Source organism: Amblyomma mixtum, chromosome 2 (assembly GCF_055824585.1).
Source record: "Amblyomma mixtum isolate Tamu chromosome 2, ASM5582458v1, whole genome shotgun sequence".
Taxonomy (NCBI): Eukaryota; Metazoa; Arthropoda; class Arachnida; order Ixodida; family Ixodidae; genus Amblyomma; species Amblyomma mixtum.
In genome coordinates, this window is record NC_143013.1 from 310,475,753 (window position 1) to 310,764,110 (window position 288,358).

Consider the following 288,358-nt stretch of genomic DNA (forward strand, 5'->3'; position numbering starts at 1 on the left):
AGCGCAAGGTCAAAAATGAGCAAAACTCAATAAGCCTGCCATATATGTCGCGAAACGACCCGTGCTACTCGCTCGTGCTGTTTCAATGAAAAACGAATGGATGAAGAAAGCAGTGTAACAGACATGCCCACCAATTGAAGGTGTTGCACATACCGAATCATCCACAGACAACACGCTTTGAAGGAGTCACTTCCGCCGGCTACCCGCCGTTACAAAGAAGTGCTCCAAGAGCAGATATCGCGCTCCGTTATCACCTCGTGCTTTCTCGGACAGGAAATGACTCCGAGGAGGCAGCGACAAGGGTCCGCGCCTTTCTGAAGGCAAAGGGTTTCTTAACTCGTGACTCACAGGGCTCTTTTTACACTGGCAGCGCCCGCTGAAATCGATCGAGTGCACTCTTATGCCGGAGTGCGTAGCGTGCAGTTACGCGCTTTCAATGACGCAGTACGACTGCCGCGCCTGTTCATTTCCGTTTCCACAGGACCCAACAAGCGCTGGGTGGCTTCTATATTTTTTTGCTCGCTTTTCTTTAACTTTCTACATGCTTTTTTTTCTTTCTTTCATTTGGTGTGTGCGCAGAAAGAGTACCGAACCCTTTCCTTTCCGGAAGGTTCATGGCTCAGATATGAGCATGAAAGGAAACTCTATGTTTGCCCTCAGGAACCAAACTTATTTTTGCTTCCATGCAGGGAACTGGTAAGATAACTCCGCAGAAGAACATTCGAAAGAACAGAAAGATGTCGAGCCTGCAGTCTTCTCTTCACACGTCCGTCTCGCTCCGATTCGCGAAACATAATCGTGTTCAACGTCCTCTCGTAGCTGGTGTCTCTTCGCCGACCCCGTTTCAGTCAAGCTGCAGTGCCCTGCGTTAGACTTCGTCGCCTGGCCTCGCTGAGTAATAAACGGAGTGAAGACAGGAACAGGCGCAGACAAACGAGTTCTGTGTGAACAAGACGAACTCCGGGGTTGTTGTTCGGGACAAACAAGAAGTTAACTGTCGCCCGCAAAAGCAGGCAGAGAGTGAGAAGGAACACACGAGGAGGAGAGAAGGGGAGACTCTGGAAACCAGGACTAAACGTTCGGAGTTAATATACGAGGGGCGGCGGCACCGAGTCGCTTCCGGGGCCGTGACCAAGAATGCGCTCTCATGCTGTGTCCTGCTGAATACACAAGAAGCCGGGTGTGTGCGCTCTGAGCCGCTTTCACTCCTGCACTGTGGTCCGCAGTTCACGCTTTTACGCGCGCCAAGCAGGGTGGTCTAAATATGCACGCACGCATGTCAGTGGCTGTCCGTCTTCTTTTTCTTGCTCGTGTTCACCTCAGTGTTAACTGGCACACGCCCGCTGAGGAGCATTTACCCTGACTCGGAGGCCACAACTGAGGAGGCCGCGGGTCTTGCCAAGATTTAACTGTTTGCGCCCTCGGTTTGTGCGCATGTTTTTGAGACTGCGCGTCAAGAGCGAGGACGAAAACGAGAAGCTCCCTTCTTTTGCTGCCTGCAATAAATGGACCTGGGGAGCGTGTTCTGTAAAAAAAAAAAAAAAAAAAAAAACGTAGTAAACATTACCTAGCTTTCTGGGGTAGAACGGCAAATGGGAATGTGCTGTCTCCTAAAGCCCACGCGTGCGCTTGTATAAGCGAGACAGTCTGGTTCGAGCCCAAGTATAGAAGTTTTGACCAATATCATATTGGTGACTTGATTGGGTTTACGGCACCATTAACTCTAAATAGAATACTGGAAATTGCCTCCATTCACCTTTCGCGACTGACAACCGCCGAAGCTGTGTTATGTATTATGTTGTCAGGCTGTTGTGTTTATTTACACTCTGAGAAAAGGACGAGCCAGAGCCACTCTCAGGCGTCCACCTTTCGCTGCATATTTAAAGTTATACGTAAAAAAAAAAAAAAGATCGTGTAGGTAGTCACCTGGTGTAAGCTTGTTCATCTCGACCCAGATTCCAGCGGGCGCGGTTTCCTGGCGCAGGTCTGGAAGACGAGGTATGCGGGGTGCAGCTACGTCGTTACTAGTCATTCACTTCCAGGTGCGCCGGCACGCTCGTACGGAACGTGGCCCGGCATACCGAACAGGTACCTTGACTACGCGTATACGTCCTGTGACCGCCGGAAGTGGATACGTGACGTCAGAGCCCTTGCTCGTCTCATTTTAAGGCGAAAGCCTTTAATGTCTCATACTGTTGGCCAAAATTCTGTCACACTATAGCTGTCATTCAAACTGAGGACGTCATCGGTGGTTCCTACTGCGTATGCGCTTGGCGTCTGACAACTTCGAGCCACACATTATGGAATTCAACGAAGGTACATCAGTAGAATGATTCAGCCAAATGCATCAGTAGAATGATAAGAATGGGCAACAGAAACGTCGTCTTTCATTCTCAAACAGCGTGCAATCCGCAACAGAGTCGGTCAAATCGGCGCGAAAAGGCTTTCGCCTCGCGACCTATAAATCGTCAAAGTGTCCCCCTAATTTTTCATTCCTGTCTCCCTCTCTGTTTCAGCTGTCCTCATTGACGTATGAAATAAAGATACAGGACATCTGCTCTGCCTACAGGACCGAGCGATCAGCCAGAGCCGATGTCCTGTATCTTTATTTCATGCACTACAGAACCGAGCGATCAACCAACAGCTTGCAGTTTCCCTGGTCTTTAGAAAGAACATAACGCGTGGATAAACCTAGAACGAATAGTGTAGGCGCTGCTACGGCTATAGACCTCCTCCATGTTTGCAAACAAGCGAGGTGGCGCTGCAGTCGCGAACGGGCTCGCGGTAGGCAAGAGGCCAGGGAGTAGCGTCGAGTTGAGGTGGTGCAGCGCCGGTTTTCAAGGCTTGTATGCGCGTTTTGAGTTTCTGAGAATCATAACAATGGTTGATGCTTTCAACTTAGTATTCCTCGAAGTACACGGGCTCGCGTTGGCCATGTACGGCGTATTTCGACACGGTGTGTATTGTATTACGGCTAGAAAGCGCTGCAGTTGGTTTCTACCCCAGGCATTCAATAAAATGATAAGTTTTTGACACTGAACTAGCAAGAATGATTTTACCTCGGGACAGTGCTGAGGGAAGCACTGGCGTTTTTTCGGCAGAGCCGACGTGCGCTCACCGTCTGTTGACACACGTGTCGCACAGTGCGAAAAGTGGGGACAGCGTCGATCGTGTCCCGATCTCATCTGTCTCGCGTAGCCGCTCTTTTTAGCCGTCAGATCAGGCACCACCAGGCTGACTTCTCCCCTTCTTAAACTGGTCGATTTGGTGAAAAGTTTGGATTCCTGAAATTATATTTCTTCCAGCCCTGGGTCTTCTGTTTGGTTACTAAAAATTATAGCAAAATATTCAGTAGAAATTCATAAAATTACGGTTTTTAGATCTGTGGTCGTCAAAAATTGTGAGGTAATGGCGTTTCTGATGGTCCTGGCACGTCGCGAATCCTGTGGGTTTCCGACGACGGAGCACCACAATGGTAGCATCACTACGAAGAACAGGGATCAGAGGTTTCGTTGATTTCAGTGCAGCATTTCTTTGACCAAAGCGAAAGCGAAGAGGCCATAAACGAGGGAACAAAACTTAAAGGTTTGTTTTCTGATCTACCACATTTTCTGATTGGCATCACTCACCCCTTCGTAAATTTGTAACGAATGGAAATAGAATGATTCTATTTGTCGCGAACGATTCCAGAGACATTGAGGAGTGCAATAAATCTCTCGACTTTTTTTTGCTACAGGAGCAGTAGTATGCTAGTTATTTTTGATAAGAAAGGTACTGCGAATCTAAAAAAAAAGAAGTAATACCGCCATCATAGAGAATAGGGCGTTGGCAACGTGCTGGCATAAAAAATTTCCGCATTTTCTACTTAATTATTCAAGACCCGTGGTGACTTGACGAGGGTGTTAATTATAATTATCCAAGAACTTTACCAGGTATAGCTGAAAATTAAACGCATTGCTGAAATTAGCAGAGCAATTTCCTATTTGCATCAAATTTGGTTACATATCTCAAACATCAATAAAGAAAACACTATTCATTGCCTCATTCCCTGTCAATCTCGCTACGTGCCTCTGTTGGTAGCCCGCCTGCGGTTGCTTCTTTCCAAACAGGCTTCGCGATCATGTACTACTTCATGAAGAAGCTTATGACACATGCATGATGCAATGAAAGTACGCTGTTCGAAGCATGCCAACGCGACCGCGCAAGATTGTCACAACTTACCAGACTTTTCTACTACAATCAAATAATTATGTCGTTCATGTTAAGAAACATTTTGAAGTATATATTAAATGCCCTAAAATGCGTCATTACACGTTCGCATAACTTCTGCACACGTTAAAACATGCTGTGCTATCAACAAAATAACGCACTCCTCGATGGAGAGTGACCCTGCCGGCGCACGTGCACACCAGCTCAGGGTGACAAATACGTTCGCAGCTACATACATGCTTTTTCTTTTCCTTGCGAAATTTTAAGCGTACCATGCGGTTGGTCAGGTGAATGAGCGCGGCAATTTCCGTGCTATGAAGTACGTTGACTGGCAGCGCCGGTCTACACCCAGACTTCGCGATTTTACTACCGCGGCTCATTTCCTAATGCGGCATTTATTTCCGAGAAACCTATTAAAGCTAATCTAATTTTTCGTTTTATGATACTACGCGGATCCAACAGCGACGCAGCTGGTCAGTACATGCTGCTTCTGCAGTGCGCAGCCACGATATGCAGCCGCCGGTAGCTGCAGCAGCTGCGGTAGGCACGGCCAGGCGGAACCTGTTTTGCCTACCACGCGAAAGTCGCTACTGACATCAGCGCCACCGCATCTCCGTGACGTCGCGGGGTGGAGGAGGTCTATAGGATTCACATCTGGCCGTTGTTCAAGGCAGCAGGCCCAGTACCCGCCCGGGGATGAATGCAAACAAAGAGCAAACAAGAATACGGCACTACGTATGCGCGATAATAACACCCCATAGCCACAGAGCGATCGCTCAAATCTGCCCGCCCTTCAGCGCATCCTTGCACCCTTCCAGGCCACTGGCCGTCACCACTGAAGATCGCTCAAGCAGACGACTCAATTTTTCGGAGAGGCAAGCGCTTGGTGCATCCGAACACAGCACAAAGCGCTGTGGCCGCAGCTCGCGCCTTTTAAGTCATTAACTCTGAGCGGTGTGCCGTTGTTTCCTTGAAGGGGCGTGTAACCGCTTGGCTGGGCCTTGTGGATACCGGGAAGAAGCTGCCAGAATGAGTGATCGCTCTTCACGCGGATCTTGTGCGCTGGGCGGTACACATGCGTGTATCCGCTGTATCCGCGTAATGCAGGAAAAAGAGAACAATTTCTTAAGACTAGGAACAATATACGAGTGCGAATAGGCGTGCTACTCTAAGCCCCCCCCCCCCCCCCCTTTTTTTTTTCGGCGCTCGCCGTTTAGTGATGACGCTGGCCGTTTAGCAATCGTCTTTTAGTGGCTGCAACAGCCGTTAAGAGCCTTATCCGCGTTCGTTTTAGAAAGCGATGAAGATGGGAAGAAAAAAGCAGCTTGAGAACTAAGTATAGCCTTTCCTAATTTAGAACCTGGGTAATGCGCACTTCGGTTTACACTTCGTTCAGTGCCTCAGCAATGCTTCGGCGGCTCCGAGACCATCTGCTCGTGCAGTGAGAGTTTCCAACCACCGACGTGTGGAATGCGGAGTTTTTTGTTTGCTTGTTTGTTTGTTTCCTCTGAGAGGAAGGGGAGGGGGGGGGGGGTTATACGCTCAGAAATACCCGTATGCTGCATAGGTCAGCGGGGCCAGAGCACCCTCACGTGCTTACATGTGCGCGTACACCTAACTTTCTACAAAAATTAAATAGGGATCGACACTGCTAGTCACATGCACAGAATATCAGCACAGCAAGAGAAGAACACCATTACTGTCACTTGCTTGTTGCCGTTGCTTCTGAAGGAATGGCGGTTGCTCGTGTTGCCAGCACGGACGAAGACGTTGGCGGCAAACAAAAATACTTGCGTGACACTATGAATTCTTATTGGATTAACGTGCGCCCACAAATGGACTGGAGTGAAGTCAGCGGCTACAACAGCAAACGTGCTCGGAGGTCGTCGAAGACCAGAATCACCGTTGCTCTCGGCAGCGGTAAATTTAAAGGTGTCAAAGAACTTAAGCGATGAAGAGCTGGAGCACCGATAACAATCGTGTAGCGACAGTCGCCGCAGCTCCAATCTTTCCAGGGGAATCTGGTCGCCTCTGGCGTGACCAAAATAAAAGGCACGTGCCGGCGGCATTGAACAAAGAACGCAAAAAAAAAAATTCAGAAAGCTTCACAGCAGTAAAAAACAGTTTGATGATCAACACTTTTACACGTACAACAGGCGCAAACTTTTTAAATGGATTCAACCGGCACCGTTCATTTCTCACCGTCGTGGTCATCAACAAAAGGTCACAGTGCCTCATTGTAACGCAATCCTATTTTCCGCTAACCTCTAAAGAATGGAATTCCCTACCCGCATCATTAACTAGCATCACTGATACAATTCAATTTAGAAGAATACTTACCACTCTGACTACATAACGATCACTTTTGTATTTTATTGTTGTGTTGTGTTCTCCACCTACTCGTATTGTTCTTAAACTACTTTATTAATCTGTTCCGAATTAATTTTGCTCACTTCTTTTTATCTTGCCTAAGATGTTCTATAGTTTTGTATGAATTGTGCTTTGTTTACTTTTTTTCTTGTTATCAACTGCCCTTCCCTTCTGAAATCTACTTTGTACCCTGAGGGTATCACAAACAAATAAATAAATAAGTCACTCCGGCCTCCCAAAACACGCCGCACCGAAAGGCAGGCAACTCGTATTGAGCTGCTGTGTACGAGAGAGCGAGATAATAAATTTTATTGAGCGTTTAGCCTCCAGTTCGACGCTCTTGAGTGCTGCGTCCGTCTACCAGAGTGCGCTTGCTCCGGTTGGCCCAAAACGGTGGCACCGCGCGAAGACGTGCGGACGAGCAGCGTCCCCACGGGGGTCGCTCGCGGGGGCGGCCCCTGCCCTCGGAAGCCGACGTAATTGAGCCTTTCTGAGCAGAGCCACTTTCACCACGTGTCCTCGTCGTTCCCACGCGGGTCAGGTGGGTACACGGGTCGCATGCGCTTCGGCGCACACGGAGGCCGCCTCCGGCGCCACTGCATAATGCGCCAGTCGAGATCGCCAAGGTTGACGCCGACCCGCAGCCTCAAGCCCGCGAAGACGCGACAGAAGGTAAATAAAATACTGAAACGCTTCCAATATTCCTCTTTACAATACCATGAGCCCTCTGGTTCGCCCTGAGAAATTTGCACACACTGGCCCACTCAGCTAACAAGGGCACCATATTTAGCGCGCTTTCTGTTGTCTTGAAGACGGAGCGCGGGCTGTGCCATGCTAACGAAGTAGCCGGTGTTCTTAAAACCATTCGCTTGCGAACTTTTTCTGGAGTGCCAATGCAGCACAGCGGGCTGTGATGTACGCCGTAGTGGAGAGGTCTAGTTACTAATTTGGAACACCTGTGATTCTTCAGCGTACACTGTCACTGCATACCGCACAGGCGTCATCTGCATTTCGCCTCCACCGAAATGTGGTCAATGCGGCCGGTACCGCACCGACCAACTCGGCCTGAGCAGCCGAACACCACGTCCACTTAGCCACCGCGGTGGCAGGTTCCTTAGTGCGCCATCGCTTGCATAAATTAAGTTGTTCGAAGGGTGTCACACATGTGCACGGTAAAACGTATACCGGTGAGTGCATGTATACGCAGGAAGTGTAGCGAATGCGTTCTCATTAGTCAGCTGTGCGCTGAATCAACTGTGACGGTAGCCTCACTTTTATGAATTGTCGAGTACAACCTGGTGGCTTCGATGGATGCTTCAGTTTGTGGGGTTTATTGATGATGATGATGATGATGATGATGATGATGTCCTCGAGCTGAATGGCACATACCCGGGGGTTATTGAGCTCCGTAGCAGACGAGCATTTCAGTCCTTTTTTCGTCTTCTTCAGCGCGCAGCCTGAACGCCGTCAAAAGTTGCTCTGTAAGAAAAGTATTTGCCTATTTGCCTGCTCCTGTAGAAAAAACAGCAGCAGTATCAACACGAAAGTTGCAAGTCCACTTTATAGGAGGAAGGCAGTTATACGGATTGGAATAGACACTAAATTATTAATAAATTTTCCGCGCAAATCTATCTTCATATTTCTAACAGCTTGACAAAAAAAATGGCAGCGCCGTTACGAGTTTGTAACGCGAAGCCTGTGATAGCGAATAAATGGAGGCTTATTACAGTTGCTTTATATTAAAGAGGATGCGCTAACCGCTATAAGCCACCGCAACAGTGGCCTAGTGGTTAAGCATATCCGCCTCGTATTTGGATGGTGCTGGTATCTGCGGGAGCTGTTCCAGCATTTTTAGCGGTGAGTGCCTGGAGTTGGGCTCGCGGTCACCGACGCCAACACCAACGCTGCAAAACTGAGGAAATAACAGCTAACGCTGTAAAGATAATTAAGATGGAGGCCGCCGCGGTGGCTCAGTCGTTATGGTGCTCGGCTGCTGACCCGAAAGACGCGGGTTCGATCCCGGCCGCGGCGGCTGGAATTTCTTTGGAGGAGAAATTCTAGAGGCCCGTGTACTGTGCGATGTCAGTGCACGTTAAAGAACCCCACGTGGTCGAAATTTCCGGAGCCCTCCACTACGGCGTCTCTCATAGCCTCAGTCGCTTTGGGACGTTAAACCCCATAAACCAAACCAAACCTAATTAAGATGGGAACGGTCGTCCTGGCCCCTAACTTCCGATAGTAATTGCAAAATGGAAAGGGATGTGATTTGCAAAAGTAGCTTCGCGCTTCGACGCCTTCAAGACGCCTTCGAGATAAATGTTTACGGAATGCGAGATTACAGAAAAAAAAAAAGGAAACTATTTCACTCTGCGGTTGGACAGAGCAATTCAACGAAATGCATTGAAGCACGAGTAGGTGTGCGTGCTACATCCTCCGCACGGACTAGCAAAACAACAGAGGAATTTTTTTTCTTTTTCTTCGTGAGTCGGCATCCTGCGAACACTGTGATCCGCGACAGTACATATGCTAACGCACGATGACCCACAGCCTGTTCTGCAACCCACATGGCATACTCATCATCATCATCATGATCAGCCTGACTACACCCACTGCAGGGCAAAGGCCTCTCCCATGTCTCTCCTAACCCTGTCCTTTGCCAGTTGCGGCCACTGTATCCCCGCAAACTTCTTAATCTCGTCCACCCACCTAACTTTCTGCCGTCCCCTGCTACGTTTGCCCTCTCTTGGAATCCACTCCGTTACCCTTAAGGACCAGCGGTTATCTTGCTTTCGCATTAGATGCTCTGCCCAAGCCCACTTCTTCCTCTTGATTTCAACTAGGATGTCATTAACCCGCGTTTGTTCTCTCACCCACTCCGCCCTCTTCCATGGCATACTATTATCCCTTTACCACCCAAAGGCCGCACAGAAGTAAGAGAGTCGAATAGTACGATAAACGGCGCCATTTTATTCTCCTTCATTCTGTGAAGACGCAAATTATGTATTTCATCGTGACCCTGCGCAAAGGTTAATGCGCAAGTTTAGTACAAGATATTCCGCGTGGTCGAAGTGCATGCCATATCTTTACGACGCACAACAAGGCCGCTGCGAAACCATTCGTCTATGCCACAACTGTTAAACCTGACCGCACATGCACACTGGTTGGAGGGCGTTAAAGAATGCAGTTAACGACTGAACCGCGCGGACACAGTGAGAGCTAAGTAATTAGAGCGTATATCGTTCATCGAAGGTCAAGCGCATGAAAGCTCGCGCACTTATCCCCCGTATATCTCGTCCCGAAACCTCTCCTATCTCCTACCACCATCGGAACGAGGAAAAGTTGTCCAACCGATTCGCCTCGCCAACGTAACGGCTTCATCGCGTTCCACAACGAAGCGATTCGCGGCAAGTGCGGCACGCGGCCTTTTCATCGCCGCAAGGCCTTTGATATCGACGCCGAGATTACTTTTCCATTGGCGCGAGCAACCACGCATTCAGCGCTCGCGCCAGACACGGCGCGGTGACAAGAATTTCGTCGTCCGCGCACGCTGAACAGGCGAGCTGCCCTTAATCAAGAACATTTCCATGCAAGCAGCTGTTACCCGGCCTACATTTTTCTCTCCAGCCTATCCATTCCTTCCTTCTTGTTTACTGCTCCAACTGGCCCTCTAGAGACAGCGCAGCATTTGCAACGCGCTTGCACGAGAGCAGATACTTACACAGGCAAAGCATTGGCTATCAGGCCTGTAAACCTTGCCGAAGAATGTCTACCACATCGGCTTCGCAAAGCTAGGTGCAGTGCAGTAAATCTTTCCCTTATAGCCACCCTATGTCGATCGCGCTGTCGTGGATACGTTCAGCGGCATGCGCAACACTGAAACAACGGTCAACGCCGAGGCGTGTTTTTCACCCGCGGAGCACAAGTTGCCACGACCACTGATCACTGCGAGCATGCACTTTCGCTTTCGCCATTCCAGCGCTCTCGAAGGCTTCCTCGGAAAGCACCGATGCACTATATCCTGCGCGATTTCAAACCGGCCGGCACATTCTTTCTGTCGTTCGCTGAGACAGGCGTCAGCGAGGTTCGAGAGGCGTTTAAGAGCCTGGACGCTTTATTCTGCCTTCGCGTAATTCGTATAAAGCGCTCAGTGGTACAAACACTTTACCAGCGCTGGACAGATGCAGGCATGTGACATCGTGCGGAAACGAGGCGCTAAATGCGAAAGGACGGGTCTTTGCTGTGGTATATGCGCACACCTTTGGTTTTAATTGTGTGTAGTGTAGAGGAGGAGGTGCCCCTTGCCGTTCGAACTGCAAATTAAGTTGAAGTTGAAGACTTGGCACAGCAGGTTTAACTGATTGATTGCTGTGTTGATGTGAACACTCCCGGACACAATCGATGACACTCCCGCGAACAATGGGTAACGAATGTTAGAAGATCGCGGCGGTTGCCATAGTGAAAAAAAGACTGAGTTCTCGAGAGAGTGGGAAAGAAAGGAAGAAAGAGAGAAAGAAAGAAAGAAGGAAAGAAAGAAAGAAGGAAAGGAGGAAATAAAGAAAGAGAGAAAGGAGGAAAGAAAGTAAGGAAGAAAGAAAGAGCGAGAAAGAAAGAGAGAAAGGAAGAAAGAAATAAAGAAAGAAAGAATGAAAGAAAGAAAGAGCGAGAAAGAAAGAAAGAAAGGGAGAAAGGAAGAAAGAAAGAAAAAAAGAAAGAAAGAAGGAAAGAAAGAAAAAAGAAAGAAAGAAAGAAGGAAAGAAAGAAAGAAAGAAAGAAAGAGAGAAAGAAAGGAAGGAAGGAAGGAAGGAAGGAAGGAAGGAAGGAAGGAAGGAAGGAAGGAAGGAAGGAAGGAAGGAAGGAAGGAAGGAAGGAAGGAAACTAATACAGTGTTGGAAATTCTTTCATCGTGGAGAGAACAAGAAAAAATGACGGTCACTTAGGCCAAACGCGAATTGGGTGTGCTAGAAATGGTTTGGTTTACGGGGGTTTAACGTCCCAAAGCGACTCAGGCTATGAGGGACGCCGTAGTGGAGAGCTCCGGTCATTTCGAACACCAGGGGTTCTTTAACGCGCACTTACATCGCACAGTGCACGGGTCTCTTGCATTTCACCTCCATCGAAATGCCCGGAGGGTGGGTGGCCGGGTATGCACCCACCGCAGTGTGCTCCGGAGGAGGCACTTCCGAGCCCGGAGGGTGCCCGGAAGTTGCCCCGATCCGCTAGGGTCGCTCAGGGGCGGAGGCTTCACACATAAAAGTTTGAGGGGCTTTATTCACACAGAAACACAGATCAGGACTTTTTCGTGGAAAAAGGACTGTATTGTTAGCGCGGTAAAATAACGAAAGGATGGACAGAAGGAAGTCCCTATTCATTCTCTTCTGTTTCCCCTATTTCCCCATTTACACATTCACTACTTCTTTCACGGCGCCGTTGGGGTGTCACCTTCCAGCCAGACCAAAACAGCGACCGCTTCTTTCCTCTATCCAGAACCTCCTCCTCCTCTCCTTCGTTGTCTCGTCTAAACAGCGGAAAAGGTCCACGCTCCCTGCACGTCATCACTGTGCAGACGCATCACAGCAGCGGAATATTCCGGCGCTCGTGGCAAAAACATCATCCCTTGCATCGCTTCATCGCGCGGGCTGACGACATGCAGGCTCTCTCGATGTTTACTATCTCAAGCCGCGACGCTACCCCGTAGGTCTAATTTCCTGAGCGCGCCGCTAGTTAGAGAGTTACACGGTCACAAAGCATCTCCTTGTGCGTACGATGTGGTATCACTAACCTGGTATGAAAGCTAATCTCGTAAGTTGCGCGGATAAATGCGATCTTTTGTGTTACAAAGATGATTCCGTAGGAGGCATCTGGTCGCCGTCATAAATGACGCGCATTCCACAGCCCGTAGGCGCCGTCCGCTAGACAATCGGCCGCATACACGCGGTGGAGGAGTGAGGCTAAATAAGGGCGTAGAATGTTTTTCGTAAGGCAAAAACAGGAAGTAAAAAGCCAACCATGCCAGCTTCGTTGGTGGACGAGTAATTAGAGATGCAGAGTCCTCTGCCCTCAAGGAAGCGAGGAACGTTATATAGGCCGTGCGCTGAACTTCCAGACGCCTAGCTAGCATGCCTCGGGGAGAACTTCTCAAAGGCCTTGATACTTCATCATATTACAATGTCCGCCAAACACTGGTTTGGGGACAGCGCTTTATAAAGTGTCCAGGGTGGAAAAAAATGATATCTATGTAATTAATTCTGAATTCAGCATTACATATACTGTAAAAAAATACCGCATACGAGCGTCAATGGCGATCAATAACGGTAAGTACGTGGTTTCTATGAAAGTTTTCGGTTACTTAGCTTTCACACGAAGTGGCGTGTGTCAAGCTACAGTGTTAAAAGGAAAAGTCAGTTTGCACGCAAGAGCAAATTATTTTGTTACTTCGGCAGTCAAGTTCAAAATATGTCATGGGCGTTATCAGGCCAGAGCTAAAATACTTAGAACAAAGCAAAAAATGCATAGTAATCGTTGCTTGAATGAGCATAACGCGTTCCCTGTCATGTCCGAGCTAACTGTACACTGTCGTCTTCTTAGTACTCAAGTGTGTACGCAAAAAATATCAACCTGCAGCGCTCCCCGCCTCCCCCCCCCCCCCCCCCATTTTTTTTTTTCGGCTCCAGGGGTCCCCCATATATTATGGACGGATCTCGGGCGCACCATCATCCCACATCCGACCTGATTTCCCTGGTGTATCCGAAAGACGGGATGAGATATATTCGAGTACTCAGACGCTAAACGACAACGGCGTGGTGCAGTTGATATACGAGCGACGAGGAAACCCGAAGGAAATAAAGATCCCCCTTCGCCTCTCAGATGTCTTACTTCGCAAATACAGTGGAACTGAAGATAATGTTCCTCGTAAACGGATAGAATTCAGTCGCATTCAATCCAACTTGTTTACACACCTCTGCACACACGCTTGACTGCTCAGACATTCTCGTCCACAAAGAAAAAAAATTAAATTAGAAAAGAAACTATCCACTACAAGAAAAATTTGACCCCGTACAAATAAGCGCTAATTATGCAGAGATTCTACTCATTAGAGTGTTCCGTGCAACGAAACACGTTTCGTGGTGTTTTGGTATACGATGTTAAGAAGTGCACAACCGTACACGTGGTCGGTCAGAAGCGTTTCCGAAGCACCGAACACACAGCGCAGCCTTCGCGCACGCAGGGAAGGCACGTACGGAGGCGTTTCCCGGTGTACGCTGTCGGAAACAAAAATTAACAAAAATAATATCGCGCTAAGTAGCAGTGCCTCAGTGCAGCCGCAGGGCGTGTAGTTACGTTCCTGCGAGCCAAAAAGCGAAAGGAAAGTGCGTCGTCATTTATTATTCACGGGATTCGCGCCGAAGCTGGACGAACTACGCTCCATCAATCACTGCCCCGCTGAGGATCCACTGGGACGGGAGCAGGCATTGCGGGAGATCGCGCCTCTCCGGCCCACAACGGCGGACCACAATCGTTAAACCGCAAGGGGAACACGCGGACTGAAACAGAAGCGCAGTTCTTCCTGCATGCACTAGCGGGTGGTTTTTTTTTTTACTGACTCAGCTGCGAGCACGTATGAGGCATTGCGTCCAATACCCTCCTCTCCTCCCACCTTCAGATACGCCGGTGCATCGGCTGAACAGACATATAGTTTAAGCGCAACGCTACTCTGGGCCCCCGTTTACAGCTCCCTGTAAGACATGTGGTTTCTAGAAGTCTCGTGCGGAGGCAGACGCAAGTCGAAATGTACAGACATGGATTTCCTTGCTGATCGCATTACTTCGACGTTATTTGTTTTTTAAAGCTGCCAACCCCTTCGTTCCGCTTGTATTCTATGTTCGAATCCTGCTGACGTGTACGCTTGTCTATGTTGTGCGCACGCTTCAGTCAATACAAGACGTGCGCTTACAGAAAAAAAAATAAAAACAACAAAAAGAATGCATGTCGACTTTCAATAGACCCCTCTCATAATAAATTAAGTTGACTTCCCCATGTTGCACGGTGCCCTAATCATGGCGTCACTGGCCGTCTGTAAAAACAAGCGAAACGAGGGTAAAGTGCTCAATTTGCAGGTTACTGCTGGACCGTGGACTTTGCAGTGTTTTTTTCTTATAAAAACTGGAAGATGATTTTCGGCGTTTATTCCTCTTTTGAAAAATTGGTGTTTTCCGGCTAGTTGTACGATGCAAACGCCGCAATCAGAGATTATCGGCGGAAGATATTCGAACGATTACAAACGGCGTGATGGAAACAAAGAGCACCATTTTTTTTTTTTACCTCACTGGCACACACGCTGCCAGACTTGGTACTACAAGCCTTCTGCACAGCGTTATCCAAGCCAACGAATGCAGCGCGCATCTTTCTGTTACTACTTCCACATAGTTCAAAACGGGAAACATTTATTTGGTAGTAGTATTAGTTGATGCGGAAGACGATGTGCAGTGCCCAGCGCAAGAGTGCGTTGCAGTTTAACACGAGGCACGGTAGGTTGAGGCGATAGCATATATTGCTTTGCCGCAGTGGCCAGCGACGCTGATCTGTTCGCGATGCTGAGGATAAACCCAGTCGCGGCAATATTTATTTTATACAGCCAGGTATATCGGAGGCTTCACATCCACCTTTGGATTTGGCGGTGGAGGAGGCTAATAGTTCTTTCGTGCTAAAATAAACTAAGCTAAAAAGGGTCAAAGGGTCAAATTCAGCCGCATAAAACACACAAACTACGGTTATAATATTACAATAGCCCATATAAAAATGGGCTGCTCTTCTATTAGTAAAGGAGGCAGCGCTGAGGTGAAGCTCACTTAACATCTATGAGAGGGGTGCATCCAACTTCAGCAAATACCTTGAGTAGAAGCTTACTAAACATTTATGAAAGGGGCCCATTCAACGTCAGCACAGACCTGAGCAAACGATCTTCCAGAATAGCCTTTCGCTAATGCTATCGTAAAAAACGCTCTATTTCAAAAAATAAATAACCTGCACCGTCATAGTGCAATGCGCTTGCAATGTCCATATGACTACCGCACAAAACGAATGCCACATTTTATCGCAGCACACCGCGGAGCACATGCCATATGCTAATGAACTACAGCGCGTGCGAGCGTTCGCCTTCGCACGTGCAGGCACGCGGAGAGGTCGGCCGCGAGACCGTGTCCTCGGCGAACCCACCTCCTGCGCGGAAGTGTGAGGCAATGCGCACGGCCTCACCCTCCCGCCTTCTCCCCGTCCTCTGAAAACGAATGTAATTGTCTCCGGAAAAGTGCAGTGTTGTAACGGCATTGTTAACCTCACATGCAGAAGCCTTCTTGTGACTTACATTTCAGTAGTAGTAAGATTAGCTTCAGTCCGGATAAACCGCCAGTTTCCCTAAACGTCTGCAGGTTTAGGGCTGCTGGTTAGCGGCAGATGGCGAGAACGTAACGAAGCAAGCGAAAAGGGGGCACGAAAGAGGTAAACGAACGTGCAGTGTGTACTGCCCTGCGCAGCGCAGAGCCCTTTTGACGTCGAGCTGCCCTCTCAATATCGCGCTAGCACGCATGACGCGGCAGAGTTCGCTTTGAGACGCAAATGTCAGCAGCATCATCACCACTGGTTACTACATCATTCGATCTTTGCAGTGCTGAACAGACAACTACGCCTCCATGACTTTGGAAACCGTATTCAAAACAGAGCAGGTTACAAGGGTGGTGAGTGCCCCTTTAGCGAAATCCAGTATGTTGTGACTGCATGAAATGCTGGTAATAGATGAAACCTGGTAAAATAAATACTTTGAAACGTCCCACTGTCCCTAACAGCATGCAGAATTCAAAGGGACGCTGAGGACAAACAGAATTTGTATCGACAGGGTACGGCGTTCTAACACAGAGACCACTCTCACCTATGGAGGAAACAGAACTCACGAGAGGCCCATCGTTTTCCCAATGCATTGGCGAAAGTGTGGCGGAAGTCACGTCAAAATTTAGGCTTAAAAAGTCAGGCCACTAGCAACGTTGTCGTTCAGTGGTCTCATCGAAAACGTAAAAGTTATCTGTTATCGAAGAAAAAAAAATGCGATACAGGTGTCGCCATCACCGGCCGGTTTCGTAAGTAAAATTCGAGCGCCGACATCGCCTTTGAATCGCGGATCTCAGAGGCTACGTTACACCGCCATCCAAAACGATGGCAACGCGTCCTTTTCGGTAAGGGCGTCACAAGTTTGAATCGACAGGTGGGAATATTTTTCAATGCAATTTGCTCGGCGATAAATGCGTCTTTTGCTGCCGAACAAGCCTCAACAGAGCCAGAAAGAGGCAGAGTATCAATTTTTGCTGAGAACAACAACTCGAAGGAGTTGCCCTCAAGGAGTTGTCCGTCAAAGCCTCAAGCGCAACTCGCAGGCGCCAGCGAACGGTCATGATAGGGAGGCAGGGATACCAGAAGGAGAGCTTATCGTTTGTAGCATGCGTCGGAGACCAAAATAAATAGACAGGAAGAAGCCGCGCTGCACTACTTTTTCCCACGGTGCGATGTTTTGACAGCATGTAGGCCTCCGCGCCGGGACTCCGTTGTAAGCGGACGAACTTGCCGAGCACGCCGTGGTACTATAGCTCAACAAGGGTCGCTCTCAAAACGAGGTCCCATTTGCAAGCTGCTGCTCGCTCTTCTGTTGTTTCCCCTCTGTGCAGCTGGTTCATGTGCAGCGTACGACAGAAGCGCACGCATGCATATATGAGGGAGATAGGTGCGTCTTGCATTCGCCACATATTACGTGCGATGCCTGCATGCAGAGCGCAGCTGGTAACATGGCCTGCGCGTCATACTGCATGGAAACCGGCGAGAATTCATGACGCAAAGTGATGAGTCACCTCGACGCTTGTGATTCGACGCGTGTGATGTGTGTTCATGCATCGGGGCTCTGATTTTCTAGGTGTTTCTGGCAATATTATAAAAATGAAATGCGCAACAAGATAAAAAAAAAACATGCCAAAACACCGGTCCTGATGGCGACAGAAACGCTAGTGTGGCGATCGCTGGGGTAGCAAAAATATATATATATTTTTTTACTGATCTTTAATTCATTTTTCATTAGCATTTGGCACATCTAAACACGAAGGTAAAGTAAGATCTCATAATACGTTGCACGTTGTGTCAATACAGTGATTTCGGTGATTGTAGCCTCTTCACCATGTTTTCGCTCGTGTTTGTTTGCCGGTGCTTCAATATATAATAGACTCTCCAATCGAGAACCATCGCAGATACTCTGCCGCGTCTGCCCTCATCGCAAATGGTACGTAGCCCGTCGAAAGGGCTGTTCGTGTGAAGCGCTTGGGGCATCGCACAGGCCGAACGGGTATTTCTTCGTTAACAAAGCCGCTCCTAACCGGTGCTCTAAGCAATGCATCAGAAAAAGCTGCTTACAACTTCGATGCTGACTTTGAGTGCACAGCAAACGCTTGAACTCCTGCATGCTATAAAGCAACATATATGCATTCACGATAGCTCTTGCTTGTTGGCCTGACAACGAGTAGCTGCGCGTAGTTCGCTCCAGCACTAACATTACATGCACCGTACGGTCGACAACTTTTTCAAAACGCACTAACACAAATTACTTTCCCATCTCACCTAATTCGTACTTCCGGTTTATTCGAACCGACTCTTCTATCTCGTCAACGTCAAGTGTATTAAAAAGGCTTACCTTAAATCGAACCTCGCATAATTCTAACAAATTTTCGGTCTCCCCTTGAGTCCGAATTATCGCGAGTCGATGGTACGCGCAGGTTTCTAGCGCGGCCGTACAAAACTATTTCAGGGTCGGCGCATCACTCACAATTCAGAAAGCCGGAAAAGGTAAGAAGGCCTTTGGCCTACGGACGCTTTCGCTGTTTACAACTGGGTTAAGCGCACATGTATTTTGAATTATGCCTCGCATGTCCGGTAAGCTGCCTCTGTGAATTCCGCCACTTAGAATGCCGCTGCCACAGCCCAGTAGTTGCAGTATGGCTGGGCCCATGCAGATGGACAAATTTGTAACGGTGTACAAAGTAGGCACTACAGCTTCTCGCGGCACGCGCACACGGTGCGACTGCATGTGTGTCACTGCGACGGCGAGCCCGCGGCCCCGCTGTCCCGCATACGCACACGTCTAGGATATGCGGAGCGTGGCTGTAGCCCCGATACCTGCACTCTATTGGCGTGATAAGTGGCCCGGCCCGCTTTGAGGCCCGCGCCCGACATTCCAGCCGATTAATGGCGGTGGCGCGCCAAACAGCCGCCAAGCACGGGACAGCGTGGAACCGCTCTCCGATACACTGTTGCAATGATGCAGGCGCCGATTGACACTTTCTCACAGCCATGCATCACGGGCCCCGTTGCTCAACGATGATCCTTGAGATTTCGCATGCGACGGAGAGCACATACCGGCTCGCGAGTGAGACGTAAATTATCAATCTTTCTCCTAAGGAGACCAGGGGAGAGGCTGGTATGAGGCCGACGCGCTGGACCACTACTCTCACTTGAACCATGCAGTGTCGTAAAAGATAAAGCAGGCGCCACATAATCGAGGGCCGAGTTAGCGAAGCTTTCTGCGCGTAAGATTAGTATTTTTGTGACGGGATAGAGGTCGCAAGTTGACCGATTAATAAGCTTGCGATACGAGGCGAAAAGGGAAATGGTTTGGTTTATTGGGGTTTAACGTCCCAAAGCAACTCAGGCTATAATGTACGCCGTAGTGAAGGGCTGCGGAAATTTCGATCACCTGGGGTTCTTTAACGTGCACTGACATCGCACAGCACACGGGCCCCTAGAATTTCGCCTTCATCGAAATTCGGCCGCCGCGGCCTGGATCGAACCCGCATCTTTCGGATCAGCAGCCGAGCACCATAACCACTGAGCCACCGCGGCGGGGCAAAAGGGAAATGATTTGTTCGATGTATACGCCAAGTCCATAAATTCGGCTCCTAATGAGCTGACACCGGCTCGAACTGCCACACTACCACAACACTGCATTATCTTTTTGAGAAAGAATGTAGATATTATCACACCGTCGAGCATAAGGGGGGGGGGGGGGGGGGGGAATCGAGAGTTTAAAAAAGAAAAGAGAATGGGCGGTTTAATTTGTTAAGCGAAGTTGATGCGGCGGCTCCCCTTATATGTTCCAGATTCTTCGACCACGTCCGCTGGCTCGACCGTGCATAGACTATAAGTATGCAAATCAGTGTGGTGAATTTTGTTCATTGGGGGGGGGGGGGGGGGGGGGGTATATTATTGTTGTTTTATTTTGCGTTCAATGGTTTCCAATGTCCGAACCGACCAGGGTTGCTGCAGGCGATGTATAGTGCAATACTGTTATCTGTTTACCGCAGTGTATGTGATGCTTTGCAACATATACACTGCTTACGATTCTTTGGGATGTGGCGGTACGCACGGCGTTTCCTTTTGATGGTACGAATTATTGCTCTTTATGTGATAGTACTGGAGCTGTCGTCACACCGAAACTCCACCAATTTCCGGTGTCACGCTGCACACCGAGACAGGTGGCAACCTGACAGTTGGATTGCGAGCAACCTGCCCACCGTGGCAGGTGACATTTAAATTAATGATTGATCGAGAGATGTCACGTGACATTGTTAGGTCATGACAATCTGCCCATAGGGTTGTGAGCAACCTAGTTTCCAGACAGCAGCCTAGAGAGATAATGTAAATAGAAAGTGAGAATATAAAATGACATATGCAAATGCCGGCACCAACGCACCATAGCGGCCGGGTACCTGCTACTGCAGCTAGCAGTCCGAAAATGGCGGCCGATGGACCGACAATAGCAAAGAAAATGATGCAAACACAGAGAAAAGTTGCGACAGAAGCTGCGGCAAATGCGAATATAATGCTTCGCTTTTCACACTTAAGGTAGTTTAAAGGTCCCTGTAGTGTGTTTTTTTTTTTTTCACTGAGCGACCATTCATCTAGATCACTTGACCAAACAACGCTCCACCGCGAGGTTCAGAGATGATTTTTTCTTACACGAGTTAGCCTACAGGAGCTTTTCTGAAGCAATGTCCATACACACAAGTTTTGTAAATGTGTTCCTTTATTGACTGCCATCAAAACTTTCTAAATGAATGTTTATGCGTCTATATTTTGTTAAAACGGTGAGCCTCAGCACACTGCGGTGATGATTTCCCAAATTCATCCTCACTGTAATATTCAAACACAGAGTTTGCACATTTCTCTCCATTTCAATCTATGTTGCAGTGTGGGTGTGTTAAGAGGGGCCTGTGTGTTACGAAGGGCTCGTTACGACATATACTACGTATGAAAGAAGCCAACGGTCATTGAAACTATATTACTGAAAGCAGAGGGAAAAGTTCTTACACGACAAATTTACTACTACTACTAACTAAGCTATTAATTTTTCTTTGATAAACACCATAATAATTTTAAACAAGCATTATCCTATGCTTTCCTCGGTTTCATTGACTGTCGGCTTCCTTGGTAGTACTTCAGACCGCGAGTTACGAGCGGTGACTTCATGCATTATACACCAGAGGAGCTATAAGCAGCTTGCTTCAAATATTTCGTAAATGTGATATATGTAACGGCGCCAAGAGTAGAGCTATATATAGTTTATGCATGATCAGTGAAATAACAAGTGATAGCGGCAAACAGCGCAGGAGAAGAAAGGCTAAAAAAAGGGAGGACACATATACGAGCGCTCACTCTAAACTAGCTTGCGTCTAAACAGAAGAAATATTGGAAGATACAAGGCATGACAAGGGATTGCCCATAATAAAAATGCTTTTATAATTTATGATCAATTGTCATGCCTGTAATATCATCTCTGTTTTTTTTTTTTATGTTACACACAAGGTTTTGCGAATAAATCTTAGCGCAGTGCCCGTCCTGTGCGCTCCTTTTTTCTAGCCTTTCGTCGTCTGCACTATCTGCACCTATGAATCATTACTAACTCGTCCAATTGACTGCACTGCTAAGAAATATCAATTAATTAGAAATAAATCACGATAGAAAGGGCAAGTTAGTGTGAGGGAAAGTTGATGAAAAATACACGCTAACAACGTTGCAATACGCGGCAAGTACTGGTGCGGATAAAGTGCGGTAGAAATAAAGGCACGATATCCATAGCAGCTATTTGAGCCCACCACCCATAAGCCATGGTCAGATGCTATGGCTCAAGGATATGCGCCTCGTATGCAGCAATTATATCCGTACACAGACGATTTCCGTTTCCCAGCAGTCGCACGGGGACGGGCTGAAGGTGCACGGTTACAAAAAAAAAAAAACGCCGCGATTCTTGGCACGGAGCAGCGGTCCCTAATGAGCGCGAAAGCCATAAAGAAGCTCTATTAGGAGAAGCGGCCCGGTATTCAAAGGCGCTGCAAATGTTCCCCAGAATGCGTCAGACAAAGCAAAGCCACAAACGGAGCCAAGCTTGACCGGAAGCGGCGCGTCCTCAATTTCTTCTTCCCAGCTTGGTTTGTGAAGCTTTTTACATTTAGATCATAGAAGTGCACGTGTTCATTACAGGCGAAGCTCCCATGTTCAAGCCGCGTGAACACAGTGGCGCTGGAAGGCGTGGATACTGCGTACGCATGAGTAGGGGTGCTTTTTTTTTTTTACTTTCTACAAACGGGTGCCGACCCGTCAATAAACATCACTTGGTCTCCAACACTTGTCCCGTTTCTCCAATCGAATGCTAGCGAGTTTCGCTGAATTATTACCCAAGACACTCGGAACGCACTTGGGGTTATTGCCGAACTATTATGAATTTTCAGATGAATTTTCCTCAGCATGTTTTTGTTTTATTTCTTCTTTTTGTTTTTTGCTTCTCTACCGTACAGTATATCCGGTGTCTAGCGCTACATGATGTACCATTTTGTGCACTCGAAAGTTCCTTTCGTAGTTGACCGCTGCCGCTTGTCAAGCGAGCGAGAAGCTTGCCATATATGCAAAAACAAATAGTAATCTGTATGGCTTTTTCTTGTATCTCCAACCTTTGTGTACAGAGCAGTATACTTTTACGTATACTTCTACTTGTACTTATACTATAAGTACAGCCGTATAAAAAAGGTGCACTTGCATGGCAGCTTAATTGTCTGCTTGGGTGAACGCGGGTATAAGGTTTTGTTGGTGTTGCTGTCCGGTCGGTCGGCCGTAGGAGAAACAGGCTTCACTATTGTTTCCGTATGTCCTCCCGCACAGTCACGTTCACTGCAGGAACAAGTCCAGAATAGACAAAGTCAGACGTGCGCTGCCCAGCGATGCTCAGTGCGCTGCAGCAGACGAGCACAAAGGAGCTAGAGAAGAAACAAAAATAAAGAAAAGCAACTATAGCACGCTGGAATATGCGCTACGAACGCACTGCCGGCGTGCGCGCAGAGCAGAAATGTCGCATTTGCACAGGGAAGAAAGGACAGAGCGATTCAGAACAGGAGCGGGCCGTACAGAGAAAAACAAATTCAGATGTGGCTCGACAGAAAGAATAATAATTCAGATGTTATTTTTAAAGGTAGCTGTGCCAAAGAACGCTGTTGTACACAACGTAAACAGAAGGCATTTGACAAAAGCAGAGCGGGTCCCGGCAAGGCTGCACACAGCAGACAGGAGGATAAAACCAGCCACGCGTTGCATATTTCAAACTGGCCAACTTTCGTCGGTACGCTGAACCGCTGCTGTGCATATGCTAGGCGCGTATGCGCTCTGCGAGGATCACAGAGACGGACGGGCCTTGTACCCACGGAGCCAGATTTGGCAGCCTTAATGGGAACAACGAGCGAGTCCCTCCGAAAACAGACGACACTGCCGCCTTTTAACGGAAGGCGTGACTGGAACCTATAATTATTAAATATCCCGTAGAAACAACAACAAAAAATACAACAGCCATAAAAGAGAATACTGCGAAAGATGACAAAAAGCGAAGGCGTCCGCCCGTGTGCGCTCCTTCGTTTTTCGTGAAGACACATAGCATCGACAGGCGGCGATATAAAGCTGGCCGTCCGCATTGCGTTATACAAGAAAGTGTTATTTGGTCGTGCGCGCAGCTTAGGAGAAAACAATGCTCAATGAGTGGTTCGCGGTGCGTACTGCGTAAAGGGCGGGGTCAACCTTACGACGAAAGCTTGCCTGCTTTACGGCTTTTGCGTGCAGGCAATTGATTTAGATCAGACCGGCGTTGCAGGTGAGCCGCCTACTTTCTATCAGAGCAATCATCTTGTGTGGGCGAGACACGGAGCTCAGTTCTCGCAACCGCTGCTGATTTACACCCTGGCGGTTAATCAGCGCGAAACTATAGTTCTCTTTTTTATTGATTCTTGCTCTCTGCAGCGATAATCCATGCTGTAATCGGCAATTTCCTCAAGCTGAAAATTTCGTATTTCAGGCCCTTTTCTTTCATTTCATTTTTTTTCATTTCATTTATTTACCTTAAAGGCCCCTTTCGGGGTATTACATAAGGGGTGGGTTAATCAAAAATTGGTACATTTTTTCACGATGACATATGAAGTTCAATGTTGGCGTTGAAGAGTGACGGGCAGGTGATAGCAGCAGCGGAGTGGGAGAGGCCGTTCCAGTCTGACGCGGCTCGTGGAAAGAAGGAGGTGGAAAAGGTTACTGTACGGGCACGTGGACGAGTAACTTGAAGGGGGTGACCAGTGCGATGTGATATGCGCGGCGGAGGTGCGCAGATGTATGGTTCATGGCCGAGTGAGCTGTAATAAAATTTATGAAAAAGAGATAGGGTTGCGACGCGACGACGGCAAGAAAGACTTCGTAAGTTGGACAGTGATTTCAGGGATGACACACTGACTTCGTATGAATATTGGGAGTGAATGAAACGGGCGGCGCGATTTTGCACGGCTTCAAGTGCATCGATTAGATATGCTTGATGGGGGCTCCAAATGGGGGATGCGTATTCTAGTTTTGGTCTTACCAAAGATGTGTAAGCGAGTAATTTTACCTCTTTTGTTGCGTGACGTAAATGGCGCTTCAGATATCCAAGGGTTCTGTTTGCAGATGAAATAACATTAGTAACATGTTCCCGCCAAGTTAGATCATGACAAACAGTGATACCTAAGTATTTATATGAATGAATGTGCTCTATTGGATTGTTAGAAATTCTATAGGAAAAGGACAACGGATTAAGCCTGCGGTGAAACGAAATAAGCTTGCATTTGTTAGGGTTAAGTGTCATTAGCCAATCATCGCACCATTTTTCAATGCGGTTAAGATCATCCTGAAGGGCTTTTTGGTCGGAAGTGTTAGTTATTGAGTGGTAGATAACGCAGTCGTCGGCGAATAAACGGATATTGCATGATATATGTTCTGGCAAGTCATTTATGTATATTAAGAAGAAAAGAGGACCTAGGACCGATCCCTGAGGTACGCCTGAGGTTACGGGGGCAGAAGGAGATGACTGGTTGTTAACAGCAACTGACTGAAAGCGACACGTTAGAAATGCTTCAATCCATTTTAAGATGTTAGGATGCAAGTTCAGCTGCGAAAGTTTTAGCATCAAACGTCGGTGGGAAACTTTGTCGAATGCTTTAGCAAAGTCTAAAAAAATTGCGTCAGTCTGGATATTCAAGTCGAGGTTCGCATGCAGATCGTGAAGAAAGAGTGCTAATTGTGTGTTACAGGAATAGTTTTTACGAAATCCATGTTGTGCAGGGTGAAAGAATTTGTTACCATCCAGGAACTGCATGATTTCTGAGTAGATGATATGCTCCATGATTTTACACGGTACACTTGTGAGCGAGATAGGACGATAATTTAAAGGTGAATTTTTGTTACCGGATTTGTAGACTGGAACGACCTTTCCCTTCTTCCAATTATCAGGTATGGTGCCTGTGGAAAGTGACTGAGCAAACAGTAACAATAAATATTCGGCAGAAATGCACTTTGTGTTCTTTAAAAGTTTAGAATTTATTTCGTCAATGCCTGCTGCAGATGAAAGTTTAATTTTATCTATTAAAGACATTATTCCATTAGCAGAAACATTGGTTACAGGCATGGTGTGCGGAATGGTTGTAGGCAGAATAGGTAAGGGCTCATCAGGCTCGCTTGTGAAGACAGAGGAAAAAGCAACTGAAAAGATATTAGCACATTCAGTATCGCTAAATGGCTCTCCTGAATCTTTATTCAGGGTAACTGAATACGTATTGGTAGGGTTTATAATTTGCCAGAACTTTTTTGTGTTACTTTTTAGGATTCTCGACAAGTCGTCGTGATAAAAGTGTTGCTTAGCGTTTTTGACAGCTGATAAATACGAGCTCTCGGCGGCATAATATTTGTCCCATGAGCAGGTGCTGCGATCGGCTTTAGCTGCGCGGAATAGGCGTTTCTTTTTATTTTCGAGTTTTTTCAGGGACTTCGTGAACCAAGGCTGGTTTCGAGTGTCATGAAAAGTAGTCTTCGGGATGTATTTATCTGCCAGAGAGTTAAGCTTTTGTTTAAATATTGACCAGTTTTCCTGTATAGATCTGCTTTGAAAATTTGCGTTAAAAGATGGAAAGAAGGCGTGCAGCTCGTTATTTATTGCTTCATAGTTGCCTTTATCGTACAGCCGGATTGTCTTTCCCGGACTGTGGCGAGGAATTGGTTTGAAATTAAAGACTGTGTGGATGACTTTATGGTCACTAATTTCCCGCAAGTAAGTCATGGAAGAGAAACTTTCAGGATGGCTTGTTAATACTAAATCTAAAATATTTGCAGTGTCGTTTACTACACGCGTAGGTTCTAGTACAAGTTGGGCAAGATTAAAATTCGAACAGATATCAAGAAATTCTCTTGTATCCGCTCGATTATCTATGGAGTGCACCGGGTTATGCCAGTTAATAGTCGGGTAATTAAAATCCCCGAAGAGGAGAATGTGAGCGTTGGGATACCGCGAGGTTAATTTAGACAAGGTTGCGTTCAGCTGGCGGCAAAAATGGGGAGTGTTGTGTGGCGGCCTGTAGCAGACACCCAGCAGCACGGAATGTGGTGCGGATCGACAGATAAGCCAAATTAATTCAAGGTCGGATGAAATGTTTAGAGCAGTGCATGATAAGTGGTTACTTGCCGCAATCAGAACACCACCACCACGTGCGTTTTTACGATCTGAACGAAAGAGAGAAAAATTTGGCAGATCAGCAAGTACCTCGCCATCACTAATGTCATTTGTTAGCCACGTTTCTGTTAATATCAGCAAGTTGCTATCAGATGATAACACCAGGTTTGACACGAGCTCTCGCTTCGGGATGAAACTGCGTATATTAGTAAAGATTGCCGAAAACGTAAGATTAGGACGAGGACATGTTTGGGAACGGTGTAGTGCCGACTTGCGTCGCCGTGGTGGCTAGAAGATTTCTTTTACTGTTTGCTCAGTCTCATCAAAAAAATAGCGTTTGGGGCCTATATGGAGGGTTTTGTACCGCAAAGAAAATTTAGTTGTCTTTGATTTGGCAAACGCGACAAGTTGCTTTCTTATATTTTGAACTCGGCGGGAGAAATCCTCACCAATGCTGAAATCCGTATCTTTTAGTTTGGGGCCATTTGAGAGGATCATTTGTTTTGTCTTAAAAGACGCAAACTTTACAATTATGGGACGCTGGCGTTCTGTGTTGTGACGCCCAAGACGGTGTGCACGTTCGATATCTTTACTATCTAACGTCAAATCGAGCTGATCGGAGCAGTGGCGAATTATGACTTCTTCGGAATCGGCAAATGTCTCGGATGGTGTAGGATCGGAAAGGCCGTAAAAAATCAAATTGCATCTTCGTGAGCGGTTTTCGGCGTCATCAAATCGGGCTTCCAGATCCCGCACCAGCTGAGTAGTCTTTTCCGTGTTGCATTGCACACATTCGACATCTGTTTTCAAAGTAGCCAGGTTCTGGTAGTGGCTCTCTAAATCGGCAATCCTCTGAATTAGATCTGTAATGGTTTTCTCTGTAGCGGTTAACTTGTTTTTGATGTCTTGGACGTCACTGATTATTGTAGCCTGACCTGAAGACAACTTTTTCAATTCAGCAAGCACTGCCTCTGCACTGGCAGGTCCCGGATTCGTTTCTATGTCCCCGGACAATAGTAGCAAGATGCGAATCGTTTCTAAACATTCAATAGCAACATCGACACAACACTGTGGGCTCGGAAGCTGCACCAGGCAGTAATTACTAGTTTTCTTAGCAAATAAGGCGTATGGTTTACTGACCTGCATTATGAACAGAAGCGGATTAGTGGTCTGCTTCATGGTACAGCCACCAAGCCCACAGAGCGCGGCCGGTGATTGCCGCTCTTTTATACACGGTGTGCCAGGTGCCGTCGATGACGATGGGTGTGTCCAAGGTTCCGGAAGTGTCCAGGGTTCCAGCGATGACGCTGGCAGGTTTGAAGCGCTGATGGCGTTGAGGCAACGGACATGCGTATCACTGTAGGGGTATCCAGGCAGGTCTGACGGCGCGCATTCCACCCCAGCCGAAACCAGGGCGGGAAGCAGCGCGTGTGTAACGACTGCTGCGAGCACCTGCATTATGAACAGAAGCGGATTAGTGGTCTGCTTCATGGTACAGCCACCAAGCCCACGACATTGTCTCTCTAAATAGAGAGACAATGTCGGTTTATAAAATTCCCTGAAACTCCGCAAAAATTTCATTTTCGTCAAATTTCGCTTCCCCTACTGGAAAATCACTGGCTCCCTAGACCGTGTTTGTGAGCCACTGAGTGAAAAACTTAAAGGCTATATAGATGCGTTGTAGGCTTACGCGTAAAAAAAAAATGCTTACATAAACCGCGTTTGTTTCGATCGAGTTACTAGTTCTGTAGGAGAAATCCGTGCACGACAGCGATATGAGCTACAAATGACAGTAATAATAACTTTTATTGTCACCAAAAAAGAGCACTACAGCACAAACAGGCCGGTCTAAGCCATTAGTTGACTTGTATGACACATACGACTAATTAATTCGGGGTGGTTCCTGCGGCCTGTTTTAGAGAGGTCAAGACATCTTGCCTGGTGAATCATTCTCAGCGCCACATATCTTTCTCGTTTTTTGTCCGCAGTGCCGACGGCGATGTGTGCCAGTGCCTTCATCGCCACCCCGCTCGCTGTGCAAAAATTTGATTGTAGAAACAAAGCTACAGTAATGGATTTATTTTCACTAAAAAGCCTGCTCGCAGCGAACGGAGATAAAATCGCATATAAACACAGCCTTTTGGGTGCAACGTATATTGCCATTCTCGTTTCTGTCTACCACCTTCCCCCAACTATTGAGTTTTCTAACCCTCTATCCTCACACCTTTACTCAGTCCTCTCGCTCCCTAAGTGCAGATGCAGAGGCGCTCCCTAAGCGCAGAGTATTCCAGTCGGCTATCCGGAGCAGCTCTCCGAATCCGCGAAAGGGGAAGATGTCTAGGGAGTCTAAAGGGATGATACCATCGTGGTCCATTCAGAACTCACGATCTGAATCTAAATCGCCCATTTAAACATCCTCTTCAGTTTCGTGGAGCAAGGAAAGTGGCCCAGGGTCATCGATTGCGATAACGCTATCGTTGATTCCGGTCTGCATGCTCTTCCTAATTCCATGAGACTACGTCCGGTGGAAAAGCAGATCTATGACAGCCAAAAGTTCAGCTTTGTGGTTTTATCTTTGCAATGAAATCTCTGCTATTTCACAAAGCGCCCTTACCTAAAGGAGCACAAAATACGTCCATGCAAGTGTAGATGAGATAATATTCAATGTACATTCAGTGCTTTGCGCAATCTCACTGAAACGCGCCGGACGCTCTTACTATTAGCCCAGACAACATAGGGATTCAAGAAAAATGCTGAATACGGTGTTTCGGAAAAGAACGGATGGAGCAGTTCCTTATTATTATCTTCGTATTATTATCTTGGTATAGCGATAGATCCGTTAGGTAAATGTGTTTATTTTTGCGCCCAGTCTTTCGGCAAAAGTGATTTCACTTTAGTCCCGTTTATGTATTTCTACGATTTGACAGCCTGGAGCGCTCAGGTGAAGCGGTACAGCAATGATTTATTTATTTTTTCAAAGCTAATTTCCTAGCCTAAGACCAAATTGAAGTCAAGAAGACCGTGGAGCACAGCCGCCGAGGCAAGCAACTCGCGTTGCACTTTCTCTGAATACGCGCGACGGTTGGCCGACAGACGGTCGACATTTTTCATTCCCCGCGACAGCGACTTCACCGGGCCCTCATAAAAAGAAAGAAATGCTGAAAGACGAGAAAGGGAGCGCTCGGAATAACGGGGAACAGACGATCGAGCAAAGAGAGATCCGGACGCGGCAATAGTTCTTTTTTTCTCACAGCACAAGTGAAATCCCCCTCATTATACACCAGTCCCCCTCCTGTCAAGTGTGAAATCTATGACGTGCACGCTTCAGACACAGGCGCGAAGACAAAAAGGTACATTGCGCAGGAACCTTAAGCGGTGCTGTAGGCCCAACGGAGGAATCGACTCGTGATTGAAAACAGCGTTTTTCCGGGTCCGTCCAACAATGAATCCTCTCCAACAGCACACCCCCTCGCACACCAACCCCCCCCCCTCCCCCCCACCGCCGGACCATCACACACACACACCACTTCCCTGTGCTTCTTCGCATTAAACTGTCCACTGAATTCTGTTTTGGAGAGCAGCGTTGGCAGCGAAAGCAAGAGTAGGTACTCGCCTAGTGTGTTTCTCTTTTCTTTTCGTTGCTGCTGTAAGCTTCCAGAATATACAACCTCCATTCTTGACTTGAGACTTGAAGTGCAAGCAAGCGGTGGTGCTCCATCTTGCTCTTGTCCACCCCGGTTCTTTTGCGTAATGATTCTGCGAGCTTTTTTCTTTTTTTTTATTCGAGATGTTTGCCATTCGGCATAATGAGAAAGCTAACTTTCTGTTGTTCACTTATTGGTTTCCTTTTCTTTTTCTTTCTGGCCTGCTCTGATTTACTGGCGTTTTCTGCAGAAAAGCCGCGAGTAGCCCTGCATCAATCTCCAGAACACCGTAACCAGTCTCGCAGCCGTTCGCGCATGCATAACTTTTCGCTGTCTGCACGAATGAACGCAGCGAGACGAAAGTGTAGACCTCACATTCTTCTGTGTTCTGTCCCTGTATCTCCGAGTTATATAATAACTTTTATTCGGTGTGAAATTAAGTGCCGATCAATTTAACGGCCTCCTGTTGGATACAACTCAATGCCAAAGCGGTAAATACCCCTCAAAGGGCCGCCGCGGTGGCTCAGTGGCTATGGTGCTCAGCTGCTGGCCCGAAAGACGCGGGTTCGATCCCGGTCGCGGCGGCTGAATTTCTTTGGAGGAGAAATTCGAGGCCCGTGTACTGTGCGATGTCAGTGCACGTTAAAGAACCCCAGGTGGTCGAAATTTCCGGAGCCCTCCACTAAGGCGTCTCTCATAGCCTTAGTCGCTTTGGGACGTTAAACCCCATAAACCAACCAAACTAACCAACCCCTCAAAGGAACCAGTGGATGCCTGCAAACCAACAACGTCGACCTGTTTTTATGACATAGCCGTTAACCTCCTTGGTACCACTGCCTCACAATACATCGACGTTATTGGATGCAGACTTGCAGTGCCTCTTTCGAGCGGCATTTGCCGCTTTGGTATTGAGTTGCATCGACTGTATATTTAGTCAGTCAATTAAGCCTATACCTTAGCCAGACACGCTCCAGGAGGGAAGATTGAGGCTCAACAGCGCGGAAAGTAGGGCTAGTTGGTAGTTGGTCATCATGTAATGCATCGAAGCAACAAGGTGGGACACTGGTGGGTGATAAAATATTGGAGGGTGATGGGGCAGCGCAAGAGTGTCCAAAGTTAGTTAAATGCCGGGTCAGTTAGGATCCATCTTTAAGGCCCTGCACCTGTCGCGGTGGCTCAGTGGCTCTGGTGGGAGAAACTACTGTAGACGCTAAATGAAAAATAGCTGATACGTATGCTCGAATTTTAGTGTGGCTAGCCAAGCCGCGCCGTGATGATAGATAAATACAATTAGATTTAGACCGTAGGACGAACTTCAGACACATTCTATCACTGAGCTTTCGTTCATAAGCCTTCAGCTAACCTGCACAGAGAAGTTCACTCAGGGAGCCACCATTTCTCAGCGACTATTCTCGCTCTGTCGCTGGCACGTCTTCCGAGTCTGGCTGCAAGCGCAATTTTTCTGCACTGTCTGAAGAAGAAAAACTCCTCGACTTTAGGGCTGCAACTCTCGCAGGACGCTCAGTGCTGCCCTTGGAATGCGGGGAAAAAAAAGAGAGACTGCTGGCCAAGACTGGAAAACTTGCGCCGACCTCACTGATCCTCCCAATTGCGCTTCCGGCACACGAAACTGCGAAAACTGCAAGATGTTGAGAAACAAATGTACAAAACAAGGGTGGCTCGAGTGAGCTGTCATTTAAGAGACGGGCCCATCATTCAAGGTGAGTGGCGGCGGCGGACGCTGCTTTCTAAAGAGTGCTTTTACGACCGACAGAGCAGGAGCAGCGTTATGCCCCCTGGTGGTGAACGCCACGCGACGCCCATCATGATGCAGTCATAAGACACAACAAGCAAGACAAAGAGAACAACCTCATCAACAGAGCACAGGACTTTGGAAGGTTCAAAGCACTCTCGAGCTCGGAATCGCACTGCTGTGCTGTTCCGGCTAACAAACAAACAAATAAAAACAACGTGACAGAACAACAAGAACAATCATATATAAAAAGCGAAAAGAAACCCAGCGGTCCTCACCCTTCTCCCCATCAAGGTATGCGCTTGTCACTCCTTTCGCTGCTACGCAGCAAGAAAACGAACTTGTTGCCCGAAGCTCCTCACGGTTCAAAAGGTCAGAAGCTCGGCTAACGGCAACGCTGATTGGATATGCATTTCTACCCGCAAAAGAGCCTGCTGCAAATCATATACCAACATGGACCGCAATGCTGGGGTTGCGGTGTATTCTTGCGAGACATGCTGTGCAAAAAAGAAACGGAAACGGAAAACAAACTACGAGTACAGTCTGTCGTGCTGATCTACACCCAGGGAAAGCAAGAGCATGTGGAGCAGGAAACGCCAGCTATCTCTTTATTAATAGAGCTGTCCGCCCTTGACAACATAAGTAGGATGTAAGGCCTGAAAAGAAGACATCAAAATTAGATACGGAGGTGAGGGAGGCCGAGCACTGCATGTACCTTCCTCATTTTTGATGCCTATATATGAAAGACGCATTTGATTCATTTACTTTCTGGTAGAGGGAGAACAGAAATATAAAAGGACGTAGATTTGCATAGTTCGACCACATGAGAATTAGGTTCGCTATAGCACTTCGGTTTTCACTTCGAGGCCCGTGTACTGTGCGATGTCATTGCACGTTAAGGCCGATTCACACGACGGTCCGTTCGCCCGCGCCCCGCGCACTATACGTATTCATGCGTCAGCACATTGAGGCGCGCTGTCGGCCCGCGGCCTGGTCAGCGCGCCTCTCAATGTGCTGACGCACGAACACGTGATGCGCGGGCCGCGGGCGAATGGACCATCGTGTGAATCAGCCTTTAAAGAACCCCAGGTGGTTGAAATTTCTGGAGCCCTTCACTACGGTGTCCCTCATAGCCTGAGTCCCGTTGGGACGTTAAACCCCAATAAACCCACTTCGGTTCCGGTCTTCGGATCCATTGTTCACGGATGGAGGTTGTTCGCATATCTATAACGGGTTAATGCTCATACATGCGGAATTGGCAGTTCTTTTCCTCAAAATCATCCATTCCTCAAAATTCACTAAAAAAAGCTGCAATAGCTAAGTACAAGTCATTTAGTAGAAGCTATTTATGAGGTACAATGGCAGTCGTGTATAACGCGATAGGCGGACACCACACCCACGTACCTGAAAGCGCGATTGAGGTGTCCGCTTACCCAGAGAGCCAGTTAATAGCCTCCTCAAAACCAATGGAGGGTTTAGATTGCGAATAAGACAACACTGGGAACGAGACTATTTGCTTCGTGAAAGCGGGCCCCGGAGTCCGTGAAGTGTGCCCGGAACGCGACTGAACTGAAGACCGCAGGCGGAAGAAGGCAGTGTATGCACGCGAGCGTATAGACGCCGAAACGGGCCTGTGTGGCGCTCAACCGCCTAGCCGCCTGTGAAACGTCAAAACGGGCCTACTAATCAGCTTTCGCTGATTAACGAGCCAAGCCGGTAAGCTTATATCCAATAATTTTTTGCGCGCTGCTATCATTTTTCAAAAGTATGTACCAACACTCCCAATTCGCAGAATTAATCGGGACTGAATTTATTCACTTTGAAACTCTAAATGACTATGTTCGTGGTTCATTACTCGGTACAGTCAGGCATCGGCTTACTCAGGATCCAAGCAGGCGCATAACAGCCCGGAGACTGAGCCTGTACACACGCGGTCTATTTTACGATTCTGCAAACGAGCAGAAGAGAACGTGAATGTTCTCTGGCTCGAAAGTAGCATTCGCTCCAAAGCACTTTATTCCCTTGTCCTCCTAACGTACACCTGAGACGCTTCCTGTTCTATTTCACCAGGAAGACAGAACGCGTCCGGTTAATAGTTTCCGCGGCGTTACGGCTCTTCCGGGCGGAAGACAAGCTCCCAGGGTGGTCGTTCGCGTGGAGAGAGCAGATAATCAACAGGCACGCAGTCTGATGGAACCGCACACTGTCCGCAGAGACTCGGACAAAACAAAGCCGCGAGAATGCATCTCGCCATTTGAGTGTATAACGCACGCGCTTGCACTTTTCTCCTCATTCTCAGCTTACGAGGAACCAGGAAAAAAAATGGTGTGCGCGCGAGTTGGCGCTAGCAGTAGACGAAAAACATTCGCGGCTGTGCTCACAGCACGCGGGCGTAATCGCGCGCAAGCTTACGTGTTTGCACAACGCGTGCAGGAGCCTTACTCAAAGACGCCTTTTTCCGTAAACGCTTCCGTATTGGTTTGTATTTTGACCATTGTGCAGCTAAACCAGGCGCGTTATTGCGCCCCGGGTTACATACTATGCACCCCTGGATCTTTGAGGCCATCAGCGCTGCGCAAATGGCCTAGCGGGGTCTCGCCACTTGGAAGTCGTGACTCCGCGGTTAGCTGACATGCCTCGCTTTTCTCACTCCGTGTTGACCCTTCTGCTCCTTGCGCGCTGGGATCCTTTATAGATGCTTATTCTGAAGACGTACTACGCGAGGTGCACGCTGCCTTCCTGATTACCGATTATCTAACGCCTCTAAAAGCTGCAGTCGCTGCCACCCGTTGAAGCAGTGGTCGACAAGGCATGCGAAGGAAAACTTAAGCATTTGTGACTCGAAAGCAGCAAGCTCACACTTGACTAATGTTGCCCTATGCCTACTTCGTGCGACTGGAGTATGAATCAGTGGTGACACGTGCAAGGCCGTCCCGAACTGCCTCCAGTGAGCACAGCACAAAGCGAAGAACGTACAGAAGCCTCCTGTACTCCCCTAATACACTGTCGGCCAAAAACGCACACCTGTTATACAACATCCAAAGTAGATGAAGTGCGAAAAAAATAGAAATGAAGAAGGCATTTAATTAATACAGGTATGTTGTGCAAGGTGCCAACAACGCACGTTCAAGGAGCACGACTTCTGCATCACACTAGTATTTTTGTGCTTACGCTCGAATTTTTTTTTTGTTGTTTTCTTTCTTTTCTTGCTCGTGCTTGCGCTTAGTTTTTCCTCGCCCTTAGCAAGGCACGGCAGGACGAAGCCTCTTGGTAGCAGAGTTTCGTGGTTATCCCTCCATTAATCTCCCTCTGCACCTCTAATGAGCGCGCGAACGTTCGGGAGGTCAGCTTTTATGGACGATCCGTGCTGTAGAGGGCGCTTCCGAGCGCAGCACGAATTGTAAGGTCCCCAGGGTTATCCAATACACTTGTAAAAGCTTAATACAAGATCTGGTCAGAAAAAAGACGAACTTCACTGGCACCTTGCCACAGACGAGCGCCAGCATAGTGCGAAACGAATTAGCTACACGTGGCCAGGAATGTCGAGGCGCTCAGCGTCAAGTTACCAGCACTTGGCACAGTCCCAAAGGCTAGCTTTTTTTGTTGCACCTCAAGCACATTATATCCACTTTCTGTTAGTATCATATTTCGATTCGTGAAGAGCTCGTCAGTTGCACTCTATCTGTGCACTTGCACTCATTCGGGTAGACGCTGAATTGAGAACGTTGCAGTGAAGACGGAAACTAAAAAACGCGAATTAGACGCGCTAGCATTTCGGTGTTCTCTTAGGTTTCGGTTTCGGGTCGAGGTTCGGTTTTCAAGGTCAAGCGAGCGTCAGGCAAAGCTCCGCGAAATCTTAGCGTGAGGGTCTCCCCGCCGCGGTGGCTCAGTGGTTAATGGTTGTAGAGCCACTGAGCTTAAGACCGCCACGCACAGCCGAAATATTTGTGTTCCCGCCGGCCTGCAAGCTGTTAGTCGACGCGGTTGACACGGTCGCGCCGACGAGCGCCCGCGCCGAAGAGCTAGCCGGGTACGCGTTACGTGAGTTACGGCGCGCCGGCAGTCTCGTCTCGGTCCCTTTGAAGGATCCCCGCCGCGAGAAACCCTAAACGGCACTTGCACCCGCACTGCTTTTCGGGGGAGCGCTCCTTTTTCTTTTGCTTGTGCGTGTGTGCGCTGACTCCGCGTATTCACCGTGAGGGAAACGGCGCCGCTTCTGGGCGGCGCGCGGGAAGCCGGGAGCACGGACTGTGTTTGGTCGGTGTCAGTGGCGCGCTTTCCGAACGCTGGCATTTAGTTTTCTTTTTCTTTAAGGCAACGGGTGGCTTCGGCGGCGGCATGCCTTAGTTCTTGAGCTGCGCGGACAGATGTGCGCTTCAGCTACGCACATTGCCTGAACTTGCGGCCTAACAGCGGCGCCGAGACGATTTTTCTTTTAGCCGTGTGCTTCTGTTACCGCTGGCTGGCGCCGCTTCGAGGAACAGGGCAAATGACGGTTCTGTTTGTGTTGTTGTGTGTATTCCTGCCTCTTTACGTGAGCGCAGTCCGACTTCCCGAGGGGAAGATGCTCTGTTACGGTTTCGTTGCGTTTTGCTTGTGTTGTATCTTATATCAGTCACGTGCACAGTGGCCCCGCCTAAATACACGGCCACAGACAACTGTTACGTCACGAAAGAGCCGGCCCAATCAGCGATGAGCTGAGGGGGTTAAGAGCAGACGTTGGCGGGAATCTGGGGGTTCTCGCCAGTAGCTTTTGACCGGGAGAGCTCTGGCGGCTCCACTCTGTTGTTGCTCTCCCTTTGTTTGATTCTGTATTCACTGTACCATCATGTTAATCTTATATGTATAAAGTTTTTGTTTGTTTCTACAACGAAAAGCGTCGTCATCGTCCTTCGCGCTAATTAATGCCAATCACAAGACCGGGCCGTAACGGCAACGAGACGGCCTGTCCTCGCTAAGCAACAGCAAGCGAGGGGAAGAACAGTGGAAAAGAACCCCAACTGTGGTTAAGGCGCTCGTCTACCGAGCCGGGGTACCCGGGTTCGAACCCGACCGCGGCGGCGGCGTTTCGATGGAGGCGAAACGCAAAAGGCGCCCGTGTGCTCTGCAATGTCAGTGCACATTAAAGATCCTCAGGTGGTCGAAATTATTCCAGAGACCTCCAATACGGCACCTCTTTCTTTCTTTCTTCTTTCATTCCAACCTTCACCCCTCCCCTTACGACGCGGTTCAGGTGCCCGCCGAGATATGGGAGACAGATACTGCGCCCTTTCCTTTCCTCAAAAACCAATTTACCTTCGTGCTGGAACATTAAAATTTGAGGGAATACCTAAGCTCCGTCTTAAAGGGCAACTGACCAGGGTCAGGACATTTTAGAAAACAAGCCCACTGCATAGATGAGGCATCGAAGATAACCTCTACAAAATACTAGAGCCATACGCGCCCCGAAAAGCTGTCAAAACTGAAATCAAAGCCCGTTCGTTCTTTCCTTCCAGAAGCAAACGTCCTCATCCTCTGCAGCCTTCGGGTTGACGTCATACTGCAAACTTTCACTAAAGGCACTCCATTGGTGCGTCGTTCTAACTGACGGGCGAAGGGTGGGCGTAGCCGATTCGTCGCGTCGTCTGCGCGTGGCGCGTACGCCTACAAGCCCGCATGGAGCAAAAAAAAAAAAAAAAACTGAGGAGGGAGCGTCCGGCGACAGCCTTGAAGCCTAGTCATAAAAAGTAAAAATATAGTAAAACGGAGAGAGTCGGCACAGATTTCCAGGAGATAATGAGTTGAGTCGTGTCTGGCTCCAACGGATCGGCCCTCCAGACACAACAGTAAAGAATGTGGTGGTTTGGGGAAGACACCTCACTCCGGACGAATACGTTTGTGTAGCCGTACGGGTCCATTTGTAGGGCCAAACCTTCCAGCCGTTCACGCACGGCAGGGTCCATTTCAGTGCGAGGACGATCACGAACTTTCGAATCCAAATGACAAAAAAGAGTCCGCTGACGACTTCGAACAACAGCGCGGGAAAGACAGGACACAATGACAGACATGGCCGGCGCTGGCCTTCAATTGGACATTTATTTCGTAGATCGAGGAGCGGAAACAGAGAGCCCGACGAAGGGCAAGAATGCACAGGGTGCCAGAAGCAGTAAAAACTAGCTAGAAAAACAAAAACATCAAAAGCGCAGGGAGAAACCATGCACGTGTTGACTTCTCAAAGGTCTGCTGCGAAAAAAGAAAACGTCGCCAAGGACAAGCAGCCTCAGCAAAGCCTCCTAGAACACGGAAGGCAATGCACAATGACGAAGGAGAAGCGGGGGACGAACACAGGCCGGTAAAAGACAGGGGTCAAGCAGATTTGCTGCATACACAACCAGTAAGGGCAGGAAAGGGAATGGAGAACGTGAGAAAAAAAAAAGCTTCAAACAAACGAACAAAAACAGCTACTGGGGAGAGGAAGAAAAAATAAAAAATGGCGGCGGGGGGGGGGGGGGGGACACCGCGAGGAGACCCAAAGAGCAAAATAGAGAGGGTCTTCGGAAACCCGCCGCTACCCCTCCCCCCCCCCCGCGCATACACACACACACACGCACGCGCACACACACACGCGCGCACACGCACACACGCACAACTAAATAGACCAGGCAGCAAAACGCAAGAATTCTTTTCAAGGCGGTGCCATGGCGTAGACATGTGACGCACTCGACCAGACACCACGCCTCCGGCTAACATCGGAGAAGGAAGGGCGATTTTTCCTTGCGGAGCCTACTCGACGAGGCCGGAGAGAGAAAAATCTCGAGGAGGGAACGGAAGGAGAGGAGCATGGCGAGGTAGCTTGATTGCGATAGCTGTAATTACGCTATTAGTGAGTCTTTCCAAAAATTATTTGCAGCCGTGGCTTCCGGGGACGATGCCGCGATACCAGAGAGGCAGAAAATATTTTCGACCAGGAGAGGGGCGGTTGCCCCTTAACAGTACGACGCGATAGCGTTATGGCTTAATGCCCATATATGCGGAATTGGTCATTCTCTATTCTGCATTAATTGATCCCTGGGAGTCCTCGTACCACTCTTGGCGCAGTGCATAGCCCTTCGATGGCAGGTGCTGCCACATGGTGGGGCTTGCGAGACCAAGGTTGCTCTTCCCGAGCAACCTCTCACGACTAATATTAACTGAACTGCTACCTACCACGGTGGGCTGTTTGCTCGCAATCCGATGGGCAGGTTGTGATGACGTCAAAAGTTCTACCTGCCACCCGTGCGGGTGGCACACAGCTCTTCATGGTCCTAGAGGGACCGCACAGACAACGGCTAATTAGCACACTAATTAGCACTAGCGCACTACATGCCCAATTCATTCAGGCGTGGTAATTCGAATGCTTGTCACAGCGCACCACCCACCAAGGTGCTTCAGTGACTATATGGCATTAGGCTGCTGAGGCCAAGAACGTGGGATCGAATCCCGGCCGTGGGGGGCCGCATTTTCGATGGAGGCGAAATGCAACGGTCTACATGATACCACGTACGCGACTGGCATGGGAAGCTTATGGACAAGCATTGACTAGTCGATTCCGTGATTTCTTAAAAGCAAGGCCCCGGCCGTCTCTTCAGGTCTATTTGGTTTCGAAACTCTAGTTTAGGCATAGAAAAAATATATTCGACATGCCACATCACTTGGACTCACATGTATTTTTTGCCGCCACATTTTATATCTATATGGTCTAATCAAGGGTAGAAAATTCGTGACGTCATATGTCGTACAATTATGTTTTCTTTTTCAACCAAGATTAGTGAATGGAACCGATTACAAGCTGACGTTGTACAGTGCAGTTCTGAGTCTACCTTCTTATCTAAAGGTTAGTATGCGATTTTGTAGCGAAAGCTACATTGGCCAGGAACTTGAGATTTCGCTGTGGCGGTGCTCCGAGGAGGCACAGAGACCCACCTTGAGCCGTTGCCTAGCAACCGCCGGGCGCTCGCTGCGCCATCTGGCATGACGTCACACCGCGCTTCGCCGCCGTTTGGTATGACGTCACACCGCTTGCCTCGTCGTTGCGCTCGCCTCCGCTCGCTTCGCCCAAGGCTATATAACCAAGCTATGCTTTAGCTTTCGCTATGTATATCCTGGCATAGCCAAGCTAGGCCACTGCCAATTTCTATCAGACATTGCGGCTGCTGGCATCGATCACGTCACTGCGCCAGTTCATTCGGCCTTATTTGTTGGCAAGTTCGTCATCATCCTCTTCTCGCATGACTTGCGTTAGGTTGGCAAGCTGCCTCGCGGATCATCAGCCACACCCACACTTTTCTTCAGATGTCTTGCAAAGGTTCATTGTGCATTTCACTTTTCTACTCGCTCCTCCCAGCAGCCATCGTTTCGTTTTCTTTCTGAAAACTGTAATATAGCCTTCAACGTGGGTTAGTCGACGGCGAGGAACCTATGCCTTGTGAAGGTCACCTTTTCCCTGAGAGGGGAACCGAACAAAGGACGCGACGGGTTTGAAAACTTGGGAGTGCACATCATGACATTTCGGCAGCGTACGTACCGCATGAGCAAAACCAGATGCCGCACAGACGGCCTACGAAGGAGGAAGCTCGTCCAGGGCGGGTCGCGTGGTCGCGCCCTTGCGTTCGTGTCTTTTCCGTTGTCGCTGTCCCTTTCATGTGAATGCGCATACCATGACCATAACGGTGTCAACGGCTTCGCAGAATGCCCGCGAGGCTCGCGGGTAAACAACGTTGTGGATGCCGGTGTGAAATTGGCTGAATCAATTGTGAAGGAAAACAAGAGAAAACAACTCCATGAACCTCGTCTCAGATTTGTTGAAGACATGGTCTCCAAAATATGTGTAAACACAAGCTGCTTCCGCTTCCGCTACTTCAGCCAATCGGTGAAGCGCTCGGCGGGGTTAATAAGTCGAGGTTGAAGTAGGAAGGCGCCCACAAGCTACGGCGCCAGCAAGACTTCGATTACGCGCTGCGCCCACTTTCGTTTGATGTGACGTCACCAGTCGCTTCGCCATATCCCCTCAATCCCTGCCTACTGACTTTCTCGACTTCCCAGCCGAGCATTCCTCGCGTTACGCCAGCTCTGCCGTCACGGATTGGATGAGGGGGGGGGGGTGGTACTGCGAGGCCTCGCGCAAGAAGCGCGTGAGCGATAAATTAACGCTCCCGCATAGGTGGACACGCATAACCCGACGCTGAATCACGACGCGTCAGCGGCACCATTGGAGACGTCGCAATAATTCGTTGTTTCGCGGCGTGGTTTATTTCACGTCTTGCCGTTATATTTTTCGCCTGTTTTACGTGCGGTTCATCAGTGACAAAAGCAGCAGTCGTGTCATCCCAAGAACTGAGTTGCTGTCACCCCAATAAAACTACTGCTCTTCCCTCTTGATTTCTTTATTTGGTTTTCTTCCCTTAAGTGCCCTTGGAAAAATCTCTCTCTTGCTCCTATCACCCCTTCTCCCTCGGCGGCGTTCAGTTGTCCATCGTGAATGAGGCAATAATTTCTGGGTCCTTTCTTTCCCAAGAAACACAAAAAATGAATGCCTTTTGAAAGTACCAGTGCGGAAGCTTGGACAAGTCAGTAGTTCACTGCCGAAGTAAACCCAGCACAATGTTTAGCTGCCGTCTGTTTCGTCCTTGCTTTGCCCTCTGCACTTTGCAGCCCAATAAAGCTTGCCTTTTCTTTCCTTCTTTTTTATTGAGCAGAGAAAGTACAGCGGCACACAAGGATGACACAAACATAAAAATGGCTAGTGGCACGTGGCTGCTTGCTGCCAGGCCGAGGTGTATGTAAAATGGCTGTGCAAGATCCGTAAAAGCCCATATGTCCAAAACAAGGCAACACATGGGGCAAGTGAGCATCCCTTAACGAGATGAGGAGCCAGTTAGCTTCGCCCCAAGATACGTAAAAATGTTCCACCACGAATATGTACATTTCAGCAAGAATTACTGAGTTTTTTCGAGTCTGTGATGTTCACGTTTAGCTGCTCTTTAAACTTATGTCACCTTTTCGCACTTTCAGTTAAAACAGCTGGCTGTGAATTGCTATACGCCTCTCAACTGGGAGCTTCTACCAGTTGCAGTGATAACAGAAACTATTTGCAGGGTTGCAGTGGAAAACATCTGAGACCAGAGTACAGTGCAGAAAGACAAACAGTGTAAAAGCTACCAGATGGCTATGGCATAGAAGAGATGAAAACTTAAGACCAGAATATTTTGCATGCTTCTCTCAAGTAACATGTGCAGGCAAGCGCTGCAAGACCACGACCATGAAAGGAACAAACCCTGAAAACAGATACTAACAGTGCAAAGGACTTTGCTCAAAGAGGCACCCGGTGCGAAAGATAAGTTGAAATCAAATTACTAAAAGCAATATTATTAAAACAAAATACTGTTTCAATGCGATAGTACTAGAAGCCCCATGGAGCCAACATGTGTTGTCGGTCATAAAATTCACCCATCAGCTGGAAGGAAGTGAAATTGCGAGACCGAACGTGACGTACTTCCAGTAAAGGCATCAGCAGCTGCTAACACACTGCGAGCACATAATGGAATTAGGTGTCCCTGTGAATGTTCTTAATCAGTATGGTTAGTATGTGGGGTGGGGGTATGAGGTACACCCAAGTGGAGGAATCCAGATTAATTTCAACCGCCTGCGGTTCCTGAACACGCACCGTTAACACATAGAACATGGGTGCCTTTGCCTCCATCAAAACAAGGCTGCTGTGGCCAGGATTTGGTCTCTAACACTTGGGCTCAGCAGCCAAATACCAAAGCCACCAAAACACAGCCAGAGTACCCCTCCCCCCAACCCCCCACCCCCCAGAAATGCAGGAATGCATTTAACGATTGCATTTTTGCCACTCTTTATCCGGTTTCGAATCGTCTAAAGCAGCACTTTTGGGATCTGCAAAGTGCAAGGTGCTGCCTAAAAAAGATTCAGAAATTTTCATTTCCGTTTCGTGTATTAGTTCACGATAGCGTTGATTTCAGCTGGATCATTTAAGCAGAGTTTTAAATTACCACCTATAAAAATTTAGGCTACCAGTGTAATCGATGCAGCATAATGCTTTCACATGTACCAAGCGGCTTGAGCGTTTCTTGTTGGTGGACACAATCAGCATCCAAGTGTCCACTCACTGAGAAATGAAATGAAGACTAGGACAGAGCCTTATTGTAAATCCTTATGCATCACCACATATGCTCACCCATGCATAGGTTTGTTGACGGTGCGACTCGCAATCAATGGACGGAGCAAGTTGTGATCAGAAATTCTGTGATAGGTGTCACACACATTCAAAAGCAACCAGTCCTGCACTAGTGCGGTATTTTGGATTTGATGAGGCGGAATGCATTTGCATGCGCTTTGTGGCGTGAGTGTTCCCTGTTGGTGAATGAGATCCTGTGTTCCTATGACCTAACACAATGGCGACATCAGCAAAACCTTCAAGTACTGCTGCCAATTGCTGAGAAGGCAATAGACTTTGGAAGCGACAGGAGAGATCTTTACCACGGAAGAAAACTGGAAATTGGTTTTGAGGAAATGAAGGGCCCAGTAACAGTATCAGTTCTCGGTGGAAACCTCAACTGTGCCGTGAGGGAAGGGAGGAAGGTGGGAGTGAAAGAACGAAAAAGTGGGACCGTAGTGGAAGGTTGTGGAATAATTTTGAACACCTGGGGATCTTTAACGCACACCGACATTGAACAGTGCACACCAAGACCTCCAGGTGGTCGAAATTATTCTGGAGCCCTCCCCTACAGAAGAGGATGGACAGTACAAACGCCTAAGGAAGCATCAGGCGAGATCTTCGACCACAAAAGAGAAGCAAGAATGAGAACACCTTCAGAAGCGGAAACACGGATCGCCACACATGCATTCCTGAAGAGGGTAGTCTAGGCACAGCACTGATTACATCGTTACTTTTTTTTTTTTTAATCAACGCGTATTTTGTTATTGCAAACCAAGCATCTGAAGGTTTTATTTTCCTTAAATGTAAAGTAATAAAATTTGTTGTTCAGTATTTTTACACGACAATCCGGTGCCTCCACTTGCTTGTCATGCTTCTGCACAGGCTCCATCAATTGGTTGTAGACAGCATTTGGGCCTAGGCTTCCCCACCTATCTGAATCCATAATGACCATGCAGGAGGCAGGTCACATGCATCAATCCTGAGCACGAGAACTACTAAACAGTTTCAGTAAAACACATGATTTTGATGTCACCAAAGCGGCAGTTTGAATTAATGAGATTACATAGTAGTTTGGCATCGTTTACTAAGCGGCTGAAGCAAAAAAAAAAGCAAGGAAATATAGGCATTTCACCGCTGCGGTGGCATTTCACAGCTGTGTGTGGTGCCTACGCTGGAACACTCTGGCAGAAACTGGAGGACACGAGTTTCATTCAGTGCCGCAATGTCTCAGGCATACGATTACAGCTGTCAATTAACAAAAGCAATTGTGTTTATTCCACTTTCGCATAAATTACAAAGGTCACATAAGACAAGTATTAATGTGAGCTCACTTCCTGTGAATGCGCTCTGTACAACAGAATGCCTTACGAATGAGCAGTGAGAGACATGCAAGTACCCGAGTGTTCGAAATGAGGCTTTATATACACGATGAGTGGCAGCTATACAATACGACAAACTCTGTAAGTCTTGCACAGAGCAGAAAACAGGGCTAACTGTGCCCAAAAGCACTTGCAATTACAGAGAGAGGGTGATTAAAAAAACAAGCAGACATAAAAAGATCAACAACACACAAGTGTAGAGGCCAGTGTTTTTCATCAATCACAATCTAGTTACAGCGTTGCACTCAATGTGCCCCAGTCATTGAAATTGCATTGACAGTTGATGTGCGTTGTCACAGTTCTCGTGTGTGGTTTTGTGGAATGAAGCTCCTAAACACGCATCCTAAATTGTCTCCAGCCACCGGGGTCAGGAAAAGACACACGGAAGCAGTACCAACATGGGAAGCAAAAAGTGTCTTCAGACACCCAACAATTAAAAAAAAAAAAGTCCACTTCCGAAGCTGTGACTTGGCTGACGAAAACACTCACCATCAGTCACTTGTAACCAAATGATGCTCCTAAGTTCTGCACCTGCTTACCCACTATCACGACGAGCACATGCACACACTGAAGAAGTGAAGAAATTTACACGCTGTGTACTGGCCGGAACAGAGGTCTACACGCACAGTACATGGGAGCTCTAAGCGGGCTTCGGGGGGTTGTTGCGCAGTCGCATGGTGTACGGCAGCGACCCCTGCTGGCGAGCCGCTTCAATGGCTGCCTGCACTGCTTGCACTGTGGCTGCGCTCACATCTACACTGACAGCACGGGTGATGGTTTCCGAGGACGAAGGTGCCGTCACATTCGGCGGCACGATGGCGCTGTCCCCTGCTGCTGTGGTCACAGCCACAGCTATGGCTTTGGGCAGCGCCCCCCCTTCCACTGGTTTGAGCGTCGCTGCATCGGCAACAATGCTGGCAACCAAGGGAGTTGCCGCAGATCCTTCAACTGTGTATGATGATGCCTGCGCTGTGCCTGCTGAAGCTGTGATCACCTGGTGGAAGTGGCAGGGAGGAAGAGGAGGAGGAGGAGTGGCAGCAGTAGGCAGGGGAGGAGGAGGAGGAGGGAGCAAGGATTAGAGCCGCCCCGAGTCTGGGGCATTGCCAGACTGGGGTGGTGCGCCACCCCTTTTGCCTGGCTGCTGCTGTTCAGACTGAGAAGAAGGCTGTGCGTGTGAGATGCAAGGGGGGGGTCGAAGAGCAGGCAGCCATGCGGTGGGAATGGAGAAGAGGGCAGGTAGTGGGGGGAAGAGGAAAAGAAACAAGACAACAAACAATGCTCAAAATCAAAATAACGAAAACAAAAGAACACAGGGCAGGCATAAAAGCACAACAACGCTAACCACAGCTGTCACAAAGTGACTAAACAGAAAAGAGAGAGAAAACATACAAAAACCATTTTAACAAAAAAAAAAAGTGGGTGCATGTTGCATGCTCTGGTGCTACCAGTTCAATAAAGCATCATACTACAGCAACAACCTTAGGAAGAACACCACCATAAACGCCAAGAAAAGGGAAGTAAAAAAAATCAAAGTGTTGCAATGCATGCTTTTGGATAACTGTAAGGTCATGCAAAACATGAGAATACCGTAGGACAACACTTCCACAAAACAAAACGTACAGGTGCTGATGTTATTACAACACCAATAAGGCAAATGTCAAAATTACTGCAAACCTGCCGAAGTAACTAACTAGTACTTGGCCTGAAGAGACTGCGGAACCTTCTCCAACCTTAACCACAACATGAGTGACACGGCTTCTTTGTCTTGCATGACTGATGGACACATTACAGGAGCAGGGCACTACTGCAGTGGTAGGTTCATAACTTGACCCTTTATAAGGTGTGAACCGTGTGCATGTCTCACATGCATAAAAATAGTAAAACTGCACTCAGAATGCCCCTAGGAATTGAATGACACCACTTTCAAGCCACTTTGACTGCTGATTTTCTAGAAAAATGGGGTACACAGTTGTACCAATGACTCCATAAAGAGACCTCATATCGTATTTACTTTCATAATGAACCCACTATTTTCTAGAAAAGTTGATGTCAATTTGGGGGAGGGTTCATCCCCCCCCCCCCCTTCCGAGTCAAAATTTCATACACGTGGGCCTGCCCCCCTTCTGTCCGTCCATCCGCCCATCCATCAGCGACAAAAGTATGAGGCTAGCTAAATTCATGATGCCTGTGTTCAGTGTCTCCTCTCCCAATGCATCACGGCACCATCTGATGATTTTGTGACAGTCAACAGCACCAATAGCGGTGAGATGAAGCAAACATACTGAACACTGGCCCAAGGTCAGGTAGTACATGTTTTTTACACGAGGTTGAAATTGAAAATACTCGCGCGATGGTCACAAGTGCACAATGTGAATGTTTAAGCGTTAGCCATGGTATGAAAGGAGTTGCATGCCGACAGCCATAAGCTGTAGATGCCGTTGACCTGCTGAGTTGCAGTAATATTTTGTTACTATAAGGGAGTCATTACTCCCATATTACAAATATACTCCACCTAGGGGGATTCCCGTAAAAATCTGACCAGCACAGCTCCCTCTTCGAGTTACTGATCAATTCGCTCTCTCCCTACTATAAGCTTGCCATCCTGGCTAGCTGAGTTGATAGAGCGACTGCTCCGGTGAAGCGGTGGCCTTGGGTTCAAACCCCGGACCAGGAAGAATTTTTTTTTTCACTACGAAGTTTCTGAGAAAGCTGTATACCTTTCCTTTGTAGCCGTATGGCTGCGCTCGGGTGAATGTCAATGAGTAATTACTCCCTTATTGATTTCACTCACAATGCACTATTGGCATTATTCGCACCTTCCAAAAATTCAGAAATGCCTCACTTTCATGTTCATTTCAATTTGTAGACAAACATTACATTGCTTCCAAATGTCGCTCAGTTAACTTGTTTTTCCCTCATAGAATCGACTGCCAGCATGTGACAAAAATGCAAGTGCAGTCTTGCATAAAACCAATGTGTTGATGGGCATCGAGAGCCTGCATGCGCCCGTGAATTGGAAAGCAAGATGTGCGCAGTCAACAGTTAGCTATGTGCCAGCAAAGCGATTGGGGAACAACCTTCCTCTCATTTTCGATCACTCCAGTAAAAAAAAACTTGCCGCGCACTAAGTGTAATTTGCAGAGGACAGCAACGGCAGGCGAGGCTGCAGAACGCATGCAATCCTGCAGCTCTTCTGAGGCAACTACTTTCACATTTCATCCTAAACCATTCTCAGCAATTAGAATTTAGAAAATGCGAATTCTAAGCGACAGGGGTCAGGAAAAAAGCACATGACACAAACCAATAACAAAGAAAAAGCCTTGGAGGCAGGCTGTGTGGCTGAATCGCGTGCAGCGCAGCCCAGACGCCATGTCTCACAGTGCAATTACGTTAAGCATTTAACGTATTTACTCACATAATAGGCGCACTTTTTTTTCCAGAAAATCGGGCTCAAAGTTCAGGGTGCACCTATTACGCGGGGTAAAATTTCTGGAAATTTTTTCGACTCGCAAAATTGAACATACCGCATAAACACACCCGTGTACGGGCCGCACCTTGTTAATTTAAAAAAAGATCCGTGTAAGGGCCACACCGAAACTTTCTACGACCCGCGCGAGAATAGCCTTCGGAATGCACGCGCCGAGGCCTCCGCGATCGGCTTCGGCTGCGCACAACGGACGCTTCATCGCGGAGGCCACACACACACACAGGAGCTTCCAGGTGCCGCCCATGGAGGGTGCCCAAGGCCAAGCTCATCATCATCATACATCATAAACTTTTTCCTCCACCGCGAGCTTTTGCTATCCATATCAGCATGAGCATCACCAGCTACAGTTTTTTTTGTGGCAGTCAAAGTGCCGGGATCTGTGGTAGCGTGTTAGTTCATCGTAGTTGTGGCTTTGCCGCCGAGCGTTGCTGTTTTAGCCCGAAGGGCAATCCCCTTAATTGCTACACGGCTGGGAGTTTGTTCTCGAACACGGCAAGCATGCGGCAGGCCGGAAATTCAACGTGGTCAAGAAGTGCGGCAGTTGCGACTGCGGCGTGCCTAAATATTCGTACGCGACTCCAAGCGCCGAGGTTTTCGCGGGCATAAGTCAGGAAGGTTTCCGGCTGGTGATGAAGCTTTCCAAACAGACGTTTAAAGTGAGCATCCCTGAAAACTGTGTACGGCTGTTCCACGCGACGTCGTTGTACGTGCTGTGGGTCCGCAGCAGCTGCAACGGCAGCAGCACTAGTGAGGGCTAGTAGTAAGTTTAGCAAAAACTGTTAAAATAAAGATTTGGAAGTGGGGGGAGGCGTCGGCTTGCAAGCATGTAAATACAGTGCTGATCTCAGGGCCAAGTTCGGGGTGCGCCTATTATGCATGGAAATGATTTTTTGCGACCAAACTGGGGGTGTGCCTATTATGTGAGTGTGCCTATTATGCGAGTAAATACGGTACAGGCCATCGCAGGGCTTGCTGACTGAGTGCCAACTGGGAATTCCTCCCTATCTCCTACCTGCAGGCCTTGCTTGAGGGCCACAGTGGGCTGTCCGGGTGGCTGCTGCAGCGTCATGATGCGGGTGGGCACCAGGGTGGCCGCGGTGGCCGCGCCTCCGGAGGAGGCCGTGGGCGCAGCCAGGGCTACTGTGCTCACGGCCGGCTTATGCAGCATAGCATGCAGCTGCACTTGCGTCGCGGGGCTCACCGTCGTCGCACCGGCCGAGCTGCCTGCCACTGCGGCGGCCGCCGACTGCACCGCACCAGACACCTGTCGTGGGGACGAGGCTCGCTTGCAAGACCAAAGAGCACACAGACTGGTTCAAAACGACCACATGCACACACCCCTCACCAACAACTAGTAGTACATGCGTTGTTACATCAACACAACTCACAGCCTACACGGCCGCACACAGGTGCCCCTCTAAACCAGCCCCCCAGCATTCCCAACACAGTAATCAGCCTCTCTCATTCCAAGCAACATTATCCCATGCAGGAGAGGGGAGACATCATCCCCACTGCTCCGGTGCACCAAATGCTCTTGTGCCCACAATTCATACAGCTCGTATGCAGCATGATGAATGACAGAGATGCATTCACATCTGCACAGGCCAACACAAAGAACTTGGAACAACGCAAAGTTTCTCATTTAAATGCAGTTTTCTCTCTGCTTCTCTCACAAGATGTACTTAGCATATGTCCAGGCTTCAATAAGGGGCCCCTGTAGCCTATCCAAAAGAATAGACAAAGATGTCACAGCCTAACATTGAGTAAGGAAAGTCAAGTTACTAGCTGGTCCTGACTACATTTTTAATCCTGCAGGTGTTTAATATTACACAGCTTTTGGAGGTGCGCTTCACAAAACTCTATGATGCAGCATAAGCATTTAAAGTACTGCGAATACAAAAACTATGAAGCCGCCACGGTGGCTCAGTGGTTATGGAGCTCAGCTGCTGATCCGAAAGATGCGGGTTCGATCCCGGCAGTGGCGTTGGAGTTTTGATAGAGGCCAAATCAGATGTGAGTGCGTGTTAAAGGTCCCCAGGTGGTCGAAATTTCTGGAGCCCTTCACTACGGCGTCTTTCATAGCCCGAGTCGCTTTGGGACATTAAACCCCCATAAACCAAACCAAACCCCGAAAACTATGAGCACATTTGTTGTCCACTTTTTATTCACACTTGCTTAGTTACCGTATATATCCATGTAAGGGTCACACTTTTTTTTTCGCGGTTTTGACGGGGCACAGCCCTTACAAGGGACTGGCATTTTTCCAGAAAATTTTTCAGGCCATAGTGAAGCCCGATTATATGTGCCTTTTTTATGCTGCAACGTGCATTTTCATGATGAATTAGTGTAGTCCTGGCAAATCCTTAAAATAGATCATGCATTCAAAGTATGGATGATGGGACACGAACTACCCGCATAAAATAAAACAGGTTGCTAGATCAGTTTACTGGAAAACGTCATGCTTTCTAAGTTAAGATCAAGATCCTCCGAAGATCCGGCACTTGACTGACAGGAATGATGCCTTTGGCTGATGGTTCGGAGCGGCACACTATGCATGCGACCCGCGGCCATCAATGTGAGGTGGCGTTCACCTGGCCTGCTTTTCTGTGCGCTTCACTTTCGAAGGCCTTGCGAAAATCAGCTACGCGGTCATTTTAATGCGAGGTTATTGTGAGATAGTAATCTGGTAACAATGATAGACATTTTACAATCAGCTGTGACTAGAATCAAAGCACCTTTACTGCAGCTTCAATGCAGAGCACGCAAGGCCTAGCAAAATAGGGTAATGCGTTGTAGCCTGGCGAGCAGCGCGTCCTCACAAGGAAACGCAACGTTAGTGTGGGTACTCCCCAATCTTTTTCGAGCAGCATAATATTTTGTCCTGTCTGGTGCGAACGGCGAGAGCACAAGCTGAGTTAGCAACACTAAGGCACACACATATTCACAATTCCTAGTGGAGTCTGGCACTCGGGGCAATGCGTGCGTGGTCGTAGCGAGCATTACAGGTAGTTATCGTCTATCAGCTCCCAGCGTAACGTACCATGTGGGTAAAAGCATGCACACATGAAGCATTTCTTTTTGCTGATTGTTTTTTTTTGTTTCGAATTACCTGCTGCCAAGTTGGGGGTGTGGCCCATACACGAGTATACACAGTAAAATGCTACATACATAACTACTCATTACGGATCGCCTTGCTGAGTTCAAAATGAATAATAATTTCAATTAAAAATTCTGTACAATGCCACTCTTTTCTAAACTATCAAACCTAGTGGAACTAACAAGAGTTCAATGTTAAGAGAGAGATACAGAAATCCCCGATGAGGCGTGCAAAACGAGTCATCATGACAAGCAGACTGTGGCATACAGAGCAGTAGGAATAATGCAGAAAGATATCTCTCTCTCCCTTGAGAGAGATCAAATAACCACGAGCCCGAAAAACCGGCGATATCCAACAAATGTCAAGACAAAACCCAAGTATATCGCCTTAGCAGATATCCATTTCCGACATTCACAAGTCTTCATATCCATACTGAGACGTCATATGTACAACACCCAAGAAAAGATATTCTCAACATTTAATGCAATATTTTTTTAGGGATGGACAGAGAACTAGACAATTAGATATATGTGTGGACTGGATATCAAGCATTTGCAACCAACTTCTTATGGTTCTCTCTTTTTGTGTCCTTGTGAAATTATTTGCGCCTGGGTGGTTTTTTCCAAGTTTCAAGATGCAAAACCAACTAGCCCGTCAACATGCCTTCTGAAGTATATTTCTTATGGTTACTTTCACAGCAAACAAAACAAAGCATACTAACTTACTAAACCTTCAGCCCTCATCAGAAGAGAACTATTCAGAGGACAAGGGAATGGAAAGAGGTGCTCGTTATGACATAAATGACGGAAGCCAACAGTCATCGAAACCAAGGAGCATAGGAGGATGTTTTTTTTTTTAACTTTGTTGTTTTTATTAATGAGATATTAATAAAAGCCGAAGAAAAAACAACCACATGCCACCAGTGGGATCCAAACTCACAACCTCCGAGTTTCAAGTCCGCCACTCTACCAACCAAGCTACAGCGGCGGCTTTCCAATCTTCTGTTTTATTTGCGTGTAGTGTAACCGAGCAGTAAGAGTGTTCACCAGCGCCACCCTCATCCATAGCGGCGGACATAGTACGTCCTGCATTACAGTGAGTGCCACGTAGGAACGCGGTCGAACAGTGAGGGCGCAAGCTACACGAGAACTCTCTTACGCTACCTACGGCATGATACTGAACTTTTGGAGAACATGCAACCTACGGCATCATGCCTTAGGTTGCATGTTCTCCAAAAGTTCAGTATCATATACAAAGGGCAGATATAAGTGCAGTTTCTGTGAGTCAGGCGAAGCATCGCAAGATAGCTCCTGCCCAGATTGAGACAGTGCTCATTCCTCTGGTGGACGCAAGATGTCGCTAGTGGTAGCCTTTCTGCGAAGTGTTGCTTTTTGGTTCGCTGTCGCTGCAGACGATGCGAATTTATAAGGCAAGTGGCCGCCTAAGGTATACAACCACGAGATGCTGGCAAAGAATCTTGAGGTGTGAACTGAATAAAATGGACTACAATGAAGGAAAAGCACGTCAAACGTCCACTTTTGTGCGGTCCATGTTGGTAATAGCTTGCAACGAGTGGGGTTCATGTCACATTCTGTACTCTTGGAGTGTTCACAGGCAGCCGCTAGATACAGCGATTTGAGAAATATTCATAAAAATTATTCCTTTCCGCTCATTTCTGTTTCAAAACAGTGTTGTTTTGATCACTCACAGTGCCACAGCTATCATTTCGGCCAGAAATCTCGGTGGCACATTTTTTTGTTCACTATCCCTTTAAAAGATAGTTCATATAATATACATTCCAAGGTGAGCACAATGCACTTTCTAGCCTCTGACATGGATCTTCTTACAAAACTCCCACTTGTTTCTGAGCAACCAACTCTAATGGAGCATTGAATTTTCACTCGCGAGGCTACAGCTACACCTACCAGATCAAGCACGGTGCTACGCAGCACTTGTGCTCAAGAATCTAATAGTGCCCCCACAAGGCAAGTAATCAATGACAATCCCACACAATCAAGCAGACATAAACAAGCAGGGGTCATTAATTTTGCTACAGGAAACAAATACATATTATCCTCGCAGGTCCAGTTGCAGATATGCAATGAACCCTTGTCGACTGGGGGATATATATGGATAGAGTAGTCTGAAATGATGTCCAGTGGACGTCTCGTAGATACCTGTAGTTGCTGAAGATTACGCATGCTACCACTAGCTTGTGACGTCACACTCAGCACCTGCCCGGCGAAACTACAGCACATTCTGGAATTACGCCTCATGCTTGCCATTAACGAGGATTTCCTTCATCGCACCAGCTCGTCCTTAGCACTGAAGAGGGTTGTGCTGAAAGTGGTGCCTGGGACGAGGCACTACTCACCAGGAAGTTCTGGTTGACGGGCAGCACCTGCTTGATGATCTGCTGCACGGTGATGGCGGTGGCCGAAGGCAAGGTTGTGCCCTTGGCCCCTTGGCCAGACCCCTGCTGCACTATCTGCACCGTGCCCAGCTGGGTGGCCACCGTTGGAGCCTTGCCTGGAAGCTGGCCCTGTAACCCACCGTCACACAAATGTTGTCACCTATTTCCTGAACAAGCAAGCAAACCACGGGGCCTCGCACTCTGCTTACGTAGCTCTATTTATTGTCAGTTATTACAGTCGCCGACCGATTTTTCATACTCGGCGGGACCCGAAAAATGGTCCAAATAATTGAACAGTCCGAAAAATCCGTGAACTTAAAAAAATAAACTTTTCTGCGAGAAATCAGCTTTCAAAATCGCGAAAATCGTCGCTCCCCATGTTCCGCCTACAAGCGATAATATTAGACTCTACCTGAGTCATAGCTATACTTTCTTCTTCTCTGCACCCTATCACATCATGATACCGGATAGTGCAATGCAGCCACAGTCATGCTGCGAATGAATGCACTTGCTGCGTGAAGCAAGAACAGTCAGTTTGCATGGGGCAATGACGTTCGCGAAGACCCGAGAGGTAACCCATGGGTAATCCACGGGACCCTGCGAGCGCCTCCGTATGCAGTCCCCCTCCCATCTGCCGTGTTTGCTGATCCGCACCGTGGGGTGCGTCATCCAACCTGCGGTGGATGCTGCAGCTGTCCCGCTGCACTGTTTTCAATGCGATTGTGCGCCCTTTGTAGGCCATCTCGATGGAAATGGAGAGCATCTCATTATCTCGAATGGCAACGATAGAGAACAAATATCCAAGCCAGTCCAATTGCGCCCGCCGAGCCGATTGTATTTAAATCCAAGATGGTGCCTTTCACGGTGGCGGCAAACGGGTTGGTAGTGACAACGATGCCCGCTCGCATCTATATTAGGCCAAAATAACAAACTTTCAGTTGAAAAACGATCATCACAATATTGTTGGCATCTATTTTGGTCCGAAAATTTGAAGTCAGAAATATCGATCGTGAAAATGTACACGTTCCTATGAGGTGTGCGACGGTTCCTCGGCGAAGTCCGAAATACTGCGTTAGTCCGAATTACTGGAGTCCAAAATACCAGCCGAATATTGTGTTATAATCACTGTGACCATATGAAAGAAGACAAAGCTACTATAAAATAGGAAGGCTGACAACTGCCTCTTGTGATGGTGACATACTGGCATGCAATGCCAGAAAGTTTCATGGTGAAAAAAACATTTCCTTCATTATGGGAGCATACTAAGGCTCTCAGTGACCTAACTTTTATTTTGGAGCAAAAAAGCAGTGTACCTGGGAGAGGCCAGCTACTTTCTGTTGTGTCTGAAGTGTGACCTTCCGCTGCTGCTGCTGTTGCATGAGCTGCTGCTGAATATGGAGCTGTCTCAGCTGCATCTGCTGTGAGGTCACAGTTGTTGTCGTTGGTTTGGATGCTGTGTTCACTTTACCCGGCTGGAAAGAATAGACAGACAAAAAAAAAAAAAAAGCAGTGAAACCAATGAAGCCACAGCACAAGACTACGCATCAGAGCGAGCAAGAGCCATCCGAGCTGCACAAAAAATGCCACAGAAGGCAGTTCTGGCAAGTACTTTACCTGTGATAGGTTGACGTTGAGGTTGACGCCTCCCATGGCGACAGCCGACACAGGGATAGCGACTGCAGTTTGGCTAGTGCCCAGCGCTGAGGGTGCGGACACTGTCTTGACGAGGGTAGCAACGGGTGTCTGCACTGTGCAAGCTAGGGCCTGTTGTTGCTGCTGTGAGACGGCCACTACTTGCTGTGCTTGCTGCCCTGCCTGCTGCTGCTGCTGTTGTGCTTGCTGCTGCTGCTGCTGCAGTTGGGCTTGCGCCAGAAGCTGTGCAGCCATCTGAAGCAAGGCCAAGAAATAAAAGGCACAGTGCAAGTTTATGCCGCTGCTACACAGCAAACTGAAATGCAATTTCCAGTGAACAACACTTGCCCGATTCACTACCTTGCTCTTAGCCCAACATGAAGGCATCACAGTGACGTGATTGGCTGAAGAGACTTTGGAGCAGCTTTTGGAGCAGCCAAAAGTGCCTTTTGGCGCTTTACCAAGCTTTGGGCATCCGTAAACATGATAATCACGGTGCGCACCTTTGAGCACAAGCAGTGCGTCGCATTCAACGCCAATTCTGGGTGAGATAGGGAGAACCGTTGGCAGGCCTAGCATGCTGCCATGGATGCACAGACCGTCATGCCAGCCTCGCCTGTACCTACCCAGATGGTTTGGTTTGGTTTGGTTTGGTTTATGGGGTTTAACATCATGGCCAGCAACGCGCTAGCTACTGTGATCATCGTCATAGTGCGCCTGCCTATGCACTCTGTATGTGAAAGCTGGGCAATGCCCATAATACATACGCACTCCAATGCGCACTTTGGCAAGCACTCCACTCAGCAGCAATACACTTTTCCATTAGGTTCGTTTCCAGCCAGGAATGAAATTTCGCTACATTGAAAGGGCGATAAAATCTACTTAGTTATAATGCAGTTAAAAATACACTGTGTTCTATAGACCGCAAAGCTATGAAAAAAGGAATACTTCGTTACATTGAAGATTTCACTGCATTGAAGTTTGCTATATCAAGGTTTAACTGTAAAAGCCATCTCTTCTTGGTTATTGACACCTTTAGCTGTTCTCAGGCCACCAAATCTTTGCTTCTTTCAAGTCTCTCAATTTATTTCAGCAAGCTACCTGTCGCAGGCAACTGAGAACTTCAGCTCTTCCTACAATGAATGTATGCGCCCACCTGCTTTTGCTGGAGATCACGACGTTTGAGCAGCTGTGCCATTTCTGCCTCTGTGATTGAGCGCGTGATGGCCGTCTGCTGCTTTGCAGTGCCCAAGGGTGCAGCTTTGACGGCCGCCACAGCTGCTGCCACAGCCTGCTGCTGCTGCTGCTGAGCAGATGGGGCCTGCTGCTGCTGCTGCTGTTGCTGCTGTGACTGGGACTGCTGCTGCTGCTGTGACAGTGGCCGTGCCTGTTGAACTGCAGCCGACACAGCCACCTTAGCTGTGCCTGCCAGGCTGACGGGCACCGCGACGGTGGCCTGGGTGGCACCGGCTGCCGCCAGCTGCTGCTGCTGCTGCTGCTGCTGCAGGCGCTTGAGCTGCTGCTGCTTCAATTGCTGCTCCTGTGGCGCACACGGGCGACACTCATGCAGAACACCACCACCACCACACAAACGACACTGACATGGAAAGCACTTCCTACTGAGCAACCCTGGTGCAGCCAGCTTGGTAAAGAATACATCACAACTGAACTGGAACCAAACATCTGAAGTGATCGCTCCATAATCTGTATTTAGGCCATCTCTTAAGCCAAGCTAAGTCTCAATATCAAACATGCCAGTTCCTCCCTTGTATAGCACCAGTCAAACGTGGCATCCCATAACAATTTCAAACTTGAGCAATGGAGCATGACGAAGTTTTTTCTCGAAGAAGAAAGTTCCACAAAAAAAAAAAAATTTGCAGCAGAATGGTAAATATTCCAGTAATATGCGCTGTGAGGCTAGTTGGTTCATTCTCAGAATTCTTTTTTGCGAACACAAAGATGACACAATAAGACAAGGGAGACAGGACGGAGCGCAAACTTTCAAATATGTTTGGCAGTGAATGTCTTTCATATGCTACAGTAACTGGTTGGTTCAAAGAGTTTAAATGTGTCTGTATGTACATGCAAGATGACCCAAGGTCAGGCCGACTGAGCACTTCATCTAAATTGGATCATTCAGCCTCAGCCGAGAGCCTCATCAGAAAGAACCTCCGAATTATGGCGTCTGCAGTTTCGAGAGCAATGCACACTTCATATGACAATGTTTTGACATTCATCCATGATCGTTTGGGTGTGTCGATGGTATCGGCACAATGGATGTCACAGAACCTCTCTAAGCAAGAGCGACAAATTAACACCACCACGTGCAATCATCAATGTAGTTTTTTCACCTCTATTCAAGCAGCTCAAAAGATTTCCTCTCCCGCCACTTGAGTGGGTATGAGATGTGCCTGTACCACAAGAACCCAGAAACAAAACAAGCCTGTCTCCTCCCCCCCTCCACGTCGTGCTTACGTGCACCTCAAATCTCTAAAAAATCAAACACAGTAAAATCTTGTCAATTTGACCCCCACCAATCCGGGAATCAGGATAATTCAAACCAGCTTGGCCCTGGCCAACCCAAAGTAAGTTTATGGCATCAGATGCTCGCTAATTCGGACACTATGGGTCTTGCACTGGTTAATTCCAACGACCTCCCGAAGAGATGCTGTGTCCAGGCATGATTGTCGCAGCAAGTGATCGCAGAAATAGTCCTACTCGAACCTGTGTTCTAAGTACCATGCTTCAAAGTCGCTCGCACACCTCTAAGGTGTGTGCGCGGTGCACACTACAGCAGACATCACGACCAACAGACGTCCCCACCTCCGAGAACAGTCCGACCGCTTTGCGCCCGCCCACAGCCATGGAGGCTCGAGCAACCAGCATCTGCCAAACAACCCGACCCAGCTTAGCACTGCTTCAGACATTGATTCTCCTCTAACAGCACCCCCCCCCCCCCCCCCCCCCCCTTCTTACTGGCCCCCACCCCTTTTTCTTTCTCGCTGTTTTGGTGCTGCTGTGCCGCATCCTTCGTTTCCATCCGCATGGTTCTGTTCTTCCAGTGTGCCAAAACTGCACGGTCATCACATGCTGGCCACGGTTTGTGCAGTGAAGCCTCCTCACACACGACGGTGCTGCTTATCATGGGTGTGATGCGGTTAGTGGTGCAGCTCCACAGCATCGCACGATTTCAGTGGATTCACATAACAGATCAGTTATCAGACGAATCTGTGACGTCACGCCAAGTCAGGGGACAAAGCATACACACGATGGATAAAACAGTAAACCCAAAGCAAAAATGCACTCTTCCTTTTCCGTCTATGTCGTCTGCGGAACAAGAATTTGTCAGCCTGCATCCGTGACATGAAGCCATGTGATGCGCGGTTCGTCCTCAAGTTTTGCTGCAGTGGTCCCAATAATGTAACACAATAAATCATTGATGAAAATTGAAAAATAGTGATTACCACACGTTTCTCATCTTAACTAAAGTGACCATTTCCCAGTTTTTGACCAAATAAATTTACCGTGATGCAAGCAGTTCTCGACAGTTTTTTCGAGGTCATTTGATAATTCGAACATTTTTTTTATGTACCTTGAAGTTTAAATTAACGGGCTTTTACTTTATGTGACATTGAGCAAGCTTGAAGGTCAACTACACATGAAATAAAGACATGGGTGGCCAAAATGGCCTGGAACAAGCTGCACAAAGCATTACCTGCATCCTCTGTTGCTGCTGCTGTTGCCGGAGAAAGTTGCCTTGACGCATGGCTTGCAGCTGGGATGCTGTGAGGCTCCGCCCCCCTTGAACACTGGCTACTCCCTGTGCTGTAGTCACCTGACTCACTGCAGAAAGGCCCGCCACAATAGAATGCCGTGAGAAAACTCATTTTGCCTGTCGTCCATATTTTTCACTGTGAACAATGCCAGAAATTGAGATGAATTTTTAGTTTCTAGTGATTCAGCACACAGGCGGGAGAGTCAAACTTGATTACAATGAGGTCCCATCCAAAGGAAAGGTGGCTTCTTTTTATTCGATGTTTGTTTGTTTAAAAAGGTGATTTTCAGGGCTGAAATCTGGGCTAGTCGGGAAGTACATTTTTACAATTAGACAGAGTTTGTGATCAGTGCTCATCTCGTGTTTCTCCCCGTTGAACTATCTTCCACACTGTGGTGACAAAATGTCATGAAAAAGGCACTAACATGAACAATGCTGCGACCTTTGAACATGCTAATGCAGAACTTGCGAGCGGAAAAGCTATTGAGCTCTCCCTCCTACCAAGACATAGGGGCGTCAGCAATAGGGCCATGGACAAGCACTGTATAAGCTCTCAAAGTGACCAAACTCCACACACACCACCACACATGCACACACATGCACAGCTAGTGTGCATGTGTGACAAGTGCACAGACATCTTCCTTACCAGCCGCAACAGCAGAGATCCTCTGCGGAGCAGGCTGTAGCTGGGCAGAGGTGAGGTTGGTGACAGAGACAACAGCGGGGGTGCTGCCACCAGCAGTGGTGATGGAGCTGCTCACAGGCAAGCCACGGACCTGCCCCGCTGCCACAGCAACCATCTCTTGGACTGTCATGGTGGTGGCGGCCGTGGCCACTGGTGGCTGTGGCCGCTGCTGGGGCCTCAGGGCAGCAGTGCTCAACGTTGCCACTGCTGTCACCTGGTTTGAGATTCAAGAGCAACACCTATTTCAAAAACTCACGGGGTGCCCTGCAGAGCAGAGCCAGGTCCAAATAAAACTTAAGCTAGTGACTGCAGGTTGAAACACCCTTTACACTTACACGTAAATAGTTCCTGACATGACACAGGTGCGCAGCTAGTTGCTTACTTTGTTTACAGCGTCAGAACCCTTTGTATCGAGACCCATCCCAGTGGCTTCATAGACATGACATGACAAACTGCCGAGCCCAAGGTCACGAGACTAAACCCGAGAATTATACGCAGAAACATAGGGTAGATGTGATATCACATGCACTGAAGCAATCTACTAGTCTGCTTGTTCAAATGCCCTTTCCCATTCACAATGGTGGTCTAGCCAATTTGAGTTCTGCAGCAATTTTTGGAGCAGAAAAAGAGTAATTTTGGAACGGTTTTGTGTCAGCAAAAGCGCCATTCTGGAGGAACTTTGTATCAAAATTAAAATTTTGTAGCGACTCTGGGGAAGGTCAAATGGAATAACGGAGCAATTCAGATTTCAAAGAGTTCGTTCGTAATGGCATCAGAGTTCACTCCTGTGTATCTATGAAAGAGCACACAATAAGACGCTATCCAAAACAAACATTTATTGATGCTGACAGTGTCTAGGTGTAAGTTCGGCCAAATGCACTGCACTAAAACCTGCAAAACAAACATGTTCCCAAGAACCATTTTTTTGAAGCTAGCAAGTCTATCAAACTTGGAGAGTGCACGGGCAAAGTCCATATTTCCATCTAACAAAGTCTGTACTTGTTGTGTCCGCCCTAAGCTTCTGCTCTTGGAGACAGAAGATATGATTTCTTCTACCCTCTTTGCCAGTGACTAAATGTGTACATTTCGACAGGCTGTATGGGGAAGCCATTCGGGCATGAAACCATGCTCACACAAAATTTGTCTGGCTGTGCACAAAAAGACTGCCACATCTCAAAAACAGCCAGCACTGAAAGTGCAATATGTTGACATATGGCACTTTGTGACGATCACTAAAAGTTAAAATTCTACCAACAATGTGTGTTGCACAACACGCTTCCTGCATTTTACTTCCATGTAGTTTGACAGTACCATGATCAGTAAGAGCCTGATGAACCTTGGTAGCGTACATACACAACTTCAAAACTTGAAGAAGCCACTACACATCAGTGAAAGATGCAAATAGACATGACCTAAAATCGAGCTAAAACTATGATGGTAATAATATCAATAATAATCTCAGCCTATGCAAAGCACACTGAGCCAGGTGTAATCAAGAAAGTAGTAGTTTTTGGTAAGAGCACACAGATAATGGAACCGGAAACCAAGAACATTGGCGAAGCAGAAATTATGCTTGCATACGTGCAATAGCTAAATGCATTAAAAAACTCTTTTTTTTTTACCACACACATGCAGAAAACAAGTTATTAATGCTTGTCCATCATGAGTGCTCCCATGACATGCAGAGCAACTAAGGCCGCTACATATTTACAGCAAGCTTCACATGCACATACAGCCGCAAACACAGTGGCACAAAGCGTGAAGTTTTGTTGGTTAATGCATTGGTTACACCCATGTGGCGGCATGTACTGGCTATTACATTCCACTGCCAGCCACAGGTGCTCAGGGTTACCAGCCACAAAAAAAAGTTTCAGTAAGTTGCCAGCTGATAATTTTCATTGCTCTTTACGATCAGTGCTTTCCTACGGCACATTTTTGACAGATGCGACACTTAGGAAGAAAAAGGCACAGACGAACGCAAATTGATCAAAATGGCACAAATGAAGCAACTGGGCCCCCACAGCTTACACCCCCATGGGTGGGTGTTTTTTTTTTTTTTTTTCTACACCCCCCTCCCCTGCCCTTCATGGCATAAAAATAAACGTGGGCCACTTACAGGAACTTTGGTAAGGGCAAAGGTTGGGGCAGCGCTTACAACGCCACCTGCAGCAGCTGTTGTGGCTGTCACCGCAGTGCTGACCAGAATCCCGCCAGATTTGGCCAGTGCCACCGTGGTAACACCCTGAAACGTGGAAGGGAGTCAGTGTAGCAACACAGTACTGAAGAAGATTGAAGGGCCTGAAACTGAAAAATGGATGTATCGTGAAGAATAAGTCAGGAATGCCACACATATACAGTAGAACCTCGTTAATTCGAAGTCCGTCGGACCGCGAAAAATCATCGAATTAACTGCGTTTTCGAATTATCAAAAATCGACGAAAAACGAGAAATAAACGTACGAAACATGGCTGCATCAACACTGCACCTTTATTTTGCCTGAAAAACGGTCACTTGAAGTAGTCATCGATACGCGATTGCTTGGCGTGGTAGTTGGCCGCACCATAGGCCACGTCCTCCAGTCTACTTACAGTGCGCAGCAATTCGCTGTTACCGCCGCTACACTGTACAAAACTGCGCACAACGTTAAGTGACTCAACGACTGCAGCTAAAGCTGGTGCTCGGGCGGGCTCAACATCGCCTTCGCCTTCGTTGGAAGGCCCACTGCCACATATTTCTCCTTCTAAGTCGGCATAAGACGTTTGCACATCAAGTTCGGCGCTCAAATAGTCCGCAAAGGTCAATCCGTTGCTCCCGCCGCTGTTTTCTTCATTGAGGTCGGTCATACGCTGACACAATATCAGAGTCAGAGTTCTGTACTTCGGCATTGAGGCCTTTATACTCCGACGTTCTCGGCGCGCAGGCGAGAGCCGGTTGTGGTCGGATACGTCAGATCGGCGACGCTACGTCAGGCGCAGTTCGGGAGCTCTATAGTTCAGCTGCTCCGACGCGAGGCAGTGCCGTGCGACCGCCGTAGCTCATGTGCAGAACGTTCTTCGTTCGACACGTCCCCTGGGAGAGGAGGCGAGTGGCGTGGGAGGCTTGTGCAGTGCATTCTGGGTGGGCAGCTTCGGCGCGCTCCGCCGGTGCGGTCAGAGTGCGCCGAAGCCGCCGAACACATCCGCGGTCATCGCCATGCCGCGCTAGCAGAACACAGAACACGTTTGGTCACGGCACCGAACAATCAAAGCACTACGAGCAGTGCCTGCCACGAGCTAGACAAACAACGGAAACGGAGCCAGAAAAATTGTGACCTAGCGGCACCTGGTTGTTTCTTTGTCAACTAAAGCTAGCCTCCAAGACTAGTAGTCGACTGTGCAGATCGCTGAGACACAACAAAGCACCGGAAACCGAAAATTGATTTACATTGCTGCCTGGCTGCCACTCCGGCAACTCAACTATACTGGCCTAAGACTAGCAAATCATTTTTCTTTACGCGAATCACGAAGGCCACGGTTTAAACCTACGTATTATCCGGATAGGGGCGCACTGGCTGTTCAAATTATCCGGCAAATTTTGCATGGAAACTGTTGGGACCGCCGAAAACCTTCGAATTACATGGGATTTCGAATAAATCGAGTTCGAATTAGTAACGAGGTTTTACTGTAGTTGTGGGTACACAGTCCTCACTTCAAAGAACACCACTTGTCCCCACTCGAGGTCTTGGAATAGCCAAGACCTTGCTGGTTCCGCTTTGTGTACTTAGGACCGAGCACAGAAAAGTTCAGCGTAGTGAGGCTACTATTCATGCTTGCACACAGGAAGACATCAAGCAATGATTCAAGCTTGCAATCGTGTGTGCGCAATGCGATTAATGCATGCCAACCCACAGAGAATGCCAGCCCCTGCTTCACAGAAACCAGCTTTTGATTCTCCTTTGAAATTTGCATTAACGGGGTTCCACTGTACAAATTAAACAGCAGCTTGGCCACTGATGGTGCTGCTGCAGCAAGCAGAAAAAAGGTAAAAAAAAAACAAAAAAAAAACAAGCATCACTTTCGACCTGTGCAAAATTTCAACTGCCATCATACACTGGTTTCAGAGGGCGTCCAGCAAAAGTGCAACCAATCAAGCATGTCAGAAAAACCGTCGATCCAAATTTGTGGCTGGTGCCCACTTCACACACACTGAAGCTTGGCACTCAGGTTTAATATGGCCCCTGCAAGCCAATTGTAATGTGTTTTTCACGCATTCGATGAGCACCAATAGGAGAGTATGGGCTGCAGCAAGTGATGGAGTGAGCCACTCTGCCCCCGAATTTGTGCAACAGAAACACACAGACAAGAGGGCAGACTGAATGTGGAAACTGACATAGAGTGCTTCGTAGAGAAACGCCTTCCACGCAGGGTCCTTTCTCACTGAAGCTAGGAAAGCAGGTTGAAAGTGAAGCACCCCGAGAGAGGTGGTGAGTACCTTGGACAGCTGGGCGGCCATGGGCTGCAGCTGCTGTGCCTGGCCCAGGGTGGCAAGCACAGCCTGAGTGGCAGCCACTTGCTGCTGCTGCTGCTGCTGCTGCTGGGCGAGCAGCGCGGCCGCAGTGGCCGGGCTGGCGGCGGCGGCCACCACCCCTGCAGCCGTGGGATTTGGCGCAGCCACCACTGCCTGGCCGGCCACTGCCTGCTGCGGCGACTGGGCGACGGGAGGTGCCGGCTGCCCCACCTGCTGCTGCTGCTGTTGTTGCTGGCTCTGTTGCTGCTGTTGCTGCACCTGCTGCTGACGTTGGGCATCGGCGGCCATCTGCAGACATCATGTGCCATCAAGGCTGTAATCACTCAACGACTCCAGAGGCAAAGCCATTTAACAAGCTTCTGATAACAGCCTGTAGTCTGGTCATTTGTATCGCCGCCAGGTCAAGCCAGATGTGGACGGCTCATTCACTCATGGCACCACAAGTGGTGACCGTGGTATTTAAAGCAGTAATCACACGTCCCGATGGAATCCCTCTCTAAGCGTGGGCGACTGCGTACACGTCACGCCAAGAAGCCCCATCCCTACTTATAACAGACCGTCTCAGTACACAGCACGCCCAGCCAGTCATTCATAGAGTTCGGGAATGTTTTGAAGGGCCGTGAAACTAGGTGTGCCTTCTCACAAGCGAAACTAGGTGCTCCCTCTCACAAACATGTCAGGCAGGCAGGGATGGAACCCAGGACAAGCAGGATCCCTCAGCACTTTAGGGCTCCCCCAGGCGTTACGGTTTTCCCGACTCGTTACAGCTGAACGAGAGAGGTGCGTAGCTCAGGATACAAGGCAGAGGACACTCACAGCGGCAACCTGGTTCTTTTGCTTCTCCCGGGCAATGCGTTCAGCTCGCAGGGCAGCCAGCTTGATTGGGTTCAAGGGCTGCTCGTAGCAGATGCCGTTCTCTGCCAGCACAGCGGCATGCTTGGGATTCTTAGCCGTTGGGTTGGTGAAGTGAGGCTTCAGGGTGGGCGTGCGCTTGCTGGCCACCGCACGGATGGTGTCAAAGCGTGTGTTGTAGAGCAGGGTGAATGCCTGGTTGCAGTCCTGGGAGAACAGCTGCCCTGTCCTCATAGGCTTGTTGTTCTTGGTCTGAAATAGAGCACGACGACTAATCACACGCATGTTGCAGCCTCCTCTGATGTCACAGGCTGACCCTTAAAGGGATAATGCGGAAAACTCAAGTGAATTTTTGTTCTTTGTAAGGTTCAAATGTTTTGCTTTTTGATGCTCTGTTGTCATTCATTTCGCAGCAAAAGATGTATTTACTGCTGAGAACTTTGGAGTTGAAAATGGCACAATTTTTCATACCACTTGATTAGAACTCATGATGACTATGCCACCGAAAGAACTATAAAAAAACCTCTTTAATTCAAATTCACTGGGAGTGTAAAAAATATCGAAATTAACAGAGCACAGCAAATAAAAACGGAACCCAGGCAAAAAATTTCGTTGTGAGAACACACTACCTTTATTGGACAAACTCTGCTGTCATCGTATATAGTCATGCAAAAGTTGAACCCCCAAATAAAGTTTACTGCAACGCATGCATATACCCTCCCCCACTTCATCATGCCGCCGCTCTCTGTTTTGCAGTTTGCCGTGAGACGGCATCAAGGCGCACATTCAGCTGAACGCAATAAACGCGCAACAATGTGATCACAAGGACAGTAGTCAGAAACCAATGAAGATAAAAAGTGGAAAAAAAAAAATAGTATTCCATCCTGCCTTCTACACTCACATGCAGCCCGCCTGACTAGCAGCAAAGCATACTGTAAAAGGTTCTGCAGTTTCGGATTCCGGTGCGGCACATGCCCCCAAGGTTATCAGAAGCTGCTCTCAGCTGCCTACCGTTCATCTGAGGAAGCCACCGCCGCACGAACGAGCCAGGTAAATGAAGCACAACTCAATTTTCTGCAGCACAACCGATTTCTGTACGAATTAAACACTTTTTTGATAAATGGAGCCCCATGCATCCTGCTGGCAACAGGTATTGGCACAGGGTGCGTACTACTCGCCGCTCATCCTTAGACATCGCGAATAGGTAGGCTGCATGTACATGTCAACCCCCATTTCAGATGGTCATTTTTCTTAAAGGGCAACTGACCACCCTCGGGTCGCAAACACTCTCTACTGCTCTTGGAGCGAGCCTCCTCTCCTTCCATTCCCTCCTCGACATTTTTCTCTCCCGCTTCTCGTCGAGTAGGCTCGGCAAGGCAATATCACCCCTTCCTTCTCCGGTGTAAGCCGGAGGCGTGGTGTCTGTGGAGTGCGTCACAGGGCGACGTCATGGCCCCGCCTTCAATAGAATTCTTTTCTTGGTTTTTGCATTTTCTCCGCACACTGAGCGATCGAGAGGCGCGATCGGCTCGACCACCTAGACTTGTTAGCGAGCGCATCCTTTCATACATCTGTTTGTCATTCCCAGTTTACGAGCCACCTTTCCATTTTTTTTTTAGGCCTTCCCACAGTTTCACGAGCGGAGGAGCGGAAGTCGGTTGTGTTCGAAACACATGGTGAAGCGAGGACCCAGCGACCGCCCGTTTGCTTTTCTCCATGCGTGTTTGTGTCTATTCTCCGCTCCAAAGCCCATGTCATTCATTGGAGTCAAGGCGTACGCAAGATGCACGAAGGATAAGCTGTGTGTGTGCGGAGCGGTCAAGTGGGCGAGTGAGGGAAAGGCTCTGCTGCACTGCTGTAATTAAAACCTTGTTTTGGGGGGCTTGCATGGAAGAAAAAAACAACTGAGAAGGGAGCGCGCACGCAGAGCGTCTCGTGACGTGATCACGGCGAGGGGGCGAACCAACTCACTCAGTTTTACTATTTTTTAATTTTTATGGCTAGGGTTCAAGGCTGTCGCCGTACGCCCCCTCCGCAGTTTTTTTGTTGTTGTTCCTTCATGCCGGTTTGTAGGCATGTGCCAGAACAGAGGGCGCTGCGGAAAGCATTGTGCAGACGACGCGACGCCAAGGCTACGCCCAACCTTCTCCCGTCAGTCAGAACGATGCACCAATGGAGTGCCTTTAGCGAAAGTAACCCCCCATGACGTCAACGGGGTTCAGAGTAGTGGGGCGGGGCCATTTTTGTTGAAGGAAAGAACGAGCGGGATTTGATTTGAATTTTCGCAGCTTTTCGGGGCGCGCATGGCTCTAGTATTTTGCAGAGGTTATCTTCGATGCCTCATCTATGCAGTGGGCTTGTTTTTCAAAAAATGTCCGGACTGTGGTCAGTGGCCCTTTAAGAAAGGACAACTTCTATGCGATGGTGCTTAAAGTAATTAGAGATGCCAGTAACCTAACCCTCTAACCATGGCACACCGCTCAAGAAAACAGTGCAAGCCATTACTGCTAGCAGTCAACCCATCGCGGGCACAGAGCAAGAATGGTTGCATCACAGTACACGCGCTGATGCTCTGATGCTGCTAAGGGTGAGAGGTGCATAGATGGCACAGCTTCTGCTAGAGGCTGCCTTGACCATGACCGAGCTGGAGAGGAGCGACGAGTTACTCTGAAACCGGCATCCGTGGCTGTGTTGCAGTGAAGCACATCTTTTTCTCTGCAGGCGTGTGCTTTGGCAGTCCGCAAGCCACACTGTAGACTGCTTTTGCGCTGGGAGTATTGGCACTCGGCTACTTCGTATATCAAACATCGGCATTGCTCTGCAGCGCCGCCTCGTGGCTCCGAGGGGCCGTTGCATCAACAGTTTGTGGAAAAATAGGGAACAGGCATTCCCGCATGGCACACCAGATCTTCGAATTAGACAGGCTGGTGCATGTCGGTGCTTCAATATATCCAGTAAAATTTACGTTAGAAATTATGGGACTGCAGAAATTCTTTTAATTATCCGGGATTTCGAACGAACCAAATTTGAATTATTGCGGCATTACTGTACGGACTCCTTGATTGCCGGCTTAAGCGCATTGCGGCGTGGTCTACACTTAGCTCTCAGTGTCCAAAAAAAAAAGTTACCACAATTAGCTGGCAAAAATGGTTGATGACAGAGGTACCAGTATTTAATTTTTTGGCATTTTATTACTTCAAAACCCCTCTGCCACCATTGACAGTAGCCTTTTTGGCATTAGAATGCTGTGTTCAATTGTTATACACCAACTTCAATTTGTCCTCAGTGGCTGTTCAACACCGAAGTACAGTAAAACCTCTTTAATTAGAAGTCACTGCACCGACGAAAATATTCTAAATAACTGACCTTTCGAATTAACCAACCACAGTGAAAAAAAAAAAAAAAGACTAAGATAAAAAATTTCATTGTGAAAATGCACTACCTTTACTGGACGAACTTCTTGATTACCGTATATTGCTGCGTAAAATTCTATTATCCAGCACGCAGCCCATGCTGGCCAAAAAGAAAGCCGACTACAAATATAAGTTGATGCACAGTTGATGCATAAGTTGATGCATCTCCCAGTCTGGCCAGGTGAGACCTTGGAGAAGACGCTGAAGATACACCCTCACCTTGTAAATTCCCTTGGTTTTCTTCTGCTTCTTGGGATTGGTGTCGTAGAGTATCTTGCCTTCCTCGCGGGGCACAATGACTGACTCATAACGATCCTTGCACTGCTTTGGGGAACGGTAGATGCGGCTGACCGTGTTCACCACGTCCGACACAAGGTCCCAGTTCGGCGTATGACCTGGCGTAAGCACGGTGAGGTTCAGGGGGATGTCCTGGAGCTGCTGTATCACCTGGAGAGCATGCACAAGAGCATAAATAAATAAACGAGAAAGAATGCACACAGACAGGTTCGATGCAATGTACATGGCAAAATTATAAGCAGCACACAAAAGCTGGCAAAAGCAATACAGAAGTATTAACAACATAATGTCATTGCTAATAAATATTTTTTAACAGCCGTGCCCGCACAACTTTTGCTCTGACCAACTAGGGTGCCTTTGCAAAAGCCTGGTGCCAGAAACTTAGAAATGTAGTTGCCAGTGCGAAGATGGCTAAGGACAAAAACAAAGAGGCAGCCATACAAGGGTTTCCAGTGGCTGAAAAATCCTTTGATCAGGTTCTCTACTGGCAGAATGATTGGTTTATTGGTTTATTGGGGTTTAACGTCCCAAAGCAACTCAGGCTATGAGGGACACCGTAGTGGAGGGCTCCGGAAATTTCGGCCACCTGGGGTTCTTTTAACGTGCACTGACATCGCACAGTACACGGGCCTCTAGAATTTCGCCTTCATCGAAATTCAGCCGCCGCAGCCGGGATCGAACCCGCGTCTTTCGGGTCAGCAGCCGAGTGCCGTAACCACTGAGCCACCGCGGCGGGGCTACTGGCAGAATGGGTGCCAGCTCCTTTAGGTGATTCTTTAAGTGCAGCAATGCCCCTAGAGAGTTCCCAACAACTGTACCTGTTCCAAATGAATTCTGCCCTAGTATTTTCCCTTCGCTCTCCTTTAACAACCTCTAATCAAAAGACAGACTCACAAACCCACTACGGACAAATGGCAAGGTGGCAGCAGCATGAATAAAAGGGAAGGCAGGCGGTATTTTGTGATGCACAGATGTTGCCACCCATGTCGTGATGGTGTCTTGAGTTCTCACCTGAAGAATGGCCCAGTCTTCGTGAATAAGCCACTCGGGTGTGTCGGGCGAGAGGTCCAGGAGTGGGCGGGCAGCCAGGAAGCCACCTTGCTGCGCCAGCGGCCGTGGGGGCAGTGAAGCCAGGGCCTTGGGTGGCAACGTACCACCTCCGCACACCATCAGGTTCTTCACCTTCTGCAGCTTGGCCTCACGCCGCATCTTGAGGATGGCCGCTGTCGGGCGGTCGAACAGAGACTTGGGGATGTGCACGGCATCCTCCTTGCGGCTCTTCTGCTTGCGTGCTGCTGTCACTAAGGGAAGAGGCAGTGTGCACTTTCCTCCCAGTCCCCTATCAAGTTTGGCAACCCTGGTGCACACTAATTATTGCCACATCAGATTACACTGCACACGAGACTTGCACCAGTTATGCATTTTGTAGGAGCCTTCTATGGCAGAACAAACAGTTAAATTTAAGATGCCAGTTTTGTGCTTTAAGCCCTCTAACAATTGTTGATCACAAAAAGTTTAATATCTTTCATTTTCGTTACGGGCCAATACATTACTAAAGTTGATGACCTAAATCAATATTCTTTTGACCAGTCACAGATTGCTGTTTTTACATTTACAAGTTTTCATACATGTTGGCCAAGTGGCTGGCAAGAAATGCCCATTTATTTGCTCTAGTGTACTCGGATAGGAGCCCTACATGTAAAGGATCTCCTCTCACTAAGCTGAACCGTTCTTTTTTTACTCTGAGCTGGTATTTTAGAGTTACTCACTTCAAAGTAAAGGGTAGGAAAACAATGGCCAGGTAAGCTTGAAGACATATTTTCACACTAGCTATCTTAGATGTCCACTGTGATGCGGCTCACCTGTAGAGAGTGGGTCCACCTTAAGCCTCTTGGCCTCCTTCTTGATATACACAGCGGGCAGGCTGGATTCCGACATGACGGATGGCTCGTAGAGAAAACCAACACTGTAGTCAATGTACAGGTCATTCTCATCCTGAGGTGGTGTAGGTGGCGCCCAGATCTGGTTCACATTGAAAGCAAGAACAGCAGGAAACATCACCAACATGACTTGGAAATTGGGAGAGGGAAGGAAATGCTGTTCAAATTCATGCACAGTATCAAACACATGCCTTTGTATCTTGGCAGTTTTAAAAACGGGGCTACTAGTTACGGTGCTTTGTATATATTGTACAGGTCGCTCTAAAATTGTTCTTTAAATGCACTGCACTTGTTACTGTCGCCAAATGTGTCACTGTAATCATTGTTGCCAATTTTCTGATACTAGTGAAGATGGCGATAAGTCACCGCAAGCCAAGGCATGTCGTGCTCGAGGAACGTCATATTTTTGCCACCTCAGCAAGCGTACTTTACACAGGCTTTCAAAGTTTTTCACTATCACTAAACACGACAACGGCCACTAAACCAAAGCAGCTGCAAGCAAGACAAACAAAAAATGACCTCTCTCTTTACACCTGTGCTTTAAGGATGAACCGCGGCATGCCACTTCCAGCCAGAAGCAGCACAACCGACTAAACACAAAGCATGTTTGGTTATCCACAAAAAATTTCTTACCGGCATCTGTTCATGTCCGTTCATAGAGATGTATATCTGGTGGAAGGAGAAGAAAACAAGTCGTGAGTCGCAGCTACCAATTTCGTGACACATACCTAAAAGGCTCTGGATTATTTTTTCTTCTGCTTTTCAATGCCATAAGCTAGAGCCGGCTTAAAGACAAATTCCTGATGGATACATGTAATATAGCCATTGACATCTACTTGTTTGGGGTATTAGTTTGTGAACGTTTCCACAGGTAAAGGAATAGCCCATAGCCCATTTTGAAAACGAAAAATGGTTTGGTTTGGTTTATGGGGTTTAACGTCCCAAAGCGACTCAGGCTATGAGAGACGCCGTAGTGAAGGGCTCCGGAAATTTCGACCACCTGGGGTTCTTTAACATGCACTGACATCGCACAGTACACGGGCCTCTAGAATTTCTCCTCCAAAGAAATTCAGCCGCCGCGGCCAGGATCGAACCCGCGTCTTTTGGGTCAGCAGCCGAGCACCAAAACCGCTGAGCCACCGCGGCGGCTAAAACGAAAAATCAGTTTTTTTCATCAGTGCCATCACAACAAGCCCAGTATTAATGAAAAGGGCAAATATATATATGGCTAAGCAGTTCCGATTAGCCGCTGTGTCAAAACAGGACACCACGCTTTCAGGTGCCCAGAGGTCTCCTTGCAGTGTAGGATACAATACTGAGGGATGCACAAGCTGCTGGGTAATTGGGACAGTGCTCACTCTGAATTAGGCACTTCAGCTATTCAATACGCTTTCACTGTCACTCAGCAGGAGAGTAGCTTCAGTTACATCTTGCACACTGGGACCAAGTTAAAAGCCAACTCAAGCACAGTATCACTTCACATTACGGTTCTTTAACCATTTTTGTGCATTCCTTACTCCTTTCTAAACGTGTTCAGCAGAGAAATCAAATGTGAGATCAGTTTCGGCAAAAATTGGTGCTTCGCACTGCTCCTTCTTATGCAACGCATGGCCATGCAACTGGCCCACAGAAGTTCCTGGAACCTAAAAAATGTAATGTGCTCTTGACTGTGCAGTTACTAAGCTCTGCTTCTCAATTCCAGGTTGCATGTTCAAACTGTGATGATATTCGTTTACATCTCTCATGTTCAGTGTATACTTTTACGGCAGACAGCACACACAAACTTGCATGTGCATTCAGAAAATAGTCTGGATTGCTATCCGTCAAACAACTATGGCAAACCAGAATGAATGGATTTACTTCGGGGGTGAGGCAACTTAATGTCAAAATGCACCAGAACCAAGATGTTTATGGTTAGCACTGAACTATTTTGCTGAAGAGCAAAGAAATCAACATCACAGTGGAGAAATGAGCGCACTGGTAGCTATCGAAAAGGAAGAGGATCCTGAGAGTCGTCAAGTGGACTCAGTGCAGTTTATTTTTATTTCATTAACTTTTGCCAAGATGCTCAAAACAGCAATAGAATCCAAGCAGTGATCGCAGCGATTAGCTGATTTGCCTTAATGACGTCATTTTCTTCCTCAACATGATCTCAAGCTGTGGAACCACACAATGTTGTCTTTAAAATTCCTTTAGTGCTAATGCTTAAACTCAAACTTCTAAAACCTCAATTACTGGAAGACAGGCAAGTGCTACCTGATAATTCAGATGCAAGGGCTGCACACTGAAGCAAGAGTCCTGCAGCTCATACTACAGCTAGGACACAGCTACCGATTAGGATTATGTTAAGACTGATCCAGATAAGTCATACCATATGAAAAGACTCCAAGTGGCAGGCTCCTAGCATTTAGACTACCTGCACCATAACTGTAGCTTTGCATTAATAATGTGTAGTGGACTTCACCCTCACAAGTACGCTAACTCCAAGGCAAGCTCATGGTGAAGCTATGTCTAACCTCTACGAGAAGCAAGTACAGTTGACTCTCAATAACTTGAACTAGAAGGGTGCAGAAAAATTCATTCGAGAGCCAAAAATTTGTCCAAGTTAAGAGGAGTTTGTAATAAGCGGAACTATTCTAATGACCTTCATGCTGACAGGACCAGACTTCAGACTATCAGTAGAAATAAAAAGGAAATTTCAACTGAGTAAGAACTGTCGAGATTCAGTAGCAGCACACAACTCAGTTAGCACCTTAAGAAGTTGCCCCCCTTTGCAATAGCAAAACTAAGACTGGCATCTTTGTGCAGCTTCTCCAGGTCTGCCACTTTACACAGCAGTGTTCAAGCGGTGGTGTAGCAGGTTAGCAGTAGAATGCTGCAGCTCCCCAACAAAATTGCCCTAGATTAGGCCGTACTCCCAAACAGAAAGCCTTTTGTACAACGTTTTAGAAGCACCTTAACCCCCAAAAGGAGGAGCAAGATTTGAAATAAGGGACTAATTACTCATCAACACAGACATTTCTTGTAGAAGTTTGCTGCATTATGGTGTACGCTGAAGAGTAATCATTCCCTTATTTAGAAAGCATTTCTGCATTGCTTGATGAAACACACTGCTTTACAACTACTGCATAACACCGTCTCTGATACTGGTTTCTGATCTGGAAGCATGTGTCGTGCAACAACATATCTGTACTGTGGAAAAGTGGTGCATTTCAAACGGCCTTATTTTGAGCCCAACCAAGATGACAGTTATTTCTTCCACTAAGTAGTGTGTCGCTACTGATATCTGCTGCTCCCTCGGCAGTGACAGCTTGAAGAAAGCAGAGCTCAGGATCTTGGATGTTTACAAGGACTGTTCAAGATTTCGTCATCATGTTAAAACAATACTAACAGGTCTGCTCTTCTATACATGGTTTTAGTGCAAGGATCACACATGGATTCAGTGATCTTGTTCGAGAAAACTATTTTGTTCACTTGTGTGCTCCAAGCTTCAATTTGCATTGGTTGCTTGAAACTGTACCGGTACTGTCCTTAAAGCTTGAATTGAATATATTCAAAGTGGTTTGCTTTGCATGTATTATAATTAAGCCGGTAGTTTTCCACCATTCCCCCCAAAAATTGCGGATTTGAGCATCTTTCCTTGAATTGTGTTAGCAGCCACATTTTTCCCTCTTGATGCTATTGCTGTTTTCAACACCAGCAGCAATAACTGAACAATTAGAAAATTACTATTTTCCTTATTTGTAAGAACAAAATGCAAAAGCGGAGTTTGAAAGCTTAGGGGAATCTGAAAAATATTATGATTTATAATGCAATCTCAAACTGTCCAGGTCAGCCATCAACAAGTGCCCCCCCCTCTTTCACCCAAAATTCAGACAGCACCGTTAAAGATATGGAAGCAGCAGATATATCAACGTTTCTTAAGAGGCAGTACTTCAGATGTGCACCACGATTGAGCAAAGCAAAGCCTTAGTTGCATTTAACCACACAGCCTCCCATCATGCAGCAGCTGCCTTATCCTCCAAGCTGCCGCTACTCGGTGCGTGTTTTGTGTTGCCCAGTCCTGTGTACATTTGCCTTTCCTTTCTCTACTCCAACTACTTCAATGCCTTCTCTTTCTCAGCGACCTGCACAGCCTCCTTCCCACATCCATATCCACCACCTTGACCTTTGCCCTTGCACTCTACAGGCTTTGCCTCCCCAAGGTTATCGAAAGACTGGCATTCTCCTAGTGGCTTGTAAGCCAGGTGGTGAAGGTCATGTTAACTACCTTGAGGGGTGCAGGGAAAAATAAAAAATCGACACTACATCCACATTTTCGTTCTAAATATGATACAAGGTGCAATCTGAAGCAATACTTGATGTCTCAGACGGAATATAGCAGATTGTTTGTTAGTTTTTCAGCGCAGATTCCAATAGTACACAAGAATGCTGAGAAAGTGACAACTTCTAGATTTGTCAACTAACAGAAAAAAAAAAAGAAAAACAGCATGTAATCTTTCTTTACAAAAGTCAGCATGCCTAGACTAACTGCTCTCTAACACTAGCATAGTTTTTCCAGTGAAAAGTTTTGTCATATTAAGCCTGCAATATTCGCGCAGTTGTTATCTGATACTAATCCCATTGGTGGTCATATTGTGGTCCCTTAATGCATGATGTAAAAATAGCGCACAAGGAACACAAGGTGACGGATTTGCGTGCTATTTTTACATCATGAATGTTATCCAACTTGCCCAACTTTCGGCTTCCCTTAATGCATTCAAGCTTTCCTTGCATCTGTGACTGGTGTATGTATAACCAAGGCTGTTGCTGTTCACACGCACAGTAAATAAAATACTGACCAACCAAAAGCTTGAAAACAAATGGCTCCATATTCTGCCACGATTAGCCCTTTCAAAAAGTGAGCTCTGTTGTGTAAGGCAGTGCACAAGGCCTACATAATTTTTCAGTCAAGTAGATCGCTGCTGCCACCTCTTCCATTCGCCGGTTTTCCTTTCAGCAGTCCAGCAGGAAGTGTCCATGGCAGCATCTATTCACTTATGCTATCCAATGCATCAACCTCTTTTTGTCCCAAGCACGGGCAGACACCACGTACATTAATATGTTATCAGGAACCGCACAGGCAAAAGCTTCACATATCACCACGCTGGCTAATTATGCCTGCTATGGTAACCTCTGCCCTACCTACTGTACGAAAGTTTGGTTCCTTCACAACTAAATTTAAAAATACCTTTGAAAACCTAGTTTAAAAAAAGTGTGCTTGTCACACGTAATCATGGAGTAATGATTAAATGTATGCTCAAACTTCGTTTCCTTTCACAGTCCTTGAAGGAACCTGTGCTCTCTGCATGTTCAAATTCAATGTTTCCGTATGAATACTTCTACCTGTATAACATTAACAAAAAAAAAAAAAAGGGTGGGGAAGCACTGGTGTTTTCTGCACCTCTTCAATCTGTTTATTCAAGCTATTTTTATATGTTATGGACCAACAGCCCATCTTCACGATGCGCTGAATCCTGCTTTAAAAGGTTACCAAAAGTAGACTATTTATCCCCTGTGCTACCTGTCTTGCATCTTCAAAAGCACATTACTGAAAACATTCATATGCACATGCAAATTCAGGTGCATACGAATGCATCAGTCTTTATTACGTGCCATTTCAATTGTGCACAACTGTCAACTACATTGTCTCTGTACTAATTATGCAGCTAATTATAATTATGCATAATTATAATTATGCAGCTAATTATACATGTGAAATGCCACTTTTGCCACGTATACAAGACACAGCAGCAAACCAAGCCTAAGTTTTTGAACAGAGCTGCCCCTAACGATATTAAGGTCCAAAGTGCGTCCCAAAATGAGGTTGATGCAATAGAAGCACGCGCACATCTTGCTCTTCGCACCCAAATGCATCTCATCTCTTGGTAGAGGTGGACTAACCAATGGCCCGGCCATCTTTTCAAGTTTTGGTGCCAGACAATAAAAGAAAGGAGGAGGGGAATAAACTTCTACAAAGTTGAGGCTAATTCAATTTCAGAAAGAAAAAAAAAGGAAAGACCTTGCTCTTTCCCAGCAAGGCAGTGTGGGAGGCCCAATCAAAAACCAAACAAATTTGGCTTCAATTCAGAGCTGGCCCATGGGAGAAAAAAAAAAAGAAAACCAAGAGTGAAAATGTCACCGGAAAAGCTAGGCCGAATGACACTGGCAGCAGACAAGATTAATAGCATTGGTACCAAGAAAAAAAAATTAACTACAGAAAAGGGGCGTGAAAAAAAGCAGAACGTGCACTATTTTAAAGAAATAACTGGGAAAGAGAAAATGAAAACCTGGTGGCCAACTCTACCAAAAGAAATGTGCTGCATTTAGGAGCAAGAGTGGCACAGTGCGACACCAAAACCTGAGAAGGGTGCTCCACACCTCTCTCCCTCTCTCCCAAGAATTGAGACACACCAGAGGCGAAGAGGAAAGTGTGCTTCACTTGTCTTTTATTAGCACAATTCTGCGCTCGAGTTTATTTTTGTTTTTTAAAGTTGCTGTCACAGCAACACTTCTCAGCCCTGCCACATAACGAAAAGAGGGGGGAAGACGACAAGCAGGAAAACATAAAGGTGGTGACTTTGTGTGCCCTTTGCTCATAAATACCGAAAGCAAATGAAGGTGGCGATGGTGACAATATCTTGGCTTATAACAAATACACACAGGCTGCACGTGAGGGGAGGGGGGGAGAAGAAAAACAAACAATCGACACTGGAAACGATGCATGTCAACTCTCTGATGCAGCACCGGCTGCACAGGAGACACAGATCTGTACACGATCATCAGCCAAGTACACACGGCAATTCGTTCCGCACTACACGGCAGGTACTAGACAAAGGGATGGAAGAGTTCAGCTCTCAAGCACAATTAACTGAGTGAACTTAAAAAGCACAATTAAGCGAACGTGGCAGGAAGGAGCAGAGCGAGAGCACACAAATTATGCCGCCGCCTTTCCACTTTATTTCTTGTTTTACCCCTAAAGCTCTGTGTCCCAGTGCACGCGCACACCCTCCTCCCAACCCAGTAAGGCAAGCTCCACGGTCACCTAAACCGATGCTTGCTTTCGCCACAAAAGATATTTTACTGCTGCCACCCCTCATCTTGAAATTTTCATAAAAGATCCTAGAGTTCTTTGCACTTTCACCACACAGCTCAGTCACACGTGCCACAAGATTTCTGCACTGTCCCTCACACGTGTAACGTACACACACACAACCACACTATATTTACACTTCTCTCACAGAATGAACAAACAATAATAAAAAAAGAATGAGCTAATGGAACTTTACAGAGTCTCTGTGATGCTATGCCCATCCCTCCTCCTTTGAACAACCCCTCCCTAGGCCCCAATTCTTAAACTACTTACAATAAAAATATCAACAAATGCGCAATGAAGAATGGAGTCCTGAAAAACTGGCATCCTGCACAAGTCCTTCACTCCCTGCTACGTCTGGAGCTCCTGGTGTGGCGCCGCCGAGAACGGGTGGTCACCCTTGCCTTGGGTGAGGGCACTTCGTCCTCTGTCGTTGCCACCACCACTGTGGTTTCGGCTGGGGGCGGGACTAGCTCCGGGCCCAGGGCATTCATGACTACCTCGCCCAGTACAGGCACAGGCACGGGCTCCAAGTCGGGCAGGAGATCTACAACAAACTGCTCCACCTCCTCCTCAATCGGAACTTCCGCAGTGCCTTCTACTGTCTCTACCGGAATTTCCGCACTGCTTTCCACACCCTCTAACGAAACTTCTGTAGTGCCTTCCACTTCCCCTGCACTGCCTTCCACCTCTTCTATCGGCATTTCCACAGGGCCTTCCACTTCCCCCAATGCCGTTTCTTCAACTCTTTCCACCACATCTACTGGAACTTCCGCAGCAGTTTCGAAAGCCTCCTCTGTCAGAACTTCCAACGTGTTTCCCTCCTCCTCTTGCTCTGCTTGGGCATCTGAGTCCTCGACAAAGTTGAGACGTGAAAAGAGCTCAGGTGTCAGCTTGGACACAAATTCTGTCAAGAGGTCAGGCCCTATCTCATCAACGAGCTCTGGGTCCAGCACAAACTCAAACACCTGCTCTTTCTCAAGCTCGGCTGCCTCAACAGGTGCTTCTTCCTCCTCTCCACTCACCAGCACCAGCTCCTCCACAGTCATTTCCTCCGCACCTTCCACCACCGTCAATTCCTCAGTGCCCTCTTCCACAGTCATCTCTTCAACATTCTCCCCTACTGTCGCCTCTTCACCACCCTCTCCTAGCGTTGCCATCTCAATGCTCTCCTGCACCGTCATTTCCTCAACACTCTCTGCCACAGTCATTTCCTCAACACTCTCCTCAACTACTTCCTCTATTGTTTCCTCATCTTCAAACAGAGCTATTGGCTCTGTGACAACTTCTTCTAACACATTTTGTTCTTCTAACAAAGCTCCCGGCTCAGCCAACTCCTCAAACACAGGTGTCGACTCATGCACTGGCATTAGCTGCGCTACCCGTTTTGGCAACTGCTTTGGTTCTGGTTTCACTTCTAGCCTCTCTTGAGCCTTGGGTGCAGGCTCCATTTCAGCAGCTCGAGCCCTTCTCGTTCGAATGACCAGATTGGGATTTGAAAATGGCTTTAGCACCGCAGAAGATCCCTCGGTCTGGTTGGTCATGCGAGGCTTAATTCTGCTCTGGCTGTTGGCAGTAGGCTTCTCTGTGGCCCGTGGGCTGCCAACGTGATTGCCAACAGGTTCAGAGACGGGGGCTTTCGTTGCCAATGCCAAGCCCCTGTTCCCTGCACGCGACACTTTCTCCAACAGCTGTGGCTTTCCAGGAGGGCGAGAGACCTCTGCCAAGACACTGGCTTTCTCCGTCTGGTCTGCTAGAGAAGAAACTTTCACGACTGGCAATGTGTGCCGAACAGACAGGTCTTCCCTCAACGGAACCTTGGTCCCGCCTAATGAGAAAGCTTGTTTGACAGCCAATGGGTTCTTATCTGTGACCTTTGTCTTATCTACTGCAGGAGGAGGCATTGGTTTGACTGTGACTGGGTCCCTGTTATTAACGGCCTTTGGCTTATCTGGAACAGAAAGTGATGGTGGAGGTGGTGACCTGACAGGCAACACAGTCTTATCAACAGCCTTTGCTCTATCGGCAGCAGTAGGAGGAGGAGCCAGTGGTTTGACAGCCAACAGGTTTTTATCCACGACCTTGGTCTTGTCAGCAATCTGGTTCCTATGCTCAGGCACAAGCTTATTGGCTAGGGAGTGGTGCTGCTCCTTCTTCTGTTCCGTCACTTTGCCGGGGCCCACAGCCTGCTTAGGGTGGGCACGTTGGTGGGCCACTTCCGGAGCTGCTGCTACCACTGCTGGCACCGGCTGGCGGTGGCGGTGGTTATGCACCGGCGACAGGGACCGCTTTTTCTTCGGAGGTGCCACCACCTCTTCCCGCACAACCGGCTCACCTGCAGAGGCAGCAGCTGCCGCGGCAGCTGCCGCCCGCCTCTTACTCGTGCGCTTGGGCACAGCTGGCGCCCCATTCACTTGGCACGTGGTGGCGGCACCCTTTGCCCCCCGTGACGATCTGCGTACACGACCACTCTTAGGCACCTGCGTGTAGGCATCCTCGCGCGAGTACACCAGGGCAGGGGCCTCCTCGTCGTCCCGGTAGCCAGCGCGCCGCTCTTCCTCCTCTTTGATGGCCTTGAGGCGACCCAGCTCCCAGTCTTTCTTCTGAGCCTCAATCTCCTCCTGCAACGTTGCAAAAGGGGGACGAAAAAGATCTTGCAGCTTCCGCTTACTTTCATGTCCCACATTCCCAGTACTTTGCATTTTGAGTGAGCGAAAGAGGGGGGGGGGGGGGGGGGGGGGGGGCTGATACATGCAAGAGCCCTCGGATAAGGCATACCCTGTACAGTCGAACCTCGATGTAACGAACCTCAATGTAACGAAATTCGCGATGTAACGCATTTTTTTCATTTCCCAATCACTTCCCCATTGAAAACCATGTATTTTTTTTCGCGATTTAACGAAGTAATTTTGCTCCGCACTTTCGATGTAACGAAGTCCTTGCGCATCGCATGCATGTGCCAGGAGCTACCTTGACAATCGAATGAGAGCTAAAAGTTTAGCCGAGACGAAACGCAGTTTGTATTTGCCCTTTTACGCGCCAATTTTGCCGGCAGTGTGCGAGAACGTACCGCCGCGCCATCTGTCGTGCGCATACAAAGCCCGCGGCATGGAAGTTTCAAGACGCGCCGCGCCATGACGCCACTGGCGAGCTGTAGACTCTGAACGTGAAAGCGCAAACCGGAATTTTCTTGCAGCGTCCGTTCTGTTTTTTTTTTTTTTTTTTGCGTGCGATGTCCTCGTAGGCGAGTGGCGAAGGGGGTAGAGGGGAGGCGTGGCGTGGGAAGCGCGCGCGGTGCATTCTGGGTGGGCGGCTTCGGCGCGCTCTCGGCGCGGCCCGTGCGAAATGCAGCCTTATATGCAGTCGTGCGAAATGCAGTCGTTATATCGAGGTTCAACTGTACTACATACAGAGAGCAGCCAATGCCACTCTGGATGAATCAGACAGCGTGTTCCATCATTATCTACATCTGAAGGCTCAAACAAAATCCCCAAGCAAGCAGGTGCTGCTCATCCGATATGGCCCAAGCCAAGGAGGCGCGACCATGCGTGCACACTGACCTCTGCTTGTTTGAGCTGTTCAAGAGTCAGTGGTTCTTGAAGGGATTCCAGGAATTGCATGGCATACTTCTCCACAGGCGTCAGCTATTACGAGGAAATGGAGCAAAAAAGAAAATACACACTCACGGTTAATCCGCTGAAATGGAACAGACATGCACTATCGATACTGTTTGCACTAAGAGAAAAGCTACAAGCACGCACATGCAAATCATGCAAGTAATACTGTCTGGTGCACTTCAATATCAAAAAATCAGCGCAAAACAAGTTACAGGACAGAAAAGAAGCGGTCAAACACAGCACTGCCCTGCGTTTCTTGAGGTGCTGCTTTTACTTGGCCAGTCAGCCATTCTACCGGAATATGTCTGATGAGTGAAGCATTTCAAGTGCAGCTTGGTACTTTTAACCCTTTTCTTATTAAACGGATTCTAGATCTGGGGGCACCAAAAAGTCCGGGGTGCCATATTGCACATGTGCAGTACCTAAAGCGTACCTTGCACCTTGGAGGGGAAGAGGGTCTTGGAAATAAATTTTTATTAATGAAGTCATAACTATGAAATCTTCAGGAAACATGCACTTTTGCGTGCTGATTCCAAATATGTAATTCAATTGTATGTACAACAAGTCCTTGTGTACTTATGCAATATGTTAGTTAACTTTTTGCCGAGAGTTTGAAAGAAATTCTACACCAGGGAACTTGTTAGACTGCATGCCATTGGTTTCTCTTGACATCAAGCTATGCAGTAAGGGTAAAATTATCATCCTGTGTGTCACAAAAGTTGAGTTAATGAAGTTTGAAATCATCAGTTTCTTCCCATTTGTGAAGTGGAAAATTCAAAATCCTCAACTTCTATGATAGGCAGGATAATAATTTTGCCTTTATTGCATAATTTGATGTCAAGACAAGCCAATGGCATGCGTCCTAGCATGTTTCCTGCAGCAAAATTGATTGAAATCTCTTGGCAAACATAACATATTATATAAGCGCACAAGCACGTGTGGCCCATGGCCTGCGCACAACTGACGTCACAAGTGAGCATGGGTGCATGGCACACACATTGCCGATGTCGCAATCACCAGACGCACAGTATGCACGTGAGTAGTGAGCTGTGGCCCTGCAGCCGTAAGTAAATGCCGTCAGCCATAAACAGATCTGTGTGAATGCATTTCTCATGCTGCGCCATACTGATTTCGTTTGTTTTCGATGATACGAATTTTCTCATGATCCCGTAAGATTCGTATCAACAAGATACTGCTGCATTCAACATGCCTAGTCCCAAGCTGCAGCACAGAAAACACAGCCCCGCCTTAGCAGTAAGATGCACCCCCCGGGAACCAACACTGATGGAAATGAGCCAAACATTTGGCCATAACATTCCTCTGGGCAGCACTGCCCTACAAGTTGCCAGCCCCACCCAGAACCAGGAAGAACTGCTAGTCTGCAGACGTGTTCAGAGCAGAGAGTATGAGTCGGAGAAACCAGGAGATGGACAGAGTTGGAGCCACTCTTCGCAATCTTAACGATGCTGCCTTGAAGCTTCTGCACTCTGGGCAGATGGCACAAAGGGTTTGCACTTGCCTGGTCCATGAGCTTGTCGAGCTCCTCTTCAGCTTGAGATTTGTCCTCATCCCTGCTGTCGGTGTCCAAGGGGATGGATTCGTCGAACTCAGCCAGTTCAGCAGCTGCTTCGGCACGGGCCGTGTGCGCTGCCTGGACATCCAGCTCTTCCTCTGCCATGCCAAGTGCCTGCACCCACACACACACAGACACAGGTATCAGGCACGGCCACATCGAAAAAGGTGTCAGGTTAGTGGTGTTACGTCTCGCCTTCGTCGTGGGGAAGACAACGACATGGCAGCAGCGAAACGCCGACAAACCCCGAGACGCGCGTTGGGTGAGCGCCTGGATTGCCACGGAAGCCGCGTCCGTCTGCCCGGTTGAGCGAGCGTTTCCCGTACACCGAGTGTGAACGCGCGTTCGAAATGCGCGCGAACGCCGCTCATGGACATTCCGGCGTCTGCGCTACGTGGATGGCATCGTTCCCCTCTCCCAGCGCGTGACGACGGCGTGATCTCTCGGGAGTGAGTGAGTGCGTGTGTGTCTGTGATTGGTGCCAGTGAAACCCAGCCCCCATCTAGGGACCCTAGGGAAGGGAACTCTTAAAAAGCCGGCAGCGGCATGGCCGAAGAGCTTTTTTGTCATCATGGTCTTCTGATGAGCTGTCATGATGCAGCGTTCCTGCAGCTCACTTGTAAATATGAAAATTGCTGTATAAAGTCCTCTTTCATTGTCTTTTTCCAGCAGCCTCGTCTCAGGCGTCCCTCGTTCTCTCTCCGGCACACGACCATGCTACCTCGTCTGTAACAAACTGGTGGCAGCGGTGGGATGCTGCTACCTCGTCCTTAACAGTGGGTGCCATTTAGGAAACTTGTAGACTTGGAATGCGAAAAAAATTGTGCAAAAGTTGGTTTTCTAAAAATTATATTTTCGCTATGTTTACGCATTCACCCTTCTCCGTTAAATATATCAACTCCTACTTCATCTAGAAATAAAAAAAAAATTGAAGCTTTACGTGCCCGCGCGATAAAAAAACAATTTAGAATGGTGCGACGAAGCCGAAGTTCGCGCCACGTGCTCTGCTCGTCCAATTGAGGTCAGTTTGGAGTCATTCAAAAGCTTCGTTCCTCCGCTGCGTTTCCCTCCTCCATAGAGACACAGGATGCACAGTGCGCGCCCGTCACCGACAGCCCTTGCACATTGGCAGAGGGGACGCAAGGAGAGTGTCGGCAATGCAAAGCAAACAGTCCATTTCCTTGGGCAATGGTGACGGGCAGAGCCGCCAGAGGGAACATGTTGGTTTGGTTTGGTTTATGGGATTTAACGTACCAAAGCGACTAAGGCTATGAGAGATGCCTTAGTGAAGGGATTCAGAAATTTTGACCACCTGGGGTTCTTTAACGTGCACAGACATCGCACAGTACTAAGGCCTCTAGAATTTCTCCTCCAAAGAAATTCTAGCCGCCACAGCCAGGATCGAGAGGGAACATGTGGGCAGAAGCAGGTGCCTCTGGGAACAGCACCGGCCTATATGACTTCGACCACTGGGGATTTACTCTAAGCATTTCCAAGGTGATTTCACCTAAATTTATTTCTTAATTTAGGTTCTGTTGTGCACTGCCATTTCAGAGTCCTCACACGAAAGCTGCATGCAACAAAAGCCTGGATGTAACAAAAATGCTGACTTTTTTTATTGTCCTCATATCGAGGTGAAACTGTACCAATAAAGTATTGCCACAGCCTTGGCTTGGTTTGAAGTCAACAAAATTTGCTGAATTCTTAATGACATACACCATCTTGGTCTCAGGTAGTTTGTGATACCTTGCTTTAGTTGCCATATTCAGAATGCAAAGACAGCCTTGAAAATGGGAAGGAGATGTCAACATTACTGGGAAATATCACAGTGAGACTACTGACCATTCATCTTGGTCAAACTTCATATGGTCATTCATATGGTCAAACTTCAAATACAATTGTCTCAGCTTTCCTCCATTTTTTTTGGCCAAATGCCTTTTCCTTACGGAAGTTTCAATAATATTTGCATGAACGAATTTTAGTGAAATTGGTATCGATGTTTCAAGCAGCACCTCAAATTACATCCTAAAGCTTTCCTTTTTTCCATTAAAACTGATAGACTAGCAATTACATCAAATATAAGCTAATTACTACCACCTTGTTTTTTTCCCCCTAACTTTGCTATTCATTCATGATCTATATAATAACCTTCTAAGCACTTCCTTAGCTTTAGGATGTGCAGTGGACCTTCGGAAATGACTGCACATTTTAAAAACTAGCTTTCTTAATTTGGTCCATAAGAAAGGACTTCTTTGGGATATATTGTTTTGCCATACTATGAGTTCCAGATGAGATATTAAAAACCTAAATGTATCTTTGGAACCAGTATTCAAAGATTTACCATTATGTCAAGCTTCAGCTAGATACAATGAAATAAAAAAAGAAAAATGTTTTTAAGACCCTCATCCCCCCCTAAACTTCAGTGCAACCCAAACGCAACCCAAGAGGTGGGAAGCTCTAGCTAGCCATCACAACACAGTACCGTAAAAACCCGCTTATAATGCGAACCCGAATATAATACGAGGTGAAGTTTTAGAGGCACGAAATGGGAAAAAAAAGTTTTACCCGCGTATAATACGGGTGACGCAAGCTGATAGAAGACATTTATTCAAAACGCATCCCACACTCCACTTCAATCACTTTCTTCAGTAGGGCTTTCTTCGGACATTTCACTGTCCGACAAATCATCCCAAATGTACTCATCTTCAGTGCCATCGGGGGCGTTCCGAGATGCCGCGCTTCTTAAGCCCGCTTCAGCCACCCGGTTGGCGTCACTGCAGGCTCACCTGAGCAACCTGAGCGCATCCACTCTGCGTAGCACCGCTTGACTGCGTCCTTGAACGGTTTGTTTACACAACCATCAAGCGGTCGCGAAAGCTTTGTCGCGTTCCGCTGCACGCGAAAAGGGCTTCTTTCTGTCGTGGCGGTCGTGGCCACCCACGAATGCTTCCTTCGACGACACCAAACTGCCTCCCGGCCACACCATTACCGATGTTCTCCACAGCTAAAATCACTTTTCGCTTGAAAGCAGCTGAGTACTGTTTTTGAGACCCTGACATCATGCTCCCCAAAACAATATCCACTTCACAAAGCGTGCCTTACATGCTAGCACGTGCGTTGTCAACAGGCACACGGCACACCGCGACCCCCCGGCGCACCCAACGAATCAACAAAGAAACGACATCGTGACGTCTTTTGCCGAGAGTAACAAAGCCAAGCCGTAGCCACGCCGCAAAAAAGAAACCAAAACTTCGAGCAACTTTTAAAATTTTTCTTCGGATCCGCAAATAGTACGAGGCGGAAATTTAAGACGCTAATTATGGGAAAAAAAACCTCATATTATACGCGGGTTTTTACTTCTGCAACACGATACAAGGCAGCCAATTTTGAGGATACATTGTTTACATTTTTAACATTTTTCCCATCTTTGAAACAAAACAAAATGTTGTGCTTCTGTGAGAAAGACAGCCAGAAAGCTGTGCTTTCAAATGAGACTGATGGGTTCATCATGGCAGGCAGTTTTGAAATATGAAGGCATGCAAAATGAGCATATACGAGCATAAAAGTATCATCCAACACAACCAATGCAATGGTAAGACAATCAGTACAGCAGGTGTTAACACTTCACCTTTTCAAATTCAACTGAAGAAAACTTTTCAGGTTTCTCCACTTCAACCGGTTTGTCCTCTTTCTGAGACTCTTCACTTCTTTCCACTACTGCCAGGTCAAAGTCAGTTCCAAAGAGGTCCTTCAGCGTGTTCTGAAACGAGGAAGTAAGGGTCAGACAGCTTCAGTGCTCATAGAAAAAGCACAAGGCTACACAACAGCAGACAACTGTACTACATATGCAGTGCATTTGGCAAAGCTCTCTCTCATTACCTCAACAGTCTTCAGATTGGCTCTGGTATAATCTTCTGGTACAATGCAACACAACACAAGCAAACATTCATGTCAGAAAGCCTTTCCAAACGTACTTCCCAAGTACCCTGAAAATTTTGCTAGATGTGCAGCACTTAGTGCACTGATAAGCAGCATACACCAACGTGGTCACCTTGAGCCTACCTGAAGAGAATATCAACCCAAAAATTTAATGTTGTGTCCCTCAAGTTCAAACTTTGCTTTATTAAAAATCACTTTCACTTCCCTTAAAGTCTGAACTAGCAAGGTGCCTCAGCACCAAGAAAAAGAAAGAAGGAAAGGCAGCTTGGCCAGAGACAGCAGTGCTATGGGGTCCAGAAAACTGAGTGATCCGTTCCAACACGTATAAAATTTAACCTGCAGTTACACATCGGCTCTGCAGGAGTCGAGGCAGTGAAAATCAAGCCCATCCAAAATTTCAGTTTGTAGAAAATCAATCCGTGACTGCATTTACCTTAACTAAGGTTGCCTGTGGTTCTTTTATCATACTGAATTAGGTACAGCTTGCCAGTAAGTACTAATAATAAGCCACGTCTACATACCTGCTTGAAGAAAGCCGTAGTAAAATTGCCTCCTTCAATGGCAAGGTCTCCGAGCATCCTCTTCTGGTTTGCCTTCTTCAGGATGTTTTCTTCAACTGTTTTCTCACTTATTAGCCTGAATAAACAAGCCAAGGAAAACAGAGATCATCTGGCATTACTTCCAACTGGGCATAAACATAGTTAGAACTACCAACCCCCCCCCCCCCCCCCCCCCCCATGAGAGACCGAAATTACACTGCCATCGTGACAGTCAGGGGGGGCCAAACAATTTATACATTGTCACCTAGCGTAAGGCAGAAGTGGTGCAGTAGCCTTCAAGAAGCACAGTTTAGAAGGCTCACATTGATGCTGATGATCATTATTAAATTTTTAATTGCACAACGGCAGCTTGGCCAAACTGCATCATGGCTAATGTGCATGCTCTGCGCAAGGAGGGGTCAGAGGCCTATTCTGCCAAGCATTTCATCACAGAGAAGCTGAACACCAGGCCAAAGAGAAAGCCTGCATCCATTAGAAAACCAATGGGTGGGCGCTTCGCAGCACTGGGGACCAACCCATCAAGCATCAAGCACCCACCTGTAAATATGGACGTCCCTAGTCTGGCCAATGCGGTGGCACCGGTCCTGGGCCTGGGCGTCCATGGTGGGGTTCCAGTCCGAGTCGTAGAAGACCACAGTGTCCGCCCCTGTGAGGTTGACACCTATGCCGCCCGAGCGGGTGGACAGGATGAAGCAGAAGATGCGCCGGTCGGCATTGAAGCGCTCCATGAGGGCCTGGCGCTGGTCCACCCGAGTGCTGCCATCTAGCCGGAGGTACGTGTGCCCGTGGTAGTTGAGGAACTGCTCCAGGACGTCCAGCATGCGCGTCATCTGTGTGAAGATCAGCACCCGGTGCTGGCCGCCACGCAGCTGCCACAGCAGCTTGTCCAGGACCTGGAGCTTGCCTGCAACAAGCACAACACGTGGCACGGATTAGGATGCATGTGCACCAGGCAACACTGGCGACAAACCAAATTCACTTCTCGCACTACTGACAGCTGACAGCAACAAGGTGAGACAGACATTAACGAACAGGCAGGATGAGAAAGCCATCTCTTCATTCCAATGAATGCAACAGAAAACGAGCGACTTCCGGTTCACCTTACGTTGTACACTTGCAGCCGAAAAATTCAACAACTTGCTAATTTCGTTAAGTCAAGATTCCTATGCTTCAACATTATATACAAATAAAGTTATGGATTCTAGAACACTCCTCGTAGATGGCGCTTTGTAAATATGGTAGTATCTCACGATACGAATTTTAAATTGTCCTGGCCAGAGAGCATTATAGTTAAACCTCGATCTAACTAAGTTGGTAAAATCAGCAGTTTACTTCGTAATACTGGTTGGTTGGTTGGTTTATGGGGTTTAACGTCCCAAAGCGACTAAGGCTATGAGAGACGCTGTAGTGGAGGGCTCGAAGTTGCGCTACATTAAGAGGGGAGACTGGTCTTGAAACCATTTTCCTTATTTACCGACCAAACTTGATGAAACTTAATGTGCTTGTGCAGTTTATTGAGTGTATTTCAAAACTGCAATTACTTTTTTTGTAAACCAATTATTTTTAAGATAATTACCCTAATTGTTCCAATTCTTGCAAGAACAATTGAAAAATAATGACTGAAGAAAAACTTCAGGTTAACACATTGCTAGACACAGGAAAGAATAAGGAACACAATGTTGGAAGCAGTATTTTGATTAAGCAATTATTTTTTATTTTATTGCATAATGAAGTCCAAAGGTAAAAAAAAACAGCAATGTAGTGGTCACAAAAAAAGCTATTTAAACAAATTCTGAAGAAGAAATTTAAAAATCTGCTCCCAACATTGCGTGCTTCTCATATTTGGCTTCATGCTGAAAAAATAATTATTCTATCTGCAATAGGTGCCGAAATATTGAGTTTGCAGACTTGCCGAGACCCCAAAATTCTGATTTTGAGAAAACAGCAAAAACAAATAGAGGTCATTTTTTAATCAAGAAAAGTAGAAAATATCAATACATTCACAGTGACACATCATTGATATGCCCCAGGAGCATAGTCTCTCTGATTATTGCAATCTTTGTGGCGCTTCTTCATGGTGTGCTGCACCTTTTCAGCAGATGCACGCTTGGTTGCAGATGCAGCTGAACCACGTCCGTCTTCCTCAGCCATGCGCTGGGCACTTCTCACGCCAGGATTCATGCTTAGCTCGCTTAGAATGCCCGCTGAACTCCTCTCATAGCCCATATTTAACTTCAAGACTGCTTTTGCTACAGCTGTCTGGACACCAAAGAGAGATAGATGCATCTCTCTCTTTTGGTGCCAGTGCCCATAGGAGGGAATGCAAGCACTCGTTTTGCGTTTTTCCTCATGCACAACGCTCAAGGAGTTTTTTATCGGACAGGCACTTGTAAATATTCATTGCTCGGAAAATGCCACTGAGCGCAGTTTGTCTCTTTTCGGTGCTCACCATCGCGCGCGCAGTCAGAATGTTCACTGCAAAGGGGTTGACGTTTCGGGGTTGACGTTTCGCGTACCATTCACGCGCGGTGAACTCCGCTACGATCCCGTGTCGCCACAGTTACAACACGAGAGGATGAGTTTCACAGCAACACCGTAATCCCGATCACCACGGTCGATTCTAACGCTGCCGCCGCACGTCTAGCATTTAGTTTCACCAAGAAGGCCGTTCAGCGAGTCCAGTCAAATCACAGCGAAACTGGTCTGATCAAGCAGGTTGATTGCGGCATCGCTGGTGGTCAAATCAGTCATACGTTTTGTTGCTGCAGTTAACGACAGCTCGTGCAGTATTGAGTATACGTTCTTCTTCGCTTCCGCAGCACCGCAAGGCGTCAGCACTGCTGTATCCCGACGAACACGGCCGATCTCGGGAGCGCTTCCACCCGGTGGGCCCGCTAGGCCTACTTGTTTACAATGGGCACCGCAGGCTCGCCGACTCCGGCACTTGACGCTGAACTTCGCTCGTCGTCGATGTCTTGCAACGCCGGAGAACGTTTCTTGACATTTGCGATCAACGACTTCCTTTTTTTTTTTGCCGTATCTGTGCTTTGAGGCAGCGGCGTCGGCATCACAGCGAAATTTCCGAGGCCGGCAGCACTTGTCAAAATGGCATCAGGGCACGTCTCCGAAGTGCGCAGCAGACGATGGAAAGCGAGCTCAGCCAATCAGGCGAGCCCTTTTCGTCACGTGCACAGACTAGCGAATAGGAACGCGCGTGGGTACCTTTTTTTATTTTTTACTTAACCAATCGGCGGAACAGGGAGCTGGCGCGCGCAATTTGAAGAGGAAAGACCGCTCTTTCAAACGATACCAAGATCGCCATGAGCGCGGGCGTGAGACGGAAGCTGTACTTTTTTGAAAGTTTTGGCATGAACGCTGGCTCGAAATTAGCCCCGAGGCTTGTTATAAATTGATATTACGGCTCAAATATTAATCGAGGACATGAGAAACTTGACAAATCGGTAGAATATTTGTTGTAGATTCGAAAAATGCAGTTTTCCAAAAATCGATTTTTTGGCGATTTTTTCGCGTCCAAGACCCGTCTCCCCCTTAAAATTTGTCCCTTAACATGCAAGAATCCGCTAAAAACGCACTGCAGATAACTTATGAGAAAAACCTTCACTTGCCCTTTCTTCGCCAGCGGCAACAGCGTTACGCATGTCTTGCTTATGTCGCAAGCTCGCAAGCCGCCTCGGTGTGTCTATTGCACCAACCACTTCAAGGGTGATGGGAATGACGCACTGGTCTAGTTTTGCTTTCGCTGTCATCATCCTCCTGCAAGTGCCTCGAGCACATAGCCGACACAACAGCGCATTCCGCCACTGCCACCGTTGTGACCCAACTGCGGGCTGCGCCATCTGACCCCCTCCTTGCTGGTAACGCAAGCTGTATTACCTGGCACCTCTCACCAGTGCTAGGGCAGCATACAATAAAACGGCACTCCAAAAGTAATCAAGTACGCTTCCTCACCGCAGTCGTACTGGATTAGCCGCAGTTCAGGGAACTGTGTCTGCAGGTTGCACATGACGGGGTGCAGAAAGGCACACCGTGGACCCAACTCCTCTGCAAGCCGTTCCTCCAGAACCCTTTCCGCGTTGAGCGAGGATGGTGATGGGTGGGACACTCGCATCTCTATTCGTGGGGCAGTCACCTTGGGCACCGAAAACACAAACCTGCACACAATGATACACAGGTGGTCGCTTCCCCACGGCTAACACACGGCTTCCACACACCACACAACACAACACACGTCTACACTCCCACCTGACAAGATGGATTTTCGCAGCCTAGAGCAGCACTGTCTACAATGAAGAACAGAGTGGGTTCTTCCCATGAACCATCTTGGGTTCTTCCAACAAGCACCAAAACTTGGCACAAGGGTGTTTTTGCATTTCACCTCCAGCAAAATGCAACCAACTGCTGCAGCTATGACACTGATCCCAGTATTTGTAAATGTAAAACCAGCCCACAAAAAGACAGAGGAACACGAAATAGATACAGACAAGCGCTTTTCTGTGTCTGTCTCATGCCTCTGTGTTTTCTGGTGCACTGTTTCTTCAGTAAAAAATAGCCACCAAACAAGCCCAAAATGCAGTACTGCTGCATTCAGCAGCCAAACTCCCCATCCAATGAGCAACTGTGGAGGATAGGTCCATATCCCCCTCAAGCTGGTCAGAGCTAGTGCTGTTTTTATGCTCCCATTCTAAAATGAGCACCGTTCCCGTAACCAATAACAAAGCAGAAATTCTTTGCCAGCCTTTCATGCACACACCTGAAGGTAACAGCACACTTACTGCTGCTGTAATTACTCACTGGGCTCATTTTGATTGCAAAACCAAGAAAGTCATTCAAATGCAGCAGAGCTGAATGTACCATGCACTTAATCTGATTGTGCAGCTTACAGCTAGACTTATTAAGGGGGGACACTGGTCTTGAAAAGAAAATTTTATTAATTTAGTCATAGTTATGAAATTATCAGGGCACATGTATTTTTGTGCACTGATTCTAGATATGTCATTTAATTTGATGTAAAACTATTCCTTGAGCACTTATGCACTTTTTATGCAAGTATTTTGCGGAGAGTTTTGAAGAAAATTTGCTGCGGGAAACTCGCTGAAATGTATGCCATTGGGTTCTCTTGACACCAAGGAATACAATAAGGGTAAAATTATCATCCTGGCTCTCATAGAATTTGAGTAATAGGGTACTGAAGCTGCCACTTCAGAAACGGGAATACACACACTTTCCTTCTCATTTCTGAAGCGACAACTTCAAAACCCTATAAGTTAAGTTTTATGATAGGCGGGAAGACAATTTTACCCTTATTGTATTCCTTGGTGTCAAGAGAACCCAATGGCATACATTTCAGCTAGTTTCCCGCACCAAATTTTCTTCAAAACTCTCCACAAAATACTAGCATAAAAAGTGCATAAGTGCTCAAGGAATTGTTTTACCTGAAATTAAATGACATATTTAGAATCAGCACACAAAAATACATGCTCCCTGAAGATTTCGTAGCTGTGACTTCATTAATAAAATTTTTTTTTTTCAAGACCAGTGTCCCCCCTTAATACGTGTTGAATTACGCAGCTTAAGAGACAATCCCCGCGGCATTTTTGAGAGAACGCTGAACTCTGGGAATCAAACAACTCATCAAGCACCACTTGCCCAGTTTGCAGCCTCTCTAAAAGCAAGAACAGTAAGTGAGCTACAGCGCACCTGGCGATCATGTCCCTGAGCTCGTCGAGCAGCTGCGGGGGCGTGCGCACCAGCGAGCGCAGTGTGCGCGTATACCGCCACAGCTGCGTCTCTCCCTGGGCTGGTGCATTGAGGCAGGCCACGTATCCCGTGCCACCCCAGGGGCAGCGCGCTACGGGGCGTGCGTCGTGCACTACCGTCACAGCCTCCACCAGGTCCCTGCCGTACGTCGGGCAGGCTGCACAGCGCAGCGCATTTGTGTGCCCCAGAAGGCGAAGCTTCTCGCGCCGCTGCTGCCGTCGACGGCTTTCCAGTGAATCCTGCATTCCAAACAGAAGCGAGAAATGTGCAGGTAGGCCGAAAACGGTGGCCGCAAGTTGCAATGTCACACCTTCTTCCAAGAGGCTTCTTCACGGAAACGACATTCCCAACAGACTACACCGATCAATTTGGATGGCACAGACCACAATGCAGTTTTCTGTAAGGCATCATTCTGGTCTTATTTTTCAAGCAGGCTATGACGGACACCGTAGCCCTTCATTACGGCGTCCCTCATAGCCCGAGTTGCTTTGGGACGTTAAACCCCAATAAACCAAACCAAACCAAGGGCAATGAGCACAAACTTCATGTGACCGGACATCCCAATTTCAGCGGGACAGTCCCTCTCACTTTAAGGCTGTGGTCCTGATGCCCCACCCACCTGGCTGTGGCGTGGTGTTTTGTGCCACTTAGGATCCCCAACTAAAGACCGAATGGAGAAAAGGGGCTGTTGTCAATGCACGGTCAAAGGCCAAGCGCGCTTTCAAAGGATGCAACTATGTTGCAGAAAGAATACACAGCAGAGACCATCCCCCCTCTTAGGCAAAGCCGCAGTATCAAAAGACAGGCCAGTTGGTTTGGACTCACGATAAAAATAACAGCGCCAAATGACGATGGAAAAGGAACAGAGCAACACAAGGTAGTGCAGAGATGGGTTAGTTGGTATCGATCACTATTCATAACTGAAAGCGTACAGAAACAAGGACAAGTGAAGAAAAAATGGAAAATTGGAGGGAACACTTCAGCTCTGCCTTAAGGATATGACGCAATAGCATTAATAGGTTAATGCCCATATATGCAGAACTGGTCATTCTCTAAAAATGTTCTAGCTCCCAAGGAGTACTCATACAGCACTACAGCACCAACAGATATGTGCTACAGTGAAAGCTCGTTAATTCAGCACCAACAGATATGTGCTACAGTGAAAGCTCGTTAATTCGACCCCCGTTAATTTGGAAAATCGGATAATTCAACGCGCACGCGAGGTCCCTACAATTATTCATAGGAGTCTATGGGGCGAAACTCTCGTTAATTCGAACAAATTTTGCCGTGCGTCGGTTAATTCGACTTCACTCCGCAGCCCGCCAGGCCGGCGCGCCGAGAGCAAAAAGAAAACACTGCCACGAGCGGCGCTACTGTACGGCTGATAGGCCATTCGTATGCTCATCGTCATCAGCAGCGTGAGAGAGGGCGAGAGAAGCGAGGTTAACGGCGGCCGAAGCGGTTGGCGTCTTCGTCTTGGCGTGTGTCGTTTCCACGTGTTCTTGCTGCTAGGATCATGGTTATTTAACCTTATGGTTATTTAACCATAAGGAGGCGCCTTTTTTGGTGATTGCGCGCTTTGTCAGCGTGTTTTCTGCGCTGTTTGTTCTGCTTGTTGTTGTTGCGACTGAGAGAAGGATGAAAAGGAAGTGCACGGGCCTGCCAACTGGCTCCAGCTGAGCCACCACTGCTGCCACATGCAGATAGAGGAGAGTTAAAAGATCAGAGGAAAGATAAAAAGAAAAGATAAGACAGGCCTCCCAGCAACAACCACGGCGGACGCCTCACCTCCTCCCCGCGCTGCTTTCAAGTGGGTAGCGCGCAGGGCCTGCGCGCCTCGCCTTCGTGTCCTATCAGCTGACCGAGGATGAAATAATTGAAGTGACAGGCGCTGACTACAACGATTCGTCAGAAGGTGGCGATTGTGAGCAGTTGTCCCAAGTGCCGAAGCGCACGGTGAAAGAAGCCGCAGAAGCCTTGTCCGTGCGGGAGGACTTCTGCGAACAAATCCCTGACGGTGCGTGTGCTGCGGAGCACCTGGCAGCTGTTAGAGCTATCGTAGTCGCTCAAATTCGCTCGAAAAAGCAGACGACGATAACAGATTTCTTTGCCAAATAAAGGTACGTCCTGTTGCGGCAAACATCGTTTTTTGTTGTTCATTCGATATTTCGACATTCGGATAATTCGTCAATTTTTTGCGGTCCCGTCAGTGTCGAATTAACGAGCTTTTACTGCAGTTATAAATGGAATATTGCTGAAATACGCAAAATGATGCCAGGAATCAACTGTCGGTCCCAAAGAGCTGCGTCTCCCCTAACTTGCTTCACAACATACACACACAGAGCTGGCGATAAGCCAAAGGATAGAAAAAGAGCAGACTAGTGAAAAAAAAGGTGACTAAAAGAATTCCCACACCTACAGATTTTCCATAAATTTCCATAAATTTGCCACAGGCTAACAGAGAAGTTCTGAAGCTGCTGAGAGGACTTTTCATTTTTTTTCCCCTGTGCCAGTGAACTCACCAAGTAGTAGGGGCTTCTTTGGATGGAAGACTCGGCTGATGACGTAGCACCAGAGGACTTCACAGGAGCAATCACAGTGGTCTTGGCATTTACTGCAGCAGCAGCAGCAAAAAAAAAATATGGGTGTATTTTTCAACGCAACTTAAGCACGGTGAAATGTATTTAGGAGAATCTGCAATTAGGGAGTAATTACTCATTAGCATCCACTCTAGCATAGCCATAGAGCAACGAAGGGAAAGCTATACAGCTTTCTCACAGACTTCACAGTTGACGGAAAAATTCATGCTGGTCGGGGCCTCGAACCCAGTGGGATTCTCTTGTGTAGTTCGGACTAACACTGTTTCTGCGTAAAGTTGTTCATCGATCTGGCCTTGCTCTGCTATTTGCTAGCTGCCCTGGTCTACCACGTTTGAACAAGAGAGCATGCACAGACGCACCACCACTGCTAGACCAGCCATAAAGGCTTGCCACCTGTCCTTGCTCTCAGTGTGCCTGGCCACCGTTTCCCTCGAAAACGGACTCCTCAACCCTCCTCGAAAGGGTGCAATCTAGGCATACATGTGAACGGTCAGACAAAATCTTTCAAGCAGCTCAGTCTCCAGCTATGGATACCGAGGTCCACTAGGCCCCCAAGAATCCCAAACATCCAGGAGATATCATAACCCTTTCCCATGTAAAAAAAATACTGCCAGACATGGTTGGTTGGTTTATGGAGTTTAACGTCCCAAAGCAACTCAGGCTATGAGAGACGCCGTAGTGGAGGGCTCCGGAAATTTCGACCACCTGGGGTTCTTTAACGTGCAGTGACATCACACAGTACACGGGCCTCTAGAAATTCGCCTCCATAGAAATTCAACCGCCACGGCCGGGATCGAACCCGCGTCTTTTGGGTCAGCAGCCGAGTGCCATAACCACTGAGCCACCGCGGCGGCCATACTGCCAAACACTGTCTGGCAGTATTGTACACAAACAATACTGCCAGACAGTGTTGTTTGTGTACACACTTCACGGGCTGTGTTTTCAAGGCAAACGGGATGGTTTTTTAAAACATGCTTTTTGTAAACCCACATAAGTGAATGTCCTGTTGTACTCTTTTTCGTTGTCCTTTCGTTTAGCGCTGTTTTTTCCAAGAAACATGTACCAACTAGCTCAACTCTCCGTTTTATTGAAATAAGTGAATGTCAAGAAGTTCGCACGATTCAAGGATAAATATTAATATTTAGCACAATTTCAAAACATTTTAGCGCAAAGGGAGGCCCGCCCACTAGAGGGACGGCGGATGAACAACACAAGAATGTGAGGCAAAGCAGCAGTGACAGATGGCAGGCTCAAAATCACTGTGCACCGAATGGCCGAACGAGAGAGAAAGCAGAGTGGTAACAATAGAAACAGCACAGCAAGGAAAGGAATCGTGTCAGGAAGCTTGCATCACAGCCCATTTGCAGTAAGGAGGGCCCTTCACTTGTTTCCCAGAGATGGACAAAGCTCAACACTTACCAGTTTTGGTCACTCCAGTTGGTGTCGCCTGACTGTTCGCGTTGAGAGGGGAGACGCGCATGACTGGCTTTGCACCCAACGCAGCTGAGACTGGAGTTGAAGCAGGGCTGCCCGCAGCACTGGTCACAACTCGTCCCATTTGGCTCAGCGCTGCATGAACAGCATGCCGCTTGCCTCAGTCTACCTCACTGGTGTTGCCATTATAACATCATCATCATCCCAACAACACCAACTGCCACAACAAAGGCCTCTCCTGCTTATCTCCCATTAACCTTGTCCTGCGCCAGCTGTAGTCGCCATATTCCAATAATCAATCATCCAAGGACAGCCCTTCGGTCATTTAGCAGAAAAGTTGATAGCTTCCAAATAAAAAAAAAGTAAGCCAAATTTAGGAGCGCTCTCTCGTGGTGACACTGGCAACAGCAGTGCACAGCAGTGGCTTCAGCTGCAGGTGGCCCATTCTTGAAGAGAGAATGGCCGCAAGTGCGCCCTCCTCCCCGACAAGAACCCCTGTGGCTGAGCAGCAACCCTCACCCGTCGTGGTCCTGACCACGGCCTGGCCCGCAGACGTGGCCAGCATGACTGTCTGATGCTGCTGCACCTGCGCGGCCGTGGTGCCGTCGGGCACACCCTGTGGAGACTGCTGGGCGGCGGCCGGTGTCAGCAGCAAGTGCTGGCCGCTGGTCGTCTGCACAATGCGCCCAATGCCAAAGGGCACTGCCACTCGTGCAGGACCAGCCCCGTGCGCAGATGGCTGGATCTGCAGCGTGATGGGCGAACCCATCACCTGCTGGCCACCGGAGCCGCCCACTGCACGAGAAGAGAGCGGCCATTTTCTCGAGCAGAACGGGAAGCCAATTCTGAAATGACTAACCTGCCCAAGACGATAACAAAAGCTAGGGGTTGGCAAATATCATATGGGTCAATTGCAAACCAAATGGTTTATAGGATTAGGTTTATGGGGGTTTAACGTCCCAAAGTGGCTATGAGGGACGCCGTAATGAAGGGCTCCGGAAATTTTGACCACCTGGGGTTCTTTAACGTGCACTGACATCGCACAGTACATGGACCTCTAGAATTTCACCTCTATCAAAATTTGACCTCCGCAGCCGGGATCGAACCCACGTCTTTCAGGCTAGCAGCCGAGCGCAATAACCACTGAGCCACCGCAGCGGATCCTTTATAGGTTTAACGTCCCAAAGCAACTCAGGCTATGAGGGACACCAGAGTGAAGGGCTCCGGAAATTTCGACCACCTGGGGTTCTTCGCACTGACATTGCACAATGCACGGGCCTCTAGGATTTCACCTCCATCGAAATTTGACAGACGCGGCGAACCAAATGAGAATGATAACTATTTATGGCAAACCAAGTAGAATATTTCCAAATGCAAAAGATTTAGCACCATGCAGGTACAAGGCCTAGCAGTACAGTAAAAGCTCGTTAATTCGAACTTCGAGGGACCCGGAAAAAAGTTCGAATTATCGAATGGCCGCGAAACAACTGACAAGAACCATTTGCATTACAGTACATGTACCTATATGTACCGTATTTACTCGGGTAACGAGCCCACTTGCATATGACCCCCCCCCCCATTTTTGCCTATGAATTTGAAGAAAAAAAAAAAAGCATCAGTCGTTAAGGCTTCCCTCCGCACCATCACAGTCCACAACGCATTTCTTGGCGGCGCGCCAAGATGCTGCGATAACGTCCTGGTGTGTTTACTTTTGACATTAGCTCTAGCAAGGGGGGAAGCGAACTTTGGCAGACTGCCAGCACTTGTCCTGTTGTGCAAGCCTCGTTTTCAGTACGTTCACCTTATCCTGCCATGGGCGATTGGGGCGAACACCGTGTACTGCCACTCAAAAGCCGGTGTCATAATCGCGGCTGAGCGCGTGCTTCCGTTGGGGACCGATGGGTGGAAGCATGGACGACAATCCCAAAGAAAAAAAAAAAAAAATTTCGCACGTAATTTGTAGCGCCTGTCTGATGTCATAGCCTTCACTGGTGTTGGCTGAGACCGCGCTGACAGTACTTATCCGTATTTTCGAATTAACAGGGCTAGAATTAACGACTATTCAGCTGCAAGTTTCGGAGGTTGCGCGGAAAAAAGGGTTGGCAGCTGCGCTCCCTCCGGTGCCGCCAGCCGGGTGGTGGCACTATCTAAGCTTTACCCACTCTTCCGTTATCTATTTCCAGCTTCTGTAACCATGCGGTGGTGCTTTTTTCTTTTTTTTTTGAGCCACACGCTGTGTGCCAAGCCGTCCAGACGCGGCGGCGCGTAGTTCGAATGTAGCGGTACCGGCTCGCTTTCGAATTAACGGGCTTTTTTATACACAGATCTCTATGGAGCTCGGCCAGACCAAGTAGTGTAGTTCGAATTATCCGAAAATTCAAATTATCGAGTTTCGAATTATCGAGCTTTCACTGTACAATGCATTTATGCCATGTGCTGGCAATTGACCTTATGTGGAGAAATGGCAAGTGCTAGTGGCAATCAGAAACACGATGATGTTTGGCAAGTTCTGGTGAGCCGAAAATTTTGAAGTTTTACAATATTCGTTTGGACACTTCGAATAGCAGAACCCTTGCACGAACTGACTCTAACAGCAAACACAATGCACAAGCTACTTAAAATTTCAAATGTTTTGCTTAGACTCTGGGTGGCAGCAATCAAAGCAGGAGCACATCTGTAAACAATGAAACCATGGAACCCTGCTTGTAAGAGACTCCTTACCAAAGAAACGAAAACTGCTGCCACTATGCGTCTGTTATAAGAGGTTCAACTGTCCTATTCCACTGAAACCATCTGTTAAAATGTGGCCATTGCTGCTAGGAATCCAAAATCTGGACCTACCGACAATGCTCCCCAACAAGGCTATTTAGGGCAAACACGGGTGTTAAAATGTGAAAAAAAAAAAAGTGGGTTTTCTAAGAATCACTTTTCGGCATATCTATGCATTCACCCTTCTCTGCAAAAAATGTCACACTCCTACTTTACCTAGAAATAAAAAAAAAAAAACAAGTTTTATGTGCCGTGCAACTAAAAAATGATCGAGACTGGCAAGACAAAGCCGTACTTCATGCTGCTCGCTCAGCCCCTGCCATCAGGATCGTTTTGGTACCACCCAAAAGCTCACTTTCTCCGTTACGTTTCCGCTCCAAAAAGACACTGGCAGACGACAGGCAGAAAGAGCAGTGCACGCCCGTCGTTGCAGCGCAGCTGCTTGCATCATTCCGACGCCGACAGCTCTCGGGCTCCGGGAGAGGGCACACATGGAGAGTGCCACAGACGCAATGCGAAAAGCCCATTTCCTGGGGAGTGGGTACGCCGAGAGAGGGAACACGCCAGAACAAGCAGGTGCCTCCACAGCCGGTCTACCAGCAACAGCGCGACCGCATGCGTTCTCCTCTAGCCCAGCTGGGTTGCCTCCGACTCCCAGACTCTCCCCAACCCACTCGTAGTGGCACTGTGCAAGGTGGTGATGGTTGCCGCCACAGTCGCACTATCAGCCAGCGCATAACGCTCTCCGCGTTCTTCATGACTTCGAGCAATGATGATTCACTGTACACATTTCCGAGGTGATTTCACCTATATTTGTTTCCTATTTTGGTTTGTGTTGTGCGTCGCCATTTCAAGTCATCATGCGAAACTGGAGGTAACGAAAACTTGCAGACTTCTTTGGTTTGGTTTATTGAGGTTTAACGTCCCAAAGCGACTCAGGCTATGAGGGACACCGTAGTGAAGGGCTCCGGAAATTTTGACCACCCGAGGTTCTTTAACATGCACTGACATCACACAGTACACAGGCCTCTAGAATTATGCCTCCATCGAAATCTGACCATTCATTATATCCAGGTCAAACTGTAATAAAGTACTGCCATCGCCCTAGCTAGATTTGGAGTCCACAAATTTTGTTGAGTTCCTAAAGACATGTACTATCTTGCCCTCCGGTAGTTTGCAACATATCCAGTTTTGAAAATGGGAAGGATATGTCATATTTCCTTGGAAATATCAGTGAGGTTACCAACCGTTCATCTTACAACATATGGTCAAACTTCAAATGGAGTTTTCTCAGTTTACTATTTCTGGTTGATTTCCTCAACCTTATGCAGCTTTTTAATAACTTCTTTGTTTCAAAAAAACAACTCTTGTACCACTTTCTTTTAGACAGAATTAAGACACTTAATGACATTCTTACTTTTTCTACATAGGCCATATGTAAATAATAAATTGCAATTAGCTTAATGAGTTGCAGAGTCAAATACTGACACCCTTCTCCTTAAATTTTCGGGATGGCACGTCTTTAGAGAAAAACTAAGAATGCCATCGGTTAAGGGGGCTCTCTGCCTATCATCTCATGTCATCAAAAGCTGCAAAATGCAGTAAGAGAATTTATTAAGGGGGGACACTGGTCTTGAAAAAAAAATTTTTATTAATGAAGTCACAGTTAGGAAATCTTCAGGGAATATGTATTTTGTGTGCTGATTCTAAATATGTCATTTAATTTCATGTAAAACAATTCCTTGAGCACTTATGCACTTTTTATGCTAGTATTTTGCGGAGAGTTTTGAAGAAAATTTGCTGCGGGAAACTCGCTGAAATGTATGCCATCGGGTTCTCTTGACACCAAGGAATACAATAAGGGTGAAATTGTCTTCCTGCCTGTCATAGAACTAAAGTTTGAAGTTTTGAAGTTGTCGCTTCAGAAATGAGAAGGAAAGTGTGTATTCCTGTTTCTGAAGTGGCAGCTTCAGTACCCTATTACTCAAGTTCTATGAGAGCCAGGATGATAATTTTACCCTTATTGTATTCCTTGGTGTCAAGAGAACCCAATGGCATACATTTCAGCGAGTTTCCTGCAGCAAATTTTCTTCAAAACTCTCCGCAAAATACTTGCATAAAAAGTGCATAAGTGCTCAAGGAATTGTTTTACATGAAATTAAATGACATATCTAGAATCAGCGCACAAAAATACATGTGCCCTGGAAATTTCATAACTATGACTAAATTAATAAAATTTTCTTTTCAAGACCAGTGTCCCCCCTTAAAGCTACGCAAGAAATTACCTAAATATGGTCTAGGCTTTGTAAGATAACCTTTTATCTAAAACCATCAGCTCAAGTGTAATTGCATATTTGAAATCCACAGAAAAAAAAAAAAACGCATTTGAGTGCAAAGTTTCATCAGACTCTAGCCATAAATAAAAAGTTAGTTTTAAGATCCTCGTCTCCCCATAAGGGCAAGAAGTGAAAGTGATGCAGCTGGGGAAAAAGAGCTAAGGAAGACACACGGATAAACTGACGCCACTGCCACACACAAGCACCAGAAGAGAGGCACCTTTGCAGGGAGGAGATTTGACAGTAGTGACGTATAATAGGGGAGAGGTCAAACACAGGTCAGAGACTCACAGGCACCGGACTTTTGGACCAGCTGCAGCATGTACTCGGCCCCTCCTCCGCCTGCAGAGGATGGGGCCTGGCCCCCAGCAGTCACCACGGTGCCCTGCGCACGTGGTGTGACAGCCCCCGGCGTCGAGACCATGACCAGGCGCTGCTGCTGCTGCTGCAGGCCTGGGTGGTGCCCCTGAGAAAGCACCGCCCCATGACGCGCCGTCATGGCGAAGGTGGTTCCGGCAGGCACACCCTGGTGACCGGGGCGCACCACCATGCCAGCTGCTCCTCCGTGGTGGGCCCCGGGGGTGGCCGCCACCAACCGCTGGTGGTGTGGGCCATGGTGGCCCGCCGCAACCATCGGCGAAGCTGCACGGGCTGCTCCCGACTGCTCGTGTAAAAAAAGAAGAGGGAAAACATCAGTCCAGAACTTCAATTTCAGAAAAAGCTCATTCCGCACTTTCATTAAAACGAACTTCTGATAAAATTAACACTAATCCCTTCAAGTTAGTCATAAAAAGAGCCTACTGTATTCACTGTTCGATTTGATCTCAATGTTTCATAGTCAAAATGTCAAAGTATTCATCTCAGGCAAACAACACTCTTGGAACTGTTGTTTTGTGCGACTCCAGTGTCCAGTATTACGGTATTTACCGTATTTACTCGCGTAATAGGCGCACTCGCATAATAGGCGCACCCCTAGTTAGAGCGCGAAAAATCAATTTTTTTATTTCCGCGCATAATAGGCGCACCCCGAACTTGGCACTGTGATCAATACTGTATTTACACGATTGCAAGCCAACGCCTCGCCACCCCCCGCTTCCCAATCTTTATTTTAACAAAGTTTTTGCTGAACTGACTACTGGTCCTCACTAGTGCTGCTGCGGACCCACAGCACGTACAACGACATCGCGTAGAACAGCCGCACACAGTTTCAGGGATGCTCACTTTAAACGTCTGTTTGGAAAGCTTCATCTCCAGCCAGAAACGTTCCCGACTTAGGCCCACAAAAACCTCGGCGCTTGGAGTCGCAAGCGTGTACGAAAATTTAGGGACGCCGCAGTCGCAACTGCTGCGTCGTATTTTCCGACCTGCCGCATCAAGAGCAAACTCCCCAGCCGTGTAGCTGTGAAGTTGCTTGCCCATCTAGCTAAAACAGCAACGCTCTGGGGCAAAGCCATAAACCACGAGCGGCAAAGCCATAAACCACGATAACTATGGCGCTACCGCAAATCCCTTGACAGCAACAACAACAACAAAAAAAAACGAGCTGGAGATGCTGATGGCGATATAGATAGCAAACGCTCGCGGCGGAAGAAAACGATGATGATGATGATGATGAGCTTGGCCTTGGGCGCCCTCCGTGGGCTGCCTCTGGAAGCTCCTGTGCACGTGCGTGGCCTCCGCGATCAAGCGCCCGTTGCGCGCAGCCGGAGCTGATCGCGGAGGCCTCGGCGCGTTCATTCCAAAGGCTATTCCCGCGTGTGTCGTGGAAAGTTTCGGTGCGGCCCTTACACGGATCTTTTTTTTTTTTAACACTTTCTTCGCGGAAACGGGGTGCGGCCCGTACACGAGTGCGTTTACGCGGTGTGTTCAATTTTGCGAGGCGAAAAATTTCCGGAAATTTTACCCCGCGTAATAGGCGCACCCCGAACTTTTAGCCGGATTTTCTGGAAAAAAAGTGCGCCTATTATGCGAGTAAATACGGTATACTCTCATGCTTTATTTTTTTTTTTTAAACTCGCGCTCTCCAAGCACGAATCACGGCCAGGGCAAGGCATGAACCCAGCTACCAATGCAGAATGGAGAATGATGCTACTGCAGAAAAACCTTTCCATTTCGGCTGCCAAGTCTTCATAGACTACGGAAATTGCTATCGCCTTTACTGCGCCAAAAGTTTCATAGATCACTTCTTTTTCAAGAAACCCATGCAAAGTATTCTCCAATAAAACCGTGCAAAGATCAACACAAAGCATCACAAAGCCATCACAGCACCAATCACACACTTTAGAGACCTCATAATGAAATGAAACTTTTCTCGGCATGTGGAGGTGGACTCTATTTTTTGGCATAGGGACTACACAGAGTCCATAACATTGGCCGTGGATACGTTCCTATGAAGTGTGTGATGGTTCCTTGGTAAAGTAAAAATATTGCACAAGTCTGAATTAATGGGGTCTGAAAAATCTGCCCGCTACTGTAGACTTCGTTTTCCATTTCATTTGTTTGTGTTCAAGTTACAAAATAAGGCCCAAGAATTACAACAACACATTTGGGGCCTTAGCAACACAGAAAAACTGGGAGGAGTAAGTTAAAAAGAAATAGTTCAAAAACAAGCCATGAAAAAAAGCAAAAAAAAAATCCAACAAGAAACCAACGAAAAGGAAACAGCAAGCTTAAAAAAATAAACACTGCACCTGGGCGGAAGGAGCTGATGTTCGTATGTGCAGCCTGATCTTGCCCGGTGGACACCTGGGCGGTGGAGGCGGGTGGCTCTCAATGGTTTCAACAAAGTGGCACGTCGTCTGGAACTTCTTGATGCGGTGCGCAGCGAAGGCTGTCAGACACAGCTCCACATCGGCAAGCAGCAAGTTCAGGGCCGAGAAACTAACATGCTGTTGAAGCAAACAAAAAGATAAAAATTCGAGCTTAGAAAAACACTGCAAATGCACTGCTGGTTGCGAGTCCACTGAGGTTCTTGCATTTTTCCATAACCGCATGTATGTTTTGACAGTAACAGTTAAATTAGACTACATCACACGTCTAAGCTGAAATCAAATCTTCATCATCACAAACTGCGCCTACCTTATATTTTGCGACACCTGCACTTAGTATGCACTAGGAACAAAAAAAAATGGCCCGACTTCTACACGACTCCATTCCGGTAGTCTCACAGCTTTCAGTTATGAAGCGGCCCCTAAAGGAAAATAGGAGCCATTTCATCAGAACAGATGACAGCATAATGAAAAATGCCAACGTTCATCTGTTCTGTGGCAAAATGGATTAGTGACACATATTTCAACGCATAAAAGAGCGATTCGAATCTCCTTGCTCGAAATAACATTTGCTGGCCTTTTCCTTTTTAAGCCAAAAATTAGCAATCCACAATCAATTTCTTTTGGTTTTGTGCTTCACAGATTTTTTGATCCAAAATCACCCCTTCAAACACTTTTGAGAGGACCTGGGCGGCAAAATCAGAATGCGGGTCATAGCAAGAACAAGCAGCCCAGATGATTACCTGCACACAAAAGGCTAACTACATCAGCAGTGAGAGGTAGCCAGGTTCAGAAAAGTTCTTCCATAATGTGACTTGTAAGAAAATCCGGCAACCTCATATCTGCCATCAAAACACACGTCCCCTAACTCTTTCCTTACCGCGCCCACTGAGCACTGTTAGCCCGTTAACGATTTTGCACTCAGATTTCAGAACCTTCCCAGTTGTTTGCGAGCATGCTGCAAGTTTAGCTTGTAGTCGAAGACACGAAGTGTCATTTCCGATGTAGGTTTCTTTTTTTCCCATGAGGCAGCATTTTTATTGAGAGGCGGCATGCCAACGAAAACTGCATCCCAAAAATTATAACCAAAAATTTGTGCCATGCAAAGAAAAAATTATAGGAACATCCTGACCTGTACAATGGCAGCAGGAATGCAATGAATGCTGAACCAGCCTTCTGCTACATTTCGTTAACTCTGCAGCCTTTTCACAAGATTTGGCGGAAAAATATATGTTAGAAAACAATTCTGTGCAGATATAAGAGTGAAATTTTGCGACAGTAGTCAAAATTATTTCTATTATTCTCATAAAATTTCATGTAAATACATCACAAAATAAAATAAATTTGCTGAAAGCTGCACCTCAAACCCCCTACACTTGAAAGCACTAACTACATGAGCTGCGCTGGGGCTGCTCCTGTTCTTCCGGACTGGCAGCAATGCTCCTAAGAGCCTCAGAAACAGAAGAAGCCATCAATGTCAAAAGCTGCTTCGAGAATAAAGTGTGAAATAGCCTCCACACTGGCTGCTCACCTTGAATGGATCATATTTACAGATGTCATATACAAGGGAGGCGGTATAATACACGAGCCCTTCCATACGGTAGGGCGACACGATGGGTCTCGGCTCGAACATGTTGGGGTGATTGCACACTTTGCGGAGCTGCATCAGCACATTAATAACGCTCATGAAGTTGCCAGTGGCCAGCGTCTCCTTTGTCCTGCACACATGCAAAGACACATACCACAACTATGCAACAACACCCAACCAGACTCCATGGCTCAAAAAACACATCAGTTTCTGCACGAGCAGTTTGCATGGACCAAACACACCTCGGCGTCAAGGAAACTGAAGAAAATGCTACTGGTCAAAAGAAGAGACAATGTACAGCTCTCAAATTAACTAGAAAGGTGCATTTCAATCAGACGCAAATAAATCGCAGCACCCCTCATTTGTATCGCTAACTGATCACGACAAAAGAAGTAGTCCTCTAAGCTTGTGCATACACCTGCTGACATACTCATGGTACATGGAAGTCATTAAAAAGGATGAAATCGTTTATGTTCTCAACAAGCAACCTCACAACTGCACGCAACCTGGATCACAAACACAAATCTTTGATAGCGAAGTTTTTTCTTCTTTGTCTTCAATCTTTCACAAAGGTCTGTATAAGTGCACTAAAACACATCTAGCCTACAGTAATACAATGTCCATCGTCGCTGCTCCCAAAAATAAGTGTAAGCATGAATTGTTTTGCAACTGGCAACTTTGCGCTTCTGTTGCATCACATCTGCTCTTTGAAGCCTTCATTCAGTACACTACCCCATAGGGCTTCATGCTTGACATTAAAAAAAATATCGCAGAACACCTACTTTGTCTGGGCCATGAAATCATCGTAGAGAAACCGCTGTCGCTTGGACAGCCGACAAAGCACCACGTGTTCGTACTTCTTGGGCAACTGCTTCTCCACCTCACATTTTAACCTCCGCAGAAGAAACGGCCGAAGCACCTGCAAGGGTCGTAGAAAGCCAAACACCGCAGTTTTGGGCAAACACATATTTGGCAGCTTCAGGTTAAAGCACACATACCCGGGAATTTATTTGGCCTCTATTTTAAACACAGCATGACATAACCTATATGCCACCCACAGGTTTACTTTCACAAAATGACACACTATCCATTCACAAGAGAATGTGTTCCACCCTTCTGAAATTGTAAATTGTGGGGTTCAACACATCGGCTATGAGGGACACCGTAGTGGAAGGCTCCGGATTACTTCACACCACCTGGGGTAGTTTAACGTAAGCTTACACCACACAGCACATAGGTGCCTTTACCTCCGGCCGGCTCCGTAGCCAGAGCACCCGGGTTCAATCCCAACTCAAGTCCTCCATATACTGAGCCTGAGGACCCAGGTTTAATTAAGCAACAATTTCATTAATGGGATGAAACAGACCAGAAACATCGACTGTCATTTCCAATACAGCAACACCTATTGCTCCACAAGGAAACACAAATTGCGTTGAGTGTGAGGAGGCTTCACTCCATGAGCTACGAATGGCACATGGCAAGCGCGCAATTTCAGCACACTGGAAGAACCCTTTCATGCGAAACCTTCATGCTGTAACAGTGACAGCAAAAACCACCGCAAGGCTTTCCATACAAGCATCTTTGTGTTGATGGCAGCAGAGGCAGCAATGATGAGAATAAAGACAAGACATATGAACACCAATGCTTGAGGTATTTCGTTCATAAACTTCTGCTTCTGCAGTTTTGTCCTTCGTATAACATTCGTGTATGTCCCTTTTCTGTTTCGTGTCATTTAAGGGGGGATGAGGGTCTTGAAAACTTTTTTTTTATTTGTTAACTTATCTTTCTGAAACTTAGCACCTGGGTGTAGCATTGAATGCTGATTTCGAATATGCATTTAGATTTCAAATATCTCACTTGGAAGAAAATATATGGCAAAATAAAATATCCTAATTGGGTCATTTCTTACGGGCCTTTTTAGTAATTTATCAGTTAAATAAACATTTTTAAAGAATAAGCAGACATTTGCAAAGGCCCAAAGCACATCCTAAAGCTAACAGAATGTCTACAAACCAATTTTGTTGATCATAAATAAACAACAAAGTTGGAAAGAAAAAATGACGTGGCAGTAATTAGCTCACACTTTGCCTAATTGCTCATATATCATGTTTAAAGGAAAAAAGAAAGCTTTAGCATGTGCTTTGGGCCTTTGCAAATGTCTACTTATTCTTAAAAAATCATTCTTTAACTGATAGATCAATATAAAGGCCCGTAAGCAATTGCCTAATTTGAATGTTATTTTGCGATAAATTTTCTTCCAGGTGAGATATTTGAAATCTAAATGCATATTTGAAATCAGCATTCTATGATACACCTGCGTGCCAAGTTTCAACAAGTTATGTCGAAAAATAAAAAACAAGTTTTCAAGACCCTCATCCCCCCTTAAAGCCGACCTCATATTACAACCATTCTCAGCACTACATTCAGGTAAATATGGTATCTGACCTTGAGCTATCATTTTTGCAGCGGCAGTCTCAAGGGCCTCGCGAACAATGTTTGAGTGATTGCATATTTTCCTCAGAACACAAATGAGGCATAAACAAAAATACCTTATGCAGGCGTTTGATCAGGCTCTCGTTGTAGTCGCTGCTGCCCTCGATCATGCCTGTGACGGGATTGGCAAACCACTCGCGGAACTCCCGGTGGGACTGGAACACACTGGGCATGAGGAAGTGCATGAGCGACCACAGCTCCATGAGGCTGTTCTGCAATGGCGTGCCAGTCAGGAGCAGCCGCCGTGAGCTCTGGAAGTTGAGCAGCATTTGCCACCGCTGCGACTTGAAGTTCTTGATGTGTTGTGCTTCGTCGAGAATGAGGTATTTCCATTTCTTGCGCCTAAAGGCCTGGTGGTCTTGCACAACCAACTTGTACGAGGTGATGCACACGTGAAAGGCGTTGGGCTTGGTCCAACCCTGCACAGAGCCAGCGGCACAGCTCCTTGAGCAATTTTTTTCTAATGCAGTGATTCCGAACAACACCAGGCACACCTTCAAAGGAGCGCAAAAAAGGCTAACCAGCTACCAAAACTGCCAAGCAGGAGCCTGAGAAAATATGACTGCTAGCAAAGGACAACCAGAGGCAAAAGCACCTGCAGGGCACCTCTGCAGTGACCACAGAAGCAGATGGCAGGATGCCAAAGGCAACCAAATTCATACAGCACTTACTGAAGAAAGAGTTCCGCTGCAACCCTCACTCTGAATCATTTTCAGAAACCCCAGAATAAGGGGCAGTCGCCAGCTACAAATGCCTTCAATTTCTCAGCAAAAACAATGCTGCAAGTTAGCCCTAGTGTCACAGGCAAATTGGCACACACTCTGCACTGGTGCAGAAAAAGAATACAGTCGAATGCCATTTCAAAGAAATTCATGGGACCCGAGAAAAATTCCGCTGAAGCAAAAGCTTTGCTGTCGTGGAATCGGGCCTGAACATCTGACTCACTGGACCGGACAGTTCATGAACAGTGTTCATTTTCCAGAAATCTGCCTGCTTCAGTCCACCTTTCGAAATCAGCGCCGTGGTACCATTTTCTTGGTACATCGGAAACCTCAGAAGATTGACGTGCTCACATAATTAACGGACCCGCTACATTTGCTGCCAAAACTATTTTTTCCGCACACATTTTAAAACCATGCCTGCTACACTGGGCATTTCTGTTGGTTCTTATGCAGTCTTCATTTTTTTTTTTTTTTTTTTAAGAGCAGTAGTGGTAAGTCAGAGAAGAACGTGGAATGGTCAGATTTCAGTTTCAATTGCGGGACCATCTCAGAGAACCAGGACATCAGCAGATACTCGCATGTGTTTTGCTTTACTGTTCAGATTGTATTTTATGTAGTGCGCTTATTTCATGAATGATGAGAGTGGTTTTATTTGGTGCCTTAGGGTCTTTGGAACATAATGCCAACATATTTTATCAAATGCACCAGCAGATTTTTTAGTATGATGATGTCAAGGAAGGCCATGCAGCCTTTTCCGCGCCATAGGCCATCGATCATTTTATGACCGACGTTTTGAAACTGCCACCAAAAATTACAAAGTTGGCACTACTGGACAAGCAACACCATCTAGTTTGCTTCTATAACAACATCTCTTTGGTTTCAGTTCTGTGTTTTAATTTTCTAACGCGAGGAGGCAACATGAAAAATGAAACTTTGACCGGACATAGTCCGCCGGTCGGCTATCGTGGAGTCTGTTGCACAGCAGGACAGCTGCTACAACAGCAGCTTGCCCGGCAACGAGTGAAGCAGACTGCTCCTTCTATGCTAGACTACAAATCACAAAGTGTAGACTTTCGTTTGAGTTTTGGGTCTTGTCTCGATGGCACCTCTGGAGCAGGGTCCTTCCAGATAGGCGGATGTACAAGGGCAGCATTGCTTCTGCCATGTCTTTTGCAAATTGCAGTGGTGCCTGGGTTCTGGTGCACGCTCAGCTCTTGCAGCATTGGGGCGACACCCCAAATTTTCTCCAGTGGGGCATAGGCTGAGATCAGAACATTCGTCAGTGGACGTGACATGCCTGCATGTTCCATTACGGCCTTCTACATTGCGTCCATGTCACCATCATTAGATTTTAGAGCCCAGCCGTAATATGTGCTCAGACTCGGGATGAGCTCATTTTACAGCCAGCTCTCCCACTAAGGCTTCGTTTCCCCTCTCCTTCTTGCTTCTGCCCTGAATTCCACATTGCCATCCCCATGCGCTCTTAAACATGGTTCACACAGTCTTCCTTTTGCACATTGATGAACCCACAGGCTTTCGCTCCTTGGACTGCAGTGCATGCATGGCTGTCAATATCCCACAAGATGGCTGCATACCGCAAACCATGCAACTCTAGAGATCTTCGGAAAAGTATAAGCCCGGCTTCGACCTCCGCGCGGCCAGCTTTGCTCTCACTATATCCCTGGCACCGGTGTGTTGTCTTCCAAATTGTATAGCCCTCAGAATCAAGCTTCGGTCAACCCACACCCTAAATGAAAGTTCGAGACCACAGTGTAGTCTAGTTCATACCCTGTAAAGAGCTCAAATCACTGCACGAACGCCTCTGTGTGAGGAGTGACCATAGGTCCTCCAAGTGCCATCATAACTAACTGCTATGTTGCCTCTACGACCAAAACATAGGTCTTCGTAGAGTGTGGCCACTTACTGTGCACACTGGCTAATAGCGACTTCAACCACTTGCATGGTAGCAAGTGCCAATGTCAAGATATTACGATTGGCGAGACATTACTAATCCTGCAAATATATCATTCATAGCTACCTGGCCATTTCCTGTCAATATCATCGCTCGCATAACCGGGAGGTTGATGTCGAATGGGCTGCATGTCTTAACTATCAACTCGAGGCGTGCTCCATTCGGCCGTAATGTCTCCACAGTTTTTGCACACAACAGTCAACTTCACCGCGAGGCCGTGGTCACAATCACCTCTCACTACTACATGCACAGGCTCGTTGCATGTTTCACATGGCAGAACTTGAAGGAGCAAGTAGTTCACTATCACGTAAGGAGAGGCACAGTGATCGGACACCTGAGCCATTGCTGCCCTGCTCGCCTCAGCGGAAGGCTCAAGCTTCTGTGCAGTAGCTAATATCGATAAAAGTCGCTGAAGTGCCACCTTTTCACGGACGTGAGCCTTGCGCACTTCTCTATCTCCCATTACATGGGTGACTATCCTCACATGGCCAGAGTCGACGTTGCGCACGCTGAGGGGGGGGATGGCGACCTCACACACCTCCCTGTGCCCATGCAGCTGAAGTCAACACTGCGCTATCTGACAGGGGAAGCGATCTCGCATACTTCTCTGTCCTCGATCAGGATAACATCAGTGTTTATCATCGAGTGGCCGGAGTCCACACCTTGCATGCCGTCAAGGGAAGCGTACAATTTAAAGGTCCGCGTGCCATATGAAATAAATGTAATTTTGAAGCCAAAATATGCTGATCGGTGCAGAAGGGTCTCGGGAACAAGAAAATGAAGACTGAAAATGCAATTTCTGGGCAGATTTTTGGCTTTCAAGTGCCACGTTCCTGATCCTAAACCATCCCCACCTCAAGAGACTGATGCTCCACTTTAAACATATGATCATTTCGCAGCACCTTGGCAAAACGTTCGACACGAAGGTTTCCAAACTGCACAATCATCGATTAAAGCATTTTGTAGAGTCCAAGAAATCTAAACTTCCAGATTTCACTCCATGTCAGAAATTGGCCCTGAACATGCGTCAGTGCTACAACAGAGTTGGGAACTCATGACGAAAGCACAAAATACATAAAGGCCAAATTTTGGATTCCCAGAACACGAGAATTTCAATGGAAAGAGTTTCTCGGTATCCGGTATCACATCAGAGGTAATGAACATTGAGGAGTCAACAGCAGCTGAGTGTAAACTGTTTATTTCCAGCAGAGAGTTGGGGTTCGAAAGAAGAGAAAGTGGTGCTGACAGAGATAGTGCAGTGCAGAGAGAAAAGCTGAAATGAAGTATAACAGGATAAAACACATACCTGCCGCTTTTGCTTGCGCTCCTTAGGGATGCCATAGTAGGTAAGGATCTTGAAGGCAGGGCACCACTTCTTGAACTCCATTTCCCAGTTGAGCATCACACTGGTAGGCACCACAATGAGGTGTGGACCCCAAATTCCTGCACAACCGAGGGCAATCACCCATTCTTAGTAATAACCTAACAGGATGCACGAACAACATAAGGACTTCGTCGCAGTTATTGATAAGTTAATTCTGGCCTCTAGTGCCTATGGAACTGGGAGAGCTGATACAACACAGAGCAGTGCTCCTTCAGCGACCCAAAGTCAGTACCAAGTCACCATGCATCAAGTGCAAGTAGCCCGAAACACAAAGACCCACTTACCCTTATCACAGGCCATGTGTGCAAGCAAGGAGATTGTCTGGATGGTTTTGCCCAAGCCCATCTCATCAGCCAGGATGCCATTCAGCTTCTTGTCGTGCATAGTCACCAACCAATCAAGACCAATGTGCTGGTACTCTCGTAAGCTGTGTTTCAGCAACCAGGGCACTTTTGTCTGGACCTGTCAACCACACACACAGGGAACAAAGGAGGCATTCACAATAAGCCGAAAGTTCCAGCAGCTTCAAAAAACGATGACGTAATACAGTATAACATCGTTAAAATAGATCCAGTTTCAATGGATACTAGGGACGAAACATAGCATACTGCCATGCTCGGTTGCTCTTCCTACCTCCGCCATTGGCTTAACTATGTTTATTGCAGATCAGGTTACTATGTACATTCAAACAGACGGGGCTCAATAAAGAGGACAATAAGCTGGTTCACACTTTGCTACAGTGAACTTTGAGGGCAGTGAACAGTGCTCAATTTCGATCACAGTTGCCAACCAATTGGCGTGCCTGGCGAGACTTAGTGGGAAAGAAAAAAATGACTCAAATAACCAAACGGCCGAAAAAACCTGTGAACTTAAAATGACTCAAAAAACCGGCTTCAGAAATCGCAAGCGATATTATTAGATTGTATTCAAGCCAGAGTCTAGCTTTCGTCATGTCCATACAATATCTCAACATCAACACAACACTGCGACACGATCGCGGGTCATGCAGTGAACAAGCCACGCGAAGTGAGAACACAGTGTATCCTGGGGCAGCGATGGCTGCAAAGACCGAGGAAGGGAACCCACTGGAAGCAGCGAGATGAAGCAAGAGCCTTAAAAAACTTGAATTACTTAAAAAAAAAATGTTTCGCTAACTGCAGCAGCTGTGCACTGCGAGGAAACGCTCGACCAAAGGCCGTTTTTTTCCTGTTATGGATTTCTGCCTAAATATTCACCTTTGCGGGGTGGATTTCTTCAAAAGCTTTTGATCTATTGACCCTGTTTGATTTGCTGCACTCCTAGCATCATAGTTCGGATGAAGACTTTCTCTGTTTTTCGATTTTATGCATTTTAAAATTCTTGTATGAAATTTTCTTTTCAGTGTGGATATGTTAACAAACACTGCATCGCAAAAAATTCAAAAACAAAGTTTCCGCTTTGCGGTTAAAAAATTCTAAGAATGTGTTGACCTGTAGCACGCACATCAGAAGGAACGCAATGAATGTTGAGCCAGTCTTTTGCCACATGTTCTCCTGCAGCCGCTCCACTTGTGTGTGCGAACAGTCACTTTTTCATCAGCCTCCTGTTTTTCATGCGCCACTAAGGATAGCAACAGCCTTACCGAGCACACTGTCGCCATCATCATCCTATCAACAGTTGTCGAAAATTAAACCAGTCACCTATGTAGGCTGCAGAACGCATTCAATGAAATGAAAGCTCACCTGTGTTGTGGACAGGGTGTTCCCTTTAGGCTGGAAGCTCTGGGCAGTGGCGGCTATGTCGGTAATCTCTTTGGTGGGGCCCTTGCTTATGTCCTCAGTCGCATTCTCTGTCTGTAACACACAATGGGAAAGACCCTACAACACGGACCACCACAACAGTGGAAAACAAGCAGCAATGCCACTCTCAACACTGTTATGCTTCTGTGGGCAAGCCGTAAAATTTTACACCTTTCTCTCATTTGTCACTTCCTTGAAAGTGAAAAATTACTGCGTACAACTAGAATTTTTTCTCTTGCACTCAAACCTCGTTGGTGAACAGACAAAAAATCATAAAGTACCGTGTAAACGTGTGTAAGGGCCACACTTTTTTTTTAGCAGATTCAAGGAGCAGTTTTCAGGGTGCGGTCCAAACATGCGAGTTTCAAGTTTCAATCAAGTTTCGCTGGTTGCACGGTAGTCATGTTTTCTCACTGAAGGAGAGCGCGCCTAGTTTCAGCTAAACGTTTTGTATTAGTCGGCATAAAACACAGATAAGATGACAAAGTGGAGATCGTCAACATATATCTGCAAAAGTCCGCCGTGCAAGCAGAACGGTACACAATCGTCACCAGCCTCCAGGATGTTTTTAGCACTGTGATGATTGCAAGCACCTACTTGAAAGCTAAAACTGTTCGCAATGGTTCGCAAGCATCGTGTGCTCGAATTTCAATCATTTAATCCAGCAAGCTGAACCCCAGCAGCATTTCCATGTGGCCATCAGTTCAGTCGAGCAAGAAACACCCTTGTATGTACGTTCATGAGCAGACTCATCTAGACACTGCAATGGTGTGCAGTGGAACAAATCGCAAAGCGCTAGTGCTGTGTTAAGGGCACTGTACTCGTTCCTTGCTTTTATTTCTACGCAGCTTCACTTCAGCGCAAGTACCTGCTATTAACTTTCACTTTGTTTTCTCTGAGAGGACCACACGAGCGCTCCGATACAAGAGACTTTCGGAATAGTGGTTTGGTTTGGTGTATGGGGTTTAACGTCCCAAAGCGACTAAGGCTATGAGAGACGCCGTAGTGGAGGGCTCCGGAAATTTCGACCACCTGGGGTTCTTTAACGTGCACTGACATCGCACAGTACACGGGCCTCTAGAATTTCTCCTCCAAAGAAATTCTAGCCGCCGCGGCCGGGATCGAACCCGCGTCTTTTGGGTCAGCAGCCGAGCACCATAACCACTGAGCCACCGCGGCGGCAGACTTTCGGAATAGGGGGACCCTATAGGTTAGGAGGATAGGGGAATAGCGGGGCACCAGTGCAGTGACGCAGACCTCAGAGGCACGACAGTGCGGGTAGTAGACACAAGCTCTCCTGTTACTGCTTTCACTTTCCTGTACTAAAAATTCCTAGGCGTGAAACGGATAAAGTGCAGTTTACTGATCACGTCTAATGTGCAAGTCCACTTGACCTGCCTCGCCACTTTTTAGTGCAAAAGCGCTTACTTCACTAGTAAAGCTGAAAAACCCAGGGTATTCGGGAAGCCTCAACCTCTGACATTTGACAGAGTGCCAGTGGGGGGAGGCCTTGCAAAGCTGCTCCGTCAACATGCAGAACCGCAAATCGCCAACATGCAGGTGCAAGAGGCGCAAACGGGTGCAGGCAGCCTAGCTTCCAATTGTTCATGCCTCTTTATCTTCCATGGCGCTGTTGGCATGAGCAATATAATGCATGAACCGTGTCGCGAACGCTTGCCACAGTACCACTAGTAACTCATTTTGTGAGAGTAGGCCTGCTACCAGCCACCTGAGCGGGCACAACATAGCACTCGGCAGTTCAATACAGTCAAACCCGAATATAACGAACTCAGATAGAGCGAATTATTCCTTATAACGAACACTCGAAGTTGTGATATCGTTATCCATATGAAATGTATTTTTTATAACGAATTACACATTGGATACAGCGAACTCTCAGCGCGCGCGATCGCTCACCAAACGCCCGCCAACGCGCCTTTGTGCCCGCATCCAGTATCTCTAGGCAGCCATTTCCGGGCCGCACTCGGTGCCGCAATCGGTGCCGCAATCGCCGCGATCGCCGCTATCGCGTGCAATCGGTCGTCAAAGGACCGCCAACGCGGTACTGCGCCGGTTCCATGTCGCGACGCCCCGCTGCCTGCCCCCGCGCCGCGCTTTCGTGAAATGCAGGACAAACGGGCCGGGAGGCTCTTTCTGCAGTAGCTTAGGGCTCCCTCCACTGCGCATGCGCGGCCCCGCGACGCTTTCCCGCGTCTTCTCAGCTTTCTTTGCTCGCGTTTGCAAGTCGTGCTGCTCGCTTCCGGACGTCCCTACTTTGCTGCCGACACATTCCGCCGCTACATCCTGCAAGATTACGACGAAGCAGCGGCGTGCCGTGCCGCTTTCCTACAAACTTGAGATGATTAAAGGCTGACGTTGCCGCGCACTTCAAGATTCCGTGGAGCACGTTAAGCACCATCTTGAAAAACAATTCGGCCATCAGAGAAAATGCGCAGGAGCACCCAAACGCTGACGGCTGTCGTCTTCGCAAGCCGGCTTACGAACTCGTGTATAACGAATTTGGTACTGAGGTTTGTTAAAGGTTCGTTAAAAGCGGGTTCGGTTATAACGAAATACTTCATATAACGAACTATTCGCGTTGAATCATGCTATTCGTTATAAACGGGTTTGACTGTATATCCACTTTATAGCAAGCCACATTCGATATACAAGGTAAGAATTGCACGTTTGCTAAAAATATTTAGACACAGTTTGATAGAGCCGATAATTCGTATTATTCATGTTTGTTTATAGACATTCAACTGTAATAACGTCAGGAAGTCCTGCCCATGATCATAAAAGCTTAACTCAGGGAATCAGATATCAGCAAACCAAGACAAAAGCCACCAACAACATTTTGCATGCTATAATATTGCTTACGCTCGGCCCGTTTGAGCCGATAACACATACAAACCAGAAGTCAAGAATTCAGGACAAAAGCAGGCCTTAGTGCAGCAGTTATCACCAGATAGCTGACAAAAGAAAATAAACTGCTACCACAATCTGGTACCACAAACTGCTGCCCCCCCCCCCTTTTCAGAGTTCTTACAGCTCTTCCATTCACGCACACAAAAGCATGGCAGAAGCGCAAACAAAAAACACACCTTTCCTTCCGAAACAACTTCATCCGACATAGGGTTGATCAGGTACTCCATGCCAATGTCCTCTTGCACCTCTCCCTCACTCGATGTCTCCATGTCTTCTTCCTCTTCATCTTCATCCATCTCTTCATCAGAATTGTCAGTATCTGCGACAACAAGACATTGCAATGAGAATGCGCACCGCACAAGCATTCACACCTCACACCTGGACCAGTTTAAAAGCAAAGGTGTTTCTAGACCACAGGCTACCACGAGATGATGCACAACCAACCTAGGCCAGCACGGATACTACATCTTAGCCAATAACGATGCGTTGGCTGCAAAGATACTGTGGCATGTAGCTGAGAGCTGTTGGGAATGGCTGGCAAGATAAACTCAAAAACGAACAGCCAAGTGGGCAAATCTGTGAGGCAAATCTGTGACAGCAAGAAAAAAAAAAAAGGCTGCAACAGTGGAGTCTGACAAGCGTGGTCACAGAATGACAATATGAAGGGCAAATGCTTGCAGCTAGTGTCGATTTCTACCTGTAATCAAGAGATCTGAGCTAACTCTACACTTACTGGGGTGATTAAGATGTGACAAGCACCGCAGTAAGTGGAACATTTGGTACAAAACGCAACCTTGGGCTCGAAAAAAAGGACGCAACATCATGCACTGGCAGTGAATAATTACGAAGAAAGACATATAGATATACACTTCAAATTTCAAATTTCAAATATTTATTCCAACATTACACCATACAGATATAATGTCGAGGATGGCAGGCAAAAAGCGTGGTCACAGAATGGCCAAGGCTTCGCAGGCCAAGGCAGCCAGCGCACACTAATCAAGAACAGCAACAGCAATTCTGCTTTCAACCAACAAACCATAGCCCAGAACACCTGTCCAAACAGGCGACTTGCCTTTCTCGTTGTCAGCCGTGTCATCTTCCTCGTCGTCCTCACCGGAGCTCCCAGCGGCATTTGGCACCTCAGCATCACTGGCATATGCGCCGCTATACTTTTCACACAAGGCATCCAGTGACATCTCACCTAAAGATGACGATGCCAAGGGACCCAAGGTAAGCTAGACCTCATTAACTGTTCTCAATGCCACAGCTCAAATGCAGATCAAATCCGAAGAAACCACCTTCACATCGGCACAAACCTCCCCCTTTATGTAAGAGCATCTAGGAGAGCTCTGAGCTAGGGGCATGCATTCTGAAATAACCAATTGAACATAACTGGAGCCCTAGTTGGAGACTAGACGAAACTATCCAGTCACCCACCGCTGTAAGACTGTGCACACTACAACCACAAAGAGTGAAGGAGCATTCTGCACACTAATGCAAAGTGGGCAGGCACAGGTTACCACATCTGTTAGAATTTACGCATGCTACCAAATTCAGCGAGTTCGCACAAGACACAATCAGAGTTTTTCGAGTTCCACAGTATACACTGTTAGCAAGCCAGATGCCACAGCACTTGCCTTCAGCCTTTAGTTCGTTCAGCTCCTCCTTGTGGTCAACACTTTTATCATGTTCCTCCTGCTCCTCCAGGGTCTCATCATCCTCCGCATCTTCCACCATGAAATCGTCATCTGCATCATCTACTTCATCGACCTTGGTCGACTCCACCTGCAAGAGGCAAGGAGCTCTCACCCTAAGCAAGTACGAGCAAGTGCCCACTCCCTAGCTCGACTGTCCCCGTCACGCAATCACACGAGGCTATCCATCTTAATGGAGGAATGAACGAAACACACATGCTACTACGTATTCCTCAATGAGCATTCCGTCCACTATGTGTGCTCCTTGCTTCATTCCCAATTGCCACCCTCACAACCATTCTGCTTTGTTTTACTTTTCCCAGGTAACATCGCAGATCAGGCAGATTAGAAGCATGCATCTTCACAAAGTGCCGACTTCTGTCTTAGTGCAGCTATCCAAAAGACAAGCAATAAGCAAACATTACCCCTCAATCTTGCCAAGGCACGTACGTACCCAGCAGCACTTTCAGAGCTAAGTGCAGTTAATGCAGCGCTTCAGTGTGCCTAGAAGCACACTGTGGCAGGAAGAGAAAAAGAAAGGATATCAGTGATTCACTCTACCAAAGCTCTTAAGGCTAAATTCGCAGCAAGGCCCTCCCACTGTCCATTCCTTGGGCTTTCAATGTCGTGCCACAAAACGTTGCAAGTAAGGTTTAAAAGGTTGACTACAGTATAGAAACGCAATGCGCTACTCGGCTAAAATGCAAAGGAATGCAGGTACATCTGCTCCCACGAGTCAGCTGTAAAGAAGCTTTTGGTTTCATTTCACCGCAACCCAACCACATCACAGTTACTTTCTGTAGTACCATATGGCAGTAGACTACATGTTTCCAAGGTTCTCACACTAACGAGCTAAACAGACTAGCACTTTCTAAAATGAAATATTTGCAGGTGGCTACCAGCTTTCAGCCAATATACACAAAACTCCCACACTTCATATGCATTCTCACAGTTCTCAGAAAATGTTTCAATCCTCAGTCTTCCCCGAAAACAATCCATCACCAATCCTTAGAGAACACCTAAACAGAATTTCATAATCAGTTTCCAGAGCGTTTTCCGATACTGTCCGTCAATACTCATCAGGAACGGAAACAAAGGGAAACAAACCATGTAGGGACCAACTGCCAAGGCAGAAATCCAATCACCCACCTCTCCACTTCAAGGCAAGCACTCTACTAAGCCACAACACACTAGTATCTGTTAGCGTTAATGCATGTACTATGTGTCAAAAAAGGAATTAAAATACTAGACATCACTGTTGGAGGCAATGATGATGGCGATGAACCTTAATAAAAAGCACTCCTAACCACATCATGTGCAATTCTATTTAACTACAACAAAGGTAGCCTTCACATTATTAAAACAACAAATGGCGCAAGGCACTCACATCAATGGGGCTCCCTGAGCGCTCAGAGCTGCCGTCCTCGTCATCCTCCTCGGCCTTGTGGCTACCATTGGTGTGAGGCGGCAGGGGCGATGCTGGCCTCTCCAGGATCTCAGGCGGCAGCGAGTCTAGCAGCTGCTCAATGGGCAGCTCGCCCTCTTTCTGGAGTAGCTCCAGCTCTAGACTCTGCTCCTCCTGGTCTGTGGGTGCTGTTGTCTCCTCACAATCTATCGTCTCTTCATCATCAGAGTCACTCACATTGGGTTGGAAGTCTTCATCTGACCACAAAAAAAAGAAATGCAAGAGATCCCAAGTCAGCACACTGGTTCCTCCTTGATTTGAACTCAGCCCACAGAATAACACAATCTATGGATGACACCTTGTTCCAAAGCAATCACAAGAAATTGAAAATTGAGGCGTACTTAGAGTGTCAAAAAAAGTGAAAACCTGCCGAATGCTACCTACACTGCCGACTCCTCTATATCAGTAAAGGAGCATGCTGCAGGACAGCCGTTCACAAGGGCACATTTGGTTTGGTTTGGTTTATGGGGTTTAACGTCCCAAAGCGACTAAGGATATGAGAGACGCCGTAGTGAAGGGCTCCGGAAATTTCGACCACCTGGGGTTCTTTAACGTGCACTGACATCGCACAGTACACGGGCCTCTAGAATTTCTCCTCCAAAGAAATTCTAGCCGCCGCGGCCGGGATCGAACCCGCGTCTTTCGGGTCAGCAGCCGAGCACCATAGCCACTGAGCCACCGCGGCAGCACAAGGGCACATTTACAGAAACCCTACCTAAAACTTTCAGTAGCTAATATGTGCAAATAAAGACTTGCAACAAAGAAGGTGTTTCACAAACCATTACCCTAAACATGCAAATTTTTTTGCAACATCACTTGCTATACCACATCAGCAAGCTACCACAGGCTGCAATGTGGGCAGCATTTCCTTTCTGCCCATGAAAGTGGCATGACTTCAACCACCACCAACTAAGTATGCTTTAACCTATGCTCCAGTTTTCATAAAAAATCAAGCACAGGGTTCATGCTGGCTTTGAGCGCAAAAATTCATGGGTTTTCAAGAACACTCAAGGCCTTACCAATATTGTTTTCAAGTACTAACTAGCATAGTGACTTATCCAAGCAGACTAAAAATCTGGTGATGACCCTATTTGCAGGTACCCTAGCAATACCTTTGACTAATGGCGTTGAACACCTTTCTAGCAATATTTTAGTAGAACCCAGCTTTGTTTGTAGAAACAGTGCAAAAGACAATGGACAAGCAAGTAGATGAGACAAGCACTGTCCCAGCTTAACCCAGCTTAGACCAGCAGCCAAAACCAGCTGTACCAACTAGCACGAGTCATGACATATAAGGCATCATTAGGATGCCAATTAGCAAGTAGCCGAGTCAATGCAAAACTCATGATCTGCAAATATAGGCCACTACTGAATTAAAAATAAAAAAAACCACACCAGAGTGTAAGACACTGACCATTTCTGGCGCAAAGTGAACAATCGCGGAAGAATGTTTCACACAGCATGGTCATAATATCGCAACCACTCTAATGATTTGCACTTATAATTTTAATTACCTTAACTGCTACTAAGCACCACATAAAGCTGTCTGTCCTGCTGAGCTTACTTTTCTGCACACCTCAAATTGGAACACCCTGCACACTGATGCTAAGATATACTCTGCTGTGGAGTGTATAGAGTCAATCATCAAAGAACTATTAAACGGTGCACTGGCCCATCCTTAATGTAATGATCCTAGGCACTCATAAACTACTCACGTGTGATAGAGCTCAAGTTATGTTCTATGGTCAACGTAGAATAACTAAAGGACCAAATTCCTGTGATCACTCACCATTTGAGGATCCCGACCGTGCAGGGCTAGCAGGTGCCTGGGCCGGTGTGGTGGCCTCAGAGGCCTCTGCGCTGCCCTTGCTGGCCGCCATGCCCTCACGCAGCCACGACGAGTACTTCTCTGTCTGGTCCATGATGAAATTGAGGTGCAGGTCAAGGGCCTTCTTCCGCTTCTCCTCGAGGCGCGTCTGCTGCTTGAATTCCACCAGCTTCTCGATGTTGGCCCAGAACTGCTTGATCTCCTTGGCCACCTGAGCAGCAACGCGCCGCAAACGTTGCAACTCCTCTCGTTCCGCCCGTTCAGCCCGCAGTTCCCGATCCTGATGGTAGCGCAGGACCATGCGGGCACACTTCTTGGCTGCCGCTTTCTTCCACTTGCGCTCCTGGGCAAAGTCGGTGGCCAGCCAGACCATCTCCTCAAGCAGGTAGTCCCAGTGGGCTTTAGCTCGCGGGGGCTCCTGCACCTTCGGCAACCGCCGTGCTGACCACATGCCATCCTTGCGCAGCTCGGCGATCCGTTGCATTACATACGCTTCCTGCTTGGCTCGCTCGACAATTTCCTCCTGGGAGCCAATGGACGAGTCGTACACGGCCGAGATGGAATGCTGGCGCGTGGTGAGCCGCGACCCGGGCCCGAGCAGCGCAGGATTTGCAGCACCAGCAGCCCCTGATGCAGAAGGCGCTGCAGGAGTTGCGGGTGCCGCCGCAGCGGCAGACTGGGGTTGTCGTGAGGCACCTCCTTTGGACGGAGAGCTTCCACTCGAAGCGGGGGTTGCGATGGCGGGTGCACGCAGCGGCGAGCTCGGCGGCCGCAACTGGTGTTGCAGTGTTTGTTGACTAGAAGAGGGAGAGGATGAAGGTGGGTCGGCCAGACCCCTAGGGCCAGAGGAAGGCACAGAGGAAGGTGATGTGGCAGGAACCAAAGCTTGACCTGTGCAGAGAGGGCCAGAGTAAGGCAGACAATCCGTGTGCAACACAGTTGCACTAAAGTGAACCAGTCAGCAATAGCAAGTAGTGGGCAGATAAATAACAGCTGGCTTGTAACAGCTAATACAAGCTTAAATAAGCCAGCCAAAGTACTATGCGCTGTACCCAGCAGTATCACATTCTAGATACTGCTCACAGTGTGCCTTTCAGGTTTCACCAAACCCCTTGGCATTTTCTTAACTGCTATGCTAATAATTCCATTCGCTATCATCATCCATACGTGTACTGGCACAAATGGCCGACTCGGCAATTTTAAAGGTCTTGTAAATGTAAATGCACAGTACGCACTGAAAGAATGGCCCGGTACAGCCAAACCTCTTAATAACGAACACTTACACAACCAATTACCCCCCCCCCCCCCCCCCCAAAAAAAAAATCTAAAAACAAGGTTTGGTTGGTCTAGGATCTATTTCAATGAAAACTGAATTCATATAAAGAAACAGAAAATGCAAAATTCGACGCAGTGCTACAGAAAAAGTTTTCTGTATTCGTGAAGTTCTAAATAAGTGAACGAGCACAGATAATCTACAAGAAACACAATCTTCCAATCGTCTGAATCACCTACCACAAAAAAAAAAAAAAAAAAAAATTGCAGACAATTACGTTACTTCCATATGCGAAATTTGAGCGCAGCTCATCAGCTGTTTCAGCTTTTCTATAGATTGAGGCAAAGAATTCGAGCAAGACATGTATGTACCATTAAAGACAATTTGTTAATATTCTTTCTTCAAGAAGCACTCCACTAACAGTTCTTGATCGCCATGAAGGAAGCTTTGTGGACGGAGACATAAATGGATATATACTCCATTAACACCTCTTTCTTTTTTTTAGCGCTTTTGTAGCACTTGTGTCCCGTCCTCGTTCCTTTCTAGTGGTGTGCATGGTTTGGCGCTATTTTTTTTTCTCTAATTCAAGGATATATACTCGACTTGCTGCACCAATACCTGGTTCTCAAATACGAGGTCTGCGCAAATATTTCGCGAGGTTGTCACAGCTGTGGGAGCCCTTACGAGCGAGAGGAACAGGGCGTTTCCAGCATAAGTGGTAAGAAATTCCCGCTTGTCTTTATACCTACATTAAAGTCCTCATCCACCCTGCCACTCCCGCAGGTGGCAGGTTTCTGGCACAACCTTTCTGGCAGAACAACGTTGTCACTACCACCACATAGCTTAAAGCACGATTGAGGTGTCCACTGTTCCAAGAGGGTAGTTATGGCCTTCCCTCTGGTTCAGGTGTCCACCAAGATGCCTGAGACAGATACTGCACATTTACTTTCCTCAAAAACAAATTTACAAATTTTACCCTCTGCTTTCCAAGCCCCCACTCTATTGGTTTCACAACTGTGGGAGACAGATACAGCGCATTTGCTTTCCTCAAAAAAATGCCGCAGAAACTTTGGAAATTCTAAAGTGTGCTTGGCGAAAGCCTTGTGGTCAACCCATTGCTGCTTCCTCGAACCGCTTGGCGCGGAATCAATGAGCCACTTCGGAGCCATATGTCTCACCCACTCGACTGCAACGAGACGTCTGGCGAAGGAGCGGCGGTGCAGCTGCCACCGCCGACGTGCGCGCTCGTTCTACCGCTACTGTGTGACGTCGCGGTTGCTAGGTGCAGCTGCGCCCCCCACTGGCGCACTGGTTGCTAAGGAGGGTTCACTTTTACTTTCTCCTCTTCAAGCTCCCGCTCCATTGCTTTCGCAGCTCAAAGGGTGTCCACTGCTGGTTACAAGGGACAACAGCGACGCCGCGAAATGCAAAAACGGGCACCTAAGAGCTGCGCTCTAAAAAAAATTGAATTGCCCATGTTTGTTGCATGCTAGTGCCATCTACAGCCAACAAAGAAACTGCCGCCACCACCTGAGTCCCGTGTGCGATCCGTCATCATGTCACTTTCGCATGCTGTTGAACAAAGGAGCCACTCCATTCAAATTTTGGACGGATCTTGAGGCAGTTCTTGTAACACTGACAATGTGGAACCACTCGATGCGACTTTACAAGGAGAACTGTCACTCATATCTGCTACTCACAGCAGCGCCCCATAGAAGCACACTTGGCACCTGTGGCCATGCTTATTTGTTCAGAGGCTCAGCACCCCAGCTTAGCAAACAACCTCGTAATTTTATACCAAGGCAAACACATTAGCATGGCGTTGTAAGCCTTTGCACCACAAGCAACAGCTTGTTGCACTGACTGTATGGAAAAGTCCATACTTTATAATGCCCCGAGGTGCCACCAAACCAAGATATCACTTAGAAGCGAAAAGCTTCACTACGCTAGTCCACACCACGCTTCGCGTGAGCCGGCGTATGTTTGAGTGACGTCACGCACGGCGCAGGCTACTGCACATGTGCGCCACCGCTTCTCCTCCTCGCCACCATTTGACCTTTCGCCACAGCCGTGCGCAGTAAGCATTTGAAAGGAGGGGTATATAAGGCGCGCTTGCCCATAGAACAGGCGCATGCTGCCGCGCGCTATGCGTCATCGTTTGACGTTCGCCGCAAGCGCATGTTTATCACGAATCACCGCAGCTTTTCGCTACAAGATATCCAGGCTTAACCTTAGCTAAGCCCCAGCCAATTTTTTTAAATAAACTGCATAGTGCACATGGCCACATTTTTCTTTTATCTTAACAGTTTGCAAGCTAAGGTTTCATGCATTTATTAGAGAATAGCGCTTTTCTGTAGAATGCTTGAGTGCCCTTTGCTCAGGCTTACCCGCAAATTTGTTTATCAGCCTACATGGTTGCGTTCTCTTCTCACTAATCGTTCACAATTTGTCACAGTAAATAACACTTGCTCTTTCACTTCACCTGCTGAATCAGGCATGTCACAAGGCTCTGTGCTGGGACCTTTGCTTTTTCTCATATATATCAACGACTTACCTAATTGCTTATGTTCATCAGTTAACCTTTTTGCAGATGACTGCATCATATACCACGAAATTAATAGCGACTCTGATGTAACGCTTCTTCAGCCTGATATTGACAATGTTCTTGACTGGGCTGATGTATGGAACATGGAACTAAACCCTAAGAAATGCAAGTGCATGCGTGTTTCTCGCTGTAATACTACACTGCCCTCATATCATCTTAATAGCAGTAACATCAAATCTGAGTCCTGTTACAAATACCTAGGCATATGCATGTCTTCTAATCTCTCTTGGAAGACGCAAGTAGATTATATAAGCAACAACGCGAATCGCACGCTGGGCTACATAAGCTGCAATTTTTATCTTTCTTCTAGTCCTGTAAAATTACTTTGTTATGAATTGTTAGTTCATACTAAACTGGAATATACTGCATCTGTCTAGGACCGCGGCCAAGAGATACTCATCTATCAAGTGGAATCTGTCCAGAACTGGGCAGCTTGTTTCATTCTTTCAAACTATCATCACAACTCCAGCATCATTACTATGAAAGCAAGCTTATCACTACCCCTGCTGTCATAACGTAGAAAAATATTCCATCTTTGCCTATTCCATAAGATTTATCACGACAACCCCATTCTTAAGAATAAAATGATAGTACCGGTTTGGTTTGGTTTGGTTTACTGGGTTTAACGTCCCAAAGCGACTAAGGCTATGAGAGACGCCGTAGTGGAGGGCTCCGGAAATTTCGACCACCTGGGGTTCTTTAACGTGCACTGACATCGCACAGTACACGGGCCTCGAATTTCTCCTCCAAAGAAATTCAGCCGCCGCGGCCGGGATCGAACCCGTGTCTTTCGGGCCAGCAGCCGAGCACCATAGCCACTGAGCCACCGCGGCGGCAAAATGATAGTACCACCTTGTTATGTTTCACATTGCATCGATTATCGTCATAAGGTCGGTATTCCTTCATGCCAAACCAACCATTTTTAAAATTCATTCATCAATGGAACGCAAGCATGAACGCAATGGAAATTCATTCATCGGGAACGCAATGGAACTGAAAACCGCAAGCAGAAGATGGCAGAGTACGCATATGCACGTATAGATGCCAAAACGGGCCAATGAGGCACCCAACCGGGCAGTCACCTGTGAAGCATCAAAATTGTCCTGCCACTCCAGACCGCAGCCGATAATGCCACACACCAAGCCAGTAAACTTAGATCTAATAATTAAAAAAAAAAGTGCAGTACAGCACTTTATGCCTAAAGTGATCATCTCCATACTGATTGTCCATACAGTGATTTTTCTACATCTGTTACAAGTGATGTGGAAAGGACTATGCTACATAAATTTATGGTTGAAGCCATGGTTAAATTTATAGCAATGAATAAGACAACACAGATTATCATGTGGCTATGAATAAATTGATCCCTTTCCCTGAACAAAGCAACAACATATTTGTCTTTCAAAAGACTTGGCCCTTGACTTGTGCTGTAAGAAGCCCCCACAAACTGTTAGCCAGAAAATAATTTTGCCACTTTCAGTTCACAGTAATGTACCACTCACATGACAACCCTCCCTGGCCTGCACATGTGAGTTGGATGGCACATTGGGCGCTCGAAAGGGATGCCATCAGAAATAAGCAGCTTCGTCGCAGAAGCGCACCTTTGACAGAGCACAAAATGGGACCTCAGCACCGTTTTTAGTTTCCGTTTTTCACTTGGCATTTCGCGTTTTCGTCGTCGTCGTCTTTTTCTGTGACAACCAGTTGCACAGCCAAGTGAATAAGGAGACCAGCAAAGTTATTTGGAAAAAAATTTGAAGAAAAAAAAGGGTGCTTTGCCTCTCAATGGGACGACACTAGCAGACAAACTAATTATGGTATGCAGCACATTGATTACTTAATTCCTGATTTACTTAATAAACACCCACGTATTATGGAACTTCTGCAGCAGCCTCGTTCCCCCCGTAACTTCAAGAACAATGTTAAAATGTACCTTCTGTCTCTGTCTCCTCCATAAAGTGTCCAGTTTCTAGTTTTTTTGTGTTTTTTTTTTACTCGCTGAGTGTATGTCCAGGTTCGCTATTTTTGGTTTTGTTGTCTTAAAGACGTAGGAGGCATGCAATGCGGTTTTCATTGTTTTTGGTTTGCGTGCTATTTATCCCCTTGCCTGTATGTTAATTCTGTGTATCTCATTGTTTGCTATTTCAATTTTTTTGTTTTGTCCTAGAGACATTTTAGCTATGCGTTGTTGTTTCCTTCCTTTTTCATTGCATCTGTGTTAATTATGTGTAACTCATTGATCTTTACATATAATTCATGTAGTATGTATGCGATGTTGTTACTTTTCTTTTTTTTCCTTTGTGTACTTTACTGTGTAATTTGCCACCCCCCTGAGCAATGTAACGGGTGACGGGGCCACGTCAGGCAAAAAATGAATTACCTTTTGTCCCGTGACCTCTGACAAATCGATGTCAAAATAAACTTCACTTCACTTCACTTCACTTCACAAAAGGATGTCGCTACATGCAACAAGTACGGAGTAGTTTTTGAGGTGAAAGCCTTTAATGCCTCATTGTTGTTGACAGAAGGTTGTCAGCAGAGGTGTCACGCTTTTTCTAGTCAGACCAGAAAAAAAAATTTGAGCACGATGGAATTCAAACCACCATCCTTCCACTCCACAGCCGAGCGTGCTAATGGTGACGCTACTTCCTGCCAACGCATATGTAGCTCTCCTTGTCTAGGACGCTGCAGAGTGTTTGCAGAAAGGCGTCGAATCAGATGGATGCCTCCCAAATGCCCTCCAGTGTCTCCAGCATTTAAGATTCACAAACAATTGTGTACTTAACATCTTAACCACACATCAGTGACACAAGCAGCAACACCGCGCTTAAAGCCTTTCGCCTCACCGCACTTTAGGTCAACAAAGTGCCCCCCTGAATTTTTTGCTAAGCTCTGTGTCGTCCCGCTGCGCTATCGATGGAAACGCTGTGCTTTACTGTGATGCAATGCCCATGCAATGGACATGTGATGCACGTTCCTGCGCTCCAGGCCCAAGTTATACCATCTCTTTGGGATATATTTAAGAAGGGATAGGTGAAAACATTCTCCAGGCAGCCAACTTTGCAATGACCAATTTAGTAAGTTACGCTTTAATCAAACCAGAGTGAGGGTGCAATTGCTACCTGATGGGGAGCCGACTGTGTTATGGCCCACATGAGCACCTCCAAAGGTATGGTACTGCCTTTCCAATGAAGTGTATCAATTACTGTTTTGTATTGTACCAAATAGAGTGCTATACCTGAATAGGCTTATCACCTGCCTGCTACTAGAAACAACTACAGCTATCGAAAGAGCACCCATTCGAGGGACGAGTGTCTGGATTTTCGTCATAATTTGCCTTTTCTTTGTTACACAAAAATTCAATTTTAAGATGCCCTTAGCCTCCCTGTCATTTCACCAGTGCTCATTGCCATTCGAAAGACAAGAGCGTACAGTATTATGCACATGCCCCTTTACGGCAGTGGAACGAAACTTGCCTGTCTGTTCTGAAAATGTCAATGGAAATAACACACATTTCGCACCACCGGAGACATGCTTTTTGTCACTAGATGGCACAACAATGTTATGAATTTCTTGGATGAAGCAGCAACCCCGGTCACTAAAACGTTTGTCGTAACAGCTTTGGGTGTGGAAACTGAAATGGATGCTACTCGATATTAAAAATGACTAATTACCGTTTTGGGGGTAAGATTTATATTAGTGTTTGGTACATCACTTCTGGCAATGTGCAATCGCCATCAATTTCACTGATCATGGCTTCAAGCATTGGCCTACATAAAAATGGGTGCACAAACTGATAAAAAATTCTCGGTTAAATAAAGCATTTCTAACAAGACCGCTGCAGAATTGAGCACCTTAGATGTCAAGTTCTGTTGTAGAGGAAAAATTTAGGTGCTTAAAACTCAGTGTAATGTCCCTTTAAGGGGTTACAAGGAAATGCTAAAACAGTAACATAATGCGGTAGAGAGGATCCCGCAGCAAAATGGGCTGCAATTCAGCCATGTAAAGGCAGCCTACAGTACAGGACCAAAAACACGATTTTTCCATCTTGATTTTCCATCGGCACTCACCAGGAGAGGCAGCAAGTTGACTGGCAATGGCAGAAGCTGAAGCTGTTGCTGCCACCATGGCAGCCTCAGCTGTCGACAATGTCGTGGTGACGGTAGCTGCAGACGCTGCCGTTAGGGGCGCAGGCGACTGCGCAGCAGAAGCAATGGCGGTGGTGACCACAGTGGTGGTCACAACTGCCGCAGTTGTCGCGGCTGCAGCTGTTGCTGCCAGCAGTGCACTCGGAGGCCGCGTATCCAACAACCGGGCAGGGTCCTCCTCATCCTCACTGTCCAGCGCATGCGCACGGAGTAATGCCAGCAGCTGGGGCGTGGGCCGCCGCTTCCACGCAAAGTAGTCCATCATGTTGCCCCCATTTTGTAGGAAGAAGAGCTCTGTTAAGTGTTCCACGTAGCGCTCCTTGTTGCGCTGCAGCTCCTGCTGCCGGTGATCAAGCACTCGCTGCCGCATGGCAGCCACCTCCTCACTGGCCGGAGGCCGCTCTTCCAGCTTAATGCGCTTGGCTGGCCGTGGACACTCAACACCCACCAGCTGGAGGAGGCCACCCGACCTCGCAGGAGCTGGTGGGGCTGTCACTCCACCTGTCGACGTAGATGGGGACGTAGGCGGGGGGGGCACAGGGGGGACCACATGAGTCTGTTTTGGGGGCATCACAAACTGTGGGGGCAATGCAGTCGCCATCGTCGGAGACCGCTGGGGGGTACGCGGGGGAGAGGGGCTGGTCATGAAGCTGTAAGAGGTGTGCAGGCGTTGTTCATCCTGTGTCAGGGTATCCATGACGATGGCCTGTTGCTGTGCGGGGGGCTGCGTGGTGGCCAGCAGGGCAGCGGGGCTGGTGGCGGCCAACCGGCCAGACCCCAGCAGTCCCCCCGCAGTCGTCCTGGCCACGGAGGCAGGAGGTGAGCTGTAACCCTGCTGGCTGGCCGCTGCCAGTATACGCGCCAGGTTTTGTGATGGGGTGGCTGCCGCCACAGCTACACCAGGGCTCGTCACTGCACGGGACAGGAAGCAAGAGGTGGCGCTAGGCAGCCCAACCAAGAACAATACATAAGCAATCAGCTCCACATGCACACTCCACAGCCATGCTTCAGCAAGCCACACCACAAAACAGCCACACTTCTTAGGTGATGCATGCATGACATAAAAATTGGCAACTGCAGAGCACTTGACTTGCACGTCCTGAGTGCACTAATGCTACAGAGTTCAGGAGACCTGCTCACAAGCCTTCAAGCAAGAGCTCAATAAACATGGAAAGCACAAGCACTGTATGAAATATGTCACTAACAAAGTCCTCTTGAAACCCCATATCTACAGCCAGAACAGAGAGCAGAGAACATTAAGTTCCTCTCTGATTCAGCACATACAACCAATAGCGACATCTGTGGCAGGGAGACGGCAACCTCTGCATCCCTTCAACAAGAAGAGGCCTACCAGAAACCTGCGCCGGAATGGTGATGTTCTGGATGTGGCCTCCGATGGACACTGCTGGGGCCAGGTAATGCTGGTAAGAGGCGGACGACCCGGTCAGGGACACATCTGAGCTGGCCACCACCGTGGTGGCCACCTCGTGGGCCGAGGCCTCCGCAGGTGAGACCATGCTGCGCACCTGCATCAACCCACAGCTTCCATTAGAAGTGCATATGCTCAACAGCACAGTTCCAACTTCTGTCCATGACAAATATTTTACTGAAAATTATGACTGCACAATGTACAGTGAGCCTCCAATAACACACACACACTTTCAGTGTACTACAGAATCTGTCATGTTCAACAGACAATTACCACACATTCCTTGCACCAGTGCCTCCAATTTGGCTCAGCATGGCCAGCACCACAGTTGTTTGCTACCAGACTGTAGTCACCACTGTGAGTCACAAGCACTGCTCCTAGATTGCAAGACTGCTTAGAAAGCTGGAGCCTTTTGTAGACATCTTTGTACAGCAAACAGCAAGCAGTATATCAAAACAACCGCTCGAAAGCTCACTGGCAAGCCAAGCCCATGGAACTATGAAAGTAGTGTGCAACTTTTAAGTTTTCATCCGACCAATCAGACAGCATCAACACATGGCACACAAAGTTAAAATCGTGGTTCACACCTGATTGACCCTGCACCACTCTACGAGTTCACAGACTGCACAATGAAATATATTTCTCTCATATTCTTTGCACAAGAAAAATTTAAATAGCCCTTTATATATCAATGAGCAGTTAATGTACTACGAACACAATTACCTTCAAGAACAACGTAATTTACCTAGCTTCCCTGGGAACACCGGTACACTTTCAGTTTTTTTCCAATTTTATTTGCACCAATTCTCAGCTCATGAACAATTATTTGCATAGTATATATATCCAAATCCTTTGCCGAAAGAAAAAAAGAGCCTAGGGGATTTCCTTCTGGGCCATGCTGTGTGGTTTAGTTATGCATCGTCAATGTTCCAAATCTCTCAAGATATGGACTCTCATCCTCAACCCTCCGAAAGTTCAGACTTCCACACATGCTACGAGAGCCAGACTACACAGCCCCAAAGCAACATATATGTAGCTGTCCCAAGATCTGCATGAATTCCAAAGTTGTGTGTCACTCAACTGTGCAACCAACCAGGAAACAAGAAGTAGCATGTAAATATCATCGCTAGTTTACTGCACATGTGTGACAGCTTGAGAAGCCCTGCCCCTTACTTCCTCCAATCCTTTCCCAGTACCTGAGGGGCCCGGGAGTGAGCGAGGAGGTCCCCCGAAGCCTGGGTGGCCTGCAGGAGACTGGCGACGGCGGGGGTAGTCGACTGTAAGGATTCATGGTCAGTGCCCTGCTGCTCTCCATTGGACTCCCCGCCCACTTCGATCATGGCCCCGACCCGCAGGGAGGCGCCACTTGAGTTCCACTGCACATACAACACGGACGACGGGAAATGTAGCGCAAACGTGTGAAGCACACAAGCAGGCTGCTCCTCGCTCGGCACAGCCGCCATCCAAGGGCACCAAAATGTCATAGCACCAGCATGAATCTGCACAGGAAATCTCCTGTGCAGCCAAGGATCTTGGAAGTGAAGGCTTGCAAATGAACTCGCATACATCCACCTCCCTTACCCATCTACCTCTAATAGTGTGTATTGGTCTGGGGACACTGCTACCTGGCCACATCTCTCCAAACAAGGGCCTACTTATTGTGGCTTCAATCCTTGGCTCCTTCTTTGGGAAGAATAAGTACTCCTGTTCCATTCACACCATGCCATTCAACACTGAAACTGTGTTCATACCACCGTTCAGCACCGCTGCCTGCCATCAGCCTAACGAAACCTGCCTGCACCAGCCAGGCTCTGCCCAAACACTGAAGCAAGGAATGAGGCACGCACAAGCTGCCTCAAGCAATCAGGAATCATTCACTTTCGAAGCAAGCCCAGTACAGCACACACAGCATGGTTCGGGCTATATGTTGCTTTACTTCCTTAATAACCTACCTAATCTGTACTTATATCATAAGGCTGCAGTCAAAAGCATGTACTTAGTACTTCACTACCTTACACTACTACAATCTGTTATCAGTCTAGCAAATGCCATGCTAGTAAAACTTAATTTTTCCTCTGAAACAATCTCATTCAATATTGTTCTTCTGGCTGCACAAGTTTTAAGAGGCCACAATGGGGGTTTCTTGAACATTTTGAGTATCACATTCCTTAGAGACCCCTTGCTCCGGTACAGAAAAGAAAAAAAAAAAATTTAAGCGACTGAGCAGAAGTACTGAAAAAGATCAAAAACCAGGAAACCGAAACTCAAATTGGGTTTCGACCAAACAATGGCGCCACGACGACCGTTCTCTGGCGTCACGGATACTGTCACATAACCTCTTGTGTGCACAATGACTGGCTAAACTGGCCACTGTAAGTGAGAGCTTGGGTCATCATTTGTTGAAATGACCAAGAGCCAGCTTGATATTTTACCCTTCAGTAAACACACAGCGAACATCAACAGACGTGCGTCCAGTGATGTCACACATACACGGTTGCCCGTAGAGATCTCCCGACTAAGGCCATGAAATGAAATGAATTTTAAAATACATTTGTGCTGCAACAAAACACCACTCAGCTGCAAAACTCAGCACAAAGGACAAGATAAATGTAGAGAACGACACACCGTGAAAGTTTCAGTAAAATCAGAGAAGGCAGAAAAAACTCCAGAGTTGACCTTAATAAGAGTAGAGGCACAAAATTTTTTGGAGTGTGTTTCTGCTCTGGTCTCATCATGCCCACGATATTACTAAACAAGGATCACTATGTAGAATTCATGAGCGCTTAATAAATATTGGCAACTGAATTTTTTTTTCCCTCAGTAGTTTCGGTTTCATTTGCCAGACGGTGGTGGCGACATCACAGGCGAGTAAGGTATAAAAAATCCGCAATATAACCGCTGATTCATCATTATAATTAATTCAATATCTTCCATTAAGCTGTTCATGAACCCCGAAAGGCAGCAAATGAACAAAAAGCTATTGCATAGCTCTTTTTGTATGCTTCATGCGATCTGGTGCTCACCTGAGATATCGCAACAGTCTTTCGACTGCTGAAACTGATACTAAAGTAGCGTGGATGAATAAATTCAATTGCACGTTAAGTACAAAGCACAGAAAAATTTCACTTTATGATTCATGTTTACCTATGTCTAATGCATCATTCTAAAGTAAAAATACGCTACAAAAATTTTGGCGCCTCTAACTCTTTAAAAATCCCGTCCACTCAAGTCATGTTTTGTCATTCCCAACTAAAGATACCCGAAGCTTAAACAAGCATTTTCTCTCATGGTCAATGCAATGGCATTAAACAGACAAGGCCATCGGCTTCAGCATCAAATGAACAAAAGCCATTTAAAGGCATCATATGGCACCTGTCAGCAAGTATTCTATTAAAAAATCACACTTCCCTGTCATGTGCTCTTAACATCCTATCTGACACTCTCTATTCTGTAACTTCATATATCCACATTTGTTATTAACAAGTATGATTAACGGGGCTCCATTTAATAACACTAAAGCCTGAACATGTGGCAACAGCTCAGAATGATGGCATTAAAGAATCAATCAACCTACCTGTGAGTCATGGGTATGCCCCATCTGATAGGCAAACCTCAACAGGACCACAAATGCTAACAGCCATCATATTTTAGTAAGTCATCCAAACACTCTGTTGCCACGTGGCATTTACAAGGGTGGGAACACCAAAGTAGGTTTTGGAGCAGCTTTTGGAGAAGAAAAATATGCATCCTGAACCAGCTATGAAGCAGAAAATGTGCATTCTGGAGCGGCTGCAGACAACAAATACAACCATTTTGGAGCAGTAAGCATTTTGGAGCAATTTCAAGCACAAAGATATAAATCTAGATTAATGTGAACTCTCATGTCTCGAAATATAAGTGACGTAGCATTTTTTTACCCCACACAATATCAATAATCGCTGCCACCGCTCATCTCAAATGGTTTTTGCCATCAGCCAGCAATGAGTATGGTCTGCAGGCCACGCTGTGTACCATTCCACAAACCAAAACTGCGCTTGTCAGCCACAAAGCGCGCGCCTCGCCACCGCTCTGTATTGGAACAACAAGGCATCAACGGCGCACCACACTGCTGGCAAAACACAACAAGACACCTTGGAAAAAGCAGAGAGGTCCGTATATCACCAACTGCAGTGCACAATGCTGTCGCTAATACACTGATCTCAATGGGGCGTAAAATGCTTATCCCTTGGGAACCAGTTTCACAGCACGGCAAGCCGTGGGAGGGTCCCAGATGCACTTGTAAAACAAAGGTGCAAAAACGAAACTACGCCGCGAGACATTGCAAGGATCATACTGCATGACACACAGCTGCATAAGCTGGCTCTGAGACTTTTGTTCCTGTCATTCACTTCCTTCTGATAACTGTGAAGACTAGGATTGGTTTCCATGAAGCACCCGCAGGAAAAACCCCATGCCACAGCTTTGTCCATTCCGCTATGCTGCCAAGACCCGTTTCCGCACGCAACATATCTGTTATGGCAGTGATCAGAAGTGATGACAGCACTGGAGCTTGTTTGCCTTCTTTGCAGGTAGACACTTGTCGACTGTGTCATGGCCCAACGCGATGGTGTGTCACGCGTAGTGTTGCACCTCATGAACTAAACCTGCAAGCAAGCAGGGGCCTTGCCAGCTGATAGTGGTAAACGCACTGGTTCTTAAGCAAGACTTCACATCATCGCGCATGCGCTTTGGGGCCTTGCCAGCTGATAGTGGTAAACGCACTGGTTCTTAAGCAAGACTTCACATCATCGCGCATGCGCTTTTGTAACGTTCTGGCAGTCGATTCTGCGAGGAATGAGGTTAATTGATGCGGAAATTAAGTGCAAGATGCTGCAACTAGTAAGTGACACTAAGAAGTGCCGAAAATTTAAATATATATTTCCTGGACCCAGATGAATCCCACATGGTTCCACGTTTACTATGCCTTGCACGTCATTCGAAACCAAGAACACGTGCAATAAAAATTTGGTGTCCCTACTCCAGGCGAAACAACAATAGAACTTTAAAAACCACATTTTGAAGCCCTATTTCTAATTATATATGGAATGGAAAAGGCATCACAATGACTTCACTGCTTCGCAATGTTACAATGACTTCAATGATGAGCTGATGTTAGAAGACACTTCACATAAAAAACATCTGCTTTCAGCTGGCAAAGCTGCAACAAAATAGAGACCTATGCCCACGCTACAGTGTCAACACTGCTTACAACTAGAGAATGTAATATGAAAATGTAATTTACAATTAATGCTGCAAGGCAAATATTCATATCTGTTATTACAATAACAAGCCCCTCCCAATGGCCTTAGGAATCTCAATGGTCAAGTTAAAGTACACTTACAGGGAGAGCGTATCAGCATCCCGCTTGATACACAGTGCTAAATGAGAAAGCAAAGTGCACTCATAGTAAAAAAATGGCGACAGAAAATATGCGAAATTTTTGAAAGAGGTCGATAAAAAAGAACTCTTAAGGTATGTCACCACCTTTTTCAAAATTTTTTTTAATTTTGAGTATTAAATTTTTATTTCACATTTACGTTATAAAGCACCGTTTTATATGATATTCAAAAGGAAGAAAGAGTGAAAAAAGCCATGCTGGTATTAATAATTCACAAAAAAATGCCCAAACTTGGTTGTTATGCAAACATTCATAACTAGCGAATGGAGAGCAGGAATTTTAAACTTTTTGGCGCAGACTTAGCCAACTAACCATACTGTGCAACCAACTAGGATCTTTGCCATCTGATAATTGGGAAAAAGTTATAGCAAAAATGCCAAAGAAAACAAAAAAATGTGTCATTTTTGCCTGCATTCCTTGACATAAAACATGATTATATCAAAACTCACCATTCGATTTAATTTACCCTAGTTCATTGCACAGGCTAATAACAAAGGAAAGAGCGTGCAAAGTTTCATTGAAAAATATTTGTTTCGAAGTTATGACTGTTTGCGCAACACGAAAGTGCAAGAAATAAAGTTTTGAGAAAAACAAGATTAAAGTTTTTCAATCCTTGTAGAAAGAAGATCATCATGCCCTAGGAAGTTAAAATCCTTCAGGTTCATAGCTAGGGCCCTCCTTAGCTGATGTGAGCTCTCTTTTGGCATTTGTTGCTGCCCGTCCTTTTTTTGCGGAGATGTTTTGCCTCACCCGTTGATTGACGTTGGGCCTTCATCACATGGTAATGGTCACTGGTGCAACATGGTAGGAGAGAGTGGCGGCCAGATTCGATGCCTGCTTCCCTCAAAATATCTGCTGTACTTCTGTTGCCATTACTGAAGGACGAATTCGGTAGCATTCAAAGCGATAGCGCGAAGCAAACAACTCAGACGCTTGTAGCCTCATGCATCCCCCTTGCGGAAATTTAAAGCAATGTTTAAAAAACAAAATAAGCCTTAAAAATTGCCTTTGAGTAATCTTTTACATAACAGACTAAAACAAAACAAAAAATTTTCAATATACGCCGCTGATTATTGCCGAGTTATCATTTTCTGTTACCAAACCACATTAGTTTCGGTTTCAGAACTGTTCACCACCTGTTCGAAAGTTGGCTATAACTTTTTAACAAAATAAGATACGAACATTATTCTTGCTGCAGAACATTTTTGAATGTTTTGGGATTCCCAAAATATAAAAAAGAAAAAATGTCATTTTTCCAAAAAAAGCGCTTTTTCAAAGGTGGTGACATACCTTAAAAATCGATCGTTTGACGTGATAGTGCACACAAAACGAGCTTAAACAGTCTTTAAAAATGCAAATGAAAGGAACAGAAGAAAAGCCAAGACTATCCAGAATTTCGACAAAAAACAAGATGGTAGCATGCAGCAGAGTTGAATCTGATCGCATTCCTGTGTTGTGTTGCTTCGCTTATAGCTACGACGAAGCAATATTATCTTCAAGAACAGTGTTATATCAGGTAAAATAAACTGGTGAGTGCTCTTCTATGCACTATACATGTTACGTCTTCCAAGTCGCTGCTGGCGAGGCTACCCATTCGGCCTTCAAAGTGCGTTCTGTGAACGCACTCCCGCCTGAGTGCACACTTTGGCAAGTGCACTTATGTTAAGCGGCTTAGCTGGGCTAGAGTGCACTTTATCAAGTGACACTCTTCGTAAGTGCACTTTATTTTCTACGCTTGACAGGGGTATTCGATGTCAATGAGCCCATGAGCAACGGCGCATAAGATGGCACTGAAGAAACCATATTCACACCCTTAGCTCAACTAGGGTGCTTTAGAAAGAAAGTTCAGGCCCTTTTATCTTTACGGGTAGGACAAAGTGAAATTGGCCTGAATCAACAGATTAACCGTGGTCTGACGGCAGAGTGGCTAGTGTCACTGAAAATGGCAATTAAATAGCTGGAAAAGGTGAAAAATTGGAACACAGGTATTGCTGCAGCACCCCATTTTCACAAACAAAAATGATGCCAAATACTTCCCTGTTTGTGGATGTCCCGAGATTGGACCACACCACAGCCCACTGCCCTTCAGCAATCACAGAGGCCATAATACTCTCAATGTACGATGGTCATGAATTTGAACTGAGGAGTGGTGAAAATATTCCATCGTCAGGTCCAAACTTCTCAGCAACAAATATGTCTTTTGCAGCCAAACAAACTGCCAACAGAGCCACAAAAGGCCAAAATCGAAATAGACTAAGAACAAAAAATTGGATGGAACTGCTCTTGAAACACTGGCTCTGCCACGTACGCCAGAAACTAAACAAGCACCCAGACATACGACCTCACGTCTCAGATAGAACCATAAGTGTGGCCTAGATAGCCATGGTCGCATTGACAAGCTTTCAGACTGCAGTTCCCAAACTGACCACACCAATAAGAAGATCACCAGTTGCACCAGTTGTGCTCCTCCCTCCCACGATAGTCTTCTGCACTCAACATTGCAATGAACCACCTATCTGCACGGGCTCGGGGCCTGATTCACTGACAACAGAGCGTAACTTACTCCCATTTTATTATTTGTTCTTAAAATGTTAAACCTGATAAAGTACTAGCCACTTCAAATTCCAAAAAATCTCAACTTAAGCAAGCATCCAAACATAAAACAACAACGTAAATTGCAAACTGAGGGGTTTAGTCCAGGAGTGACACAAGGACGCCGTTATGGAGGGCTCCAGATTAAAATTAGCCCACCTAGTGTTCTTCATTGTGCACCGACATCACACAGTATACACTGTAGAGAGAGGTAGGGAAGATGGGGTTTTGACAACCCAAAACAAAGTGAACAAGGATGCCTCAGCGTGCCTAGCCAACGTTTTGACAAGAGGTCACGTATAGACAGGGGCATTTTGAGTGCTGACCTTGACATTGCAATCACTTAAGCCCAGTGAAACGTGTTGAAGCTGAATTTCAAAACAAACTAAGTTGGGCACTATATTCTTCAAACTGTAAGGGTCATCCCCAAAAGCAACATTTCCCAATTTACTTTACTGATCCAACTTAGGCTACATGAAGCAGAAAACAACAATAATCATCAAGGAAGAAGCTTGAGAGGAATATTGTGGCCACTGTTTCAGAGAAACAGTCAAGAGGATCAAGAAACTCACGAAAACCCACGAACACTTCTCAAGGATATCGCAGTTGCATGTAGAGTGTCGGTCAAAACTTTCCAGGGCACAGGGTCTGCTTTTCAGCAGTTAGTTGGGAAGTTACGACACCTCTGAAGCTCAAGATATCGGCAGAAGGTAGTAGTAGTATCGTTCTAATCTCTAAGATACTTGATAGCTTTATCGGCATCTCAAGTGCTAGGATATGCTGACCAAAAGTAGACCCTGCGGCCTGGAAGCTTTTGACCAACCCTGTACATCAGTGTGAACCTTGAAGGAAATTTACAAAGTATGTACATTTGCAAAGGACCATATTAAGCAAACATTTTTTATATATGTTTAAATGAATATGTAATGGTTGTAAAAGATTTCAAAGTATTTAAAATGGCATTGGCTATGAAGCAATTTTGCAAAGTAATATCAAGAAGCCTACACCAAATGAGTCTGAACGCTCCCACACAAGCAGATAAGGAGTACTGTGTGCATGTTTACAGGACCTACTTAACCAACAGGAAGCTAAAGTTGAAACCTTCCCACACAATATAACTGCCTCAGAAAAAATTCATCACTATGTGCCCGAGTCGCAATATCAAAAAACAAGAGTCCAGGCAGGAGTGACATGAGCGTTCACCATCAGAGAATAAATTCAAAATCTAACCACTCAGCGGGTAAAGTGGTGTGTACAGTTTTTGAGAAATGAAATCGGTGACCTTTCCATGTAACCTCAAGAGACCACCACTGCACTGTTTCTATGTACATTTTATATATTGCCCCCCACCATACAATACACTCCGTGCCTTTGGGGCACTGTGAATAAATAAATCACAACCCTAAGCTAAACACCCAATTTTACAGAACCAGGCAAAGAGGGAAACCTTTAACTGAAAGAAAGATTTCAAATCCACAGTGGTAAACAGTGCGAGAAAACAGCGAACCATACAGTAAGTACACGGAACAGGTGCTGTTGCTGACTGCACCTCTTAAATCTGCCACACAGACAGATTTAATGCCATTAAGTGCTTACTGCCTTAAGTTTTAATGGCATTCGTGCGGTGCCACACGCATAAATTTAATGGCATTAGCCTTACTGTCATTCGCGACCTACTGAGTTCGCCACAACTCATTCGCCCGTGCAATGCGTACTCTCGTTCCCATTCCACACGCAGAAAAGCATGCAGCTTTGTTCGTAGCAACTTCCTAACCAGTAGGAAATAGTTAATTCTTAGCTTTCAGTCAGATGAGGCAACTATACTGCATTTTCGATGCGAAGAGCGCCATTTTAATCAGCCTTATTGACAGGTACTCTCGACTTGGGTGCTGACATGCGAGTCTATGGCTACTTTTTTGACTTGTAAAGCAGGAACAGCCGTATTTTCTCAAAAATCGATTTTATATTACATTTGAACAACATTTCCCATATATTGTGCTCATTAGCAATGTCTATATTCAGATGAAACTTTTAACTACCTTGCAAGCGTTATCGTCATCGTCACTTTCAATAATGGCATTAAATGTGGACGTGTAGCACCAACTCTAAAAATAATGGCATTAACAAACTTAAGGCCTTAAGCATTTACTGCCATTTCTTGTGAGCGTGTGGCACGGGTATTAGTCTCTGGTTCAGTCTTTTGCCCTCTATATGAGTATGAATCAATACTTGCTCACCCAACAGATTCTCATATGGACTAGAAAGGGGAAATTTTTTCCCAACAGTGCCATCATGAGCTTTATAAAGCAGTGGGCCATCTCCACTAGAGCAGACAGCACGGAGGCACTTGTCTGTTGTTGAGAGAGACGTGCAGCCAAAGATAACGGCATCAAAAGAAAGAATGGCCTGCTGTAGCTGTTCGCAGAAGTGATGTGATGTTTGTTATCTGTAGCAGTCAGCATGAAAATAAATCTGCACATGCCACATGTAACTGATTGCAAAAGCCATCACACAGAAAACGAAGGCCCTAGACCTAGAATACAATTCTGCAATTCTGGTTTATGGGCTACAATTCGGCTATGAAGAGCTGCACGCCTGCAATAACAGGTTCACGGCCTTAAGGAGCACCTAAGTAGCTGAAATTCCCAAGACTTCCATGACCCCCAGTCAACACATTAGGCAGCACACCTGAAGAGTTAATAACCTTGTCAGGCCACTTATTTCAGGTCATAGTTCGAAAACGATACACCTTCTTAGCTCACATCGTTGAGCTTCTGATGTCGCAACAAGGGAAGCACTCAACACTGATAGTGCTGGATAACAAACTCCAATACACGGTAAACCTGTAAAACTGCAATACCTGCATGCTTAAGAAACATGAAATGACCAGAATAGATAGCGTGACCTATACAGCTGAAGTTTTAGCATTTTCACTACACTTGTTGGCTGCCAACCCACTGATCACACGTCCTGTAATACAATAGCCCACCAGGACATCCCAAGCAAACTAGAAGCTATTCTCAAGCATGCCCGTGTCCTCAGGACAGCCCCGATTTTTTTATGCTAGTTTTTGTTGTTTATTTTTGTCAATTTTTCCTTGATTTTCTATATAACTTTTTAATGAACATCCATACACATGTACATTGTAATATTTTGTCCTGCATGCCATACTGTGCTTGTATCAAATCTCCCATATTAACAGTAGAAACTCCCACAAGATTTCGGTGTACACTGCAGAGGCAGCGTTACCCAGCGGCTGAACACAACTTTTAAACAGACTGTCAATGTGTTCCCATGCTGCCGCAAGTAATGACATGGGTTCAGAGGAAAATACTTCAAGGAGACACAAGTAGCTTAACAGACTGGACTCGGGATTTGGAGAAGATTCAGTACTTCGAATGCAAAACACTCTGAAACCTCAACCACAATTGCTCATACTTAAAGCACCTAAAAGAAATGGCAAATGATGACAGCTAAAAAACTTGTCCACAGCATGCAAGCTGAGACTAAAGCACACTACAATTAAAAAATAAAACTCTCTAACTAAACAATATTTGCAATGAACTAAAAATACACTCCTGCTTTTCAGTGAAGGCCTCACTTAGCTCAAGCAAGAACTGCCTCTCCAAAAATAGGCGTTCTATCTCCACACACGTGTGAATTAAAAACACTGACTGACTGACACTAGTTCATTATGCTCCCCCTGCTGCAGTTGCTGCTGAGTGCATAAAAGTAGCTATCAGCAAAATTTTACTACTCTTAAAATAGATCCATTCTCTGTACTTGAAATTTCTTCCCATTTTCAGCCCTCTCCACATTGCTTCACAACTACTATAAAAATTACACCAGCACTCAGCCACTTTCTTCAGCCAGTAACCATTTTCATTGCAAAAGCATTCTGAAGCAGCTTCAGCATATATGCTTTCTGAGCAGCAGGTCACACAAAGGACCTCTCTATAAAAACAGTGGAAACATCTCCGAAACCTTTTACTGCATGAGGCAAGGACAAACTACAGATATGCCAAGCTTGCAAGTTTACAGTGACCCATGCTCCAGTAATTTACACACTAAAAACTTATCCCCAAATAAACCTTTACATAATGCAACTGGAGAATCCATCAGCTGTTTCACACAGCAAGAAAAAATGCAAACACAACAAGGCAAGGCCTATCAGTAGGCTCTAAAGACGAAGCAGGAAGAGACGAACCTTAAAGGGAATTCCCGAGCAGGATGCAATGCCTGCAACTTGGCATCCTTTCACAAAATTGCCCCAACAGCAACACAGTGCTGTGTAACCGTAAGCATCTACCATCATATGCAAACCAATGGCACTCACTCAACACAAAGTAATCCTTTTTTGTAGTGGCCATAACTTTCAACCACCTCTACAGCCCACAGCTCAGAAAGAATACAAAACTTGGCAAGAGAACCATCAGCGTGAAAATACAGCTCCCATTATGAAGTGGCATCCAGTTCATAAAGTACCACGGTAGAAATGGGACAGCCGCAAAGTATCTTCCATGCCAAAGCTAGTGGCCATAAAACCCAGCGCTACTGGGAAAAAACCCAATGCTTTTCTACCAAGTATAACCAATCCCAAACCTGAAGCCTGGCTTACCCGAGGGTCATAAGCTCGGGAAAAAAAGTGCCAACCAGTCCTGGAAATTGGTAAGACTACTGGACATAACTGGAGAAACTGTGTTGTAAATTTCTTAAGACGGAAGTTTCTTTAATGAAAGCCACCAAAATGTGACAGCCCTTTGAAAACAGTTGAATGCATTGAACCATAAAATGTGGCATTTATAACCTCAAGTAAGCCAAGGGAGTAATTTTCTCTCACGTAGTATGCGATGGAGCACGTTACAGCACAAAAAGAAACGCTAGACTTCCGACAACAGCTGGCTTAGTGTTTCTTTCTGTGCTTATGTGCATGCATCATTCACATGAAAATCTGCTTCTATGCAAATCATCTGCACTTTTCTTAAGATAAAAGAATCAATGTGAACTGCAATGTAGCTCACTTTCCTTCAGCAGAAAAGAAAAAGTTTCTGAATGCTGAATTAAATATGCCCACTGCTTACCTGGAAAATTTCACCGAGCATAAGTAGTGCTGGGCTTCATCCGCCACTGCCCTATAACACCGGCAACTATTTCCTTCATTCACTGAACCAGCACCACATGAAATTCAGGAGTCCATCACATGCTGAACTCGGCAAGCAGCACACTTCCCAGTAAAGGTTGGTTGATTGGTTATTGGGGTTTAACGTCCCAAAGCAACTCAGGCTATGAGGGACGCCGTAGTGAAGGGCTCCGGAAATTTCGATCGCCTGGGGTTCTTTAACGTGCACTGACATCGCACAGCACACGGGCCTCTAGAATTTCGCCTCCATCGAAATTCGGCCGCCGCGGCCGGGATCGAACCCGCGTCTTTCGGGTCAGCAGCCGAGCGCCGTAACCATTGAGCCACCGCGGCGGGATCCAGTAAAGGGACCGTTAGTAGCCATGCCAGACCTAGAAAGCCTCACTCAACTCAAGTGTGCGTTAGCTTAGAAACACAAAACCGAACAATAGTCAGCCTTTTCTGCTTTTTGTGGCTAGTGTGTGAGCAGCACGAAATGCAAGTTTCCACGTTAAGCTCAGCTGTATATTCCAAACCACGCCAACTGAGGTAAAATTTTCAGGAGCAAAGACTTCCAATATGACTGTGTGCGAGTTCATTACATGTTATGTGCAAGACACCAATAATATGCTTATATACTGTTTCAGCTCGGCATTTCACTTCACTTATCTGCATAGCAATTCCAACAGGAGAGCGAAGAAGAAAAGGCAAAGAATGATTTAGCATCAAAATTAAATTACTAGCTACTATGCAACAAAATGTCATGTGAATCTTTAGCCAGCAATCATATAGTAATCCAAGAATGTAAGCCTCCTCACAGAGAATGGCAAGAGATATGTTAAAATTGCCAAATATCCATGCCCCTTATTGAAGTTCCTAAACCCATGCTTGTGAAAACAGGGTTAGGAATAAGCATCATAACTTGGACATTTCCGGAGCCAACAGTTTGAACACAGTGTCCGGTGCATTTTTCTTCATGCCTTTGAGCTGTTTTTTTTTTTTTATATAATATTCATGTCCATCTAATGCAGAGCTTAGAGTCAAGCTTAGCTCCCACCCAAACTGTGAAGACTTCCACAAATACATTTATAAGTAGGATTGTGCCAGGTATATACAGCTAGTAACCAAAAAAACAGTCGCATTGTGCGGCAGCAGACAAAGACACTGGAAGAAAACCTATTTGGAATGCCTTCATTGTTGGATTTCTTTGCTGTGTCCACAATTCCTAAGCCCAGCATCAATTTGCAAGAGCACGTATCAGGCGCCCAATTATCAGCCATGACTGCCCATACCAACAGCTCGAAGCTGGGAAGTTGCCAAGTGGAAACATGCAAACTCCGCTAATTTGAGACAACAGGAGACAAAGCAGAAGTGGGTAAGCTTTCAAGGGTGAGATGGTTTCTTCAATACTGAGTTTCTTGGATGGTGACAACACGCTGAATGCGGTCTGAGGCCGCCTACGTAACCGGCAGAGGGGCGACGCGCACTGAATGAATGAGACACGAGCGCCGGCAAGGCTAGGCGCCTTCATCCGCAATACAGAGGCCGTACTTCCGGCTACCAGCATGCGAGTGAGTCGCTGCTGTAGACTAACCCCACTCCAAGCTACGGCACACTTATCACAACTGGCACAGGCTACGGTGAAGAACGATCGTTCACCGTCACATAAAAAACAAAAAAACGCGCAACGGACCTGGCCGAACACGAACAAAGATCAGCCTTCGAAGGTCGGCGGCCAAAGTCCAAAGAGCCTGGCCACGTCGCGACCACGCCTAGGCGAACGCACGGAGACGAACGCGTAGATTCCCGCCTTGCATTTCCCGACCGCGTGCATTTCACTGCGACTCCAGTCCAGTCAGCAGCGGCGAGTAGCAGACACTTCCAAGTCGGTCTGGGGTGCCGTGTCTCTCAGCATGACGTAAACAACAAGCACGAGGGAAGCTTGCAGGCGGGGGAAAAACAACAGAAGCGCGGCCGACGATTGCCGCGCAACTGCGTCACGCGTTTTTAAGTTGAACGGTTTTCACCCTGCCACATATGCTGCGACTGCTAAAGGATTTGTCGTTAGCCGCAAGAGGAACTGGCACCAAGCGCGCGATGCGCGCCAGCTCGAAGCCCCATTCCACCGGGCCCGAGAAAAAAGTGCGTGACGACGAACGCCCTTTCACGTCGTCCGCTATCGCAGGTCGCGCTACACGACAGCGGCGCACGACGTTAGCTTCGTGCTGTGCCTACCGAAAGCAAGAAAACAATTCACAGAAACCTCTTGTGCAACGCGATCGGCGATAACCACGCCGAACTCGTCACCATGCGTTCGCCTGCTAGCCGCTAGCAGCAGACCACTTTCGTACAAGTGCGACGAGCAGCTTCGGTTGCTTCTAAGTATTGGTAACCGAGCTGCAAACATCGCTAGCCGGTCGCAGTAATAATGCACCGGCTACCTACAAGTACAAACACTGCATCTAAGAGCGATCAGAGGGTTTAAAGCCACAAGAGAGTTGTATGCAGTTGAAAAACCTACCCATGCGCGCTTTCATTCATCGGCACCGACGCGCAAAAGACGGAGATCGGGCAGTCCGCAAGCAAACGAAAGCTACTCAAATGAGTGCCATAGTTCTCCTGTAATGCTTCTGGTGAACGACAACCACCAGAACGGGAGAATTCGGCCAAAAACGACCTTTAATTGCGAATCGCCGGCACTTTGAAAACTTGGAAAAAGGAGCTGCAGTTAAAGAAATAAATAAATACACACGATCGGAGCGTTAAAAAAATGGGCAATTTTATTTACGGCAAATTTCAAGAATTAATGCACGCGAACGGTAGTTGCCTGTCACATGGCACGCCGCAACGCAATTCGAACAGGCAGCAGAACGAACAAAGACTGGGCGTCCGCCATATTGAACTCCGCAGAGGAAAAAGTCGGTTGTCTTACCTGATTGAGATCAGGTTTTACGACAAGAACGTTCCCATCGGAAGCTGTGACTGTTCAATCCCACGAGATGAACATCCCATGAGACCTATGACACATCTTCAGATATTCCGCACGGGTTTGCCGTCATTATTTTCGCCACAAATCTTCGCACTACACAAAACTTATAAACATCCTCCTACTCCTCTGTCGTAAGCTCAAAATGGCCGCCCTGCGCCGCCGTTCCGGGCATGCGCGCGAGGGAGAAGCGCGTGACGTTCGAAAAGAAACTAACGCTTTCCGGTTTCCCGGGACAACAACCCAGTGTTGGCGGACGCCAGGCGATGAATTCGTCTTTCCATGGCGCATTATTGACCGTATTTCTCTGCTTGCGAGTAAGCCTCGGAAGGCTGAAAATTTTAACAAAATCTACGATAGTTCGTAAATACTTTAAGTAATATTAAATGTTGAGAAAGCGTCACTATTACAACAAAAAGCGTTAGGCTTGCACACGTGCGGGGAGGAAGAAAAATATTTGTCTTTTTCTTCCTCTACATGCTTATATAGTTATATTGGCAGTTATATTGGCGCCAGCAACTTCCGAAGCTGTACACTTTGTAAACGCAATAAATATTATCTCTTTTTTCTCTACCTGTGGTGTTTGTAGCTTTTGAAACTGTACGAACTGAGCCAATGCTAAAAACGAAACTGAAAGCTGTAGCCTAGATAGAAAACGCGAAAGTTTGTCTGTTCACATGGTCGCTCAAGGAAACTCGTTCTCTATTTTGTTTATTACTGAACGCGCGACAGTAAAATAAAAGACGAAAAAACAAGGCTTGCGACTTGTTAACACACGTGAAGGTGACGGTACTGAGCGGTATGCACAAAGGTGCTATCTGCAGATAAACTGTACATACGTCTTACTCTTTTGTGTCACTGAATGACGGAAGTTGCGTACAGTGCGCAACACTGCTCTGTCGCTTCCAAACCTTACGCATAAGCTACAGCTTTCATAAACGACGAGCTCCTTCCTGCGCACATATTGCACGAATTTTTCACTGAAATCAGTTCACTGGAAACCAGTGTTCCACTTTGAACCCCCGGTGAAAATCTTTCCCAGGCCAACTGATTTATATGGAACAATTCCTAGTTGGTTCCATTTCAAACTGGAACCAACTGGGAATTGTTCCATTAACCAGTTGGACTTAGAAAAAAAGAAAATATATAGATTATAGAAAATTATTTTTGAGCATCAGTACGACGCAGCCCAAGTCTTGGCCGATCCCCTACTGTGAATAAGTACCATTTGTTTTGATTTGAGGACAACAACACCAAAAACAATTTTTCAACCCTGAATGAGATCAATACCAATTCGGTCGCCTTCTGAGAAGATTTTGATGTGCTTTCGCTGTACGTATGGGCTGCATCCTCTGAGCAGAAGTGCACCCCCCCCCCCCGCTTATTGGATGAAATGTCATTTCGGGAACCGACTGATAATTAAAAAACTAATAGTAGAAGAGAAAATGCCACGAGATTTTTTTTTTATTTTCTGCGTGTAGACGAACATCCAGAGCACTTAGAGCATACCAAGGAGGAAGACGTGCAAAAAAACTTGATTCAAGGCCAGACATGCCACTAAGGCAACAACAACAGCACTGCCCTAGTGAAAAAGTGTGCTGCTCCGCTGAGGCCGTCGATCACCTGCAAGCGATACAGGATCGAAGGAGGGGAATGTAAGGGAAATAAGGAGAGGTAATGGCATGTGCAGTTTTTCTCAAAAGTAACCAGGCTGCATAGTTTGCTTCTCATTTGTATAGTAGAGCCTTTACGGCTTTCCCTGAGATCGAAAAGTTCTTTGAAGGTGAGGAGAGGGGTTCTCCTTACCATACAGAGATTTAGAGCTTGAGGACTGGCATAATAGTTTAAATATACGACGGAAAAGCAAAATCATGCAGCCTGGTTACTTTTGACAGACTGTACGTACTGAGTACAGAATGTGTTCTGTGCCTGCTATCATAGCTGGTAGTTGGGAGAGTGAGCTGTGTCACGCCATCCGAAGTTGCAGAGCATTAGTGGAGTGAGGAACGCGTTTAGCTTTGCGAAGTACCATACCAAAAACTCTGCTCCAAAAAGCGACTAGTCTGAAAGGTAGCTTTGCGGGGGCTTACGGATGGGCGCGCCATCTAGATGTGGTCATTAAAAGTTGTTGCTAGTTGTCTCCATAACCTTCTGAAAGCATTTATTTTTTTTCGCTTGTTTTATCTCTTAATTTATCTCTCGTACAGATTATCGATGTTTGTTACTGCATTTGTCTCAATGAATTTGTTGCCAGGTGGTTGTGCGTTTATCAACATCGGAGTTTGCAACCTGAACACAGTTTAGATTAATGGCCACGGGCATCGCGACAATCCGTAAGCCCCGAATTTTGACCTTTATGAACACTACCCCCTCCCTTTTTGTTGCAATAAATGTTCATTCATTCATTCATTCATTCATTCATTCATTCATTCATTCATTCATTAAAGTTTCTCATGCGGTAAGATCAGAGCTTCGACCAACACCGAACTGATACTTTAGCAAGATGCGATAGCGCTACTGCCCCGACGGCGCAAAGGGGGGGGGGGGGGGGGGGGGGGTAGCTACTGTGGGGGTAAGGGTATGGCCGCAGGAACGAAGTAAACAGAAGTTTTCAAAGTTTTCTGATTCCACACTGCTCAGATGAGGTCATCATTCCGTTAATATATAAGCCGACTACAAACCAGAACAGAAATGAGCTAGCACGAAACTTCATATCAAAGCCGATGTATTTTAAAAAAATCACAAGATATTCGTAGCGTAGTTACCCCCGGCCGTATATGATAACTACTGGCATCCCCTTTGTATCGGAGTAGAGTCAACCGGTGACTCTATATCGGGGTGGTGGCACCTTGCCCAGTAAATTAAAATGATTGTTTCTTTTATACTTATACCTCAGTCTTTTTTACCCAGTTAGGTTTATTATTTTATCAATTCAAGTCTATTTTTTATGTTCTAAGCTATTATTTTATATGTATAGATCTAGGAAAAGAAACAATTGCATTCACTAGATGTTAGGCCCCGAAGGCTCCACCTTGCTTACAGCATTGCAACATTATAGCTGTGTCAAATACCGCATTTCTATGGCGAGAGCCTTCACTTTACTAGATAGTTTTTCCCATCAACACCGAATTTGTATACATGTCTTTAAGAAAAGACAATGAAATCAGTCTTTATAAATTAAACGACCATATGGTTCTTCTTATTTCTTCAAGAGATATATTGGGGAAGATGCATTGTAAGAATATGTAAGAGATGTATTGGGGAAGCTCTCTGGCATACATCGTGGGGTTTCTTATTTCTTCAAGAGATATATTGGGGAAGATGCATTGTAAGAGTATGTAAGAGATGTATTGGGGAAGCTCTCTGGCATACATCGTGGGGTTTCTTATTTCTTCAAGAGATATATTGGGGAAGATGCATTGTAAGAGTATGTAAGAGATGTATTGGGGAAGCTCTCTGGCATACATCGTGGGGTTTGCGGTGTAGTTATAATATACCGCAACAAAACACTCAATGACAGCACTAGTCTGGCATCACGTGATTACATTCTGTTCATTGAGAATGCAGCATCACGTGACGCAGTCCCGATGGTACGCTGATCTTGGTGCGGCCATTCCTTTTTGAATCCGGGATAGGGTCACAGCGTACTGGATGAGTCCGCGATGATGACAACAATGACTACACACAATGTGACACGATGACATATTTGGCAACGTGATTCAGGCTATGTCTTTTGGATCAAGAGTTACGGGCCCTCTCAGAGAAGAGAAACAGCTACCGCTAACACCTCTTCGCTCCGATGGAAGTTGTTTTTTGTTGCTTTTTTTTTAATCAGGAGGCCCATGAGATCGTAGACTACAATAAAGTGTGGCATCGACCGAGTGCACTGCCTTAATTACTGGTATGCAGACCGCACCAAGTGTCTAGCCCGCTAGGCTCAGCTTCGAAAAATACTGCACATTTTTTACCAGACTGTCCGCACCCAGTACATAGAATCGCTTTAGGCGTTTCATGCTAGGTTGGGAGCACTGAAAGAGAAAATGCTGTACAGTCCGCACCTATGAACGTGTAGCCAGCGGGCTACACGCCTAAACTTGAGGTACATGTAAAAAAAAAACATTCAAGACGAGGAATTTTTATTTTTTCAGAACAAAGAAAACGACAACGTGGGATGGAAAACACACACCTCCGAGAGTACACACAGATCATATCACTATAGACCACGGCTCGAACACAGAAAGACCATGCAAAATGACACAAAATTTTGACCAAAGAAAGGAAAATGACGCGAAGACAGCGCTGCAGAAAGCAATAAATAGGAGGCTCCCTTTTCTTTTCTGTCAATAGCGATAATCGCAGCAAATAACCCAGTGCAGGTGTTCTTGATGGAAAATTCCGCGCGCTCCTGACAATCCCCTCTCCCCGGCAATTGCAATCTGTCTCGAGCGCGTCCTTTAAATTCACGACGCAAGAACATCCTACTGGTGCTGCAACTTTTCAATGTGGTGGTTTACTCAACAGAAGCGGACTGTTCGACGGCGGATGGAAGGCGCAAGGACGAAAGGGGCTCTGCAGGGTGACCGTCTCCGCCTCGCAGTAGTTTTCGAGCGCGCCGCAAAGCCCGCCACGTGTTTCGTTCGACGTTATATGTAGATTTCAGGCTATTGCAGGTAACTGTCCTCGACGCGTATTCGTTCGTAGTCAGCGCACGTGTACCCTGTAGCTGTCTCGGCTCCAGATACTGGGGCTACCCTTGATGTGTCCCTCTAAGCGCACGTCTTCAGATGTCCGGCGTCCAAGTTGCTTTCCGCACCATCCATTTCTGCAGTGAAATGCGCGACTTGTGACGCAAGTGAAGGTTGGTTACAAATTCCGTCAATCCCTGCTTGACCGTCAGTCTTAACAGCAGCAGTAGTAGCAGCAGGATCATTTATACTGCAGCTTGAAGCTATCGCCGCAGCGTAATGCGAGCCTGGGCCGCCTGGATTCTGCTTCAAACGACCAGCTTTACTATTTTCCGCTCAGGTTGCAGAGAGTCCCTAAAACCTCGAAGTCGACGGCATCGCTCCAGCCCGCTTCCTTGATGACTGCCACTTGGTGCTGCAGTGAGCTCTTGCCATCGCAATGCACCGGCTCTCCAGCCAGCATCATACCACCATCCTCATAACTCGCAGATAGTACAACGTCCCCACCAATGATCGATCCTGCGTTTTTGGCTTTAAACCCTAAAGCTCGTGAGCTCGTGGTAGGCTTCGCATGTTTGGCGCCAGGAGTACGGACAGGGTGAATGTCTTCGGCGATGGTCAAGAGTCCAGAGGGAAAGCCCTCTTCAGGATGAGGCACGACTGCCTTGGATGCAGCAGCGATGGCGGGCTCCTCGGGCTGCTGTTGCGGGTGCCACTTGGCGGCGTGTGCCCGGAGGGCAAACGCCTTGGAAAAGCGCCGGTGACAGTGCTGGCACTGGAAGGGCCGTTCGCCAGTGTGCGTCAGCATGTGCGCCTTCATGTTGGAGCGCTTGCCGAACCGCTCGTGGCACACGGGGCATTCGTGCGGCCGTTCGCCCGTGTGGCTGGCGCGGTGCGACTTGAGGTCGCTGGACGTGATGAAGCGCTTGCCGCAGGAGTCGCACACGTGGTCCCTCTGGCCCAAGTGGATCTTTCGGTGCGCCTTCAAGTTGCTGCCCACAGCGAAGGACTTGGGGCACATGTCGCACTGGTGCGGCTTCTCGCCCGAGTGCGTCAGCATGTGCACTTTGACATGACTCGACGAGGTGAACTGCTTGCCGCACACCTGCGAGCAGCATAACAGCATCGTGCAGACGAAGCCTTAGTGCGAGGGTGAAGCTACGTGAAGAGGCTTCAGTTGAGCTCTAAGTAACAGCTCCCAGGCAAAAAGAAAACGCTCAGCCCTATTGGGTATTCCGCTTGGATCCCATTTTAACCAAATGGACTCAATAGATCAGCCAATTGGACTTATGAAGTCAATTGGGTAGTTCAATTGGCTTCCAGTTGTGCAGTCTCCAATTGGAGCGTACATTTGGGCATTCCAATCGGAGCTTCCAAGCGGACCTCACATTTGGATAACCTTCAAATTGGAGCTTCCAGTTAACTCTAATAAATACCGCTTCCAAATGGTTCCATTCGAAGCTTCGAAATGAAAAACCCAATTGGAAGCCAATGATTACCACGACTGAGATCTGCATATTGCTCTGTACAAGCACAGAACAGCGGTATAATGAGGTTCTCGGAAAATATATATTATATTAGCAGCAAAACCCACTGAAGGGTTATCATCACTTCTACCATTCCTGCCGTCGTGATTAAATACAATAACTTCACTCAACGGACCAGTGCCGCTGGGTTCAGGAGGAGAGTATATAAAACCCGAAGGAAAACAGTTGTTTTGGTGGCCATATATCGAACACTCTGGTTTTGTGTCACCCCTTCAGGCTTTTAGAATTCATGTGGTTTTGTGTCATGCATACTTACCCGTAGCGCACTTCAATGCAACTTCAGTTGGGAACCAACAGTTAACATTTAATCATTCGGCAGTCTCCAACTGGGAGGTCGAATGCCCAATTATACGGTCCAACTTAACTTCCCAAATCGAGACTGCCCGACTGGAAGCAAGGGAACCAACTGGGCTACCCAAATGGATTCACGAGTCCATTTGATTCCAGCTGGATCCAACTGAAATGCCCAATTGGACCCAATGGCTTTCTTTTTTTGCCTGGGGCAGGACAAGACGTATTGGAGACCCAGACTTGATGCTGATGATGCTGTTGCGGCCATTCCCTTTTGTACTGGTGGATCATAGCGTACTGGATCAGGCCTGGTCTATAGCTTGCCCTAGCTGGTGATGACGTTGACGATTAAATAAGTGTTAATTCCAGACCGCTTGAATCATTTTCACTCGAACCGAATCGCAAAACACAGGACATGGCTCCTAAAACCAGTTGTTTAGAGCGCTATGTCTATATACTCACTGTGGCTCAAGAGAGAGAGAATACACTTAATTATGCAGCTTTTGCGTCAGCCGCTAGGTTGGCAGCGGTCTTGCCGCACGAAGGCCAGCTGGTCTTGCAGCTGGTCCAAGGCAAGCCAAATACTCCATAAACTAGGCGGTGGGTAGGGGTAATGTGGTGACTGTATAACAGACCGTGGCTCGAAGTGCATGCAATGGCGATTAGCGTATACGCTATACGCTTGATCGTGCGGGAGGAGGCGCTCGACAGCGGTACACGGACCTGACACTCGTGCCGCCGCTCCCCGGTGTGGATGAACATGTGCGACTTGAGGTTGGACGAGACTGAGAACTCGCGCAGGCACAGCTCGCACTGGAAGGGCCGCCGTCCGGTGTGCACCACCGAGTGCGTCTTCAGGTTGCTCGAGGTGGCGAACGCCTTGCCGCACTCAGGGCAGCGGAAGCGCCGCTCTCCGGTGTGTACCACCATGTGCGCCTTCAGGTTGGACGAACCGGAGAACTGCTTGCCACACACCTGCGCCGGTTCCGCCGCGCGCACGCGTTCAGTCAGAGTCAAGACGATCAGCTCTGCGCTGGCCGGAAAAAGGCAATGGCTTTTTTATCATCCCAATCACATTGGCTTGGAGAATACCCTACAAGGCCGGCGCCTTCTAGTTTGAAACTTCCAGCGACATGACGATGCTTCCCCACTCACTCAAACACTACCACCATGGTATACTCCGATCACTTCTCGACGATTTTATGGTGGCGGTGGTTTTTGAAAACATTTACTGATTTTCGAGCCTTCTGATTACAGCCTACTGATGGGTCGGCTCGATATCACGCAGGGTAGCCGGGAGCTTGTGGCTCTCAGCGACTCTTACGAGCCCATCCCACCAGCTGCTCAGTGCAGCCGGGTCCGAGCTGGACACCGCGATCTCACATCGCTCTATGTCGGTGAGTTGCAATTCGGGGGGTGGCTGGAGCTCAGAGCAATGTAGAGAAAGTCTGCTCTGGGTACCCCGCAGAGGGTGCATTTAGGGAAGAATAGGCCGGGGTGGATAAGGGCAGGGTGATCTGGAGGTAGAAAGCTACGGGATTGGAGCTGGCGCCAGGTCACCTGCTCAAATTTAGAGCGGGTTTTGTGGGGGAGAGGGGGCGGATGCTGGAGCCGTTGCTCTCTACAATGTACAGAAATTTCGTTATTTTGTCGCCCCATAGCATGCGATAATGTTCCCCTCCGCAAGCTCCTTGCAATGCGTCAGCTTGCGGGTGCGCATTTAAATAGTATCGGCATCTACTGATGCTGCTCTCTCTGGCGACCAAACTCGAATGGCGGGGGTTTGCTTGCAGAACTCCGTCTACTCGGGAACCTACACGCGCCACATTCCTTCCAGTAACCCCCAGCACGTTGAGCTGCTCGTAATCTGGGGAGCCATTTCCGCCCTCCCACACGCCGGTATCAAACCAGTCAGACTCTACACTGATTCACACGCGGCTTACTCAGAAATTATTCGCCCTGCCTCAGAGGATGCCACGACTACTGCCATCTACGACTGCACCATAGGCAGTCGTCTAACGAATGAAGACTAGATCGCAGGTCTTGAGTTCTAGCCTGGAGCTGTAATCGGTGCTCTCATGCATATAAGCTTGGTTCTCGCTCGAACTCCGAACATCGTGACCGCACGTGTGCGCTATCAGCCCGTAAACTAAAGAAGTAGGGGCGTAAAATCACCTAGTTGAAAATCCAATTTTCGAAATACTGAAGTGCGCTACTTCGGGACCATTCGAGCGTTGTATGCGCCACCTTGTTCCCCATCCATGAATCATAACAAAACTCGTTTACAAAGAAGTTTCGGTTTCGATTTTCAAAACGCAAGAAGCGTGCATGTGACGTCATTCATACTCGCGTGACGCACACGGAGATCACGTGGATCAACAAACCTAAGTCGTCTGCTCCACCTCACGCGTGGTGACCATAAACGGGCTTTGTTATGCTATTTTGCCTCTGGATGTGACGCGACTATATGCAAGTAATTTTGATGCAAGTGGCGGTATGAGGTAGCGCGCTTTCGAAGAATTCAAATAAACATTTTTTGTGTTGTTTTTGTTCGCAGGTCTGTAGTCGCTACACGTACGTTCACCGGCAGGGATGGCCAAGAACGCGCGTACCCAAATGCAAAAACAAACGGACACCGACTCCGTCCTTTTTGTTCGTGTGGGAGCGCGCGCTTTTTGTTTTCAATCGTGCACTTTTTCTATGTACTTTTTCCAAGCTCAAAGCTCCATGGAAGCAATCCTTACAAGCAGGGCGTATATGCTGTGGCTACATCATTCACGAAAACTTGTTGAACGAGATGGTATTAAAGGAAACCTCTCATTCCTCGTGTGATGCATGACGGAATAAACGTGCAGGCTCAACTGTGTATTTCCTGCACGAAAATACATGGAGAAGAGCGCAAATGATATCGCCCAGGGTAGCCTTCATGTGAATTAAAATGAAATTGGTTCCATTTTACGGGAGATGCCTCCAACACAGGTTCTGCTCTTCCGAGTGAACAATCTGCAATTCGAAGCTTGTATTCCAGTATCTTGGCCAAATATCTACCTTGTTCGCAACCATGAACATCGTAGGCAACGCAGGTGCTCACGAGTTTCCATGCCTAGAGCGCAACTAAGATCATTTTGCTGTAGGTGCTGCCGTGACATCACGCTTCAAACGCGCCGTCTCTGGACGCAGGAGTGAGGCGACTATGCCGGCGCAAACGCGGCAGACGTTAGCGTCGCAGTCGGGAGGGGGCCGGGAGCTGCCGCATAGCAAAAGAAAAAAAAAATAGAAGCGCGACGCCCTGACGTAATACTTTGACGCATGCGCAGTCGGGTGCCTCCCCGGGAGGCCTGCAGAGCCCCTGACGCCCTGACTCGCCGCCGGTGAAAGAGAGTATAGATCGAGTGGCTGGAGAGAGGAAGAGAGCTCCGGCGGGAAAGAACAGACGGAGAGCAGGGATATTTTTTTCTTGCTTCGCTTCAAACCGCTGAAACGCGACTGCAATCTTGCTCTTTTATTCATTCTGCCAAAATTCTAGGCATTGCGTGGATTCCGGAATGGCATGGGATACGAGAAACGGGTAGAGTCTGCAGGCCGCGCGTGAGCGCGTAAAAGGATATTTTCTCGTTTGTTCGTTAATTCCGACGAAACGAAGCAACACACCTGAGAACAATCCAGCTGACGAGTAGGTTTCGAGGTCATAATTCCTTTCCGTCTTCCCCTTGGCAACAAGTCAATGATAGCTGTCTAATCAGCAAATAAATATAATTCTCGCAGTAGTGCGTCTCAGTGTACACTAGCTTCATGGTCAAGCGACCGGTAAAAAACGCATTTTTGACTAAAGTTGTTTGCAGCCCTCCTGAAGGAGAGGAGGCTCAGCTCTGTCGTCAGCAAGCATGTCTTAGATTCGTTAAGAATTCAGCTGCTTCCAAACGCTGAGTTCGCAACATAGCTCCGTAGCCAAGGCATAATGAGACATATTTAAAGGAGGTGTTTATCGCACAATACCCAATTACCGAAGGCGAACTCAAGCAATTCATCAGCAGTAATTTTATAAAAGCGCTAAAATGCGGCAGTTTTCGAAAGGTGAGTTCACCACGATTGCAGGTCCTGAAGAAAAGCAAACAGTGGGCGCAATGACGGCAGAAACACACCACAGCAAGTGTAGTGGTGGGGCCAGTGTTGGAAAGTGGTGCGGTCCTTAGAAAACGGCATTAAAAAAATTGAATGTAACACACTGAATTGCTTCCCTTCATAAAAAGTTACAGCGTAGGAGGCGCTACTTGTTAAACACCGCCCGTTTTTTTTTTTTTTTTTTTTCGCTGTAAGCTCTGAACAGGCGATGTCTTTTTCCTTCTGTTTTTTTTTTATTTTTTTAAGTGGTGTCTGCTTGGTAAGATAAGGCGCTAAAGGTGCCAGTGGGAATCTGACTTTTTCGACAAATTTTTGCGCGTTCCTTTCCTACTAAGAAAAGGGTAGGGGGGCACGAGGAGCGGCCTGTCGCCAGGCCAAGGTTTGGCACTGCCGCGATCAAAATACACAACTCGCTTCTAAATACAGAAGTCACGTATGTCGACCAGCCGCACAGCGAGGAATTGAATGAGGAGATCGCGTTATCCGGAGTTTAATAACGGGACTAAGCTTCAGCTGCATATGCAGGAATTTTCTCGCCAAATAAAGAGCTCGTTTTAAGTTGGATTTGCTGCCGTTTTCGCACATTTCTTTTTTTCCCACTGTACGGTGAGTTGTTTTTTTTTTTTTCGCATTTTGTTTGGACAACTGCCGCGTAGTTACACTCCGCGACCTACTTGGGATTACCAATGCCTAAACTATACGGGGTGCCTGCCGTTAAGCCACGTTCAGCCGGTTAAGGCTGGCTCTTTTTCTTCTATATTTTTTTCGCTTCCTTTCCTTCTCGCGGATGGATTATCAGCGGCTTGCACTGGCGTCCATATACGTGCACGTCGCAGCGCCAAGCCATTAGACCTCGACCTAATCCGCCTTCACAACCACGCTCCCACCGTACTTTATGCCCTGCCGAGACCAGACTATTTCTGCGATATATTGAACGCAATCACACGCGCGGCAGCCATGGAAGCAGGTTTAGCGCCGCAAAAATCCATTTCTCAGCTACATTTAAAACCTGCGCTGCCACGTAGTGAGTACATGTTCAAGGCCGAACCATTTCCATCCTCTTCAGGAGTTCTCAAAGAGGTGGGAGTCAGTGCGAGCATATTTTACGGTGACGACCCCCGCCGCGGCGGCTCAGTGATTACGGCGCTCGGCTGCTGGCCCGAAAGACGCGGGTTCGATCCCGGCTGCGGCGGCGGCTGAATTTCGTTGAAGGCGAAATTCTAGAGGCCCGTGTGCTGTGCGATGTTAGTGCACGTTAAAGAACCCCAGGTGGCCGAAATTTCCGGAGCCCTCCACTACGGCGTCCCTCATAGCCTGAGTCGCTTTGGGACGTTAAACCCCAAAAAAACAAACCAAAACCAACAAAAATCGAGCGGATTCAGACGCATTTTAACAGCCGCTTAAAAAAAAAAAAAACAACCTTTTAAGCACTTGCTCATCTCGCAACAGTGCAACCAAAATACATAAGTACACATTTAATTGAGCTGAGAGGTTTGGTTTATGGGGGTTTAACGTACCAAAGCGACCCAGGCTATGAGGGATGAAATAGCGAAGGGCTCTGGAAATTTCGACCACCTGGGGTTCTTTGACGTGCACTGACATTAGCACAGTACACGGGCCTCTAGAATTTCGCCTCCACCGAAATTCGACCACTGCGGCCGAGATCGAACCCGCGTCTTTCGGGTCAGCAGCCGAGCGCCGTAACCACTGGGCCACCGCAGCGGCTAGAGCTGAGAGGGGGTCTCTATAAACTCCGCCTGTGCTTCGGAAATGTCATAATTTTTTTTCATAACAGACATTTCCCAGCCCACAGTCTTCGTATTTTCCTCAATTAATGAAAATTTCCTAGCCTACAGCTAAATGTTCAGAAACTAGCAAAGTATACTTCAGTCATGTTATGGATCACAAATTATCATATCCTGAATACGTTGGATAAGAATCAGTGACGCAGTTTAGACTCCGGGTGTCAGTACGATATTTTAGCACCGCGGAGACGTACGCGAGTAGTCGAGTACCGGATTAACGTATGCCTGTTGCGCACATACAGCAGTTGCGCACATACAACAGAGGAAAAGTCGTTCTCTAAGCCCTGCAGCGAGAGTAAATCAGGTGCTCTTCATTCCACACAACGCCGAAACAGCGCATGGGGTGCGCATTAAGTTCAGTGGAAACGCAACATTCTCTGGCGACATGCTTGATTGCCCACAACGCAAAATTGTACCACGGCATGCACTTTCTCTTGCTTCGGCCGCTTGGAGCAAGAAAGACAATATAGTCGCCGCCAGATAAGTGACCGTTGTTTTTGAGGGCTACAAAACAAAAGGTACGCATTGAACTGAACGTCGTAGTCATTGCAGCAAATAACCAGCGGATGCTGCCTTTGTACTGAACTTCCTGCTCACCTCATGCGTTGTGTTTCTTTGTCGTGTTGAAAAAACGCCAACTTGAAAAAACGCCAAAAAACGTTGCAAAGCTTTCGAGAACTTTATCGTTTTACAAACGGATATGACATCGTCATAACTCCGCAGCTATGATCTCGCCATCAGACCTAACCACTAAATTGTTTTCGTTAAAAAGCTGATCAGTACTGATCAGCTGATCAGCAATTAGCTAGCTAAACAGCACAGTTTTCGACATGCCTGATGTCCGCCATGGCTGACAGTTTGCTACTGAAAAGTTTTATGCGGTAGCATAAGGAGCCCGTTGAGGTGTCTTTTTCGCCGTTGTTGTGTCGCTGTCACATACGGTGAGGCGGCGGTCTCTGCGGCAAAAATGGGCTTCCAAAGTGTCGCACTAGCGCGGGACTAGTTGTGCTCGAATCTGCGCGAAATCTAGCACAGAATTGCTAGTCTAAATTTGCGCCAGCCATCAGTCGGGAGTCGAACCATCAATCAACACATACAAGGATGTCTCTGAGAGCGGGTCGCACTATGGGCCTAAGGGTGTCTATTGCACGGGTGTCTATAGGTAGCGGCTATGCTATCGCTTTGTCACACAAAGCCATCGATTCCCCCTTTGAAGGTAATTTTGCTTTCTTTTTGGTCCACCTTATTTTCAGGATCGTTTAAAGCGTTCGCTGAAACACTGGGATCATTACAATAGAGGCTTTTAGCATAGCGCACACGTACTACAGTTTTACAGCGCATGCGCAGTGGTAGGGGCGGTGCCAGGCGGGGCGACTGCCCGTGCACAGCCGGCGTCCTGTGAACCGGTATACGACTACGCTACCACGTGTACGCTATGCATAAAGCCTCTAATATGGGTGGCCTGAGGAGTATGGACATCAATGGCGCGTTCGTAGAAATAAGAAAATACTGCGTTCCGAGTTCCGAAGGCGGACACTACGCAAGAAAAAGAAGACGAAAAAGCTGCTACTTGACCTCGCCTTCTATTGCCGCGAATCTTTGTAGGGTTTGTTTGTTAATTCTTCAAAGCTGCCGGCACGCCGCTTTATCGCTTTGTTTGTGACGCAAGGCGCGCCTAGACTTATCTCTATTGATCGCATCCAGGCGGAGACGATTCTGCGTTGTTCCGGAATGTTCTAGTAACTTTCCAAGCTTTACCTCGAAATTTCGCTGTCAGCTTTAAAAAGTACGGCCGAGAGCGGCGGGCATTCTGTTCGACGACCGCCGAGCACGCTCGTTGCTACGCCGCCGCCGAGTGATCCAGTCCTTTGTGGGCGCAAGACAGCCCAAATAAAGAGATTTGTTTAGAAGTCACTTTCGCTGTATCCTTGCTCTCCGGACTGCAGTCACCACTACGTGGCACTATTTCCCTCTCCTCTTTCTGCTCCTTCCTGATCAACGGACAGTCAATCAGTGATTCGGGGCATGTGTCGCAGGGAACCTCATGAAGGTCCGCACCACGGACAGGGTCACTGCTTTGGCTTGCGGACGGCGTGTCGCGTACGTGACGCCCCTTCAGGGACTCGCAGCAACCGAATGCGCGATCGTGCACGTCGATGCTGACGGAGAAAGCAGGGCGCCCTGTGTTCTGCCGACGGACAAACAAGAATTTGGATTTGGAATAAAAAAAGCTAGACGCTTAGCAACAAAACGCTAATCTTTTTGTTATCTGGCAGAGGCGTTTGACAATGGATATATAAACATTATCTAAACACAAAGGGCGATTCGTATATGTTATATGTACCCGTGGTACTTTTGTGGAGCGGGCAGCCCTTCTTTCGGGCTCATCTATTTTCTGTAGTGTTCTTAGCGTGTGAATCGTACTTATTTCTTTTGTTTTATTTTCATAAAAGCGTTTAATTTCCATATTTCAATTCCCTTGTAGAAAGGTTGGCACAAGGTAGAGCGTTTTCCGGCAATCCTAGGAAAGAAGTTGATTGACTCTTAATATAATTCCCAATCTATACATTTTTTTTTTTCCCTGGGGGGAAGGGGATGCAGGCTGGGCAGCTCAAATTATTGGTGTCCAACAGGTATGCCATTTCAGTTCAAATGGGTAAACGCTATGATAACACTCTACAATGAAATGGTAGACGGCGTATGATGACACTGACAGTCCATTCGAAATCAAGAAGGCAGCCAGAGCTCCTTCTTCATACCAGTTGCTGAATTTTGATCCTAAAAGCATTGTGCTCCAAAATACGATATGATAATTGGTGCGAATTTTAAAACTCGACAAGGTGTTGTCCCTCTTGCGGCAGCGAAAACAAACTGCTTCGCACACTCAAAAGTTACAGGTTACGTCATCGATAGCTGCGCCAGAGACCCAAGTGGCACCTTCAAAAACTGGTCTCGGCAGATGCCTGCTTTTGAACCCGGGTTACGTAACTTAATGAATGAATTTGGGGTTTATGGCAACCAGGGCGACTAACGGCTCAAATCCACCAAAACCAAGATTTTATATATATGGTTAAGGAGGTTCAAAAACTATGCTGGTGAAGAGTCAGGATGTAATAAACAGAGGGGGAAGCTCGTTGCACTGGAAGTCTGGAACCGAATTAACCCCGTAGCCGATCGGAATTCCCATTGAAACGATACTGAAATGAGAGCATAAGTACCTGGCAGGTGTGCAGCCTCTTGCCCGTGTGGATGGGCATGTGCCTGCGCAGGTTGCTGACCTCGTCGAACGCCTTGCAGCAGACAGGGCAGTAGCAGCGACCGTCAGCCGACGACGAGCAGCCAGCAAGTGCAGGCTGGTACGGTGGGTACGCATCTGGTAGCGCCACCTGTAGCTCACCCGGCGCCCCAACGGCTGCAGGGATGGTGGCGGCAGCAGCAGCAGCGTGACTCTGGGGGTACGAACCGAAGCCACTGACATCGCATTAGCCGCCATATTGGCGAACCAAAAGCAAAAATATCGGAGCGTTTGTAAAATACCCTTACTAGCCACCTGGCACCACGGAAGCTTGATGGAAGCCCTTGAAGCCACGTACAAGTCATCTACAATAAATTTGTATTGCATGCTTCGCTCGGAAAACAGACGCTCTTTAGAACACTGGAAAAAACGCGGTACATATGTCACCAGAGCCACCAGAGCTGCCACTTGTCTAAAGAATGCCGGCACGCTCTTGCAACAGTAGGGTCGAATAATGAGTGCTGGAATGCCTTCTCGATTTCGGTGCCAGCCAGACCAGCCGGTTTGGACAAATCAGCATCTCTCCTACAAATTTTTCCCATTCGCAAACCTTTGTGCCTGCTCCACAAGTGCACTGAGAGGGAGAGAGTACATCGTACAGCGACATGGGAAATGGGCGAACAACGTTGTTGTCTTTTTCTTCGCGAGGCGGCTATTTATAAAGGAGCATTCAGCAGTCATGCCAGCAATTCGAGCTATGACGTTAGCCAGAGGCCCGCATAAGTGGCGCCACATGGCGACGTGTAAACGACCCTAACCCTTTAAACGTCTCCCGTTGCGACGTGGCTAGCTATGAAATAGAGGAGGCGTTGGTCCGGAGTACCGGCCGGAATAGCAGCGCGAGCATACTTGCTTTCGCGAAGGGCGCAAAGTCTGTTGACCGCGAAAACGCCGACGAAAAGGTTTGCGAATTTCGCGCCTCAGAGAAGTGCTTCACACTAGGCGCGAAAACGTCCTGCAATCCCGACCTGGACAAGTCAACGGACGCTCGATGATGACACGGGGAGCGAAACCGCCGCGACCATATGCCTCACGTGGCATGTTCTGAACTCTGACGTCACAGCCATCTTTCGTGTCTTGAAACCGAAACAGCATGGGAGGAGAAACTAAATAATAAATTACGGAGTGGTCGTAGATATTTGAATGCCGCGTGGTAACCAATGTATACTAACGTCTTACGCATCATTATAAAGAAAACGCGCAACCAAATTTGGTCTGTATACCCTCCATTAAATATCATATTCCCTTTTCCTGCCGCGCCCTCGAGCTTCGCACTTTTCTACTCGCGGCGCTGCATATAGGTATGAACGCCAAGTAAGGGGTTCCACAGCGTGCCTGCATGTGGGCGTCGGCTTCGGCCTGGTTCAGGAGGAGGCGGCCGCACACGGGGCACTGCTGCAGGGGCAGCAGCTGCTGGTGCTGCTGCTGGTGATCTGGTGCCTGCTCATCGACGACAGCTGGCGTCTCGGTGCCGTTGCTCCCGCTGTCGCCGATATAGCATCCAGCGAGGCTATACGTCAAGGCCATGGCGGCTCTGCTGGCGTGGCTCAGCGTGCATCGAAGCAGTGACGTCACGAGGGGGGTGCGGGGTGCAGAGCTGCAGCATAGAAGGGGGGGAACGCAGTCAAATTGATGGTGACGCCGAAGTTGTTCAAGAGCCTTATGAATGAGGTGAATGTTGCAGTTGCGAAACTCATAACCTTCGAGGATAATTGTCTGAGACGCATTTTCCGTCGAAATACCTTCCCTCTGGAGGCACCTGAAAGCGACAGGTTTGGCCTCAAAAAGGCCAAGCATTGGTGCGCATTGGACTCGCATTAAGTTTTCACGTGACCTGCAAATATTTCGGAGGACACATCTGTTGTATATGGCGTCGTGAGAGGGAGGGGGTCCTATTTTGAAACCTATCGAGAACTGCTTGGCATCTAGAATGGGATGGGGCATATACGTTATCATTACTTGCATTGTATCTGTTGAAAGCGAAGTGGCAAAAAGCATCGTCGTTGAAGAAACGATCAGCAGCTTTGAGGCCCTCAGTCATAAAAGGAATTTTTTAATGTTTTTTTTTTGTTGCTTCATGCTGACTTCGAGTGAGTGAATGCGTTCACCAAGTGTCTCCACAGCATGGTACTACGATCGAGAGGCGTTCGATAAGTTGTCTACCTCAATGGCAAACAAAATTTGGGGAGTAAACTGAACTTACTACATATCAATGTTATTTCTCTTCACATTTCAATGGCTTATTTCACAACAGCAGGAGACTCCTTGCTGCTACAGGAAGCCTGTTAGTGCTTTTCACTGGATTATCATCGAAAAATTGTTGCCCACTGCACCAAGTGCAGCTGACCCTAGCAACACCACTGTATCGAAAAGCTTGGCACACCATTGGCAGTGAACGTCAGGTCGCGACTCGGATGCTGAATCTACATCTGGCACTGAGTTCATATACAAACTCTGAAGTACTGCCATGCGTGCACCGTCTCCCCATGTTTGCTAACCGTGGTGGCAGCGTGCTAATGCAGCGACGACAGTGGAAAAGCCATGAAATGTTGCGAAAGCTGCAGAATGGGCGTGAGCAGCTGTGATCACGGCTGAATTCCGTGCAGGAAAGGAAGAAAAAAATGTCGGATTCGCTATACCGCTACCTCTAGTCTTACTTCAGTTTCAATATCTCCGGCTTGGGTGATGCACATACATCGGAATCGTAGGCGCCAATGCACTTTTTAACGCGTTAAGGTTAGAACCTCCATGTGGGAAAAAAATGACGGACGATTTAGCGTAGCTAGGCTAAATGAGAAATTGTTGCACTAGCACTTTGGTTTTCACACCGGTTTCGGTTAGAAGCTCGGTTTTCAATGTCAGGCAGGCTTCGGTTAAAGATCGGCATATTACGCGATAGCGGTAATGGGTTAATGATAATGTTTGGTTACCAAAAAATGAAAGGCGCAGTAACTGTCTCACTTCTCGGTGGACAGCTCAACTGCGCCGTGAGGGAAGGTAGGAAGGCGGGAGTGAAAGAGGAAAGAGAGAAGTGCAGCCGCCGCGGTGGCTCAGGGGTTATGGTTCTAGGCTGCTGTCCCGAAAGACGCGGGTTCGATCCCGGCCGCGGCGGTCCAATTTCGATGGAGGCGAAACTAGAGGGCCGTGTACTGTTCGAAATTTCCGGAGCCCTTCACTAAGGCGTCCCTCATATATCCTGAGTCGCTTTGGTACGTTAAACCACAATAAACCAAACCAAACCAAGAAAGAGGTGACATATATAGCGGAGGGCACCGGCATAATTTCGACCAACTGGAGTGGAGATCTTTAACGCACACTGACATCGCACAGCAGACAGGCAGCTTTAGCGTTTCTACCTCATGCCATGTGAAATATTTGGTTTGGTTTGTTGGAGTTTAACGTCCCAAAACGACTTAGACTAAGAGGGACGCTGTAGTGAAGGGCTCCGGAAATTTCGAACGAAGGGGCAAACGAAGAACCGAGGAGAGAGTTGACATTGTGGAGGGCTTCGTATGAATTTAGACCACCTGGGCTTCTTTAACCATGCGTAGGCATCTCACAACACCCAGGCGTGCTCAGGCTGTCATGCCAGTGCACATAAATAGTGCCCATGTGTACATGCTCCTCGCCAGAATAGTCGAGCCGGTCAGCTCAACCAATGCAACGCCAAGCGAGATGACTCAACCCGACAACGGGCAAATTTCTGTCCGACAGTCCGACTGGACCTGTCAAGTAAATGTCTTGCCTGGGTCCGGCTGTCATTCAAGTCTCGAATGTACCAAGCAGAAAGCTTGCGAGAGCGCGTTTATTACACTTTAGAGATGCCTTCGTGATCTCGAGCACACTCCGCAGCCATCAGTGCGGAGAGCGACACGACGCAACGCAACGCTCTAACGCGAGCGCAGGCTTTTAATCGTTTAGAAGGATTAAAGATTGTGCAACGTGCTCTTCAATCTTAACCATCGAACCCTACAGGCTGTTTTGCAACGATGAGCACTCAGAAAGGAAAAAAAGGTACGAATAGCGTAGTTTTCCCGGTCTCTCATGGTCGTGTGCCGAATCACTGTCTAGCCAGTAGGCCAGAGTAAGAAGAAAAATAAAATGTGCAGAAAAATAAAATGTGCAAAGCTCGTGACAGTCGTTCCGTCAGAAAGTATCCCAGTAACAACTCGCAGCGTTCGGCAAGCTCGTGTTGCGCCACTATTTCCCTTCATTTCTTACTTCCTTCGGCACACTTGCAGTAGCGACACTTGACGCTTCGAAAGCTCGGGCGTTGCGCAACTGGTTGTCGCAATGCGGCGTATGAAAGCGACTTCTCTTCCTCCCGCAAGCGAGAGTGAAATCAGGAAGATAAAACAACGTCCGAATACGCTTAAGAGGTTTGCATTACACAGCGTTCACGTGCGGTATCATTTTCAGGCAGGGCTCCTTGCCAAGGCGCCCGAGTGGTCCTGGCCAGTCGCTAGATATACGCCGGGTGGCGGAGAAGGAAACGACAACTGGAGAGCGGCAGCGAGTGTCAGCGGTGCGTTCCGGTCCAATTGGATACCCACAGTAAAACTCAGAAGAGGGGATAACCATTAGAGAGAATATCGTCTCGCTCGCCCGGGAGTCCGCGCCCGTTGGAGACGCGCCGCTTCCATGCGAGTCCGCCAACTTATAGCTAAGTGGGCTGCGGCGATGCCTCGAGTGCCGCGAACCCGCGAGCGAGTGTAATGGTGATGTTGCTTACCGGAAACTTGTAGGTGGTGAATGCAGAAGGTATGCTGACGATGGTGCTCCTGGTCTGGGCGGGCGAAGAAGAACAAGAGCGCGTGACGGCTTGCACGAGCTGCCACGCATCCACAGCGCCTTTGTCTTGAGCGCGTGCTTGTGGCTGTTGCTTTAAGGCGACAGAGGGTTGCCAGCAGAAGCTTGTCAGCAGAGCTGTCACGCTTTTTACGGGTGTTCACCGAGATATGTGAGACAATTACTTCGCAAAATTCCTTTCCTCAAATACAATTTTCATTTTCTTCATAACGGCCCCTCCTTCTCTTTCTTCTTTCACTCCCATTTCATTCCTTCCTGTACGGTTATGGTGGTGGTGAAAACTTTTATTTCATGAAATAGAGTTTGGGAGCAACAGAGTGGCCCCGCTGCATGGTCGGCGTCCCTAGTCCGGGACACCGCATGACGAGGCCCCGTCTCTCGCCCGTTTCACCAGAGCCCTTTGGGACTCAAGCGAGGAGCAGTTGAGGAGGGCAGTCTCCCATGCCTCTCGGGAAGGGGTAGGGGAAGGGGGGAGGTGGGGATTTTGAGTATACGCCCATACCATGTGGAAGATATCATAGGTCTCCCCACAGTGCGGGCATCGCCCATCCGTGTTTGGATCGTAATGCTTTAAGATTGCAGGACACAGTAGAGTACCTGTCTGCAGGCGCCTTAAAGTTCGCTCCTCCGTCTTACTCAGCCCCTTTGCAGGGGCCGGGAAAAGACGGTGGATGTCGCTATAATGCGTTATAATTTCCCTGAATCGCAGCAGCGGCTGGTTAGTCTCCGAGCCAGAAGAGCTGGGATGAGGAGCCCGGTGAATAAGCGCTCGGGCAGCCGCGTCAGCGGCCTCATTACCTCGTAAGCCCTGGTGGCCAGGAGCCCAAATGATTCTTTTGGGTGTTGGATCAGTGGCAGTCCGTCTTAGAATACAAGCAGCTGTGACGACCCCACATAATGCGCAGGTCCACACGGGACGGAGAGGCAAGAAGACACCGTATGGCTCAGTTTAAACAAAATGATGTAATCAATAATTATACATGGTACATCAGAGGCTGGGGTGTCCGAGCTTACGTGGCGACGCCGTCATGGGGGCGATGGAGCGGCTCCGGAGTTGCGATCCGTCGGTGGCTGGCAGAAACCGCGCGCCGTCCGGCTTCGGCGCTCAAGGACCCCTTTTTGTGTACGATCTCGTCCTGAGCGTGCCTTTCGTCCGCACTGGCCAGCTATATCTGCTTCGCCGGCCACGCCCGATCTCCTGTCTTTCAGGCTGGATTGTTTCCTTCTTCCTCCTTTCCACGGCGGCGCCTGCGGCACCCCGACCTCCCTCGTTGGAATGTCGTTTGTCTCCCGTCGGCAGCTTTCTTCTCTTGTCGGGTTGTCAGCCTCTCCTGTGTCCTTGTACGGCCAGGCAGCCTAATTGGGCTGGCTTTCCCTCCCGCCGGCGTCTTTGTACCATTGTACCCCTTCAGTGGCTTGCCGCCGCTGGGGGCTCCGTCTACGCGGCGCCGCCGAACGCGGACCGTACCCCTTCAGTGGCTTTGCCGCCGCTGGGGGCTCCGTCTACGCGGCGCCGCCGAACGCGGACCGTTTAAGGGGAGACAAGGGAGTAGGACGGTTGAGCACAGAGAAGATTCCGCCGAAGATATGGGCCCTGGTAGCTCACGCACGGAACGTCACACTCGCTCACCCTCCAGAAGAATGTTCTCCGAACATTTGAGTCCATGCAGCTCCCCTTCTTTTTCTGAATCGCCTCGCACAGTGCGTCCGACAAAACACTTTTCGCTGCACACAGCACCACTGCACAGCACCATATGCCGCAGCTGTCATAACTGGCGTCTCCAGGGGCAGCACTGATCTTCTTTCACAGAAAAACATGAAACTCAGCACCCAAGCCTCTCCTTGCTAGTCCAAACTGGACGAAATAAATTTACCACAGTTACAAAGGAGCTCCCACTTCCAGCACAATCACGGCACAGACAAAAAAAAAGATAACGAAAGGAAGTCGGGCATGTTCTGCATCCTGTAAAAGTGTTACTTAATGACAGAAAGGCTTAACTAGCAACTCCGATATCTTAACACATAAGCACATAGCAATGTTATGAGCTGCAGCATTACACAGTCTTACCCAGTCCCCAACTCCGCTCTGTTTACGCCATTAGTCCGACTTAGCTTTCCGATTTCGAAGCGGATATCGGCGTTCGTGAGTCGTACCAAGTAATTCTGTGGCCCCTTGTCTGCTTTGAGACTCGCGAGGGCTCGTGGCAGGAGCCTCTCTTGGCGTTATCTGCGCGGCAACCTCGCGCGCTTCTTCCTCCAGCAATGCATGAAGTAAATCCGGTGGCATTCCTGCCGTAACCTCTGGCGCTTGCCGAACAAATGCAGGAGAGGGCGTTTCTTGCGAACAATCTGCGCGCTCCGCTTCACTTCGGTCCCCATCAAAATCTGCGCTTTCCCCCTCCTCATTTCGTGAATACTGAACCGGTGCCGACTTGAGGCGATTTGCGTGTATCCTTATCAAGCGGCGGTTCACGTCTCGGACCCTGAAGTTTACCGGAGAAAGCTTCTCGACAACCTCGCACGGTCCTCTCCACCTCGTCTGGAACTTACGAGCCAACCCAATCTGTCTTTGGCAGTTTTCAATGTACACGCTGTCCCCCACATCAAACGGCGCGTCTCTAGCACCGCGATCGTGCACCTCCTTCCTGCGCTTCGCCGCTTTCTTTAAGGCCTCCTTTGCGATGTCCCTCGCCACTTGCAAGCGCGATTCTAGCTCAACCTTATAGTCGTCCAGTGAAGCGTATGGGACACGACGGGGGCCCTCTGGCACTTCACTAGGCTGGTCCGGGTCTCGGCCGTAGAGAAGAAAGAATGGCGATTCGCCCGTGCTCTCGTGTGCTGCGGAATTGTAGGCAAACATTGCATACGGGAGCCACAAGTCCCAGTCCCGCTGGTCGCGCGAAACAAAATGCGACAGGAACCCGGCCACGGTTTGGTTCAGTCGCTCCACCGCGCCGTTTCAAGCCGGATGGTACGGTGTTGTCTGCTTCTTAGTGATCTTAAGCAGCTCGCAAACTCTCCTCATTAGCTGCGACACGAAGTTCGTTCCCCGATCTGTCAAGAGTTGCCTCGGAGATCCATGTCGGAGCACGATCTGTTCGACAAATGCTCTTGCAACCGTGTCTGCTTTCTGATCTGGGAGTGCTACCGCTTCCGCGTATTTTGAAAGGTGATCGACAAATACTAAAATGTACCTGTTTCCAGAAGTGGTCGTGGGCAATGGACCCATTATATCCATACCTGTCCGCTCGAAAGGAGCCGAAACCTCAGGGAACGGCTGAATTGGTGCTGGCCTGCGTCCCTTGGGTGTTTTTCTTTCGAGACAGGAATGACACTTCGCACAGTAGTCTCTAACATCCTGTCGCATGCCACTCCAAAAGTACAAACGCTCGACGCGCCTGCGTGTCTTCGCTACGCCAAAATGACCGGCGCACGGCGCATCGTGGAACGCGCGAAGAACCCTTTCTGTCCACGACCGAGGTATGACGACTCTCTCCCAAGCGGTTTTCTCTGGTCTCCCTTTCCTGGTTGGCCTCGTGCGCCGACACAGGGTGCCGTCTTTGCCAATGAAATAACCTAGCTGTTCGGGGTGAGATGGTGCGCCCTCTAAGCTTTCGATTATTCGCTTCAGGTCAGGATCTTTGCACTGCTCTGTGCGTAATTCGGCGGGGTCGACTACGGGGACAAACTCATCTATAGCTGACACGGCAGCTGTACGGCTGAGCGCATCAGCATTCAGATGTGTCTTTCCTGACTTGTGCTCCACCTCAAAGCAGTATTCCTGCAGCTGTAGATTCCATCTAGCGAGTCGCGAGCTAGGGTCCCTGACACTCATCACCCATTTCAGAGGATGGCAGTCTGTGACTAGCTTGAATTGGCGGCCGTAAAGGTAGCATCTGAAGTGCTTTACTGCCCAGACAACTGCGAGGCACTCCCTTTCTGTAGCTCCGTACTTCTGCTCTGTGGGGCTCAGCTGTCGGCTAGCAAAAGCCACGGGATGTTCTTTGCCCTCGATAACCTGAAATAACACAGCACCAACTGCGAACTTTGACGCATCTGTGGCCAAAACGAAGGGCAAATTAAAATCCGGGTGGCGCAACAGCGGTGCACTCATTATCTTCCTCTTCAGGGCCCCAAAAGCATCCTCCTCGTTTTTGCACCAGCGAAAGGCGACATTTTTGGCTGTTAAGGCAGTGAGCGGCTTAGCGAGCTTGGCGAACTCCTCTATGTGCCTTCGGTAGTACCCGATCAGGCCGAGAAACTGCCGGACCTGGCGGACACTAGTCGGGGATGGAAAATCCGAGACACACCTTAGTTTCTTGGGGTCCGGTCGCACGCCGTCAGCTGAAACAACGTGCCCGAGGTATTTCACCTCGTTTTTGAGGAATTGGCACTTAGAAGGCTTCAGCTTGAGACCAGCTCCTCTTAGTCGCACCAAAACCTGCTCAATATCGCACAAGTGGTTCTCAAAACTGTCACTGTATATGATTATGTCATCCATATACACGAAGCACAGCTTCCCCAGAAGACCCGCCAGGATAACATCAGCGGTTCTCTGCCAGACAGCAGGGCTGTTGACCAGACCCATCGGCATTCTTTTCCATTCATAGTGCCCTGAGGGCGTGTTGAATGCCGTTTTCTCAGCATCTGCCGGATCCATTGCTATCTGCCAGAATCCCGCCGCCATGTCCACTACCGTGAAGTACCTGGCAGAGCCCAGCTGAGAAAGCGTCTCCTGTATATTGGGAATGGGGTATGGATCGATGCGAGTTACGGCATTTAGTTTGCGGTTGTCCACCACCAATCGATACGAGCCATCTGGCTTTTCCATCAATAGTGCCGGTGCTCCGGTGCTCCCCATGGTGACTTTGAGTGTTCGACAATGCCGCGATCAATAAGGTCCTGCACCTGCCGCTCCATCTCCTCACGTTGGGAGTAAGGAATCCTGTACGCACGTTGGTAAACGGGCGATGAAGTGCCGGTTTCTATCCTGTGCTTTATAACGCCACAGCAGCCCAAATCCAGGTTGGACGCGGCGAATACCTCTGAGTAGTCGTTCAGCAAACCAGCCAGAGCCTCCCTCTCCCTGGATTTTACGTGGGAAAGATCGAACAACGCATTTGGAGGAGCCGAAGGACTAGCATGCTCTACAGTTGCGAGTACCGCATCGGTGGGCTCATGTTTCTCTATCGCAGAGGTGAAGAAAGCCAATGTTTTGTTCTTGGGAAGGCTCAGTGGCTGCTGGCTATAGTTAACCACCCGTAGAGGCACTCTGTGGGCGTCATTAACAGTCACGAGGCACGCGGCTGCCTTCAGGCCATTACTAAGAGAGTCGACCGGTTCAAGCACTCCCACGGCGCCGCTCTCTACATCTGCAGGCACATAAGCATACAAAATGTGCTCCGACCACGGAAGGACGACCGCCTCATCGACCAGCTTTACGGCAACCCGCGAATATACCTTCTCTAATGATCCCACTGTTTGACGGGTGTCAATATCGGTACTGCGAACCTCAGCCCTGCTCCTGTTCAAAAACGGAACTTTTGAGCCCCCCGCATTAACTTCTTCTTCAGAGAATGAGACTACTACCTTCCCTTTTCTCAAAAAATCCTGCCCTAATATACCTGACACTCCGTTTGGCAGAGACACCGTGTCCGGGCATACGTAGCAGGGGTGCTCCAATGCAATTCCGCCGAGAGTGAAGTGTAACCGGTAGAGCCCACTTATGCCAAGAGGATCCCCCGTTATGCCTACAAATTTGGTTGCCATACCACCAGACGCTTCCAACACCTCGCGATCCCCTTTCCTTCGAAGCGTGTTAAAGCTGCTTTCCTTAAGCAAGGTCACCTTTGACCCCGTGTCTATCAACAATTCCATGCAACAACCATTTAACTTGCAACGCACAACAGGGCATGCCTCGTCGGCCACACAAACCACCACCACCTCATTACCCACTGCTCCCTCCCCACGCTCATCAGGATGGGGAGGACAGCCTAGTTTTTTGTCCCTGTATCTGGAGCCTCGCTGTAGGCTTGCTTAGGGCGTGTCTCGCCTGCTTCTCTTTGTGGCTCCCCACGGCGCACGTTTGGGCAGAACCTTGCGATGTGTCCGCGACCCTGGCACGCAAAGCACACGATTTCTTCAAAATCTCGCATACCGCGCCTGTAGCTTTGTGGCGGTCTCCGGTTTCCAGCGAATGGGCGCCGTTGAGCGCCCGCTTCAACCTGGCGTTCCACCTGCTGAGATAGCAGCTGCTCTAAGCGATCTAACCGCTCTGTCAAGAGAGCAACCTCAGGGTTGGGCACCGCTCTCTCTATGACGCGAACTCTCGCTGCGGCCGCCGTTAGCGCCTCATTTCGTTCCTCATCCAATGCGGCCGCCACGGCTTGGTCGAAATTGCTCGGCTTGCGCGAGAGCACGAACCGGCGCACGGGGTCTTGCAGACCAGCCACAGACAAAGTGGTCATTTCCTCTTTAAGTAGATCCTCCGCGTATTTCTTCTTTAGCTGGTCTCTTTCCTCCTCCCTACTCAACGTATCGCGCGCTAGGCGCTGAAGCCGCGACGCAAACGTTCGCACGTCCTCCCCTACCATCTGTCCGGCGTCACGGAACCTCTGTTCCCGCACATGACGTGGTTCAGTGTCGAAATGCTCGAACGCGAGCGTCTTAAATTCCGCAAATGATTTTGTGGATTTTACTTTTTCGTCTCGCCATGCAAAATCATGAGCAGCTCCTGCCATCTTACACCTCGCCATTCCCAGCATTTGAGCATCGGACCATCCCCCCATTTTCCCAATCTCTTCTAGCATGGAAAAGAAATCGCAGACTGGAACCCCTGTCTTATCTCCCGTAAACGTCGGAATGACGCTTCCTAATGCCAGCATGCTTGCTCCGAGCGACGGCTGTGGAGTGGGAGCTCCGTCAGTTAGAGACATTTTTTTCCGCTCCAGCCTTCCGGTGCCTCAAGCCTCTCAAATGGGGGTCAAAGTCCCACAATCAGTCCCGTGATTCCCCTTTGATTACAATTTTGAAGTCATGAATGTCGCAGCATTCAGAGGACATTTGCTTTTGAGACCCCACTTCTGACACCAGTGTGACGACCCCACATAATGCGCAGGTCCACACGGGACGGAGAGGCAAGAAGACACCGTATGGCTCAGTTTAAACAAAATGATGTATTCAATAATTATACATTGTACATCAGAGGCTGGGGCGTCCGAGCTTACGTGGCGACGCCTTCATGGGGGTGATGGAGGGGCTCCGGAGTTGCGCTCCGTCGGTGGCTGGCAGAAGCTGCGCGCCGTCGGGCTTCGGCGCTGAAGGACCCTTTTCGTGAACGATGTCGTCCAGAGCGTGCCTTTCGTCCGCACTGCCAGCTATATGTGCTCCGCCGGCCACGCCCGATCTCCTGTCTTCCAGCCTGGATTGTTTCCTTCTTCCTCCTTTCCCCGGCGGCGCCTGCGCCCCCCCCCCCCCCCCCGACCTCCCTCGTTGGGATGTCGTTTGTCTCCCGCCGGCAGCTTTCTTCTCTTGTCGGGTTGTCAGCCTCCCCTGCCGACCTGCCTCGTTGGGATGTCGTTTGTCTCCCGTCGGCAGCTTTGTACCATTGTACCCCTTCAGTGGCTTTGCCGCCGCTGGGGGCTCCGTCTACGCGGCGCCGCCGAACGCGGACCGTACCCCTTCAGTGGCTTTGCCGCCGCTGGGGGCTCCGTCTACGCGGCGCCGCCGAACGCGGACCGTTTAAGGGGAGACAAGGGAGTAGGACGGTTGAGCACAGAGAAGATTCCGCCGAAGATATGGGCGCTGGTAGCTCACGCACGGAACGTCACACAGCTAAGGGGGAGATCTCCCCTGCCAAGTAATGATCACATGCTTTTCGGGAGTCCGTAATGATGATTCTCGAATTGGCGTGGGCGGCAGCAAGCGCTATCGCTACTTCCTCGGCTCGTATTGAATTCGGGGCTCGAAAGGAGAGTCCATCAACGTGCATTTCCTGGTGAACGACAGCGGTCGTGTAAAATACCGTGGGCGATGGCCCTGCTACGTCTACATAATATACACCGGGTCGGGAGCCGTGTTGTTTCTCAAGAGCCCGAGCCCGCGCTTGTCGTCTGTTTTCGTGCATGTAGGTGTCCATGTTACGGGGGAGCTGGGAGACCCAGAGCATATGGCGCCACAGTACCGGGATACGCTCCGCCTCCTCTGGAGTGCAGTCGTGTTGGATGTGTAAGCGGTTTAGCAGGCGGCGCCCCGGGGCCGTCTGCATGAACCGCGTGTATTAGTTCACGAGGTGGGCCTCCCGCAACTCCTGGAAGGAGTTTAGCACCCCCAATGCCTTGAGTTTGGCATTAGAGGTAGCCACCGGGAGATCCAGGGCTCGCTTAGTTGCCTTGCGGATGATGGCGTCTATTCGCGCCTCGTCTTGCTTAGTAGTGCGGAGATATGGCACGGCGTAGAGGATCCTGCTGGTCACGAAGGCATAGACGAGCCGAAGCGCTTCCCTGCCCCGCAGACCGCCCCGCTTGTTGGAAACGCGGCGGATCATGCGCCCTACCTGTTCGCCTACTCTCTTGAGTTTCACAATGGTGGAGTCTGGTTTGAGTCTGTGGTGAATGAAAAGGCCCAGAATACGGAGCTCCTCCACCTCTCTAATAGGACCTCCTGACAGAGAGATGTGAATTGCTGTCCTATCCTTTGGGTTCGCTCTGACATGCAGAAGCTCTGATTTCGCTGGAGCACATTGGAGACCACAGTCAATAGGGAGCGGTGTTATCACCGCTCCCTGAGGGGTACCCCGTGTTCCCATCATGTAAGGGCCGTATTCCTCGCCCTCAATCCGAAGAAAGGCCTGGCGATTAGTCAAGAAATCTCTTACATACGCGTAGGCCCTAGCCCCACAATCGGTAGAACTCAAGTTGGCCAGGATGTTTCCGTGTTTAACATTGTCGAAAGCCCCTTTCAGATCAAGGGCGAGGATGGCTTTGTCATTGTGCTGCATAGTTGTGGGTCGTATTACATCCCTGTGCAGCTGGAGAAGGACATCCTGTGCAGACATGTGGGGGCGAAACCCGAACATGGTGACTGCAAAGAAGCCCTTATTCTCCAGGTATGGAGAGAGGCGATCCCGTACCATCGTCTCCATAAGCTTGCCCGCACATGATGTCAGTGATATGGGCCTCAGGTTGTCCGTATTCGCGGCCTTACCTGTTTTAGGGATAAACGTCACAAGTGACGTTTTCCACTCGGGAGGGAGTGGACGCCCGCCCCAGATCTGGTTGATGTATTCTAATAAATGGAGGTAGGCTGAGTCCGGTAGGTTCGCCAACAGGTTCACTGTTATGTGATCCCGTCCCGGAGCCGTACCCCGGCGCATTTTTGCTAAGGTCGTCTTAAGGTCGTGCAACTCAAAATGGGCATCAAGTGTTTCATTAGGCCTGCCAGAGTAGATGTACACAGGCCCAGGCGGGTCCTCCGTACGACAGAGATATCTGTCGCACAGTGTGTCCGCAAGTTGCGCCGTCGTACCTTGATACCCTTGCAGAGCCCGCCGGAGCTGCTTTTGCGTCTCCCCTCTCGTTTGGGAGGGGTGCATTGATGCTTCTGTAGCGGCGTTCTGTCATAATAGTAGATATTCATCGTTTTCTTTTCGGCAGCTGATGTTGATGGACAACGCTCCAATGATGTAACCCACAATAACATGTAAGAATTCAGAGACAAAATGCCGCTGGTGCTCGCGTGAGTGATACTACGGCACGTGTGTTTCGCGAATTGTTTAAACTAATCTTTAAAACCTACACCGCGACACTGCACGAGTGGAAATATCGAACGACGGGCGATAATTCTGTGACGCTTTTGTGGTGCGTAATCATTATCATCAGCTATACGTCCACTGACTGCAGGGAATAGGAGGGTTGGTTATTACCTAGGAGGAAAATGCAAACGCTACAGCGCTAAGTATATACTGAAAACTAGAGTGTGTGATCAAGCACACCATTGAGTGCACAGACTTAAATTTACGCCACCTGACGCCATGGTGAGGCCCATGGAAGATATCTCAGAATGACGCCTAACTCTTTGTCTTTATGACAATAAAGTTTTACCGCCCCCATGGTATAGTGACATGTGATATAAAATGCAAAGAGTGATGATTATGATAACGTTTAGGCGCTTCCACGTGTGTGATGACGCCTCGTCACGTTTCCAAAAGCTGGCTTATATAACTGCTTTAATTCTTCGTCATTCACGTTTATGCCCTCAATCTGCTTATATTTAACAGCGCTACCTATATATTGATGACCATTCGCCTCGATAGCGCACGGTCGAGGTTAGTGCGACCTGCAGTCAGGCTGGCGGTGCGGGCAGATGCCAGGACAAGGCGCGTCGTTCTCTCCAGATTATGATCTGTGTGCGAAGTAAATTTCTGGCACCGTGATCCTCGGTTAGGAGGTATTGAGTTATAGGATCCATCGGTGACCATCTCCGCCACGCGCTCAGCAGATGCGCCACCTGCGGGTCTAGCCACCATACATGTGGGGAACATCTCTCTTCAGACACTTCAACCATTCCTCCAAGGCCCGGTTCAGGTGTCCACTGAGAGTACTGCGCCTTTCCTTTCTCAAAAACCAATTTTTATTTTTATATTCAGACAGTCACCAGCTTCGGACGTCGGCAGAAGCAGCTATGGAAGATTGTTGGTCGTGTGGGAACGGTTATCGTCCGCCGCATATCTCGGAAGGAGAAATGCAAGACGCCTGTGTATACTGTGCGATGCCAATCAACGCCGCCTAAAAAGCTCGCCACCATAAAATTTTCCGGCCCACATCCAAAATTTGCTTAGCACATCCTTCAGACCATTATGAGGATAAATCTTGAAAATGCAGCCCTTATTAAGACCCCTTACCGGTCAGCGAGCATGTGAAGCTAGCGCTGCTGTATTTTGTTCATTTCTTTATTTCACCTTTATGCAGAAATGCCGCAGACGCACCATTGCCGCAGAGTTTTGCAGATTATTCTATTCATTTCATCTCTGTGCAGCAGTGTGACAGAGGCACATCATTCCGTCCCCAAAATTTGACTTGCTGCCCCTCCGACCTTCACGTTTGCAGGTGGCGATAAGCGGATTAGACATGCGCGCTTTCTATCGCCATGCTCAGGGAAGGCGCCAGGATCTTCATTGCGGGTTGTGTCGAAGCAACATGAGCATGCCTAAGCCGCTTACCGCCACTAGCAAAGGTCAAATTGGGAAGAGGTGTGGGACGTAGCATGACGTCTGGCCTGTGGGCCAATGACCCGTCGTGCAAATCTGCAGCTTCTGAACGAACCAGCGCAAAAAACACAACGGACAAGAAAAAGGCGGAACACGAAGGACAGGAGCGCTGAACTTACAACTTTATTTCGGAAGTACAGATGCAACCCTCTGCGAAGAACTATAGCTGTTTTGAAAGAAAAGCGCCTACTGTTACTGGCTGCTGACAAGGAGGGCGGTTTCTGTGTTCTACCTAGACAGGTCTACCATTGTAAAGCCTCTGAAGCAATCCAAGCCTCTTTCGATCGACATCGCGCAACCTCAATTTCCAAAGCAAAGAAAGAAGTGAATAAACTATGCAAAAGCTTAAATTTGCTAAAGCTTACAAATGCTATAAACGGCAGCAAAAACTTTCCTTAAATATGTTCTTTACGGCCAAGACGCACAAGCCTGGCTGTCCCTTAAGAGTAATTGTTTCTGAAACTGACACTTGGCAAAAATGTGTTGGCAGCTTTCTGCAGCTTCATCTAAAAAAATTGACTCTTAATCCTTTCGTTGTTAAGCACGCAGGAAAAGTGGTTGAATTTTTAAAGGCCCAGCACAACAAACCACTTTTAAACTTCTCACCTTCACGAGTTATATTAGTTAAGATCTTTGGTTTGCTTGTGATGCTTGTCTCATCATGACCTTGTAGATTCCACTTGTTCTTGCTTTCCTTGTGTGGTACGCCCCCCTGACATGGCTGTATATATACGTTGCATCTGTACTTCCGAAATAAAGTTGTAAGTTCAGCGCTCCTGTCCTTCGTGTTCCGCCTTTTTCTTGTCCGTTGTGTTTTTTGCGCTGGTTCGTTCAGAAGCATGTCCTACCAACTAGCCCAACAACAAGTGTTGCTCAAATCCGCAGCAACATATGTATATATGGACATCAATGTACAAACCTGCTTAAACAATTTGCTCATGATGTGCAATGGAAAATCAGCAGTGTCTTCGCGCCAGAGTTCTCTGCTCACATGTTATCCGTTCAACTCCATTGTATAGGACCGCAGTGCCAGTGTGAGGGTAAGCAAGACCGTGCTCAGCAAGCTTTCGCGGAGCAAAAAATGCGCTTAATACTTTCGTCATAAGAGCAAATATGGTTGGTTGGTTTATGGGGTTTAACGTCCCGTAGTGGAGGGCTCCGGAAATTTCGACCACCTGGGGTTCTTTAACGTGCACTGACATCGCACAGTACACGGGCCTCTGGAATTTCTTCTCCAAAGGAATTCAACCGCCGCGGCCGGGATCGAACCCGCGTCTTTCGGGTCAGCAGCCGAGCACCATAACCACTGAGCCACCGCGGCGGTTTTAAGAGCAAAGACACTGATAACTGCGCTGCGTGCAAGTTAATGTTACGGCACTTCGAGGAACAGCAATAATATTCATACAGCAAGGACTGAACTTCACAGTGAATCCGCAGACGCACGTGGTGTTGCTGCGGGCATCATTTATACTCAGCTTGACGCTGAAGGAAGCCTCGAGGAGGGATCGACTACTTCGGCGTGAAGTAACTGAGTAAACGCATCAAAACCACGGCAAAAAAGTATGAAAGATGCGTAGGCCGGAAAATCCGTCAGAAACTTCAAGGAAGGCGGGAGGAAACACCGCGACGAATGTGCGTCACGCACACTGTGGCGGTGCAAGGCTCTGCATGCGAAAGGCGGGAAACGCAGCAAAACACCCGCAATTTTAAGTATGTGCACTTTTATCTACAGACGCAGCAGTCTTCTAAAGCACGTAATGTGGCGCAATGTGGCGTAATGTGGCGCACACAGGGACTCCGGATCAAGATCGACAATGGGAGAAGGGGGGGGGGGGGGGTCTCCCTCAACATTTCTTCAGAGGTGGCAACACCCCCCCGTGTCCAACTATGCTTGCACTCAGATTAGATTTCTAGCATTCAATTTTAGGACATTATTAATGTAAAGTACAGTGGGGCTGGGCTATGCTTTATAGCCAATCGTGAAGCATTTATTTTGAGTAACCTAAACCAATAATGTGTCAGTAGCCGTTGATTTACTGACCTCTGTTCATGAGCATGATTTGCAGAAGTGAAGGAGACTAAGCGCAAATTTTCTGAATGATCAAGTGTTTAGGGGAATCCCCCAAGGTGGAGAGATTTGTAATAAGGGAGTGATTACTCACTGGTACCCACCAATGAGTAATTACTCCCTTAATACAAAATTTCTGAGTGCAGACGATCAATCCTTTCGTGTACAGGGGCGATGGAAAAAAATGCGAACAGAGCGGAAACAAAGCGTTCCGCTGTTCGCATTTCTTTTCATCACGCTTTTACTTCGGTGGCACCAAAAAAACGCTAGAGGTCGTCCGAGATGCATTTTAGAAAGACTCTAACATCTTTTTGTTACCACCCAGGGAAAAGCGCACTGAAAAGAAATTCGAACAGCGTAGCGCGTAGGCGCCGCGTTGTTCGCGTTTAAGTTATTTAGTCTTAATTACTTTCTTACTCTTTACGTTAAGTCGCTTTGGGACGTTAAACCCCATAAACCAACCATAAACCAATCTTTACGTTAAGTTCGTTGCTTTTGGATTCTCTCTTTTGGACATCTGTTTTATTTTTATTATTATTATTTCCACCTGTCCTAGCTGCCACACCGGGATGAGTCACTATGTGGTGTTGAGCACTATGCCCCAAGGCACGTGAGGGTCTTTTACGCCTTTTGCGTGCACCACGAACCCAGGGAACAAAGGCGCAGGGTGCAGCCTACCGCATTTGCCTCGTTTCTTTCCTCCACCCCTCATCACGCCTTTGGCCGAACATGCACATGCCTGTAGTAAAGATGCCAAACGCATCACTTATCGGTAAAGTTAGGGGTGACTCCATCGACAAGGAACAACGTTACCCCAGGCTCGTAGACGGGTATTCCCCTTCTTATTAGTTACAGCGCTGAAATTTGCTTCCCGGAGAACTAGACCGGACAACAGCACTCATATTCCCGGATCCGAATTCGTATGCTTGTCTGACGCGAGTCCTTCCTTCAGTCAAAGCAAGCATTTATCACGTCAAGAAAACGTGTCCTGACCAAGGCACCACGTGCCAAGGACAATGAACTTATTGGAAACTCCGCTCGAATGGAATGTGTGTTTACGTGTGTGCGCTCCGGCGGTGTGTGGCCCGAAGTACGGCCACTGGACACCCTTCTGGACTGCGATTCATCACGCGTCATGCGCGTAGGTGCCTTTTTGTAAAGCTTTCTTTTCTTCTTTTTTTTTCCTTGGGGTGGTGGGTTAACTCGGGCACATCGTAGCAGCCTTTTTCCCACCCCTGTATATACTCGTCTGGAAACAATCATGTAGCACTCTGAAGAAGTCTGGTCCCCAGTCGAAAAGTGAGTAATTAGTTTTTAACCGTGTGTCAGTCTACTTTATGCACGCACGCACGCACGCACGCACGCACGCACGCGCGCGCGCGCACACACACACACACACACACACACACACACACACACACACACACACACACACACACACACACACACACACACACACACACACACACACACACACACACACACACACACACACACACACACACACACACACACACACACACACACACACACACACACACACACACACACACACACACACACACACACACACACACACACACACACACACACACACACACACACACACACACACACACACACACACACACACACACACACACACACACACACACACACACACACACACACACACACACACACACACACACACACACACACACACACACACACACACACACACACACACACACACACACACACACACACACACACACACACACACACACACACACACACACACACACACACACACACACACACACACACACACACACACACACACACACACACACACACACACACACACACACACACACACACACACACACACACACACACACACACACACACACACACACACACACACACACACACACACACACACACACACACACACACACACACACACACACACACACACACACACACACACACACACACACACACACACACACACACACACACACACACACACACACACACACACACACACACACACACACACACACACACACACACACACACACACACACACACACACACACACACACACACACACACACACACACACACACACACACACACACACACACACACACACACACACACACACACACACACACACACACACACACACACACACACACACACACACACACACACACACACACACACACACACACACACACACACACACACACACACACACACACACACACACACACACACACACACACACACACACACACACACACACACACACACACACACACACACACACACACACACACACACACACACACACACACACACACACACACACACACACACACACACACACACACACACACACACACACACACACACACACACACACACACACACACACACACACACACACACACACACACACACACACACACACACACACACACACACACACACACACACACACACACACACACATTGCGCCGCTACCTTGACGTCTTTTAAGCGGCCGCACAGCCGGCTAAATCCTACCTTCGTTTTTACGCAAAACGTTTGGAGAACTGCAATCGCGGAGCGCAAGCGGACATGTCATGTTTTTTTTTTGTTTTTCGCGGACATCTGCAGCAAGCGGAAAAAAACACGTAATTGACAGAAAGTCAGACACTTTTCAATCAGACGTTTTGCAGTCCCTTCTACGACTTTTTAATTAGAATTTTTGCCCAACTTTGTCGCTTCAGAAGTTGGTCAATTAATATTTACTAATTACGCAATTAAGCAAATTCAAAATATTGCGACTTGCTCCTACAATAGCCAGCCACATGCATTTGGTCGCGTCGTCCTATAGGCTGCATCGGCATATTTTTATACCCTGGCTAACGTTAGCTGGGGCACCCTGGTGACCCTGCATATCCTCGCGGACTCTACTTACATCATAGAGTTTCTTACTACTACCTAGAGGGAAAGCTGGCGGCGCTGCACTTCAGCCAACATGGACGCTCAAAGCATCATGGGGCGGTGAGCTACTTGTTGCGGAACAGTCGTAGTTTTTCGGGAACACACAGTGGCAGTACTAAGGCGTTTCATTCCGAAAACGTAGTTCGTGTGTGCGCAGACGACTTTCGCGCGAACGCAGTGTGCAAAAGCCATAGTAGTGAAGACGCGACGACACACGACGCCAATAAAAGGTTTTACTCTTCCGAAATGCCATTAAAAAACCTCTTAAAGTATCTAAACAACAACATTTTTTTTGAAAACATATTTACTTTTGAAAGTGCGCCTGTTAATTACGAAATATTAGTTTTTTTAGTGTTCATCACTTGGCCAATAGGAAAGCTAGTCATCTCTTATTTTGGGCAAACTTTGCACTTAAATGCTTTTCTGCTCGTTTGTTGCAATCATTAGACAAGATATTGAATGTTAGGACGTTTGTAGCTATCAAACAGCTTTATTTTTTTATTATTTTTTGGCCAAAAGTTGCAGTTCCGCAACAAGTAGCTCACCGCCCCATGATGCTTTGAGCGCCCATGGTGGCTGAGGTGGTCACGTGGGGTCTCCATGCAAACTCCCATAGACGGCTTGCCAGCTTTCCCTCTAGGTAATAGTAAGAAACTCTATGACTTACATACCACCAAATCACCACTCATTAAAGAAACAGCCTTATTTCACCCTCCCATGGCAAATACACGCCCCGGGTGTTCCATATTTATCTGTCCAGGTTGAAAAAAACTCTCCAACGCAAACTACATATACTGGCCTATTTGGGCTCAATCACTGACCGCAGGGTAAGTTATCATAGTCTGGGTTTTTCAATGAATGATTTAACATCGGAACTTGTCTGCGAAAAACTGCAGCCGACTGCACTCCGGACAATATCCATCGATGTTAAATTGTTTACAGAAAAAACGCAGACTATCATAAGCTACTTAATTTAAATTTTGGTCGGTGGTTCAGCCCAAATTGGCCACTATAATAGTTTGCGCAGCATGTAATTACGGAACACGAGGGTGTGTGTGTGTGTGTGTGTGTTATTGCAGGCCACGTATTTTGCTACCACTTGTCGACCTTGAAATACGTCAATCAACAGCCATTTATACATGCGCATTAGAGCAGCTGCTCATTAATGCACACGTATCAGAAAATGCATTCACCGTGCTTTCGAGGCTACACCAATCATAAAAGCGGAAAGAGTTAACCCATGACTGATAATCATTAAAAAATGAACCAACACTAACTATTACCTATTAGCGTGACAAGTGCGCTTAGCCAGAGAGACCGTTATCCGAGTCGGAAAGCACTTGTGCTGCCACCTGTCGGACATCCCAAGCGTTGATGTTCGTGCGGTCGCGCTCTGCGGTGCGTGTCGCGTCGCGTGTGCTCTGCGGGGAAGCGGCGGCAAAGTTCAACGAAATGGGCACGAACCGTCTGTTGACGGCTGTACTGTTGTTTACGTTCATTTTGACTGAGATCGCGGCCGATTCATACGTCTCTGAACCATCGCTAGGCGTTTCTTTTGAATTTAAACTACATGTGGACGCTGGTAAAGAGGAGTGTTTTTATCAGAATGTCGAGCCCGGATCGTCGGTCTACGTGGCCTACCAGGTAAGCTCTGATATTGCTGTGCTTGGACGCTGATAGCGCAGCAACAGCTGAGAAACGGTGTTGCTTAGAAGCAAAGTTCTCTATGTCTGAAAAAAAAGCTGCTTTATTAGTCGCATATCTTGCTTTTACGGCCACAGGAGGACTGCCAATAAAAACAACAGTTCGTCGCTTACGTTCGCCTACAGCCTAGGTGAGACCGGGCGGAAACCGGATTTGTCTCAAGCTTGTACTGCGTGAGGTTGTTCAGATTCGTTTGGGCAGGCACGTGGCTTAGTTCTATGTGAACCTGTTGCGTCGATCTAGCGCAATATGTACTGAAGTTTTAAAGCCTGTAGCGTTCACATATGTCAGCAGTTACAACTGAGGTGCCGACTGAAGTGGTCTGCGTCAGATTGGCGTACGGTCCAGCGGGCACGGTCCAAATGATGTAGGGGCCGCACTGCTCGCCTAGATCCTCCACGAAAAGGCGTTGATACCGCAGTCACAGTTCTTAGTCTTCTTTGTGTCCCTGCTTGTGCCATTTTGTTTGATGTACAAAACTTGATCTAAAATAGGTGCGTCTTGCGAAGCGATTTTTATTTAGTCAGTGAAACTGACAAGAGAGAAGAAAAAGAAAATAAATGAAGCGTAAGAAGGAACAGCGTGGTAAACAAATCAGCTGCGTAGAAAAATAAATTGCCGGCAGGGACAGAAGAAAACGCTGTCTCGTCTTTTTGCCCTTAATAAATTTGACAGCACTAAAAAATGTAGCTCGCGAGTACGTTGCCGAGGTTGGCGTGCGATTGCCGCGATGTCTTTGCTATATTCGACTTAACAGCGTAAAAAAAATGAAGTACAGGAAAGACTGAGTGGCACTCAGCTGTTAAAAACACTGTTTGGATGCACAGTTACAGCCATTTTACTCCTAGACCTCTCAGTGCTGCAGATTGCTCTCTGCAGCACCTTGGGACCAACCAGCACATGCATGTATCTTCAGGCAGATAGTCACATGATCAAGTGATCAAGTGAAGCTGCTTCTGTATTATTCACATTTCTTTTTGATCACCTTGGACATGTATACACTGAGTGCTGGTTTGAAGATAGCAAAAACCTGAATTGTGTGCTGTATGCTGGGACAGATTATGATTCATTTCACTGAGATAGTTATTGTTATATCGTCCAGGTCTTAAGAGGTGGTGACGGACAAGCTGGCTTTGCAGTAAGGCATCCCAATGGCAACCATGTCCTACCTTACCAGTGGAGGCCATCAGCAGAATATGAAGAAGCATCATCGACAGGAGGTATACCTGCTATTTGAGTCGTTCGTGGGGAGCAAAATTACGCAAATATTATGTATTTTTTCATGCTTTTGCTCGTTACAAGCAAGCTTGATTCATTTGCTTATTTCCAAGCATTGTTGCAACTAACATAATGAGACAGCTGGCAATTAATAAAATTAAGAATAACAGATGTTCACTCCATGCAAGTTTAGGTTACCAGATGGTTGTGCGGAAAGTTCACTGCAAATTTTTGTCAGTACAGCTGCACCAAAAATATAGCATACATGTACTTCAGTCGTCATCAAGCTTTGCTGAAAACTATAAGTGAATTTCTTTTTTAGTTGTTTCTGTTCAGCAGTAATTGGAAACCTTCAAAATAGGTCCTTAATGCACCACTGGTATGATTACTTAGCACTTTGAAAATAATAGGGAAGCTGTATAACAGCATTAGGTGGCTAAGTTTTAAAACATTTGTACAAAAACTGGAATGACCATGCTATCTGTAAAGGTCAATGGCAGGTGCTGCAGTTACTATTTCTGATTTCTTCAGATTGCCATTTATGTGTGCTAAAGCAAAACGAAAAAGCTTCCAAAAAATCTCACATTTCTCTTCTCTTGAATCGCAGAGAGCATTGCAATATTTGTTGTCCTTGCCTCACAACAATAACATGGAGTTACAGCCTGTGAACTTATTGTGCGGCATTTTGCTTTGCAGGATACTACGAGCTCTGCATTGACAACTCCATGTCCCACTTTGCAGCGAAGCTTATCAGCCTGTATTTCAATTCTTTTAAGAGGGACAAGTGGGAGTCCTACGTTCAAGAACTCGAGTCCTTAGGTGTCACTGTCTCCAACTTCACCGTAAGTTTACTTTCATGTAGTACCGTACTCACTGAAGTGCAATTTAAGCAAAACTTGAGTTGAACTCTCAGTTCTCTCACCATTAAAAAAAAAAAGAAAATGTCAGCATCTGCATAAGATGCCTTGAATTCTAATTCATTCCCATTTTTTAATTTCGTAGTAAGCTGAATAGGGTTAATCTGCACTTCTGTAAGTTTGGTGTATATGTATACCAAAAGCATCGCCTGTATAAAATGCACAAAACACGATGTAAATACCTCATGTAAAACTGTTTACTTGGAACTAATATGCTTCATTTTTTTCATTTTTTTTCATTTGGATGATTACTAAAAAAGGTTGGTGATGTTCAAGTTGGGATGCTGAAATTCGGAGTTATATGCCATAGTGTTTTTATTATATGTCTTTGTTATGAGGTGCTTATGCCTCACACTAAGTGGTGTTCATTTTTCATTGCCTGTACACTGCAGACCACATAGCTGCTGGCAGGCGCATCTTCCTCATGGTAATAGTAGCAGTAATAGTGGTTGTTCCTGTATTCAAGAAGGTGAAGCATTGTAAGTGTCTCACTGAAGAGTGGGCTCCTGAATTGTGCGAGCTGAAAGAGAGATCGCAGGATAGAGGTAAAAATGCTAGATAGAACTGATCATGCAAAGTTAAAAAAGCGGGAACTTGTCATCTGATGCCTCTCTTCAAGTGAATACGAAGTACTAGCGAATAAATAAACTCATTGGGGATAGAGGCGGAAAAAGGTGTGACTGTAGCACTAGAACAGTCCACGAAGGATGCAACGCCATTTGCCGGACATTGTAACGGGTGGCAAAGCATCGCAGCAGGAATGTACTGTGTACGTGTGTGCCTAAGGCCCTTGATCTAGTAGTTATGTGCTTCTATATAGAAAGTCTGTGGCACCTTTTCTCTTTTTTAAAGGATACGCTGCAGAAGGTCGATGGCCAAGTGGGCGAGATGCTGAAGTACCAAGACCAGAACAGGAGGCACCTCGCCCGCGACTGGTACATCGTGGATGGCAACAACCGCTACGTCCAATACTGGTCCCTAGCCCAGTGCATCGTCATTGTGGCCACCTCTGCATTACAGGTGTACTTCGTACGTAAGCTTTTTGAGGTGAAAAATGTCACACCTACATCCAAGCCACGGGCATAAGCTTCTTGCTACTGTCGAGCATCGTCGCATGTGCTTCGAATGCTTGGTACGGGGCCGACCTGCGCGCGTGTCCTTCCCAGGGGCCGTATTCTGGAACAATTATTTTCAGGGGGGGTCACTTTTAGTGCGGGCGTATTAGCAGAAGGAGCAGAACGGGGTGTACTGGAAGAAATTCCTAAGCAAGCACACTTCTTGTCAGTGCTAGTTTGATATCACATGATCATCAATTTTACTGACGCGGGTTGAAGTCCATGAAGCTCGTTTTGGAGCATTCGAACACTTTTTGCCTTAGGCCTGCGTGCTGGCCTTAGATCGTTCTTAGTTGGCCCTGTTAATAAGAATAACGCTGTTTTTACTGTTGCAGCCTGTCTGATGCACCCAAAGAAGCACTCTCATACCACTTTTGTGGCTAAACGCAGACTCGGTGTGCACAAGCGCACTGGTTAGGTTGCATTCAACAGAACACACCATTGGATATAGACTGACACACACTAGCGTTGCTCACTGCTGTGAGGCCTAGAGCCAGATGTGTCAATTGAAAACGAAGTGGAGAAAGTGGTTGTTTGGCAATATGGTCCAAGATGATTATAAAGTTATGCACATTCATTCTCATTGCTGGTGTTGTGTACAGATGAGAAATGCATTTTTCGAGGCGAGTAACACTGCTTCATCAGATAAATCTGGATTTGTATGCTTCTCATATTGTATATGCCAAAACCAAGGAGCCTGCACAGTGGCGACCGTGGAACATTTATTGGTTGCTGTTCCTGCTTAGCATGTTAAGAAAGAAAGTGGTCTGTGTGACTGTGCATCAGACTTTTGCAAACTATTTTTCTGCTTGTTTTAACTTTTCATACAGTAGCCTAAGGTGTGCATGTGTCAAGGAGCCTGAAGTTGTGTGGCTATGCTTGTGACTACGCCTTGCAGTGGGCGCAGTCAGGCTGATGATGATGATGGTGTGCTGAGCATTGCTGGACTATGTTTATGTTGCCCTATTGCCAGTTTACATACAAGTGGCGTTGGAAGTAAATGGAGCACAGCTCTGAGATTAATTACATTGATCCATGACTTTGTGTAACCTTAACGTCAGCATAGTTATTGTTTATTTTGATGCAACTAACATGCACTTGTAGACAAAAGTAAGCAAAGCATGCTTCTTCATTCAAGCATAATTTGCACTTGTCCTGGCAGAAATTAGGAGGCATAGGGTGCTCATAAATAACTGTGCTGGTGATATGAGCATGATATATGCAACAAACCTTAAGTCTTACAGCAATAGCTGTATGGGGCCTTTGAGGTAAGCGGCACCAGTGCTGCCATCTTGTGACCTAACCAAAAACTCTCATGCCCACCTGTTGGGCCAAAGAGAATGTTATCTAGGTGGCTGGAATGGGTGCTGGTGGTAAGGTGTGTGCACGAATATGTGTTGGCTGAGGTGGGCAGATCGTAGTACAACTGTTGTCGTAAAGTTCCCGCAGGGTTGCATGCCAGTTCAGCTAGAGTGCTGTAGCATGCATTGTTAAGTGTTCTCTATGGTCATACTGGTACGCTATGCCAGAAGTAGTAGCAAGAAGTGGCAATCATGGAAATGATAAGTAGTGCATAAAATGTGAAGAGCTGTGTTAAATTATTTCAGTGCAGCTTTCAGTTTTCATTGACTTTGTTGCAACATGCAGTGGTGTTAGCTTGTGTTGCTGTCTTATGGTAGCAAGAGATAAGGCTTTTAGGACTAAAGGCACAGAGGCAGCTGCAGAATAATGTTGTAAAAGGGGCCAAGATATGAAACTGAAAGTTCAGCAGCCACTCTCAGCCATTTTGGTGCTGACTTTGTAAAGAAAGCGTTGTCCTCCATTTCTTACGACATATTGAGGTGAGCTACAGTTTACTATAGGTGTGAAGTGAGCAGAAGTATAGCATCTTATTTTGGAAATACAAGGCATTCTTGAGAGTTTGTGTCAGTTTCACCGGTTCGACACATGTCTTTTCTACCTGCAGTAAATTTCTGCACTAATTTCACGCGGTGTTGAATGTGGACCGTTTCAGCTCACTCTGTGTCTGAAAAAAGTAGCACGTTTTAGCTATCATGTAAACACCTGTAGGTAGCTGAATGAGAAAACGTGTCATTTTTTTTTAAATAATGCTTTTTCTGCGTACATACTCACAACCAAGCTCATGTGTAGTAAAGCCTTAATTGCATTCTTGGCATTCCTGTTCGCTCATCCTTAGGTTACAGCTTTTTCGTGCATTTTATTTATATTTAACTTTCTATGACTGGTCTGAGGTTCCAGGAAGCTTGAAGCAGTGCAAGTGTGCTCTGTATTCAACCCCTTGGATACCCAGAAATTTATATTTCTGCACTGCCTGAGGAATATCTGTGATGTGGAATCTTGTGTAATATTTATCATGTAGCCAACAGCAGAAATGGCCTCGTTGTGTGGAAATTCAGATGCAGTGCTTAGTGCAGATGTGCACTGTGCCTTTGTCCTTTCGTCTGCAAATGTTTTTGTGCACTATTTGTTTTTCCTTTTTTGCCAACCCAGATAACAGGATGCTGTACATTGCAGGCGATTCCTAATGTGCTGTATTTTTATTTTTGTACTTTTGCCACACTATGTATGTGTTGTACATTTATTGCACAAGGGATTTTGCACAAGGGATTCAGCGGATTATCTGAACCAAGGGGGTCAGCTGCTGCTGCAGCCATTTTGTGTGTGTGTCGCGATACCTTCGTTGAAAGGGTGCTGTGACAAAGCCTGCCATGGTAAAAGGATGAGAGCATACCAGCACGAATGGTCTGTCTGTGAGAGCTGCAACAAAAATTTGAGGCTCAGCACGATTTTCATGCCCCAAAATGGTAAAGCTGGCCCGTTTTGGTCTGTATAGCAAAGTTGGCTTAGGTAGGATGAATGCTATCTTTGAAATGATGCACAGCCAGCTAAATCTTTAGCAATCTTTAGGTCGGCCTTCCCTGTTGAATGGTTTATCATCAGTGACCTCACGTGTATGCTATGCACACTCAAGGAACAGTGCCATGGTCTCGTAAATTTCTTTTAATCTGCTCAATGCTTTGAACAACTTAGCTGTTCATAAATAATAAACGAGCATCTGTAAAAACAATCGCACAGTTTTGTATAGAGGCCAATTATTTTTGTGATGTGGTGGGTGTTTCCTCACAAAATACAAAAAGCAAGCTTTGAAAATAATGGCCACTTTCATCCACATTGGGTGTGCTATACAATGCTTTTGAGCATAAGCACTTGGAAGCCTAATGTGCATTCTCTTGCAACCATGCCTATTGCACATGTACCAGGTCTTGTAACCTGAGTCATGGGATCAACTGAACTCGCACAAGCTCACCCTTTGCATGGTTGATTTGGTAAAAGCTGCATTCACAAAGTTAGCAGTTTTTGTTACATTTTTGCTTGAGAAATGCTCTACCACTCGACGGCACTTGGCTTCTGAATGAGTAGCGATATTACAACTTGCAATTCCAACTTTTTGTTTCCACAGTGCACATGTTCTTGAAAGTAACGTTTCACTTTCCTTTAAAAGGCAGTCATGCACAAAAGTTTATGGGAGGTTGGTGCGCAGGAAAAAATCCATTTCAGCGCAGTGATGCAAGCCAGTCGCCTGAAGTGCCCGAAGTATAAGACGTGCATGGCAGTACTACAGGAAATTTGTTCCCGCAGACTTGCACTTTATAAACTTTCGCTGCCAATTGTACATATCTAGCAGAAATTGCACCCAGCCTCGTTCTTACCTGCAGTGTGCTTTAGACTGTGCTTTTATGACAGCGTACCGGTAGCACGAGTGCAAATGCTGACAAACAGTGGTGTTCAAATCTGCAGTCTTGCACAGTGGCCACGTTACTTTGTACAACTTAACATTCCTATGGCACTAAATTGTGTGTATGCCAAAAGAGAAAGAAAAGGTGTGGTGATATGTACATCGATTGAGAGCGGCATTTGAATCTCAAATGCGTTGGTGTCCAGACACCTTATTGTTGCTCAGTTTTCCTTCTCTCCTGCTTTTGTTTCCACGTTCCGTGCGTCTTCCTAGAATTGCATCTTCCAGTGACGCGCAGAAAAGTTTTGCAGTTGATCTGTTTTCAGTATGTGTTGGTGTATGACAAGTTTTATTCGCACGGCAAGAACCACTCCTTGGACTTGAGATGCCTCGTACTTTGAGGATGCTGTTATGTGTGTGCATGTGTGTATGTGTGCGTGTGAAGATTTACGAAAACACCCGGTTTAACGGTTCGACGCGAGTATATGTATGGGTCTAGATAAATGGATGCTGTACAATGCTGCCTGTCACGTGTTGGTTTGCTGGCACAATGAGTTCGCTCTTATAGGTGGTTACTTCTGAGTCTCCGAGCTTGTATGGGTCAGCCCTCCTTCATGCAATGCATTCCAATGGGTTTAGCTGACATGATGGTTCCTATGTCAGGGTTGTGTAACTGTGTAAAGCACGCGACCAAACTGCAAATGCCAGCATGTTGTACATGACACAAGAAAGATATCCGACTTGTAACTGTGCAATAAATGTTATTTTTCATGTCTACTTGGTTCATGGTGTTGCCTCCTTTTTTGGAGGAGCACCGAAGTGAACTGCTGTCACAGCTATGAATTGCAGAATAAATAAGTTGTATGATACACAACTTGAATCTTATAAAACAATTAAGTAACTGCAGAGAACATGTAGAGATTAGGATGCAGAACACAAGATCTACTCATATAAGAACATTTAGGATGTCCTTTTGGTCATGATTGCTGCTCACTAAGAAAAGACAACCTAGCTTAGCTTAGCAGATGGTTTCTTTTGCAACAAAAATCTCCTGAAACTCTCGTGAAATTTAAACAATGGCACCGTCAATTTCACTGTGTGTGCGACCAGTACAGTGGAGGCCTTTCCCGTGAACAAAAAAAAATGTCGACGATTGCAATAATCGGTATTGCAAAATTCTAAGCGCAGCTCTTCATGCATTTTCATGCCACCTGCCATGTGTCACGCTGCTAGCCACCCAATGAGATCTTCCCATGGCAGCCACCTTCCAGTTGTCTATTCCTCCACTTTCGCTGTGGCAAATGGCGTTTCGCTCTGCTACTACCTGCCAATGCGCCACCTGTCACATGCCTACACAAGCCACCTGTCAGGTGGTGTGTTATGCTGACTGCGATGCGAAACGCAGGGCTGCACTCCGGAAATGTGTAATTGCACGCAACACATTGAATGTGCTGTAAAAAACGAATTCCAGTCTCTGGAAACAAATGGATGATTTAGAAAATCTTGTTCGGTCCCTCTTCAAAACGACGGTCAGTAGCGCCAGGAAATTGCAGTAATCACAGTTTCCCACTTATGGCGCTCCTCGCCCCCATATTGCAATGCTAGGTAAATTATGTTCAATTTCATTTCCATTTTTCCTGTGCTTTTGTGGCAAACAGTGGTGTAGAGAAAGATGCCACTGAAGAAAAATTTAAATTCAAGTGGGTGCAATTGCAAGATCACCACTGATGCTGCGCGGGACAGAGGTATTCGGCTCCTTGGTATTGGGTAAAGCAAGATGGAAGACACGGGAACGAATTGCAAGAGTTGGTAATTGCAGGGTAAAAACATGTTTGAAAAGGGAGCATAGTCATTGTCATCAACTAGGTAGATCTGACCAACGTTACTAGAACAAAATCAGTTTCACAGCTCTGCCCGGAGAGCTGTCCCAAGTGGCGGTCGCGCGAACTAGTGGCGCTGCGATCGAGTCTTGCTCCCTCGTCGCCGCTCGGTGCGGTTCGCTGGCCCTGTTGCGCCCTTTTTAAAGAGAACGCTCGCGACAGCCGTTTTGTACTTGCGTGTCGTCCGCTTCTCGGTTAATTTTAAGGCGAAAGCCTTTAATGCCTCATACTGTCGTTAGCAGCCGTGTCGGCAGATGTGTTCTCGTTTCAGCGTCACTACTTAAAAAAAACTGTCGAGGCTGAGAATCGAACCAGGGCCTTTGGCATTTGAAGTCACTCATTTGGCATTTAAACTAGCCATTAACTCATGACTAGTTAGTTATGATTGTTTAATGACTAACTATCCAGTCATGACTGGTCAGTCATTAATCACTCATGACCTGTTAGTCATGATTGACTAGACATTCATTAACCAGTCATTACTAGTCATGACTGGTTGGTCCATCCCCAGGATTCCGGCCCATGCGCCTCGGAAAACCGGTCGCGCCATCTCGCGACAGCCGGCGGCGCGTAACTGAATGGCGATGAAAAATAAAAAATCAATATCTCGTCACGCATAACAGTTACAAGCGAGCTCTGACCCTGAGGGGTTAAATACCTCATAAAGTTTCTTTTAATAAAGTTTCATCACTGTGGCTTAAATATTGCGTTTACCCTGCGCGATGAGATATGGTCGCATGATGCCTATGACGAGGTCGCGAAAAAAACCCCACTTGTCCTCACTTGATCACTCACCGCTGCCATGATTTACAATATATCGGACTGCTCTAGGAGCTTTAGGTAGCGAAATGTCCCATCTTTTAATAGATGTAAAGTATTTTACATTTGAAAGAGGCAGAATTTTTCCCTGGCTATTTTTCTATTCATCATGCATCCTCAGCATCGGCAAGAAACGTGTGGCGCCCTCTCTTGGTGCGTTTGGCTAGGCGCACGTCTACGCTTTTTTTGCTTGCTTTAAGGAGATCAAGTCACGCCTTGTGAATGCGCGCTTTTATTAAAAGTGTCCCCATCGGATGTAGGCACACAAACATGGGCCGCTACAAGAAAGTGCTCGCCATGAATGGGTATTATAGAGGACTATAAGCAAACTCCAGAGCTTTACAGACACATTTACTATTGCAAACGCGTACAGTGGCTACTTGAGGATGAGTGATAGTGGAAATGCATGCGCTTTAACTATACAAAGCCACGAAACTTAGGTATTAGCGCATTAATCGCTACATCTTAAAGCTCAATAGCGTTCAGCTCTTCGAAAGTTTAGGCGATGCGGTCAAAATGCAGCAGGGATGCGTTGAAATCAGTGTACCTCTGTAGTCTCCTTATTGAATATAAAGCTATTTCTGTAAGGGTACAAGCCCAATCAAGCCGAATTCGTTTGGCTTCTTGCTGTACTCCTGTCATCTGTACATATATAGATGCCCATAAGCTTGTACGTTGCAAGTACTGCAGGATTCTATGCAAGAAATCTGGTGCTCCGTTTCGTGCCTGTTTCACTAACTGATTGTGCGCATTACGCAATTTGTCCAGTGTAACAATTCGTAGTGTGGTAATTCACAGCATTTCTTCTAGGTTGTTAAAGTGCCTCCAGTTATTCGATCATTCGCCGTCGCTAAGGGCTTTGCCATTGCCGTAATCGCTGCTAATTTCCGCGTTCATGTCAAAAGTGTGTGCAAACTATGAAGCGATAACGAAGAGTTCATAGAACGGCATGTTGTGAGCTATTCTGACAAATCTGCCATTTGCTGTGCAGGAAGCTACGCCTTTTCCCAAAGCTGCAACCCAGAGGCAAATCCAATTAAAATTTTATGACTATAATTTGCATTTATTTGAGAAGTAAACGCCAGCCAAATAAGTTCTTGTAGGATAACACGACGTTTCAAAGCCGGCTCTGTTTCTGCTTTAAGGCGGCAGCTGGGCGCTCCATCCGGGCCACTTGCGCAATGCGCCGCTCGCGCTGTCCATTAGCGACAGGACGCTACGTGCACGCGGCCTAGAATATGCAGTTAATTTACGCGCGTTGTAAATGTGTACAACAAAGCTTAGGCACTAGCTTGCGAGCGGCGCGAACTTGGACAACTTGCAGAATAACGAGCGCCCTCTACAATTTTCCAACCAAGAACCCTCGTACGCAGACGGCAATCTCTCATTCTTCTTCGAAAAGAGAGAGGAGAGCCGTCCCTTTATCTGTATGGGAGGGAAATTGTTGAAAGGACACAATAGAGCCGAGACGCGAAGGACAGGTGCGGGTCGAGACAGGCAGTCGTCAAGGGAATGCATCATTGTAACCTTTGCAAAGCTTTCCTTTACACTCTACCTCGAAAGCTGGCAATGTCTGGCGGGGCTTCAGGTTCACGCAGATTTGTGGGGCGCCCCGCACACCTTTTCGAAGAAGGACACAGTGCAGGGCTGCTGACTCATCTCCCCTCGCGGTTAAACCCTTCATGCAGCATTGCAGGAAGCGAAAACGTGTCTGTGAACGAGGGTTCTTGGTTGGAAAACATCTTCCTGTTAGTCAGCTTTCCCGCAGTTTTGCAAGTTGTCCAATGGACAACTTGCAAACAAAGCTTCCCCGTCTTTTCTGCCGGTCGCTTTCCTTCGTACTTTTCCCGCTATCCTCTCCCTGTGACTTCCGCCGGCTCTGAATTCCGTGAATTCCACCGGCTGCAGCTCTCGTGCTTCCTTTTTGTATTTTTTTGTCAGTAAACGATTACTACTACTTCTTGAAGGTGCGACTGCGGGCGCGTTGCGGAGCCTTTTTTAAGCCCACATAAGGTCGACCGCAGGGTCATGGAGCTTATACCGTGGATGTAGGAAAAGGGAGTTATTCCCAGAAAACATTCAACATTCTCCTCCGTCATGACTCAAGTAGAAGGCTTCTGCGCAGTTTGGTTCGGTTTCCACCACAATAGTGCCGTCAAAGTCACCCCTGTGGTGGCATGGCTGGGAAGTACGGCCACTGCGCTTCTGTTCATTTGCTTGACATAAGCTTTGTGCTGCTTCACTCTTTCCGTCATATTGTTGGTGTCCCCAGCCTAAGCCTCGTTTACATGAACCGGACTGCGGTAGATCGAATCGGGGGGTCAAGTTGTGTAAGGTCAGCCCGACTCGACGATTGCGTGTTTACATGAACTAGATTTTAGCGAGTCGAGACCGGTTCAACTGCAGCGACACCAAGCGTCGAGCAGCGCAGCGGGTGAGGGCAGTGGCAGCCTCCAAGATTGCGGCCCGGCACCGCTGTCTCGCAGGCGCGATGGCGCAAGCGTAAAAGCAGGATCGTAATTTATGCTCTCCACTCCCGCTAACCCGACTCTTCGTCTGTATCCGGTTTACGTGCTATCTTCCGTTGGAATTGAGCGAGTCAACCCTCCCCCCCCCCCCCCCCCCCCCTTCAGCGGAGTTGACTGGACTCACTTCCTCGACTCCCGGAACCGACTGTGCGGTGTTTACATGAAACCAGTAACCGGTTTTCAACTGAATTCCTCAACTAAACCCCTTCAAGTAAACGCCGCTCTAGACACCATGCACTCGAGCAGGGTTTTTGCGTACCACGCCTTGCATCTTTTCTGTAGGACGATGGGTCTTCGGGACAGGGGAGGAGGCGCCTGATAATGATGTCCGGCTGGTACCCAGTTTCCACCGCTTCCTTTCCGCGAATGCTGGCCAATGTTTTGCTGACGCCTTTTACGTACAGATTGCATACGCGTTTTTGCTCCTGGCGTGTACTTAGCCTACGCGTAGAATTGTTTTCGTTGCGTTTTTTCCCATAAGGATGTTTTCTTTTGTTGACAAGCGCCATGGAACAGTGTTTTCTTCTACATAAGGTTAGGTGAAAGACATTTTTCGAGTCAATTCACCTCAGAGAAACCACGAAAAAATTTGTATGCATTGGAAAGCGATAGGTACCCGGGGGGCACTGGGAATCGAACAACCGAACCGCCCGCGAACCGCATGCTAAAAGCACTGCTATCGCTGATTTTAAAATAAATAAGGAAGAATTGGGCATCGCTTTCAACCTAAACTTGCTTGAATTTCACGCTACCCTTCCGACACAACTCTTTGACAATATGTTCCTCTCAGAAAGGCTATGACAACGCGACACAAGATTCGCAGAATTAAATGGATGACGAACACAGGGAGAAATGGGCGTTATTTTCAAGAGGTACGTAGGTGACCGGTTGCGGGGGTAAGGGGGAGGAGAGAGCAAAGGGCAGTAGGGAGAGGGTGCTGTCTCCTGCTGTACCTTTGTGTGCGCCTTTATCTTTTTCCCCTTTTACTTCTCCTCGAGCCGTGGACCGCAGGCCGCGAATTCTTCTAAAATGCGCTGTTTTTTTTACTTCCGACGCTGAAGAACGACAAAGCTGGCGCGTCTGCCAAACCGGTCCTGAAAGGTCTCATGCATGAACGCATCCTTGCCGGCTCACGTAAAAAAAAAAACCCTTACAGCTGCTAATGTGCCACTCCTGACTGAAGCGGTCAAACATTTCCCAAAAATCCCATCAGAGTTTTTGGAGAGAATCAGTTGCATTCTCTGACGTCCTGGTTACGCAGGACTGTCACCAGCTTTGCGAAGAGAGCAGTGCAAGGCAAAAAGAGTGGCACAAAAAGAAATTTTGGTCCATTTGTCGTGGCTACGGCAAATGCGAATTAGATGTGTTAGCACTGCGGTTTCGATATTCGAATCCGCTGATCACGGCTGCAAGTTGATGCAGAAGATACCCAAAGCACAGCGCGAGAGACGGGTAGTTTAGGACACGGGATGTTCGGCTGCGGTGATGTAAGAGCGAGTGCTGTGGTGCTGAGGTGTGTCGTATTACGTGTCATGTCGATCTGCTACTGTTTTCCATATGGTTTGAACACGGTTCATGTACATAGAACAAAAGGCAGTGATGTAGTGGTCTGATGCAGTGGCCAGCAAAACTAATCTATACGCGCCGTCCGGATTCGCAACCCACTCGGTCCGTAAGGTATTTTCGTTTAGTTAATTTTATTTAAGGTCAAGAAAACTCCAGACATACAGACGGACCTAGGCGAACACTAAGAAGCCTCAGCACCGAGTAAAAAAAAAAACTTTGATCGCATCAGGTCGCTGTTGTTCCACTGCCATGTGGAGCTAGACCTTTCTGCGGCCACGTAATTGGTGGAAGCTTCGGAAACCACGTGTCCTCAGCCTGTGTGTCAAGAAACCAGCCGTAGTGCGTTTATTTTTTCTTTTCTCACCCAGCGTGTTCAAGGCGGGCTGACTGTGCGGCTGCCCCCCGTGCTCCCTTTGTTGGCGTGCAGGAAAAGGAAAAGTCGGGTCGCGGCTAACAGGGCTCTGTGCCTTCTTCGTGCGATTTCGAGCGATGATTTGTCAAAAATTACTGCAAGTATACACATAACATAAGACATGACTAAACGTCCCATAAGCGGCACAGAACTTTTTCGAGACAACGGAACAAGATTTTGCTGCGATAATCAGAGAGCGGAGCCCTAAAAGCCTGACAGTTGCTATCATTAACAACATGGTCGGGAAGGTATCCAAACTGTGAAGGATGAGGTAAATGGGATAGTTGGTTCAGAAGCAACAAAACTTTCCACCACACCAGCACTTCTCAGCATGAGGGGTTGTTTTAATAAATATTTTGTGTATTGGAGCTCCACAATACTGGTATTACTGCAACAAAATGGCGATATTTCTACTTCACAGCTGCATCAGAATGCACATTTTTCGTTCCATAGTTGCCCCAGAACGCCCATTTTTGTTCTCCAAAAGCTTTTAAAAAAAAACATATTTTGGCCATTCCAGCACTGTTGTCAGCGCTCCGTCACTCAGTCGCTAGCTTTCGTTGCAAGCAGTCTCAGTCACCGGAAGCAGGACTCCGAAAGTTCGCGAACAATGCTGAAACGGTGAGCGCAAGCGGCGCCTATGTGTTGATCCTGCGTGAACTGAACGAAGCCTTCAACGGTGGGCAGAGTCACGCGCGATCTTGCGATGCCACCATTATTAGGAAGTGCGCGCCCACGAAGTCAAAACCGCCAGACGCAAGAAACAGCAAAAACAAAGAAGGTGCCATTTGGGCATTCGAATGCCAGTTCAGCGTCAATACATTCGGCTTTACGTGTTTGGCCAGTGAAATGCAGACTAATACCCGTGCCACACGGACAGATTTAATGCCATTAAGTGCTTACTGCCTTAAGTTTAATGGCATTCGTGTGGTGCCACACGCATAAATTTAATGGCATTAGCCTTACTGCCATTCGCGACCTACTGAGTTCGCCACAACTCATTCGCCCGTGCAATGTGTACTCTCGTTCCCATTCCACACGCAGAAAAGCGTGCAGCTTTGTTAGTAACAACTTCCTAGCCAGTAGGAAATGGTTGATTCTTAACTTTCAGTCAGATGAGGCATCTATATCGCATTTTCGTTGCAAAGAGAGCCATTTTAACCAGCCTTATTGACAGGTACTCTCGACTTATGTGCTGACATGTGAGTTTATGGCTACTTTTTCGACTTGTAAAGCAGGAACAGCCGTATTTTCTGGAAAGTCGTTTTCACATTACATTTGAACAACATTCCCGATATATTATACTCATTAGGAATGTTTATATTCAGATGAAACTTTTGACCACCTTGCAAGCGTTATCGTCATCGCCACTTTCGATAATGGCATTAAATGTGGACGTGTAGCACCAACTCCAAAAATAATGTCATTAACAAACTTAAGGCCTTAAGCATTTACTGCCATTTCTTGTGCGCGTGTGGCACGGGTATAAGACGCTGCCAGGTAAGCTGTAGGTACTCTGAGCAGCTCCGTTTTTCATAGTGAGGCGGGGCTAACCAAAGTGCAAGCGCAGAATAGAAGGCTTGATGATCGATACAACTCATGAACGGTACGACGAATACACCCTATGGCTTCACCGATTGGCATGACGCCGTGACACCTTGTACCTGTCAGCCTGTCATCACGAGTTTTTGCACGTTAAATGGGATTACTGAGGATTAGGCAGATTAAACACGACGATAGCGAAACCCGGCAGACGGCATTTGACAGAAGGCCTCCTTTCAGCGGAATTTGTCGATTACGGTTCTTGAGTTCTATTCGACAATTTTGACTTTCTCAGCTTCTCAGATTATCGGCTCTTGAAAAAAAGTATAATATGTGATTAACGTAAATTAAACCAAGCATAAAAAAATGGAGTTCCAGAGCTACGTGAAACCACCCACAGAGTGTTTCCCGTCGTATGGTCCTCCTCAGAGTATTTTATAAATTCCGATCAATTAGTTAATTAGGTAAGATTAATTATGCTAAATTTTAAACATTCACTTTAGGTTAACGTGCCTTTTGTTAAGTGGTAGAGGAGAGTTACGAAAGAACCGATCAAGTTTTTTTGTAGGAGCGTGTCTTCTACGTGGTTCTTTCTTCAAGTTTTTTTTTAAAAAGCCCGCGAAATATGAAAACATCACGTGTTTTCTCTCTTGCGCTACCGTACTGTCGCGTTGCAAGCCAGCTCTGAATGAACGAAGCGTGTGCGCTCACCGTGGCCAAGTAAGCGGCCGGGGCGTAGTTCGACGGGCTGCAAAATTATGAACAAAAAAAAAAAGGAAGACTACACTGGAATACACGACTTCACTACTTTCACTTCATTTTTTGGTTTGCCTGCGCGATGTCTCATAAAAGCCCTATCGCAATTGGCAGATCACGCCGTGCGCTTTCCATGCTGGAAGAATGTGCTGATCGCACTTTCAAGATTATGCTAAGAGCGGCGTCGACTGCTCACTTCCAGAAGGTGAGCGCGCACGCTTCATTCAGAACGCGCTTGGCAGCGCTACAATGCAGTAGCGCAAGAGCGCAATGAAGTGTTTTTTCTTTTTCATATTTAGCGAGCATTCCATGAAAACTCGAAAAAAGGGCCACGTACGTTGCTACAAAAAACTGGATCGGTTCTTTCGTAACGCCCCTGTACAACTTAACAAAATGCACGTTCCCTTACAGTAAACGTTAAAATTATGTATAATTGATCTTAAATAAGTAACTAATTAAGCGAAAATAAGAAATACTCTGAGGAGCGCCACACAGTGAGCAACAACATGTCGTTGGTTTCACCTGGCTACGCAGCAACCCTTTTTTTTTAATCTTTGGTTCAAGTTCCGTGAAACACCCTGAATAGATTTGGCCTGTAATTGCGTCTATCTGGAATGAGGCAGGGGCCCTTGTGCTTGCCTCGTCCTCTGGAATAATGACACACGCACCCTATGGCGCCTCTTGGAAAGCGCTTGGGTGCTTTATTTCGTTGCTAAGGCGTTTCACTAAAAAATCTAGGGTTCCGTGTTTTCAGTATTTCTTTTTTTTTTCCATTTGGGGGTTATATGGGGTTTATTTTTTCTCTTTGGTTCGATGATTTTCGCTTTCTACTTTCAATGCCGGAGAGAAACCGGCGTTTATCGGGATAGGTGTTGTAAAGCGGCTGTATAGTTACTGGAGAAAATATAGCGCACCTGAATTTTTTCATTAAACACATACCAAACACCCTACCCAATGAATTAATGCCCAAACGAGTAAAAATAAAAGAGAAATGCTATGACAGCAACGGAACGCTGTACGACGTAAGGTTATTCAAAATTTTGGCACGAATGTAGTTGGGAATACTGCCACCGCATTGAGCCTCTGCCAGTGATGGCATCGCTTGGATTGTCTGTAGTGTATGTAGTACATACGCACGCAAATACTTGGAACGACGAACGCACGGCGCCGGATTTTCTCGTAATGGAACTATAAGGCTTTAAAGAGTATAAAATGTTATATTTACACGTAGTGAAAAAAAATGGACACGTACATTGAGAGATTTGTCAGCCATCGGAAGAATGCGGCCAGAAAGCACACGTTTTACATTTGCGCTTGATGGGGGGATGGCAAGAAAATCAAGAGATGGTTTTAACAAGACCGGCCATTCTTTACAGCGCGCTCTCCATATGCTGTGAAAGCAAACGTCAGCAGATGTAATTTTGAACAGCGATTATTCTGAGATCCTTCTTTCAAAAACGGGTGGTCTGCAGAGCTCACAACAGGCGAAAATAATCCATTAAAGACTTCTTTGTCATCAATTCCTGCTCTATGGGCGGGTCCACAACTTGCACTTGATGCCAGAAGTCATCGCTATCAAGTGAGTTTTCGCGGAAGCTGCGCATATATTTCTCGCGGACTTCATAGCTTGTCGAGTAGCGAATATATCGGTCTTCGCACCAAACGCTGACCATTCAGGAAGGTATTGACCAGTGAAGGTGCAGGCTAGATGAACCAGGATTGAGTACACGCAGCAGACAAGTGCCTCCTCTGATTCCAATGATTTTATTGCTGTGTTTATTGCTTCGATGTTCTATACCACGCGATTACACTCCACAAAAACTATATATACAGTCATGTCTTCGGGGATAGCGAGTACTGCTAGCAGGTTCTCGAGCTTTTCACCTTTTGTTTGATTGCTCTCCAGAAACCAAGAACATGAATGAACGCTAAAAAAAAAGTACCAGCTCTCAGGGGAGCCACAGTGGCAAGTTGCCAAACTGGCAATGAGAGAGACGTGCAGGCAATGTGAAAATCCCGCCGTATTCCCCTGGAGCCTGTAAGCACTGCTGAGCCGAAAGAGCAGAAGATTTTGTCGGGTGGGGAGCTTGTCCTAGGTACTCTCGTGTCCTGTTGCGTTCCTCGCTACAGGAAACTTATGCCTGACCTACACACTTGAAAACCGTCACGCTGGTTAAGAGAAGACAAAGGAACGCGACAACAGAATTTGGTTTCGATTGAAAGGAATGGTACCAAGGACAGTTCAGTGCGGCTGTGTTCCGGGTGAACTAGAGAAAAAAAGTAGAGTACATTTCTTCACTTGAAACTGGCATTCTTTTCTTCAAGGACGGCTGAAAATAAGTGTTCATTGGTTTTCCAGCATTCATATCAAAATGCCGCGGGGGTCGTTTTTCGGAGTTTAACGGAGTTTAACGGAGTTTAACGGATACCGAAAACACGGCATCTCTACTTGTAACAGGGTTAGTTGGTGCGATTGCAATGTTAGAACTACGCTCACTTCAATAAACCGGCCTACACGGATTCGTGTACTACCAGTACGTGTGGGTCTTTGTTCTGTACAGTCCAGCCAGCGCAGCTCTAACGCAATATGTTTTCCTCTTTCCGACTTTCTACGGGAGCCAGATCAATTTCAGCTTAACTTCCACACTTTCACGCAGCTGCTGCGCGGCTTCTAGAACGGATATGATAAAACGTTCCGCTGACAAACCACTTGCCCGAGTGCCTGGCATACCGAAGTTTACCAAACATGAACCGATGCTGCAAGCAGTACAGCGACGGCGTACGCCGAACGGGCGCCGAAAAAGGGCATGCACCTCCATGTTCTTGGTGCTGGCTGGCTCCCCCTCTGAAGCCGACGGAAGTAATTTCGAGCCGTGAAGAAAAGAGGTTGGGTGCTGTAATGATCGGAGGCCCAGCCAGCGGAGAACGACGAGACAGTCAGGCGCCATCAGGTATGCGGCCAAAAGCGGTGCTGTTTTTCGGAGAAGATGCAAGGAAAAGGGTGCCTGGCGCGGCTTCTGGCGGCGGCGTCGGCGGACAAAGGCTATAATCCCCTTCGCCGGCGATGCTGACTGCAGTTCTGGTGCCGAACTGCGCTCCTGGGGACTGGCAGCGGAAACAGGCGAGCCAGTCCGGCGTCATCAGGCTACTGCTACGGAAAGCGCTGCTGTTCGGGGGAGACAAAAGAGACACTGCGTGGGGCAGCTTCTGGCGACGGCGTCGGCGTACACAAAGGCGTCTAATCCCTTCGCCGGGAAGGCTGAGCGTGGTGCTTCTCCCGGACTGCCCGTGGACTGCCCGACGAGACCCAGTGGCGACGACGGCGGAGCGGCGGCGCCGCTAACTCAATGCCCGCGTGCGCCCTGGGCAGCAGACAAAGCAGAGGGGCGACACGGCTAATTTGTCCCTGAAGAGGTCACCGTTGTGAGCGGTCAGCGCTCGCGTCCCCATCGATCAAGCTCATCACACAGCAGCAACGACCTTTGGGCCTGGTCAAACAGTTCGCGACTGAGAGACGCCATGTTCCTCCTTGCCCGTGTGTGTGTGTGTCTGTGCGGTGTGCGCGATCACGTGGGGAGGGCGGAGCCTAAGAAGACGCTAGCAGCCCATTGGACGCTCACCCAGAGATCAGATTCCCTAGCTGGGTGCCTGGGGAATCTGAACTGCATTTAAGCAGCAATCTGCGGTGTGCCAGGATCATCTTCCCCCATTTTCTGACTTTGGTCTCCTTGCTACTGTACAAAATGTAAAATAAACCTTCAAGCTTGAATATTCCTCCCGAAGGCTTCCCTCCGTAGTCTGGCTGCTTCGCCCTAATGCGGTGAAGACCCTGGTCCCGATCCCCGAGCACATCAACTGGTTGGCAGCTGTGGGATGGTCTGCGCGGCGTCCTGGCTCCGGTATGGGTAAGTTCACGGTCTTGTCTCTTTTTGAGTTTTGCCAGGTTGTACATCTTTGGAATTTGTAAACCTAGGTAATGGAATGTGGCTCCAGAGATTGCCTGGGAATCTTCTCTGACCACTAGTAGAGACTAGCCGTCGCTTGGGGAGCAGACATGGACTGGAAAAAGCTGCGCAAACCGGACCTGGTTTTGATATGCGGGAAATTGGGCATCGATTGTGGGTCTATCCGTAGGAAACCGCTCTTAATTGAGGCAATTGAGGCAAGCGGTGCAGACGCGGAGGAGATAGTCGGATGTTGGGAGTACATTCGGGAGGAATTAGAGAACGCACGGGAACAAAAAAAGCGAGACGATGAAGAAAAGAGGAAGCTTGAAGAGCAAATGGAGATCGAGAAAAAACGGCTCGATGAAAAGCGGGAAAGGGAGCTGCGGGAAATCACACGTCAACTTGACCTCGTAAGAATGAAAATAATTCGATCTAGGTTAAGTGTTTTCCGAACAGGCGGTAATATCGGGACTTTGCTTGAAAAGTTTGAAGGAATTTGTACGGAGGAGCAGCTGGACCAGGGTTATTGGTCAATAATGCTGCTGGGTGTCCTCCCGTGTGAAGTCGCGAACATATTAGCGCGCCTGTCGGAAGAGGATGCGAAAAACTACGCGAAAGCGAAAAGTGCGCTCCTCCGGCGCTTTGGAATTACCGCAGAGGTCGATCTCGAAAGCCAAAGTGAATGTGGTCAGGTACACCACGACAGTGTCAGCGAGCGACTTAGGAGCTCCGCTCAGTCGCCGGAAGACACGGCAGCTGCTCAGAAGTGCCGGGAAGGGGCAGATTTGGTCCCAGAAAGAAGGGTCACTTCGGCAGCGAGGACCGAGGACTTCGGTCAAAATTCTAGCAAACAGTGCAGATCCGCAAGCCGCGAGGGCTCGAGGGATAGTGTAAGCACTAAGGCTAGGAATGAGGAAAAGTGCCGACCCGCAAGCCGCGAGGGCTCGGGAGATATTGTAGGCACTAAGGCTAGCGAAAAGTGCATGTCCGCAAGCCGTGAGGGCTCAGGGGATAATGTGGGCACTAAGTCTAGCAGTAAGGAAAGGTGCATCTCGGCGGTATTGAGCCCAGAGGAGAGTGCACTTTCCGGGAAGAAGGCGGTCGTCTCTAACCCTGAGGCAGATGCTCTGTTGAGAAGTGAGGTTGATTGCTGCGATCGAGAGGGTAGCACACAGGACAAAAACGCTACGTTAGGCGAACAGCGTGGTTCAGGTCCAGTTGCAGGCCAGGGCAAGCTCGAACAGCAAGCCTCGGGAGAGCAAGCTATGCTCAGGAAAGAGTAAAGTGCCGATCAGACAATCAGATACTGTGACAGATACTGTGAGCACATGTAGTTTTTGGATGCTCGTTTTTAAATTTTTGCAGCGGGTCCTGCTCGGGCGTGGGAGACGCGCGGCCGGGTTGCGGAACAAATCAGCGTCGCGTGGCGTCTGGAGCCCGAAGAGGTGAACGCGCGCGTGAGCCCTTCGGCTTTTGTCAGGTCTCGGCGGCTGAAGCTACTGTCAGTCTGCGACCGCGCCGAGCGCGGCTGAAGAATAGGACCCTTCGCGTCGCGACGGGGGTAGTTAGCAGATTCCAAGAAAGAGTCTCTGCTGTTTGCTTTTTCTTTTTTTTTGCTGCTACCGAAAAAGTTGTGAGCACATGTAGTTTTTGGATGCTCGTTTTTAAATTTTTGCAGCAGTGGTCTTGCATTACTTTTAATGCTAATTGTTTGAGAATGCACAGGTAGTGCTTATGTACAGCAGCGTCCGCTGCCACGCGGAAATGCTGGAAAGACGGGCCATTGTAGGACACTGGCATAAGCGCCGGGAGCAACTTTGTTTTAAGGCATTAAAGATATTAATGACTTGGGCTCCGATATTGAGGAAAGCTTTGCCAGGTTAAGCAAAGGTGACGGCACTATGCGGTCATGCAAATGAGGGGAGGTAAGCACGCTCGTAATTCTAGTGGTAATTACGAGTTGTACTCCATTACAAAGAGGGCGAGAAAACTGAAACGCAAGGGCCTCAGCACGCGTTTTCTCCGTGGCCCTGTTGGAAGTACTTAAGTTCCCGAGAGAAAAAGTTTGGATTTGTTTCTCCGCATTTGCATCTCCGAAGCGTCACCATTTTGTTCTCTTTGTCGTCTAGTTGGAGCGGTTTTCTTTGTTCAAAATTAGGAAGCGAGTGTCTTCCAGTACAAAAGAAAACACAAAATTTGCTCAACTAGGTCCGATAGGCCAGCTTTCCAGGCGTGCGCTTTCGAGGCGAAGGCTGTGTTGGGTATCGAAATTTACAGCCTTTGTTTTAACCTTATCCGAAAACCTGGCAGTTCTCTGAGGTTGGCCGTGTGCTGCCCTGCTGGAGGTATGGGCTTAGCGTAGGCCTGATCACTAATGCTCCGTTTCGAGGACCACTGCAAGATGTGCAGGGCTTCCTGGCCGACCTGTCGAGCAGAAGGACTCGGACACTGACGTACATTCGTGGTGCACCGATCAGCTGCAACCACTTCGTGACGTCTTCTTGGCGGCGGACGGACTGTAATGATCGGAGGCCCAGCCAGCGGAGAACGACGAGACAGTCAGGCGCCATCAGGTATGCGGCCAAAAGCGGTGCTGTTTTTCGGAGAAGATGCAAGGAAAAGGGTGCCTGGCGCGGCTTCTGGCGGCGGCGTCGGCGGACAAAGGCTATAATCCCCTTCGCCGGCGATGCTGACTGCAGTTCTGGTGCCGAACTGCGCTCCTGGGGACTGGCAGCGGAAACAGGCGAGCCAGTCCGGCGTCATCAGGCTACTGCTACGGAAAGCGCTGCTGTTCGGGGGAGACAAAAGAGACACTGCGTGGGGCAGCTTCTGGCGACGGCGTCGGCGTACACAAAGGCGTCTAATCCCTTCGCCGGGAAGGCTGAGCGTGGTGCTTCTCCCGGACTGCCCGTGGACTGACCGACGAGACCCAGTGGCGACGACGGCGGAGCGGCGGCGCCGCTAACTCAATGCCCGCGTGCGCCCTGGGCAGCAGACAAAGCAGAGGGGCGACACGGCTAATTTGTCCCTGAAGAGGTCACCGTTGTGAGCGGTCAGCGCTCGCGTCCCCATCGATCAAGCTCATCACACAGCAGCAACGACCTTTGGGCCTGGTCAAACAGTTCGCGACTGAGAGACGCCATGTTCCTCCTTGCCCGTGTGTGTGTGTGTCTGTGCGGTGTGCGCGATCACGTGGGGAGGGCGGAGCCTAAGAAGACGCTAGCAGCCCATTGGACGCTCACCCAGAGATCAGATTCCCTAGCTGGGTGCCTGGGGAATCTGAACTGCATTTAAGCAGCAATCTGCGGTGTGCCAGGATCATCTTCCCCCATTTTCTGACTTTGGTCTCCTTGCTACTGTACAAAATGTAAAATAAACCTTCAAGCTTGAATATTCCTCCCGAAGGCTTCCCTCCGTAGTCTGGCTGCTTCGCCCTAATGCGGTGAAGACCCTGGTCCCGATCCCCGAGCACATCAGTGCTCTGAAGGGCAACTCGAACCGCGAAAAGTTCTGGGAACCTGATAGAGCTTCAAGCCATAAAGAAAAGAGTCGCCGAGAGCTCCGCTGTCCTCTGAATGTCGTAAACCGGACCCCGCTTCCTACGCGTGCGCGAGCGCCCGTGCGTTCCGGTGGTGGTCCGGTGACGTCTCCTATAGTGCGCATGCTTATACCGGTTCTGTGGTATTCCAAGAGCGCCCACCTTGAGCGCGTACGCCAAAGAAGGGCCCTTGGAGCACACTTTCAGCATATCGAGTGCCCTCAACAATTTTTCAACCGAACATTCTCGTTCGAAAAATGAGGGGGGAGATGTCCCTTTGTCAATATAAGACAGAAGTTGTGGAAAGGATGTGAGGAGCGGGTCGGGACAGGTACTTGTCACGAGAACGCATCATGGTAACCTTTCGGCAACTTCTTTTTACACTATCTCGATGGCTGGAGGCGTGCGTCGAGGCTTCAGGTTCCGGCATATTAGGGAGCAGCCCCCCTCACCTTCTTCCAAGAACGACACAATGGAGGGCTACTGTATCATCCCCCTTCGCGCTAACCCCTTGAGCCAGGCGAGCAGGAAGTGGAAACGCGGTCTGTGAACGAGGGTTCTTGGTTTGAAGAGACCTTCATGAAAATAAGCTTTCCTGCAATTCTGCAAGTTGTCCATTTACTTCAGACACAATGAATGCCGGCACGTCGAGAGTATGCTAGGGTGCGTCAGCGGACATCAAGGCCGCCAAGCGACCCACAGCGAAAGCGGGTATCTTCCACGGAGCTGCCTTCGTTGCCTGCATTCTCAGTGCACGCTCTGCGACGTATTAACATCGACAGCTGTTGAGGGCATGTTTCTCGGTTGTGCATCGTCGGTGTTGGTGTTGATGTCTGAGAGGTACGAGCACAGTTACATCACGAGTGAAAGAATAGTGAGGCCATGCGTATTGAAAGCAATATGAAAATGAATGGCAATAAGAAATACGAATTTCATCACCTGAAATCTCGCGTTCTACAGCGGTAATCACGTCCTGTGATTTTTGCATTCTACTCTGAGCGTTTTATTTTTGTTTTTGATATAGTGACATTGGAGCCTCGACGCTTTGTCGTCGCCAGATGATCTCTGGAGAAACGGAAAGTTTGCTACATTCGACTGGTTTCTAGCCACACAAGGAGAGAACACGCGGTTTTTGAAGCTTTGACCAATTACGTGGCCGCTGAAAGGTCTCGTCCGTTCCCAATGGTTTGTTTTATTTGATACTGCACACAAGCCATAATAACACTGTGCACGCACGTTTAATGAGAAGGAACGAAGTAAAGGCTCTAGGAAAAGCCTTTCAGCATGCCGTATTTTTCAGTAAGTGAGCAGACGAGAACCACGGCCACTCGGTGATGCGGTTCCATCGAGCGGCCGTTTTTTTGTCAACCGCCACCTCCACAAACTGGTAAAACAACAGCCAGCTGACGGGGTCGCATTTTTTGGTGCGGCACTAAGGCTTGAATTCTCGATTTCGACGTGGTCTGTCGTATGTCTGAAGCCTGCTTCACGTGAAATAAAATAATCGAAAATGTTTTGCGGCCGCGAGTGGGTTTCGAACCCTGGCCAGCGCGAACAGATCAATTTTAGACAACTACATCACCGCAACCGAGCATCCCGCATGCATCTTAAACTACCAGTCTCTTGCGCTGTGTCTTGGATATCATTTCTTCAACAGCATCCGTGCGCAATGGATCCGAACACCGCAACCGCAGTGAAAACCGGAGTGCGGGCGCACCTGCGCATGTCGAGTAACCGCGCTAAATCGTCCGAAATTTGTTTTTGTGCAACTCTTCGTACCACGCCATGACCACGCGCTCTGGTTTTAACAAAGCTGGTGGAAGTCCTTAAGCTGGTGGAAGGCATTAAAGAATGTAACTGATCCTCTGCAAAAGCTCTGATGTCATTTTTGGGAGATTTCTTTCGCGCATGGAGTGACCCTTCGCCAGGACTGACACATTACGGGTTGTAAGTTTTTTTTTTTTTTATGAAAGCCTAGAGACAAGAGTGCGTTCATGTATGAGACCTTTCCGGGCCGTTTTCGCAGAGGCGCTGTCTCCGTCCTGTTTCACTGTAGGGAGCAGAAAAACAGCGCACTCCAGAAGCAACCACGGTCTGCGCTCTAGGACTCGAGGAAAAGTAAAAAGGGGAAAAAAGAAAGGCAGGCAAAGGCACAAAAGGAGACCCCCCTACTGTCATTTTCTCTCCCGCCCCCTTACCACCCACGACCGATCCCCCGTTGCAAAATAACCGCTTTTAAAAAATAACAACAATTTCTCTCTACCTATGCAACAGCTCACATGAGTCACTTCATCCTTCGCCCTTCATGATACTACACCTCCCCCTTCTTCATCAGTTCCCCGCTGGAAAAAGTTGTATGATGCAATAAACTCATACAGTTTGTCATACAAATATCATATACTTATCATACGAATCATAGAAAATTATCATAGAAATGTCATACATTTCTGTAAAATTACACAGTCATCATAGAGATGTCACAGAATATCATACAAATTGTATGATATATCATAAAAATTGCACGATATTCTATGATGAAGCCTCTGTGAGGTTATTGCATCATAGACCTTTTTTTCAGTAGGGTTTGATGTTGCCAACAGTGCGTCTTGTTCTTGTTGCCTTTGTGGGAAGAACACTGCCAAAAAGTCATGTCCGAAGGGTACAGTGAAATGCAAGCAAGTTTTGATTAAGACGAAGTCAGCGAAACCTTGGCCAGTATTCTCAAAAAGGAAGGGATGTAAACTACACACAAGCCGGCCACCATTATCGGACGCCTCCTCCACCGTCCCAAAGGCAGTCATCCTAAAGAAAAGGCCTAAGGCGTGGTATGTAATACCTTGCTTCAAGTGCTTGGTGTCGTAGGCTGTGAAATATGGCGGTAAGGTGAAGCAGCACAATGCTTACGTCAAACAAATGAACGTAGAGCGAAGCGCGGTGGCCTAGCCCTTCGAGGCGTCTGTCAACAGGACTGACTTCAACAGAACCATTGTGCTCGAGTCCGAGCCAGATTTGCGCAGAACGAAAATAGTCGGCCAAGTCGGTGACGCCGCAGTGCGATTTTCTCACAGTGCTTTCACATGCAACGCGTACCCAGCGAATTCGGTCGGAGGGACACGCAAGGTTGGTCGATGTTTGCATAGGCAACCCACGATTAAGGCGGGGGTACCACGGCGGCCATCTTGGACAAGACGTTAGTTGAACCACCAGGGCGGCTCCACTTGTCCGTGGAAGCGAAAAAGCGCTCCTCCGAGACTGTCTGGTCCTCCTCTCTGCGTTACCTTGACCTCCTCTCCCTCGCGTTGTGGCAGAAGGAGGCGGTTAGTCACGGAGGGGGATAAACGCCATGACAATGACGACCGCGCTCGAACGTGTTTGGCACACGGGTACTGCTTCTTTCGTCCCTACCCACCCCTTGGCGGCCCTGCCATGGTGCCTGGCGATTCTTTTTTAGGAGGCACTATTTCGTATGTGACCTTTTGCGGGGCTAGTTGATGTGACATTGTGTTCAGTTGGAGTCAGCGCCCGTCCTGTCCGTCTTTCTGTGTGTTTTGTGTAGAATTTAGCGCTGTTTTTACTTTCCTGAACACGAAGTCTCTATATCTGTGACATTTACAGAAATTATATTTTGTTTCCATTTTTTCCAGAGTTGTACACGTTGTTTTATAGTTATTCTTTTCTCACGACCCTGACAAATATTTTGATGACTAGCAGCGGCAGCCACGGCAAGCAATATTACAAAATAAAGCTTCGTAGGTTCCACTGGCATCCATAACAAAGGGCCACAAGACATCTATGGGCTATGGCCTTCGTAAAACTATGGATGATGTCGAAATGGATGCAGCGGAATAGTAGATGACCTCTTGGTTTCAAAGGGTTGTTGCCATGCGTGTTGTCACAGCCTTTTCTGCGGTAAAAGGCGCGTGGCGCGTAGCTTGTGTGCTATTGATTCCCGTTCACCATACAAACGTTTATTTCGCAATTCCAGGAAAAACACCAGCAGTGAAACATCAACCCGAGATTTCGAAGCATGGCGAGTGTTTTTATTTTTTACTCACACACTGCCAGTGCTATGTAGAATTCTAAGAGACAGCTGATATGGTAACAGTAAATAAGAGAAAATGGGCAGAATAAGGCATATCAGAATGGTACAAACATATTGCGTTCAAGTCGTTGGGTCAGTAGCTGCGGAGAGGTAGTCTGTGACGTTGAGATACGTTGCAAGTAATGCTGATTTTCTTTTTTTCCGCCCGCGCATCCGTGTATGATAACAAAAATCCCGAAAGCGCTTAGGGCCGCAGCCGGCAACATTCTTTTCGTTCACTTTTTATTGTCAAATAAACTACTACCACCACCAAGGTTCGAAAAACGAAAAGGAAACACTGGCTGCGAAACTTCCACTGGAGACTGCGGGACATAGCTGGCAAGAGCTAATAAGTACTCATTACAATCGCGTCGAGTTTCTCCCTACTGTGGCCTTAGCATAGCATTTCCATCCATTCATTGGAACTGCATTTTGTTGCCACACGAGGCAACGTTCCTGCTTTTGTGATATCGTTTTGTGATATCGGCGAGTGTGTAGTCTCAGCAGCCGTGCTCCGCTGTAAATAAAGTTTTATTTTTATTCTGGTTCTTAGTGCGAACTTTTTTTTGGTAATGAGCAACTAAATATAATGTACATACCTGAATAGAGCTACTCTCGCTCTGCCAGTGACGACGACCCCTTTCCGCGATAGGTCTAACGATTCCGCAGGTTTCGTGTGTGCAATTTCCGCAACCGTCGAACGCGAATTCACGTTTTGGGGAACGCAAATGGCCAACAAATGAAGTTTTCACAACGGTGACCTAATATCGACTATTTTCACAGTGCAGGATGCACATACAATGAAAGGAAAGCTCTGGTCGGACCCAGACTGCCGCGCTCTTGGGCAGCCAGCAGCAGTCACCGGCGTCGCTTGTGGATTAGGAATAAGGACGTTTTATTTCGCCATCGAACGTACTTCAGGATAAAGCGATTCAAAATTGAATATCACGTCGGAGAAAGCAGGGACAATTAGAAGCGTCGGTCCTACGCGATGTCAGCAATCCGGCCACCGAATGTTTCCGAGGCGCGCGATCACATCGGTGGTTTCTACAAAGTTGTCGCGCTGCATAAACAAGCAAAGGAACAACAGGTACACAAATAGGATTAATAAAACAAAAGCGTAGCTCTCGTTTTACCTCACGCGAACAAACATAGCTGTTTGCATACAGCGCTGTAAAAAGGAGTACTGGTGTGCAGTCGCCCTGTGTTATTGGCGGAGCGAAGGGATGGCGACGTCAGTGCGGGCCGTGTTCGTGACTCGAAGGCATTCCAAAATCTCGAATGCCTTCGCGGAGCTCCATTGACTTGATAGTATGTCAGCCAAATGCCATTGAATAGTTCGTGCAGCTGCACAAGGCGACATCCGACTCGAATGACACTCGGTTGGAAGGTATTTGAAACGCCCGTGTAGCAGAGATATTGCTAATCTCAGGCTCGTGATGCTTTCTTAGATAACAGCATGCGATCAGACGCGAAAAGCAATTACATCTGCTATGACATATTTTGCAAGTATTTGCGAAAACAAACTAATTTTCACAATGTGCTGCAGCACCGATCGTCACTACCTGCAACACCCATCGTCACTATCATCATTTCCAAATAGCACCTCTTTTTGCCATGTGACAACGCAATGAAAGTGCCATTCGTTCATGGGGAGTGCGCTTCGTGAAAGTATCACTAAAGTTGCCGTGTGACAGGGGTATAAATCCCCCCACGCACGCGCACAAATACATTCAAACACGGAAAATGGTACGGTTTCAAAAATATCTTTGCCGTGTACGATCATACACGGTAAACCATTTTTGAAAAGTCACTAAATTGCGTTTGAAAACTATCAAAATGTAGCAGTTACAACTCAAACATGATGCCACTTCATTTTCAGAAATTATAACTTTTTATCGTCACGTGTATACAAGTACGCTGGACGAAGTTCCTACGGTAAACTCAGATTTCTGGATTTCCTGCAGCGCATACAGACCCCCCACCCCGGCGGCGCAACGTGTAGGCTCTCAGCCCTGATTTCTCTTCACTGCTGCCGAAAAAAAAAAAATCGACTACACGTCTTTCCGGGTGGACGGTCGCTTTTAGATAATGGGACTCTGTCAGCTAGGGGGATAGGGGAAATGAACAATAACGCCCCTGCACACTGCTTTGTTTTCTTTCTCCACATGGACTCAACAAACGCACTCGCGCAAGGCCTCGCGTATTTGTGTGTGTGTAGCTATTTTCGTCTTGTTATATGTCCGCAGCTGTATCCATGAGCAGGCAGAGAAAAAAAAAAGCTGCTGTGTTGGTACTATCATGTCAGCAGTTCGGATACTCGAGCCAGTACTAACGGCTTACTGTATTGCATTATGCCAAGTTTTCGATTAGCGTACCCTCCTAGCGGCCGCCAGGCGGAGCACGTTTTATGTTAGTGGTCCAACAGCGATACCAGACACTCACAGAGAAAAAGACGACGTACAAGGAGGCTCCTGTGTGTCTCATCTTATTCTGTGTCAGTGTCTGGCAGGGCTGTTGTCCACTCAATCCCTATGTATCAACTCCAAGTAGCCCAATCTGCCGTTCTTCAGAAACGCGTTTGCAGGGTTGCCTGAACGCCCTTGAATGTTTTCTGCGAAAATGCATTTATAATTGTGGGTGCAGGTGGTCTCCAGAGCAGTAACGGGCAGTGCTGGCTTCAATAGGCAGAAATGAAAGGGGTGAGTCATCTGTGGACACGCCTTCCCCGGTGCACTTTACAAGGCTACGCTGGCGAACCTGACCGCGTCTTGTCGCTCGAGTCTGTTGACTGTCAGGACCACGCATGTAACTGCGAGCGCATAAAGGCTACTGGCAATGTACGTTCCCCCCACCCCCCGCAGTTGTTGACGGAGCAAGCGTCGTTCCTGGAAAGAAACGCGCAACGCACCGCTTCACCACGACGGTGAGAGCAAGGGTTGGGTGCCGCGCTAAAGATTTTTATTATAAACCCCACTGCGCCCAGGGCGGGTGCGCCCTGACAAGTTGTACCCACTCCCCGCAGCAGAGGCACACAGGTCTGTCTCCTCTTTCTAGCCTGGCCTTGGCTGCAGAAGAACCTTGGATTGGAACGGCCGCATGTCAATCGCCTTCGCAAAACATCAGCTTCGCAGAACTGTGAAACCCCCTCCCTATTGTAAACAGCGTGACGTCAAAAAGTTGTGGCCCGGTTGGCAGAACTGACAACTTTTGGTTCTGAGCCGGTGTTGTTGGTCCCGAGGGCTCCTTCGCCGCCTTTTTACCCCGATTCGAGACGCCTCGCCGGCCCTCACAGGATAGAAGAGGGGAAACGCTTGCGCTGAATGACTTAGGCCGGGTGGCAGGAGCGCGCTCCGGGCGCCAGTGAATCCGGCCGGTGCCTCATAATAGACCTCTCCCTGATGTAAACAGTGTGACGTCAAAAAGGTGTGCCCCGATGGGCAAAATCGTCGAATTTCGGTTCTGAACCGGTTTTTCAGGTGCCGAGCACTCTCCCACCAGCTTTGTTCCCTGATTCGAAACGCCTGGCAGCCTTCTTCTCCCAGTGTGAGCCTTCTCGGTACGGCGCATGTTTTGCCCTTCGGACCAGAAGCACGTGCGTTGATGACGTGTGTCTTGAAGGAAGCTAGTTTTCTTTGCACGTGTTGGCCTGCCTGCAAATCTGTATGCGCAGTCGCGTTTTTTTTCTTTTCAGGTGAGAAAAATGTAGAGCCTAAGATGTGTGTCCCAGAAAATAGTGAAAACATTTTTTTTTCTGTCAACTTGAAGGAGCGAAAATTGCTAATTGATCACGTGCACTCAGTGGAGCAGATTGTCAATGAAAACTACCTCCATGGGGAAGTGACAGAAAGTGTGTGTCCTAAGTGAATCAACTTGAAATTCGAGGCCAATACAATGGGGTTTTGTTACGTTTTGCGCTAATAATAATAAACACAATCTTTATGCGAACATAAAGTGCCTCTAAACAGATATGCGAAGCTGAAGAGATTACCGCGCACGCGAGAACACTTTATTTGCAGAGCCATCGCTATATGTGCTCATTCATGTGCACGCAAACATTTTGACTTAGAAGTTACATTCAGCCAGAGCAATGCCTACTCCCGTAATATCTTAGAATGTCATGAAATATTGAGGAAAATAGATGTGTGTGTAAATGATGGCAGATTTTTTTCACGTTTCATGACCATGCACACAAAAGCAACCGCTGTGGCAAATGCTATTTCAAGGCCGGAATGCGAAGACAATGCAAGCATGCTGCTGCTGTATGCTTTTTTGTAAACAAGCATGAGGAACCGTCCTGAGCAAGAGGCTGAAGCGTTCGTCAGATCTGGTAAAATGTAGAGTTCCGGACCCTTCCAATTAGGGTTTTTTCATAACCACGCTAATGAAAATCTGGTCGTAAATGTTTATCAGGTAGACGAGCACCATTTTGAAAATATTTATGGTCTTTCTTCTAATTTGTGAATACGGATCGACACTAACGTCATATTATGTTCCCCGCTTTGTAAACCAGGTCAAAAAACAATTCGCGATGTAAAACCTGCTTCCCACATAACCTTGCTGAATTATCCTGAAGTCCTTGATGGTTTTGCTGAGAGGGCTTCGAAATCTGCTGAAAAATAGCTCTTAGACAAAATGTTTTCACCAATGTCATCCACAGACCACCCAGCCAAAGGACTTCATACCGGTTTCCAATAAATTTCACCAGAAGCTCTCGGCCCCTCGTGTTCACGGAACTATCCTGAGTAGTAGTAGTAAGTGGCTTTTATTGTAAATGAAAAAGAAGGTAAAAGGATTCTTGCCAGCGCCGGCATCTGCTATCATGTCTAGAAGCACCTGAGCTGGGGCTGGGGGATGGAAATGGAAAGCGAGATGACAGTGAAGGGGAAAACAAAGGGTAGAGAGAGAGGGAAAACCTTCCCTCCTGCTTGTATTTCCATTACGCGAGGCGATACAGCCAGTGGGAAGGACCGCGAAAGTTGCCGGCGACCTGACACGTGAGGCGCGCACTTCGGGAGAGGGCGACCGCGCTCTCTCTCTCTCACATACACTACGCTCGCCCGCTCCGCAAGCTCCCCTCTCACTCGCATACACCAAGCTGCCCCGCACGCCCGCAGCACAATTTTCTCCATTCTTGACCGGAGCGGAATTCCAGCCACGACTAACAATGAGGGACACCACCGCTTTTGAGCACCCGCGAGCAGATTGGCACTTGCGCTGGCACGTGGCAAGTGCCAGCGGTGCGAGCAGCAAGCCCACCATAGCAGACTTCCATATTTATGCAACTCACCTACTCCTATCTAGACACAACACGCGCAATCGTGCAGCTCCATGCGCAGCAAATGTCGCTGTACTATTGTGGAGCAGCTCTTCCGGAAACCGCCATTTACAAGAGCTAGTTTTGAATCATAATACCCTGTAGCCGAGACTGACAACTGATTGCATTCCTAACGATTTCGGTATCCGTGGTTTGCACACCGCTGAGGGAAAGTACTGGTATTTCATGCAGTGCAAACAATGGCAAGAGATGCTGGCATTGTTTTTGCTGCATTGCGCGCATGCATATCACCAGCTACGCTCCCATATATCTTTCAAGAATGTTATCCGTGCATTCTTTTTTTCTTGCAGTGTGTGATTGACATATAATTTTGGGGGCATGCTTTGCCACTACAATGCTAGTGAAATCGCACTGTCCACACATGCACTTCGCCACTGGTAGAGGCAGAAGCAGAAGGCTTCATTCACTTCCATTGATGTGCATTTTCAAAAGACAAACGCATGTTCCTTATAAAAACAGGACCATTTTATTGCACCATCTGCTAAGCACGTTCAGATGCCTTGCACAACTCCCCCACACATCATGGTGGCAGCCTGCAAGCAAACAAGACCATACCAATGTCATATGTGAGTCTATTTTCAGGAAGTGACAGGAAATGTCAGTGCTCAAAAGTGGGTATTAGCTTGTTCTTTACTGCAGTTACTTTCCATTGACTCAGTGTTTCAGTAACACACAAACACATATGCTTACCTCCCGTCATACAAAAATGTGAGGGCAGTAACGGAAAAGGAAAGAAAATATGTGCATAAACATAGCAAGTGGACTGAAAAGTCCTTACATACATCTAAGTAATTTGCTGCCACTGTAACAATGAGAGCAGATATGTTAGGATAAAAGCCTGCTGAGCACGATAGAAACATATTCTGCTTACGCCATACAGGGTGATACAAAGCTGCTGGAACAATGATACACTGCTTGTTTTGATGTCACCAGCAGTTCACGAAGAAAAAGCTTACCAGCAGAAGGCTGTATCCATTACACACAAGCAGAAAAATGTGAGCTGTGAGGTTGAATATCCCTTGAAAGTGTATATTGATACTGTGCTTCCAAGGAAAGTGAACGCCACAAGCGGGCTAGTAGCAAAAGAAAAGACGCAGCTATAGAACAGAAGAAAGGAGCAGGCATAAGAAGTACAGCATGTCCAACTAAGCTATACTTGGGAAAAAGAAACAACTCAACAGTGCTGTTGCAACGGACATATAAAAGCCCCACATTTTTGAAAATATAAAGCGGAAAGAAATGAAAACACACTGTTTCATGTTTCATATAGCAGGGATCTCAACGGTTACATTTGAAAATCAATTACAAGCATATTTAGAGTGCATTCATCCACAAATGTGCTTCAGCGCCTTTTCAGCTAAGGAAAACACCCAACTCAAGGAGGGCTGTGTAGCTTTCAAGCATTTGTATGAAACAAGTGATAAGTTTATAGCAAAAATACCCTCTATAATGATTTTACCTCACATATACTCACCTACGAGGCCATAACAGGAGGGCGGAAAGAAAAACTATATTGTTGCAAAAGAGCAAACGACTAGGCGCCTTACGAAATGTCACAGTGCCGTGACACTGGTAATCTTGCACACGCGTTCATGAAAAACCGCACTCGATAACACACACTACGAGGTAGCTCACGCACGCGACACAGGTACAGTTGGGACTTCAATGCAGATTCTAATAACAAAATTGCGGTCCAAATGGCTCACCTGCGTTTGGCCCTGACATCAGCCATGCGCGTACGAAGCTTTGTCATCGTCGACCTTTTGCGCTGAAGGTATCGCCGCCGATTCCCCATTTGACACTTTTACACACAAAAAAAACTGGCAAGATAACGTGATAAAAAACGGCGCTGCACATAAATACAAAAGCACAGTAAAAAAAAAACACCAACAAGCAAAACAGCACGATACGCCGATGACAGCCTGCGGAGCAGCCGAAGAAGCGACCGAAAGGCAGGACAGGCTTCAGCGTAGTCAGTCGTCCGTACCGGTACAGAGTACCGCGGCGAGAGTTGCGGGCGTCACACACACAGGGGAGGCGCTGCGCACACGTTTCAGTAAACCCCAATAGTTACTGTCTCGTACGTCTTGCTTCAAAATGTTTGACAGCGCCACTGTCGTTGACCGGCGGAACTCCATTGTTGAGTCAAAACGCCCGCGAGATTCAAATGCAGCAGCCCCGTCGACCAACAAACGGGGCGAGTGCGAGCTAACATGAGTCGTTTATCATACCCAAATTTACATCACTGGTAGTTTAAGACCAGCGACTTCAGTTCCTGTCAAAAAAGCCTGGAATATAACAGTGATCTTTCGCGCTGGATGTATTTTGCGGAGGTTACGGCGCACCAAAAAATAGCGCAATTGAATGGCGCAGTAATACCGTTCTGTTTATCATAGCGAAATTCGGCCTTGAGCAGATCCTTGAATATTTCCTAAATATTTCGCGTGCAAAATTTGTTCCCTATACGACGTTTACTTGCTTCTAAAACTCAGATCAAAAAAGCGCAGTTTCTAGGTTACGACCAACTTTGAACAATGAAAACTAAAAAATTATGACATGTAGCTCAATGAAATTTTCAAGAATTAACAACATGGGTACTATCTACAATCCTGCTAAATATGTTTGTGATTTATGAACTGGACTAGGAGTTATTAATGCGCCATTCTTTTAAATTTCACACTTTTTTATGGCGCCAGTTCTAAATAACCACCCAATATAACTCAATAAATTGCCTGTAAGGTCCTCGAGTCACACTTAATCTAAAAGCTGCAGAAGCAGTTTTCTTTTCGGAGCAGTAGTTTTCGTCAACAGCAAATCCAACGCAGGCAAGTCGAGCAAAAATATCGTTTTATGCCCCTCGCTCTTTTGCTCACTGCTATCATACTAACGTGAATAGCTTTTAGCGACACATACCATCGCAAAGAAGATACAATTATCTTTACAATGCGCTCAATATCATTTCTCTAGCGCAAACGGATGAGCCACACCGCTCACACAAACATGACGAAAAACGGCTGCTGACCGCCGCTAGCGTGGTACCGCCGCCTTAAACGCGACAGAAAGGCTGCACGGAATGTGTTGACGATGTTATGGCCAGCGTGTTTTTAGATGCAAGGCAATATTTGGTATGTTGTGATTAGAATAAACAGTTTGGATTACGCCGCGGGAACAGCTCCCACGTGACCCCATGCCGAGACGGCGCGTGACGTGACGTCACGTGGGAGCTGTTGCCGCGGCGGTCTCGACACGCGCGCCTCGAGACCGGCCGTGGCCGAGGCAACAGCTCCCACGTGACACGCGCCGTCTCGGCGCTGCCCATTGGTCAGTCGCAGAGCGAACACACCGACGCTGCGACTGAATTCCAACCGGACGGAACTTGGTCGCAGGCCGTCTGCGGCTAGACCGACGGACCTCCCCAATCACAGCGTCGCAGGCGAGAATCGCATGCATGTGAAACGGCCCTAAGTCATGGCACAGTTAATTTTTTTTTGTGTGTGTGATGGAACAGAGTAAAACACCGGGACACAGGTTTTTGCGCTGTTCCATCACAAATGCAAATGAGTAACCAACATGCCCAACCTGCTGCCCTGGCTGATTTAAAAGTCGCGGGGGAATGTTAATCGTTCCCTGGAAATGGCTCCCTCTTCTTAACCCGCGTTTGTGGGCTTAAAAAGAACCTGCAACTCCCCTGCAGTCCCTCCTTTAAGAAGTAGTAGTAGTAGTAGTGGTTTGCCAGAGGCAATAACAGTTGACAAAAATAAACTAACGAAATAAAAAAGGTTGCCGGCTGCGGTGAGTGCTATCGAATACCTTTGCCCTGCAGTGGGTGTAGTCAGGCTGATGATGATGATGATGATGACCTCAAACATTGGAGCTGCGCCGGTGTAATTAAAGGCAAAGGGAGAGGAAAGCGAGAAGTACGTAGCGGAGCGACAGAGAAAAAAGGCAGGGGTAGCTTTGCACAACATTCCAAAATGAAAAAAAAATTATATGTTCGCGCCACTCGCGTGCGAGCGCCTAGGTATTGTTGCACGTATTCGCATCCGTGACGGGTAAATTCACTGCATATTCAGGGCCGCGCGCACGTAGCGTCCTCTCGCTAATGAATCGCGCGAGCGGCCCACTGCACAAGCGGGCGGGGTGGAGCGCCAAGCCGCCGCGCTTGAGAAACCCAGTCAGCTTTTAAACGTCGTGCTATCTAAAAATAACTTCTCTTCATTTCTCAAGAAATTTAAATCATAATCAACAACATTTAACTAAGGTTTGACTCTTGAGTGCTGCTCTGGGTAAAGGCGTAGTTTCTTGCCGAACAGACGGGAAACGCTTCGGAATAGTTCCCAGCATGCCGTTTGTGAAGTCTTCTTTAGCTCTTCATAGTTTGCGTACACCACTGGAATATTTTCCAAAACTAGCATCGCTTGCAGCAGTGGTAAAGCCCTTATCGACGGTGAACGAATAATCATCGGAGGCACTTTACCAACCTAGAAAAAATGTGAACTACCACACTACTAATTGTTACATTGGATAAATCACGTACCGCGCACAATGAGTCAGTGAAACAAGCATGAAGCGCAGCATCAGGTGTTGCCGCTTATTATACTGCAGCACTTGCTCACTCAACGCATTCGTACTGCATTTTCACCACATCGACAGAAGTTTCGAAGAGCTGACTGCTATCGAGGCCAATAACATGAGTGTTGAAATGCAGTGATTAATACACGATTTTAATATTTTTAATGCACAGAGTAAGAGCCACATACAAGTATTCGTGAGTGAGCTCTCAGTATGAGCGTCGGGAATTACGCATTTCACTGCTTGAACGAGTGTCCCTGGAAGTTTCATTGCTTTTGTATTGTTAATGCGTACGCAATATCAGTGTCATTATGCATATGTGGTCACTGTACGCGCTTAATAAAAAATGCACCTATCACGCAAAAGAGTCCTTGTAATCTCCTCTATCCACCCCGGGCGCGCTTTCTTGTCGCACTTTATGCAGCAGCCCATGGTATAGCCTCACTCCGATGGGAGCACTTTTGATTAAAGTACGCCTTCATGTGGCACGACTCAACCTCTCAAAGCAAACAACCAAAGCATAGCACGGCCGGTCTCGACGCGCTCGCTCACGAGCGAGCGCGTCGGGACCACATAAAAAACTTGCTTTCGAAATATATTGCGTAGCTAGCAGGGCTAAACCACCCCCAAATTTTTTGACGAAGTTGGCATGCGTACACCGCACTAGCCACGGTCCGGCTTCTTTTCTTTCACCCCAGCAAAGAAGGGAGCGAGTAGGGGAGCGACACAATCAGCGCGCCTTGAATACGCTGTGTGACAAAAGAATAAAGAGAATCTTTGCCGGGGCACCGAAAAGTTGGGTTCACGTGAGGGGAGCGCACACAAAGTGGAGAATGGGGGAATGTGAAGGCATCTCTCCCCCAACCCAGGAAGGAGGAATGTAAGAGGAGAAGGAGGAGCTCAACTTCATGCGGCGCGTGGTGGCAGATTTGTGAACTAAGGGCGCATGAACCAGAATCCTGGCCATGTTAGTCATGACTGGTTAGCAATGACTTACCATGACTAATGACGCATTGGTCATGACTGGTTAGTCATTAAGCAGTCGACTAGTTATGACTGGTTATAACTAGTCATGATTGATTAATTACGAACTAGTCATGTCCAGTTAATGACTGGCAGTCATGACAAACCAGTCATGGCTAGACATGACTAACCAGTCAACTACTAATGGCTGGTTAATGACTAACTTGTCATGACTGCTTAATAACTAACCAGTCATGACAATTAGTAATTGGTCATGGTCAGTCATGATTAATCTGTCATGGCTAACCAGTCATGACTAGCTATGACTGGTTAATTACTAACTAGTCATGACTAACCATTAATGACTATTTGGGTCATGACTTGACACATGACTTACTAGTCATGATTGATTATTGACTAACTAGTCATGTCTGGTTAATGACTAGCTAGTCATGACAAACCAGTCATGACTGGGTTAGTCATGACCAACATTACTAGAACCAAGTTCTAGTAATGTTGGTCATGACTAGCTAGTCATTAGCCAGACATGACTAGTTCGTCATTAAGCAATCATGACTAGTTGGTCATGACTAGCTAGTCATTAACCAACTAGTCATGACTAGTTAGTCAATAACCAATCATGACTAGAAAGTCATGGGTCAAGTCATGACCCAATTAGTCATGATTGGTTAGTCATGACTAGTTAGTCATTGAGCAGTCATGACTTGTTAGTCATTAACCAGTCATGACTGGTTAGTCATGACTAGTCATGACTGGTTTGTCATCGCTGGTTAGTCATGTCTAGCTAGTCATTAACCAGACATGACTAGTTAGTCAATAAGCAATCATGACTAGTAAGTCATGGGTCAAGTCATGACCCAATTAGTCATTAATGGCTAGTCATGACTGGTTAGCCATTAGTCATGGTTAGTCATGACGGATTAATCATGACTAACCATGACCAATTACTAATTGTCATGACTGGTTAGTTATTAAGCAGTCATGACAAGTTAGTCATTAACCAGCCGTTAGTAGTTGACTGGTTAGTCATGAATGGTTTGTCATGACTAGCCAGTCATTAACCGGACATAACTAGTTCGTAATTAATCAATCATGACTAGTTATTCATGGGTCATGACTAATTAGTCTCGACCCAATTTGTCATGGCTAGCCAAACCAAGTCGCCCCATAGCCGCCTCGTGTGTGCCAAAGGCCGTGCGGCCAAAGTTGCGTGGAAAGGCTTTCGCCTCGCGCACTTTAGATCGTCAAAGTGGCCCCTGAATTTTGTTTTAGTATTTTGTGACATCGGGCCTCTTCATGCTGACCTGCTTTGCACCGGGATGCAATAGCGGGTATCCCAACGATGACTCCACGGACAGTCATTTCAGCGTTTTTGCAACTTTTTCACAATATTAACAGCCTAATTTCGCATCACACAAACGTTTTCTGCAAGATAACACGCAGCTTCGAAGCAAAAGCTGCCGTAATAGAAGTATTATTTTACTGCAGCCATGTAGAGCGCGAATGCAGCTCGCCAAAACCTCATATGAGCCGGCCGCTCCACGCTTCCGCGCTGCGTGTAGCAGACGACGCGCCCGGCAGGGAGCAAGACTCAACTGCAGCGCCGTTAGTTCTCGTGACCGCCGCTTGGGACACTCTCCTCCGCTGGGCGGTATGGGGAGCTGCGAAACTGAGTAGGTTCTAGTAACGTTGGATCTGACACCATGACACAATATGGCATCAAAGTTGCACTCAGCCATTTCAAAATGGAAGAGAGAGCATGTGGTACCCAAGACAAGTCGTAAAACAGCAGGCACAATGAAGAGAAGTATATTTTTGCCAGCAAGCATGCATAACGGCAAGCCTGACTCTGAATAGCCCTACACCAACACCTGTAATACAAAGTAGAGATAATTGATGGTTTCTTAGTGTAACAAAATGCATGATGAGGTAACAGAAATGTAGCCGAGGGAATCGAAGAGTTGGATGGGAATGTCACGGCTGGTGTAGGAAAGCGTTCCTTGGCGATATGATGTCCAGAGTGATGTGTGCCAACCGGTGGGGGGAGCAAATGCCTTTTTTTTCACAACACGGCAGTGCCACTACCAGCAAAAACCCAGTTCACGCCCGCTACCTCTGGCCTTTGCTGTGCCTGTATGAAGCCAATTCACTTCAATTTATTATCGAGTGCCCGGGACTTTTTCCGAGTAATTAACTAACTAAATTAACTACAAAAGAGAGACACTTTAAAACAAAATACTACATGCTTAGTGCATTTTGAATGGATCTCGTCAATCGGAAATCATCAATCGATAGAATATGGACTTATTCAAAACAAGGTACTCTAAGTAAAGCAAATTAGTAATGGAGCAAAGTATAAGTAATCACAGACACGAAAGTGTGAGCAATTCCAATGAAATAAGAAAACTTGTCTGTGCATTCAAGCACGCGTTGCTTTCACATGCCCTTATTTTTTTTTGGTGGTGGGAGCTGATGGTTTCTGTAAAGTGAAGCTTGATGACACAGTGCTCATATCGAATCTTATTAAGGCGGCGGTACCACGCTAGCGGCGGTCAGCAGCCGTTTTTCGTCATGTTTGTGTGAGCGGTGTGGCTCATCCGTTTGCGCTAGAGAAATGATATTGAGCGCATTGTAAAGATAATTGTATCTTCTTTGCGATGGTATGTGTCGCTAAAAGCTATTCACGTTAGTATGATAGCAGTGAGCAAAAGAGCGAGGGGCATAAAACGATATTTTTGCTCGACTTGCCTGCGTTGGATTTGCTGTTGACGAAAACTACTGCTCCGAAAAGAAAACTGCTTCTGCAGCTTTTAGATTAAGTGTGACTCGAGGACCTTACAGGCAATTTATTGAGTTATATTGGGTGGTTATTTAGAACTGGCGCCATAAAAAAGTGTGAAATTTAAAAGAATGGCGCATTAATAACTCCTAGTCCAGTTCATAAATCACAAACATATTTAGCAGGATTGTAGATAGTACCCATGTTGTTAATTCTTGAAAATTTCATTGAGCTACATGTCATAATTTTTTAGTTTTCATTGTTCAAAGTTGGTCGTAACCTAGAAACTGCGCTTTTTTGATCTGAGTTTTAGAAGCAAGTAAACGTCGTATAGGGAACAAATTTTGCACGCGAAATATTTAGGAAATATTCAAGGATCTGCTCAAGGCCGAATTTCGCTATGATAAACAGAACGGTATTACTGCGCCATTCAATTGCGCTATTTTTTGGTGCGCCGTAACCTCCGCAAAATACATCCAGCGCGAAAGATCACTGTTATATTCCAGGCTTTTTTGACAGGAACTGAAGTCGCTGGTCTTAAACTACCAGTGATGTAAATTTGGGTATGATAAACGACTCATGTTAGCTCGCACTCGCCCCGTTTGTTGGTCGACGGGGCTGCTGCATTTGAATCTCGCGGGCGTTTTGACTCAACAATGGAGTTCCGCCGGTCAACGACAGTGGCGCTGTCAAACATTTTGAAGCAAGACGTACGAGACAGTAACTATTGGGGTTTACTGAAACGTGTGCGCAGCGCCTCCCCTGTGTGTGTGACGCCCGCAACTCTCGCCGCGGTACTCTGTACCGGTACGGACGACTGACTACGCTGAAGCCTGTCCTGCCTTTCGGTCGCTTCTTCGGCTGCTCCGCAGGCTGTCATCGGCGTATCGTGCTGTTTTGCTTGTTGGTGTTTTTTTTTTACTGTGCTTTTGTATTTATGTGCAGCGCCGTTTTTTATCACGTTATCTTGCCAGTTTTTTTTGTGTGTAAAAGTGTCAAATGGGGAATCGGCGGCGATACCTTCAGCGCAAAAGGTCGACGATGACAAAGCTTCGTACGCGCATGGCTGATGTCAGGGCCAAACGCAGGTGAGCCATTTGGACCGCAATTTTGTTATTAGAATCTGCATTGAAGTCCCAACTGTACCTGTGTCGCGTGCGTGAGCTACCTCGTAGTGTGTGTTATCGAGTGCGGTTTTTCATGAACGCGTGTGCAAGATTACCAGTGTCACGGCACTGTGACATTTCGTAAGGCGCCTAGTCGTTTGCTCTTTTGCAACAATATAGTTTTTCTTTCCGCCCTCCTGTTATGGCCTCGTAGGTGAGTATATGTGAGGTAAAATCATTATAGAGGGTATTTTTGCTATAAACTTATCACTTGTTTCATACAAATGCTTGAAAGCTACACAGCCCTCCTTGAGTTGGGTGTTTTCCTTAGCTGAAAAGGCGCTGAAGCACATTTGTGGATGAATGCACTCTAAATATGCTTGTAATTGATTTTCAAATGTAACCGTTGAGATCCCTGCTATATGAAACATGAAACAGTGTGTTTTCATTTCTTTCCGCTTTATATTTTCAAAAATGTGGGGCTTTTATATGTCCGTTGCAACAGCACTGTTGAGTTGTTTCTTTTTCCCAAGTATAGCTTAGTTGGACATGCTGTACTTCTTATGCCTGCTCCTTTCTTCTGTTCTATAGCTGCGTCTTTTCTTTTGCTACTAGCCCGCTTGTGGCGTTCACTTTCCTTGGAAGCACAGTATCAATTGTGGGGATACACATGAATCCCCTGCCCCATTGTAACGGCCGCGCGTAATTATCACGCGATGCTATGCGCGCGCCGTTCGGGAGGTTTTGCGAGGGACGGCACTCTCGCCACCCGCGCTTCCTTTCGCTCCCCGCCGCGGAGACTTTCCCTCTTTCCCCTCTTACAACGGAGAGACCTCCTCTCCACAGCACGGGAGGAGACGCGATTCTCCCGAGGCTCGCTCGTCTTCTGGCGGGAGCCGTGCACACGCACGGATCGGAGATCTGCCACGGAGACCGCTGCCCTTATCGCCCGGCCACCGTGTGTGACTTGACCGCCGCGGGCCGTGAGCGAGGAACCACGCGAGGTGAGCGGAACCTACTTCCCCCACATTTTTGCGTGCGTTCTGCCCTTTGTGTTTTCCACCCCCGTACGCGAGCGGAACATCCTCGCTCGTTACGGCGGTTGTATTGTTGCTGCTGCATTGTATTGCTCGAGAGCAATAAACGCTCCTCCGAGTAGCATACTCGTGTTTGTCCCCTCTGGCCCGAACCCGCCGTGGTTGCGACTCACCGCACCGCGGGTTGGGGGTCACAGCTCTGACTGCTAGGGCTGGCACGCTGGTGCTAGAAAGCGACAACTGCTTCTAGCCCTTTGAGCGTTACTACAAGAATAAGACCCCATATTCTTGGCGCCCAACGTGGGGCCAGAGGTGTGACAAACCGAGTGTCTGTGCGAGCGACTGCCGACGCACATACTAGCCATGGCGGCGAGCGGGATTGACATCCAGTCCCTGCTGTGGTTGTCCAATACGGCTTCTCAGCAGCAACATCCTGGTCACGGCACTCACTTGGCTGAGACGCCTAGGCGAGCCGTCCGGACGCCTAGCGCAATGGGCGCTACTCCTCCAGCGTTACGACTTTACCGTGCGCTACAGGAGGGGCAAGAACAACGTGGTGGCGGACGCACTTTCGCGCGCGCCCGTTGACGGCTTGGGAAGTAACAACACTGCCCAATCCGCCGCGCCCGACAGCCAGAGCAGCGCGACTGCCGCGCAGCTCACACAACGCCCCGAGGGAAGGGACACCCCGCCTTCCCAGGGCGAAAGCGTAAACCACTTTGAAGGCATCAGTTCAGTGGTGAGCGTTTTCAGCAGAAGGGAGCTGTTGGAGGCACAGCGGGAGGATCCATTTTGTCGAAAAGTGTTCGACGGGCTCAGGGAGCCGGGCGGCGCGGCCGCGGCGCACATGGAGGCAACTGGTATTGTTGTCCGTGCGGGGCGCTCGAACACAGCTGGTAATGCTGTGAGCGCGATGGATTCCTATCTGCTCGACTCCGATGGCATCCTGCTGAGATATATCCCCTCCGAGAAGGATACACACGAGTCCTTCAAGGTGGTGATTCCACGCACGCTGAGAGGAGCACTTTTACGCTACTTTCATGACACGTGCATCGCTGGGCATGCGAGTGGCCCTAAGACTTACCTCAAGTTGTGCCGCCTCGCTACCTGGCCTGGCATGAAGCGGGATGCGATACGCTACGCCCGCTCGTGCGACGTGTGCCAAAGGGTCAAGCCACGTGGTGGACGCCCACCTGGGCTCATGCAGCCGATCAATAGCCAGGGTCCTTGGCAAATTGCGGCTTGTGACGTCATGGGACCTTACCCCAGGACTCCGAGTGGAAACCAATATCTGCTCGTTGTCACAGACCATTTCAGCAAATGGGTGGAACTGTTCCCACTTCGAAAGCTGACGGCACGCGTAATCATGGGGAAGCTGATCGAGGTGTTCACACGATTCGGCTACCCCGGGCAGTTGATAACGGACAATGCATCGTACTTCACTGCCAAACTTTTCGTGGACTCCTGTGCGGCCCTTGGCATTAAGCACAGGAGAACAACCACGTACCACGCCCAGGCGAATCCCACGGAACGCGTGAACCGCAACATCAAGCACATGCTCGTTGCATTTGCGGAGACGCACATCGACTGGGACACCTGTCTCCCCGAGATTGGGTTTGCTCTCAGGTCGACCGTGAACCGCTCGACTGGGTACACACCTGCCGCTCTCAACCTTGGCAGGGAGCTGCCGAACCCGTTAGAACTTACTCTACAGGTTCGCAGCAACACCCCGATTGCGTGGTCGGCACGCGCTGACTATGCGACCGGGCTGCGCGCGAGGATGACGGAGGCTTTGGACAAAGCACGCCGGAATCTGAGCACTGCTCGGGCCCAGCAGAAAGCGCAGTATGACCGCTCTCACCGGGAAGTTCACTACAAACCGGGTGACCTGGTGTTGAGGCGCAGTCACGTTCTGAGCGATGCCAGTAAGCGGTTTTCTGCTTCTCTGGCGCCGAAATGGACGGGACCATATGTAGTTCGGGAGAAACTTTCCTCTCTCGTCTACAGGCTGGCGGACTTGACGCTAAGACCGACCGGTGGGCCAGTGCATGTCTGTGATCTCAAACCCTACTTTGACAGAGGGAACGAGTGGCCTGTGGAGAACACCCTCCCCCGCCAGCAGGCAGCCGCACCGAGACGCAAGGCTCGACAACAGAGCCCGGCGCCTCGTTACAACTTGCGCCCACGGCAGAAACAACTCTGACCAACGCGCAGGGAGTAATTTCTCCTGCTTAATATGGACGGAACACCCCTTCCATATTTCGCACCACGGCTTCCGGAGCAAGCACACGCTTTCTCGTCGGAAAAGACCGAGAGGGGTTAGACTAGCTCAAAAAAAAAAAAAAAGAGAGTGTAAATTGGTAATGTAACTAGAAAGAAAAGACAGCCTTGCAGCCGCAGGCCAGCCTTCACAGCGTGCCCGGAGGAGAGCCAGCGGACGCCGCAACGACCGTTGCAGCTTCGAACACAGAGAGCCAGGCAGTTTGGAAGGCGGCCGCATTCCGGAGCCAAGAGCCCGCTGTCGCCACCAAGTTGCGCAGAAGAAGAACAGCTTCCGGTCGGCCGCGGGACGAGCGAGCGGGAATTCGGGGAAACCGGGGCCTGTGCCTACCATGGCGAAAACTGCAGCAGAGAGGCCGCCTTGGAGTCCCCCTGTCCCCGCGGCAGCGGCTTCGCCCGCAAGAAAAGCTTGGTGCCCCGCTGGGCCCGCCTCGCAAGTCCTCTGTGGCAGAGGGAAAATGGGTCGGCGCGCCTTTGTCACCCCCCAAAGAGAGGAAAAGAGGGCGAGCCAAGAGCAAGCGGTTCATCCAGCTGAGTGGGGGCCTGCTGTACGCTGTGCGACGGGACGACACGGTGCGTAATTGCCCTGAGCCTGCCTGCCGCCCGCGCGTCCCGGCAAAGCTGCCCTGGCCGACTCACGGGACCTGCGGTCATCGACCCCCTTCAACCCTGGGCTCCACGGTCGTCCATGGCGTTCGTCTACACTGCCTTCCTGCCCTGGCGTCCACGGCCTTCGACGACGGCACTGCTGGCTGTGAGCTGAATCTTTTCTTAATTGGTTTTAAAGTTAAACGGCGTTCCGCCGGCCCCACTCGGTACACCCTTCGTGTGAACGCGGCCACTTCTCGGCCGTAGGGCAGTTTTAAGGAGGGGGGGATGTGGGGATACACATGAATCCCCTGCCCCATTGTAACGGCCGCGCGTAATTATCACGCGATGCTATGCGCGCGCCGTTCGGGAGGTTTTGCGAGGGACGGCACTCTCGCCACCCGCGCTTCCTTTCGCTCCCCGCCGCGGAGACTTTCCCTCTTTCCCCTCTTACAACGGAGAGACCTCCTCTCCACAGCACGGGAGGAGACGCGATTCTCCCGAGGCTCGCTCGTCTTCTGGCGGGAGCCGTGCACACGCACGGATCGGAGATCTGCCACGGAGACCGCTGCCCTTATCGCCCGGCCACCGTGTGTGACTTGACCGCCGCGGGCCGTGAGCGAGGAACCACGCGAGGTGAGCGGAACCTACTTCCCCCACATTTTTGCGTGCGTTCTGCCCTTTGTGTTTTCCACCCCCGTACGCGAGCGGAACATCCTCGCTCGTTACGGCGGTTGTATTGTTGCTGCTGCATTGTATTGCTCGAGAGCAATAAACGCTCCTCCGAGTAGCATACTCGTGTTTGTCCCCTCTGGCCCGAACCCGCCGTGGTTGCGACTCACCGCACCGCGGGTTGGGGGTCACAGCTCTGACTGCTAGGGCTGGCACGCTGGTGCTAGAAAGCGACAACTGCTTCTAGCCCTTTGAGCGTTACTACAAGAATAAGACCCCATACAATATACACTTTCAAGGGATATTCAACCTCACAGCTCACATTTTTCTGCTTGTGTGTAATGGATACAGCCTTCTGCTGGTAAGCTTTTTCTTCGTGAACTGCTGGTGACATCAAAACAAGCAGTGTATCATTGTTCCAGCAGCTTTGTATCACCCTGTATGGCGTAAGCAGAATATGTTTCTATCGTGCTCAGCAGGCTTTTATCCTAACATATCTGCTCTCATTGTTACAGTGGCAGCAAATTACTTAGATGTATGTAAGGACTTTTCAGTCCACTTGCTATGTTTATGCACATATTTTCTTTCCTTTTCCGTTACTGCCCTCACATTTTTGTATGACGGGAGGTAAGCATATGTGTTTGTGTGTTACTGAAACACTGAGTCAATGGAAAGTAACTGCAGTAAAGAACAAGCTAATACCCACTTTTGAGCACTGACATTTCCTGTCACTTCCTGAAAATAGACTCACATATGACATTGGTATGGTCTTGTTTGCTTGCAGGCTGCCACCATGATGTGTGGGGGAGTTGTGCAAGGCATCTGAACGTGCTTAGCAGATGGTGCAATAAAATGGTCCTGTTTTTATAAGGAACATGCGTTTGTCTTTTGAAAATGCACATCAATGGAAGTGAATGAAGCCTTCTGCTTCTGCCTCTACCAGTGGCGAAGTGCATGTGTGGACAGTGCGATTTCACTAGCATTGTAGTGGCAAAGCATGCCCCCAAAATTATATGTCAATCACACACTGCAAGAAAAAAAGAATGCACGGATAACATTCTTGAAAGATATATGGGAGCGTAGCTGGTGATATGCATGCGCGCAATGCAGCAAAAACAATGCCAGCATCTCTTGCCATTGTTTGCACTGCATGAAATACCAGTACTTTCCCTCAGCGGTGTGCAAACCACGGATACCGAAATCGTTAGGAATGCAATCAGTTGTCAGTCTCGGCTACAGGGTATTATGATTCAAAACTAGCTCTTGTAAATGGCGGTTTCCGGAAGAGCTGCTCCACAATAGTACAGCGACATTTGCTGCGCATGGAGCTGCACGATTGCGCGTGTTGTGTCTAGATAGGAGTAGGTGAGTTGCATAAATATGGAAGTCTGCTATGGTGGGCTTGCTGCTCGCACCGCTGGCACTTGCCACGTGCCAGCGCAAGTGCCAATCTGCTCGCGGGTGCTCAAAAGCGGTGGTGTCCCTCATTGTTAGTCGTGGCTGGAATTCCGCTCCGGTCAAGAATGGAGAAAATTGTGCTGCGGGCGTGCGGGGCAGCTTGGTGTATGCGAGTGAGAGGGGAGCTTGCGGAGCGGGCGAGCGTAGTGTATGTGAGAGAGAGAGAGCGCGGTCGCCCTCTCCCGAAGTGCGCGCCTCACGTGTCAGGTCGCCGGCAACTTTCGCGGTCCTTCCCACTGGCTGTATCGCCTCGCGTAATGGAAATACAAGCAGGAGGGAAGGTTTTCCCTCTCTCTCTACCCTTTGTTTTCCCCTTCACTGTCATCTCGCTTTCCATTTCCATCCCCCAGCCCCAGCTCAGGTGCTTCTAGACATGATAGCAGATGCCGGCGCTGGCAAGAATCCTTTTACCTTCTTTTTCATTTACAATAAAAGCCACTTACTACTACTACTCAGGATAGTTCCGTGAACACGAGGGGCCGAGAGCTTCTGGTGAAATTTATTGGAAACCGGTATGAAGTCCTTTGGCTGGGTGGTCTGTGGATGACATTGGTGAAAACATTTTGTCTAAGAGCTATTTTTCAGCAGATTTCGAAGCCCTCTCAGCAAAACCATCAAGGACTTCAGGATAATTCAGCAAGGTTATGTGGGAAGCAGGTTTTACATCGCGAATTGTTTTTTGACCTGGTTTACAAAGCGGGGAACATAATATGACGTTAGTGTCGATCCGTATTCACAAATTAGAAGAAAGACCATAAATATTTTCAAAATGGTGCTCGTCTACCTGATAAACATTTACGACCAGATTTTCATTAGCGTGGTTATGAAAAAACCCTAATTGGAAGGGTCCGGAACTCTACATTTTACCAGATCTGACGAACGCTTCAGCCTCTTGCTCAGGACGGTTCCTCATGCTTGTTTACAAAAAAGCATACAGCAGCAGCATGCTTGCATTGTCTTCGCATTCCGGCCTTGAAATAGCATTTGCCACAGCGGTTGCTTTTGTGTGCATGGTCATGAAACGTGAAAAAAATCTGCCATCATTTACACACACATCTATTTTCCTCAATATTTCATGACATTCTAAGATATTACGGGAGTAGGCATTGCTCTGGCTGAATGTAACTTCTAAGTCAAAATGTTTGCGTGCACATGAATGAGCACATATAGCGATGGCTCTGCAAATAAAGTGTTCTCGCGTGCGCGGTAATCTCTTCAGCTTCGCATATCTGTTTAGAGGCACTTTATGTTCGCATAAAGATTGTGTTTATTATTATTAGCGCAAAACGTAACAAAACCCCATTGTATTGGCCTCGAATTTCAAGTTGATTCACTTAGGACACACACTTTCTGTCACTTCCCCATGGAGGTAGTTTTCATTGACAATCTGCTCCACTGAGTGCACGTGATCAATTAGCAATTTTCGCTCCTTCAAGTTGACAGAAAAAAAAATGTTTTCACTATTTTCTGGGACACACATCTTAGGCTCTACATTTTTCTCACCTGAAAAGAAAAAAAACGCGACTGCGCATACAGATTTGCAGGCAGGCCAACACGTGCAAAGAAAACTAGCTTCCTTCAAGACACACGTCATCAACGCACGTGCTTCTGGTCCGAAGGGCAAAACATGCGCCGTACCGAGAAGGCTCACACTGGGAGAAGAAGGCTGCCAGGCGTTTCGAATCAGGGAACAAAGCTGGTGGGAGAGTGCTCGGCACCTGAAAAACCGGTTCAGAACCGAAATTCGACGATTTTGCCCATCGGGGCACACCTTTTTGACGTCACACTGTTTACATCAGGGAGAGGTCTATTATGAGGCACCGGCCGGATTCACTGGCGCCCGGAGCGCGCTCCTGCCACCCGGCCTAAGTCATTCAGCGCAAGCGTTTCCCCTCTTCTATCCTGTGAGGGCCGGCGAGGCGTCTCGAATCGGGGTAAAAAGGCGGCGAAGGAGCCCTCGGGACCAACAACACCGGCTCAGAACCAAAAGTTGTCAGTTCTGCCAACCGGGCCACAACTTTTTGACGTCACGCTGTTTACAATAGGGAGGGGGTTTCACAGTTCTGCGAAGCTGATGTTTTGCGAAGGCGATTGACATGCGGCCGTTCCAATCCAAGGTTCTTCTGCAGCCAAGGCCAGGCTAGAAAGAGGAGACAGACCTGTGTGCCTCTGCTGCGGGGAGTGGGTACAACTTGTCAGGGCGCACCCGCCCTGGGCGCAGTGGGGTTTATAATAAAAATCTTTAGCGCGGCACCCAACCCTTGCTCTCACCGTCGTGGTGAAGCGGTGCGTTGCGCGTTTCTTTCCAGGAACGACGCTTGCTCCGTCAACAACTGCGGGGGGTGGGGGGAACGTACATTGCCAGTAGCCTTTATGCGCTCGCAGTTACATGCGTGGTCCTGACAGTCAACAGACTCGAGCGACAAGACGCGGTCAGGTTCGCCAGCGTAGCCTTGTAAAGTGCACCGGGGAAGGCGTGTCCACAGATGACTCACCCCTTTCATTTCTGCCTATTGAAGCCAGCACTGCCCGTTACTGCTCTGGAGACCACCTGCACCCACAATTATAAATGCATTTTCGCAGAAAACATTCAAGGGCGTTCAGGCAACCCTGCAAACGCGTTTCTGAAGAACGGCAGATTGGGCTACTTGGAGTTGATACATAGGGATTGAGTGGACAACAGCCCTGCCAGACACTGACACAGAATAAGATGAGACACACAGGAGCCTCCTTGTACGTCGTCTTTTTCTCTGTGAGTGTCTGGTATCGCTGTTGGACCACTAACATAAAACGTGCTCCGCCTGGCGGCCGCTAGGAGGGTACGCTAATCGAAAACTTGGCATAATGCAATACAGTAAGCCGTTAGTACTGGCTCGAGTATCCGAACTGCTGACATGATAGTACCAACACAGCAGCTTTTTTTTTTCTCTGCCTGCTCATGGATACAGCTGCGGACATATAACAAGACGAAAATAGCTACACACACACAAATACGCGAGGCCTTGCGCGAGTGCGTTTGTTGAGTCCATGTGGAGAAAGAAAACAAAGCAGTGTGCAGGGGCGTTATTGTTCATTTCCCCTATCCCCCTAGCTGACAGAGTCCCATTATCTAAAAGCGACCGTCCACCCGGAAAGACGTGTAGTCGATTTTTTTTTTTTCGGCAGCAGTGAAGAGAAATCAGGGCTGAGAGCCTACACGTTGCGCCGCCGGGGTGGGGGGTCTGTATGCGCTGCAGGAAATCCAGAAATCTGAGTTTACCGTAGGAACTTCGTCCAGCGTACTTGTATACACGTGACGATAAAAAGTTATAATTTCTGAAAATGAAGTGGCATCATGTTTGAGTTGTAACTGCTACATTTTGATAGTTTTCAAACGCAATTTAGTGACTTTTCAAAAATGGTTTACCGTGTATGATCGTACACGGCAAAGATATTTTTGAAACCGTACCATTTTCCGTGTTTGAATGTATTTGTGCGCGTGCGTGGGGGGATTTATACCCCTGTCACACGGCAACTTTAGTGATACTTTCACGAAGCGCACTCCCCATGAACGAATGGCACTTTCATTGCGTTGTCACATGGCAAAAAGAGGTGCTATTTGGAAATGATGATAGTGACGATGGGTGTTGCAGGTAGTGACGATCGGTGCTGCAGCACATTGTGAAAATTAGTTTGTTTTCGCAAATACTTGCAAAATATGTCATAGCAGATGTAATTGCTTTTCGCGTCTGATCGCATGCTGTTATCTAAGAAAGCATCACGAGCCTGAGATTAGCAATATCTCTGCTACACGGGCGTTTCAAATACCTTCCAACCGAGTGTCATTCGAGTCGGATGTCGCCTTGTGCAGCTGCACGAACTATTCAATGGCATTTGGCTGACATACTATCAAGTCAATGGAGCTCCGCGAAGGCATTCGAGATTTTGGAATGCCTTCGAGTCACGAACACGGCCCGCACTGACGTCGCCATCCCTTCGCTCCGCCAATAACACAGGGCGACTGCACACCAGTACTCCTTTTTACAGCGCTGTATGCAAACAGCTATGTTTGTTCGCGTGAGGTAAAACGAGAGCTACGCTTTTGTTTTATTAATCCTATTTGTGTACCTGTTGTTCCTTTGCTTGTTTATGCAGCGCGACAACTTTGTAGAAACCACCGATGTGATCGCGCGCCTCGGAAACATTCGGTGGCCGGATTGCTGACATCGCGTAGGACCGACGCTTCTAATTGTCCCTGCTTTCTCCGACGTGATATTCAATTTTGAATCGCTTTATCCTGAAGTACGTTCGATGGCGAAATAAAACGTCCTTATTCCTAATCCACAAGCGACGCCGGTGACTGCTGCTGGCTGCCCAAGAGCGCGGCAGTCTGGGTCCGACCAGAGCTTTCCTTTCATTGTATGTGCATCCTGCACTGTGAAAATAGTCGATATTAGGTCACCGTTGTGAAAACTTCATTTGTTGGCCATTTGCGTTCCCCAAAACGTGAATTCGCGTTCGACGGTTGCGGAAATTGCACACACGAAACCTGCGGAATCGTTAGACCTATCGCGGAAAGGGGTCGTCGTCACTGGCAGAGCGAGAGTAGCTCTATTCAGGTATGTACATTATATTTAGTTGCTCATTACCAAAAAAAAGTTCGCACTAAGAACCAGAATAAAAATAAAACTTTATTTACAGCGGAGCACGGCTGCTGAGACTACACACTCGCCGATATCACAAAACGATATCACAAAAGCAGGAACGTTGCCTCGTGTGGCAACAAAATGCAGTTCCAATGAATGGATGGAAATGCTATGCTAAGGCCACAGTAGGGAGAAACTCGACGCGATTGTAATGAGTACTTATTAGCTCTTGCCAGCTATGTCCCGCAGTCTCCAGTGGAAGTTTCGCAGCCAGTGTTTCCTTTTCGTTTTTCGAACCTTGGTGGTGGTAGTAGTTTATTTGACAATAAAAAGTGAACGAAAAGAATGTTGCCGGCTGCGGCCCTAAGCGCTTTCGGGATTTTTGTTATCATACACGGATGCGCGGGCGGAAAAAAAGAAAATCAGCATTACTTGCAACGTATCTCAACGTCACAGACTACCTCTCCGCAGCTACTGACCCAACGACTTGAACGCAATATGTTTGTACCATTCTGATATGCCTTATTCTGCCCATTTTCTCTTATTTACTGTTACCATATCAGCTGTCTCTTAGAATTCTACATAGCACTGGCAGTGTGTGAGTAAAAAATAAAAACACTCGCCATGCTTCGAAATCTCGGGTTGATGTTTCACTGCTGGTGTTTTTCCTGGAATTGCGAAATAAACGTTTGTATGGTGAACGGGAATCAATAGCACACAAGCTACGCGCCACGCGCCTTTTACCGCAGAAAAGGCTGTGACAACACGCATGGCAACAACCCTTTGAAACCAAGAGGTCATCTACTATTCCGCTGCATCCATTTCGACATCATCCATAGTTTTACGAAGGCCATAGCCCATAGATGTCTTGTGGCCCTTTGTTATGGATGCCAGTGGAACCTACGAAGCTTTATTTTGTAATATTGCTTGCCGTGGCTGCCGCTGCTAGTCATCAAAATATTTGTCAGGGTCGTGAGAAAAGAATAACTATAAAACAACGTGTACAACTCTGGAAAAAATGGAAACAAAATATAATTTCTGTAAATGTCACAGATATAGAGACTTCGTGTTCAGGAAAGTAAAAACAGCGCTAAATTCTACACAAAACACACAGAAAGACGGACAGGACGGGCGCTGACTCCAACTGAACACAATGTCACATCAACTAGCCCCGCAAAAGGTCACATACGAAATAGTGCCTCCTAAAAAAGAATCGCCAGGCACCATGGCAGGGCCGCCAAGGGGTGGGTAGGGACGAAAGAAGCAGTACCCGTGTGCCAAACACGTTCGAGCGCGGTCGTCATTGTCATGGCGTTTATCCCCCTCCGTGACTAACCGCCTCCTTCTGCCACAACGCGAGGGAGAGGAGGTCAAGGTAACGCAGAGAGGAGGACCAGACAGTCTCGGAGGAGCGCTTTTTCGCTTCCACGGACAAGTGGAGCCGCCCTGGTGGTTCAACTAACGTCTTGTCCAAGATGGCCGCCGTGGTACCCCCGCCTTAAGCTAGAGTCTTGATCTGCAGGTAAGAACAAGCTGGAGCCAGCCAGACTCACCTATGTTTTCACAGTGAATGAGCTAGTGAAGGTGCCTCGGCCACGTGGGAATAGAGCTTAGGCCGGCACCAGAAAAACACTAGCACTCAGCTCATCCAGCCTCAATGCATACAATGTTCATGTTACATAGCTTGCTATGTAGAAAATGATTTTGATGTGCCAGAAGCATTACTTTCAATGACAAACGTGTAGTTCCATGTGATGAACTGCTTCTCAAATTGGTATTCACATGCAACGTGGAGTGTGATGCCTTGTCAGCCTAATAAAGAGCAAACTCACATTTACTAAGCAACTGGATACCATGGCACAAAGGCGACAAAAATTTAGGTGTCTTCACCACCAATTTGAAGCAGCCTTTATAGATTTTTGTCTACATTTTTACCACAAAGCACTGGGCCCATACCAAATTGCGCTGTGAGAGAGCCGACTGACACAGACAAAAATAAAGTAGCTCTTGTCTCGTACCTTTGCCTCTTCATTGCCAAATAGTCAGTATCTGCTTTACCCAGCGTCTAGTGATAGCCAACACAATCATCAACTCTGTCAGCCAAAACTGAGGTGAGCGAAAGGCTAGATGCAATCGCAATGAGTAGCAGACAGTCCATACATAACCAATAGGTGGAGGACAGTGGCGCCATTTTTGTTGTCATGAAATGGAGACGTGTGGAACTACGCTTTCTTCCTTGCCAGTCAGCACACCTACTCGCCCAGCCGCCGTAACCAATAGGAGAGGTCTTTGCTACTGCGATGGACTGAGCCTTGCTACTGATTATGATAATAGTTTAGGAATGCGTGGATGCTATTTTTATCTTCACTTCGACTCATACCTCTGTTACACTACAAAACTGGCATGACAGAGCAGAGTAGGAAAACACACTTTATTAACACCCCACAGTGTGCAGTTTTTCATGTATCTTAGAGATGAAATCCATTAGTACACACTGTGATGACAAAGGCATGGGTTGATTAGAGTGACAACAAACACCTCAAATTCAGTCAACAGCCTCAACACGGCGGTACCAGAATCGAGCTCTGAAGTCATCACTGCAAGTCAAAAAGGCTGGGCCCGTTGGTGAGTGAACCAAATGACGAACTGTGTTGTTGTGGCCTGCATGAAAAGTAGTGAAACGTAAGTATGATGCCATGAAGACTCCAAATCTGCAACAGGTTAATAAATGTATCACTAATCTCGAGTTAACAGGAGTCACCACCCAGTGGAGGGTGAAGAACAGTGCCTAGTGTGAAGTGCTCCTTGTGCCTCTGCTAGTTGCAGAAGTTGCACAAGTCTGGTACTGTGACATCTTCTAGCCGATAGTGCACACTACTATTACGTGCTTGAATGCGGCATACGTCTCTGGCGCCTTCTGTTCCACGGTTTTAATGCACTAACAATTACTTTATCTCCCTGTCCAGCCAAAAGAAACAAGTAGGGCCTCATGCTCTTATCTCTAGGCTTTCAAAATGGAATAAGGTACTGTTCATGTCAAGTATACCACGTGGGCAGAGCACACACCGATGCCCCCTCTTCACTGCCAGTATGGCAGAGTCAAAACACACATCCTCTGCACTGTAGCAAGCACATGCAGAACACTTTCTCCACCACTTACGCAACCTCCAGGGAACATGTATTTTTGTATGCAGATTCTAAATACATCATTTAATTTCAAGTAAAACAAGTCCTTGTGCACTTATGCAATATGTTGCGTAAGTTTTTTCGGAGAGGTAGGGAACTTGCTGAAATGCATGCCATTGGTTTGTCTTGACATCAAGGAGTGCAACAAGGGTAAGATTACAATCCATAGAAGTTGAGTTTTCGCAATGGCCTTCAATGGCAAGTTCAATGGCGTTGAATCCATTTCACTGTACTAGTAACTGATTCCTGCACTAAGGCTCAAGTACAGTCTCCAGTTTGCAAACAGCTTATGATAACAGTTCCTGTAAAATAAAAGTGACCCTGTCCCGAGCAATGAGTGGTGTCTTACCCAGTGAAAGGAGCCGCTGTCGCTCAGCATTTCTAGAATCCCAGCTGCACAGACTGGTTGTCTTTTCATCAGGAAAGAGAACTGCATAAGGAGTGAACAAATATCTGTACAAGCACATACTGCTGGCCTCGACTTATCAAGAAATGTGGCATATGACTGCATGATCCTAGACCCTCTTGGCAAGGCATCGCGCAAATGGCAAAATAAACCTCCATAACGGAAGCCTCCACAAGCTATAACAAAAAGAAATGTGAAAGCATTACTGTTCCTGTTTGCATTGTTTATGCACAATGTTTGTAGTATCAGGGGCAAAAGTAACAGACCCCCTACCAAGTTCCGATCCATACCACTCTGCATGGGGGCGCCACCTGACAAAACACTTCAGATGTTGAGACCGGTGCAGTGGGCCAGTTTCGACACCAGAAGTGCTTTGTCAGGTGACGACCCTACGCAGAGTGGTATGGATCAGAACTTGGACAGGGGGTCTGTTACTTTTGCCCCTGATGGTACATGCATGGCACTAAAGTTCTATGGTTCACATAAATGCATGCATGACACCACCCGGAACGCTGTACAATGAAAAGCAGCATCACAATTTTGATTCGAAACCCTGGGAAGGCATACAGTTGAAGGTACATGTGTCGTGGGTTTGAATTCCTGTCACAAGCGAGCCTCCAACTTGACCAGCACATGCAAGCTATATGCAATGATAATTCGTATGACACCACCCAGAATGCTATACAACAAACAGCTGCATCACAATTTTGGTATGAATGTCGGGAAAACTGGCACCACATAGAGGCTGGCCAGTGGCGAGTAATATATAGAGAACCACATGTACAGGATTGTCAAAAGTGGAGGTGCTCAGCATGCTGCGTGTCATACGACCACTTGATAATGTCACCGTTTTTCCTTGCCATCACCGGGATTTTCTGTACCATCTGCGAGTAAACACACACACATGCCGCCAGCTTTTCTTGTAATAGGACTAGTAATGCTTTCGCATTAATAATTTGGGCCGTGAGCAAGGAGAGCAATCATCCTAAATTAGTCTGTCAATAATGCAAGCCTGTAAAGGAGCTCTTTTTTTCTCCAAAAGCACACAGGGACAGGCCAGTTTGTGGAAACGCTGAGTGGCATAATGAGGAAGCAGAAACAATCTATGCAGATGCAGCGTGTGGGCTGTTCCCTCTAAATTTGTGCCAACTGTGTTCCGCTACACTCTAAGGCCTATCAATACAAGCACTCTGTTATAGGCCATTACTTTTCAACACAGTAACCAAAAGGCTTACTTAGGCTAGGCACCATCACACTTCAAATAACTCGACACAGCTACCCAGTGATATGGCTCATTCTAGCCAGCCTAGGTCATCCCATATTAGCTATCGCATCTTACTGCTTATCTGGGCACTAACACCAGTGCAATAGAATACAGCGTCTGAAAATGTTTAAGGTAGACAATCATGCACAATCCACTTGAAAGCATGAACACTGCATACACTACCAAGCACATGTTTTTGTCTTGTGAACTGCCTAATGCATTATAACATCAATTTTTGGAAAAACCTGTCATTGGCTTCACTGCTTCTCCAGGTGCCTGTTTCAGTTTTAAAAGTATAACGAACGTAGCAGCTGCACATTTTACAGACAGTCTCGTGAAGCACCGCACACAACCTCTGGTAAGAACCATGTGACTTACCGTAGTCCTCAGTGTGGTTGAAGATGCCCTGTGCCCTGTGGACTTGCTTGCCTGTAGCTCCGGCTCCTGTGTATGCAATGAGGCACCGAGACATAGACAGCTCCCAGAGCTTCACAATGGAGTCCTTGCCACTTGACAGGACATACTGCAAGAAATGGCCGGTGTTGCCGGAATAACACAAATGAAAAGCTGTGCAAGCCTGTACTTGAGGCAAGCAACAATGAAACAAAACATCAAATAAGCAAATGAGAAACAGGCATTAAAAATATCAGAACTTTCTTTTTTGTATGTCAGAAGATTTTGATTCTAGCTGTATGTAGCCCCTAGTCACACACTCACCATGAGACATGAAGGGCCTATTACTGTATGTGTCCTCTGAGGTCCTCACAAGGATGCTAGCTTTCAGCATAAGCAAGTCAATTAAATAGAAGAGGGAAGATGCAATACCGCATAAAAATTAGAAACAAACAGGAAAATTCAGCCGTGAAAGCAGAAACCAGAAGATTTTGTGCTATGAGGGCCAAAAACCAGCACTATATGTCTTCATAGCAGTAACAACAAACTGACGAGTCCGTCTTCAAAACTGAAGACAAACTTGGCACATATGACTTGTGATGAGCACTTTTTGTGAGCGAGAACTATCACAACCACTATTAAACTAAAACCTTCCAATCTTTACATTCTCTTCACAATGCACTGTTTGTGTTTCATCCTTTCGTGACAGCACCATGCTCAATTTAAAAGACACAGTTTAACCCTGTAACATCCAAGCAATGAAGGCATGGAGTAAAAGTTGTGAAGTTCCAGCATTTCATAGCCCCTGGTCTCCTACACTGCAGAAACATGAAAGAACTAGCAGATTTACAAGGAAAAATGCAATAGCTGAAGATAGAATGATCAAATTTCTGAATTTTGGGTTTATATGGGTTTAACATCCCAAAGAGACACAGGCTATGAGGGACGCCATAGTGAAGGGCTCCGGAAATTACGACCACTTGGGGTTCTTTCACGTGCACCGACATCGCACAGTGCACGGGCCTCTAGAATGTCGCCTCCATAGAAATTTGACCACCCCGGTTGGGATTGAACTCGGCTGCACACATAATATAAATAAATCAGCACTGATAACAATGACTCCATCCCATACTGATGCAACAGTATGACCATTTAAATTTTTCATGTTCTGGCAATAGGGTTAGTGCTTGCAGTGAGGCATCTTGACTTTTTGCATCTTGGACAGTGACACTTCCACTATGCTTTCATAATGTTTGTGCAATGCTGTGAGAAGCTGTTAATCATTCAAAACACAAATAAAGCGAGTAGCGTCATTTCTCTTATCTCTACTGTACATGATACGCCAAGTATTAAAGGATTAAGATTACAGGATTAAACACACAGCAGAGACTATCTGTAAATGGAGTGAGAAATGTCAGTCCTCAACTAGAATGCATTAGAATACACAGCGAATACCATATTTACTCGACTCTAAAGCACACCTTTTTTACAAAAAAAGGTCAGGTGTTCCAAGTGAAAGGATTAATTTCTTTACCAAAGAATGAAAATCTGGCGTGCGTTACGACCAAAGCCATTGCACTTTTTTTTCTAAGCGCAAAAAACGGATGCGCCTAACAAGCGAGGGTGCGTTAGAATCGAGTAAACACGGTACTGTAGCATGAAAAGTGGGGAATGATTACTCACTTTCCCGTTGCGAGAGAAGACCACAGAGCAGACTTCATTGCCATCGTGCGCTTGGGGAAACGTGCAAATGCACTTGTTGCTCACACCATCCCAAAGCTTCAGGTCACCATCTTTGGATGCCGTCACGTACAACTTTCCGGAGTTGTTGTAGCGGATCTGCTCCCACAGGTGAGAACAATGGCGTTAATGTTTGTTCTAACCTTTCTTGGAAAGCTCATATCAGGTTCATTACTTCAAAGGCTAACCGCATGCTAGGGTACGTCCGCAGGAATTTTTCATCCTCTCCACCTTCATTGAAAATGCTACTGTATACTACACTCATTCGTCCGCAACTAGAGTACGCATGTTCAATTTGGGATCCTGACACCATCACACTAACAAATGAACTCGAGGCCGTGCAGAATCGAAGCGTCCATTTCATCGTTGGAAACTTCCATCGCACTGCCAGTGTAACAAAAATGAAATCTAATCTTAAACTCCCCTTACTCTCCACTCGCCGTAAGCTTTCACGCATTTGCCTCTTCCATCAAATTTACTATCACAATCCTTGCCTGAAAGCCATCTGTGTAAAGGCACCATCTTTCATCTCGCCTCGCATAGACCACAATCAAAAAGTAGCTGTTCCACACTGCCGCACAGTGACCTGCTCTAATTCCTTCCTGCCTAAAACATGTCGTGACTGGAATAATCTTTCACCCACAGCCACCTGTGTTAGCGACACTGCGCGTTTTAAAAGCAAATTACTCGCACTGTTAGAATCAGACCAATTGTGATATGTTGTTTACTCATATATAGACTACATAAGGTTTCTTTTTTTGTAATCCTTTTATTTATTTCTTTTTACTCCTGTACTTTTGTTCTCAATGTTTTCGTCCTCTGTCTCTAGGATCTTTCAATATTGTTCGTATATATAGCCCTGTTTTTGATCTATGTATCGTTTTCTTCACTGTCCCACCCCCTCTGTAATGCGAAAGCCCTGAGGGTAAAATAAATGAAATGAAATGAAATGAAAGGCACAAATGCAGGAGTGAGTGCCCTGCCAACTGTCACGTTACTCTCTTGCAAAATGGTGACATATGTCACATTCTAGCAATCTATTGTTATGCACAGAGCAGGTTCTCGTGTCTGGTACATTCCACACTGTGCACCCCTTATAACTCACTCTTTCTCCACCTGATCTTTTGCAAGATGACCCAATGCATCGTCATAGCAAACAACTTTCCTTTAATGCATGAGGTCACTTTTAAAATTTAACATAACATTTTTGACAGAATCCAATTCTTAAAATTCTGTTTCATCAAAGTACCGATTCATTGCTGAATGAGCTGCAACAAAAATTGTTCCTAACTAACACAGTTACAGAAATACAGGCAGTCATAACCCCCTGAGCACCTAGCAAAACCTAAACTAAAAGTTTTTGAAGCCAAGTAAAAACCTCATTTTTTCAGTGCTAGTAAATTTTTCTTACTACTTTTTAAACTTAGACTTATATAATAACTGTTTCTTACAATCTATGCCTACTTTTGTTTGTATTTCTTAACTAAAATGCACACAAAAGTGACGGAAGATGTTTGGAACACATCGGATGGTTATGTCAAGACACCAATGCTGAGGTTTGTAGAGTATTGTGCACCTCTATCGTGGACTTAAAAATTTTCCTGCCTCAACCGCTAGCTCATTTGAGGTGACAATGCGCCGAGATCGATGAACTGACAGCTGCCAGCACCAGGTTACCGCCACAAAGCAGTGGTGGCGTCATCAAAAAACCAACACACTTTGCAATGCTCGCCTCTGTGCCTTTCGCGTTGTGGCACTTTCCTCTGCAGAGAACAGATGGCGCCACCACAACTGTGCTTCGGCAAAAGCCCCATGTTGGCGGCTTTCGGTTTCTTATTCAGGCAGGGACAATTACGGGTTTGCATCAAGCATGGCTGAACTAGGTAAATACAGTCGCAGAACATATTACGATATAATGCCACCGCAATACTTAAGCTCTGTGCACAGTTTCACAGCAAGCAAGTTCAGGTGGGAAAATTTTAAAAAGTCTTCACGATAAATATGCACAATACTGTACGATGTCATGCGTCATTTCAGCGATGGTAACAGAGGTAGGTACGCTAGACGGTTCGAAACACACTGGCACCAAACCTGGTCCTCACACAAAAAGTTTGCCTGACAGGTGAACAAAAGCGTATGTGGAAAACTTTGCGATCTACTGATGCCGAAAAAAGCACAAGAAAAAATAGTGCACGGCCACATTACCAAAATCAAGGAAAAGCACGACTTAGGAAAAGCTGAGCTACAAATATGGTGGATTTTACCCATTCTCTACATTCGTTTATGGCAACTGTTGTTATTGCTAATCTTCTTTATTATTTTTCTCGAAACTCATATTTTGCCATTCCTTCTTATGCGAGCAATCCTAACTTTATCCCTCCACAAGATTTTCTGTTGAAACTTTGTACATTTTTTTCTGATACATTTAGCTGTGCAATGAACCAAGATAAGTAAAAAAGTGCACTTCGTTTTTTTACTGCTGCATTTTTTCTCAAAAGATGCACTATAAGAAAACCACTGTTTCTGTCATTCCACTACTACACAATGAAAATTGACTCTATGGTAATTATTTTGTTTCATCCACCGTGATGGCTCAGTGGTTATGGTGCTCGACTGCTAACATGAAAGATGCCAGTTCGAACCCAGCCACACAATTGCATTTCAATGTAGGCGAAATGCTAGAGGCCCGTGTATTGTGCTATGTCAGTGCACATTAAAGAAGCCCAGGTGGCCAAAACTATCTGGAGCCCTTAACTACAGAGTCCCTTATAGCCAGAGTTGCTTTGGGATATTAAACCCAATAAAACCAAACCATTATTTTGGTTCATAGCACAGCTCCCGTCTTTACAATGACCTGCGATGATTTGGTTTATGGTTTGGTTTATGGGGTTTAATGTCCCAAAGCGACTAAGGCTATGAGAGACGCCGTAGTGGAGGGCTCTGGAAATTTCGACCACCTGGGGTTCTTTAACGTGCACTGACATCGAAAAGTACACGGGCCTCTAGAATTTCTCCTCCAAAGAAATTCTAGCCGCCGCGGCCGGGATCGAACCCGCATCTTTTGGGTCAGCAGCCGAGCACCATAACCGCTGAGCCACCGCGGTGGCTTGACCTGCGATGAACTAAATTAAAACTGACTGCTGGCGTCAGATGTACATTAGTGTATCTTCAAGAAATGAAATATGTTATTTTTCATCTCTTTTAACATTTTGACTAGGATAAACAGCGTCCCTCTTAAGACAGACAACTAATTATCTCTTTTTACCTCCTATTAAAATATTTTCTAGAAAAGTGGCCTCATACCTTAACCATGAAAGCAACAACAATCAAAGGGCACTACATACAAAAATCATATGAGCTGCATAATAAGATACTGATGCATGGGAACATGAATCCAACTCTCCCTCCCTCTATCTCTCTCTCTCAGATACACATACATGCATATACAGACTAGAAATTAATGTTCAGCATCAGGAACATTGTGGCCAGCTTACCGCATTTATCGGACCCTTGTGCTGATCTGAAGGCACGCTTGACACAAAACACTGGGCAGTGTTGGCATCATAGAGGCGTACTGGACCACAAAGCACAAAAGAGAAAGAACCGGCACAGTAAATTCATTATATTTGCTCTTCGATCCAACACTAAGACCAATACCCAAATACCACAGTAAAGCATTCACACAACAACTTGTCCCAAAACACCTATCAAGCCAGCAGTTATTCTTGCACTGCAGGCAGAAAGAACTGGCACAACTGTAGTCGTATGCATAAATAGTACAAGGACTTGCAAAGATCAGATAAAGCGTAGACACAGACTTGGCGCTGCAGCTCAAGAAAAACAGCAAAATACAATACTGCTATTGAACAACAAGGGGAGCAAGGCTTACTTGTGGGGTGCTGGGTTCCCACCAGCACAAAATCACCAGATGGGTGGAATGCCAAGGTTCGCACCATCTCCGCCTCCTGTGGGTTTGAAACAATTGTGAAACAAATTCAGCTTGCAGTACTACTTTACCATGTGGCCGAGTCTAACTACTTAGTACGTCCATGGGGTTTAAGATCACAAAGCTACACCAGGACTGCAAAAGACACCACAGAGGAGGGCGACAGATCGGTATCAATCACTTGACCAGGCTCAACACACACCAGCATCACACAGTACATTAGACGTGTCAGGAGTAGTCCCAGTCGGTGTATGACTACAGTAGACGCCCACAGGATGAAAAGGAACTTGCATGAATTGTCTTGAAGGCCCGCTTCACAGATGGCTTTGAGTAGTCAAAGAACTTGACTGTGTAGTCCCTGCTACCAGACGCCAAGATTTGTTCTCGTGGGTGGAATTCGAGGCACGTCACTTCCTGAAATTTAACAAATCATGTTCAGTTCTGAAGATGGTCCGCAACATGGATGATGGCAGCACAGATGGTGCAAATGAAGCATCAGGAGGAGCCTCACCTCAATGTGGTCGTAAAGGGTGCGAATGACAGGATGTGTCTCCATGTTCTGCTGGGCAGACTCCTGTGCAGCCACTTCAGGTGGCATGGCACTTTTTGCCAGCATGCGGTCCACATCCAGGATCTGTGTGGGACGAGGGCAAAACAGTCAAACATTACTGTAGATTTAGGTGCCAGCCTCGCTGCTGTTAAATCCATTCCTTGCAGCTAACACCTCCCGCTAATGATCCATCGTTATGATCCTCATGATAGTACAGAAAAAGGCTCTCCCAACCAGAAATGTGACTAGTGCAAGCTTAATAAAAAAAAATGTTCAACAAATCAGTGCGCTGAACTATGCTTCTGAGGAGTTGATTTATGTTACTCAAGGTGCAACCATACAGTTTAAAGAAAATTCTTTTCATAACCTCTGGCCAATGCACTCTTAAACCCTTTTAAAAGGCAGAAGGGTAGATGTAGGACATACAGATCTGCGCAAGATATGCGAAAATGCTCAATAGAAGTAATCGCTTTTGATTAGCTACTCATTAACAACACGGTCCAACTCTTGCCACCACTAACACAGTTAAAATTAACACCACAAACATTATTACCAGAGCTCTTGCAGTTCAGGGGAAGATATAAATGGAACTCACCTTGATTGAAGCATCAGCCGAACCTGTCGCAACAAGCTGGCCTAGGAAAGCAAAGAAAAAAACAACTGCAGTTATGGCAACTCTGACAGAGCATATAGAGAGGCACAGGTTTACCCAGGAACTAAAATTAAGGGTGTGTCCAAATTTCTAAGGGAGGGGAGGGAGGTTGTTGAGGGTAGAAGCAGTCGTCATTTTTTTTTTTTTTCTGTGAATGCATCGCATAGGGCTAGCAACATTACGACTCCAACACTCATGAGAAAGATGACAAAAATTTCCAATTGTGTGTAAAAAAAAATGGCAGAGGCTCAGCTTGGTTAAGCCCGGAAATTGCGAAAGCAACATCATCCGTTTCTTCAGCCCGCATTCGCCGTGTCTACCGCCGCTCTGCGCCGACGGTTGGTTGGTTGCGACTGAGAGAAGGATGAAAAGGAAAGTGCACGGGCCTGCCTACTGGCTCTAGCCGAAAGACCACCGCTGCCACGTGCAGATAGAAGAGAGTTGAAAGATATGAGGAAAGATAAACACCACTCATTAAACTTGGCCTGCACTTGTAGATGCACCCGCATCAAGCGATGTTGACCGGCGCGCTCGCCAGGCTGCTGCATAGCACGTTGTTTAGCTAGCTGTTCTTCCCGTTCTTCGTCTGTTTGGCGCCGTCGCTTGGCCGCAGCAGATCGTTCCAGTCTCGCCTTGTACACATCATCCGACATAGCGCACTGAGAGGAGCGCAGCTGCAGCACCCCCCCCCCCCCCCCCCCCCCCCCCCCCCCGTTTTATACTTTATACCGCTCTAGCGAGCGCCCTCTCTCGGCAGCAGCGCAGCTGGCGTGTAAGGCTGTACCTCCGCCATTGATGGCGCGAGCCGGGGCTCCGTCTCTCGGTCTGTCGTCATGTCACGCGTTCACGTGACGCGCCGCTGTGTAAGGAGGCGCCACGACCATCGAAGGCAGAGAAGTGCAAGCAGTATTGCTTTCGCAATAAAAAATTAAGTTGTTAAAATTAAAAGGGTGTCTTCAGAAAAGCAGGGAGGCGTGCCCACCTCCCCAGAGAGTGTGTAAGGAAATCACTGCAGACAAGTTATCAACTGACCTCTTTCAAAAAACGGACGAAGATTAATTAAGACCATTGCATACCGTCTCTGCTGAATGTTCCTGCTCTGCACTGTGCCTTGTGTGATGTAACATAACAGGTTTCGTATAACGCAGGCTCAGGTGCAAGGGAGGCAGCTGGAATAAAGAACAGAATGGTGTTGTAAAAATAAATAATCAATTTGTTAAAAAAAACATGCACGCATGTGCTTGCGTGCATACACATGTGCACGCACATGTGCATGTGCATGCACGCGCACACACACACAAACACACACACACAAACGTAAGCTCACTTGCTTGTTTCATGACGTACTTAATTTGCACATGATATTTTCCAGTGTGTCAGCTATCACTCACTTTCATGAGAAACAGGTTACAAACGAACTAGGAATTAAATGTAGCTGCATGACCTCGCGGGCAAGTGAGTTCATTATTACGAATGTTTTCTTAATCGAATTGTACTCCTTTTCATTCGCACTGCTGAATGGCAAAATGCCACTCTGATTAACTTTGTCGGAACCTAAGGCTTGGCAACATCTCGTCAAGTCAGGTGGTAAATTCATGAAAAAGTTTAGTGAACAAGGCTTCTTCACAGAACAGAAGCTCAAAAGCGTTTTACATTTTAATTTGGACATTTAGTCAGAGTCCCTGCTTTTCTATCCAATAACTTCCACCAACAGCATTCACATGACCAACAGCATTCACATGATCACATGATCACTAAAACACAAAGTGAACAAGCGAAGGGGAAACCTCAGGAAGCTTTCCAACGTTTTAACAAGGAGACTTGTCTTCTCTGGGAACATTACGGAAGGCAATAAGAAACAGGCACATGAACCTTGAGCCAGCAAGTGAAATTACTATTGCCCACATCTAAGCAAAAGCACTGTTCGAAGGCCATGACATCACACAAAACACATTTACTTCAGAACACAATTAGTGCAGCTGCATATTCTTTCTATATTATTTCAATAGTTCATATTAGCAGCACAGGCAATGCTGGTGCACCAATTATCCACAAATTTATTGGACAATTAGGCTAAAGTCAACATGCCAAAAACAATCAATACGACATTAGGGTACTTGGAAAAAATCAATACATACTGCCAGGGGCCAAAACATTTTTTTTTAAATTCTGGAAAGCTGTCCCAACCCAAAGCTCACGCATCATCCCCGCCTCAAATAAAAAAATTTTAAGGACGATTATGATACTCCCAAAGCAAAATTTGAGCTCTGTTGGTGTCACAGGCTTTGTAGGCTCATTGTTTTGCTTTGCTGGGTCGTCGGCACATCTGGCGACATCAGTTCGACAGTAGTATCAGTTGATGAAGAAGACGACGTGCAATGCACAGTGTGAGATTGTGTTGCAGTTTAACACGAGGTGTGATTGGTTCTGGCGATAGTGCAGTGGCCAGCAAAGCTGATCTGTTCACGGCACCATGGGCTCGAATCCCAATCGCATAAATGTTTGTTTTTATTTATTTATGGTTTGGCTCCATTACACCGATGGCAGCGATGCGGCTCAACCCCAAACGGGCACTTGAGAGCTGCACTCTAAAAATAATAATAACTCTGCTAAGTGGTTGAAAAATACAAAATGGTGGTGCTTCGTGCTGCAACAGGGGGGGGCATGTGATGACCAGAATAAAAGGCATACCCTCAGTTTCATACTCCAGGTCGATTCCGGGTCCCATGTATGGCTGATCTATATTTGTAACCTTGCTGCCCTTTGACTCTGGCAAAATGACAAAGAAACAACGAATGATGACTTGTGAGGGTCCAAAAGTAAACACTTTTCAGCACAAATCAACCAAAATTTTGCTCGAAACAATATGAGCCTACATACATCCCTCACATAGCAGTATAATAATGCAAAAAGCCGCCGCGGTGGCTCAGTGGCTATGGTGCTCGGCTGCTGGCCCGAAAGACGCGGGTTCGATCCCGGCCGCGGCGGTTGAATTTCTTTGGAGGAGAAATTCGAGGCCCGTGTACTGTGCGATGTCAGTGCACGTTAAAGAACCCCAGGTGGTCGAAATTTCCGGAGCCCTCCACTACGGCGTCTCTCATAGCCTTAGTCGCTTTGGGACGTTAAACCCCATAAAACTAAAACTAAACTAAGCAAAAAGCAGAACCTGAGCCATGCATACTTTAAAGCGCGTTTTTCAAAGCTGTTTTGCTTCTGCAGGCTTTTGGCTGCATTTCGACTGGTACCATGAAATCAATAGCATCTACCCATAACCAAACTGAATAGTTTGTCACGCACTTCTACTTTCAGAAAACAATGAGCATAAAATTTCAAACGAGGACAGGGCTGACAAAGCATTTTGAGAAAATTTATGTCAAGGAAAATGTCAACAAAGTAAGCACCAAGTTATCAGCCATACACCTCCTTCACAGAATATAGACAAGAGTATAGCGCTTCAATGTGAGGTGAATGGAAAAGGCACTAAAGAAGAGGCGAGTGCAATGAGGAACAGAAAAAAAAAATGTATGTGCAGACTAGTCACTATATGAGGCATAGGTGCAAAAGAGCAGAAAAATCAGCACCTGTGGGGAGAACAAACAGCTGCAAGTCAGCCTCGTGCATTGTCTAACCTGTCCACATTGTTTCTTGTGCTGTCCTGAGTACTTATTAAAGGGACACTGAGGAGAGCTCTATTCATATTTTTTTTATAGCAAAATCCAATAGTTCGGCATTTCGTGGCTTTGTTGCCGCTTGGCCGGCAGCGAAAGATGCCTTTATTTCTAAGAAATTTGGATTCGAAGTTGAAAACGTTTTTCCCGCCGCTCTGATTCAAACTTGGGATTCTCCTATGACGACACAGGACTAAGTGACGTGAAACATGACGTGCACATGACGTAACGCAGACTCCGTGATTTCTGGCTGCCAGCAGTATGGCCCAGCAGCAGCCGAAAAGAAAGCTACCGCCGGCCGCACGTTGAAGGCATCTATCGGCTATTGCGGCCGTCGCTTCGTTTACGTTTGCACCAGAGTTTGCCAGCGTTACGATGGATCCCGTTCTCGAAGTTGTCAACGAAGTTCTCGCAAATAGACACCTTTAGCATACCGTGTACCTTGTTACCGTTAGCGGAATACCGGGAGCCTGCATGCCGCTGTGAGCAGGCGCTGATTTGTCCCAGCGCTGCAGGAGCGCGCGTAGCTGTCGGGTACGTGGCGCCATCTGGCGACGTCAAGAAGATTTGCACATTGCACATACATTTGCTGCGCCTCAGTGATTCGTGGCTTCTCGTGTCCTAGTGTTGCTAGAACTATTGGTTCTAGCAACACCGTTTTGTCCTATGACGTCATGAAGCTTGTACTTGTGAGTTTGGCCTGTGGCGGTAATACCTGTATTTTGGTTCTTGCTCTTTTCTACGTTACGAGAGCTTTGTTGTCAGTAAGAATGGCATTTTTGTAATCAGGAGCTGGTATTCTGTCGATGCAAGTCAACTTCAATTTCTCCTCAGTGTCCCTTTAAACAAGAGTTATGAACACAACATTGAACACACTCGAGCAGGCACACACACCTAGTTCAGCTCGCAGGCCTGCGCTGACAATGTTGAGCAACCTGTCTGACGGTGGGCAAGCGGGGTGTGCCTTGACCATGTTGGACAAGCTGACTGCCAGTGTCTGGTGGCCATCGTAGAATAGCTGGCTGCAAAGAGCACCAAGAAAATACAAACACCAAGAAAATACAAACACCATGGCGGAGAGCTGATGGTAGTGGCCAAATGGCCAACAGTGGTGCGAGTGAGTGTGAAAAAACACAACACCCAGTCAAAAGAAGCCAGGTAGAGCTCCCAAAAATACGAAAGGAATCGTTAAGACCCTGCAGAATATAACTGGACTTCCAGTTGGTTCCAGCAGTGCTTTTGGAAGTTCTGATAGCTTGTTTTTGACTGGCATATTACTTGACTATATGTGATGCGCACCAGAGCAGTTACACGTGCATAATTTGCTTCGCACAGGTGCCAAGTTCATAATAGATGGGTGCGATACAAAGGGTGACGTCTGAAAATCGAGTTCTGTGTGAGCTTCATTGCTATCATACACGCAGTTATTTACTGATAGTAATCCCTCCTTTCCGTTCCGTTATCTAAGTAATAAATGTCAATTATCGCGTGTTGCACTTGTAGTTAGCATGAACATTACAGGGCCCTTAACGTGCGAATACAGTGCCCTTAGTGAAATGTTTGAAGAGCTTCCGTCACCTGTTTGCCAGAGCACGGCACTGCCTGCGGTCACATGCGCAATGCTGTGTTAAGTTATCTGGACTATTCGATTAAACCAAATAACAACAAAACCAGGAAAACTTTACACTTTATAAACGCGCGCCCACAGCATGCCGGCGCGTACTTGGCGCTATGCTCCTTTCAAAATGCGTGCCGTTCTGGGATCCGTAGTGTTTCCGGTTAAGGAATTTTTGTCTAGTTAGTGTATCCAACTTCATCAAACTGCGGTGCCGACGTCAACGACGAAAAGACAAATTAGTGAACCCACATTCTCGTGATCAATTTGCCTCGGTAAATGGAGTGCTTACCTAATAATGAGCCGGTAGAGTGCCTCCCGGTCCTTGATGTTAGGTGTGCTATTCAGCATGTTGAGCTTGACAAACCCTCCTACAAAAACACAGCACTCTACACCCACAAAATACGCTTCGACTCGTCAGCGAGTTCAGTTTTTTTTTTGACAAATCACTCAAGCACAATCCAAATCGCCACGCGACGCCGCCAACTTTTCGATGCTTGCGGGCAGAAACCACGGCGACCCTGCTAAAAACATGCAGCCCTAGCAGAAGCAGCCAGCACTGCACAGGCGGTATTCGACAGATTACGGTTCTCTCCGTTAGAGCGCTGGCAACCAAATTTGTAAATTTGGGCACACAAACTAGTCCGTCATTAAATATTCATTACAAATGAACAGCATTTTTTTGTGACAATACACGCTTTATTTTCTACTTAGTTTGTTAAATACAATATTCATTTTGTAATTCGTAACTTGTTGCAAATTTTGCGTATTGGATGGCGCCACGTGTTCGTAAGCGCGCTCATTTGTCGCGTTGCTGAATCTGAAGCGTTTTTTCTCGTTTGTTGCTTTCTTTTTTTTTTTTCCACACACTGACATATAGAAACAGAAAAGCTGTCAGCATGACTTATGGGACTACAGACGGGAAAAACCATTAGAACATGATATGATTGAAACAGCGCAAGGCCGAAGGCCAAAAAAAGAGAGCAGAGGAAAGGAGGAAAAGGACAACACAGCGCTGAACTAGCAACTGACATTTATTTGCACGCTGCGCGTATAAATACATTCAGGCACCAAAATAGAAAACCACGCATAGAGCAATTCATGCACCAGGATCCCTGCAAGCAAACACAAACTAAGAAGTGCGATTCAGGAAGCGAAGTTCTTTTTGTGATAAAGACACTGATGCAGCACTTACACATGTATCACCATACTTCTTGATATTCGAAGCCTCGATAATTTCCCGGCAAAGCTGGTCTTTGTTCCTAGCAACAACTCGGCAAAAATTAAACTGTGGGGTGCAATCACATTCACGGCAATGCGTGCTAAGGTTACGAGACTCTTTGTTATCTACATTGTTGCGGTGCTGCCTGAGCCTATCATTTAAGCACTGTCCAGTCTGGCCAATATAAAACCTATTACAAGTGAGAGGAATGGAATACACGACATTTTTTTGACACTTCACAAATTTGCATTCATGGTTTTTGGGGCAATCGGGGGAAGTTTTCCCTGGGTTGTTGACACGCGTACACAAGCTAGATAACTTAACGGGGGCCGAAAAAACAACATCCACTCCGACTCTTTTACCAACACTTTTCAAATTATGTGATATCTTGTGGATATAGGGAATGGCTGCTACTCGCTTACTTGTTTGACGTTCAGAACTGGCGGAGCATTTCAGTTTCTTCAACAAAACTTCGGCCACAGAAGAAAGCACGTGAAGCGGATAGCCACTAGCAGTAAGCCTCTCTACCTGGTTACTAAAGCTGCGTTCGGTTAGATGTAGACAGGATTTTGTAAGTGCACTCCTGAGACAAAATCCTGTCTACATCTAACCGAACGCAGCTTTAGTAACCAGGTAGAGAGGCTAGTGGCTATCCGCTTCACGTGCTTTCTTCTGTGGCCGAAGTTTTGTTGAAGAAACTGAAATGCTCCGCCAGTTCTGAACGTCAAACAAGTAAGCGAGTAGCAGCCATTCCCTATATCCACAAGATATCACATAATTTGAAAAGTGTTGGTAAAAGAGTCGGAGTGGATGTTGTTTTTTCGGCCCCCGTTAAGTTATCTAGCTTGTGTACGCGTGTCAACAACCCAGGGAAAACTTCCCCCGATTGCCCCAAAAACCATGAATGCAAATTTGTGAAGTGTCAAAAAAATGTCGTGTATTCCATTCCTCTCACTTGTAATAGGTTTTATATTGGCCAGACTGGACAGTGCTTAAATGATAGGCTCAGGCAGCACCGCAACAATGTAGATAACAAAGAGTCTCGTAACCTTAGCACGCATTGCCGTGAATGTGATTGCACCCCACAGTTTAATTTTTGCCGAGTTGTTGCTAGGAACAAAGACCAGCTTTGCCGGGAAATTATCGAGGCTTCGAATATCAAGAAGTATGGTGATACATGTGTAAGTGCTGCATCAGTGTCTTTATCACAAAAAGAACTTCGCTTCCTGAATCGCACTTCTTAGTTTGTGTTTGCTTGCAGGGATCCTGGTGCATGAATTGCTCTATGCGTGGTTTTCTATTTTGGTGCCTGAATGTATTTATACGCGCAGCGTGCAAATAAATGTCAGTTGCTAGTTCAGCGCTGTGTTGTCCTTTTCCTCCTTTCCTCTGCTCTCTTTTTTTGGCCTTCGGCCTTGCGCTGTTTCAATCATATCATGTACAACCAACTCGCCCATCAGCTCGTGCTTTCAAGCTTCATTAGAACATGTAACTAAAAATGGTAGGAAAAGTTCAATCGCTGAATCGCCTTCCTGCCGTCATGAATTTATCTGACAGTGTAAAACACCAAAGATGGGTTAAATTCGCAATGACTGTAAGAAATGTGTCTACTGCGGACTCGGGGTAAATTTTTATTTTAACGAACTGATGCAGCCAAAAGTCGATTTGTGGTCTAAGACTGTTTTGAGGATTGTGTGCTTGAAAAAAAAAAAAGAAAACGGTAGGATTTTAACATCGTTTAACCGGGTAGGACGCGCGAAAACACTTGAGGCAACACCGCCTCAAAGGCAAGCGCATGCAAGACCTTGTCATCAGCCGCTGTCGGCAGCTGCGCGCGGGAAGGGGGGTGCTTGTTCCAGGCGTTGACGGAGCAGCTGCGCAAGGACTCCGCCGCTGGCGCTCCGCGTAAGGCCAAAGGTTGAGGCTTCACACATACTACCTCGGGTTTTCCAGCTTTGCTAGTGAAGTAGCGTTTTCGTGCTAAAACGCTGGCGAAGTATGAGGCAGTGACACCAGTGCAATACTCAGTGTTATACAACTTCACTAACCGCACATTACGTATGTTATGCGAGAAAAATTAAGATTCCCTGATTTTTCGCCTTTCCTCAACATGAGGCATTGTCTGGTACAGATGTGTGCTGCTTGGGTAAAAGTACAGGGTCGTCCACTCTTAGTTAGAACCCGCTAGCGCATGGCCGCACTCTTCAGAGGGCCACCGCGTGCGACACGGTCGCTCATCACAGCAAAGTGGCGCAGGAGAAGGTGTACCTAGACGCGGTCCTTCGCGTCATCTGCCACTTCGCTTCGATGCGCAGCTGTTTCGGACGCAGTGACCCTCCAAAGAGCACGGTCGTGCGCTAGCGCATTCTAGCTAAGAGTGGACGACCCTGTACATTCTCAGGATTTCCAAGGAATGCATTTTTTGAGGACGTCCCGTCGTCCTGAAGATGACATCGAATAATCCTCGACAAGTCCTCACCTGGTTCTGTTGTCCAGCCTCAGTACATCCACAGAAAATCATCAAACTCTCTCCGGAGGACCCTTTTTTGTTTTCATGATTTAAGATGGCAACTGGCGCAGATAATTGGCATTATTAATTAATTATTGTGGGCAGAACAGTGAAGAAGTTTTCTTGTCCTTTTGTGTTGGATTCTGACAAAACAAATTTCGCAAAAGTCTAGCAATGCTTAGCAAGATAGACTAGTTCGATCACCATCAGTGCCGGCGGGTTCTTGTTCATCCAGTCTTTTCATGTAACCACCGCTATAGTAAATTCACTGGAACGCATTTCCAGTGACTATAGGCTACAGCCGTCGGTGTACTTATACTATGAAATGATTTTGATGGTCATATTTTAGCACAAACGATCTGCAGAGGTGGTATTTGAGTATTCGAGGACAAAGAACTTTCCCACTGATCTCCAGCTAATCATGTCAGGCGCCAGTTGCGCGTTCGCACTATCCCACCAAACTTCCTCATCTCGTCTACCCGGCTGACTCTCCGTCGCCTTCTGCTGAGTTTGCCTTCCCTCGGAATCCGCTCCGTTACCGTAAAGGATGCCCAAAGGACAGTGTTATCTGCTTTCCTCATTACATGCCCTCACCATGTATATTTCTCGCCTTGACTCTCGTTTGTTCCTTAGTCCACTCTGTTCACTTTTTTCTTAACGTTACCCATATTATGGTGGCTCCTTCTAGCCCCCATACCATATTTTCCTCTCCATAGCCCGCTGCCGCTCATAAAAACAATTTCTGGGTGCGGCTTTATTCGCAGCCATTCAAGAATACAAGGCGCAGACTTTGGAGGGTGATCAAGGAGACCGACATGAATAATATTCTTTTCAAGGAGCAGCAAATTTGAGACATTTTCTCCAACCAAAACATTTTAAATGTGTTTCACAATTTTCTTGAAGTTATTCGCAACCAGACAGGAAATTTTAGCAAAATGCAGTTGAATTTTTTGTCCGCGCGTTCAGACATGCAGTGCTCGCTCTGGCGTCAATGCCAAAACCCTTTCTTAATAATGCCGCGGGCGGGACTAATGGGCACTACTGCGTGCCTGCTACTTCCGCTAATGGCTTTGCAATTGTCTCATATAAAGATGCGAGCGGCCATGCTACAATTTTTCCGGCGCTCCTTGATGCGCACGTGAACTGCGGCTACCGTGCGTGTATTGGTGTAGGCCCCCCTTCTATTGCGGTGGCACGCGTGAACGTATAAGGATTAGTGCACTGCACGGGCTCGGGCCATCCCGAAAGCCCGGGCCCGGGACTGAAGTTGCGGGCCCGGGCCGGGCTCGGGCTTAAAGCTGCGGGCCCGAGTCGGGCTTGGGTCCGTACAGAAATGACTGGCGCCCGACTTTTCATTCGCTATTGCAGAGTGAAGTGCACAACTGCGGCATTGAAGCAGCGAAACGGATGAGCTATGGGTTATAATACGCGCCGAGAAAAAAAAAAACTAAGCTTTATTCATTGACTTATTTATTTCCTTATTTCCACGCCGCGATGCAGTACGAGTAAAATTCAACCGGCCTTAATTGCCCATTGATTGCTTGTCATCCCAAAACATACCTATACACTACTAGAAATGCATTCGGGAAGAACATATCAGTTTAGGACGCTTATAGTCTTTAAGCACATACCGTGAAATACTCAAGCCTTTTAGCTTTTCGTTTCTGCTTAAAGGCGACCAGTTCGGCTATGAGCTCAACCTGTGAGATCGCGTTCACTAAAAGAAATTTCATCCCACTGCTTGCTAGGCAGCTTTAATATCTATACTTCGCGGGCGGCAGAATATAACTGATTAAAATCATGGGGGAACGCAAAGTAGACTACAAGGAGTGTATGCAGCCCTTTCTATTTAGCTCTCGGTACTTCCGAGTTTATCTTTGCCCACCTACACGAGATCACTGTCCAAAAGACGGGCCTGGCGAGCACTGCTCTTCATCACTTCCTTCTGGGTTAAAAAGAACCAACTTTCTGAAATCCAAACTGCGGTTTCAGAACCTTTGTCAGCCAGTTTCTTATCGGTGTAGTAGCGGTCTACTTGCTCAGAGTGAGCAGTATACCTGAAGCGTTACTGTGAAACGGGCCGGGCCGGGCCCGGGCTGGGCTTCACTCCGGGATTCACGGGCCGGGCCGGGCTCGCAAGAGCGATAATTTAGCGGGCCCGGGCCAGGCCCGGGCTTGAAGCCGCGGGCCTGGGCCGGGCTCGGGCTTCAAGTGTCGGGCCCGGGCCGGGCTCGGGCCTCAGATTGTGGCCCGTGCAGTGCTCTAATAAGGATGACCGGGGGAACGGGGTGTGTGTCCGCTGGCGAGCCCTTCGTGCTCTCAGCAGCGTCGTCGTCGTCCTTGCTGGCACGAGTGTGAACCGGCGCCTTCTCGCGGGCTTTGTGCCTTCCATTGTTCCCCCGCGAGTGCCGCTAATGAAGACGGGAAAAGCGGCGTGCGCAAGGTCCCCCTGCTTTGCACCATGCACTCACCTCGACAGAAACGCGCCCCGCAGCCGCGGGAGGCTGTGATGCAAGCAAGTGGCTCGCGAGCGCGCTCCTCGACTTTGCTGCTTAGCATAAGCGGCGAGCACGCTTGTTATAAGCGTTGCCCGAGAGGGAGAGAGAGAATACCGCTTATCTGGCTGTCGCGCTCTTTGTTGCGGAGCACATTAGTGCATACTTGGCTCCTTTTCGTCTCCTGTCTTTATCCTCGGCGCTCTCGGGGCATGGTTAGCGACGCGCGCGTGCTTTCACGGGCGCGCTTGAAGGAAGCGGTGTAAAGTACAGAAAAAGAAAAAAGGCAGAAAAACAGAGCGGGACGTGCTTTTTGTCGGGTCGCCCGTGCTGCTCGTGCGAGATTACAGACTCGCTTCTCTTTAGCCAACGTCGGCTGCTTATCTGCCGTCGGTACGGTGAGCTATAGTGTGGTCTGGCTATAGGAGGCTGCAACGTTTCGTCATCTTGAAGCTTAAGACAAAAGCTGAAGGCATAACATGTAGCTAAAGCGAAGACTGGAGACTTCGTTAGTATTACGTCGCCGCGAAGAAGTAATTGGAATTTGTTCGCGAGCGAAGGGAGTATTTCATCCACGTCGCAGTGGCCAGCATTTTATTGTACCACATGGAGCAAGGCTAAATGCCGTGAGTGCTGAAGCTACGCGTTTTACAAAAAATGGTGCCAGTGATGTCACGTGAATACCTAAGATTATAATAATAATAACTGATAGCGTTTTTTGAGGGAAGGAAATGGCCCAGTGTCTTCTCTGTGGACACCTCAGCCGCGCCGTGGGGGAAGGGATGAAGTTGGGAGTGAAAGAAGAGAGGCGCCGTGGAGGGCTCCGGAATAATTTGTACCACCTGGATACCTTTAACATGCGCTGACATCGCGCAAGCAGGCGGGCGCCTCTTTGACATGACGCTACGAGTGTCTTTACAAACAATGAAGAAAACTTAAGCAAGTAACTCCCCTATAAGCTGTCGATAAGAGTGAACAGCGCTAGGCTAGCACGCGACGTTTCTCAACGAGTAGGAGCCTCTCAGTCTGCAGGTCGAGGCATGTAAGGCAGCTGAACAATACATCAAAATGCACAACTGCAATATTTAATCCTAGGGTATACACCCTCTCATCATGCCCATGGCTTCAACACTGTTCATTATCTCCTTGACGAAGAATAACTCCTGATCGACAGCCAGCTGTGTGTTGCTCCAGTCAATCAGTCGACCAATCAGTGCGTTTGATGCGTACATCGCGCAATGCCGTTCACAAGCTTTCACAGCGATGCTTTCGTCGTGATAATGTTGGGCAGACCGCGCTGCGTATAATCTGCGTAACAGTTCTCTGCAGACGTTCCCGATCCGGCTGTTAGAGCCGGTCTGTGTTCTCATTTGCAAGCCTTTTACTTCGAGAATGCAGGCTATGGGAACGTGGATGCGAGCTTTTCTAGCTGTAACCTATATTTTATCCAAGTGCAGCTAGTTTGTCCATGTACAGCGTCTATCTTGTCTAAATCTCCCTTCTGTGCGTGTCTGCTGAGCTGTTCTGAATCACGAATAGAAGATACAGGGCAGACTTTCTCGGTTAATCTCCTGCAAAGCAGGACTGAAAGCATGCAACTTTACCCTTCAGCTGTGCTCCGACATTCAATTCTTGTTCCATGCTTGACGACAGTGCGGGTCTTCCTTTCCGATCACCTTTCTCCTGCCGCGATAATCGTTCCGTGAAGAAGGAAACGAACAGCGCATATACGCACTGCAACAGCGCACCAAAAGGCAGAGCGGTTACCGTAATGAAGGAAAAGTATCAGCACGTGTGAGGTTATATAGAACTGCAACGTCGTGCCAAAAGACGCCCACCGAAGTAACCGATGATGCAAAGCGGCCCTCATAATGAAGGATAAGCAAGGTATACGATTAATTTAGCAACAAGTCTCAGGTCGTATTACATCATCAGGTGCGCGCGTTGCCAGTCGATGCTGTAACATGTATCTCTGCCTAGTTTCCCGAAGAGCAATTGCAGTTAAGAAGGCACATACTTCTGGAGCGCTTCCATCTTTTGCGGTCTCCTCCTAGGACGAGGCAGGATCGTGTTCCTCGTCACGTGCCACTTATATACGAAGCGTGAGTTGACACGCGTTCATTTGCATATTCACGCATGCAGGACTTTCGGGCGAGGTATACCTCTGTTTCCCCCCCCCCCCCCCCCCCCCCCCCTATTCCGGAGCCCCATTGGCAAGCAACGCCGCCTGCGTTCGTTGGACAAAGGCCTTTTAGGTCTTTAGGCCTTGACAGCCGAGCAGGGCCGCCTCCCAGTCCTCTCTGGTGGGGTTGGGTTGGGGGGGATCGATGGGTTTGACAAGCCCAAACCATCTGGAAGGTGTCAGCCGCCTCCCCACGGAACTGGCACGCGCCATCAAAGGATGTATTGAATTGTTTAGGCACCGCTATTCACAGTTGTACAGTGTTAGTGATAATTTTGATGAGGAGGCGCTAGCCGGCGCGATCCAGTACCTTACAAGGGACCGGGTAGCGCCGGTGCTCCTCCTTGTAGAAATCGGCGATGTGTTTGAATGTAAGGGCCAGATTGTCTGAGGGGCGGATTACGAAGTAAGGATCCACTGCGGCTTACCCATGCTTTCGTAACGAGTTGAATCCTCTACTCAACCCCCTACTTGCACCTGCGCAAACACGATGAGGACCAACTGGAGGTCATCCACCGGAAAGTCATCAAGTGGGCTCTCGATCTCCCGGTCGCCACGTCCAACCAGGGATTCTGCCCTTGCGCGTGGTGTACACATTCCGGAAGCTTCGAGAAGCCCACTTAGTCAACCAATACACGCGTCTTGCACAGAGCACGTCTGGTCGCCGCCTCTTGGACCGGCTACACATCAAACACGACTACCACACTGAGGAAAGAAAGAGAGTGCCAGAACCCTGGAGACGCGCCCTCCGGGTCCGACCCCTTCCCCGCAACATGTCCAGAGAAGACCATAGCGGTCGTCGCCAGGCGCGCGCGGAAGCGTTGGCGCGATACTGTGGTAACCAACAACACGTGTATTACGTGGACGTTGCTGGCCCACACGACGGGGGTGGTACACGGCCGCAGTCGTACACAATACAAACATAGTTAACGGGCTCACTTTCAAAGCCTATAGCGCAACACACGCGGAGGAGATTGCCATTGCTCTGGCTCTCACTAATCCCAAGTCGAAGCACATCATCGCCGACTCGCGAGGGGCCTGTCGGAACTATGAGCTGGGCTGAGCCCCCCCCCCCCCCCACCCCCCCCCCCCCCCCCTGCCTGGCGCATACTTTAATATAGCTGCCGATGCGAAGATCCAACTCCACGTAACTTGACTTGGGCCCCGGGTCACCAGGGACTCCAGGGAAACGAACAGGCCGATCAAGCCGCCCGCGCACTCTCTCCCCGGGCTATCTCCCTGTCCTTGGAAGCCTACTCCCAATCAGACAATCTAGCCCTTACGTTCAAACACACACACACAGCGAACCGGAGGTGACAGTTGACAGCTGTCATGCATTCCACCAACTATAGACCGAACCTATATACGCATCGAAAGAAAAGTATGCATACAACTGGCATATACGTTCCTCCGATAGCTAGCATGCGTTCAACCGACACTTCTTAGCTAAATCACACCACCGCCGGCAGTGCTATACCGAATAAAAGAGCTACTTTAACTCAAAAAGCCTATTTGTGAAAATTGCTAACAATTTTAAGTGAAAAAAAAAAACGCACCGTATACGTTCCACCTACAGTGCATTGCACCAACTATAGCAGATACCCTCGCATTACAATACAAACCGTATACAAACCACAGGTATTCGTTCAATCGTTAATTGGCATGTGTTCTACTATACAGCCCATACCTTCGCATCACACGAGAACCGTACATAAACAGCTGGTGTACGTTCCAGCGGTAGCTGACATGCGTTCCACCAGCCAGCCCAGACCTCCACCAATAGTTGGAAACTTGGTATGCGTTCCATCACTGTGACTTCCACCAGCCTAGACCTCCGCATCGCAAGACAACCGCACATAAAAAGCTTGCGTAAGGTAGTCTGCATACTTTCTGCAAGCTATAGCCTAGACTTTCACATTGTCCGCAAGACCGACGTATATACAGCGCTAAATCTTCCTGAAATGATCCATTCTCGTGGAGCAGCAGGCGACGGCGCGCGAAACGCGCAGAGGGTCCTCCTGCTTTGCATACAAAGCGTGCTGGGACAGCGAAATTTTCCTTCGCACGCGCCGTGCCGACAGTTGCTCCGGAGGAGGAAGAGCAGAGTCAGCCACCGTGCCTGCGTCAGCCATCCACGTGCGCCACGCGAACAAAGCACACGCGCCGACGCAAGATTGCTCCGAGAGGAGCAGCAGCTCGCTCGTACGTGCAGCGAACGCCGCTGCAGCGCTTAGAACAACAGACAATGTATGCGCACCTCTGGGGGGACGCGGTTGCATTGTGTGTAGAAAAGGGGCCGCGAAATTAAGCGGAGCTGCACTGTTCCGCCCGGGGACAAAAGTTGGGACGATTTAAGGGCGGCGTTTAAATCTTGGCACATGCTTTCTTTGCAACGAGGAAAAAGAAAGGAGCGGTTGCTCGGCGCGAGCGTGTTGTCGTTGCTTCTAAGAAAAGCGCACAAATGAGCTTGTTTTCGGATCACGCCTCGCATTTTCCTTTTATGTTATTTTCTTTCACAGCACACAGCGAGCAAGCTTCTGTTTAGCTCCCTTCCTCCTTTCTTGTTGAACTTCGCGGCCGCTCCAACTGCGTGGCGTACGCTGCGTACAGCGCATGCTCGCCACACCCGCCGCTGTGGCTCATGACGTTCTGCTGCTAAACTCGAAGTCGCTGGTGCGTTTCCTCTCTGATGAGGCCGCTTTCCCTTGGAAAGGAAGCGCGAAAATTTTTATCAGTGATTTCTATTTCCAAAAATAAAATGCACAAGGAAGGTAAAGATCGTTGCTGGCCTCCGCATCTGCCATTTAGTAACTATAAGCACCTGAGCTGCGGTGTTTGTGCTTTCCTTCGCTTCGGAGACTGCTAGTTTCTTTCGTATGTGTAGAAAAATACGGAGGGCACTTGCGACTACTTACGTGCTATGAATGCGAAAGCGTTTGTGTCTTCTCGTGGGCTACTAGTTAATCATATTTGTTTACCAGTTATAGTAACTATTGTACTAATGACACAAAGGCGTTCAGGGTGAAGGCCTTTATGTCAAAGGCGTTTACCCTAAACGTCTTCATGCTAAAGACCTAAGCCGTAACTTAAAGGCCTTTGGCCTAAAGGTCGAAAGACCTTTCAGGTGAAGACATTTACGATAACTGCTTTCGACCTAAAGGCAATCACCTTTTAGGCCTTTGACATAAAGGCTATTGGATGTGTATACATTGGGTCCTCTGTTGACTCTCTTATGATCGCTATGGTAGATCTAAAACACAGGCTTTCTACCGGTACTTGTATTTCGGTGCACTTTAGTCTCAAGCGATGGATATTGGTGCGGAGTGCCTTCAACTACAGTCTTATTCATAGCGCGCGGTCATACTTTGGCTTGTAGACCGTAGTACGACATGCAGTACAAGCTTACAGTCGCCAGCAAAAGGTTGCAGGATGCATCTGCTCTGGAAAAAAAAATTATTGCACGCTCCCTTGCGACCCAGTCGCCATGGCGTGTTGTGCCAGCGGATGGAGCATGCGGGCCCCGTCATATATAGAAGATTTTCAAGTCATTTTGTCTTTGCGCGACTGCACCTAAATAGTTTGACGGGTGCGAATAAAAGTTATTTCTTTATCTCTCTCATCTTTCTCGCTCGTCTCTCTCTCTCTTCTTCTTTCAGTCCCACCTTCCTCCCTTTCCTCATGGTGCGGTTGAGGTGTCCACAAGAAGTGAGACAGTTACTGCGCCTTTAATTTCCTCAAAAACCACTTTTTTTTGCAAAGCTATAAGGATTTGAAAATGACGTGTTTCAAACTTCATGCAATGGTTCCCGAACATAGGATGCTTGACACCGCGACAATGTTTCGCTGGAGCCTCGGCATCGCAAAGTCTCTTTAGCGCGACCCAACGTCCACTGCCCGGCTGAGACAGCCAAATGCGAAAGCAACTAATGAGGAAGCCAGAGTGGGTGCGGTTTGCACGCTTCGAATGCTTCATATATGTACACCCTTCGCTTCCTCCCCGGGGTGTCGTCTGCTCGAACGGCGTCCATCGTCTGCAGCGCCGCCAGCATCGCCGCGGTCGCCGCCACGGCGCTGCGCTCGCATATATGCGTATCGTCTGCTGCAGCGCGTACGCGCGCGCGCGTGGCCAACGTTCGCGGCGGCGCGTGCAGCAGCGTATCTCCTGTGTGTTTTGTGCAGGCACGCCCTCGACGCCGCAGGATGCGCTTGTGGCGCGCGCGGCACAAAGCGCCGGCCCTTTATTTTCTGCGCCGGGCGTCACCGCAGCGGACGGCGACAGCGCGGCGCGTGGTTCCGCTGTCGGGACCGAGGGCTCGCATCGGGCCACACAAAGGCCGCCGGTTCATGCGTGCGAGGGCGCGGCGCGTCCAGCGCCGGCCGGAGACAAACGGCGGACGCACGCGCCTCTGCGTCCGAGCCGCCGAGGGGAGAGGGTCGTTGTGCTGCCGTCGCCGCGTCATCCGCAGCCCGCTTTGCTGCGGCTATGCAGCGAATGCAGCGTGGGTGCTGGCGTGCTCTGGGCGGTGCAGCCGTTAAAACAAATGATAATTGTCTATGAACTTCTGCAGTGCCTCTCGCGTTCAAAACACATGGACCCGCCGAATTACATCACGTTGGGACGGCAGTCGTTTTTAAGCCTCTGAAAATTTTTTGACGGTATCAGCCGATAGCTGAGGAGAAGAGTCGGTCGTGGATCCTAATTCAGCCTTCGCGGAATTTTAACGCGAGAGCGTTATTACCCCAATGTAAGAAAAAAATGACCGGCGTCGACATTGGTAACCATTTGAAACCCCGCAACCAGAGCGGCCGGAGCAAGCGGGGCAGGTGACGCTAAAGCAAGGGCGAATTTAGGGGGTTGACCGCCTCTGCGGCAACCTAGTGGGCCACCTAGATCACGTGACCTTGTGGCGTCATCACAACCTGCCCACAAGATTGTGAGCAAACTTACCTCTGCGGCAGGTGGCAGCTAATGATTGGTGGCGAGAGGTTGCTCGGGAAGAGCATGAAACCTGGGTCTTTCAAGCCCCACCGGTTGCAGCGCCTGTCATTGAAGGGCAGTGGCGCATCACTTAGCCGCTGCACCATTGCGCCAGGGCTGTTATGAGGACTCACAACCATGTGTGAATGTAAAGTCAAGAGTGACCAATTCCGCATACATGGGCATTAGCCCAATGCGCTATCGCGTCATACCCTTAACGCGGAGATTAAGTATCCCCTCCAGTTTTTTTTTCTCTCTGGGCAGGTGACGCTAAAGCAAGGGCGAATTTAGGGGGTTGACCGCCTCTACTCAAGGGGGTATTTCGTATGGCCAATGTCTGTATGGAATAAGGAGTATGGCAATAAAAAATGGCGGCTAGTGCTGCCATTTTTTTTTTTTTTGATGAAGAACGGTCAGGAATGCAGGGTACAAACAGCATCCCCTTCGCCAAAGCGCCTTTGTTCGTGACTAACGTCGTTTTTCGTTGACAGGGCTGGATCAGAATGTAATTTAATCCGAATCTCTAACAGGCATCTGCACCGAATTCGCCTGCACGTTGCTTTCACTAAATTATATCTTCATAAAATTGCTCAAGTAGCCCTCTGTGCCCGACATGTGGTGTGGGTGATGACCTTCAACATTTGATCTGCTGCTGAAATATCTTTAATAACCATCGCAAGCCATTGTTAAGTGCTTTAGGACTCCGTCAGTACGGTCCCGTGCACCCGAAGATCGCACATCCTTGGAGAGTGATGCGGCTTCGGCAGCGCGAGGGTCAAAGTAATTATTAGTTTTTCTTAGAGACACGGGTTGGGTGGACAACCTTTGATAACCATGTGTGTTTGTGAGTGCATGAGTGTTGAGTATGCTTGATTTCACCTTTCACCCTTTCTTTTTTTCCCTTTTCCTTTCTTTTTCATCCTCTACTCCTCCTCTTATCTTATTCTCATCTTTCACCCTCACCTGGAGTACCATGCTAGGCTGACAACCAGGCAGACCTCTCCTGTATTCATGAAAGTCCTACCCTACTCCTCGTAACAGGCATTGCAGTGTCCCAAATATGAGGAGTCGGAACACTTGACGGGTCTGAGTTTTATGCTGCGTCGACCACGTATAATAATAAAAGCAGGTCACGGGCTGTCCTGATTAGCGCGCTCGGTTTTCGAGCTCGCGCCTTTTGAGCCTGCACTTGCTGCGGTAGTGGGGGGCAAACGTGGCTGCCACAGAGCGTTCGTTGAACGCTCTATTGGTTCCTGCCCGGCAAAGTGTTGCCTTCCCGCGTCGTGCGTGATTAAAGAACGAGGCCTCCATATGACAGCTGCCACGAAGCCCATAACCACCCTACACGTCTAAGTCGCTGCGAATTTCACCGCCCGACTCTGCGAATTCGTTTGGTCTGCGGCTGGAGAGGCCCGCCGGTCTAGCCGCAGACGGCTTGCTAATGATTTCTGTCCGGTTATTCGCAGACCGAAAGAATTCACAGTATCGGGTGGTGCAATTTGCAGCATGTGAAACGGGCCTAACCCGTCTCCAGGCCGTTGCTATAGCTTTTCAGAGCGAGGGCTGTATCTGCGACGTTCCCCGATGCGGACACGTAAGTCGCAGTCACGTGAACACTCCGTTCTCCTGCCTAGCGCTGCCTTTAGCGCCCAGGACAGCCACCTCAACAATTCCACGCTTTTAGCAGTCGGCTATTCCTCGCTTCTGCATCGGCAGTTGATTAGCCATATGACCTGCAGAATTGGCGCCAAGAACTGCGTTAATATCTCAGCGGTATGCGATGTGGCTGGTTTCGACTAAGAGGCATTGTGAAAGAACTGTTCGCAAATATCATCTCATCTTGATAGGATAGGAAAACGTTTAATGTCCAGCAGAAAGAGGGCAGCTAGAAGGCTACCCGCCTAGACGACGGCCGAAATGTCTTGCCTCTCGGCGGCGGCTTCGGTCAGTCGCACGAGTAGTAGTTGAGTCCCCGGGTCGGAGCTCAGTAGAAAGGCCTCCCATTGATCTTTGGACTTTACGCGTCGTCCCTCCCACGGGGCATGAGGACACTTCCATAGTATGTGGTCCAAGGTGGCCCTAAGTTCGCGGTTGGCGCATTTTTCTGAAAAAAGCTCTGGGTACATAAGACCCCAGAGGGCCGGATTTGGAAATGTATAAGTTTGTAACCGCGGCGCCAGCTGATGGCTTGGTATCTGATTAAGAATCTATCCGCAAGTCTAGCTCTTTGAAGACGATAGTGCTGTGTATTTTCTCTGTATCACACCATGCGATCCCTCTCTCTGAAGACCACCTCGCTCGGGTCCGCCCGGAAGGAAAAGCCTCGGGCGAACTCGTGGACCGCCTCATTACCAGGCAGGGATGCATGTGTTGGTGTCCAGACTAGCGTAATTTTTTGGTCTATTACTTGATGGCTTAAAATTGTATTTGTCACGGAAAGGGGGGGGGGGGGGGGTTGGAGAGACCCGGCCCCTGCTGAAATTTAGTAAGGCAACTTTGGAGTCATAGAGGCACTTGTTTTTAGGAGTTTTTTATTACTGACGACCGCGAGGGTCATCGCGCGTTCTTACCATACCCAACAGCATCCACGTAGATCACGTACTCGTTCGTCTTGCGTATTCTTGCGCATGTGCCTCGCGCCTTACGCAGCTCGGCGTAGCACACAGAAGTGACGAGCCGTGACAAAAACGCATCAGGTGCTGTGTGCATAATAAACAGGCAAGACATTTGCTTCTGGTTCAGTGTGCCTTTTTAGCCTTGCCCTACACGGTCACATAATATAGGAAGTGGCCCAAAACAGTATCAGATGCTTCTGCCGGGAAGCTTTCAGCGAGGAGAACGAAACCATGGACTCTCTTTCCTTTTTGAGAGGAGTCAGTCGCTACTCCACCAAGAGATGGCAGCACTGTTCCCTTCTAGCGTGAAGCGTGAATGCGAGTCTGCGGCCGGCAGTTCGTCTGGAAGCGCTCGCGGGTGGGGTTGCTTTGAAAGCTTACGTTAGATAATAGACGCAACTTATGCTTCATTTCACTAGTTGTTTGCAGCACTGTGAAGGGTAGAGCTCTCGTCCATTCAGAGCCAAGGAAGACAACAAATAATGCTTTATTTTGAGCAGTGTAGTGACTACTTTTAAAACAATTAAATTGCAGTAATTGAACGTGTAGTTCAGGATGCCGTTTTTTTAATGTACAGTGAGCATTTCATTCGCTGATTAAATTACCAGAGAAAGGCCGCACAAACACAGCACTGCGGAGCAGACATGCCAGCAATAAAATTAATGTAATGCAATTATAGTATTTTCATCATTTTTCTTAGTAATTTAAGATGCAATCAATTAGTTTTCTGTTCTACTCTTTCACTAATGTAATGTATTACTTTTGGACAGTAATTTGAGCTCTGGCGAGTGCGGCTTTAGCAGCCATCTTGGAATTGGGAAAAGGGAAATCTACACAGCTTCTTCTGGCGCCTCACACGAACACAGGCACACCGACACACGATTTTTTAGTTGCACCCAAGGCTGTAAAAGTTTTTTAACACGCACAAAACAGGGTTGTTCCAAAATGCATCAGCAGAACCTCTACTCTGCATGGCGAAGGATGCAGCTCAGCTTCTCCGGCGACGCAGTAAATTTATAAATCTAAAATCAATGTAGGAGCTGCGTCCAGTGTACTTTTTGTATGTAATGCTATTGCTTTCTGTGAGCAGTAATTGGTAATGTAACTGAATTAAATTTTCGCAGTTGTCATGAAAGTAATAAGTAATGCACCTTCATAACTTTTCAAAACTAATTCTGCAACTCACGCTGCGGAGGCTTGCTACGAAGTGGTGGCAACCGCCGATTCGGCCAAATCTGCGCGCAGCAACCCGAAATTGGTGCTCTTTCCCTCCTATGGATGGAGCCACCAGTCGCTGGGTAATTGACACGGAGAAACATGTTTTGCAGCTTGCGTCGTTCTGCTTGGCTCAGACCACCGCGACTTTCACAGTGCTGCAAACGACTTTAGAGATGAAGTAACTGCAGTTAATCTCAGCCCACATTCAGGAAAGGCACACAGTATTCTTCCGCGGCAAAATATAAACAAATAAAAAGGGGGGGGGGGTGCTTTCTTCTTTGTACTGAAGCGTAATACGTTAGTGTATACATGGATCAACACTTGGTATTCACCTGCGACCGCTAATAATTTATAATTGAATTTGTTCTGGCATCTTTTTCGATTTCGCATTCAACTGCCAAACGTAAGCTATGACGTAAAATGTCACTGTAGTTCATGTGAGGTATGAAGAAAACTGCAGTATAATCACTCGTTGTGATTCCGGGTCTCTTGAGGCAGACTGGCTTTAGCGTTGTAGTGAATTAAATCGAAGAAACAGTGATTATATCACAGTTTTCTTTTCATGCCTCATATGACCTATGCTGACCTTTGACATCATAGCCATCAACCGGCTGTTGAAAGCGAAACAGGTGAGAGAAGAATGCAATTTATTTATTTATTTATTTAAAATACCTTACAGGCCCCATAGGGGCATTGTGTAAGGGGGGTTACAGAGTAAGCAGCAAAACATGAAACAGGAACAACTGTAGTAATGAAAGGCCACAAAGGTACGTACACTTAAGGAAATAACATGAGTAAAACTTAACGTAAGGCATTAATACTAGAAAGTAAAAAAAAAGAAAAACGCAAAAAACAGAAAAAATGACCATATCAGGGAGTACAATTCGTGAAGTGATATTCAGGGAAAAAGACGCAAAAAAGCAATAATATATACAAGGCATACAAGTGAATACACGACGTAGCATAAAATAGCAATTCACAAGAGCGAGGTAGCAATGAAAAAAGAAAATCACAAGAAGTTCAAAGCAGATTGCCAAGTGTAAGAGACAAGATAAAGTGATTTGTAAGTGCTATTGTGAAAAATGCTCGTGTAGGAGATGACGAAATTTTTCTTGATCTGACTCGGAAGCAATGTGGCAGATTGTTCCACAAGCGAATGGCGGTAGGGAGTGCGGAAAAGTTAAAAGCATGTGTCGTACCGTACATGCGCGCAAAACTTAAGTGGTTATTTAATCGACGAGACGTGTTCGAGGCGGTCTGGGTATGAAGTGTGGATTGTGTGGCATTATAAACATATTTGTGAAACAAGGATAACAGAGCGATATAACGGCGAAGAACTAAAGGCTGTATGGAATGATCGAGTTTCATTTGCGTTACGCTGGAGTGATGGCTATAATTACGTGAAATGAAACGGGCAGCTCGGTTCTGGACTGATTCAAGCATGTCGGTTAAGTATGTAGGATGTGGGGACCAAATGGATGATGCATATTCGAGCTGTGGACGAACAAATGTCTGATAGGCCAATTTTCGGATGTTGGAAGGTGAATTACCCAGATTACGACGTAGGTAACCTAATGTCCTTGAAGCTTTTGCGCAAACGGCTGCAATATGGTCTGTCCAGGAGAGGTTTTCGGTTAGTTGAACACCCAAATATTTATACGATACTGTATGTAACAATTCTTTATTATTGACGTTGTATAAAAAATGTGAGTTATCACGCTTACGACTAAAAGAAATTACCTGACATTTTGACACATTTAAAGCCATTAACCAGGTGTTACACCAACTATGAATTAGGCTAAGGTCATTTTGAAGGGCCAGGTGGTCGTCAGTACTGTTAATTGATCTGTAAATAATGCAGTCATCAGCGAAAATACGTAAGCGAGAAGAAACATTAAGTGGCAAATCATTTATGTAAATTAGGAACAGTAAAGGGCCCAAAACGCTGCCCTGAGGCACACCAGAAGTAACGTAAGTAGGAGACGAAGCAATATTATTAACTACTGTGAACTGTTGACGATTCGAAAGAAAATTTCGAAGCCATGTTAGGGTGAAGGAGTCAAATCGAAGTGCAGTTAATTTAGCAATAAGCCGACAATGAGCTACACGATCAAAGGCTTTGGAAAAGTCAAGGAAAATGCAATCGGTCTGCTGGTTATTATTCATGTTAAGGTGCAGGTCAGTCGTGAATTCGAGTAACTGTGTCTCACATGATAATCCTTTCCTGAAACCATGTTGATGGCGAAAAAAGAAATTATTGGACTCGAGGTGATTATAAATATGAGAAGCAATTATATGTTCCAGCATCTTGCAGCAAATGCAGGTCAATGAAATTGGACGGTAATTTTCCGGGGAGTGTTTATTCCCAGTTTTAAATATGGGTATGATTTTTGCCATTTTCCAGTCATTAGGCAGCTGTCCCGATGACAAAGACTGCTTGAATATATGGTACAGAATGTTACTGGATATAGAAATGGTATTTTTTAATATCTTGGAACTAATATTGTCAATACCAGATGAAGTAGAAATCTTCAAATTATTAATAAGACATGCAATTCCCTCCACCGAGATTTCAATACTTTCCATGAATGGCCAGTCATAGTCAGCAACATCAGGTACATTGGTATGATCCTCGCGGCTGAAAATCGATGAAAAAAACGTATTAAACGCAGAGGGGCACTCATTGTCAGGGAGGGGAGTATTTGTATCGCTATGCAAGGCTATCTTGTTAGAGTCACGGTCAGGTGATATAATTCGCCAAAACTCTTTCGGATTCGAATTTAAGAGAGAAGGTAAATCTGTGGAGAAATATTTATTTTTGGCTGCAGCTAAGGCAGAACAGTACGTTTTTAAGCAAAGGCTGTACCTTTCCCACGAAGGATCATTATTGACGCGTTTAGCGGTATTGTACCGACGTTTCTTTTTATTCCTGAGCTTACGTAGGGCATTAGTAAACCAAGGATTTGTTTTGTCATTTGCTATCGAGATCAACGGGATATATTTGTTAATTAGAGCAGACATTTTATTCTTGAAACATACCCAGTTATCTTCCACCGAGCGATTATAAAAAGAAGGAAGTAGCGTGCGGTTGAAAAATACTTCAAGTTCATTGTTTATTTTAGAGTAGTTTGCTTTGTTATAATCACGTATTATTTTCTTTGAGATCCCTGATCTAAAGTTAAGTTAAGAAAATCCACAGATGTTCGACAAGATGATGATAGATTAGGCCAATTTATGAGCGGAAAGTTAAAATCACCGAATAAGTAAACTGAATGCGCAGGACAGAGCTGGAGGGCCGTGGATATGCTATTGCGTAGTTCTGTAACGAAAGAAGTGCTGTAGTCAGGTGGACGGTAACAGGCACCTACCAGTAGTTTGGTCGAATTTATTATTACTTCAACCCACACAATCTCAAGAGATGAGTTCGAGTCGATAATAAGTGAAGATAATGATTTTTTAACACCAAGAAGAACGCCCCCGCCTCTCTTGCTAGTTCGATCTTTGCGGCAAATATTATAAGAATGGTTATCAGGAAGAATTTCGTCGTCTGTAATGTCAGGATTTAGCCATGTTTCGGTAAGAACAAGAATATTAGATTCGTTATCGTCAAGCAGAGAGCAAACTAATTCGCGCTTGGGCATGATGCTTCGTATGTTTGCGTAAGATAGTGTCAACAAAGACCCATTGATTGGTAGCTTTGACTGTGGAAGAGCCCGTGAGCAAGTGCTTATGTCTAGCTATCTTTGCGACATGACAACGGTATCAGTGTTTTTGTCGTACGTGTAAGTCTGATTACTTATAAGCAGCCGATCAACTGACAGTTTAAAAGGAATTTTTTGAGGTTTGGCGAAGTCAAGCAGCTTCCTTCTAGCTTGTCGCGTAGCTGGGGAGAAATCTTCACCGATTGAATATTTTGAGCCTTTTAATTTGTGTGCAGATGACAAGATGCGTTGCTTGTCTTTAAAGAAAGTTAGTTTAGCTATTATAGGTCTGTTCTTTCCTTCTTGGTATTTCCCAAGCCTATGTACGCGTTCTAATTGCGAACTTGTTGTTGCAGTTTGCAGTTTTTCAGAGCAGAATTTTATGACTTCCTTTTCAGGGGTAGCCCTGTCCTCTCCAGGGTCATCTTCTATCCCGAAAAACAGCAAATTACTTCGTCTGAGCCTGTTTTCTGCGTCCTCACATCTTGAAGTTATTGTTTGCAGCTGATCTGTGACATCACGTAAAGTTCTGCTTCCTTTTCCGTTCACGCTCGAATTTGCAGCGCTTTCTGAGGGAGTGGCCAACTCAAGCGCCGCAACTTTGGCTTTTAGAATGATGAGTTCATTGTCAGTGGCAGCTTGTTTGTCCTTTGCGCTTTTTAATTCTGCCAAGAGCGCCTCCTGTGCGGCCTCTAGTTTCTGTATCGACTCAAGAGCCGAGGCAAACGCATCTGCCTCAGCTTTTGACATGGGACCTGGGTTCGTCTCAACGTCGCCAGAAAGCAAGAGGAGCAACTCAAGCATTGCAGAGTAGAGGGAACACAGGAGTAAATTAGAACGCTTGAAGAGATCAATCCACTCAAGAGGGCACGACACCGCGATCAAACAGCAGTTGTTACTCTTAATGCATGAAGCACACCGTACGTAACTAACCTGCAATAGCAGTAGCTGAGTACGCTGCATACTCGATGCGGTGCCGTGCCCGAAGTGGACGCTTGCTGGCTGGCTTTTAAGTCCTCTTTCGGTGGTGTCCGTTGTAGTCCCCAATCGCCGTTGCCAGATGTGCGCTAAAGTCTGTTATTGTGCGCTAAAATTATAAATTATTTTTAGACTAATTATAAAGTGGCACTGTCCAACCGATTGGTTGGTTTGGTTTATTGGGGTTTAATGTCCCAAAGCCACTGAGGCTATGAGAGACGCCGTAGTGAAGGACTCCGGAAATTTCGACCACCTGGGGTTCTTTCCGGAGTCCTTCACTACGGCGTCTCTCATAGCCTCAGTCGCTTTGGGACGTTAAACCCCAATAAACCAAACCAAACCAAACCAAACCAACCAATCGGTTGGTGTTCTTAGCACTGTACCTTTACCAAGTCCCCGATTTCTTCATGCAAATACCAGTGCGCATTTTGCTGCAGACACTACTCTTTCTTTAAAGCAATGCGCGATTACTAAAGCTCTTGGAAGCGGTGTTCAATCACCGTTGCAAACATCTCGCAATACGAACGTTGCTTCGTGCAACGTCGGATTCTTGTGCTTATGTTGCAATAGCGGATCTGAACTCGCACATGTATGACTTACACGTAGTGCAAGTGATCAGTAGAGGTTCTGCACTTAGTTAATGAGGCAGTGAAAGGAAGAGCCCAAGTTCACAACGTCAGGTTGGAAACATTTGTTTTTATTCATCCTCGGTGGCACTAAATGAAAAGCGGCCAACCAAGGCGAATTCTGGTTTTTTCTTCAAACATAATAATTGTACAAGAAAAAAAAAGGGGGTTCATAAATAGTTCGTACGCTTCGCGAAGTGTACAGTTGAAGATGGGATTGGGTGTTGCGGAGGCGGCGCCGTGCGAAGCAAGAAAAAAAAAAAAGGTAACAGATCAGTCGCATTGCACGGATGCCGAAACCTCACGCAGCGAAATATCACAGTCAAACACAAACTACAATCAAAAGCAGTTCACGTGTGGAACATGCATGCGCATGTAAGGCGATGATTGACAAGAGCACTTCGTAAACAATCTGACTCGATAGCTATGTACACTATTAACAAAAAAACGAGATGTGCCGTCTCCAAGTCCTTCTACACGTCCTCCGGCCCTTTTTTTTTTCTCTCGGAAGGGCCCATTTAAATACATGTTTCAACAACGCGTTGACAGCGACGTGAGAATTAACATCAGTGTTTTAACAGCAGAGCACTTAACACGAGAAGAGTCCTATGGACGAAGCCCGTCTGCGCGTGTTGTATTAAGGCACTTGCGGCGATTCTTCGTGAAGGCTTCAACGTGGAAGGACCGATTGACGGGTTTGTAAAACAGGCCGACGAGGAACTGTCCATAGAGATCATGGTGGTTTTTGTGTGGTGAGGGGGAAATCGGGAGGGAGGGTTCTTGCAAAAACGAACCGAGGCAGAAATAAATCGTCTCCGCCCATCCCCGTACACCAGTCTTTTGGGTGCTTGCATCGTCGTGGTGGCTTGCTCGTTCACCACGGCCTCCAACAGACTGCCTCGGCTTCGACTTTGACTGCGGCTTGCGTCGACATCGAGCCGCCGTAGAAGCTTTGCTGGTGGGGGAAGCCCGAGGAGGAGGAGCAGGACGCCGGAGAGACGGGGCTCGGCGGAGAGGAGAGCGACGCCGAGGACGAGACGGAGCGCTCGCTGGAGGCAGGGCTGAGGATGCCGGACGACGCGGCCGTGGTAGTCAGGCCGGGGGTAGCCGGCGGGGACACCGGGGCATAGACGGACAGCTGGGACGGCTGGGGCAGCAGGAAGGCAATCTCGCCCGATGGTAGCCTCGTGGGGAGTAGCTGCACGCTTCCTGCGTTGAAGAAGTGCCCGTCGTCGCTTCCCGGACTCGGGGGAGGCGTGGACAGCTCGGAGACCCTGGAGGCGAGGTGTCCCATGACCCGCTGCCGGACTCCAGTGTCGAGTCCCTCGAGCCGGTTCAGGTAGCGGCCGACTTCGGCCGCGCACTCGCGGTAGCCCGCCCGGAACTTGTCAGTCACCGAGTTGTCGGAGACAATGGCCCGCGCCGCCTGCTGCCTCTGCAGCTGCTGAAGGTGCTTGACCGTCATCTCCAGGATGTCGGCCTTTTCCAGCTTGGAGTGCCGTGCGTTCTGGACAAAACAAAAGGAAAAGAGAGGCTCTGTAAGTCATCAGTGTCACTTGTGACAATGCTTCACAGAACTACCATTGCGCGGGGTCATTGAAACTAAGCTATCACACGAGTCTTGCGAGTCATTGATATCTCCGTCACCGGAGAAAGGTAGGCTAGGACATGGCGAAGTTTCACAGGCGCTGCTCAAATACAAAAGCTCACTGGGGCGAAGCACCTCCTCACTTTCCTCGCATGCTGCAGCCCCGGCGCGCGCATAGCACCCGCGTAGGCGGAGATGGGCGCACGTGCCGCAGAAAGAAAGAAGGCGCCCCGCAGATTGCAGGCGCACAGCTGCGAGCGAGCGCTGCGGCGCGTGCGAAGAGCAGCGGCGGACGGGAGAGAGAGGCGAAGAGATGGCGAAATGCTAGGAAAACCTTCTTTTCTTTCGCAACGGCGCGAAAGCGTGGAGCGTGTCACGAGGGCGCACGCGCCGAAGCGGATGCGCGCGCGCGGACAATGAACACCTCGCGCGGCGCCGGCACGAGGACGGAAGAACGAACGTTGGGAAAGAACGCGAGGCGCGTGGCAGGCGCGCGGACAGACGCCACTTTGATAGTTTTTATATTTTTTAAAGCTTAGCCGCCTATTTGCGCGCACACGCGCTTCACCTTGAGAAGGGAAGATTACTTCGTCCCGTCTACCTTGAATCACCCGAGTTGTGCGGGAAGCGGTGAAACTACAATTACGGCTACTACAACTACTGCAGTATGCTACGCTAGAGTGACAACAGTGCTGGCCGGTGGGGCTGGAAGGGAGGCGAAATTCTTACGCGCGTCCGTTCAAGAAAAGCGCGGCCACAACAGGAAAAGAGCGATGAGGGGGAGACCGGGGTAATTCGCGGGAAAGGAGCGGTGCAGGCAAAGAAAAAGAAAGAGGGAAGGAAGGCCGCAACGAACACCGGCCCGCCGCCCGCCATCTGGCGCGAGCGACCGTGGGAACGGAACGTCTTCCGAGTGGCGGGGAACCCTTGAATGGAGCAGAACCCGGCGGGAGGAGGAGGAGGGGTGCGGTGGTATGCATTCACTTGCTGCTTTCTGCCGCGCCGACCCAGCCGCCGGTGGCAGGAGGGGGAATGTTTGGACATTCCAACGAACCGAAAGGACCGTTGGCAGTTGGAGCAAGCAACGCCTTGCCGAAATTTTCGTACATTGCAAGGTTTTTAGAAGCAGTTGCAGCTAGATTATAAGACTTGATCGTCGGCGGTCGAAACGGTATTCCTCGGACTCGCAAGACTTAAAAATGACAAACTGAGCAAGGAGAAACTCATGGAAGCTAGGATAGGCAACAGAGGCGGCCTTGGAAAAGATCTAATGTTGCAGCAGAAAAGATACTTACATCCTTCTTAAGTGCATCCAAGATGAGATTCTTGAGCTCAGTGAGACTGTGGTTGATGCGCGCCCTGCGACGTTTCTCCATGATGGGCTTGGTACTCTGCAAAAGAGAAGACAACAAGGTCAGTTGGGCCACAACTGGCGAAAGCGTGCGGTGATACAAAATAATAAAATACGAAAAATTCATCTAAAGAAAGTATGCGATATTTATCAGACCAGAAACAATATCAAAAACTAAAGTGAGTAGTAAAGCTCAATTGGTTATTTATCGTCGTAAAGTAAGCATCCGATCTCGTGGCTATGCACCAGGTCGTATGAAATTTGAAACTTAATTCTCTAAACAAGTCATCCACGAGGCAAGAATCGGGAACTTACTCGTCGCAGTTCGCTGGCCTTGCTCGGTGCCCGATCGGCAGGCATGTTGCTAGTAGGTGGTCGTCGTCACAGGCGAGGACAAGAGATCACACGACGAACGAACGTCGTCGGAAGATGATGTGACGACGAGGCAAGAGTAATCCAGGAAGTTGTCTTCGCCTCGGTAGCCGGAGGCTAAGGACGATGCGCGCACACGGTGTGGAAGAAGCAGCGTGCCGTGAGGCGAGCGCGGAGCACAACTCACGGCGCACGACCGAGCGAGCGAGTGACACGGCAATGCGCCCGTGGCGAGCGAGGCCGCTCCTTTTCTAAGCTGCCTGGAGAGGGGGAAAAGAGCGTGCAACGGCGTGCGGCGGTTGCGAGAGAGGGGATGTGGAGGAGGCTCGGCAGCAGGCCTCTTTCACCGTCGTCCTCCTCGGAGTAGCACGTGCCCGCAGCCAGTGTGGGAAAATGCCACCGGAGGAGACCTTTATCGAGCGGCCGAGGTCAAACAGGCGTGCGCCGTCCGTGTGAGACACGCTCGGCACCCGCGTTCCCACGCTCGCGCAGCCAATGGCAGCGCAGCTCGCTCTCGCCCCGGCTCGCGCCGCCGGGGGGTGCGGGGGAAAGGGGGGCCGCAGCGGCCACATCTGCCGGCTGCCCGCCGCCGCCGCTGCTACACGTGCCGCTGCACTGCAAACAGGCTGCCGCCGCCGCAGCCGCCTGCGTGCGTGCGTGAGTGTGCGGTGGTGGTGCCTGCGTCGGCGCGCTCGCTTCCCCCCCACGTCCCCCCACCGCGCGCCGCATGCGCTCTCTTCACCCCCTCCCGCTCCAGCGCTCAGCGCGCGGCCGTTCTTTCCTCCGGATGCGGAGAGGGCGCGTCGGGCACGCGAGCCGCCCGGGCGCGCCCGATGCCTAGCACGCGCACGCACGGCGCGTAGCCTGCGGCGGCGTGCGCCGCCGCCGCGTGGGTGGAAAAGCTGCGCGCCCGACGACGATGGACACCGTCGGCGGCGGTAGTGGGGACGAAATGAAAGCGCCGGTGCGTTGGCATGTGCTCCGGATTGAAACGCTGCTGCCGCCGCATCAGAGAGAGTAGGAAAAACGTATGAAGACTCGCTCGCTCACTGATGCGGTCTACAGTGCGTGGGGTAGGGGGACAGAGTCCGATGGGCTTTCAGCGGCGCGGTTGTGGTGCGTGGGGGCCGTGAAGAGTTTCGCTTTTGCGATGAACGCTGATTGAAGCTGCTCGATCCCGTTGTAATGGTCACGTAGTGTTCCAGTTTAGCCGGTAGCACGGATGCGAAGTCGCGAGCTCTTTCTCCCTTGTAGAACGACCATCTGCAGAGTGAATGTTTTGTTCAAGACCGCACATTCAGCGACCGTGAGGGTTTGCTGTGCTCCTGAATGCGTTTCACAGTCATCAAATGGCGCAGCAGAAGTGTTACAAGCATGAATCCTTCCGCAGCTGCGCAGTAATCTCGCTTGACGTCGGAAAGAAAAGCTCAGAAAGTTGTGCGCACGAAAAGCACACAAAGACAAGTGTCATAGACAAATCCCTGCTGCAGATGCGCCGCTGCATGTACAGTCTTTGTCAAAAGTAACCAGGCTGCATGGTTTGCTTCTAGCTCGTACAGTGGAGCCCTTATAGCTTCCCTGAAGCTGTAATGGTCGTTAAAGGTAAGGACTGGGGGTCTTCTTACCTTCCAACACGTTTTGATCCTTAGGAAAGCCACAAGGGCTCCACTATACAAGCTAGAAGCAAACCATGCAGCCTATTTACTTTTGACAAAGACTGTACCTATACAGTCGAGCCTTGTTAATACGGACACTTTGGTTCCCGAGCCAAAGTGTCAATAAAGCGAGTCGTCTGCAATAACGAATCATGAAGAAAAACAAGAGAAAATACCCTGAAAAAAGAAAACGCTTCACGATTACGGACTGCTTCAGCGCATTGTGGCGGAGTGCGTTGCTGGGCAAGTTGGTTAAGAAACATTCTCAGAAACACAGCGCTGGCAGACAACTACGAGAACAAGGAGGACACACAACTGCGGTGACGGGCCGTGCATTGGAAATCAGGCAATTTTTGAAGGTACATACCCAACAATTATGGACAAGAGCGTTTTTAAGCAGTAAACCGTTTATGAACGCATTTTTTTTTTTCATATAGTGTAAGATTTCACTACAACAATCAATATATCCGCAGTTCACTCGACGGCAGTCTATTTTTTTTTCTGTTAACGTTTTTACTGTCGTCAAAAGCGTTCCCCATTGCTTTTCTATGGAAGTCTTAACTGTTCGATGCAATCGATGGAAACACCTTAAAAGAAAGATTTTGCTACAGATCAGAAGAATGGGCCATTACTTTTGACATTTAAATAACAGTGTTATACAATTTTCAAAATTTTGCTGTACGTGACAAGCGAGATCGGCTTCAGCAGATGTCTGAGGAATTCTCTGCCCCAGTTCTCTGGCAAATGGGCGTCAGACTGCCTGTCGTACGCGTGAACGTCAATTCAAGCTCTGCTGAGTGAACTTCCCGGTGGAGCACATGCACGCACTTGTGAAATTTTTAATGCAATAGCACTAGGGGGGACCAAGAAGGCGAAAGGTGTCCGGCGCGTGCGTGGTGACTGTGTGAAGCCTCCACTTGCTAGGTGATGTTCAGGAGGATTTGCTTCTCTCCACCTGTCAGAGGCTATAGGCGGGAAAGGGAAGGAGACGGGCCTTTGTTCCCGCCCCGTCGGGAGTGGGCCGCTCAGCATTAGCGACCCCGCGCCGTCTCTCCAACTTCCCCCATTTCAGCCCTCTGCGCCCTAATTAGCACTGACAGCGAAAAACGACCCTCTCACGGCACGGGTACAAAGGCCGGTCCCTCTCCCTTTCCTTCCTCTGCTGCACTGCCAAAAAGAGTTGTCACCGAGTATGAGAACAAAATGACTAGTCAACAGCAGGTCAACGTGCAAAATACTACAAAGCCTTCCGAAGAGCTACCTGTGCAAAAATGAAGCTTGTGGAAGCTAATACTTCTCGCATTGCTCGGAATGAGCATCCTAGGCCTCACAACTCACAAGACCCGTCGGTGGCTGTGTTGCAGTTACTCCAGTGGCAGTTACCTGCCACTGATAGAGTTGCAGTGGTGGATTTGTGGGTCACTGTTAGAGGGGGCGGCTGGGCAGGGGAAAGGGGGTCGAATTTTTTGGCCGAAAACCGATGTTCGGCACCGATTTACTATGTAAGATTTCTCCCTTAGGAGAGCGACATACCCCCCCCCCCCCCCCCCCTCCCCAATTGGCGTTAAAAAATACGATATTTCTCTCGCGATTCGATTCAAGCTCGCGACGTTGATGATGACGTCGCCAGTTCCGGACTCTGCCCAATCGTTGATTAGAAGAGGATGGCGATGCACTCTAGCCCCAGAAAAAGTACTGCGGTCATTGCTGTTTGCTTGTGAAGGCAGCCTGTGCTCTTTTCCAGCTTATATGAAAGCTTTGTTCTCAGTGAAGGCAGTCCCTTTAATTGTCCTTAAACACGGTAGTCACGAATTTTCTCCCTCTCTGCTCTGTCGTTGTTGATGTTGTTCTTCTCCTTTGATGTTGATGCGGAGTCGTAGAGGGCGGGTCTCGTGAGTGACCCGGGGGACGTACTTCGCGACTGGTGAGTTTAGACAGGTGTGCAGGTCTTCGGATGGTGAGGCACTTGGAAGGCTTTCTTCAAGAAATTATTTATTACACATGTATATACAACTTATTTACATATGCCGAATGATTTCGGCCTCTCCACTTTAACTAAATATAAAAACCTCAAAACTTCCACGACTCCGGACCACCGCTGGCCACCACACGGCCAACCCGTCCGGCCGCCGCTCAACTAACTCGCGTCTCCAACTCTACGCTTTCGGCCCCTGGACCACCACCGGCCACACACGACCGATCTGTCCGGCTGCCACACACCCAACTTCGGCGCTCTCCTTCGCGCGCACCCATCTCGTCACATTCGCGCCAAAAACTCCCTCCTCCGCCAATAAACAATCCTCCCGCCAAAACTTACTTTCTAGCCAATAGACGACTTTCCCGCCGTCGTTTAGAAGTAAGAGGTCACAAGGCAAAAGACAAGTAAACAATATAAAACACACGCCTCGCTGTAAGCAGCCATGGCTAACTAAAAACTATTACAATAAAAGGAAACAAACCCAATTCAAAACACACGCTCCACTGTTAGCCGCTCTGGCCAGCTAGCAAGAACAAAAACAAGAACAGCGCGTGTCCTCCCCAGCCGTCCTGTCGTCGTCTCGGGTTTCGGACCGACTTCCGAGAAGAAACCATTCCACACTCGCTGGGGCCGAGGAGCGCGACCCTCGCACGCTACGCCGTTTTAAGTCCTTCTCCTTTTGTCTGCGCCTTCCCCTGC

General features: G+C 47.6%; 6 protein-coding genes, 2 long non-coding RNA genes and 2 pseudogenes across 16 annotated transcripts; 3 read left to right on the forward strand and 7 right to left on the reverse strand.

Annotated features, from left to right (window-relative positions):
* Positions 1–26,348: 26,348 nt before the first annotated feature.
* Positions 26,349–28,149, reverse strand: LOC149364950 (uncharacterized). Its single transcript, XM_089570227.1, has one exon. The coding sequence runs from the start codon at positions 28,115–28,117 to the stop codon at positions 26,948–26,950; it is 1,170 nt and encodes a 389-aa protein (XP_089426353.1). The 5' UTR covers positions 28,118–28,149; the 3' UTR covers positions 26,349–26,947.
* Positions 28,150–44,505: 16,356 nt separating this feature from the next.
* dom (domino helicase) lies at positions 44,506–148,852 on the reverse strand. Of its 8 annotated transcripts, none has more exons than XM_089574936.1 (43): positions 148,626–148,852; positions 133,742–133,921; positions 132,468–132,642; positions 131,039–132,028; positions 123,052–123,981; positions 121,185–121,459; positions 119,741–119,888; positions 119,176–119,304; positions 118,277–118,419; positions 115,116–115,226; positions 113,679–113,856; positions 113,317–113,453; positions 109,373–109,735; positions 107,606–107,742; positions 106,767–106,953; positions 105,158–105,355; positions 102,759–103,128; positions 97,882–98,157; positions 97,348–97,497; positions 95,851–95,942; positions 93,269–93,567; positions 91,520–91,722; positions 88,088–88,454; positions 87,512–87,626; positions 86,680–86,811; positions 82,998–83,165; positions 81,422–81,505; positions 80,342–80,482; positions 71,363–71,398; positions 70,652–70,811; positions 69,801–70,090; positions 68,712–68,939; positions 65,044–65,331; positions 64,192–64,515; positions 61,838–61,963; positions 59,683–59,935; positions 58,977–59,104; positions 56,418–56,795; positions 55,244–55,516; positions 54,943–55,101; positions 53,591–53,758; positions 49,132–49,404; positions 44,506–45,626 (listed from the first exon to the last, which is right to left on the reverse strand). In XM_089574936.1, the coding sequence occupies exons 2-43, from the start codon at positions 133,883–133,885 to the stop codon at positions 45,273–45,275; spliced, it is 10,080 nt and encodes a 3,359-aa protein (XP_089431062.1). In that variant the 5' UTR covers positions 133,886–133,921; positions 148,626–148,852; the 3' UTR covers positions 44,506–45,272. The 8 variants fall into 8 exon arrangements, with proteins under 8 accessions (XP_089431062.1, XP_089431063.1, XP_089431061.1 ...); XM_089574937.1 differs by having other exon boundaries at positions 49,132–49,383; positions 56,418–56,801; XM_089574935.1 differs by having other exon boundaries at positions 56,418–56,801.
* LOC149364952 (uncharacterized) lies at positions 78,159–79,521 on the forward strand (annotated as a pseudogene).
* Positions 110,422–113,066, reverse strand: LOC149364953 (uncharacterized; annotated as a pseudogene).
* Positions 148,853–153,595: 4,743 nt separating the features above from the next.
* Positions 153,596–165,951, reverse strand: LOC149364954 (uncharacterized). Its single transcript, XM_089568773.1, has 4 exons — positions 165,760–165,951; positions 164,348–164,578; positions 155,926–156,177; positions 153,596–154,469 (listed from the first exon to the last, which is right to left on the reverse strand). Exons 1-4 carry the CDS (start codon positions 165,949–165,951, stop codon positions 153,690–153,692), a joined length of 1,455 nt encoding a protein of 484 aa, XP_089424899.1. The 3' UTR covers positions 153,596–153,689.
* A 20,978-nt stretch (positions 165,952–186,929) lies between these two features.
* loj (p24 family member logjam) lies at positions 186,930–195,043 on the forward strand. Its single transcript, XM_089574954.1, has 4 exons — positions 186,930–187,196; positions 188,359–188,476; positions 189,171–189,316; positions 190,244–195,043. Exons 1-4 carry the CDS (start codon positions 187,005–187,007, stop codon positions 190,475–190,477), a joined length of 690 nt encoding a protein of 229 aa, XP_089431080.1. The 5' UTR covers positions 186,930–187,004; the 3' UTR covers positions 190,478–195,043.
* A 26,070-nt stretch (positions 195,044–221,113) lies between these two features.
* On the reverse strand, positions 221,114–223,710 carry LOC149364956 (uncharacterized). Its single transcript, XR_016289240.1, has 2 exons — positions 222,377–223,710; positions 221,114–221,203 (listed from the first exon to the last, which is right to left on the reverse strand). It is a non-coding gene; the product is annotated as an uncharacterized LOC149364956 (long non-coding RNA).
* Positions 223,711–228,759: 5,049 nt separating this feature from the next.
* Positions 228,760–235,562, forward strand: LOC149364957 (uncharacterized). The gene is made up of 2 exons (XR_016289239.1): positions 228,760–230,093; positions 235,473–235,562. It is a non-coding gene; the product is annotated as an uncharacterized LOC149364957 (long non-coding RNA).
* Positions 235,563–243,185: 7,623 nt separating this feature from the next.
* Positions 243,186–258,735, reverse strand: CstF50 (cleavage stimulation factor subunit 1 Cst50). Its single transcript, XM_089574950.1, has 13 exons — positions 258,484–258,735; positions 257,471–257,598; positions 255,600–255,677; positions 253,985–254,077; positions 252,852–252,892; positions 252,218–252,340; positions 251,998–252,120; positions 251,650–251,725; positions 251,255–251,334; positions 247,704–247,859; positions 246,006–246,150; positions 244,307–244,387; positions 243,186–243,432 (listed from the first exon to the last, which is right to left on the reverse strand). Exons 1-13 carry the CDS (start codon positions 258,540–258,542, stop codon positions 243,317–243,319), a joined length of 1,299 nt encoding a protein of 432 aa, XP_089431076.1. The 5' UTR covers positions 258,543–258,735; the 3' UTR covers positions 243,186–243,316.
* A 22,030-nt stretch (positions 258,736–280,765) lies between these two features.
* On the reverse strand, positions 280,766–284,409 carry hry (bHLH transcriptional repressor hairy). Of its 2 annotated transcripts, XM_089574952.1 has the most exons (3): positions 283,970–284,409; positions 283,599–283,694; positions 280,766–282,222 (listed from the first exon to the last, which is right to left on the reverse strand). In XM_089574952.1, exons 1-3 carry the CDS (start codon positions 284,012–284,014, stop codon positions 281,590–281,592), a joined length of 774 nt encoding a protein of 257 aa, XP_089431078.1. In that variant the 5' UTR covers positions 284,015–284,409; the 3' UTR covers positions 280,766–281,589. The 2 variants fall into 2 exon arrangements, with proteins under 2 accessions (XP_089431078.1, XP_089431079.1); XM_089574953.1 differs by lacking the exons at positions 283,599–283,694; positions 283,970–284,409 and adding an exon at positions 282,297–283,363.
* Positions 284,410–288,358: the final 3,949 nt, after the last annotated feature.

Excerpts from the sequence above, each read along its gene's own strand:
- hry (XM_089574952.1), bottom strand. The coding sequence starts at position 284,014 with ATGCCTGCCGATCGGGCACCGAGCAAGGCCAGCGAACTGCGACGA. Across the intron at positions 283,695-283,969 it reads AGGCCAGCGAACTGCGACGA|AGTACCAAGCCCATCATGGA; the intron begins GTAAGTTCCCGA and ends TCTCTTTTGCAG. Across the intron at positions 282,223-283,598 it reads TGGATGCACTTAAGAAGGAT|AACGCACGGCACTCCAAGCT; the intron begins GTAAGTATCTTT and ends TGTTTTGTCCAG.
- loj (XM_089574954.1), top strand. The coding sequence starts at position 187,005 with ATGGGCACGAACCGTCTGTTGACGGCTGTACTGTTGTTTACGTTCATT. Across the intron at positions 187,197-188,358 it reads CGGTCTACGTGGCCTACCAG|GTCTTAAGAGGTGGTGACGG; the intron begins GTAAGCTCTGAT and ends TATATCGTCCAG. Across the intron at positions 189,317-190,243 it reads TCACTGTCTCCAACTTCACC|GATACGCTGCAGAAGGTCGA; the intron begins GTAAGTTTACTT and ends TCTTTTTTAAAG.
- LOC149364950 (XM_089570227.1), bottom strand. The coding sequence starts at position 28,117 with ATGCAGGTGCTCGCAGCAGTCGTTACACACGCGCTGCTTCCCGCCCTG.
- LOC149364954 (XM_089568773.1), bottom strand. The coding sequence starts at position 165,951 with ATGGCCTTGACGTATAGCCTCGCTGGATGCTATATCGGCGACAGCGGG. Across the intron at positions 156,178-164,347 it reads AGAGGCTGCACACCTGCCAG|GTGTGTGGCAAGCAGTTCTC; the intron begins GTACTTATGCTC and ends GAACCGGCGCAG. Across the intron at positions 154,470-155,925 it reads AGCGGCGGCACGAGTGTCAG|GTGTGCGGCAAGCAGTTCAC; the intron begins GTCCGTGTACCG and ends TGCTGCTCGCAG.
- CstF50 (XM_089574950.1), bottom strand. The coding sequence starts at position 258,542 with ATGCTGAATAGCACACCTAACATCAAGGACCGGGAGGCACTCTACCGG. Across the intron at positions 254,078-255,599 it reads CCTGGAGTATGAAACTGAGG|CTGCCTCCCTTGCACCTGAG; the intron begins GTATGCCTTTTA and ends TCTTTATTCCAG. Across the intron at positions 251,726-251,997 it reads GGGCCTTCAAGACAATTCAT|GAGGCGGAGATGGTGCGAAC; the intron begins GCAAGTTCCTTT and ends TCAAACCCACAG.
- dom (XM_089574935.1), bottom strand. The coding sequence starts at position 133,885 with ATGATCGAAGTGGGCGGGGAGTCCAATGGAGAGCAGCAGGGCACTGAC. Across the intron at positions 106,954-107,605 it reads GATTTCATGGCCCAGACAAA|GACAAAGGAGACGCTGGCCA; the intron begins GTAGGTGTTCTG and ends GCATGTGTGCAG. Across the intron at positions 55,517-56,417 it reads GTGATCTCCAGCAAAAGCAG|ATGGCTGCACAGCTTCTGGC; the intron begins GTGGGCGCATAC and ends GCCTTGCTTCAG.